At 37.5% G+C, this 279,855-nt stretch overlaps 37 protein-coding genes and 1 long non-coding RNA gene across 55 annotated transcripts; 23 read left to right on the forward strand and 15 right to left on the reverse strand.

The window, feature by feature from the left end:
* Nucleotides 1-5,377: 5,377 nt before the first annotated feature.
* Nucleotides 5,378-25,363, reverse strand: LOC6649116 (E3 ubiquitin-protein ligase HECW2). Of its 3 annotated transcripts, none has more exons than XM_047011457.1 (5): nucleotides 24,421-25,363; nucleotides 21,417-24,259; nucleotides 20,200-20,366; nucleotides 6,939-7,127; nucleotides 5,378-6,872 (listed from the first exon to the last, which is right to left on the reverse strand). In XM_047011457.1, exons 1-5 carry the CDS (start codon nucleotides 24,884-24,886, stop codon nucleotides 5,798-5,800), a joined length of 4,740 nt encoding a protein of 1,579 aa, XP_046867413.1. In that variant the 5' UTR covers nucleotides 24,887-25,363; the 3' UTR covers nucleotides 5,378-5,797. The 3 variants fall into 3 exon arrangements, with proteins under 3 accessions (XP_046867413.1, XP_023034920.2, XP_046867414.1); XM_023179152.2 differs by having other exon boundaries at nucleotides 21,417-24,262; XM_047011458.1 differs by lacking the exons at nucleotides 20,200-20,366; nucleotides 21,417-24,259; nucleotides 24,421-25,363 and adding an exon at nucleotides 14,255-14,310.
* An 88-nt stretch (nucleotides 25,364-25,451) lies between these two features.
* Nucleotides 25,452-27,754, forward strand: LOC6649117 (pyruvate dehydrogenase [acetyl-transferring]-phosphatase 1, mitochondrial). Its single transcript, XM_002071002.4, has 5 exons — nucleotides 25,452-25,623; nucleotides 25,694-25,808; nucleotides 25,887-26,397; nucleotides 26,468-27,035; nucleotides 27,100-27,754. The coding sequence occupies exons 2-5, from the start codon at nucleotides 25,695-25,697 to the stop codon at nucleotides 27,353-27,355; spliced, it is 1,449 nt and encodes a 482-aa protein (XP_002071038.1). The 5' UTR covers nucleotides 25,452-25,623; nucleotide 25,694; the 3' UTR covers nucleotides 27,356-27,754.
* Nucleotides 27,755-27,891: 137 nt separating this feature from the next.
* LOC6649118 (pescadillo homolog) lies at nucleotides 27,892-30,337 on the reverse strand. The gene is made up of 5 exons (XM_002071003.4): nucleotides 30,190-30,337; nucleotides 29,894-30,127; nucleotides 28,725-29,823; nucleotides 28,395-28,657; nucleotides 27,892-28,327 (listed from the first exon to the last, which is right to left on the reverse strand). The coding sequence occupies exons 1-5, from the start codon at nucleotides 30,205-30,207 to the stop codon at nucleotides 28,037-28,039; spliced, it is 1,905 nt and encodes a 634-aa protein (XP_002071039.1). The 5' UTR covers nucleotides 30,208-30,337; the 3' UTR covers nucleotides 27,892-28,036.
* Nucleotides 30,338-30,618: 281 nt separating this feature from the next.
* On the reverse strand, nucleotides 30,619-33,602 carry LOC6649119. The gene is made up of 2 exons (XM_023179153.2): nucleotides 33,372-33,602; nucleotides 30,619-33,295 (listed from the first exon to the last, which is right to left on the reverse strand). Exons 1-2 carry the CDS (start codon nucleotides 33,547-33,549, stop codon nucleotides 31,629-31,631), a joined length of 1,845 nt encoding a protein of 614 aa, XP_023034921.1. The 5' UTR covers nucleotides 33,550-33,602; the 3' UTR covers nucleotides 30,619-31,628.
* A 380-nt stretch (nucleotides 33,603-33,982) lies between these two features.
* On the forward strand, nucleotides 33,983-37,680 carry LOC6648734 (protein HIRA homolog). Its single transcript, XM_023179146.2, has 4 exons — nucleotides 33,983-34,157; nucleotides 34,269-36,301; nucleotides 36,356-36,922; nucleotides 36,991-37,680. Exons 1-4 carry the CDS (start codon nucleotides 34,121-34,123, stop codon nucleotides 37,450-37,452), a joined length of 3,099 nt encoding a protein of 1,032 aa, XP_023034914.1. The 5' UTR covers nucleotides 33,983-34,120; the 3' UTR covers nucleotides 37,453-37,680.
* Nucleotides 37,681-37,996: 316 nt separating this feature from the next.
* On the reverse strand, nucleotides 37,997-40,355 carry LOC6648735 (negative elongation factor B). Its single transcript, XM_047011279.1, has 3 exons — nucleotides 40,182-40,355; nucleotides 38,818-40,116; nucleotides 37,997-38,748 (listed from the first exon to the last, which is right to left on the reverse strand). The coding sequence occupies exons 1-3, from the start codon at nucleotides 40,302-40,304 to the stop codon at nucleotides 38,395-38,397; spliced, it is 1,776 nt and encodes a 591-aa protein (XP_046867235.1). The 5' UTR covers nucleotides 40,305-40,355; the 3' UTR covers nucleotides 37,997-38,394.
* Nucleotides 40,356-40,949: 594 nt separating this feature from the next.
* Nucleotides 40,950-42,464, forward strand: LOC6648736 (eukaryotic translation initiation factor 4E1). The gene has a single exon (XM_002071007.3). It carries the CDS (start codon nucleotides 41,046-41,048, stop codon nucleotides 41,994-41,996), a length of 951 nt encoding a protein of 316 aa, XP_002071043.2. The 5' UTR covers nucleotides 40,950-41,045; the 3' UTR covers nucleotides 41,997-42,464.
* Nucleotides 42,465-48,696: 6,232 nt separating this feature from the next.
* LOC6648737 (putative uncharacterized protein DDB_G0282129) lies at nucleotides 48,697-57,220 on the forward strand. The gene is made up of 2 exons (XM_023179431.2): nucleotides 48,697-48,859; nucleotides 55,379-57,220. The coding sequence occupies exon 2, from the start codon at nucleotides 55,395-55,397 to the stop codon at nucleotides 57,126-57,128; it is 1,734 nt and encodes a 577-aa protein (XP_023035199.1). The 5' UTR covers nucleotides 48,697-48,859; nucleotides 55,379-55,394; the 3' UTR covers nucleotides 57,129-57,220.
* Nucleotides 57,221-61,464: 4,244 nt separating this feature from the next.
* On the forward strand, nucleotides 61,465-65,686 carry LOC6648738 (polycomb protein Pcl). Its single transcript, XM_002071009.4, has 5 exons — nucleotides 61,465-61,639; nucleotides 61,891-63,561; nucleotides 63,644-63,816; nucleotides 63,887-65,015; nucleotides 65,084-65,686. Exons 2-5 carry the CDS (start codon nucleotides 61,939-61,941, stop codon nucleotides 65,486-65,488), a joined length of 3,330 nt encoding a protein of 1,109 aa, XP_002071045.3. The 5' UTR covers nucleotides 61,465-61,639; nucleotides 61,891-61,938; the 3' UTR covers nucleotides 65,489-65,686.
* A 735-nt stretch (nucleotides 65,687-66,421) lies between these two features.
* On the forward strand, nucleotides 66,422-69,436 carry LOC6648739 (anaphase-promoting complex subunit 7). Of its 2 annotated transcripts, none has more exons than XM_002071010.4 (6): nucleotides 66,422-66,497; nucleotides 66,726-67,012; nucleotides 67,079-67,577; nucleotides 67,649-68,310; nucleotides 68,374-68,657; nucleotides 68,717-69,436. In XM_002071010.4, the coding sequence occupies exons 2-6, from the start codon at nucleotides 66,941-66,943 to the stop codon at nucleotides 69,153-69,155; spliced, it is 1,956 nt and encodes a 651-aa protein (XP_002071046.2). In that variant the 5' UTR covers nucleotides 66,422-66,497; nucleotides 66,726-66,940; the 3' UTR covers nucleotides 69,156-69,436. The 2 variants fall into 2 exon arrangements, with proteins under 2 accessions (XP_002071046.2, XP_046867417.1); XM_047011461.1 differs by having other exon boundaries at nucleotides 66,444-66,497; nucleotides 66,574-67,012.
* An 881-nt stretch (nucleotides 69,437-70,317) lies between these two features.
* Nucleotides 70,318-131,882, forward strand: LOC6648740 (GAS2-like protein pickled eggs). Its single transcript, XM_002071011.4, has 10 exons — nucleotides 70,318-70,623; nucleotides 75,105-75,149; nucleotides 103,729-104,101; nucleotides 121,514-121,710; nucleotides 122,039-122,157; nucleotides 122,226-122,563; nucleotides 126,799-126,906; nucleotides 126,983-127,173; nucleotides 128,867-129,555; nucleotides 129,631-131,882. Exons 3-10 carry the CDS (start codon nucleotides 103,934-103,936, stop codon nucleotides 130,833-130,835), a joined length of 3,015 nt encoding a protein of 1,004 aa, XP_002071047.2. The 5' UTR covers nucleotides 70,318-70,623; nucleotides 75,105-75,149; nucleotides 103,729-103,933; the 3' UTR covers nucleotides 130,836-131,882.
* Nucleotides 131,883-135,258: 3,376 nt separating this feature from the next.
* On the reverse strand, nucleotides 135,259-136,340 carry LOC6648741 (calcyclin-binding protein). The gene is made up of 3 exons (XM_002071012.4): nucleotides 136,242-136,340; nucleotides 135,999-136,174; nucleotides 135,259-135,936 (listed from the first exon to the last, which is right to left on the reverse strand). Exons 1-3 carry the CDS (start codon nucleotides 136,254-136,256, stop codon nucleotides 135,429-135,431), a joined length of 699 nt encoding a protein of 232 aa, XP_002071048.1. The 5' UTR covers nucleotides 136,257-136,340; the 3' UTR covers nucleotides 135,259-135,428.
* Nucleotides 136,341-136,629: 289 nt separating this feature from the next.
* LOC6648972 (protein swallow) lies at nucleotides 136,630-138,573 on the forward strand. The gene is made up of 3 exons (XM_002071013.4): nucleotides 136,630-136,981; nucleotides 137,034-137,894; nucleotides 137,951-138,573. The coding sequence occupies exons 1-3, from the start codon at nucleotides 136,711-136,713 to the stop codon at nucleotides 138,406-138,408; spliced, it is 1,590 nt and encodes a 529-aa protein (XP_002071049.2). The 5' UTR covers nucleotides 136,630-136,710; the 3' UTR covers nucleotides 138,409-138,573.
* A 116-nt stretch (nucleotides 138,574-138,689) lies between these two features.
* Nucleotides 138,690-144,250, forward strand: LOC6648974 (cell division cycle 7-related protein kinase). Its single transcript, XM_002071015.4, has 4 exons — nucleotides 138,690-139,107; nucleotides 139,290-139,781; nucleotides 140,122-140,344; nucleotides 142,266-144,250. The coding sequence occupies exons 2-4, from the start codon at nucleotides 139,487-139,489 to the stop codon at nucleotides 144,031-144,033; spliced, it is 2,286 nt and encodes a 761-aa protein (XP_002071051.3). The 5' UTR covers nucleotides 138,690-139,107; nucleotides 139,290-139,486; the 3' UTR covers nucleotides 144,034-144,250.
* Nucleotides 144,251-144,902: 652 nt separating this feature from the next.
* LOC6648975 (zinc finger protein 593 homolog) lies at nucleotides 144,903-145,834 on the reverse strand. Its single transcript, XM_002071016.4, has 2 exons — nucleotides 145,743-145,834; nucleotides 144,903-145,668 (listed from the first exon to the last, which is right to left on the reverse strand). The coding sequence occupies exon 2, from the start codon at nucleotides 145,544-145,546 to the stop codon at nucleotides 145,019-145,021; it is 528 nt and encodes a 175-aa protein (XP_002071052.1). The 5' UTR covers nucleotides 145,547-145,668; nucleotides 145,743-145,834; the 3' UTR covers nucleotides 144,903-145,018.
* Nucleotides 145,835-145,948: 114 nt separating this feature from the next.
* Nucleotides 145,949-153,851, forward strand: LOC6648976 (high affinity copper uptake protein 1). Of its 2 annotated transcripts, XM_023179122.2 has the most exons (7): nucleotides 145,949-146,075; nucleotides 149,801-149,859; nucleotides 150,233-150,361; nucleotides 150,437-150,642; nucleotides 150,716-150,963; nucleotides 151,579-151,608; nucleotides 152,473-153,851. In XM_023179122.2, exons 3-7 carry the CDS (start codon nucleotides 150,328-150,330, stop codon nucleotides 152,672-152,674), a joined length of 720 nt encoding a protein of 239 aa, XP_023034890.1. In that variant the 5' UTR covers nucleotides 145,949-146,075; nucleotides 149,801-149,859; nucleotides 150,233-150,327; the 3' UTR covers nucleotides 152,675-153,851. The 2 variants fall into 2 exon arrangements, with proteins under 2 accessions (XP_023034890.1, XP_002071053.1); XM_002071017.4 differs by lacking the exon at nucleotides 151,579-151,608.
* A 2,028-nt stretch (nucleotides 153,852-155,879) lies between these two features.
* Nucleotides 155,880-161,396, reverse strand: LOC6648977 (luc7-like protein 3). Its single transcript, XM_002071018.4, has 5 exons — nucleotides 161,048-161,396; nucleotides 159,905-160,854; nucleotides 159,766-159,836; nucleotides 158,952-159,686; nucleotides 155,880-156,809 (listed from the first exon to the last, which is right to left on the reverse strand). The coding sequence occupies exons 1-4, from the start codon at nucleotides 161,147-161,149 to the stop codon at nucleotides 159,535-159,537; spliced, it is 1,275 nt and encodes a 424-aa protein (XP_002071054.1). The 5' UTR covers nucleotides 161,150-161,396; the 3' UTR covers nucleotides 155,880-156,809; nucleotides 158,952-159,534.
* A 71-nt stretch (nucleotides 161,397-161,467) lies between these two features.
* On the forward strand, nucleotides 161,468-165,974 carry LOC6648978 (probable ATP-dependent RNA helicase kurz). Its single transcript, XM_002071019.4, has 5 exons — nucleotides 161,468-161,631; nucleotides 161,700-161,888; nucleotides 161,960-165,024; nucleotides 165,089-165,291; nucleotides 165,643-165,974. The coding sequence occupies exons 1-5, from the start codon at nucleotides 161,554-161,556 to the stop codon at nucleotides 165,732-165,734; spliced, it is 3,627 nt and encodes a 1,208-aa protein (XP_002071055.1). The 5' UTR covers nucleotides 161,468-161,553; the 3' UTR covers nucleotides 165,735-165,974.
* Nucleotides 165,975-168,433: 2,459 nt separating this feature from the next.
* LOC6648980 (protein pecanex) lies at nucleotides 168,434-180,477 on the reverse strand. The gene is made up of 9 exons (XM_023179565.2): nucleotides 179,674-180,477; nucleotides 179,275-179,605; nucleotides 178,181-179,194; nucleotides 174,956-178,111; nucleotides 173,312-174,882; nucleotides 172,842-173,241; nucleotides 172,431-172,777; nucleotides 169,777-172,362; nucleotides 168,434-169,709 (listed from the first exon to the last, which is right to left on the reverse strand). Exons 1-9 carry the CDS (start codon nucleotides 179,824-179,826, stop codon nucleotides 168,630-168,632), a joined length of 10,638 nt encoding a protein of 3,545 aa, XP_023035333.1. The 5' UTR covers nucleotides 179,827-180,477; the 3' UTR covers nucleotides 168,434-168,629.
* Nucleotides 180,478-180,900: 423 nt separating this feature from the next.
* Nucleotides 180,901-182,637, forward strand: LOC6648627 (serine/threonine-protein phosphatase 4 catalytic subunit). Its single transcript, XM_002071022.4, has 3 exons — nucleotides 180,901-181,027; nucleotides 181,224-182,178; nucleotides 182,253-182,637. The coding sequence occupies exons 2-3, from the start codon at nucleotides 181,385-181,387 to the stop codon at nucleotides 182,380-182,382; spliced, it is 924 nt and encodes a 307-aa protein (XP_002071058.1). The 5' UTR covers nucleotides 180,901-181,027; nucleotides 181,224-181,384; the 3' UTR covers nucleotides 182,383-182,637.
* A 1,680-nt stretch (nucleotides 182,638-184,317) lies between these two features.
* On the reverse strand, nucleotides 184,318-194,002 carry LOC6648628 (ceramide synthase 6). Of its 2 annotated transcripts, none has more exons than XM_047011352.1 (6): nucleotides 193,050-194,002; nucleotides 185,985-186,105; nucleotides 185,679-185,900; nucleotides 185,232-185,569; nucleotides 185,001-185,154; nucleotides 184,318-184,711 (listed from the first exon to the last, which is right to left on the reverse strand). In XM_047011352.1, the coding sequence occupies exons 1-6, from the start codon at nucleotides 193,232-193,234 to the stop codon at nucleotides 184,490-184,492; spliced, it is 1,242 nt and encodes a 413-aa protein (XP_046867308.1). In that variant the 5' UTR covers nucleotides 193,235-194,002; the 3' UTR covers nucleotides 184,318-184,489. The 2 variants fall into 2 exon arrangements, with proteins under 2 accessions (XP_046867308.1, XP_002071059.1); XM_002071023.4 differs by having other exon boundaries at nucleotides 184,319-184,711; nucleotides 185,010-185,154.
* A 309-nt stretch (nucleotides 194,003-194,311) lies between these two features.
* Nucleotides 194,312-201,447, forward strand: LOC26529510 (transcription elongation factor SPT6). The gene is made up of 6 exons (XM_015177257.3): nucleotides 194,312-194,461; nucleotides 194,645-194,726; nucleotides 195,654-195,883; nucleotides 195,958-196,077; nucleotides 196,139-196,290; nucleotides 196,372-201,447. The coding sequence occupies exons 1-6, from the start codon at nucleotides 194,423-194,425 to the stop codon at nucleotides 201,386-201,388; spliced, it is 5,640 nt and encodes a 1,879-aa protein (XP_015032743.3). The 5' UTR covers nucleotides 194,312-194,422; the 3' UTR covers nucleotides 201,389-201,447.
* Nucleotides 201,448-202,457: 1,010 nt separating this feature from the next.
* LOC26529140 (transcription elongation factor SPT6-like) lies at nucleotides 202,458-203,003 on the forward strand. The gene is made up of 3 exons (XM_047011137.1): nucleotides 202,458-202,595; nucleotides 202,659-202,784; nucleotides 202,854-203,003. The coding sequence occupies exons 1-3, from the start codon at nucleotides 202,458-202,460 to the stop codon at nucleotides 203,001-203,003; spliced, it is 414 nt and encodes a 137-aa protein (XP_046867093.1).
* Nucleotides 203,004-203,270: 267 nt separating this feature from the next.
* Nucleotides 203,271-207,768, forward strand: LOC111518350 (transcription elongation factor SPT6-like). The gene has a single exon (XM_023179327.2). The coding sequence runs from the start codon at nucleotides 203,303-203,305 to the stop codon at nucleotides 207,419-207,421; it is 4,119 nt and encodes a 1,372-aa protein (XP_023035095.2). The 5' UTR covers nucleotides 203,271-203,302; the 3' UTR covers nucleotides 207,422-207,768.
* A 778-nt stretch (nucleotides 207,769-208,546) lies between these two features.
* LOC26529471 (sodium/potassium/calcium exchanger 4) lies at nucleotides 208,547-210,695 on the forward strand. The gene is made up of 6 exons (XM_015177253.3): nucleotides 208,547-208,743; nucleotides 208,815-209,009; nucleotides 209,086-209,273; nucleotides 209,340-209,526; nucleotides 209,591-209,962; nucleotides 210,029-210,695. The coding sequence occupies exons 1-6, from the start codon at nucleotides 208,689-208,691 to the stop codon at nucleotides 210,373-210,375; spliced, it is 1,344 nt and encodes a 447-aa protein (XP_015032739.1). The 5' UTR covers nucleotides 208,547-208,688; the 3' UTR covers nucleotides 210,376-210,695.
* Nucleotides 210,696-215,899: 5,204 nt separating this feature from the next.
* LOC6648629 (sodium/potassium/calcium exchanger 3) lies at nucleotides 215,900-227,674 on the forward strand. The gene is made up of 7 exons (XM_002071024.4): nucleotides 215,900-216,016; nucleotides 223,449-223,586; nucleotides 225,493-225,800; nucleotides 225,875-226,106; nucleotides 226,168-226,314; nucleotides 226,411-226,749; nucleotides 226,839-227,674. The coding sequence occupies exons 1-7, from the start codon at nucleotides 215,938-215,940 to the stop codon at nucleotides 227,156-227,158; spliced, it is 1,563 nt and encodes a 520-aa protein (XP_002071060.2). The 5' UTR covers nucleotides 215,900-215,937; the 3' UTR covers nucleotides 227,159-227,674.
* Nucleotides 227,675-229,058: 1,384 nt separating this feature from the next.
* On the reverse strand, nucleotides 229,059-230,053 carry LOC6648630. Its single transcript, XM_002071025.4, has 3 exons — nucleotides 229,884-230,053; nucleotides 229,640-229,726; nucleotides 229,059-229,398 (listed from the first exon to the last, which is right to left on the reverse strand). Exons 1-3 carry the CDS (start codon nucleotides 229,941-229,943, stop codon nucleotides 229,105-229,107), a joined length of 441 nt encoding a protein of 146 aa, XP_002071061.2. The 5' UTR covers nucleotides 229,944-230,053; the 3' UTR covers nucleotides 229,059-229,104.
* A 277-nt stretch (nucleotides 230,054-230,330) lies between these two features.
* On the forward strand, nucleotides 230,331-237,889 carry LOC6648631 (cytoplasmic dynein 1 intermediate chain). 11 transcript variants are annotated; one of them, XM_023179473.2, is made up of 10 exons: nucleotides 230,331-230,469; nucleotides 230,893-231,199; nucleotides 231,265-231,411; nucleotides 231,478-231,602; nucleotides 232,008-232,070; nucleotides 232,815-232,835; nucleotides 234,205-234,252; nucleotides 236,128-236,283; nucleotides 236,345-237,267; nucleotides 237,330-237,889. In XM_023179473.2, the coding sequence occupies exons 2-10, from the start codon at nucleotides 231,045-231,047 to the stop codon at nucleotides 237,681-237,683; spliced, it is 1,992 nt and encodes a 663-aa protein (XP_023035241.1). In that variant the 5' UTR covers nucleotides 230,331-230,469; nucleotides 230,893-231,044; the 3' UTR covers nucleotides 237,684-237,889. The 11 variants fall into 11 exon arrangements, with proteins under 11 accessions (XP_023035241.1, XP_023035242.1, XP_015032685.1 ...); XM_023179474.2 differs by having other exon boundaries at nucleotides 236,131-236,283; XM_015177199.3 differs by having other exon boundaries at nucleotides 232,038-232,070.
* Nucleotides 237,890-239,157: 1,268 nt separating this feature from the next.
* On the forward strand, nucleotides 239,158-240,957 carry LOC6648632 (annexin B10). Of its 2 annotated transcripts, XM_015177201.3 has the most exons (5): nucleotides 239,158-239,296; nucleotides 239,431-240,142; nucleotides 240,198-240,379; nucleotides 240,494-240,496; nucleotides 240,791-240,957. In XM_015177201.3, the coding sequence occupies exons 1-5, from the start codon at nucleotides 239,285-239,287 to the stop codon at nucleotides 240,845-240,847; spliced, it is 966 nt and encodes a 321-aa protein (XP_015032687.1). In that variant the 5' UTR covers nucleotides 239,158-239,284; the 3' UTR covers nucleotides 240,848-240,957. The 2 variants fall into 2 exon arrangements, with proteins under 2 accessions (XP_015032687.1, XP_002071063.1); XM_002071027.4 differs by lacking the exon at nucleotides 240,494-240,496.
* Nucleotides 240,944-242,443, reverse strand: LOC6648633 (TIP41-like protein). The gene is made up of 5 exons (XM_002071028.4): nucleotides 242,161-242,443; nucleotides 241,767-242,101; nucleotides 241,478-241,697; nucleotides 241,260-241,418; nucleotides 240,944-241,202 (listed from the first exon to the last, which is right to left on the reverse strand). Exons 1-5 carry the CDS (start codon nucleotides 242,170-242,172, stop codon nucleotides 241,113-241,115), a joined length of 816 nt encoding a protein of 271 aa, XP_002071064.1. The 5' UTR covers nucleotides 242,173-242,443; the 3' UTR covers nucleotides 240,944-241,112.
* Nucleotides 242,444-242,578: 135 nt separating this feature from the next.
* Nucleotides 242,579-244,410, forward strand: LOC6648817 (xaa-Pro aminopeptidase 3). The gene is made up of 3 exons (XM_002071029.4): nucleotides 242,579-243,039; nucleotides 243,097-243,907; nucleotides 243,960-244,410. The coding sequence occupies exons 1-3, from the start codon at nucleotides 242,680-242,682 to the stop codon at nucleotides 244,379-244,381; spliced, it is 1,593 nt and encodes a 530-aa protein (XP_002071065.2). The 5' UTR covers nucleotides 242,579-242,679; the 3' UTR covers nucleotides 244,382-244,410.
* A 68-nt stretch (nucleotides 244,411-244,478) lies between these two features.
* LOC6648818 (delta(3,5)-Delta(2,4)-dienoyl-CoA isomerase, mitochondrial) lies at nucleotides 244,479-245,846 on the reverse strand. Its single transcript, XM_002071030.4, has 4 exons — nucleotides 245,729-245,846; nucleotides 245,401-245,587; nucleotides 244,706-245,330; nucleotides 244,479-244,642 (listed from the first exon to the last, which is right to left on the reverse strand). Exons 1-4 carry the CDS (start codon nucleotides 245,778-245,780, stop codon nucleotides 244,544-244,546), a joined length of 963 nt encoding a protein of 320 aa, XP_002071066.3. The 5' UTR covers nucleotides 245,781-245,846; the 3' UTR covers nucleotides 244,479-244,543.
* A 183-nt stretch (nucleotides 245,847-246,029) lies between these two features.
* Nucleotides 246,030-248,392, reverse strand: LOC6648819 (odorant receptor 2a; the record flags this gene model as incomplete). The annotated part of the gene is made up of 2 exons (XM_002071031.2): nucleotides 246,030-247,243; nucleotides 248,287-248,392. Coding segments are annotated over 2 exons (1,311 nt in total), but the record flags the coding sequence as incomplete, so codon positions are not given.
* Nucleotides 248,393-248,553: 161 nt separating this feature from the next.
* LOC6648820 (DNA-binding protein K10) lies at nucleotides 248,554-250,502 on the reverse strand. The gene is made up of 2 exons (XM_002071032.4): nucleotides 249,257-250,502; nucleotides 248,554-248,731 (listed from the first exon to the last, which is right to left on the reverse strand). The coding sequence occupies exons 1-2, from the start codon at nucleotides 250,379-250,381 to the stop codon at nucleotides 248,684-248,686; spliced, it is 1,173 nt and encodes a 390-aa protein (XP_002071068.3). The 5' UTR covers nucleotides 250,382-250,502; the 3' UTR covers nucleotides 248,554-248,683.
* Nucleotides 250,503-250,801: 299 nt separating this feature from the next.
* On the forward strand, nucleotides 250,802-253,225 carry LOC6648821 (mitosis initiation protein fs(1)Ya). Of its 2 annotated transcripts, XM_002071033.4 has the most exons (3): nucleotides 250,802-250,886; nucleotides 250,957-251,037; nucleotides 251,128-253,225. In XM_002071033.4, exons 1-3 carry the CDS (start codon nucleotides 250,839-250,841, stop codon nucleotides 253,093-253,095), a joined length of 2,097 nt encoding a protein of 698 aa, XP_002071069.2. In that variant the 5' UTR covers nucleotides 250,802-250,838; the 3' UTR covers nucleotides 253,096-253,225. The 2 variants fall into 2 exon arrangements, with proteins under 2 accessions (XP_002071069.2, XP_023035015.1); XM_023179247.2 differs by having other exon boundaries at nucleotides 250,957-253,225.
* Nucleotides 253,226-253,285: 60 nt separating this feature from the next.
* LOC6648822 (RING finger protein vilya) lies at nucleotides 253,286-254,267 on the forward strand. The gene is made up of 2 exons (XM_002071034.4): nucleotides 253,286-253,852; nucleotides 253,911-254,267. Exons 1-2 carry the CDS (start codon nucleotides 253,385-253,387, stop codon nucleotides 254,226-254,228), a joined length of 786 nt encoding a protein of 261 aa, XP_002071070.2. The 5' UTR covers nucleotides 253,286-253,384; the 3' UTR covers nucleotides 254,229-254,267.
* On the reverse strand, nucleotides 253,828-254,490 carry LOC124460468. The gene is made up of 2 exons (XR_006954371.1): nucleotides 254,325-254,490; nucleotides 253,828-254,231 (listed from the first exon to the last, which is right to left on the reverse strand). It is a non-coding gene; the product is annotated as an uncharacterized LOC124460468 (long non-coding RNA).
* A 1,501-nt stretch (nucleotides 254,491-255,991) lies between these two features.
* LOC6648823 (protein TIS11) lies at nucleotides 255,992-278,145 on the forward strand. The gene is made up of 3 exons (XM_023179004.2): nucleotides 255,992-256,226; nucleotides 275,792-276,150; nucleotides 276,336-278,145. The coding sequence occupies exons 1-3, from the start codon at nucleotides 256,134-256,136 to the stop codon at nucleotides 277,237-277,239; spliced, it is 1,356 nt and encodes a 451-aa protein (XP_023034772.1). The 5' UTR covers nucleotides 255,992-256,133; the 3' UTR covers nucleotides 277,240-278,145.
* The last annotated feature ends 1,710 nt before the right edge of the window (nucleotides 278,146-279,855 follow it).

Consider the following 279,855-nt stretch of genomic DNA (forward strand, 5'->3'; position numbering starts at 1 on the left):
ATGATAAATTATACATTCTAAGCATTGTTTAAATGTTGTTGCATAACACACTTTCTCACACACAGATAAATAGATTGAAAAGTTGATTAAATCATTAAGATGCCGAAAGATATGAACTATTCCACAGACATTCCCAAAAACCAAAACACCCACCCACCCACTCCAGAAGCCCAAATAAACAACAACAAACTAACAAAAACAAAAAAACTGCAAAATCAAAGCAAATTAATAAAACGTACCAGCTGTTGATGGATGTCCTTAAAACAAAATTTATGTTAGAACAGAAACACAAAAAAAAAAAACAAAAAAATATTAAATGTACCAAAAATATAAAAAAAAAAACATACGTTTGTAGTAGGTAAATATTTTCACTAAACCAATTATGTATAAAACTAATGACAAAGAAATTAAATTGAAAACTAAATGCAAAGGTATATAAGGACATGCCCCAAGTAAATAAATATATATATACATATATATATGCCTTCTTTTCCAAAATGATTTTTCATATGACACACTTAAAACAAAAAAAAAAAATGAAACAACTAAAAAAAAAACCCAAAAAAAAAACAAATATGAAAAAATGAATATTTTGTATTACTTTTTTAAAAAAACAAAAATCAAATAAAAGAAAAAAAATTGAAAAACATATATATACTATATTTAGTTGTTGTGTGTAGCAAACCAAAAAAAAAAAAAACAAAAAAATGAAAACAGCTTTCCAACATTTGATTTATATTAATATGTATGTATGTGTGTGTACACATGTATGTATTTATATAGATCAATAAGAATGCATTTTTTCTTATGCGAAAGTCATTGAGTATTATAAATATATATATATAATAAATCTATATACATCTATCTATATATGTAGATATATATGGCATTTGTGGACAGAAACCAAAACCGAAACCGAAAACCTTTCATACCTAACTTAAATGCATATATTATTATATATACACAGTATTTGTGGTGCGAAAAGTATTTAGAAAAGTCAAACAAAATTAACAAAATCTTTGTTGGCCGCGCACACACAAACACTCACTTACACTCATACATACACACACACATTTGTATATCATTAGAATTGTAAAAGCTGTGATCAACAACAAACATGAAAAAAAAGACATACAAATTGAATGAAAGGTAAAAACAGAAGCCAACATTTTTTTTTTTTTTTTTTTTCTTTTAAAACCATATTTTGCTAGCAAATAATTGATTAAATGAAAGTCCATTCCAATTCAGAATCAAATCCATTCCGTTTATCGTAATTTAAAGTCCTTCTCTGTCTAGATTTTGTTACATATTTCAAATTTATGTGCACATTAGCTTATAAACTTGAAATCAATTTAACAGAGAAGCACAGTATTATATGGGCGACATTCGCTTCATTTTGGTATAATTCTCAACTAGTTTCAGCCAATTCTACTACTGACCTAATCATTGTAAGATTGATCTCAAGCTTGTGGTAGAAACACTTTACATGTTTATTTTGTTGTCACATAATAAAAGTGAACGAACAGTCGATTAGTTTAGACGAAAAAAGTTCGTTTATTGCGTATAGGGAACAAGTTAAATGTATGTGCATTCGATTTACGAGGGAAATTGTCTTTCATTAAACAGAAAACCAAAACCAAAAACCAAAAATCATTCATATTCTATGCCTAGACAAAATCAAAACAGCCCAACAAATGAAATGAAATGAAAATTCTTTATTACTCTATGATGCGCTGGATGATGCTCTCTATTTTTATAATGCTCGAAAACTGAAAAATCCCGAAATGATGGTATTTTGTTGTATGTACCAAAATGATATTTTGGAGTTTAAAGTGAATTTATTTAAAGAAAAAAACAAAATAAAAACAAAAGAACAAAAAGAAAAAAAAATTAAAAAAAAAAACTATGCGTTTAGATATATACAAACCCCATACATATATATACAGTATATATAGATATAAAAATAAGTATATAAATAATAGCAAAATTTCTTCAAGTGTAAAATTAGATAGTATTACATTCATACCGAGCATTTGTTTTAAGAAAAAAGAAACATTTTTGTGTCTATTTTTTTGTCAAACATTTTGTTTTTTTTTTTAAAGCTTTTTAAAAGCGTTTTTATTTGTGATTTTTGCTGCTTATTCAGATCGAGCCCACCCTTAAGCATGTCTTTAAAAGAATCTAACAAATATAAACCAATAACCAATCTTTCATTCTAACTCAACTATCTCCCTCTTCTCTTTATCTGCTGCTCTCTTCTTCATCTTCCTACATAGAATATATATATGTAAATACTATAACTTTATAATAAGGAAAAATTCAATTAACTAACAAACACACTTCCATCAAAAACCAAGCTCAAAAAAACTGAAAATCGAAACAAGAAATAAGATATATAGCAAAACCAAATTGTATATATAGACATACAAATATCGATATATACATATATATGTATATATATAAAGAATGACAAAAAAGATCCAACATTCAAGTCCAAGTCTAATTACAAATAACAAAATTAATAAGCCTAAAACAAAAACCAAAAACAAGGAAATCAAAGCCTGGAAAAATGGTCATATAAATATTAAGAACATATACTAAATATGTTATCATCTCTCATTATAAATAACAAGAAGAGAAAAAGAAAAGAAAAAAAAAAAAACAAACAGAATGAAAACCTATGTAAAGCAAATTCCGTTTGCATATTTAACAGAACAAAAAGAAAACTGAAAAAAAAAACAGAAACAAAATATATAGAAAACAAAAAAAAAAAAAAATCTAGAATTTGTTTAATTTTTTCAATCGGGGAGACTATAAATATAGTCATATTAGCTACTCACAGGGGTTAAGTTGTAGTTGTTGTTTATGAACCCGTCCATATCTTTTTCTCCCGTTTTATCCATTCTTTCAATCCAGAAATCATGCCTCATTAATTAAGATTAGGCATCTTGAATTAGCTTCTATTTTAATCCATTTTTTTTTATCCAATCCAGAATTTAAATCCATTTTAAAGTGCATATGAACTAAAACTAGGCATTCTAGTTGACATTTTTAACCTCTTTGCAAATTTAGTATGATGAGTTTTCTTTTTTTCTTATTCCCGTGTGATAATACAACATTAAAACAATCATCCAAAAATATTGAAAATTGAGTGAGATTTCGGCAATCTCCGGTGGGACCTCGAAAAAAAGTGCTTTGCGGTGAACATCGTAACTCGTCACAGAATTATCGGAAATGAAAAAATCAAATTGCTTTAGTTAAAGGATGAAATTCCCCAGACAACGCTGTGTATTTTAAAAATCTTTTTAAAGGCATTTGAAAGTTAAAAACCGCGTTTTTCGCCCAAAAACCGAGTTATTTGTTGTTGTAAAAATAATACATTTTCAAAAAAAAAAAAAAAAAAAGTAAACTTGACAGCGTTACCTGAAGAATTTAGTTAAGAAGCACTGTGCAAAATTTCAAAACGATTCGACCAGTTTTGCAGGATCGTGTTCACCGACTTTGAAAATGGCAACTTTTTAAGTTTTGGACACCCAAAAATCTAGTATAAAACGGTCGGCCAACCTGCGTTCAACTGCCCATAACTTCAGAAGTTTTACTCGGATCGATCTAAGATTTTAATACTCTATTCTTGAGAAAAAAAATACTTAAAATACTATACGACCCCCCCCCCCCCCCCCCCCCACCAAAAAAAATAAAAATCACATACCAAGTATATTGCTTTCGAAGTAAAAGGCTCACATTTATTAAATAATTATAGCTAGTTTGTTCATAAATACACACACATTATAATAATCATAATAATAATAATAATAATAATAATAATTCATTAAAATATTTTTCATTTCATCAATAAGTAGTTCAAAAAGCGTTTTTTTTCTCTCTCTCTCTCTCTCTTGTTCACTATCTCTTTTTTGTTTATTATTTTATATATTTCTCTTCCTTCGCCTTCACTAGCTGCATCTAGCTCTTTCTGTCTATCCTTCATATTTATAAATATATATATAGAGATACATATATGTATATGTATTTATATGTATATGGTAACTAATGCCAAAAAAAAAAAATATGTATATGTAGACAAACACAAAAATAAACAAATCACCATTTTAGTTTTTTAATATTATCATTAATATTAGCTAAATTTGAAATTTCGTTATTGTATTTAATATTCATTTTTTTTTTGTTTTTTGTTTTTGTTTTTGTATGCGCCGAAAGAACCAATAAAGCCAAAGCAACGCACAACTGGACCAATTCCTCATACAATATACATAATACACACATATGTATGTATAAATATATATACTTTGGATTTTATTTATATTTGTTCGTTTGTATATATAATATACTATATTAATCAATATTTCTTTTTATATGCATGTAGTTAAGTAAATGTGTCAATTGATCGAAAGACACAATACATATACGAAAGACACACACACACACATATAAATCGAAATTTATGTAAATTTAAAAACAATTTACGTATAGTATGTAATTGTTATATATGTATATATATATATATATATTTTATATTCCCTTTTCACGCCAACTTTAATCCGAATTAACCAAACTGAAAAAAGAAAAAAATTATTTTCTTTGCTTTTATCTATATTTGAGATCACGATTTAGCATATTTCGAATATTGAAAAAATGGTCAAATATCAGAATTTTTGTACTTGTGAGAGAATTGAAATTGGTTACAACTTTCTTTTTTGTTTTTGGGTAATTCGGATTTAATCAAACGGAAAATGATGACTACTATTAATTATAGTATATACATATATATATATATACATACATATATAATTTAAGTTTCGTAATCCAATTTGGAATGGAATGAAAAGCTAATAACGCACACATCTAAAATATTGTAAGGCTAAAAATTTGTATTATTTTTTTTTTTGCTTGTTTTTTTTTTTTCGTTTTCGCTTTTTAACTACATTATTACAAGCTATTAAGTATTGGCATAGAATGTTGTAAAATTTTGTTATGTTTATTTTGTTTTGAGAGAGAACAATGTAAACAAAAAAAAAAGAGTTCATTCTGCATTCTTCTTTGTTTGTTTGTTCCAAACAAATTGCGAGACTTAGTTAACTAGGATGTATGTAAAAGGGTTTTCTCATAGGGTTCAAGTAGTCTTAGGGGCTAATGACTTGCGGTGTGGTGTGGCAAAGATGTGACTGAGGTAACAGTGATAACGGCAAACAAAGGCGGCAAATTAACTTATCCTCTTTTGCTGTTTTCTTTTTGTCAAAAAAGTTAAAAACTTTAAAGTAAATGGTCTGTGCTTATTGCTAAGTTTGTCTTAAGGTTTACACAAATAAATTTGCAACAAGATTTCTCACAAAGTCACAAAGAAAACAAAAAATAATAGTTTAACTTGGTGCAAATTTATTTGCTGCAAACTTATTGCCTAGATAAATACTTAGCTAGAACTTGAAATACGCAAGTAAGTAACCAAAAGATCGGTCAGTAACATCGACTATGCCGAAGCTTTAAATACCCTTGCAAAATTCTGCTATCGTCTAAAAGAGAGATTAACATTTTAAGGATGAAGATAATAATAAATGTGATTTCACACACGGACAAGGCTAATGCGAGTAACAGTTAGTTAATACAGCCAGTTTTACAAGGGTTCACAAAATCGTTATACATAAATATATATTGAATATTATACATAAGTATATAAGGGGGCATCATAGTATAAAGCGCAACAAACAAAATCTATGGACTGGGGAAGGGGCGAGGAAAATATCACGAATCCGTATCATCTATTCTATATATTCTCTGTCATCTATTCAATGCCAAACGTGTTGGTCTCCTCAACGGCCAAGAGCAGCTTCTCGTACAGCAATTCGGGTGTAGGATAAGGTGGCAAATCGAGACGATTGAAACAGGTATGGGCCCGTGGCAGGGCATTCGGTTTGCCCCACTTCTCAATGCAGAAACGTCGTGGTCCCGTGGAGCCACGCAATGCCGAGAATCCCTCATATGGTATGCTCGAAGTTCCTGTGACAAATTGCAGCAAACGCAAACGTTGCTCATTGCTAAAGCGTTCGATGACCTGCCAGAACCAGACAATCACCTGATGATTATCATGATAACCGGAACGATATTCGGTATTGAGACGCCAGTCATTCGTATCAATTTCCGCTGTACCCGCAATCACTAGCTCCAGTTCCCGGGCATCGAAGACTGAGACCAGACGAGAGTCAACCACCTCGTAGAAGCCACGTACCAGAGATTCGGTTTGCTCTTGCACACCACGCTCCAGACGCCATTTGATCATACGCTCTAGATACTCCTTTTTATTCTTCTCATTGACAATCATGTTCTTGCCACCAGGTTTTAGTTCACGCTCCACGACTCGACCCAACAGCTCTTCCGTAACACAAAAGGTTAGACCCAAATCGATGCCAGTTCCAATATCATTGTCACGAATCCATTGCAGCGATTGATGAAACTCATTGTCCAGCGATTCGAGATCACTGAGAGCCACCGGCAAACGCAACAAAGCCTTGTAAAAGGGACGGGTAAAGAAGGCATCGAGTAGATATTGATGGACCAAGGCCAGGCCCAGGACACGTCCACTAAAGCGGAACCAGTCGTGGCAGTTATCGACAAAGGCGGACAATGGCGACACTTGCACCGTGTACGTATCGTTGGCAGAATACTCAAAAAGTCCATAGTACGGATTGAATAGCTCGCGGGAAAGCAGGAAAAAGAATTCACGCGATGGTCCACCATAATCTAGGCCCTCCTCCGTATCCCACAGCACTGCCAGGCGGCCACGTTGCAGATCCTTCTTATTGGCCGACATGATGCGCCGAAAGGCATCCTCCAGCAAATGACTGCGTCGTATATGCAATCTGTAAAGCATCGAATAGACAAAATTAATCCAATATCCATCCATCATGCGGATTATTCTCACTCACTTTAGCTTATGCGGCCCTTGGCCATAGCCCTTGGACTCCAATTTGCGATAGAAACTACGCAGCTTGGCCTCAAAATCACGTCGGAATGGCGGCGGTGCCCGCTGTGGCATTCTGGAGCTAAGCACCGGTGATCCCTGCGGACTGCGCTCTTCAATAGGAACATAGCTCATAATCTCCTGCTCGAACAGGCTGCAATGACAAATGAATGCAAATACATATTGTTTAGATAAGATCATAATCCTCGTATTAATGTCTGCCCCCATAACTCTTGCCAGCCAGGCATTGTTTGACCGTGATCCAACAATAGAAAAAGAGACAGAGAAGGAGAGAGCGTAAAGGAGAGAGAGAGACTTGCAATTGATTTTCAGTTTCTATGTCTAAGCTGATAATTGATGAACTACACCACACAACTGCAGGTGAGGTCGTTTAAACTGATCCATTAATGTGACATTTATATTACGAGCAGCAACTGCAACATAAAGTAGTTGCTAGTATTTTTATAGTACAAGATTTCAGCTAATGATCAGAGTTGGCCAAGTAACTAAATGGTTGAACAAGGAAGTGGATGTTACATTTATAGGGACAACTAAGAGTATTTGCATACTCGATTTCTTTTCTATTTTACCCCCAAAATTTGTCTAAGAAAACTTTTGTGACAAAAAATACAAAAAATATTATTAAATTCTTAAGTGTTTGATTAGTGTTTGATATATTAGTATACAGTTTTGGGAAATCGCTTACAAATTGACCAATATACAGTCGAAGAAAATGACGAGGAATAGCGAAAAACTAGTTTAAAAAAATTCCTCAAAAATCTAAAAATAATTCTTAAATTTGCAAGTTTCTAAGTCGGCCGATTTTCAGTATGAATATCGATAAAATAAAAAATATATGAAATATAACATTAAATTTGCATTTGAACCTTAAAAAAACTAAAATTTTGGCCAATTTTTGAAAAAAAAAAATATTGGAAAAAAATCAAGTTTAAAATTAATATTTTTAATTTTTAAGTGTTTGATAACATTTTAAAATATTTCTTAATGCGATTTAAGTATGCTTTAACCTTTGAAAATCGCTTTCAATTTTACCAAAAAAACGTAATATGAGAAAATTAAGCAAAATAGCTGAAAATTACTCTCAAAACTTACTCGAAAATTCTATAAAAAAATTAAAACAATATAAAAAAAAACCCTTAAGTTTGCGATTTTGTAAATCTTTTAATTGATTTTTAAAATTCGTATCTAGAACTATGGAACTATAACTAAAATTAATAAATTTTCGCAATTAAACATGAATAAAACGAGTTTTAATTAATTGATTTTAATTTTTTAATTTGATTAACATTTTAAATTAACCAAAATACATAGAATCGGAGGGAAATAGGTCAATAAATACCAAAAACGCCAAAGAATATTCCAAATAAACCTATCAAAAGTATTCTGAAATCCTCTATAGTCTCTAACACAAGCCTTTATCCTTCTGGGCCAGTGGATTTTTTCCTGTTGGCACTTAAATCAAACAAGAAGAACATTCCAAAACTTCCTCGTAAGATCAGTTCACCCCTTGCCGCCTACACCCATGATGAGGCAGAACCATGAATAACGTAAGCTATCTCTCATCTATAATATACATAAACACATACATATACACATACATATGCTTATACATAGTAAATCAGCAATAATGGTAATTAATTCAGTTTTCAATATACTATAGAAATGCGCAAATATTGCAAAGTTCACAAATGCCAAATTATTTGCCTCATCTGAAAAGTATGTCAACAGAAAAAGACAATGATTAATATAAATAGAATCTGGGCTAAAAATATATTTTAGTGCAGAAAGAATCTTTTTTTTTCAATGGAATGGAGTTTTGGATAAACGAATGAGAGCCCAAAAGTTGAGCTAAATTAGCTTTAAGAATAGAACTGAATCTAAATGAGTCAAAGATCGAAAGCTTTTTCGATAATGCCAACCAATAATTAACTAATAATTAGGTGGGCTAGAATTTCTGTTCTGTTTTGTTGTTATTGTTTTCTTTTTAATTTCGAGCATCGTTGATTGTTTTTTATATATACATATATGTATATATATAACATAAGGTATATAAAAGTATTAGTCTTGATTTTCATTCTTTAAGATTATTCAAAGATCTCTTTGCCCACCATGAGAAAATGCAATTGCCCCTTTCATGGTTGAGTAATTTTGGCAACCGGAAGAATTTTTTAAATCGAATTCCGTTTGAATTTTCAATGCAATAGACCTTGTCGAAACATTTTGTGGTCAGAACAAATCGATTGAACGATTGGCGATTTTTCCAATTTTTTAGTCAAAAATCAAAGCTACAAAATAAACACAAAAAAAAAAAAACCATAATTTCATTTCATTCAGTTTTGTTTTTATTATTTACTGGTTTATATTCCATTTTTGACCTTCAACTTGAAATGGAAAATTGGCCAATTAATAACGCAAATTATGGTGGTCGATTCCCGGGCTAGTAAAGGGTGTTAAGTGCTGTAGGGTAGGGAAGGGGGGCGGCGGGTAGGTGAAGGGAGTTGGGCGTGGCAATTGAGTTAGCCAGGTGGCGGGCCAATAGTGACAACAGTTTTGGCTGCAATTAACGCCTCAATTTTTATTTTTCGTTGTTACGGAAATGACTAATTTTCAAATTGATATTGTTTTTTTTTTTTTTTTGCTTTTTGGCTTTTTGCGTGTGCGTTTTGCTTGTGGCAAGTGGCAAAAAAAAAAATTTGAAAAGGGGAATTTATCGAAATGGAAACTGTGATCAATTAATAAGAACCGTGTCAAATTACTTTCAAATTGAATGAATAATACAAATTATAAGCAACGCACAATATCAACAAGGCAAATGAAGGGGTGGGGGGTGGGGAAATGGCAGTACAGAACAGGAAATTGCAATTAACACAAATGAAAATAGAAACACCCACCACCAATGGGATCACTGGGATCCAATGTATCTCTGGATGATGATATCAACCACATTAAAAGACACAAACAAAACCCAAATGCTTCGAGTGTGCTTGTCAATTGCCTGGTGCAATGTGCGATAGGCTACTCCTTTTTGCATAAGAATACAAGGAAATCGTCTATACATATATGTATGCACCTCTATATACATACATATGTATGTATATATAATATTACCTGCGATTAGGCCTAGGGGTCTTTGACTTTATATAGATATGTATGATAACAAAGTGCAATAACATAAATGTTATACATCTACCATCAATTGCTACAATGAAAGAATTGATTAATCGATATTCTTGTCTATACAAAAAGCTTTCGAATTCACATCAGGTTTGTCCTCTTGTTTCATCATTTTGTTCATTTTTGAAAGAGAATACAATTAATAATTACTTATTCTATTAAGTTTAAAAGATTTAATTTAGATTTTCTTGAAATTTTTAATCCTAGATTTCAATGTTTTGAAAATTTCCTTTGGACTGAATGTTAGTTGGCTTGAGGTTTATAAATATTACATATATGTATGCTCTGCCATGCATATTTTCTTTATGAATTGACATCTTTTTAGCAAAAAGAAACAAACTAACTAACAAAAGTGTGTAGATCCACGTCACAGTGTGCGGACGACCACCGATGAGTGCTCGAAATATATCGTAGAAGAAAATAAGAACAAACTCTTTTTTATTTTGTTTTTATTCACCCAACAATTTGACCACTAGCCGGCAAATCATACAACAACCATCATACAAAAGAAAATGGAATAAATAAGGAAAATAATGTGTTTTCTAGAATTTTTTTCTGTTTCTATACCGAAGGACAAGGACATAAGGACAACATCGTTAAGTTTGTATATTTATTTAAGGAGTTTAATCACTCAATCATAATGCTTCTTCATAGAATTCAAGGACCTTTCATTCCTGGCTATTATAGTTTTAGTTATTGCTTATGCATATGAAAGAAAACACCAACAAAAATAACTCTCACGATTGTTAAAGAAGCTTTAAATACTCATTGGCCGATCAATTGGGAATTGAATCTATTTTAAAAATTTAGAAGCGAGTTTGGACACTGTACAAGATAGAAATGCATTTTTATACCAACCCATTTATGATTTAGAAAACAAAAATATTCACATTTAATTTGTACTTTATCAATATTTACAAATTGCTAAATTTTTGGTGTTTTTGAAAAAATTTGCAATTTATTTTGAACATTTAAAAGGCAAATCGATGACCAATTTCAATGTAAATGCAGTAGAAAAAGTTACGGAATAGAATAAAGCTAATTTCTTTCAGAAAATATTTATATAGTTTTCGAAAAAGCGATATTTATGTATTTGTAAATAAATATTTCGTTTGAATCAAAAAGTTATATATTCAAAATTGTCAGAATTTGCTCAGAAAACAAAAATTAAACTTCTTTTGAATTAGCGAAATACTTTTAAAATTAACATTATTTCAAATTACATATTTATATTTCTTGTGTGAAAAATGTGTTTGTATTATGTACATATATATATTTTTTAGAAATTAATTTCAAAGTATTTGTCATGATATTTTATTTAGAATCGACTTTGACCATTAGGAACCATCAATTATTTAAAAAATCATTAAGTTTATGAAACAACATTTGTGTATTTCATAAGAATTTGCCTTCTGAAACTAATGGTAAAAGGTATGTATATATATATACATATGTTTATACTATACTGACGTTCAATCGATATGAAATGAGATCCACATATTGTGAAAATTTAAAATGTTAAAGAACACAACTCTATTCTTATGTGTATTTGTTATTAATAATACCCTAATTTAAATAGCGGCCATATACGAAGAGTGGAAAACTGACTCACTTGAACTTACTTCTCCCACATATTGTAGGTATAGACGAACTTGGAAAATAGGCCCATCTGCTGGGTGATTTATGATTATTATGTTATTGTTATTTTTATCGTATATTTATTAATTGTTAATTAATTAGTTGTGGTTAGTTTTCCGTTTTTGTTTTTTTTTTTTTCTTAATTTGCCTTTTTTGGCTTAAAAAGTTTTAATGGATTTTCAATTAGCGCAACAGTAAAGATGATTTTGAAAGAATTTATTTTTGGTTTCTTAAACCGATTTCTGGTCTGAGCACAAGTTGAAATGGGTGCTGACTGAAATAATGTCCAATCGACTAGGTTTGGTATACATATATCAGTATATAGAAGAAGTGCGCACTCCTTTACCCAACCCAAGCCAACCCAACACCGCCCCCTTCTCTCGTGTTAGCGGGGCTAACCCAATAACAATGCAGTTAACATGGCAAACAAAAGCGTCACAATGAGTGAGTGAGTGAGTGAGTAAGTGAGTAAGAGGGTGAGCAGCAGCAGCAGCATTGATAAAATGCAGATAAGAATTCAAAGTGATAAAAGAACATACACACACACACACACACTCATAAACAACAGTTGGTTGGGGTAACAATTTTATCAGTTCTAGTGGTCTTTAAAGGGTTAATCAAAACCCGAAATTACATGTGACGCAACAAAACAAAAAAAAACTTGGCCCTAATCCCAAAATTCGAATCTACAGCAGTTGCAACATTTGATTGACTAACATTATCAATTGGTTCTTTTCCAGATAAGAGCACTTGATCCACATTCAGAAACATATATGTCCTTGATGAGGCAACAAATCATCAATCGATAGAGATTCTTATATACCCTTTAAAAGTATTTCATAGCCTGGGTATAAGAATTTCCACAATTTGATGTCTTGACATTCCTGTAATTGTAAACCTTGAGTAATTTCCTTTTTCATTCATTCATTCATTCATTCAAAATCTGGGTGGCAAATAGATATAGACTGTGGGAACATGGCTCAAGAGAACTATGCTAGAATGAATTTGAGAGATCAGTTGGTTGCATTCTGCATACCATAATGCAATGTAGACAATATATACATACATATGTATCTACTATAGGAAGAATATGTATAGTAAACAAATGCAACAAAACAAATTCATCGGATGCATTCAAGAGACACAGGATGTGAAAGAGTTTCGTTTTGCCTAAGTAGGCAGTATCTGAGAATTGCATGTTTTGCCCTTTGAAGAACTGTGGGAAACTGCAACTGGACTGAATAAAATTTACTATTACTATTAATGTTTACAAATAGGTGAAGCAGTTGACAGCGCAAAATTGTTAAATCTTAAATTATGTTCATCATACCTAATTTGAATATTTTATTTATAAAATAACTTTTTCCAACTATTTTTTGTTTTTAGTTAGAATACAAATGAACAATTCCTTCTTCCCCAAAGTATTTAAAACTTTCGTAAAGTTCATAAACTTTGAAAGGAATTGAAATTTTCAAAATTTGATTTTCTTCTTTTTTTTTAACTATCTAAACTTGTTAGCACTATTTATTTCATTATTTCCAAAATATAGAACTACATTTTCACGCTGAAATTTCGAAGGGGGATAATATAATACTTAATTAAGCCTGAAATAGCCACAATTAAAAATAATAATTGAATAAAAATTCAAAAAAATCAACCATTGGAATATTTGAAGAAATGAACAAACTTTGAGCCAAATTTTAAAAAAAAATATCACACAATTTTTTGATTTAAATGCATTTTGAAATGAAAAAAAATCTAAAATATCTTTCTAAAATATATTTTTCATTTGCTTAAAAAATGTACTAAATTGGAGCTTCGGGATATAAGTTTTTTTTTTTACTTTTACTTTTGCTAATCCTGCTATATGGCTAATCCGGCTAATGAGACCAGATCAAGTTCAATATTCTTAAGTTTATTTCAAAATTATTCTTGTTTTTATTTTCAATATAAAAAGAAGATAAAATATTATTATTTATATATGTATGTTATATACCGAACAGACTACATTATGTGGTTTGAAAATATTAAAACTAGTAAAAAAAAAGTTAGTTTTAGTTAAATATTTCATATAAAAATTCGCAAAGACTTTTGTTTTAAACGAAAATGTGTAACAATTTTTATGAAATTTTAAATATGTACAATAAATTAAAGAAATTATCGTAATAATTGATTAATAGGATTGCATGATATTTAGATGAAAAGTAAAGTTCTTAAATTTTTATCAAATTTTTGAATACCAATAAAGATTTTATTGTAAAATTGTAGTTTTTCAAAATCCTCTATAAAAAAATAATATATAAATATAAGTATTGTATTGTAAATATATACATTATTTATAGTTACTCGTTTTTTGAAAGTTCTGATTAGTCTGAAGTCTGAAGGCTCAAAAATATTATTAAGAGGGAAAATTTTGTGTAAATCTCTTTAATCATATATATAACTTACACGGCCCAAACGATGTAGGCAGCCTTGGATAGAAAGCCCATTTTGCTGTGCGCCCAAATAGTTAAATATTAAATAGTTAAACATAACGTTTTAATCTCCCGATTTGAAGGAGAATATCGTGATACGATATGTGATAGCACTTGCACAAGAAAAAAGGAAAAATATTAACTAAAGCCACACAGAACCGAAAAAAAAGAAAGAAAAACCACTCACAACAATGTTGTGAATATTGATGAGTATTACTCAATTTTCCGCGCACTTTGTTGACTGTTGAAATGCTTCTGGTTTGTTTTTTTTTTTTGGATACGCAAATTAACCAAATAAACGATCGAATGGGAAAACTTGAGCTGGGAGAGCAGCACACACAAGAGAACCAGTGTAAGAGATCACTGAGAAACCGGCATTAGACGCACAGCACTGGACTGGATGAAATGAAGGTGGAGGATGAGGAAACACAAGCACCACCACCACCACCATATCACCACCACCGAGTCGTCGCCAACTAACAAAACGAGGAGAACCGAGAATTGAGAATCGAGAACCGAGAACCGAGCTGCAAAGCTCCGAGCACACTCAATGTTTTCGGGGTGTTTCGAATTCGAATGCCAAACGCAGAATGGTGGCGTTTGTCTAACGTCTAACTGATAAATACAACAAATTGAAACGAAATTGAAATTAAGGCGGCAAAGAAAATTATTTAATTATTATTTTATTTTGTTGTTCTCATTGTTGTTGCTGCTGTTGTTGTTGTTGTTTGCGTATGCAACAAGTCAAGCTAAATCAACGTTCGTATGGCCAAGTGCAAGCCGAAAGCTTTGCCGAACTCTACAAACACAAAAAAGAAGAGGGAAAAGACACCGGAAGCAAATTCTGAACAACACCAAAACATTGTATACCCTATCCTTAAAATGCACGTTTCATTTCCCTTCCCTTCCCCACCCCCTTAGATCATACCATCAGTTGAATTGTATATAGTAAATCACTCTTTGACAGAGTTTCATCATTACCCCAACACACCAATGTTTAAATCTTTTTACATATTTTTGACATATACATAAATAATAAATCAATCCACTCATGGTTCGACTATAAACTTAATTTTTTAAGTTTTTACTTTAAGCACTTGTAAGTCCAGACTATAAAATACAACAAATAATTTGGCATATTAACATTGTTGTATCCCGCGCCCTATATTATCATCTACACAAAGTTCAAGGAAAAGTCATCGCCTCCCACAAGTCACCTTAACTGACTCTCTATTACAATTATATCTACATACATAAATATAAATATCTTATTTATATAAGTGGGGTGGAGGCACTTAAGCCAGTGTATACAAATCAGATGACAAACTGTTAATACCCCATCGAAAGGAGCATAATAACAATAACACCAAAAGAACCAAACTCACATAGCATGCATGCACAGTGGTACAAGTTGGCCAGAAAAACCAATGAAATTATCTTAATGATTATATCGGATGGCATAATATTAAGATAAGGAATACGTTTTTGGAATGGGGAATCTTTCAAAAGTATAAAGTGGAGATCATGGATTACCTTGATTAAAGATTAAAACCAAAATCTAGAAAATATTCGATCAAAAAAGCAATCACTTTATAGGCTCACAACAATTTGGGAATATAATAAGATTAAAATTATTCAAAATACTCCCAATCTGAATCTATCCATAGATGATAGAGATATTATTATTTAAAAGTCAAGTCATGACAAAGGAAAGTGTGTTAAAAGACCCAAAAGCAGGGCTAGATTTATCAAAAATGTTGCGAAATTTGCTTGTAGTTCGGGAGAGGAGAATACGGCCATTGGGAGGGATGAAATCGAGAATTTTGAAGGGAAAATCGTTCTTGGATAACGAAAATTTGATCAGATTCATAGGTAATAAGCCTAATTTTCCTCATTTCGTTATTTTCGTTATAGCACTAAAGATAATGTCGATTGTTTTATATTTTTCAAAAAATTCAAAAAAGAGGAAAGAAGGAATAAAAAAAAATATATATATTAAATCACTCATGATTCGTTGGTTTTTAAAGATCTGCTGTCCCTCTTATAAACCCAAGGCTATAAGAAATGGGTCATATCTTGAGAACGTCTCAAAAAAAGTTGAAGAATTTGAAGAAAATTAGGTATAAATCTATATATATTAGATTAAAATTGTAACTTATCATATTCAAGGATTAAAAGTGTTTTTCTTAATAAAGATAAAATGATTCTGAAATCCCTTAGGCTCCTTCTTCTTTCGCTTGAAAATTTGATGACAATTCAATTTAGTTACATATATGCATATGCAGAATCAAAAATTTCAAATTTTGAGCCACTGTAAATATTGAAACTACTGTCAGCTGTTGCTTGAATGACTTCTCGGCTTTCGTTTGTCGTTTTTTTTTTTTTTTTTGTTGTTGTCGTTTTCTTCTTCTATTGACTGGAGTCGGGGGTATCGACTGACTGAGTGACTGACTGAAAGACTGACTCACTGTAAGTGCACTTTTGATTACGATTAACAACAACAACAACTACGACGACAATGAGATGACTGAGTGACGACGACTGTGTGGCTTTGGTCATGGTTATAATTGTATGCTCATCACCCCAACACAGACTGACTGGCCCTCCCCCCCAATGACTTCGACTCTCTCTCTCTCTCTCTCTATCTCTCTCTGGCTAACCCCAAAAACTTCTCCCTCCCCCCCACACAAAATAAAAGTCGAAAACTCCAGTCGGCCACGCCTGGCATTTAGCACACGCCTCCCAATGGCAAAACGGAAGCCAAACAAAAAAACAAACAAAACCCTGTCACTGTATTCAAAAATAGATAAACGACAATGCGACAAAATCAAAATGAAAAGCACAATTCAAAAACCAACAGCAAACAGCCAACAAATCCCTTTTTTTCCCCCCAAAAAACCAATGAACTGGAAACCAAACTCGACGACAAGAAGAAAGAATTCGCCTTCTATAGGTCAAATGAAATGAAAATAAATAAACTTCGATGAAGTTCAATGAGGATCGCACTGATGACGACATAAACACAAACACACACACACACAAACGCATAGAGACAGGAGCGAAATTGAGACTTATGAAGGGAAGTCACAACTAAATTTCTTTTAAAGATAAGAACATAATACGAAACTCTAAGAATCATTAAGAATTTTTGATCTAGATTACATTGAAAAACATCGATTTATCTTATCATATTAAAAATCTATCTATAAAACATAATCCAGCCCTGTTAACTGGGCAGGGGCACCCCCTATATCATACCCATCCCCATCCCCATTCCATTTGTATAGTTCGTTCCGAACCCATCCCTGACTTAGGCGGAGACCTAAAGTTTGCCAATAAATTATGCTTCAGTTGTTTGAAACTTAAAAATTGGGTTAAATTGTTTTTTTTTTTTTGTTGCTTTTCGTTGTTTTTTTTTGTCTTTATGGGGGATTATTATTAGGTTGGCTGGCTTGTTGACCAGCTGTTTATTTTTTCTCCTCTTTTTAAGGCGTGTGTTCTAATCATAATGAAGCAATAAATAAATTGTCCACCAATAATAACATTTTTTAGAAAACTATTTTCGAAAAAACATAACCGATGAAAGAAATTTAACTATGTTTTGTCGGTGTGTGTGTGTGTATATGTGTATGTGTGTTTGTAAAATGTATTCATCATCTAATGTAATTAGTTTTACGTTCTTGACTTGTTTTAGTATGCGGCTTATTGCCATTGCACATTGAAATGAAATAAATGAAAAGAATATTGACCATACAGAAGTTGATATACCCTTACTAGAGACATAAGGTACTTCAAGCAGCTGGAAAGTGAAGAAAAATCTTTGAAATTTCTTTCACATTTCATTTCAAATTAGGTAGAAACATCACCTACAAAGATATACAATATTCGAAGAGTATTTAAAATTCTAAAAGACATATCATCTGATTATGTCTGAACTGATACATAAATATGTATACATATATTGCAGCTTGGTTGCTGCTCAAGTCACTATACATTTTCGTATTGAAAGAGTATTAAAAAATGTGCTCATAAAACGGCAAATGTGGTGAATACCATGAGTAATAGGTATAGCGCGATGCGTCGATTGTGATGCAATAATTATATGCTAAGAAGAGAAAGAGGAAGAAAGAAAGGAGCTAGAGAAAGTGTTTTTAACTTATCGCTAATCACTAATCAAGGTGTAGTTAATATACATATGTAGGTAGGTGCCTTATGGGAATACATAAATAGATGTGTATAATCCCTCTATCTATTGTGCAATAGTAATAACATATGCTTCGGTTTGGGAGTATATTACGAAAAGCTATAAAATATTGAATATATTCTGTGAGGTGTGCGAATGAATATGACTGCATTTTTAGCATAATGTCAGTGGCGTTCATAAAAAGGGGGCACTCAGTTGAGAGCTCTCCATGCAATGTTTATGTTTAATAATATTGATACAAGTTTGCATTCAGCATTTATGGTTTAATAGATTTTTGATCACTCAACTGTTGATTCAATGTTCGCATTCATCGAATTTAATTAAAAAAATTCCGAAAATTCTTTGAAACTTTGAAACATTGCGAAATTTTTAAACAGAATTTCAAAAGTGATATCTCAATTTTAATACTTTACAATTTTATTTTGAATTGACATGTAAATCAAGTATAAAATGCCATAGAAGGGCAAATGATTTTTTTCAAATATCAAAATGTTTAATGCCATTTAAAAGTATTCTTAATTTCGATTAAATTGATATATAACTTTTTGAAATCGGTCTGAAATTGAAAAATATAGTTCAAAAAAGGGCGGATTATTGAAATTTTTTAATTTTTGATTCTGAATCATTATCTTTGCGATTTGTTTTCGACTGTTTTTCATAAATGTTCTAACTTTTACATTGAAAAATTATCTTTAAGTTCCATATTTTAGGCCCTTGCTGGCTTAATCCGGCACTGACTCTGATCAAAATGTTACAAAATTAAAACCAAATAGTATCAATATTATTTTTTAAATAAATCCAAGGAAATCGTTTTGTTTTTTGAGCGAAAATCCTTATAGGAGAACATGGATCCTCCAACAAGAAAATGTTGGCCTATCAAGGAGGGGAAACCCATGAATCAAAAGCCAATTTTCAAAGTCGAAGAATAGATTTTCTATGTATATAGAATTCGGGTAGATCGAACAAAAAAAAATTGACGTTTTTGTGCAAAGAAGATAAATTAGTCGATGAATTTACAACTCCCACGGCATGTTGGCCAAATCGAACGAGTTGGTGGTAAATGCAATGAAGCGTAATAACAATTTTGTTGGTCTAATTGAAATGCAATTAAATGGTTTAATCTCTGAAAATATTGTGTTTGCCGCAGAGATTAGCCGCGAGATTAAGGTCAAAAATGAGGTAAAATGAGTCTGAATACACTTGTTAGTTCCTCAATATTTGTGGTTGATCAGGTGAAGAAATATGCTCAATTAGACAATCAATATAAATTAATATATATAGCTAACAGACTAATCAAACTCTGAGTGAGTAATGCATATTAAGAACGACTATATATTGTCTATATATGTATGAACATATATAACCTTGTTTTGGGTTAGTTGCTGGTGGCTCAATTCTGTTTGGAGGTGTTTTTTGGAAAATATATGAAAAACAAAAGTGAGTAAGTAACCTTCAGCAAACAATTTTCAAAAGCAATTAAACAAGAATAAAAAAAAAAAAGAACTGCACACATGGGAGGTGTGTGTGTGTGTGTGTGTGTGTGGACTGAAGGCACTGAAGCAGGACGAACAAAATGCATTTAAGACCCCTGCAAAGACATTGACATGGCGGCCAATGGCCAATGCTGTTGCTGGGCAATTCCCTCATTTGGGTCATCATTATTTACCTATGTATATATAAAATTATATACATACACATTTTTGTTATGTACTCACCTGAGCAATATGGTCAATTGTAGGTCATGACCCAGACGCTCTAAAGCTGGTACTCCTTCTACTCTTAATACATTGATTTTTTCTCTCAACGAACGGGACACCGTATGCTGACCCTGACGCTCGCGTAATATCTCCAAAATATTTGGTTGTCGCAAAAATGCAATAACCTAGAAATAAACGAATATAGATTTTTAAGAAATTAAAATTCAAATAATTTAAATAATTCATACAAGTTTCATGTTCATTTAATTTTTGTTAAAAAGTCATAAACTAGATCAAGAAATTGCTCACATTTATCCATCAGCATCATTTCCTCGCACTGGTCAACCAAAGTTACATTGTTTGTTTTGAGAATTTTGTACCAATCTTTGGAAAGATTTAAGTCTTCTATATCTAAGGTTCTTATACTATCCTATCGTTGTAGAAATAATTACAATTTTTGTCAGCTGTTTGTACAGCAGAGAAGCAGAGAGCACATATGTATGTATATTTGAGTCGATAGTGATTCATGAAGCCACAATCCTTTTTCATCATCTCCAATGGATAACCCTTTAGAATTTAGTTTATAGTTTGAGAAAGTTTCCACTGATTCACCCAGTGGACTATGCCTGCTGTCCATATGTCCGCCTATGAGTATTATAACTTGGAACCTAATTGAGATCAAGTGCCATAAAAACCATCGATCAAAAAGCTGACTAAATAGAATAAAGAAAAACCTTAACGCTTAGTGTGAAATTTCTCATAATATCTTATAAAATCTTCCGTTTAAGCTGGCTGGAGGTGTAATATTCAAATAGAAAGGAATTTTTTCTATTGTTTTATTATAACAATAGAAAATTGTAAATTAGTAAATTGAGATTTTACGGTAAAGTTTTTTGTTATGTCACTACACCGAAATTATAATTTTTCAAAATCCTTTATTGGCACTTATTTCTCAAAATATAAATTATATATTGGAAAAACAGAATATTAAAAAATGAAGCTTTAAATAACTTTAAAATTGACCTCGAGCCAGTTATCAGGAATTATAAAACATTTTGAACATTTTCTAGACTAGAATGATGATATTTCAGAGTCATGATCTTCACATATATCGAACTATTAATCAGGGATTCGAACATTTTAATGGGATCTTTTAATCTCTCACACTTAGAACTCTTATTTGACGAGTCCTTGTCTTTAAGCCCTTTAACTAAAACATTGATTGCTTTGCTTACCTTCTCATTGTAGGCCACTGGAACATCTTCATATGCCGAGGCCGTGACGCCGGCTCCCGATGCTGCTCCAGCCGCTCCCGCGCCACTTAAACTCAAGGCACAAGCAATGGCTGCCGCTGTAGTGCAATTATGGGCATGTCCACTACTATTGCGACTGCTGGAGGGTCTTGGCGGAGGAAGCGGCGGCACACCCGATACTGAGCCCAATGCGGATGACGATGCAATGGATCCGGATGCAGAAGCGGATGATGACGAGGGTTGGGTGGAATTAATATGACCACTGGTGGCACTCAAACAATTGCCATCAACGAGATCCGGAGGGAAATACTGTTGCTGACGATGACGCACAACACGAGGACACTCAACGGGCAGGCGGGGATCCATAAATGAGGTCTTTCGATGCTGGTGGTCAATGAAAAACTGTTTACCCGACTGATCCATTTTGGTTTCCCAGCAGGACGGCAAGTCGCGTCCAAGTTGGGCAAACGTATTGACTAGAGCGACCAGATCCTTGTTATATTGATAGCGTTGAAAGCATTGCGGATCGCGACGTATCCGCATAACCATGTGCTTCAGGGCAGCATTCCGATTGTAAATGGATAAAGCCGCCTCATTGGTATGGAGCAGGGAATAGAAATCGGACCGGCAGAGCATCAATATCGCCGGATGGGGAACAGTAGATGAGCCACTGGTAGACGATGGAGCTGCTGACGATGCTGCTGCAGCAGCACCAGCACCAGCACCAGCAACTGTGGGCGGAGCATTTCCTGGCACCGGGGAATCCGTTTGGCGGGAGGGCGGCAAACTATAAAGCTGCGACTGACGATTCTCATTGGTTATGGTACGTCGAATGCTCTGATAGCGTCTATCCAACTGCTGGCGGTGGTGTTGTTCTCGCCCAGCGGGACCCGAGCTGGGCACTGCGCCCGGCCGCTGCCAGGAGGTGGTGCGAGTGGTGTGATCAATGTAAAAGATGCGGCCATGGCTATCCATTCGTGCCTCCCAGGCCGGTGGCAGTGGTGCCGCATCAGCTGTGGTGCCACCCAAGCTAACTCCTCCGCTGCCGCCCTCCATCAAACCGGCGCCGACTGCAGCAGCAGCAGCCGCTGCCGCAGCGGCACTACGTTCCGGAATGGAGGGCAATCGCGTGCTGCTAATGTGTACCACATCCTCGCTAGAGTTGCCACCCGCTGCAGCTGGCAAACCTGTGGGCGTTGAATGGAGATAAATGTAATCCAATTGACTAGATGATGCGGCCTCGGCTTGATTGGAATTGGCGGTCACCGCCTGAAGACGTGCATGACGACGGGCATGGTGTGTGGGTGTTGGCGGGCAGATTAATGATGCACCCGCTCCTCCGATTGCGGCAGCTCCAGCACCTGCTCCTCCGCCCACTCGCTTCAGTAATCTCTGTTGCGGTCTTTGAGCTAAGAATGTGGGCGTGCCAGGTGGTGGCGGCGGTGGTGTCGGCATCGGTGTGGACAGGTGCAAGCCATCAGCTCCTGCGACTGCCCCGGCCATCGCTGCCCCAGCCACACCAACGCCTCGTCCTCGGGTTGGGGAATGCTGTTCGGGACTTAGACTCAGGTCTAGGGGCGAGGTGCTGCGTGTGGAACAGCCCGAGGGTGGACTTCGTTGGCGTTTGGGCGAGAGCAAGAGACGTGGCAGCTCCTCATTGGCCGTGGAGACAACTGCTGCAGCTGCAGGTGGCGTCTTCTTGCCATTGGACAGGGCCCGGGTCAGTGGACGATGCTGGCGTAGATAAGGAAACTGATGATTAGTCGAAATGGCGTTGGATGATGAAGCCGCAGATGAACTGCATCCTGCACCTCCGCCACCTACTCCTGATCCTGCTGCCAATGGAAATGTGGGAAACTCATAACTTTGATGGGCTGGAACCTTTTGTGTGCTTATTGTATTTATATAGCTATCAGGTCCGATTTTCTTCTTGATCAGGGGCTTAAAACGCACCGGTGGAGTGGTCAATGGGGAGCTGGATATGGAATTGCTATTACTGCCACCGCTCGCCTCATTTGCCTCCTGAGCCAGACGCTCATCCGTGTCAAGTATATCGAATTTGAAGACATCGCCCTGTAGTTTCAATTCCCTGCCCACGGCCCGTGGCGGCCATGAGCGTTCCAATGGACGATGCTGAGGTAGCGACGGTTGATGCAAATGATGATGCTGATGAGGATGATGCTGCTGATGATGATGATGATGCGATGATGGTTGTGGTGGAAATGGATGCTGACTGGAAGATGGATGCTTCTGCCGCTGCCTTTGAACATTGGCACTGGCCTGAATTGCAGCTGCTGCCCCCAGCAAACTCTCCACGGCAGCCGTCTCCGCGTCATGCTCATCATCCATTTCCAATTGCAAATCCTGACACATTCCTCGCTGCTCATCATCATCCTCCTCTTCCTCCTCCTCTTGCACTTCGGCCACACTGAGAGTGTCCACCATTTCAGCAGGCACCGTCTCAAAGCATTCACGTGCCACCCATAAATTGAAGCCATCGCCATTCGAATTCGTAATGCTTCCCGCCTTTATTTTCTTCTTGGCCCCACTCAGTGGAGTCGAGCCACCACTTTGTGGCGATAGTGTCCAGGATTTTCGACGTGCTCCTCCTCCCACGCTGCTGCTGCCATTGCTTCGGTCACTGCCAATGCTTCCATTATACGAGTTTGTTGGCGAGAGAGTTGTTGTTGCTGTTGTTCCTGGAGTCTCACACGATTTGGTTGAAAGTAGGGTCTGATGATGGGGTAAGCGGGTTTCGGGTTCCGAACCAGGCGGAGCTGGCAATGAAGATGTAATTTGTTCGTTGTTTGTCAAGTCTTTTGAAGCTGCTGGGAAGAAAATTAGAAAAAAAATAAAGAAAAGAGTTTTAAAATATATAAAAAAATAATTTCGATATATCACAACCAAAAACTAAACAGCCTTAATATATGTACATAGGTCGATATGTAATCAAATCTATGTGTATGGCCAATTTTTAAGTATTTACAATTATCACGTTTGGTATCCGCTATCCGTTCAATATCGGAATTATCCACCAAGGCACAGGCGCCCAGCTCTTCAGTTACTTGATTAACTTCTGTTTCTGCTACTGCTGCTGCTACTGCGGCATTTCCATCCAAATCCGCATCCACATAGGCATCAGCATCCGCATCCGCATCAGCATCAGCATCACTTACGCTAACACGTATATCATTGGAATTGGATAAGGTTAGAGCACTTTGAAATGCCTGATCATAATCATGTTCATGTTCATCGCTCTCATTGCCATTTCGTGCCTCATAGTAAGCATCTTTAGTATCATCTTCCTCCTCCGCCTCGTCATCGTCATCTTCTTCCTCTTCCTCACCCTCATCTGGCCTAGATGTGATTTGATTCATCTCTGTGGAATTTCTATCCATTAGACATCCGGTGGTCACAATGGATGTTAAGGCAACTGACGATGGTGTTTCCATCTTGGAGATGGAAATGGAGATGCCTTGTGCTCCTTTCCCTCCTCCTCCTCCACCACCAGCACAATCAACCCCCGGGAGCCCTTTCCCTGCCCTTGTTCTGCTGCTGCTGCTGCTCTAGTTTTGATTTATAGATTTTTTGTTTCGCATTTCGTCGTTGCCGCCTTTCGCATTAATGCCAATTCACATCGTTTTTCCCCTTTCCACAACACACACATTTGGGGGCATTTCACTATGGCTATTTGTTAGTTTTATTTTGTTTACAATCCATTTAAATTTTCACACACATTTAACAATTGCGCAAATTCTCTTAACAATTTCGCTGAAGAAGCAGCTGAGAATCATGTTTACGAAATTACTATTTCGCTTCTTCGCCGCCCCCACACTCAAATGGAGCAAATTCAAGTTTTGCACAATCGGGCGAATTCATGACTCAAACTACCGTTGAGTGAAACAGAGAGAGAGAGAGAGCAATTGAGAAACTGACAGACCAATTTCCATTTTAATGGCTGGGCACACTGTCAGCCTGTCCAGCTGTTTTTTAACCAAATAGTTTTAATTTTATTTTGACATTTTTTTCATAGGCAAAAAAAAAAAAAATTTATCTAATGACAGGAGTTTATTCAACATAGTACAAATGTTTACACAGCCTTTGACAACAACGACGACAACATCAAAAATTGTGCTCTCCAAATTTAATTGGAAAATCAAAATTAACCAAATCGAAAACCAACGCGAAGGTTATAACGAACAAAATTCTAATTTGCATTAACCGTTAATTGAAGTAAACAAAAAATTTGGATTTTTTAGAATGTGGAAATTCTTGATAAACGACGCTGTGGCCTATGTGCGCGGCAATGTAAGGGATTTCAGCTTGAATGCCCTGCGACTGCTACCCCAGTTACCGCAACTAAGTCCCTATGATGTGAGTCGGTGAAATCGCATAACAATTACATACATATAAGGAAGTCTTCCTCATCTACATAAATATATCCTGTTTCAGGTGAACTTGGTGCTGCGAGAGAATGAGTTTGTCTACAACTTTCCATTAGAGGGCGTAATACGCAGCTATGAGACAAATCAATTGGGCTCGAATTCCCCATGCGAAGACTCCCGCACTGAGGCCAGTCTCCTATATCGCCCCAATGGCTTCGTATGTGGCATTTTCGATGGACATGGTGGTGCGGCCTGTGGCCAAGTTGTATCCAAACGACTGCTACGCTATATATCAGCAGCCACCCTGCCACGGCAAGTACTGCGCGAGCAAATGGAACAGCCGGGCGGTTGCACTAGTCAATCTTTTCTCAAATGTCACAACGATAATGTGGACTTTGTCAATGAAATAAAGCCCATCTATGAGCATAGTTTTCAGAAATATATTAAAGAGTTGATCGAAATGCCAGAACGGGATGTGGCCAGTGAATTAAAAGATGCATTTCTCAAATTGGATGAGAGTCTATCGAATGAAGCCTTAACCTCCAATGATCCACGCACTATGAACGTTGCTCTATCTGGTGAGTAGATAATAGATTCAGAGTCCTATTACATTATTATTATTCCAGCATCTTTTCTTTCGGATTCCAGGTGCTGTGGCTTGTCTAGTTCATTTAGAGGGTCTGCAACTTCATGTGGCCAGTACGGGGGATTGTGGTGCTGTTTTGGGTACGCTCGATCCAAAGACCAATCAATGGATACCCAAAAAATTGAATCAGGAGCACAATGTTGATAATATGCAAGAAGTGAAACGCATTTTGTCCGAACATCCCAAAGGGGAACGCGATACAGTGATACGAAATGGTCGCCTTCTTAGCCAACTGGCGCCCCTTCGGGCGTTCGGGGACTTCCGCTATAAATGGTCACTGGACATTATGAAAAAGCAAGTTTTACCTTTAGTTGGAGATCACGGTATGCCGCCACACTATTATACCCCACCCTATCTGACCGCCCAGCCAGAGGTGCAGCATCATGAGCTAAGTGTGGGTGATAAGTTTCTAGTCATAGCCAGTGATGGACTCTGGGATTTTCTAAGTCCCAGCGATGTGGTCAGTCTGGTGGGTGAGCACATCAACTCGAAAAAGATTTTGGAACCGATGCGTATACCTGAGGGCGATATCACATTGAATCAAATCTCCGAACAATTGGCCGAGAGGAAGTAAGATCAATGAGTTCAATTTCATTCAAACACATAATATTTACAAATTTATCTCAATTCTTAGAGCTGGTCTAACTCGCAAGCCTGTGGATCAAAATGCTGCTACGCATCTAATACGCCACGCCCTGGGTGCTACAGACTATGGAATTGAACACTCCAAGATCTCGTATTATTTGACTCTGCCCAAGGATGTGGTGCGTCTATATCGTGATGATATCACCATTACCGTCATCTACTTTAATTCGGAGCACATTGCCGAATTAAGGAACGAGTACCACCCCCCCACGCTAAGTGAACCAGACAGTCCATTGGCTGCGTGATGCCTTGATCGATTTATCTTATCCTCCATCCTTTCAAGACTTTTCTTGCATGCATGTGCATCCTATGTGTATGTGTGTGCGTGCGTGCGTATGTGTATGTACAGATCCATTTTTATATTTTATAAAAATCTGTATTTATTTTGCATTATGTGAATTGGATCAACATCAGCTAAGCAAAACAAAAAACTCTAGGCAATAAGTGTTTCCGTTTAAGTTACGTTTGTAAATTTTTATCATGCCGAATTGTTAATGCTATATCCGTTGCCCAATTATAGAAAAAAACAAAATACAAAACAAATGTTAAACTGGTGGACTTGACGAAGCCCCACAATTAGCACCGGCTAAATTTAAAAAAAAATATATATATATACTAAAAATAAAGAGACCTCAAATACTAAATGCCAAAAATGTGTCAGAGCTTAGAGATTTAAGTTAGGGCCAAGTAATGGACCACATTTTAAAACTAATAGCCCTTAAGTGGTTTTGTAAGCATCCCTTAATCTAGACATCTTGGACATTTTATATATTTAATTAAGTACGGTGCAAAATTGTTTAGTTACATTTTATTTTTCTGTTGGATTCATATTCCGTTCTATGCTTTTTAGTTTTATTTGGATAGGAGGAGGGTTTGAGGGGAGGAGGAAATACTTAAGCTAAATCAAGACACAAGTTTAGATTAAATTAAGCCATCTTTAAGGCTTTGGCAGCAGCTTCAGCAGCCGCCTTTTTTGCCTCCCGTTTGGCTGTTTTCTTTGCTTCCTTTGCATCGGCGTCGATGTTGCGACGCTTTTTGCGTAGTAACCATTCCTCCTTTTCTTTTGTTTGCTTCTCCCGTATCAATTTGCGGAAGAGATTCCGGTGACGCGGCTTAACCATGCGAGCCTGCAGACGATGCTCATCCACTTCGGCTTTACGAATTTGTCGTTTATTAACCTTATGCACCTTGCCCGACTCGACTTTCATTTTTTGTTTCTAAATTCAAAAAGATAATTTGTTGATAAGCATAATATGTAAAGTGAAATGTAGCTAGAATACAAACCTCTTCCAGTAAGCGCTTGGTTTTGTCATCCAACTGCTCGACGTCCTCCTCCTCCTCTTCTTCTTCATCCTCTTCGTCGTCATCATCAACAGAATCTTCTTCATCTTCGTTGACGCCATCAGTACCGCCATATTTTTTATATTCTGCTGTCTCCTGTTGGTAGGCACGCTGCAATTGAGCATCCAACAACTGCTGTTCAATCTCTTCCTCCTCCTGGTTATCCGCCTCAGCATCTGAATCATCATCATCATCATCACTTTGCACTGAATAGAAGAAAGAGAGAAAGAGTTCAAACAATAATTCTAATACCTTGATTATACACATACGTACCATGAGTTTCAATCAGAGAGGGATCGTGCAGAGCCTTTTCTTCGGGTGGTATATACGTCTCTCGTTTGGAGTCCACAAATGGTGATAAATGTGGCGGCAGTTGCTCACCCATAAAATATTTATTTGTGGGCAACAATTGACGCTGATTGATGCAATCAAATACCCATTGCGGCTGGATATAATCCCGCGAAATATATTGTGTCGATAGACTGGGTCTGTCCACAATTTGATGGGTGATTGTCTCATCGCTCTCGTCAAAGGTGGCACCAGCAAAGACGGAAGCATCCCACGAGACTTTACCTCCAAATGAGCGTATAAGAATGATTAAGGGTTCACGGGGAACTTCCCGATTGATGAAGAACTTCAGACCCTTAAAAAGTGTGCGTAAACGAGCCACCTCCTGAGCTTCCTGTTTCATTTTGATGATTCGCTTAGAATCACCATCCTGTTCAAGTAATTCCATATCAATATCCAACTCCTCCTCATCTTCCATCAATTTGTCGGTGCGCAGAAGTTCAAAATTCAAAGCAGCTATGCGATCAGATACAAAGCTAGACTCATCTTGCAGGGTCTCTGAGTTATCTTGTAGCACACTGCTTGGGAATTGTGGTGGATAGGCCAAATTGAGGCCATGGAACAAACGGAAATTGACAAAACCCAACATAATAGTATAGAACTCAACGAAAATGGACATGACCTTAAAGTCGACATCCTGGCGGGATTGCGGCTTAAATGGATAATAATGTGGCACTATCCAGGTAACTTTCTGGCCCTTGATCTCAGCCTGGAAATAGTAGCCCTTGATCGAAATGAAAACCTTTCTCAGTGACTTCGAGGCGATGACATAGTGAAGAAACTCTATGGTCAAACGACGACAGAGAGCCGATTGTTCGCGTGGAATCAAATGCAAAGATGGAAAAGTGCTGAACAAAAACAGCAAGGTCAGACAATCATCCAGATCCTTTAGAGCATCAATGAATGTGGGATAACGCTCCTTAACTATGTGATCCAGTTTAATTTCAGGGAATAATGCAAGGCGTCGCTTTAGATTGCGGAAATCCTTGATAGCCCGATCGCGTCCACTTTTCTTGGCAAAGATCTGTACGGAATTGGAGGGTTAGCACTAAATGTATCTCTCATGAGCATAAGCATAATCCTTTCTGTCTCACCTTATAGTCACGCAGAGTCCACACAATGGATTCGTGCAGCAAGAAACGTATGTCCTTGGCATGGTAAAGGATTTTAATTTCCGAGGAGCCTTTCTGTGCACGACGCCTATGCTTAGGCTCACGGGGATACACTCCCTTTAAAATGCACAGGCGACGGAAATCATTGAGCGACAACTGAAGGCGACGCAAGGCAGCACGACGGCTGATATACTGAGTGGCCTCACCTGACTCGTACTGTGGATGATTGATTAGAGAATCTGTGTGATATTTTTTAGTTTTAAATTCGTGTCACCCACCTTCTTAGGACGTCTCATTGTGTTGGAAGGTAGTCTGTGTCTAGGTCAGAGTCTCCTTCTTGAGGTATATATTGTTTTGCGTGTTTAAATTTTAAAAACACGCCGCAGATCAAAACACACGTTTTTTCTGCAGGGTTGCCAGAAGCAAAGGAATGCATAATGTGGCAGCGCAATTCCATTAATAGTGAGACCATGGCTTAAGCCAATAAATATACTAAATAAATACTAGATACTTTTTAATTGAAATCTAACCGTTGATTTTATTTTTAAATTATTAATTGATTTTTATAAACCGGGTTTAATACTCGTAAAATTAATTTGTAGTCATGTTTATATGTTTTCTATTAATTTTATTCAACATTTGTTTACTGATTACTACCAGGGCGAATGGAATTTGGAAATTATATTTCGTTGATTTTTCTTTTTGAATTTTTCTTCGAGAATCGATTAAATTTATTTTTACAATTAAAATTCATATTACAATTCGGGGAAACCATAAGCAATATATGGTTAATATATGTAATTATATATATTTATATATTCTATATATGAAAAAGTGTCATACATAATGGTTAAGGTAATGCAGCGATTGGATTGGTTTTAAGCTTAGATCAACATAACTAATCCCAAGCCATTTGTGTCTGTGTGGGGATTTATTGGCAATTTATATTTAATAATATATACGGTGTTGTTCCTCTCATTCCAACTCGTAATTCTGCCACTTGGAAAATTTGAGATTTGCAGTACTAATTAATATTTTATGTCTAGCTTCCAATTTTCCCATTGCCAAAAGGATATATGTATGCATTTATGACCAGGGAATTATTATATACTGAATGGATTCACATATAAGATTAAATTGGGTATCATACAAATCGAACCATTAGATCAAATAGCTCTAAAATTAAGTTAACTGAAGCCAAACATTCTAGTTAATAAATTTAGTTTTCTCTAGACTTTATCAATATCAGATAGCTATAACATATAACTTTCTTTAGAGAGTTTTTAAGTAAAAAAAAAATACGTTAATAATTACGGTGTAAAATTTTCTAGAAATGTTGTCAAGCTAAGCGATCCACAGATTAGACTCGTGTCTCCCTCAAAATGTATCTACTGTCCAATTTTATTGCAGTTGGATGACTATTTCCATTCAGTAGGAATGATCGAATGGTCACAATGCAAACACATACACGGGTAGAAACTACGGCACAGCCGAAATTAGCCACATCCTCGGATTTTACAATAACACACATCATACTATATCTATATATATATATAGATATATATATATATACATAAATGAATGTGTGTATTCTGTATATGGTTCGGCCGACTTACGAATCGTAATATGGGAACAACTTCGATATAAAAAATTCTAAGCCTATACACTGACAGAAAAAAAAAGAGCAAAACAACTACAACTAATCGTCGTCGGGCAACTAATCCTTGGCATCCTGATCGGCAGCCTCTTGCCTACTTACGCAATTCAAGAACTCCATTTGAATGTGCGTGATTTGGGTCTTGCTGAAGCATTGCATTTTCTTTTTGAGGAAATCGAAAAACAAATCGAGTTCGTCTCGTTTGGACAATGCCAAAGCCTGGGCCATCTGTTGATGTTGATGCTGCTGGTGCTGATGAAGATGTTGCTGCTGGTGCTGCGAATGATGATGCGGATGATCATCATCCTTGAGCGAACTGCTAACGGTTAAGGGTGTACCGGTTCCACTGCTTCCACCACCACCACCGCCGCCTCCTCCAGCACTACTGCCACAGCTAAGCGAGGGCAATTGGAGTATAGTCGCTGTGGGTGTGGTAAAGGATGTGGTATTGCACAATGCAGCTGCTGCCGCTGGCGTTGTTGTCACCGTGGCTGCATTTAGCGATATGGCCGGCGTGCTGGAAATGGTTACACTGGTGCTTGTCGCCTCGGTGACATCCACCAGGGCAATATGCTGCGTTCCAGTGACCACCGAGGAGGAGGAGGAGGAAGAATTGTTACCGGATGCTCCCGTTGAGGCTCCAGCATTGGCAGTGGTTGTGGTCGTGACCAATGTGAGATTCTTAAGCTTGCCATCGGCCACTGCAGTGCCACCAGCCAGGACACTGTTTGTGGCTGCTCCTGCATATCCGACATGATGCTTCACAGCCACCGTTTGCGTTTCAATGTCCGAGATGCAAAAATCGTGGGTATCAATATAATGGAAGCCCTTGGAATCGGCCACATCACTGCCATCGCCATCGACGCCATCGCTCACACTCACTCCGCCCATCTCACAGTCCACATGCGCCCCGCTTGCCTCCTCATACAGACAGACCTCTTCGTAGTCCACCTCTGCTACAGCGCCCCCATCCTCGTCCAGTTCATGCTTAACAATATCCACCACCTGATGACCACCATCGTCGTCATCCACATCATCCACGTCGTCGTCGACGACATCATCATCATCGCCGTGGACTATATGGGATAGCTCAATGCTCGAGATGCTGCCATCGTGCTGCGTCTGATGATGATGATGGTGATGATGTGGCTGATGGGGATGATGCTGGTGGGTGTGATGATGATGCTGTTGCTGCTGATGCTGGTGATGATGATGATGATGGTGATGATGATGCTCATCCGCTACACTCTCCTCGTAGGCGCTTAATATGAAAGTCTCCGCCTCATCGCTAACTAATGTGATTTGAGAGGTGCCATGATGCGAAGAGAGGCCATCATCATCAACTACCTCGTCCTTATCATCGGCTGTGGCCTGCTCCTCTTCCTCCTCCTCTTCTTCATATCCCTGTTCATCCTCATCCTCGTCGTTCTTCTCCTGATCCTGCTGCTGTTGTTGCTGATATTGTTGCTGATGCTGTTTCAATTGCAGCATCGTTCCAATAGGAGCCGGATGTCCAACACTGCTGGCCAGTGTTTCATAGCTGCTTGACTGTGTTCGATGGGATTTCAATTTGGGCTGATACACCGTCGATAGAAATTCCAGTTCCTTGGCATACCGCCATTTGGACAAGCGTCCCTCAATGCATTTGGGTGTCCGCAGGCGATACTGATGGTAGGTGTCCCTTAGATTCTTCCATTTACGTCTCACCTCTTGCACTGTATATTTATCTAAAAGAAAAAAAAAAGCCGAAAGGGCAATTCATCAGCACATTCCGTCTCAAAATCTCTTTTAACCACTACTCACTGCCAATTTGCTGGGCCACGTCCTGCCACCCACTCAATATGTCGGATCTTCGTCGCTGGTTTGGTTGCAATTTGTAATTATACAATGTGGGATTTTGTCGCACCAAATTGATGAGTGTCAATATGTCATCCGTTGGCGCATTATCCTTATGATAGCGCTTCCGCTCCGGTGTGGACATGATGTTATTGTTGTTGGTTTTACCTCCTCCTCTCTCACTCTCTGACACACACACACACACACACACTAACACTACTCACAAAAACACTCACACGCACACACACACACACACACCCGCACGCACGCAACGAGTTGTCCAATTGTAGTTACTGTTGCTGCTACCGTTTGTTTATGAGGCACTCTTCTTGACTTTTGGAAGCATCTACATATGCCGGGCCCTACCAATATCAATTAGTTTGGCCAATAATTTATATGATCATTGAACGCTTTTCAGCTTGGCGCTTTAAAAAGTAAAAATGCATTTGCACAATTTTCCATATCAATTACTATGGTCTAGAGTTGTCACTAGGTTGAAATGTTGAATTTGCGTCGCTAGAGGGCGCTGGTCAGTCGCGGCTCGCACCGGCGGCGCTATCGAACCTCCTCGACCAGTGTGAGAAAGTGGCGAAAATACACAACACTGATGGATCTCCCAGCTCTACTAAAAAGCCAAGAGTTATAATCACATTGCTTGGAATAAGTTAATAATTTAGCTATTAGCCTTACCACTCGAGGGGATTACAACAGTATCCATGAGACTTCTCAAACCGGGCTGGGTCCATCATGACGGTTAGTATCAACAGTGTGCGTGCGTGGACTGTTGCGCCGGTACCGGCGCGCCACTTTCAATCAGTGTCAACAAAAATCTAAAATCTAATATTATCGTTTTCATATATATAGACAAACCTATCTTTTCGGTGGATATCCATCAGGATTGCACAAAGTTTGCAACAGGTGGTCAGGGTAATGATTCCGGACGTGTGGTCATATGGAACCTTAAGCCGGTGCTATCGGAGAAGGATGAGAATGATGCATCTGTGCCAAAGATGCTATGCCAGATGGACCAGCATTTGGCCTGTGTCAATTGTGTGCGCTGGTCGCAAAATGGACTACTCCTCGCCTCTGGATCGGATGATAAGCTTATCATGATTTGGCGCAAATCCCAAGGATCAAGTGGTGTCTTTGGTACCGGCGGCATGCAAAAGAATCACGAGTCATGGAAGTGCTGTCACACGCTGCGCGGCCATGCTGGCGATGTACTTGACTTGGCCTGGTCACCCAACGATATATATTTAGCCAGCTGTAGCATAGACAACACGGTTATCATATGGGATGCTCGATCATTCCCGATGATGGTCACAGTGCTCAGAGGTCACACCGGCTTGGTTAAGGGGGTAACATGGGATCCGGTGGGGCGTTACTTGGCCTCACAGTCGGACGATCGCAGTGTCAAGATCTGGAGTACAGTGGACTGGACCTGCTCCAACACCGTCACCGAACCGTTTGAAGAGTGTGGCGGTACTACACATATATTGCGACTCTCCTGGTCACCAGATGGCCAGTATTTGGTGTCTGCCCATGCCATGAATGGCGGTGGACCCACAGCCCAGATAATCGAGCGCGAGGGCTGGAAGTGTGATAAAGATTTCGTTGGCCACCGCAAGGCGGTAACATGTGTGCGCTTCCACAATTCCATATTGAAGAGAGCCGCTTCTGCTGCGTCCGGATCAGATGCTGGCGGCAGTGGCAAGCCAACACAATACTGTTGCCTTGCTGTGGGTTCCAGAGATCGTTCGCTATCCGTTTGGCTGACAGCATTACAGCGACCCATGATTGTGATCCATGAGCTGTTCAATGATAGCATTCTGGATCTCTCCTGGGGACCCAAGGAAAGATTGCTAATGGCCTGCAGTGGAGATGGGAGCATTGCTTGCCTACAATTTGCTGATGATGAGCTGGGAACTTCGCTGTCCGAAGACGATAAAAATGGCATATTTCAGCGTTTGTATGGTAAATCCATTGGCAATGGATTAGGTATCCCCGAAAGTGGCTTTAATATTCTAGTCGAGAATCCCGAACTAGCGGGCCAAGCTCTTGCCGGTAAAGCTGGTGGAACAAGTAAAATAGCTCCGCCCATGCTAATGCCAGAGCTCGAGGGGAGTGTTCCGTTTGCTAGGCCAAGCTTAGACCGTCTCTCGTCCGCATCTCAAGCGCCAATTCAGCAAAAACCCATTAGCAAGCAAACAGAGACTCGAACCAAGGATGGCAAACGGAGAATAACGCCGATGTTTATACCGTTAAATGAGCAAGATGATTTCTATCAAACGACCACCAGCGCTGCCGTTGCCAGTAGCTCAATTTTAACCTCCTCCTCCGTGTCCGCCACTGCGAGTAAATCATCCGAAGATGTTGCAACTTCTGCACCAGTATCCGATGACGCGAAGCTCTCCAAGAATGTTGATTATCGCTTCGATCCACGCCTTAAAATGGTAGCACCTGGTCTACGCCGTCAACCCATTCCCTTTGACATTGCCGAGCTAGAAGGCTTCCCTCGTGCGTTGGACTTAAACCAAAATGTTCCACCTGCCGCTAAAGATGGTGAACAGGCTAGTAGCCTGGCACCCAAACTAAATATAACGCCAACTAGTAAATGTGAGTTTGTCAAACAGACATTTCAACATCGCATTCATGTGTCGAATGGACACCTGAAAACATCGCAGGGCATGTTGGCAAAGGTAACGGCCGGCTCCATCGACCCAATAGGCATATTGTGGGAATTCTATGTGGGCTCACCTGTGGTCAATGTGAATCTATGTAAGAAATATTGTATGCTTTGCTCCCTAGATGGCAGTATGCGTTTGCTGTCCATCCAAACCGGCTCTCCAGTATTTCCAGCCATATCTCTATCCAGTTCTGCCATCCATTGCGCCTTTGTAAGTACCAATAGCCTAATAACCTAACCAATAACTAACTAATCCATCTTATAGAGTCCTGATAATGAACTCGTCGGTGTTTTGACCGAATGCGGCATCCTGCGAATATGGAATATTGTTAAACGAAACGTTCACATGGCTGCCAGTTGCCAGGAGCTGCTGGATAAGCACGGCACGGCTGTTAATTTCATGATAACTGATCAGGGGATGCCATTAATTGGTTTTCCCAATTGCAATTCGTATTCGTATTCAGTGAATTTGCAATCTTGGCTAGTATTGGCCACTAGAGATCCCATCATGTATACTGGCATTCGCGGCACACTACCTCGTCAAATGGATGGGGTCAATCAGAAATTTCCATTGCTCAGCATGCAGGCCAATAGTCAGAATTATTATAGTCTAAGGAGTTCCCAGGAAACGAATACGGAAAGTTGGCAACAACCGGCCAAATTTATATTTATCGAAAATCAAATTAAACTTTGTGAAGCCTTGGAATCGCTTGATGAATTCAAGCATTGGCACATGATGATGGTCTTTCAATTGGCCGCATATGGCAGTGAGCATCGTTTGAGATTGTTTCTGGATGATTTACTCAACAATCCGGAACCGGGTATTCCACAGGTGAGATTTCTTGATCCTAGACTTACTCTTGCTGTCATTTACTCACTTTTATCCACATCTAATTGCAGTTTGTGCCCAAAACTGAACTGATGCAGTGCGTCTTGGACACTTTAAAACCGCATGTTCAATGGCAAAGACTTTATGCCGAATATGTTGAAGTTTTCAAATTCTGTCGTAGTCAGCGAAATGAAGATATCTTTGCAACACCCGCCCAACCAGCACACACTCCAGCGCCTGCAGCAGCAGCAGCAACAGAAACAGCAACGCCGCAATCCCCGCCAACAACTGCTGGGTCATCTGACCCGTCAGATAAGCACAGCATGGATATTGCTGCTGCCAGTGCCTGTATTGAGCAATTGTTTACAAATCCTTCATTTAGAACTGAAATTGCAGAGTCGATGTCATCGGAGTCATCAAACACGGCAGCGGCATCCACCTCGGCATCAACAAAAGCAGCGGCATCCACCTCGTCATCAACAAAATCAGCGGCAACGCCGGTAACGGGGACGTCGGAAACGGAAAAATCTTGAACTAACTCAAATCGGATAGTCTGGACTGAATACACTCATTCACACACACCACCACCACCATCATCATCCACCAACATTATTAATTCATTGGCTTACAAAGCTAGAAAACGAAACAAAAACATTTTTGTTTTAATTTCATTGTATCGATACACAACAAGTTGTCCTTTACTTTTTGTCAATATATTTTTAAGAAGAAAAAAAAAAAGCAAAACAAAACGAAGATATTGGAATCACAAAAAAATTAGAAAAACAAAAAATGCTTTTATATCTTATTTTTTAAATCTCCTGCCCTTTAGAAAGATTTTAAAAGCGAATCCCATTCAGAGTGAACTTCACTGTGAGCCAGGGAAACCCTTGGACCTTTGAGAGTCGTCTCTTTGTCTGTATGGCGAATGCAATTAGACAAAGATTTAAAATACAAATTGTATATTTTGTACTAAAAATGTTCTCATTTAATAATATTACCAATATATATATATATATAATAATTGAATTACATTAATTTGTATTATTTGCAAAAATTTCTCAACATGTAATATACTTTGTTTTATATATATATATCTATGTTCTTTGTAATGTGTAATAAGTATATGTATCTATGTATATATGTATAGGCGATAGAGTTGTATATATCGTTCATGTACAAACTAACGAAAAAAACACGATCGAACGAAGAAAAGAAACTTCTTCCCAAGCGATTGAGCAAAGAAGACTAGAAGAAGGAGGAGTGTCATCTCTCTCAAAAACTACAATAGTGAAGATATATAATTTTGTATATGCTAAGGGTAAAAGTATGTTGCGCATTGACTTCAAAACTATCCAGTCGAAAATATATTGGACTTGTTTCTGGCTATCTGGATTCCTTTTTGTCCCGGTTCCCTCATTTAACCCTGTTTATCCGACGACAGTTGTGGCTGGTGCAACAACTGCCGTGGCCTCGGGCTATTGGGCATTATAATGCGGCCCTGGCGTTGGTACACTCTTCAATGGTGAATCGAAATCAACTGGCGGTGCCTCCATTACCGGCGTCTCAGCGGTACCGGCCCCAATCCTCTCCTGCAGTGTCTCATATAACTTGTGTATATGCTCATTGTGGGCCGTTGTCGGTTGCATGGCCTTCATGAGGGTAGCCAAACGTCCGGCCGGCAGTTTATTGTGAACATACCACAAAAGCTTCAGCATATGCCTTGAAGTCACATTCTCCCGATTGAGGCCAGCAAAAATGAACTCGTCGAAGAGAGTGGTGCAAAAATCTTCAGTGGCAAATTCATCGCTCATGGGTATAAGTAAGGCAATCTACATAAGACAAACAAGAGCAACCTTATTAACAATCGAACGGAGAACGAAAGATGTCCATGAACTCACCAATGAGTGGAGGAAAGGATCCTCATAGGCGCGATCATCTTTGCAGGCCGAGAGAATCGCTAAGACTCGGAGTACACCAACACGATCCTTGAGCCTGGCCGTGTGGAGAGTATAGTACATGGCGAGAATGCTGGCCACTGAACTCTCCTGAATATAGGCTTCGACAGCATCTGGAGCTGGACCGGAATGCTCAATGGTGGTCAATGCTGATTCTCTTTCATCGGGTGGCAGTTTGGCATGTAGACTGCGACATTGATCATCCACCATAAGGGACATTAAGGCAGGCAGGAATTTGGTAACTACTTGTGAATCCAATTTGGGCTCCTTAAAGTCCTGCGAATCAATCATTACCCAGGCACTTAAACCTAGCGCTAGCATGCGCAGCAGAAGAATTAATATTTGATTATCCCTAGGCATGCCCTCGTTATTAATCAGATGATGCAGAATTTTGATGGCAGAGGTAGCCAGGAAATTGATGGCATACGGATCGCATAGGGTCATGGACAAATCACCGAGAACCTGCTCTTGGCCACGCTTAATGTTATCGAGAAATCCTTGCAGCTCTCTGGACCGTTTAATATCCACATTTTTCTCCCTTATACAGGCATCCAGACACCATGTGAACTTGTGGCACGGATCAATGGAGATTATCTCCTGTACTTCGAGGTCGTGCAGGGCCATCAGGAGCTCTGCTCGGAGTGTACAATAGTGGACATTCCGTGTACGCAAAAAGAGAGTACGCAGAAATTGCAAGACCATGTCGTAGAGTTTCACACTGGTGCCAATCATATTGGCCAACTTTTGTACCACCTCGCCCTGTCGCCTAACCTTCGGCGTGGGATGGAAGAACAGATTGTTCAGGTTTGTGTGATCAAATAGTATGTGCTCCTTCTCTCTGATATATTGGGATAACAGTGGTGATACTTCGTCTCCGAAAAGCGATTGATTATCCCGCCATATCTGACGTTTCACTTCCGTATCTGTATCGGCATAAAGTTCACGATCCCTAACCAATATCCTGAGATACTTGTCATCGATATGTTGGGTATTCCTCAATATGGCCATAACCACGGGCCTCAACGATTTCACACGCACCACTGGAAAGCTCTTAACGAGCAGCTCTTTCAGTTTTTTGTCTCTTTCGCGCGGTTCCTTTTGGCCCAACTCATTGATGTGGGCTATCAGTTTGTCGCGCAGCTCCTCCATAAGGGATGTGTGAAAGTCCAAGCGGCGCACTCCATGCAAATCCAATAGAGGTAACATAGGTCTCAACGAGGGTAACAGAACACCATTTTCCAGCTGCAAACAGACCAAAGTTTGGAGTATCAGCATCAGTATCTCCCACTCTGACAACGTAAACAAACCTGAAAACTCTCAATGGCCTTTAGGGGATCCGTGCATGAGGTGAGGGCCTCACGCAAATACGCCTGGCCTGGTATATTGACATCCTCCAAGCCGGTGCCATTGTTTTTAGCAGGTGTGCTCATAGTTTTGTATTTCTCTCTATTAGCGAAATAAAAAAAACCGTGGCTAAGAGAAAAAAAAAACACAGTGCTAGCGGAAAATAAATGCTTTTGGGAATCGTTATCGGTTATCGATTGTCAACTTCGACTCTTATCGTGGTATCGATACACTTATCGGTGGAATCGACAAACGCATCGATATATATCGTGGTTATCGAAATAAATCATAAAATAAAGTAAACCGCCAAAATAAAAATGCAACACAAGCAATAATCCTCAAGCGTGAAAAGGTTAGAGTTCACTCTGACCAGAATGATCGGTTAAGAAGACTTTACGTACGAACCTTCTTAAAAAAAGTTTCTTGCCAAGAGCAAACAATTTTGGGAAAAACCGCCAATCTATTTTAAGCAGATAAAAAAGGGTCACAGTTAAATTTGAATTAAATTTCCTCATCTTTTTTTAAAAGTAAAACATTTTTGAGAATTTCTTTATAGCGCCGATAAAAATTACTACAGTGCCACCACACACAATATTTTATGTTGTCAGAATGCTTAGGGTCTTTTGCTTTCTCATTTAGAATCGATAGAAAATAGCAACACAGACTAAAACTTCAATCGTATATTTTATGTCAAATGTCAACCTAAGCAAGCGTATGCTTCTATTCTATTCAGTTTTGGTTAGCTAACAACTTCAATTGTTAATCGTGCTTCGCTCGCTCGACATTACGGTTGTCTGGTTTTTAATTTTTTTTAATTTTTTAAAAAAATGTTTCAAAGAACTAAAAAAGCTAAAAATTTTTTTAACACCAACGAAATGTTAAAACTCGACAACAAGAAGGAAGGTCCTGATCCAGCTACTGGTCCTAAACGTGCCGAGTCTGTGGATGACGTTGTTCCTGACTTAGTCGACGTGGCTGCAGCTGCGAAACCCGGCATGGAATCTGGTGTGGCGTGCAAGGATTCGAATGGCGCAGGCGATGCTAAAGGCGATATTAAAAACGAATCAAAGGCCAAAGGAGACGATAACAAGGAGAACGATGATGGGGCCAACAAGAAAGTCTTTGGTGATGTCCTTGATGAAGCCGATTTAGAGGAGAATGACGACGAATCGACTTTGGTAGAAGAAGAAGGTGAGCCTTTATTACCCATTATAGTGACTGAGGATCAAATGGTTAAGCATCCATTACAAAACACATGGACCCTGTGGTATTTGGAGAACGATCGCACCAAATCGTGGGAGGACATGCAAAATGAGATCTCCAGTTTCGATACTGTTGAAGATTTCTGGAGCTTGTACAATTACATTAAGCCGCCATCGGAAATCAAAATGGGCAGTGATTATTCACTGTTCAAGAAGAACATTCGTCCCATGTGGGAGGATGCTGCCAATCAGCGTGGCGGTCGCTGGGTCATCACATTGCACAAGAACTGTAAAACGGATTTGGATAATATATGGCTCGATGTTCTTCTCTGTCTAATTGGTGAGGCTTTCGATCATTCCGATCAGGTGTGCGGTGCTGTTGTTAATATCCGTGGCAAAAACAATAAAATTTCCATTTGGACATCGAATGGTAATATGGAGGACGCCGCCATGGAGATTGGACACAAGCTGCGCGATGCTCTATGTCTGGAACGCCATAATTTCTTGCAATATCAACTACACACTGACACAATGATCAAACAGGGCTCTAATGTCAAATCGATTTACACATTGTAAACACATTGAAAACACATTGAAAACACATTGAAAACACATTGAAAACACATTGAAAACACATTGAAAACACATTGAAAACACATTGAAAACACATTGAAAACACATTGAAAACACATTGAAAACACATTGAAAACACATTGAAAACACTTTGTAAACCAATAATTCAACCACAAGCTGCCTCCCTCCTTCGACATCCACATACACATTCGCACAAAAAACAAAATGTAGTAATTTGCCCTTCTTATTAATGGTTAGAATCATTCGCAATAATTCAAACACAAATAATACATAAAATGTACCTACCTCACTCAATGTCCACATTACCAAACAATAACAACACCAACCAAAAGCACACAACAAAACACAATACAAGGACTCCTCCTCCGAAACCATCAACTGGATCAGACGAGGGTCAGCGATTGATGAAGAGATTACTAACCATCAATTAAAGAAGCAGCTAAAGCAAAATTTTTGAAATTTTTTGTTATTACTTTTAAAGTTGGAGTTTTGATGACAATCTTTAGGATTGCCTTTGGAGTGCTCTTTACAATATGGGGGACTAGGAAGCTTACAAAATCAGGGTAAGATGATAGTGCGAAAGCTGTTCAATAAGGATAGTCATGGTCACAAAGACGGGTAATATTATGACGAATACGCTGTCTTAAGAGTCCTTTGAGGTTTAACAGAAATCCTTTTTAGTAGAAACTTTTCTAAAACATCTTTCCTAGGTCAAATATATGTAGTTTTCATGCAAATCCTAGAGTATATCGATGGTCTGCTCTAAATCGATGCATTGCCTAAAGAAAATTGCCTTTTTATCTTGTGCCGTCCTTTTGTTGGCTCCCACAATAAAAGCGTATACGCACGGTATGCCAGCAAAACACAACACTCGGGATAGTAATATTCAGAAAGTGCAAGAGCGTAGCCAGGATTCACTTAGAAGACAGCTCCTGCTCATATCTGGTTCTTGTGAAGGTATCTATAAGAGGGTTGAATGCTTTTTATTCTGCTAATAAGAATCAGAGATTCCAAAGTTTATTTATATTTGTGTCATTTTTTAAGATTTAGGTTTGGATTCTAGTCCTGGGCATAATCTGACCTTAAAATCACATTTGTCAATTGCAATGACACTTTGACAATTGTGAATTGTGTACTTTCTTTCAGACTTAAATGTCAAATACAAGTATATACATATATACTTATAGTTGCACAGAGCAAACTAAAAATGGGTGGAGTGAAGAAACTAACGAAAGGAAACGAACTAAAACACGAATCTTTGACTAAAACAGAGCTGCTTGATTGCTATTGGCCAATTGGTCTAAGCTTCAGGAGGCGTGGTTGCTTATGGTTTGGGGGTGGAGATGACATTTGTCAACGGGGGATGGGGGATGAATAATGAAAAGAAATAGTAACAAAAGCCTAAAATTAAACATAAATATAGTAGGTACATAGATTAAATGTTATATAAATTGTTGCTCTTCAATTGAGAGATATAAAATTGAATTATATTTATCTATTTGTTAGTCGTTCATTCAATGAATTTGTTTATGCTTCTTTATTGTCTCTTTTGTTTTGTCAATATCTGCAAATTGACTGATTTATATACAATATTTTATTCCCATTCCTAATTGCAATTTTCTTTTTACTTAGACTACAACTTGGTAAAGTAACTCAATAAAAAGTGTAAAACTGAATCAAAGTATCTTCTCTTTAGCTACCTGAGACAATTTGCAATCCAACGCATCTGTCGACAACGAGACAACGGCAACATGTGTTGTCGTTGGCGTCAATGATGGCATCCCACTTATGTCCCACCCACTCTCGTCCCCTCTCTCTCTCTCTCTCTTTCTCTCACTCACACTCTTTATCGTCTTGGTCTGATTCCCCTGATTCCTCTTTTTTTTTTTGCTGTTGACAATTGTCAACAAAGCGCACGTAAAGCGATTACCAACAGAGGACCGCGTGAGTGCATGCAGATGGAGATGAGGATATGGAGATGAGAATAGAGATTTTAGACATATGTGTGCTTGTGTGTGTGTGTGTGTGGGTGTGTTTCCATCTATGTCGAATATTTGTCAAATCCGACGCCAACGGCACTTAAGCTCCTCAAGTATGTGTACATAGAATCCTTCCCCAACTCCCCAACTCCCACAAACCCCGCCCACCAAAACAAGTATCATTTATATATCCAGCAATTCCATTTTGGTTACAACTAATTCAAGGACCGATACTGATTTTTGGCAAGGAGCAGTAAAATAAATCACAATAGAGTTTAAATTTTGTCTACAATTTATTTGTATGCAGTAGAATTCCCATTATCCCAGATAATGAAGCTTTGGTGGGGGAAGGAAAGGGGAGTGGCTTACTTTGAATATGTTTTTTTAAGTACTGTGTTTTATGTTCACTGAAAAGTTTCTTTTTAAAAATACAGTTCTAAGGATGCTGGCTTTATCCTGCACTGCTTCTTTTCATTCTCCTTCAAAGATCGACATTTCAATATATTCAAAAGATCTAAAATAAAAACACTGTTGTTTTAAATGGTTTAAAATCAAACTAAATGATAACCAAACACCCAGTATAAACTTATTTTAGCTTTGATTAAAATCTTGACTATTTTACATTTCCATTTCGTGAATAGCTTTGCTCGTTACCAAGATGTAATAAGTTGAAAGTTTAAACATTTTTTGCTGAACATAAAATACTGCGTTCAATAAAGATTTTAAGTAAAAACCAGTCATTAGACCAAGGAACAAAAATGCAGCTAAACGATGCTCCATTCTCTATCCATTCTCAGATCCCTGAAACTAATTCAAAAATCTAAGATTTACAAATAGTTTAGTTCTTACAATTAGACTTTTCCAATTCTTGTTTATAAATTAACTTTAAGCTTTTCATTAAAATAATTGCTGGCCTAAAATTTCAATTACTTTAATTAAAATTTTCAAAAAAAAAAAAGAAAAAAGTATAATAACAAAAAATAAATAAATGCCAACTAATTCATTAGCCGCAATAAAATTGAACAAATTTTTCTTTATGAACAAAATCAAACCAGGAACCAGAAACGCGAACGTCCGCCTTGATTGCATGTGATGGATGGATGGATGGCTGGTTGGATGGATGGCCCTGAATCTCGATGGGCTGTTACGGATATGTTCGTCCAACCACTCATAACTTTTGGGGGTGGTATTCTACACTCAACTAAAAGCAAATGACAACAACAGCAAGAACAAGGCCAAACATTTAAGGCCAAGTATTGAGCCAAGTCATCGACTTTTTAATTATCCTCTAATCCAAAAATGGGCAAGAGAATAAACTTAAAGTCGACTAATTTGGGAGAGTAACTAAAGTGATAAATTATTTTCATTACTTTCTTTTAATAGTTTCTCATAAAAAGAAATTTGTATAACGCCTAAAAGGATTGCTTACCCAAAAGTGGTGTCCATTTCATGTTAAGTTCACATATATATTCCACATCCCTATATACCCTTGTCTAACTTTTAACTAAAGGGTATGAAAAAACCCAGAAGACACAAAGTTTTAAATCTAAAAATGAGAAAAAAAAGAAGAATGAAGCGGCAGCAACATTGACGGCAGCGACTGCGGCACAGTGCAATTTACATGCAAACAAACAAATAAGCCCAGTCAACCCACAAAACCACCCACTTTATGCCACCTAACCAAAACACATGGTATCTCTTTCATACTCTTCTGCTGTTCTCTGCCTCACTGTCTGTTTGTCTGTCTGTCTATCTGTCGTTCGTTGAACATTTCAATCAACGCTCGAGCGAAAAGTGAAAAAATAAAAGCAAGCATAATATGGCAAAGCCCAGTATTGTTGGTGGTTGGAGTAGGTGTAAGAGTGTGACGAGTGTCGGTTGGAGGGTGAAGGGTGGAGGTGGTGGGCTGAGAACGGGGTGATGTAGCCGCCGCCCAAGCGGAAATGGATGCGCACACAAAAGTGGCACAAATTGTGTGGCATGTGTGAGGCAAGAAGAAAATGTCGGACCAAGAAAAGGAATTCACACTAGCTATATCTGTACAAATACAGGAAAAATCGGTACAAACCGTGAAGATCAGTAAGGAGCGTTAAATTATTTATCGTCCGTTATCTTTGATCGTTAAAGAAACTCCTTTCCAAGTGTCAGTCAGAGAGTATCCTTCGTGCCATCCTTCCATCAAGTGCAATAACATTGCAATAGACAGCAGCCGTTGTTACATGAATTTTCTTTTACTTAACCCATTCCCTCGCTCTCCCCCCTCCCGCCATCCATCGACATGGTTGTCTTTGTTTTCCTCCTCATGCAGTGGGCATTGCCATAACAACGGTTAACCGAAATACATTTTAAAAGCTTTGCCAAAAGAGTTTGAGAGACAGAAAAAAAATAAGAAGAAAAACCATGACAAAAAAATTCTACAACCAGAGTATCCAAATCCAAAGTGTAAACATTCACACAGCCTGCATTATTGTGTGTGTGGGGGAGAGAGAAAGAGAGGGAGAGAGAGAGAGATGGAGTGAGAGAGTAAGAGATAGAGGGTCAGGGGAAACAGGGTGTTTCCATTATACAATGCGCGCCTGGACAACAGCTTCCTTCCGAGCTGTGACGTCTGATGTACGTACGAAAAAATACACACACACATCTATGAACCAGGACCGGATTAGGGCAAGAGAAAGTGCGATAACACATAAACGAAGGAAGAAGGCGACAAAACAGAATTTTAGACCAAATTGTACACAGGTAACGCAATTTGGGCCCAATACTTTTTCGAGTCCGCTCCTGTTCATACATTCAGACGTTCTGACTAGGAGGACGAGGACGAGGACGAACGGCGGAAGGCCAGGCACAACGCAGCAACTGCTGCTAAAAAACAGTATTTATTTCAAACAAACCTACTACTACCACACGAAAAAAAAGGAAAAAGAAACGAAATGAAAAGAATAAAACAGATTTTATTCCAAAAAAAAAAGAGAAAAAACCCAACCAGAAGAATGAAACGTCATGGATACTCGTACCACTGCAGCCAGCACACACATTGCAATTGCTTGGCAACAGCAACAAAAGCTTCGCCTGCTGCTGCTGCTGCTCATGTTGGTGCTGCTGCACTAGTGAGAGATCCTTGGGGGGTGCCGCTAATGAAGACGCAAAGAGCCAACAGCCCAGCAGGCGTTGGTCCATTAGACGACACACTCGCATCTGCATGCCAGTGTATTCTAATAGACATTATAAGCGTGGAGGATGCGTTTTTGTGTTGGAAACTGTCGTTTTAGCAACACGTTGCCCATAACCAGCAACTCAACTTTTCTCCATGCCAGGTCTACTCTTCATTATTTGTAGTATCTTTTGTTTTGTGTGAAAATCTAAAGAGATCCATGTCCATGCATACGTCCAACATACTAAATCCAAAAGTGAAAATTGACAACATGGGCATTGTGTGAAAATTGGCAACAAAAAGCTTCTGAAAATGAAGTGAAATCCAATCCAATATCCAATAAGATACAAATTGAAACTACTCAAGAAATCGATAACAAATAACTACTATTCAAACTAATACTATAAATTCACAAGTGTTGTTGTAAACTGAAATGTGACAACATTGCAAATAATTTTTGAAAGAAACACTTAGTTACTTATTGAAAGCAGAGTTTTAAAAAAATTAATTTAACAAAAAAAGACATTTAGGTTTTAAAAATAAACAAACTTGCTACTAACTAATAAGCCCCAAACATAGGCCTGAATGATTCTAAGGATAAATCCGCCCCTGGTAAAGCCAAGCTCCAGTTTAACTGAAAATAGACAACGCTGCATTTTATAATGACATATATAATTGTGATGCATTTACTTTAAGAATCGTCAAAGATCCAAGAATAAAAACAAATATATTTAATTTTATTACTTAAAGTTAAAAATTTGATTTTATTAAATATTACCAAGTAGAGGTGAGGTATAACACCTAGAATGTTAAGTTTTATACATTTTTTTTTACGAATTCATTCAATTTAAGAAGATATTTAATTGATTAAGTTGAGTTCATTTAAAGAAGATGTTATATTTCACTTTTTTTTTTTTGAATTTAAATCATAATATTGAAATAAATCATGGCACCCCTCCCTAATTTTAATCCTAGCTAGGCTCTTAATAAGAATAAAGACATCTTTAATGAAAATTGCCAACATTGCATTATGAAATAGGGTAAAAAGGTAAATTCATTAGACAATCATCATCGACCGATCATCATATGATCGTCCAAGGTCGCATTGGCCTGAAATGAACTGAAAAACTCATTGGCATCCTGCATTATTGCTTTCTTCTATTATGCGGCTTTGAGGGTGGAATTCTTTGCCACTTTATCTGCTGATGCGCAGCTTATGTCGCACCACCAACTAACCAAAGCACAACACAGCCGCACACCCACTGCGGTTGTGGTTGCTGCTGCTGCTTCTGCTTCTGCTGCTGCTGCTGCTTACGCCTCGTTTCATTTTAAACAATTCATAATTTTAAAATCGTAACGAACGCAGCAGCAGCAGCAGCAACACTCACACTCATTTCGCTTACTCGTTCGCTCGGTTGGTCCTCCTCTTGGTCCTGATGCCTGATGTTGTGATGGTCCTGGTCTCGGTCTCGGGTTCGCTTTCGCGTTGCTGTTGATGCTGCTGCTTCTGTTGGTGCTTCTCATGATGGCATTGCTGTTGGTTTCATTTGATTTTTAACTGTCATCGACGGCAGTTGAGTTTACTTCGACTCTGTCAATTCGGTGCAATTTTTAACGGTATCAACGCAAAGTGTTTACAAAAATCTCAAAATTAAGCCCTTTTCTTTTATTTTTTTTTTTGAGTGAAGTTTCTTAAAAGATCATAAGAAAAATAGGTGAGGATCCATTAAATGAAATATAGTGCCAAATGCAAACAATTTACCAAAAAAAAAAATTGAAAAACATAACAGATTCGAAATCTACAACGAGCTAAGGGTCTCGAAGCTAGTGCTCTTAGCCCCAATAACACAGGCCGACATGATTTTTGGTGACGTTAACCTGAGAGGTGTTTTTAACTAATTCGGGTACGATGATTCTGACTGCATACTCAGTTTTTGTTCATCACGTCCAGATTTTGTGAAATTATGGGATCTAGGGTTGGAAAATGGGCACCCAAAAGTATACTATATAAAGTTAAAAATTGTTTTTCTACATTTTTAACGAATTGTAGAATTTCTTGTTTAAGAAAAATAGCTGTTGTTTGCCAACATTACTTATAAACAATTTGTTAGATGCATAAAATTACAATAATTTTTTAAAATTAACAAGTTGCCAATTCTTCGAATCCCTATAGCATACTTTTTGGTTCGAATTTTACTCATTTTGGAACCATATCCAAAGTGCATGATAATATGCATGATAACAAAGAAACGCCTCTTTGATTCATCATACCTAATATATTAATAGGTTAAAATAATAACGTTTTGAGTATAATAAACAGAACAGAACAGGGCCGTGATCAGCACCTCCAAAATTACTATAAAAGACCTATTGAAATTAGAACACTTTTTCATGACCTCGAAAATGTCGGCCTGTGTAATTAAATAATGTTGGTTTAATTTGAAAAATAAATAATAATTTCAAATATTTCAAAAGAATTTTAAGAAATTAAGTTTCTCAAATTCTCTAGTGTTTTGTCGACCATTTTCAACTATTTTGAACCTAGAAACTATCAAAGATTCTCAAAAAAGGTTAAGCAGGGACTTTTGTCTATTTCAAAAGTTTCGACGGATTTGAAGATCCTTCAAAAGGTACTAAAACTGTAGAAATTATGCCTTTTTAGATTGACAGTTAAACTCATGGAACACACATCGATCTGTCTGCAAAATAAATTCAACTCCCCCACTCAGTCGAGAACGAGTGCAAACAGAGCATATAAACTGCGTAAATTATTTAACCATAACTCATATGGGCAACAAGCCCAGTCAAAAGGGTTGCATAGCCAGACTCAGTCTCACACAGCACACACAGGGTTCAAATCAAATTCGATTAGGGTAACGATGTGTGTCTGGCCAGCATGGACAACTTGCAAATGAAATTTCGTCAAATTTTCAAGCATTGCAGTCCGTGGAATGGGCACACACACACACACACAGTCTCTTCGTATCCATTTATCGCATGGCAAAAGAGCCACAAGTGGCACATTATTTTAATTCGCAGTCAAACGTTGTAACGTTAACACCACCAACAACATGTCAGGAGTAACAAATTTCATGTGTGCGACAGAATCATGGCAATGAGTCAAGGGCAAGGGAAGGAAGAGGGCACAGACATGCACAGGACCAGAAAATAGCCGTCGAAGTTAGCCTTCAAAAATTTTGGGCGCCAGGCAGCAAGTGATAGATGTAAAATTACGAAAATTTGCCCTCTAAATAGACAGTCGAAAAAATGCTTTTTGAAACAAATACATGAATTTTTGAAATGTCTTCTAAATAAATACATACAATGTTTATTGACTTTTATTTAGCTACATGGCATATTAAAAATTCAATATTATAGTTACACTTCTGTTGCATGCTTTAGGGGGGTTTAATTTTGCATTGCTAGCTCAGAATTTGATTATAGTAAACGTAATGATAACAAAAATTGTAGTTGACTAAATATAATCTCTTAACTAACTATATAATCCTATAGAAATGAATTCCTTTCTTATTAAATCGGGTTCTGTGTGAGATTTTAGAGAACAGCAACATTCCATTTAGTCCAATAGTTTTTCGAAATGCTTTAAGTATTAAGTATTAAAATTGCAAGTGGATGAAAAGTGAAAAGTTTAGGAAAATTAATAACCGAAATGGCGTCAGGACATTAACGAAATTTAGAAAAGCTATTTTTCAATTAACAAAAGCATAATTTTCCTTATATTGGATACACATTTAGTTACATTTAACTTCATTTAATTACGAAGTAAAAATAATACATCAGGTTAGTTTTCGTTTCCGAGTGAAATGTGAAATTTGCATTTTTGAGGCAAAATTTGACATAAATCAAATCACGACAAAGATAGCAAAAGATTAATTTGTAAATGGTATGGTAAGTTAATTTGATTCTAGTCCGAACTGAAATGAAATTAGATTTTACACAATACAAATATTACATTGAATTCGATTAAATTTAATTTTAATTTAATTTTAAATTCGATTAAAAAGGTTTTGAAACGAGAACAAATCAATAATGGAATTGATCACATGTTTTATTTAAGAATAATTCGTGTAAATTAATGAATTGATTGAATTAAGTAATTTGTGTATAATTTGAATACAATATGTATTGTATTCAAGTATAGGATATAGTTATAAACTATCAACCTAACTATATTTTACAAGCACTGGCAACTAAGGCCTTCGGCTTAGACGAAAACTACATCCATACACTAGTCTGGGATTTGAACCCGGATACTCGTTGTTCAGTTGATGTGTTGAATATCATTCTAAACATATTAAAGAAAAATAGATAAATATTTGGTCGATGTAATGTTAGGGTATTAGTTAAAAAATTTGCATTTATTTTTCAAAAGGAAAACAATTTGAATGCGAGTGTTTGGTTTTGGAATTAGAAACGATAATAAGTCTCACATTTGATCCCTTCAAAATCATTCCGTTTCGGAAACTCTCGATTCAGGCCTGATTAGTTGCACGAATAAGGACAACATACATTTATGAAAATATTTAGCAAAATTTGAAAACCGCATTGTTCTTATGAAACTATTTGAAACTCTTTGCTTGTGTCTAAATGCTAAATTTAAATGGATTGCCATCTCCCGTTGCCTCTTACCCCTAAAGCACCTATCGGCCTAAAAAGGGTTAAAGCAATTACATAAACTCTATGAGATCCTACGTATGCCGATCAAGAATATAAAAACTTTATTTAAGTATTAAGTTTTCATTTTTGGGCGCCATCCGGACACTGATGCGGACCTGACATTATCAAATGTCAACTTACGCGTTTAAAAACTTTTCAGTTTGTGGCAGGATCATATAAGGATTAGGGTTGCTTTCCCTGAGTTCAGGTGGTTGTGGTGATTCGGTGGGTCGGTGGGTCGATGGGTATGTCTGTCTGTTTGTCTGTCGGTCGTTTGGTCGGCTTAGCGTTGTTTGATTTGCTGTAATTATGTTATAAAGTTGTTTCCCCGGACAAAGTGCTAGTTAAGTGTATGACTGTGGGGAGAGGGTTGTGTTGAGTTGCGCTGCTTCATCCAGAGAGGGTGGTTTGATTTATGCCATATCAATCAGACCACATATAAGGGCGTCGAAGGGTGGACGATGCGAGGGGGGATAAAGCGTTATACACTCTACATTTTTCCGCCAGGGTTGCACTTTTTTATCCAGATGCTACACAGATATAAAAGTAGTAACTTTAACTGCCAACTGCGTTTTAATTGAAAAGTAAAGAAAATCAGCGGAAAGAAAACGTAAAATAAAAATGGAGAAGGGCAAGATATGCTCTTCTTCTTCTCTTCTCTTCTCCTTTCAGTTGGCACAAACAAAACTGTTTGTTGTACTTGCACTTTTCGCATAAATCTCGGTTGGCTTAAAAGAAAAGTTTCGACCATAAAAAGGAAAACTTTTGGATTTGCTCAGTTGGCGGCAAAACCGAGAAGCGGCATCTGCTGATTGAGTGCCGCCTAGTTTTCAACGTTCGGGCAATTAAAAAATCAAAAGAAAGACTGAGAAAGGGGGTAAAGGTGGGGCTGGGGCCGGGGCCGGCGGGGGTGGGTCTGTCAGCAGCGACAGCATCAATCAGTGGCCATGCCCACTGACGCCTTAATTAACATAATCTAAATAATTTAATTTACAACTTTGTCTCGCAACAATTTCCCTTGTTTTTGGGTTTTTGGTTTCTGATGAAGCTGCCCAAAAAATGCAAATCAACTCAATTCGAAGGACTCTTCTTCTCGACAGTTGGAAACTTTTTTTTTTATTTTTTTTATTGTTTTTTCCATATTTTTACAACGAAATGAAAAAACAATAAAAAAACACAAAACTCAAGCGTCGTCATCGGCTGTGTGAGTTTTGTTAACAATAAAATTCCAACAACAACAAAAAAAAAGGCGAAACAGAAACAAAATTAAAACAGAAACTTTTTTTTTTTTTGTTTTTTTGTTAAATGCGAAAATGAAAGAGCAACAAGGCACAGCAGCAGCAGCAGCAGAGGAGGAGGGGTATTTCGAGTTAGAGAATTGACAGGCAATGTGGGGGAAGACGGCAGACAGGATACAGTCAGGTTGAATGTGGCAGGCAGCAACATCAAGTGCCTCAACAGTTTGGCAACACAACAATTGAGTTTTGTCCTCTCTGGCCACAGTCGCACTCGTCGCCTCTTCCTGTCGTCTACTGCTCCTCCTCCTCCTCCTCCTCCTCCTCCTGGTCCTCCTTCTCTCACGAGTCCTGTGCCCCGTGTTGAAACATTTAATTTGCTGGAATTTGGCGCAACGTGTAAGCTTATTAACGCTGCCACAGCTGCCCCAAAAGACTGTGTGTGTGTATGTGTGTGTGGGTGTGAGTGTTTTGGGTGGCAGAAACATTTTTCAGGAGGGTGAAAATGATTGAGGTAAATATGATTTTATAATGCTTCTTGTTTGCTTTTCTATGCAAATTTTACAGCGCATATTCCTAGACAATAGTATTAAAACTTCATAAATTGCTTGGAAAAAAATATATAATCTCTTTACTGGGATGATCTAAATAGAATGTAGGTATATATACATATATAGCTTACTTTATTCTCTTTACTCGAACTTAAGAAACTTTGTTAATAAGTTAAACAGCCACGAAATCAGCTTATGGAAAACATAAACTACTATAAGATACACTGACTAAGTAGTAATAAGTGCGGGTAAGTCATACAACGTATGAAATCCAGTTAAACCAATGGATTTCATAATACTTCGAAAACTTATTAAACAAAAGTCTTTTCAAGTTTAATTAATTTACTTAAAATCGATCTACAAACTTAAAGTAAATCGTTAACAACTGATTTGGACTTGGTCCAAACTGACTAAACCTGCTCACAAACAATTGGTTGTGAAATAGGAATATTTGGCCCCCCCCCAAAAAGTATGTAATAGTTAGTCAAAGAAATTATTTTTCTTTAACAAATCGCAAAGTTTTTTTTTAAGAAAACATACATTGAAATTTAGCCGGCTCGAGGTCAATCTTTTAAAAGAGTATTATTTCAAAGATAGCACAAAAAGGTGAGCAGGTTGTCTGTATAGCAATTTTAAGAACCACCAAGTTGTATCATCAGCAGACTTTGCTAAAGAACTCCAGAATTGCAATAGTCATGTCTTCAACGCTTTAACTAGTTGGGAATTGCAACTAAATGAAGCGAAAAAAGTTGGAGGAGCACTAGACGACAGGAAGAGGCGACAAGTGCGCCTGTGGCGCATAACTAAATTTGGGAAATTTCTTAAGATTCCTAAAAATCTTTTAACAGTACAAATCTGAAATTAAATTATTTAAGTTCTCATTCAAAACTAAAAATCTTGAAACTTTTGTCAATTTTTAAAAATCGGTTTCAAAAGTAATTTCTTTAAACTTTAAAGTGTTTCATACCGTTTGAAAATTATGATAAAGAAGTCGAATCATTTAAAATTTAAAAATTACTTTTGAATTCCTAAAAATTATTTACTAATCGGTAATTTAGGTAATTCTTAACCGATTTTTAAAGTTCACGTCTTTACTTACATGGAAAATTAATATTAATTAATATTAAAATTAAATTAATAATTAATATATATATATATAAATTATATATATATTTTAATTTCCAAGTTTATGAAACATTTTTGACATATACTAAATTGGGATCCAATTTTTGAAATCAATCTGAGGAAAATATATAGTTAGGTGGAATCATCAAAAAATAATTGAACAAATTCTTAAAAATCATTAACAAAGACAAAAACCGTATTTTGGTTCTCTGGTTGTTGATAAGGTCAAGGAAAAATTGAGTCCCTTATCAGAAGTCTAGAGATTCCTTTTAGAAAAGTCCACTTAGGTAACAAGTTAAAAAAGGAGTCAAAATTATTCCAAATTGTTGGAAGCTTTGGGGTCAGAGAATATTCCATGTACCAATTGAAACTGATAAACCCTGAGACCTTATTAAGATTATTAAGCAAATACTGCAAATCTTAATCTTAAACGTGAAAACAATGGAGAATTGTCATCTTTTTAATTGCCATGGATAGATGGCAAATTTCTTGTGTGCAATTTAAGCAAGAAAAAGGTGGAGTCAGTCGCCCGTGAGAGACAAAGACACAAAGGCAAAGGCAAAGGCAAATAAATCTTAAGTGAAAGATTTCCAAGTCAGAGACAGACAATTGTGTTTAACTTGAACAATTTGTTTCTCCATTGCAGACAACGGCTGAAGACGATGAAGGACAACACAACAGGCAATGGGAATGCATCTGGTGTGGGTTTGGGTGTGGGTGTGGGTGTGGTATCCTCTACACCACATGATGTAACAAATGTGCCGCCGCCAACAACGGCATCGGCAATAGGAGCAACTGCGGCAACGGCAGCAGAGGGCACCACCAATACTTCTGCCTCTCAGGTGGCCGCACAGCCGGCAACACAGAATCCAAGGAAGAGCAATATACATGAGTTGCGGAATCAGGATTTCGTTAGTCGTTTAATGGCTGCCACTCCACCGTATCTCTATTCGGCGCCGGTGGGACCGAATAATTTCTTTTTTAGTGATATGTTGCGTTCATTGGTTCAGGCAAGGAATAATGAGACGGCTAGGGTATTGCAATTGCAACAGCAACAACAACAACAGCAGCAGCAGCAACAACAACAGCAGCAACAACAGCAGCAACAACAACAACAACAGCAATCATCTTTGGTTAGACGACCAAGAAAAAGATCCTGGTCACATCGTCCATACTATGAGCAATTGCGCGAGCGACGGGAAACCGAAGAGAAACAACAACAGCAGCAACAACAACAGCAACTACAACAGCAGCAACAACAACAACAACAACCAGCATTTGGTTCAGAAAAACCACTAGAATTGACAACCACCAATAAATCGGGTGTAACTCCCTCACCAACAGCCTCCTCCTCATCATCATCGACCTCACCGTATGCCAACTATAAATTGGAAACGACAAAACCACTGACCAATCAATTGAAATCCTCTTTGGGTGGTGCTGTCGATAGTACTCTACAGGATAATACACCGCCGGCTGCTTCATTGCCGCCACAAGATTTGGTATTACCACCACCGCCGCCCGTTTGGTATCCACCACTTTATCCACCCTATGGCATAGATCCTTTGCATTTCTTTATCGATCTACGCGTTTCTGGTCACATTTACGATCGCAAAAAGGAAAATGTCTCACCCAATAGTGCAAATCAACAGCAGCAACAGCAACAACAACAACAACAAATTGAAGATGCTTCAGGTGATGGAACCAGAGGTGGCAGCACATTGGCAAGTAATCTATTAAGTAAACAACGACATGGTTCAGCCTTCACAGTACCCATACCCAAATCAGCTCAATCCTCAAATAATGATGCCATTAACTTGTGCTCCAATAGTACTTCAACCGCGTCAGGAGGTGGTGCTGGTGCTGGTAGTGGTTCCGCCATTCCACCGCCAGCAACTGGTCATCATCATCATCATCATCATCATCCACATTCACATCATTCGGCCACATCTTTGGCCAAATTTGAGCATTATGCCAAATATTATGATCTCGGCGAGAGTAAAGAGAATCAACCAGCCTCTAGTACAGCTGCCGCTGTGGCAGCCGCTGCAGCGGCAAATCTATCCAATCTCTCCAAGACGGGAGCCTCCTATATGCTCCAACATTTGCCACGCCTCTATAGTCAATTCGCTGCCCAGCAGCAACTCCAACAACAGGACTTGGATGCCAAATCGGAATCAGCCTCGGCCACAGCTACCGAACTTTGCGATGAGGATGACTCTATGGGACGAGGATCGAGTGATACTGCCGTCATGGATTGCGGTAGTGTTGGCATTCAGAATAATAATTGTGACATCGATGTGGAAATCATTGATTCGATTAAATATCGCACAGACGGTGAGAGCAGCCGATGCTCGAGCAACGATGAGGCCACCTCAGTAACGCAAATCGATTGAGTTTTAACTAAAATTAAGTACGAATATTAATAATTAATAATTATATATTATACCTACCGACTAATGAATAAACAAACGAATGCGTCTATGTATATGTGAGCAAATTATTTAAAAATATAAATTTCAATTTAAAGTGGACATTTTCAGACCTACATCGACATATTTAATACCCTCAAAATTGATTTCGCCATTTGCATTGAGGATATGAAGGAATTTTGAAAGAAAATATAATGGAAATTTCCTTCTCCCAGACCAACAGATTACTAAAATTATTAAAGCAATTTTCCCCAAAAAATTAGCAATGCTCTTGAAATATATTTGTGATCAATTTGTGACCATCCTTTTTTAGTTTTCAAAGTATTCAGCCAGGTCGGACTATATAGAACATGTGATATAGCTATGATGCAATTATCCCACGAGAATGGAGTTTTATAATAAATGAAGTTTGTATTTAGTTGTTTGGCTATCAATCTTGTTATTGAAAAACATAATATAATAATTTAAAGTCATTTAAACCGTGGTAAAAAATAAGAAATGCCTTCTTTGTTATATTCTGTTTGGTCCCAGATTTACTTGCTCAGGGCGGTTATTAAAATATTCTTTATAAAAGTGAATAATGCCGGATTAGCCATAATTAGCAGGATAAGCAAATCCTTTGTGCCCCGCAACTTGAGGGGCCCACACTATCAGGGCGTTGAAAAGTTGATTTAACGTTCATTCATTTATCAAAATATTGTAAATTGACAATTTTTAACCAATTTTAATGCTTTTGGGATTGAGACTTAAATTGGAATCTTAATCTCTCTAATGTAAGTTTTCAAGTTTTCAAAAATGCCACTGAATAGCAAAATATTGCAATAAACCTGAATTTAGTACTAATTCTAATTTAGTCAAAAAATGGTTTGGTTAGTTCAAAAATTCATGTGATTATTTTGAAATTGGATTAATGTCTTTCAATCTGTATTAAAATCTTGATACCAAAATTTTTCGTCAATTTTCGCAAAATATCTTGAAAATCGGGCTGAAATATTTTGAATCTTGGACAAAGTTTAACGATACATAAATTCTAAACTAGATAATTAACATTAAATTAAATAATTATTAAATGAATAATTATGATAAATTTTGATAAAATCTCTCCTTCTCTCTATCAAACAGACAGCTTTATATTATTCGTGCTGAGAAAATTTATTAAACTTATCGAAAGAGATAAGTACCAATGGTAATATCCTTAATACTTTCGTTAATTTCGTAAAATTGGAATTGGAATAGTAAAGCAAAAATGAAGGGTTTTTGTCGAATACCACAACATTTCATAAAGCTATTAAAATTTTAGAAAATAGAGAGATAAAAATAGTAAAGAACTAAGTCATTAAGAAAAATTCACTACTAAAACGCATCGTTATTTATGTAAAAAACAAACAACAAGTTTTTACTGACAACTACTAAGCAGAGTTTCGCTCTAATTTGATTGACTTTAAACTTCATACTAACTTCTTCAATATTTTAAGGAATATGTATTCTAGATATTCCGCATTTAAATAGAAATTTTCTTGCAGCAAAATGAAGCAGCTTCAAGTATATATGCACATGACGTTCATGTGACGTTAATTGACATCCACAGACATCATCGTCTCCATCAGCAGGAGCGGAAGGAGCAGCAGCAGCCTTCGCATCATTTTCATCTCTTGGCCATCCCCGCCCTCAAAAGTATGCAACAGTAAAAAGCAATTTCATAAATCATTTGACGCCGTCGCCACCACGAACAGGCAACACCATCACAATCACAATCACAATCAAAGTTGCCTCAAGACATTTTTTAAATGTTGTCGCCATCATCATCATCGTCGTCATCGGTTTGCCAGTTGCTGAATCTTCTTTGCCCACCTCCCATCAACATGGAGCGATTCCAATTCTCCTCCAATCTCCGTCGACTCCATTGCATTACACGGCTGACTACGCTTTGTGTAAATTAAAACTGCTGCCGGCTGATGGCAATTCCCGCGACTCTTTCCGCGACTTCCTTCAACGCGGACAACCAAATTGCTCGGCGAATAATTTCTTCATTTTCTTTTTTTGCGCTCGTTTGTTTTTTATTTCAATTTTTATTTTTTTTTTTTGTGTTTTATTTTGGCTGTGCACAGGATATTAATTTTTACACCATTCATTGATTTTGTTTGTAATGAACATGGAACATGAAGAATGCTGCATAAAGTAGGCGTGGCGACGTTGGATACCGCCGCCTCGGGCACGTTTCCGTTTCCGTTACCGTTTTCGTTCCGTTTCTCCTTGTTGCTCTCTACCCTAATTTTCGTTTATTTTTTTCGCTCTTTTTTATGCTGTTTTATCAAACGTATGCAATTTCCATGAAAGGGACAAAATAAAAAGCGGAAAATTCTGCATTGAGGCAGAAAAACTGCAACGAAAGCCAATCACAATAGAAATTACGGAAAAAAAAAAAACAACCGTAGTACAGTCTGTGCAAAAGTAAACGATAAAAAAACAGATTTTTGATTTATTACCAAGCTAAAAAATTTTGGTCAAGGCAAAATGGGAGTAAAAATGGAGCTTCTAATTCGACTTGCCTGTCACCCCACAAGGTGAAAACTCATCCGCATCATCATCATCATCATCATCCTGATCATCATTATTTTGTAATCAAAGTAAGTAGCAAAAGAGGATACCCAAACCGGCCAAGAGAAAGGAAAAAAAAACCGAGAAAAGAAATTGAAATTCAACCTAATTGCAGGAAATTTATAACGCAACTTAACAGCTGACAGATTTGTTGTAGCTGCCTTTGCTTTTCCATCTTTTATTTTCTTTACTTTTCCCTTCTTTTCTTTACTTTTCTTAGCTGTTGTTGTTTCTGCGCTTTCCACGCAAGGCGAGGAGGGCGAAAGCGGGGAGGAGTTTTGGCGGTTTTGAATTCATAAATCTTGGCAGAATCTCATAATTCATGCAGCCAGTCGACGTCGACGATTGGCAGCACTTTCGTGGGTGGCAGCAAGAGCCGGCAAAGGGATGGGAGTGTTTTTGCTTCCTTTTTTTTTTGGATGAGTGGTGGGGTGGGTAGGGGGCAAAACATTACAAAGGCAATAAGCTTCAAGCAGAAGCTCAACTTTTTACCAATGACAAGATGGCAAATAGAAAAATGCTCAATGTTAAAACAAGTTGACCGATTGCTTCATACCCTGTTCATCGAATGAAAGCAATTAAATATTTCCAGACTAGTTGGTAGAACAAATATAACTACTTAGATAGATATATACCCTTTGAATGCAGGGTATTAAAACTGAAAAATAAGAAACCCTTGCCAGTTGCTCTAAAAGTTAGGGGGTTAACGCAAAAGAGGCAGAAGCCGAAGGATGGGAACATGAAGAAGTTGGAACAAACAATGAATGCAACCACAAAAGGATGCTGAATCCCCATGGGGGGTGGCGAAGGAAAAGTGGAAAATGCTTGGGCGTGTTGACAACTTAAAGCTTTTTTCTTAATTGATAGATTTGTTTGCTGTTCTCATAGACAATGGGTGAGGATAGGGGGGCGAGAAAATCATCTTGAAATGGAAATAGAAAATTGGCCAAAGACAATGTTGACAGATGAGGCAAAGACGAATCCAATTACAAAAACCACAAATTAATGGCCAAGAAATTCAAACGATGTATGTATGTAACTATACTTGGTTCCAAATCGAAGAAAATAAAATAAAACACATTTAAATTACGAGTCCATGGCCTAGTAGCTAGTATAGTTAATAATAAAAAATAAATAAATAAATGATTTTTGTTAATTAAGTCAAATAAATAATAATAAATAATATTTTATTTGTGATTTTTTTACCAAGCTTAAAGTTTTACTCATTATTGATATTAAAACTGACTATAATAATATTAATATACGCAATAGCTATATTTATCTGCTTCTGATTAGTCTTCGTAAACAGTATGAGGCAGTTTTAAAGCTGAAATTGTAATTCCAAAATGTTTTGTTCATTTGAAAATGTCTAAAATAAAGTAAAATATCCGTTATAATTTATGGCTGCTGGGAAATAATAAGGCAGCCAAATATATTTAAATATAGAAACGTGTTAAACAATAATAATAATGGGTTCTTAAATGTGGCCGCCCAGCCAAAATGAGCACTTCCGGCTCAGGCCTTAGGACTTCCGGCTCAGACCTTACACTGCCGGCTTAGACCTTAGCACTTTTTAGGATTGGGAAACGACATACAAAGGGCAAACCAGTATTTTTAATTTGCGTGCACTTAAGTAATCTGCCTCAGCTGTAACCGTTACTCAGTGGCGCCAGTCGCGCACATTTCAAGTGTTGTATACTGTGACAGGAGGACGACACTTTTGCACACTTGATGAACGGTTGAAAAATGGCTATCTCTTTTAATTGATGTGTTTCGAGTGTTTATAATTAAAATTGTTTTAAAACTATAGATAATATGTTTACCGATACCTTTGAAGACAAGACTAATTGAGTAAATGTGTGGGAACACATTAATATGTAAGTAAAATTCAGAGTTAAAAGTAGCCCTAACACTAAAAGAAAAAACAACCAACGAAAAGAAAGAACAAGCACATAGAATATGCATGTGTATAAGTGAGAGGCAACAACAACAAAAATGAATTGAAAAAGGCGCCAAGCAAACAAGTGAAAAAAAAACAACAACAAAAACGACGGCCAATAAATTGTGATTTTTAACATAAATTTGATTTATCATTGTTATTTTTTTCATTGTTTTTTTTTTTTTTTAGAAAAGACTGCACTCAAACTAAATCAAAGATACACATCTAACCCGCACCATGATGAACAATCAGTTCCATACATCAGCTACTAATCCTCTCCATCTGAATGCAGCTGACCCTGGAGGTGTTGGCGTTGGCATCGGTAGAACTGCATATGCCGGCTATATGCCAAGTTCGGCTCCAGAATCGGCGCCAACGCCGAATCAATGGTTGACGTACCAAATACTGCCTCCCAGTAGCCAGCAGCAGGTTGTTGGTCAGCAGAATTTGTCCAAACTTTGGCAACCGACCACAACGCATCCAAGCAGTATACAGATAACAACCACAACCAGCAATCCTACCGTACATACCGTATCTGCGCTAGGAAAGCAACCGACAGCGGCGGTGGTCACATCATCATCATCCAATGCGCATCCTATGGCCTATAAGGCTAACAATATACGTATTATTTCGACATCTCCAAATATCTATAATATAAACAAATCGGTGCCACAGGCATTGCAAAAACAACAGCAGCAGCATTCTGTGTATCATGCTCCTGTTCAGTCTTATTACTTGCCGAATGCTGGTAATCCTAGCCAATTGAATCGTTTAGTTGCCAAGCAACAACAACAATCGACACAGTCGGTTTCAATGCCTCCGGTGCCTCCTCTTGCACCGGTGAGCAATTCCACCTCTGTTGTGCCTTCTACTGTGGTTCTGGATAGAATCAACATTTGCATTAATAACCACTACGCCGAGTCGACGCCATCACAGATTCTAGGACAGCAGCAGCAGCCGTCGCCCATTATACCAGCTATCCAGCATAAGATACAGCCGCTGCCCATAATTGATAGCAATTTTAGTTCCGTCTCAAGCAGCAGCTATGAAGACGGCGGAGGCGAAGGTGGAGGCCCAACCATAGAAGAGTGTGTATCAACAGCCTCAACTGTTAGCAGCACCGTAATTGTGATTGATGAGCCGGATTCCACCACAACGACACCGCAAACACCACCAACAACACCGGAAGCGATTGGTTCTCCCTTAACATCGAATACATCGATCTCTGACTTATCTATAGCATCATCTCCTTCACCGCCTCCAGCTTCCTGCTCTTCCGTCGGCATGAAGCCGAGTTTCAAATCAAATGAGGCTTCATGCCTGCCACTTACGCCCCCATCGCCACCACCAGCACCAGCCGAACAGCTTCCATCTGCTCCTCGAGCGAATTATTCTTTGCAAGAAGATGTCTTTATTAAATGCCAGGATGGTCGATTCTATCTGGGCACAATCATTGAACAGATTGAAGAGCAATTTCTCATACGATTCGATGATCAATCGGAACAATGGTGTGGACCAGAAAAGATGCGTAAGCTAGGAGGAGACAGCTGCAATACCAGCTCAGCGAATCTTGGCGTTGATGCCACCAATTCAACTGGCCCATCTCCCTCCGCCACAAGTTCCTCCATCACCAAATGCTCCTCCATGTGTGTGGCCTGTAAACGTTCTGATCTGCAGGATATTGTGGAAATTTGTGAACGTTGCGGTCGTGGCTATCATCGTGGTTGCACCACCGAAATTGTTGCGGGCAGCGGAATTTGGTTTTGCAAACGCTGCGCCAAACCCATGCAAATGCATCAGCCATTGAAGGAGCAATTGATTGGCAAGCCTGAAGGAATATGTCGGCAATTACCCTATTATGTGAGTAAACATCCTTGACCCTGATGAGAGGATTTGCTAGAAAAGATGAAACTAATGTTGGTTTTTTTGTTTTTTTTTTCAGGCGGATAAACTCAGCTGGGATGAGAAGCATCGCGTAAATGAAGAGCAAATCTATTGTTATTGCGGCAAACCTGGAAAATTTGATCAGAACATGTTGCAATGTTGCAAATGTCGTAATTGGTTTCACACCCAATGTATGCAGAATTTTAAAAGTAAACTGCTGCGCGGTGATATGTAAGTACACAACGACATCAAAGTGATTGAATTATATACTCAATTATCTCTATATGTCTGTATGTTGCAGCTTCTTTGTATTCTGTTGCACTGTATGCAACAAAGGTGGGGAATTTGTGCGTCGTCTACAAATCGATTGGGTAGATGTTTTACATATTGCTCTCTATAATCTACGCAAGCATCAGCATCAGAAATATCATCATTTGCTAAAGGATATTTGGCCATTTGTATTGGAGCAGCGTCAAAACTTACCCATCTGCAAGGAATGGAGACTATTACCAGAAACCACATTGATGGAGAGAATAAAGCAAACGCTTAGGGACTACTCTGAACGATTTATATGCGGTCGCGAGGTGAAACGTGATCCAGCCTTTTATGCTCTGCGTCACAGTGGACCGCCATTGACGCCCAAAGTATTTCTCCAAGAGAACGAGGTGCCAACAGATGAACTGTTGGTCAACAAATATAATTTGTTGCTCCTGCCTGATGAGAAAAAAGAAAATGCACAACCTAAAAACGTAGATGTTTATGAGTTTCATACAGATGACGATGAAGAGACAAAAATCGATGTATCTACCAGTGAAGAGGATGAGATTCCCATCAAGCATATTATTGACAAGGCCAAAAAGCAAAGTGAACAAATGGAATTGAAGTCAGCAGCACCACAACCGCCGCCGGCGGATGATAATGCCAATGATGCCACTACTGTGCCAGCAGTTACTACCCCTGCTATGCCAATTACTGCTACACAGCTCCAAATGGTGGAGTGGGCCAACAGCAGTCGCAAACGTAAGGCCTTTCGCCTCTCAAAGCGCTACGATACTACCAACAGCAATCGAAATCACTGTGATCTTTCGTCGGATGAGAACTCAAGCAGCAGTCGTGGTACCAGCTCCTTGGATATTATCATACCACCGCCAGTAAATTTTTTGGGTCGCAATAATCCGTTCCTAATGGCCACACCTAAGAAAGCGCAGCCAACGAAACTAGGATCAGGAAATTTGGCTTTGGGAGTGACTAGTATCATTAATAGTCTATTCAAGCTCAAGAATGGAGGAGGTGCTGGTGGCTGTTTAGCCAGAGATCAGCCGCGTATGGTGAGAACCATTAAACGTAAACTGAGTGCCAAAGATATAACCATTGGGCCCAATCAGGAAGTGCGCCGACGTCGAACGCGTCGCCCAATCACAGACATGGAGGTAAGTGACAAATTTTAATGCTCTCTAATCATAAAGAAAACTAATGTCAATTCCATTTTTTTATGTAGGTGATTAATACCACCACCATTAATCCCATACCCAGCCACTATTTTCCCATCTATGCCAAAGATTTGCATCCACCTCCTCCTCCTCCTCCACCTCTGCCACCGCCGCCGGGCAAACTTTTGGCGCCATCTCATGGTCGTTTACTGCGACAGCGTCCACAGAAATCAGGACGACGCGCGCTCCATCAAACCCCATCCACTGCCACCTCAATTAGCAGCAGTTCATCTTCATCATCCGCCTCTTCCAATGGTGCATCCATGCTGGATGTAAAACAATCGGTCAATAAGTATTTCGGCGGCGCTATCAACCGTATCGATGCTGGTGAATCCTTTGGAATTCGAGCCAAACGTCGCTTGGGCAATGGGCAAGTGCAGTATCTAGTGGAGTGGACAAATGGCAATCGTTGAAGCAAATCAGTCTGTACTCAATTTTTTAAGTCGTTTGCCCTTATAGTATTTTCTACAGCAAATAGAAATAGACTTGTAAAACACCTGTTACCGAAATGGCCGAGGAGGTTAAAAAAAGAACTTATTCAAATATAGACTGCTCATACAAATTTCTGTTCTGTTGAATGTGTGGATTAATAAAAAAAATATAAATGAGAACGCAATTTTTTTAATTTTTGAAGAAATTGCATTAAATCTTTCCAGACAAAAAATAACAAACGGTTTTAGCCCAAAAGAAGGCAACGATTGAATCCATGGCATACTCTTAGGTGCTTGTTATCGACGTATTTGGAGCACCGTTATCGTAATCGACATTATCGGAGCAAAGTTATCGACATTATCGGAGCAAAGCTATCGCTATCAGTTTTTACGGCGAGTCTTAAATTTGTTACAGCGAATATTCAGTATTTTTACGGTTTGGGCGAATTCGGGTTGTTGTTGCATATGAGAGAGCCGTGGCGAAGTGTCTGCACTGGCAGAAAACATATGGTATGTTTTTTCATATTTTTATATTTACATATTCATACTCCGCCGATGTCACATGAAACGGTATTGGAACACCCACTGACCTTCGAGCCTGAGTCTGAAGTGTTAGAACACCCACTAACCAACAAACTGGGGTCCAATATAGACTCAAGTAGAAGAGCACGGCTGGCAAAAGAACAACTTTTGTAAATCGTTAACGCCAGTCGAGGATGACACGGGTGTCCTCATAAATTCTGCCGTGGATTTATACAGGTATGTAATTCAAATGTATGAGTATAAATTAAGCCCTCCGAGAGAGAGACACGCTTTTTGAAATTTACTACCAATATTTCATTTCAATCATTGGTAGACTTTTTGCATCGCTTTAAGTAGCAACCGTTTCTCACGGTGCATAAAGTGAGGCGAATTCTTGGCACGCTATATATAGGGGTGCAGCCGGTTTTTCAGTCATTTTATCCCAAACAGTCACTTCAGAGAGCCTTTCGTATGTTTGTTTTTCATATATTATTATATATTTTATTGTTATCATATATTTAATATTAACAATATTTCTTGTACAGTGCCAGTCTCTTACAGACCAAATAAACAAGTAGAAAGTGTAGTGTAGTGAAAAGCACTTTGTTCCATTATCATTTTTTGGTGGCCTCGTGTCGTAAATATTTAACATATTAAATGTTTTTAAATATTATTACACATTATTCTGGCTTTATAGAAACTTATCAAGTCAGACTTTTGTGCGGATTCTAGTGACGATTAACTAATTCCAATAAGGCTGGACCTACGATGTAACTGAAAGTAATAAGTGAAGCCGCTTAATTTGCAATCAACGTTAAGAAAAACCCTCACCCGGTGTTAACTCAAAACCCCCGGAAAAGAAACAATGCAGAAGAGTAGAAAAATTTAAAGGAACTTAGAAATTGCTACAGAATGGAGAACGCACTCTTTGCCAATGTGAAGAAGCTCTACGATCATGAGCTATACGAATGTGTAATTCCAGCGGTAAGAATACCAAATATATGCTTAGCAAGCCTAGCTTATAATAAGCCATTATCATCCATCATTTAGGCCAGTTTGATGAACACTCTGCTGCAGAATGATCAGAATGTGGCCACTGCGGAAATGAAATACCAGGTGATGCTTTATCTGAGTAGTGCCAATTATATAGAGCGCAATTTTCGCTTGGCCAGCAAACAGTTGGAGTCGGCGATACGGATGAGAAAGACTCTGGTGCGGCAAAAGAATACCAGCACCTATCTGTCGGCCATCGAGAGTTCGTATGCTCAGTTTGCCGATGTGGAATTGCGTTATCGTCTGGCCATCTGCTTCAAGGAGCTGGCAGAACCTACGCTGGCCATTAGTATGATGCAAACGGTGCCATCGAAAATGCGTACACCCAAAATGAATATGCTTCTGGCACGTCTTCAGCATCATGTGCGGAGCAAAACTGAAGCAATTGCCGCCTATAAAGAGGTCCTAAGTGAATGCCCTTTATCATTGAGCTCCATTGAAAGCCTACTCGAGCTAGGCATGGAGGGCAGTGATGTCAATTCTCTTGTATTCAATGGTAATGTCAGAAACTATCTAAATATTTGCGTTTCGTACGATTATCCATGTGAATTCGTTCTCTTCGTCTAGCTGGAAATGTTGAATGGCTTAGTACGTGGATCAAGGGACAGGCCCAAATGTTTGGCTATAAGCATCTGGAGGCGGCCAAAACGTTTCAACAATTAAATGACACAACGCCATTCCGACAGAATGAATATCTTCTCATTCAAATAGGCAAGTGTCTCTATTACTATGGGAATTTTGTTCAAGCCGAGCATTATTTGGGCATGGCAGCCATGGTTAATCCATTAAATATGTCCGCTCTCTGCCCATTGGCGGTGGCCTATGAGTTGAATGGCAAAAACGATACACAGCATGAGAAGCTATTGGATCAAATCACAAATCGTCCGGATCTGGTTAGAGCTCCATCGGCAGATTATTGGTTCCTTCATGCCCAGCAATTCTATAAGGAGGAGAAGTTTGAACGATCGCTTATCTTTAGTGAACGTTCGCTAACCATTGATCCCAGGCACATTGAGAATATGCTCCTAAGGGGTAAACTATTTGTGGCTTTGGAGCGACATCAGGAGGCAATTGAAGCCTTTCGCACATCTCAGTCATTGGCTCCCTATCGTTTTGAGATCTACAAAGGACTATCCCATTGTTATGGCAGCCTCAAAAGGCACAAGGATGCCCAAAATATATGTGCCATGGCTGTGCGAAATTTTCGCACATCGCCACGCAGCTATACAGTAAGGAAACCGGGTTCATTCACTCTTCATGTTTCCTAGCTAATTCCAAAAATTCCTTTGCAGATGTTTGGCCGCACCATATTGTTCTACTCAACACATCCAAAAGCCAAGAAGAGTGCACGTAAATTTGTGGAGAAATCTTTGGAAATCGATAATAGTTATTTGCCCGCTGTGGCCTTGATGGCCGAAATCTATCGCTATGATGGAGCCACAAAAGAGGCCATATTGCTGCTAAAAAAGCAGGTGATAATGTATCCACATGCCAAACTCTATGCCATGCTGGGTGACCTTCTTAGCCAGGAGAAAGAGCTGGGCAAGGCTTTGCACTATTACTATTTGGCCTTGAGGTGAGTATTGACATATCAAACAATTGGAAATAAATGATTTTGATCGATTGTCCTTTCAGCTTGGATCCAAACTGTGTAAAGGCATTGCAAAGCATCAATGCTCTGAATAAGACTGCACGCAGCATTACCACAAGCAGCCACATAAACATTACCACTACTTCGACGGCCACGGCGAATATGACTGCAAATAGCAGCAGTAGCAGTGTTAGTAATAGTGCTAGCACAACATCTAGGCATCCAGAGCCACCCAGTAGTTCCATGTCTTCATCCAGTTTGCCGGCAAATCAACCATCAGGTACTGGGATTGGAAATTCTGGTGCCACAATGACCACACCATGTGGCACACCGAATCATGAGTGGCTATTAGACTGTGAAGAGACCTCACATCAAGATGATGCTCTCGAGATGTCCTCGTCACCGCCTGTACCACAGGAGGATGCCTCGGATACATTCTCGGAGCCTTTTTGGCAGGATGTTGATGGTGAAATGGCAAATTAGTTGCGTATTGATTATAGAGCCTGAACTACTACAAGTATGAATTAATTTATTTAGTTTTTTAAGTTATTTATGCAGGTCGCGTGTACGTGTGTGTGTTTGTCTAAGAATGCATGTGTGCTTGGAATTTATTGTTAGTGAAATGAAATACTCATTTATGCCCTACGCGATTGACTAGACATAGGTCAGTCCCACTTCTCATTCTCCCACCTGGTGTTTACATAGTTTTTTTTTTTTTTGCCAAACCGTATAGTTATTATAATCAATAAAATCAAATCTCAGAATCTCAGCGTGTCTGCCAAAATATTATAATAATTATATATGTCTCGCTCTTAGCCGGATCGGAGCACAAAAAGGCTTGGATATTTTTTGTAATATTTTGAAATATAACGTGCTTATTGGGAAAATATTTCAATCATCTAAATGCTTTCTGGGTTATGGTCGAAACAGCCAACTGCTGCCAGTGCTGTCAACAAAAAGGGCTGTTTATGGTTGGCAAATAGACAAAAACAAAAGAAAAAAATGGAAAAAATGCGTATGCTTATAGTTTGTTTATTTTATATAGTTATTAGGCAGCAATTTATCCATATTTAAACTTCCAGAACGAACCCCGAAGAAGTTCGAAATATGTTAGGGAAACACAAACGAGAAAAACTTTTTCCAAATCTGACGACCATTACATTACAATTTCGATACATTATCACATTAGAATTATCTGTACTAGTTCCCATCCGATTTTATTGGCATGAATTCTAAATATATTTATTAGAAGCAGGAATTCCCGGTGCCTGCGGTTTTTAAATTGTACCCGCAATTCGACGGAAAAGAGCTGCTTTGGCATCATTGGTGAGCGGTTAATTTGTCACGGCGAACATTTATTTTTTACAGCGAATATCCACTTTTTACGTCGAATATTCCATTTTAACGGCTTTTTACGGCAAACAATCACCTTTTACAGCGAATATTCAGTTTTTACGGCGAGTGTTAAATTTTCGTTCGGCGAATATTCAATTTTAGTACGGCTCGGGCGAATTCGGCCTTGTGGTTGTTGTTGCATTTGAGAGAAACCTAACTTAGGAGAGAGCGCCCTGAGCGAATTGAAGAGAGTCGAGGCGAAGTGTTGTTTTTGTTTTCAACGGAGGCGGGTGTCTTAATCTAACGGTATTTTATATTTACCCGCGAAGTAAGTCGGACGTCGACGACGGCAATTCGCTTTAATTTTTTTGTGTTTTTTACGTTATTTTTTTGCGAGAGTGTTTTCGAAACGAACCAACGACAATTATTTGAAAAAAAGGAAAATTTAAAAATATTGAAAAATCTGTGAAATGTGTTTAAGGACCAATTGGAAAGTCCGCTAAATCAAACAATTATACATATGAAGATTATAATTGTATTATTTTAGAAATTCGCAAATTGTTTTGCATTTACAAAAACGTCATAAATTAAAATTAAAGAAGACACAAGGATAACGGTGAGTTCAATTTATAACGGTGAAATGGATAGCCTCCGCTTGAATTTTTGTTATATTTTGTTTTTGATTTTATGGCCACGAATTCTGAATAGAATTTTAAAAAGCCCCAATTTACGCTGCCTGCTCTATTATCGTAGGGGCAAAACGAAAAACCGTTACACATGTTTGATTTCAACGAAACGATTATTAATTGTTTTTTTCGTTTGCGACAATTGATAACATCCAAACAGTCAACAGCAGCAACAACATATTGATAGCATCACGTTTGCTGAAAATTTAACAGAACTTATTGATAACATTTATCCATTGCCCCCCAAAAGAAACACACGCACTTGTTGATTGTTTAGAGATTGTGTTTGTTTGTTGTTGCTCTTGCTCTCTTTTAACATTTACTGTTTTCAATTTCCTAGAAACAGAAGTTCACATTCTATTTATTAAAAATGAAACTCTTGCAAATATGCATGTAAGTCCCCCAAAAACAATTTTCCACGAATTAATTGAAAATAAAATGTCGTGAAAAACGAATTTACCGTAACTACTACTCACAGCTGTTTTTGTGCCTGTTGGATCCAAAATTTGGAGAGAGAGAGAGAGAAAGAATGGTGCTGGTGCCCAATCAGCAATGATAGAAGGAGAGAGAGAGAGTGAATTTACGACCTTTGGTTTGTTGTTCTTATGGGTGTATACACACATACATACATATATATTGTCGCATCCGTTAATTTGAAGTATGTGTGTGTTGCAACGCTCGTTGTAATGTAATGCAAAAACTGATAAGAAGTGGCCGCAAGTCGTTTTGTTCTGTTTTTTTTTTTTTTTTTAGTTTTGTGTTGTTGATAAATTACTTGTAACCAATGTAGTTACTGTGACTCGGCCCCAGCTTGTTCTGGGGCTCTTTCTTTGTCGTCGCTACAACCGCCGACGATTGTTCCCCATAGTACAGAGAGCATGCGCCCCATGAGGTCTGCGATGTCTGAGAGATGGGCGGCAGGAACAAATACAAGAAGTACTCGGAGGACGAGTAGAAGAGGCAATGCGGATAACATTTATGGATTTGCAATTATTTTCGGCCCAATCATAGCGCCACAGTGGTGCAAAAATACCCTAATAAATTCTGCATATTTCTATTTATGCATTATTTTTGAAAAATTGAATCCGTTTGAAACTTACATTTTCTTTGGAAAATTGTAATGTTTATGAATAACTTTACGAATTTTAGAGATTCCTTGGACGAATTCATTGTATATATGTATGTACATACATATCCATTCAAATCTTACAATAATATACAAGTTTTCTCCCGTTTTAATTTGTTTTTTAATTTAATCTTTTAAATGAGACGGTTCGAGATAATTTTATTTTAAATAAATCAATTAATTTATGGCTTAGGAGCAAATCAAAAGATAGCAAAATTTAGGTCTTCTCACAATTAAAAACATTAATATATTTTAAACTTTTTAACTTACAATGAAGTCAATATGTATAAATGTTCATTCTTCTATTTTAACCTCTTAGTTTAAAAAATTAAGAATTTTTTAAAAACATAATGATTGATAATTAGATTTATATAGTTTAATCATTGAATTTATTTGGACAATCAAGTTTTGACATACATGTTTTGATACACTGTGGTCCACTGTGCCCAAAGGACTAAACTATGCGGTGCAGGAGTTTGCCGTAATAGTTGGTGATGTGGTTGCCTGAGTCTCCGTGCTGGACTTGCGCGGAAGCTGCCATGCTCTTGTTTGCGCTCTTCTCTCTCTCTCTCTCTCTCTCTCTCTGTCTTTCTATTGCCACCTTTCCGTGCTTTGCCACCTCCTTGCCCGGCCATTCAATTGCGATTCCTTCTTAACTATTTGGGTGGTAATAGCAACCCTTGAAGGGGCAGGCGGGGTCTGTGAGTTGTTCGGTCTCGGTTCTCGGCTTTCAGTCATATGGTTGTCGCCGAGTAGCGCGGATTTTACAATTCGCTGCGGATATTGCGATAACTCCGGCAGTTTCGCAATATCCTGGGCCAAAAAGAAAAAAAACTCCAAAAAACAAAAGGAATAAATATTCCAAAAACTCTTTTACAAAAAATAGTTTTTTGTATATTTTTTTTTGTTAAGTGCGTGTGCTTTTGTTGTTGCTTATTGTTGTGTGTGTGTGTGAAAAGAAAACTTTTGGCAAACGTTTTTACCTATAACTTTTGTGCTTCCTTGTCTTGTTGTTGCTGGTTTTTTTCTTATTTTTCTTGTTTTTTTTTTGGGTCGCGTGCAGAAATTGCAGAATTGTAATGTAAGTTTTTTCTTCTTCTTCTTCTTTTGGCTTTTCCACCTAACAATTGTTGTTGTTGTTGATGTTGTTGTTGCTGCTGCTGGTGCTGTCTCCTTTAGGGTGGCGGCGGCAACCATCGATTTGCCGCGATTTGCGTGTCAATAATACAAAAAAAATTCCAATTCCCCCCCCTCGACCACATCAAAAATCAAACACAAAGGAGACGAAAACGACAACAACAACAACAACAATAAAATTATTGTTATTATTGCTTATTATATTAAGTTTTATCGCTTTTGTCTCCCAACTTTTCATTGCCCCAGCTCCCCACATAAAAACAACACTCCAAGTACATGTATATGTCTCTTTCTCTGCATCTGTCTCTCTCTCTCTCTCTCTCTCTCTCTCTTTCTCTTACTCCGCTTATAAATTGCATCGGTAGACTTGCAGTTAAATATTTTAAGTACTTTTTTTTTTTAGTTTGAATTGACTCACTTTATCAGAATATCCGCTCTAAGTCCCTTTGTTTTCATGTTTATAAATATTATTATAACTGCAAAATTGTTGATAACACCAATCGATGAATATTCAATATTCAATTGGATTTTTAACAAAGTAACACATTTTTGTTGTATTACTTTTGAAACTATTTTTGTGAGTTATCATAAAGTTTGTAGAAGGTTTAACCAATTGTAAAATTATTTATATTAATCTTATTATACTTATTTCTCTTTATCATCAAGTATAATAGACTTTTAGATCTGATTGAGATTTAAAACGATTATTTTTCGCAATATTTTTATTAGAGTTTAGTTGTTTTAAAAATGATTAAATATTGATATTGAAAATATTTTGAAATCAAACCATGCATTTAAAGCGACTGGAGGTCTCTTTTGAAGAAAATTATTTCTGGCAGGTTGTCTTTTTAGCTATATAAAGCACTACAAACTTCTATCATCATCAGATTTTGTTTAAAGATTCTCGAAATAACTTGTCTTTAAAGCTAAAACTATTTGGGAATTTTAACTTAATGAGGAGATAAATGATTGGTAAAGGTTTTACCTACAATACAAGAGTCTACCCTTTGTTCATACCCTTGGGCTTCGTATTAGTTACAAAATATCATTGAATGAGTTAAAAGTGTTTAAGAACCCTAAGGACCTCAGATAAATTGAATGTCTATAGGCTGTTTAATCCTTTTATGTCACTTCAGGTTGCCACAATTCCGTCTATTGGTGTCATGGTGTCCTTTAGTCTATGTCGTTAGGCTGACATCTACATACATATATGTATGTTTGGCAAATGTCAAAGGATCTTTAGGGGAAAATAGTCTATGAGTCATTCATTGGCTCCTCCTCGCCCACATAAGCGATACATGTGTACATAGCTTGGCACGCTACTGCGAGAATGACGAATGCCAGTAGTTGTTGTTGCATTGGTATGATGATTGGGAGTGAATGAATTGAGTCATGTCCACATGTAAGGCCAAAACAGCTGTTCCTTTTATGATGAACTCTGACCTTGATGACGGCAGCAACATGCGCAGGCGTTTTTTTTCTCTCCGTCACGCAGAATAATATGGCCAAAAGGTCATTTGAGACCTTACCTAGAAAATCAGAAGGCGATAGTTCCCTGGTGAGGTCAGCGCCTGCTTGCCTGCCTGTCCGCCTCCCTCCCGCGGAGTGTGTCAACAGCAATATTTGAAGAACTTCTCAAAAGATGGTTGATTAGACGGGTTTTTTTTTTCGGTGTGTGTGTGTTTCTGTTTTTTTTTTTTTGCCATTTCCGCTTGTCAAACATTTGTCAGCTTTTAGCTTATTGCCAACTCTCTTCGTGAGTGTGTGTGTGTATGTGTGTGTGTGTGATCAAATCGGTTGCGAAATAAGCCTACACCGAAGTTTTGTATGCGAATTCATCATAGTTTCTCACTCACATTTCATCGCATATTTACGTAGGCCATTTGAACCAAGTTAACGCCTTTATTTATTGACTTTGTATTTGTTTAGACCAATGTACGATGTGTGTGTGTGTGTGTGTGTGCGTGTGACGCTCACGTTCAATGACAAAAGGCAAATAAAACTCCATTTACCGTTTTCTACTAACATTTCTGATGATGTCACACACTTTTCATAGTTTTTTACGTTCTCCTCTCTCTACATATTTCTATATAAAATATATTTCAAATATTAATTTTATGTATTTTCCGTTTTATTTCCCTTTTTTAGGTTCCGGCAATAAACAAACTGGCTATAACTTAAAACCAAGATCCGGTAAGTTATATTTTCCTAAGCCAATTACAAATTATTCTTATAAAAATTAATATTTTTAACCAACCAGTCTCTAAGAGTTTTTCACCTTTATGAAAAAAAAATATCAAAATTAGATTTTCGTAAAAGTAAATTTCAAATACTGAATTTGCATTTCAAAGTAAATTGTTTTGTTCCCTTTTTGTTTTTTTTTTTTGCTTGCAATCAAAATCAATTTAAAGCCAACAAAAGCTGAGAAAATTTCTATCATCAACATCTTCATATGTAGATTCTAAATTGACCCTTTCTATCCTCACTCAGAGTGCGCTCAGTGCAGTGCCGGATTAGCCATAAAGCGGGCAAATGCTAAGGACCTCGCGTTTTTAGGCGCCTGCCCTTTCAGAGCTGTTAAAAGATTGATTAATTGTTAATTCATTTAACAAAATACAGTCTTTAATTAATTTTTTAAAATATCTAAATGTTTGATGTCATTTCAAAATATGCTTAATTCTGACTTGACTCATATATAAATTACAGAAATCGGTTAGAAATTGGCCGATTATTATGTTTGCGAATCGTTTTTGAACGATTTTCATTAATTTTCATACATTCACATTGAATAGTGATCTTCTTCTGACTTATATTTTGGTCATTGTCAAAGGGCCCCTGAGGTGGCTTAATCCTGCACTGGCTCAGTGGCTTCTGAAGGCCATTTAGCCCATAAACATCCCACAATCATCAAGTTCTATATAAACCAAGACCCAAAAAAAAAAGATATATATGTACATACATATGTATATCTGCCTGTGCGACCGACCTAATCACTTAAGTTCTGGGAAATATTTGTCTGAATCATTTCATTTTCATTCGCCATATGAATCTTTTTCCATATACATATATGTTTCGTCATTTAACAAGAGTCATCCAAAAATATAAATACATAAAGATAGCTATCTCTATATGAGGATTATGTCGTAGGTCAGTAATTCAAAATGTGTAAATGAATGGATTCTTATTTTTTCGTTTTTGGCGGTTTCGAAAATGGGCAGCCAGCCAAAAACTTTTTAATTTTTCATTGCATTTCCTTAAATATTTTTTTTATTTTGAGACAAATTGTTAAAACGTGGGTCACAAATTAATTCACAAATCAATCGTTGGATGGTTTGGATAGATCGATCGATCGATCGATTGATTGCCTGACCAGGCAAACCTATTGCCCAAGCGTTTGTTTCATTCGTTTTCTTGTCGTTTATTTATATGTCAATTCATTTGTTTATTTTTGATTTGACAGTTTTTCACCCAACACAAAAAAGTAAAAAAAAAGTTCATAAAGAGAGTGTGTCAAGTGCTGGCCCCAGGGTTGGGGTTGCCGAATGATGAAACAATAGTATTATGATCGATTGTATAAATAAATATATATATATATACGGATGATCTTTACTACATACTACTACTGCTGCTGCTGCTGGCTGCTGTCATGTCTCTGACTCTGACTCTGCCTCTTTGTTGTCGCATATTTCCTTCAATTAATTAAGCAGACGCGTCTTAGTTTGCCACCATCAACTGTCGCTTCTGCCGCGCCCCCTAGCCCCTAACCCCGAGCCCCTAGTCCATGCCCCCCCGTTGATATATCTTCAGTTCACAATTGATTCCCAAGCATATTGTAAAAATTTAGTTGTTCGCGCACGCAATTTGCCTGCGTTTTGGCCCTCGAGGCGTAATGTGGTCATGGACCCGCATTGTATTTGTATATATGTACATATATATATGTATATATATATAGTTGCCATTTCTTTTATATCTTATATATGTATATTTGCTTATTAATTACTTAGTTTCCCCCAAATGCCCCTTCAACTCCATCGATGTTGCATGTTGATGGATGTTTGGATGCTTGTGGAATGTTGCCTGTTGGCTGGATACTACTAGATGATGGAGGTTGTGGGTGAAATGAAACCATTCAAGTTGCTCAATGAAGATTTCATTGTCATCTCCGCTTTGTAAGTTTCACTTACACAAAGCAAAAAGATCATCAAATGGTGGATTTAATACCGGATTGAAGATTAAAAACAATAAACAAAATCGAACAGGGGGAATTGTAATTAATTTATACCTACTATATGTAGATAATTGTAATCCTAGACTTCTCTTTATAATGGCTATAAAAGGTTCATTGTGGTTTTATTGGTTTAATGTGGTTATATTTCCAAAATGTATGAACAAACATCCTGAAAAAAAGTAAATTTAATTATACATTTCTTTCAGTCTTCCCAAAGACTCTTAAAATTGATCAAGTTCCAATTTGAAATAAGTTGTACGATTATAAATTTTAATAGTTTTCATTAATTATTGATTGATCTTCTTAAACAACTAGTATATGACTAGTATATTTGACTTATACTCACAGTTTTTGGGAAATAAGACTAAGATTTAAATAGTTTTTCCACCACATACACACATATACATACATACATGAAAAACAATCACCTGTAAAGCCATTTATTAAATTTTGTTCTCTGTTAAGAGTTCCTTTTCTTAAATCCTCTTTTAGAGTTTAATCTGTCACTGTCAGGGTCGGTTTGGTAGAAAGAATAATCATTGAAATCATCGAAATTAACACCCATTCAAATGGTTAAAATGATGTGTAGAAGGGGATAAGTGGGTAGGGCAAGGGGAAGGGCAGTGGCAAAGAGCCGATTAAATGCTTATGACGATTGTGTCGCCTATTAACAAAATCAACTCAGCAATCAACTTCAGATGCGGGCGGCTGAACGTCCCTAATCAAAAACATATTTATGATATATAAGCTCATACACACACACACACACACACACGCATTATGCCTTTGTGGGTCAGGGGTATAAGTGGTGCGTACATTAAATTTCATTAAATTTAACCAAGTTTTGTCATCATCGTAACACTATATTATGCCCCTCAAAGTTCAAGCGATGAACTTTATAAGAAAAAACGACAAAAAAACGACGAAAAAATGTCAATAACAAAAAAAACCTATATCACAGAATACTTATACAGGTAAAGATTATGAATTATGATGACCGAAACCGAACAAACCTGCTGACGAATTGGCTAGCTTACATCACCAAAAAAAAAAGAAAGAAAAACAAAAAAAAAAAAAACAATATCGCCTAAAGACCCCACAATTAAGAATTTTTTCCCTCTCTTTTTTTTCTGTCTTTAACCTTTTCCTTTTTGGTCTGCTAAGCTGTTTTTTTTTTTCATATATATTGGGTGGGCGCAAGCTTAAGAGTTTGCTGGTATTAGCTTCGTGTTGTTGTGTAGCTCATTAAGTCTCTTTAAAACATATTTATGAGAGCGAACACACAACACAAGAAAAACTTGTCAAAAATCTGCCCAAAACAACAAGGTAACAACACACACACAAAGAGCAAAGACACAGACAATTTTTTGGAAACAAAAACAAGATTAAAATACGGAAGCCAAATGCAAGACAAACCAAATTTATCTATACTCTATACTTATGTTTATCGTATTCAAAATCTTCAAAGATATAGTTATAAAAGTGATATGTGTATCTGAGTCTTTAGTTCAGGACATTTCTATAAGTTAGATTGACTTTGAACTTTCAAACTTTTAAAGATACATAAGTATGTAGAATTTCAGCCAAGTTATTAAGATAAGTTCGCAAAAGAATATCTAATCGTTTGGTTTTTAAAAGAAAACATAATATCTCTCTTTTTGTATTTTGTCTGGCTTATGTCCTTAGGAAACTATGAGAAATCAGTTAAAAAAAAAAAACAATTTTTTGTCTCTTTCCCCTATACATATTGATCTAATCCATATTTCAATTATCTTTCAAATATTTGATATTATATATTATAAAGAAGAAACCATAATGAGATCCTTCATCCTCACGACTTGTGGAATTTCTTGACTAAGAAAGAAGAAAGTAGTAGAAACTAGTATAAAGAACATGAAAAAACGTATGTAGATAATTTTGGGATTAGCTTAATGTTTTTTAAGATATATTTTTAATTATTCCCGAAATATTTGTTAAGAAAAATAGTTGAAAATAATTATCATTATGCGTTGAAAGATTGACAAATGAAATTTTTAAAATATTTGCTACACAATCGAGCGTTAGCTATTAGGATTTTCGTCTCGATTTTTTAAATTATTATATAAATATATTAAAAGTTTAAAATTTCTGTAGATCCATATCGCCATGTGAATTAAGAATAGAGCAAAAAGGGGTTACAATCCAAAGCTATATCTTTTGTATATATCTTTAAAATTAAAGACTTAAGAAGCAATTTGAAATAGTTAACCATTTGAGATAGAAAAGAAATGACTCATTTCTTGTCTTGTGTGTTTGTGTGTAGTTAAAACTTTAAAGTATCTTTTGAAAGGGTAAGAAAAAAAAAACAGATTTTGTTGAAAATCGGTAAATGTTGAGCGTTAAACTAAGAATCATTATGTCAATGTCATTTGCTGGGGGTATTTATCTAATTTGTATTTGTTGGATTTCTCTTTATGAGTGTGTGTGCGTGTTTGTTATTCATTTGAATTACCTCATATTCATATACATACATATGTATGTATGTAGATATATATTCAAAAAGAGTCTCAGTCTAGGGGCTAACCACTTAATTCTCCGCCTGCCTGCCTGCCTGCCTGCACTTCACACTTCAGAGTCTCTCGGATTTCTCATTGTTTCTGTATGTGTTTTGTTTGCTCAAAGCCAAAACTTCCATTCTATTCTTGGAGATTTTGCAATCTAAAGTTTCGTTTTGCCTTGCCCCTTTGCTTTTGCGTTTTTTGTTGTTTTGTTTATATTTTGACTTGTTGCGCTCATTTTTCATCATTTTTACTCACTACAATAGTTACTTTTGAGGGTCAATTTTTCCGGCATTTTTTTTTTGTTTTTTTTTTCGAGAATGTCAAGTGCAACGCCTCGCAAAGACCTTGAGAGCAAAGCAAAAGCAATATGATCATAAGATTAGACCATAGCCAAATGCATTTGAACGTCAAGCCCCCGAAAAAGAAGAGAAAACCCTCTTCAAAGGTCAGCAATCGATTATCTCTTAACCATTGAATGGACCATCTTATTACCTCCTGTCGTTCATTCATTATATTGCTATCCCAAAGGACATTCCAGGGATTTGTGACGTTTTTCCCTTTTCATCATTAATCAAATGTAATATGAGGATCTGTTTAATACATTATTATTTTCTTTTCATATTCTTGAAGACTTTACAAAACTAAAATCATGCTCGTGCCCTTTATGTTGTTTTTACCTGACGCACCTTCACATCTTGTTTTTATGGATTCGATTAAATGTTTTCGGTTGTGTTTTATGTTTTCTTCTTCTTCATCATCTTTTTACCTGACTGGCCGTTATTATTAACAGTTTCTCCCATGGCGCCTAAATTGACTCCATTAACCGGGGCAAAGTCATGCCAAGCCAAGCTAAGCTATCAAATGTCATTTGCATATCCATCAAATATATGTATATACAACTCTATATATATACAGGTAGTAGATGGATCGCCCATTTATGGTTATTTTACGAGGGCCAAACGGATTTGCATACAAGGGCCTCTGGACCAATTTGGCTAAAATAACTTTCCATTTTCAAAAACGTTTTACCTATTAAAAACTCGTGGCAATCAAAATGAGAAATGATTTTTATTATGATCACTCACTCACCCTCCTCCCACCCTTCTCACCCTCACACCCCCCCGTCTGACCTACTCCAGCCACTTAACCTAAATGAATTTCTCAATGGGAAATCTGTTTATCAATGGTCAGAGTTGAAAATTATTATGATCTGTTTAAAAAGTTCTCGAAAAGAGCTCTTCTCTTTTTTTTTTAAGTAGGAGGAGAAAGATATAGAAATTAGGTATTAATGACTTTTTTTAGTTACTAACTAACTAACTAGAATTAGTTAATTGGCTACTAATGGATAACAACTGAGTCCGAGTCAGTGTCCGTGTCAAAACAGTTTATACAAAATTGGAGTTCATATGAAACAGCTAGTAAGTCATTAAAAAATGTTAACTATTTTTAGAACTCTTTCATATAAACAGAGAGAGAGAGAGAGAGAGAGCGCGGATATGTTATATAGAACACATACATACATATGTAGTTATATATATATATATATTGCAGTCCTCCCCTTGGTAGAATCAACAACACATTCGGAATGTTAACGAATGTATCAATCAAGACCAAACATAAAGCAAACAACATTTGGGAACTAGCAGACTTTGTCTGTAAATAGTGTGGCCTTATATAAACTATATATATGTACATATATCTATTGTATGCTTATCTTATCGAAATAAATGGTGTGGGTTCCCCCCTTCGTTTATTTTCTATATGTATGTATTTACCATTTGGTGACAAACAGCAGCAGCAATGTGAGTATCTGTCTCTGTTAACTTATTCATCAGTTCTTTTTCTACTTCTCATTCTGCCAATACATAGATACGTACATAAAGCTAGATATGAGTTCATATCGAGATATATATGTATTATGTCTATGCGTACCATGATTAGGTTGGCTTACCCAACTTGTTGTTGTTGTGTTCTAATTTTTGGTTCGATGGTCCTCCAATTGATTTGGTATTTGTATCTTTTTTTTTATGGTGTTTACACTTGATGATTATTTTCATGAGTGTTGAAAACTGTTTGCAATTAGCACACTTTTTTTTTTTTTCTTCACTGCTTCTTTTTCTTTATTTTTGGGTCAAGGTTAGTAGCCCAGCCCAGGCCCCTAAATCAGAGCCAATGCATGTAAGTATCTAAATTGTATCCATTGAATGTTGGGTGCGATCTCTTTCTCTGTGTGTGTGTGTGTGTGTGTGTGTTTATCTTGTAGATTTAAGGGCGTGATAGAAATGAAAACAAAAACAAAGAAACTTCATCTAGCCACTTGAGCCACAAGAAGTTGTCGTCTACATCTCTGATCCACCTCGTTCCCCCTCTTTTGACTCTTGTTATTCACAGCATGGGACGTTTGCAGGTCTTTTTGGGATACAATCTTCAATTCATATCAATTGTTGTGCACTCTCTGTAATATGCGGGGGGTAAACTCTTCAACTCTTCATGTACATACATATGTGGGGACTGGACTAGATCACCACCGCTCAATTGAACATAAAACAGATATCTAGCAAAAAAAAAAAAAAAAAAAACCCGACCTCTTCTCTTGACTTGATTGTTTTGTGTCTAAAAGAAAAAAAAACGAAACAAAATTTCCAAATCATTTATTCATTTCACTTACACTAACAAAGAGCCACTTCAATCAAGTATAAAAAAGATTCAAAAAGAGAAGAAAACTTGCATAGATTGACTGCTCTTTTCTTTTTCCAGCGCATTTTCCTGTGGAAATCAAAAGATTTTTAAGCAAAAAATTCAGAACACATTTGATTAGGTGATTTTTGATTGTATAGACAGACATATGGCTTCATTTTCAAAGTAAAGCATTGTGTTTTGCTTATAACATTAGAAGCAAATCTTTATTCGGGCAATAAATTAAATCATTTGGAGTTAAAATAGGCAAAAAATCTGTGTTGATTTGGCCTTAATTTGAATGCAATTGCAAAAACGAATGCAAATTGAGTTACTAAAGTAACTCGAAATGTCATTTAATTCTATTCAAATGAAGTTTTAGTTTAATTAGTAATAGTTTTGATGTAGGTAGAGGTTTCAGATATAGGTTTTAGATAAAAGTTTCAATATAGGTTTACAGATAGATATATATATAGATACTGTTATCTAAATCTATATATGTATTATTAAAAGGGAGGGTAAAGTAAAAGATAACGACTCAAAGCATATGCCATGCGTCCTGTATATAGCGATAACATTGCGTCAAAAGATCATTTCCGGTAATTCTGTACTATATATATACATACATGTACATATATGTATATCTGCCCTCCCCCCTTACCACCCTCTTGCCACTCATATTTATTCACTTACACACTCATTTTTTGATATTAAATGGAATGAATGCAATTGAAATTGAAATGGGAATGAGAATGAGATTGAGCATGGTCTTGCATAGAAAGCAACAATTGTGTATGTGTGACTGTGTGAGTGTGTGTGTGTGTGTGTGTGTGCGCGAGTGTGTGTTGTGTGGCCCAAAAAAGCCTTCAATTTGATGGCTTCGAGGTGGATGATGTTGGATAATCTCAAGTTGGCAGAATGCGAGAAAAACCAATAAACTGCATTAAACGGACGTTCGGTCGATCGGTCGGTCGGTTCGAAAAACATTTGAAAATTTCCACCAAAGTGATTTTCTGTTTAAGCTTGAATGAGTTTTCATTTCAAAGATAGAAAGAGGAGTTGGTGGTCGGAGAGAGAGAAGGAGTAAGGGTTGGGAGTTGGAGTTGGGGTGGCAATAAAAATTTCACCTTTCAACCAAGTTCTTGTAGATGTTGTTGTTGGTTTTGGCACAATGTTTTTGTTCGATTCATTGGAAAGATGCAAGAGAAATACGAAAACATCATAAAATAGGGAAAATTCTTTCTGTTCGTTTAGTTTTTCTTCTACGTGTTATTTTTTTTTTTTTTGGTCAGTGCTGAAAGGTAATAAATAAAAGCTATGTAAAGGCAGACACGTGTGCTGTTAATCCAACATACAAGGGGAGAGAGAATGAGTGACAGAGGGGCGGGGGGCGAAAAGAGGGATGCCGTTGCAGTTTCACAGTTCCTCCTCCATCCTACCATCTCTCTCTCTCTCTCTCTCTCTCTCTCCCTGGCAGCAGCCACGCATGGTGCGTCGTTCTAATTAATGTCACAACAGAAAAGAAGCCGAACAGAAGTGCTAGGTAGGGGCAGGGTGAAAGGGGAAATCCCGCACAAAAGATGAAAGCAAAGGAGAAAGAGACGCAGAGAAGGAGCAAAGGAAGAAGCAGCGGCCTGAGGGTTGCCATTGAGTTTTGGGGCAGGCTGCTGCAGCTGCAGATGCTTCTATTTAAATATATACATATAGATATATATATATATATATATATATATATGTATAAATATACAGATATGCGTCTTATGAATTGCAATTTATATAGGGGTTAGCTCCGATTTTCACTTCCACTTTTGACTTGTTGTTGTCGTCTTCCCCCTTTGCAATGCCAGAAATGTGTATACCCTATGGAAATCCAAAGGGGAATTTTGGGCTATTTGGAAACCATCACGGAGAATGCAACACTTTTAATACCAAAATTCTGATTTTTATATGTTGTGGGACATTATTATTTAAAACATAGGCAAATCCAAGTGAAATAGGCTAACTTTGCCCCTTAAAGCATGCAATAGGCTGGAAAAGTATTCATTGTTTTTAACAAATTAATAACTTTTCGTAAAAATTGTCTATAAATAAGTTTTGCTTTGAGATATATAGATTATCTCTTATCCTTATGGCTTCACTTTGTTAGCCAGGAATATTTTTACTAATTTTACGATAGGGTAATTCAAAGTCAGAGCTGTTCTCTCGGTCTTTCTCTGTTTGGTCGCCCTCTCCAATTAGGGGTTCAACAACGAGTCAAAACAAATGTATGCTCGGTCATGACCACAAAACAAAAGTCATTGAAAAAAATATATAAACAAATACTTGACAAACAAACAAAAAAAAAAAAAAGAAAAAAAAAAATATGAAATAAATGAAACCACAAAGCAAAGCTTTTGGGAAGTTTCACAGTAATTAATCAGCAAATTATTAATAAATTATATAGCCAATAATCAAGTGGGATCAATCAGTAATATTCAAATCAAAAGAAGAAGAATCTTTTGCCAATCGATTTACTATCTATATAGCTACATATGTATGTGTAAATAAACAGCATAAAAACAGTTGGACAGCTCATTATATATTCAAGAGTTCATTAGACAAGCTAACCTATGTGGCGACACTAAAACGACTAAATGAAGTGGCTACTGTCATCTACCAGTCCCCATCATCCACGCTCCATCCTCCAATCCACACCCACTGGAACCCACCGGTACCCCCTGCTGGTTTAAGCCAACTCATTAGCGAGGCGTTCAATCTAACATAAGACAAGAAAATGAATAGAAAAAAAAAACTCTTCTACAACGCAACTTCATTTAGTTGGCACCTTCAAGAATGGTGGGGATTGTGGAGACGTTACTCTGGAGTTACCAATAAAGATCTCGTTACCGTTACAGAAACACACACACTCACACACATAAACAGAGAGTGAGAGAGATAGAGAACGAGGTACAATGTACTTGTCAAGGCATTTGTGTGTGGCCGGCCAAGTCGTTGGCCCTGAATGCAAAGTGGCATTTCGGTTTGAAAATAATTTGAAAAGTTCAATTTAGTAGCTACGACTAGCCGACGCCGCCGCCGCCTAAAGCAGCGGTGCGTTTTCGTGTTTTTTTCCTTCAATACCCATTAGCCGACTAAAAGGTATACACATGTAGGTTCGATGAGACAAGTTCTATTCTTGAAAAACTATCAAAAACATTACTTTCTATATATAATAAGCCAAATCACCACATATTTTCTATGAATTTTGCATATGTTTATCCAAATTTTTGGGCAAATTTACCCCTAAAGGTATGCAATAGACAGGAAAAGTATTCATTGTCATTTCATTTTTGTAAGATTTGTCTATAAACAATTTTTGCTTCAAAAATTTCTTTATATATTTAAGAAAAGCAAATTATTGGACTGCTTAGAGCATACTTTAGGGGGCAAAGCTAACCCATTTCACAGCACCACTGCAAAAAGGGTAAATCAATTTGTTTTTCATGAAAATGTGACATAATAAAACAAATTCGTAGTGATTACATGGTATACGACATTTTGTCCATGTTTTGCCATACGATTTTTAAAGTAAAATTACAAATATTTTTGTACATTTAACAATGATAATGGATGGGTATATTTGACGTTGAGGCCATTTGAAAGTTTTGTTCAAAATTGGTTGTATGTTTGTTTGCATTAATGAACCAAAGCAAACCGAACCGAACCCGCCGATCGACAATGGTCGTAACGTCTGGTCGAAGATTTGTTTAATTATGCTGACATACATATGTATATAGACATCTGCATATGTATGTATATGTATGTGTGTATACTTATACATATGTTGCACTTACTTAAACTGAGAGGCTGGGGTGGGGTATCAAGATGAAGCCATGGAAGTTGAATTAACTCGGAATTACATGAAGTAATTTTCACATGCGCAGCTCAAGCTCAACTAGCAACTAAAACTAAATACAAAAAAAAAAAAACCTGTCAATGTTGTTGCCTTTTGAGAAATGCCGACAATACCGACTGGCCGAATACAACCCTCGCCCCGCCCCCCGCAGCATCAAGCCGCGTCTATGCCACCCTCACTTAATGTTGGTAGATTTTTCTTTTTTAATTCGTGGCCCGCTTACGCCCCCATTTGGTAGTCGAAAATAAAAGTAAAGAAGCAAAATAAATTACTAATTTACAAATGCAAAAACATATTTTATGTTATCATATTTATTTTATTTTGTTGCACAAAACTAATTTGCATAAATAATTGCATTCAGTATTCAGTTGCAATTAGCATTAGAGCTTAATGGAGATTTACTTTTATCTACATACTGGTATTGGCAGCAATGCTCTCTTATCATGATCCAATACAATTTGAAATGGCAAGTGAATAAATTGAAAATCTAAATCAAATACAACTACAAATCCAAATCCATTTCATTCCCCACTACCCACCCCCAATTCCCCCATATGTCAATCCCTGGCTTGGCGTGTCTGTGGCTTAGTCTTAATGTAAATTTAATTTTCTAAAAAGTATTTACTAATGTAAGATATTTATTGATTACAAAAGGAATGTTAAGGTAATACGAAACATAGTTAACCAGCTTTTCTTTATCTTGAATATAGATTCTTTATGCATTAGTATTTACAGTGTGTGTCACATAAATAAGATCAATCAATAATATGTATTCTCTTTAAAATCTAAAGAAAAACAAGTGCTAAGATAACAATGGAATAGTAATTCTTACATTAATTACTTCTTGAGTGCACCTATTAATAAGGAGCATCTGTTTTTTCCCCCCTTAAGAGTGAAAGAATCATATTAGGCATAGAATAGACAAACTAAGTGCATCTATTCATTTGGAACACACTGTAATTGCTTTTCTTACTTACTAGTCTGACAATTAGTCAGCCATTATTATTAACTGAGTCAATCTCAGACATGTCTGCCTTTTCAATAATGTGTCTACATACATATATGAACATTTGTCACTGTAGAGCAACAAAAATAAAAACCATCTGAATAAACCAGATAATAGTAAACAGAAAATGTCTTTATCACATAGGCACATATTTTGAATTTCTTTATTCCTTTTTTGGGAAACAGATTTTCTGGTGTTTCGAAAGGGGAAATCCAATATTTTAGAGATGGATAGCACGGATAAGTACAGTTCTTGTAGGGGATTTCTAAGGGTAAATGAAAATCTGTGACTGTCTACCCGCTGCTTTTTTGTTTTTTTTTTTTTTTTGGTTCTCTTTAATGGTCCTCCCTTTGGTTCTGCCTCATTTTCGAGGGCGTTGCAAATTCTTTGTCAATTTATCGCTGCGCAATTCGTTTCGGTTCTTTGATATGATACATTACGACATTACTTTTCCATTTCCATTGGCATTTGCATTCGCAATCCTCCCTTCCTCACCGCCCACCTAACTATTACATGTCTTTCTATATATTTTTTTTTTTCACTTTACAGTGGTGGGACATTAAAAACTTTATAGTAGATAGTTATGTAAATGCATATGGAAAAATTCTAGAGGCAATTAATTGTATTTTCTTTATTTCCCTTATTGGTGGCGCCGGCCATTGTTGGGGCTCTCCTGTCACCATTAATGATTGCCAGCAAATTTGCCTAGTGAATTATGAGGGGGGACAAATGATAATAACTAATGCAATGGGCGTTGGTTGCTTGATTGGTTAAATATGGCTAAAGCTATAGAACGTGCACTGAGTGCACTACTGAGTACGTACAAATAAATGGTCAGTGCGGAAATCGTTCGATCGATCGTTGGGGGAATACTCGTCACTTGTCACAACAACAGCAACAAAGCAAACAGAAACAAAAAAAAAAAAACACAAGTTGATGTCGCAACTGACTGATACTCAAACTCAAACTCTAAAATCGAAGTCCATGTGACTTGGTCTAGGCCATGTTGGGTCATTTGACATGCCATTGACTTGTTTTTTTGGCATTCACATAAACACACACACAGAGTCCGACCGATCGGCAGACGGACAGAGACACACTAGTTTTCTTTATAGTTAATTGACGGATCATTATCATCAAATGTTGTGTGAGGTTAATGATTGAAGATGATTAGTTTGAGTTTGAGTTTGAGTTTTGGGTTTTGGGTTTTAGGCATCAACTTTAATTGCTCACAAATTAATTGAAAGAAAAGCAAACAATCAATGGCATTTGCCATCTTTGTCTAACGCTTTATACAATATATTAAAAGTCAATTTTCAATTTAATTCAATTTTATTTACGATGGTTTTTGGTTGTTTTTTCTTTAAGTTTGAGTTTGCTTTTGTCTTATGCCTTTTGCCGATGTCGTTAAGTGCGTACATCTTGAAAACTTGTCACTAAGGTCGCTGGAATTGGTCGATTGGTCGATCCTCCTCAATCTTCATCATCATCATCATCATCATCATCATCATCATCATCATCATTTGTATTGGTTTTTTGTTTGCAAATCGAAAAGTGACTAAGAAAAAACCAAACACAAATTAATTGTTCTAAAAGTCTCTTTCGACTGTTTGTCGTTCGACTCGTTAACAGAAACAGAAACACAGATGAAAGACCTTTAAAATAATATATGTTAGGTATTTTATTTATTATTATTATTATTATTATTATTTTTTCTTCTTTTTGTTTTCGGTCAGTTGCCGTGCAAGGTTCGACTTTAGCCATAAATGGCCATGGGAATGTTTCAGTTTCAATTTTGACTTGGGACATAGTTAAAGTCAATTTTGGTTTTGTTTTTTAGTCAATTGTGTGAATCTGGAATGATTTATTTAGTTTGTCTTTAGTCTTGTCCAATAGTGTCTATGGACTTGATATATGAACACTTTAAAGAGAAAGTAAAAAAAAAAAACAGATTGTTTATGTGGGAGAATTAGCCAATTCATAAAAGTTATTGGAATTTTATCTTGGAGTTGGATTTGGATATCAATTCTTTATCTAAGGTGTTAGATTTTGAGCTTAGCTAATGTCTCTGAATAGTATTTACTAGATATTAAAGTCGTGTTTATAAAAATCGTGCTGGGATCGTTAAAGATGTGCCTAGCAATGGACATATGTGGCCCTCCTGATGGTGCCTCAGTTTCTAGAACTTGGGTTTTTAGGTTTTTCAGTTACTTCTTTTTATGTACCTTTCTGGGTTCTTCTTCTTCTTCTTTTTATCTACATACCTTTCTGGGTTTTCTCTGTAGGTTGACATCTACCGACAATTAGTTAATATTTATGATTTCTTTAGATCACGTTTCTTTTCTTTTTTTTGTTTTACATTGTTTATTGGTTCTCTGCTACTTATTGTTAGCTAGCTTCTTTTTGTTCTTGTTGTTTTTGTGCCTTCCGTATTCATACATTTCTTAACTTGAAAACAGTCTTGTTTTTTGCTTAGATTTTCATTTCCTAAAGGGCTTTCATTCTCGTTAACTTTTTTTTAAAAGGAAATGAATACCAAGATCATGGCAAAAACAAAAAGGGGTTCAAGAAGAGCTTAAAGAAGACTAAAATACTATGATAAATCATATAGGGAATACTCAAAACTCTCAAGTCCGATCTAACGGTAACGGGGGTTATTTGTGTATCTTTCAGATACTTTTTGTTACGTTTAATTTTGTGTGTAAACAAAATGTTAGCAATTACGCTAAGAGGTTTCTTTCTTTTTTTTTTAACTCTCTTCTTTAGTGGCCATTCTTTATTATTATTTGATTCTTTATACAAATTTATTTTAGTAACTCTTTAGTGAGTTTTTTTTCTTGCCTTCTTTTTGTTATTGTTGATTTAGTTTGAAGGGGGGGAGCATAGGTTTGGAGTCCGCTAATGGCACTTCGAAAAGGAATAATAAAGAAAAACAACAACAAAAACAAAAACTCAAAAAATTACCACATCACATTTTGAGACTGGGTAATGATGATGATCAATGAAACTAATAAACTACAACACCAACAATAACAACAACCGGCAACACTCATGCCGGAAATTGTAGAACGTGTTTATGCCACAATTTCAAGTTGTTAAGCCACGCACAGAGTGCCAATGTGTGTGAGAGAGAGAGAGGGAGTGAGGTAGACAATGCGTCACAACGACAGACAACGACTTACAACATTACATTGCTGAGACATGCGTGCCAACACTGCGAAAGAGAGAGAGAGAGAGATAGAGTGTAGCAACCTTTGAATTAGATTTAGTCATTGGTATTAAAAACATATATATTCTCTTGATATCGATATAACAACAACAACTTCACACACACACACACACCTGTTTATACCTACATAGATATCGTATGTAAGTAGAAAGTGAATCTGTTAGTCGTGTTCGTTTTGCTAGCCAAGATCGAGACATCGCTCACGCAACACCTAAACCACACACACACACACAAAATAAACTCGTATGCTTCATTCATAAATTCTTCATTTTCATTCAGATTTGGTACGCATTTACCTGATTCCGTCTGCAGATCACGTGTGCCAGCTGTCCACACTGGGCTGGGTTGTGGGTTGTTTTGTGGTGTTTTGGCCATGTTAGAGAGGGGGGGCACATATGTATATGTATATGTACATATACATTCATTTTGGGTAGGCCGTGGTAGAAAGATAGTTAAAAACTATCATCATGATCATGAAGAGTTGGTGGGACAGTAAACAACTTACTGCCCAGTTGATTGACCCGATTCCCAATTCCAATTTCGTTTACCTTAGCGATTCCGTCAAGCTGTCAAATCACTGAGAAAACGTTCGACACTTTTCAATTCCTGATATTGTTCGCATAAATTGGAGTGACTCTGATCCATTATGCGTATGGCATAACAATTATTCTAATTCTCGATCATTTGTTTGTTTGTTTTTTTTTTTAATGAAATATTTATTACTCTTCTCTTTTCTTCTATTTGCAGGTAAGCACTTGGACGACGTTATTTACTTATTTTTTTGTTTTTTAATCTCAATTTGTTGGATTTCAATCGAAATGTATGTATTTATGTATGTGACAGGCAAGTGCAGTTGGACTTTAAAAGTAAAGAAAACTACAATTTGGATATATGCCAATATATATGTATATAGGTATATACATACGATATACATAATGTATGCATCTAGAGTCGTGGGTGAGATACATATACGGAATGAAAGTTTTCAACTTGCCATTGCATTTCATTGTGGTCTTTGTAAAGCTTTTGCTTTATCAAACTAATTTATGTTTCAGTATATAAACTACAGTAGAATTCTGTTATAACGACTCCGTTTATAACGTCAGTTATAGCGACCAAAGTTCGAAGAGTGATTGGTTGGTCCCAATACAAACTTATATGAAAGGGCCTCCGATTAGTACGTTTTCCGTATATAACGACAAAATCCATCCGTCCTTTGTCGTTATAAGCGGATTCTACTGTACATACAAATATATTCTCAATCCTTATTCTCATTAGAAGTGGAGTTATTTGCAATTTTCTTCTATATCTCCAAAAAATATATCAAAGAACGCTCAATAACAACTTGAATTTAATTTAAATGATGTGGAGTAAATATTATGAGGTTCCCAATTACAAGTAAAATCTAAAAAATTCGATAATATTTACAAAAAAAATCTTACTTAACTAATTTAATTCTACTTTTCTTTAAATTTGCAACCATTTTATGAAATTATTATGTTTATTTACATTTTAAATATCGGTAAATATCATATAAAAAATTACAAGAAAATAAAAACTTAACTTTTGGGTAAAAGTCTGACAAATATATAATCTTTGGCTTGAATTTTATTTGCTTTATTTGAAAATAGTTGGCAAAGTAATACGAATAGGTACAGACAAAAAAAGAAAAGATAAAAATCTTTTAATTTTTGGTGTCTGGCTTTGTCCTCTGCTTAAATATTTTATAATCAATGTTATATATGAGTATTCAGTTAATAGATAAATTCTATATTAATAATATAATACTCTATTTGCGATCCAGTCGCCATTTGTTTCGTGTCTAGTTTTGGACAGTTTTGTATATTTGTTCGCCCTAGACATTGTGTTTGTTTTTTGTTGTTTTGTTGTTTGGTATTTCTGTTGATTTTGGATGATGAATTTATATGATCATCATCACCATGGCCTGGTTCTGGATTGGCGTCGGTTTACTTACTCACTTAGTTAGTTATGAACATGTGTATTGTTAGATTGCAATTGTGTGACCTCGTTATACTTAACTTACACACTTTTGCGAGAATCCACATAGACAAACACACACACATAAATCGCTGCAATCAGGCCGTAAATGGTTAATTAACAACACCGCATAACTCTCACCTGGCCAAAGCCAAAGCCACGCCAAAGACAACTAACAACAAAACAAACCAACAAACAAACAAACAAACAGTAAGAGCAAATAAAACAAAAAACAACGGCGACAATGCCAATTATGTCCAGACCGAGGTCCAGTCTCTCTGTCTCAGACTCTGAGTCGGAGTCTAAGTCTCAGTTTCAATCTAATTCATGGAGAATTAGCCAAATGCTCTTGGATTGAATTCTTATTCATATATTGTTTTTGTTGCGTCTTTTGCCTGTTGTCTGTCATGTGATATCTGACAATTGTGTCACAGTTCTGGGCTCCCAGCTGTCTTGTCTCCCATGCCAATGCCAATTGTCATAGATAGGCACTTGTGGCCATCCTCAAGCATTGCTGCTCCTCCACTCCTCTACTCTTCTGCTGTATCTTACCTCTTTACCTATTTATAATCTTATCTTTTGTCACGCTTTAACTTTCATTTCATTCTTAACATTTCTCTGACAGTTTTGTTTATATTTGCCTTTCTCCTTCGCTCTCCCTCTCCCTCTCTCTCTCTCTCTCCCTCTCTCTCTCTTTTTTATGATCTTAGGATCACATATTTTCCTTACTAATTTTGCATGGCTTCTTTTCAATCAATTCTGATTCTGATTTTCACAATCTTTAAGCAATTATATAATTATTTTTTTTTTGTTGTGTTGCTTCCTCATTATTAGGCAAGACAATTCGTTTGAGCCATGATCTCATCGTTTGAAAACACTTTTATTTTTTGTTTGTTTTGTTTTTTTTTTTTGGCTAATAAATTATAGTTGCTGGTCACTAAATTTGGCGAAATTTGTTGTATGATAATTGTATTATGATCGCCAATCCGGGCACTGATCAATCTCACGGAACCAACAAAAATTTGAATTATTTTCATTTGCCAATCACTTTGACTATAGATATTCATATTCCTTTTCGGATTATACGGTATTAGGTAGCAGAATTCATTCGATATTTATGTTTATGACTTTTTCATAATCCTTTTTCCAATCGAACTTGACCAGATAAAAATCAAATCTCTTATTAATAAATTGTACGTTTTGCCTTCTTTTAAAATTCAACTAAACGATTTCTGTATAAATACTTAAGGCTTTAAGATTTCTTAAAAAAAAACAAAAAACAAAAGAAAAAAAGATCTCTCACCCTGGGTCTGAAGTCTTGGTCTCGGTCTCGGACTCGGACTTGGTTTTGATCTTGGTCTCGGTCTCGATTTCGGTTCCAGTTCCAGTCATTGGCATTAAGCCTGATTAGGCCCGAAAAAGAAAGGCTTGAAAAATGAAAAAGACAGAGAGAAAGAGTGAGAAAAAAACCCATGGGTCGACCGAAAGAAAACAAAAGTAAACGTGGCTACAAGTTCAAGGTCAAGAGCGGAGCCAAAAGCTGCGCTTCAGGTCTGCGACTGGGACAAGTTGAGTGAGCTGAGACTCCAAGACCGAGGCAAATGAAAGAAAGAGCAAGAGAAAGAAGATGGGGCAACTGCAGAACGGGCAACAAAGCAGCAACAAAAACTCGAGGACTGACTTAAGTTTCAAGCCAGGTCGACTAAAGTATACCCTTTGCCTTAATAAACTACTGGCAATGATTACCCTCGAGAAGCTTTTCACACCTTGCTCTTGGCTATAGTCTCTGATCTTTTGAATTTACCCATTCTGGAAAGGGTATAAAATTGTAAGGCAAACACAAAAAGGCATAAAAACATCATCTTGATGGTGCCGCCGCCGCCGCCGGCTCAACTTTTGTCCATATTCCTCGTCTGTCGTCTGACCAAGTTGTCTTGGCCAAGTCCGTTGTCGTTGTTGGCACTTATGGTTAATGAAAGCCAAACTCAGTCTCAGTCTCAGACTCAGACACACAGAACAACAGAAACATTAGGAGAAGCGTTCAACATGGTCAAAAGGCAACAAGAGAGGCAAAAAAAATTTGCATTTGCCTTATGTCCCTTTTGGAACAAAGCGCAAAAAAATAAATCTCTTCATGACTTTGCATGTTTTTTTATGTTTTTTCTTTTGAAAAACAAAAGTCATGCTATAAATTCTTTTCTACTATCGAATCAATTTTTTATTCAACAATAGAATTGGAATTTATTTCTGTATTTATTCTTTTTGGGCATAATTTCAAATTACATAAACCAAAAAAAAAAAAAAAAGCCAAAAATTATTTCATTTCAAATTCAAACAGAAGCAAAGTCGAAAGATAAGGAAAATCCTCTTTGTCTTATCGCATTACATACTCATATTTTCATAAATATTTATGTATCTCGCTCTCTCTCTCTCTCTCTCTCTATCTCTCTCTTTCTCTTAACGAGAGTTAGTTCAATAAGTTCAATTGCTTACACACATATTTGTTTATACCTTATCAGCTTTAATCATTACATGATAGATTTTCTTTGCACAAGCTAAACCATATAAAAATTTAAGCATAATTCTTAAAGGTTTCTCTTTTCACTATAATTAAATAACTTTGTATACAACCCTCGTAAGTAAAAACAAAATATCTCAAGTCAGAAAAGGTTCAAATATTAATACTGAATGACTGATGATTGGAATTTGATTAGGAATTGTAGAAGGGAAATACCAAAAGATAATTTTGTTTGGTTTGGTCTCAATATCTATAGCTATTTACACAATGCTTATGATTTAAAAAACTATACAAAATTTAATATATTTTAAATAATAAAATATTTAAGAAATTGCCAATGAAAATGCTTTGAAATTAATTTACAAATTTCAATATTTTTTTTAAAGAAATCTTTAGTAATTCGTGTCATTGGAGGTGGGAGAGTTCCCAGAATCTTCATCTCGAGGCAAACTTTTCAAACTTGTTGTTCTTATTTCAAGTATTTCTAGCATTCTTAGAGATATTTCAATATATATTTAAGTAGATATTTTTCAATATAAAGCTATGTTTTTCTCTTTCTTAAGCCTTGTAACTCTTCCCTGCCTTGGGGCATGTTCATGTATTCGCATATATCTTTTTAATTTTGTAGCCAACTTTACCACCCAGACAGAGGCAGTCAAAAGACAACTTGTTGTCGATTATTTATCGCAATAAGTTTGTTGTTATTAAGCAACAAAAACAACATCGACAACAGTAACAACAGCAACAAAAAAAACAGTTAAGACAGAATGTTAAATAGACTTTTCATACCATGTTAATGGGTTGGTTAGGTCAGCTGCAATCGCACTATATCAACCGATATATGCATATGTATACATAGGTATATATCGTGTGTGTATATAAATATGTAAAATTGAAACTAAGACTCTTAGGGTATCAGCGTTTGTTGTTGTACCCTGCAAAAAAGTTGAACAAACTATTTGTTTTTGAGGTTTGAGAGTTCAAAGTTTATGTTTCGATAAACAAATTAAAATATTAAATTGAAAAATTGATGAACAAATGACTGAATTAACAAAACTCAAAGTAAAGGCTTTTGTTTTATCAAATTGAAATTATTAAAAATTGTGTTAAAGAAGAAGAAATGGGACGCTTATGGATATATATGTATGTACATATGTTTCAATTATAGGGTATTTCGATAATGTCATTCATGTGTTCTATATACATACATACATATCTGTATATAGAGTCGCTCATTCTACTGTGTAAGAGAAACAGTGATTCGAATACTGAGTCAACCCACACTGCAAGTTAACTTGACTTGACTTGACTCGAGTTGGACTTGCTTTTTGGCCTGGTCTCTGACTCTGACTTCGGGTCCGACTATTTCACTGGGAGTCAGCAACAACAGCAGCAGCAGCAGCAGCAGCAGCCATTTGGCATTCGCAGTTAACCATTGTTGTTCTTGTTGTTGTTGTTGTTGTTAGTGTCATTTAAAGTCTAATCAAAACATTTGAAGTTACTTAAAGGAAACCTACGCAAAAGCTTAAGTTGCGTTTCTTGTTTCCAATTCTTAACTTGTTGCTGGCTCTCTATACATATGCATACAAATACATACATATGTTTTTATATACATATATCTAGTATTTATAGTATTTGTTGTTGTTTTTTTTTGTGGCTTACTTCTGATATATAGACATATCACAAAAGACCTCCCCAAGCATCTGCGACATTTGGTATTATGGAAATCGAAATTGGTTGCTCTTTGAAATCAGTTTACCCTTCAAATTTTTATCTCTCTGTCTCTCTCTCTCTCTCTCTCTCTTTTAGAAGCTTGAAAATCTGCCTGAATCATTTAATTAATGTCACGCCTCTGCCCAATGTCATAATTTGATCAAATCAGAAAGATTACACAATACATACTTATAAGAAAAGACGAGAAAAAGACAAAGCCATTCAATCATTTCGAATCGAATACTCAAATTTCTGATTGACAGCAAACAAAAAGAATTAACCAAAATCTAAAAATCAACGTTGTCACTTGATACTTGATCAATTCTTCTACATCATCACCTTAAAGACCCAAGTGAAAAGGCTCAAAACAGAACAACAAATATTAACAGTTGGCAGTTTGTAATATTTTTTATTAACTGTGGCATTAGGGAAATCCTGCTTTATCATTTCCAGGAACTATATTCGATTATCACACTTTTCCATTAGATTACTTTTGTTGTAAACGTTTGATAAATCACTTGATAAGGTCTTTTCAATTGTTATATTTTCTGTTCTGATACAGTATCAATAATAATCATCTAATAAAACAGCAAAGATAACTAACGATTTATAATTTATATTTCACTCTTAATGACCATTTTTGCCCTTTTATTTCTCTTTGTAAAAAACACATAACTAGGCTTAACAGATAAAGGATTTTACAACTTTTAGGTCAAATTTCTGTGGCTCTATAATCTATGTATCTAAAGTAAATACGGATAGACAGAACTCTATGAGATTAGCTCGTCTGTTAATGCTGATCAAGACTATATATGTGTATATATATTCATTATGGAATTGGATACTTCCTTTAGCCTGTTACATTTAATAACTTTAATACATGGTTTAATAATTTGGAAATCAGTCTACACGAACAATCAAAGCTTTTCTCCAAATATAGTTTCATTTATTGTCTGAATGTCTGGAAAAGTTACTTTTTAGCCAGTGAAAGAAAAGGACAATTTTCCATCAACTAATTTGGCGTGTCTGGCTAAAATATATATACATATATATATGTTTCTTTGGCCCATTGCCAAAAATTGACTTGAAGAAAAAAATGCAACATTTTACCAGTCAAGGTTGTCGTCCTCCTACATAAAATAGAAAATATGTATGTATATTTTAATGAAGTTCTTTTTTTTGCTGTTTCTATTTGTCGGCGACATCGCCGAGTGAATTTCATTTTGGCCCAACTGCAAAATGTCGCTAAAACAAAAAAAAATGAAGGAAGTTTTATGGGGATCCTTTGTCAGGTCTATATTGATTTTTTTGCTAGCATGCATTTGTTGGAGTTTGCTCCAAGTGCATTTACCCTAAAAATATGTTGACATTTATGGTGATGATGATGATGATGGCGCTGAGTATGATGATTACGATGATGACACAGCCGTAGTCCATATGAAAATGCATCTTGTAAAGAGACAAAGGCACTGCCAAAGCGAGCAATCCGCATATATGTATGTACATACTCCAGCCAGCATTTAGAAAGAAAGAAAGGGAACGATGAAGTGTGGTGTGTGAAGGAGGGGGGAGGTGATGTTTTGGTGAGGGAGTTAAAGTGGGAAAAGAAATAAAGTGTTGCCTCAATGGATAAATGGATAGATAATAACTTGTGAAAATAACTCTTACACTTGACGATTGTTGTTGTCTGTTGTGTGTGTTGCCTTTGATTCATTCCCGCGCTCAATGGCACTCAATGGTATGCCAGACACTCACACAAACATATCATGTACATACATACATATACATACATACATATGAAGATACATTTGTATGTATGTATGTACATATGGAGATGCATCTGGATTGCTGTCAAAATCATGGTCCATGGATTGCTGTTGTTGCTATTGCCTCGACACTGAAATCTGACAGATGCGAGTGCATCAAGTTCGTGCTCCACATCTGTAGGTTCCCAAAGGGGGTTAGGGGTTTCGGGATGGTGGTGGTTGTGGTGTTGGTGGGGAATGAATGAACGCCAGTCCCCATGAAAACATGTTGTAAATGTTGGAAGAGATGTGAGATGTGGAGGAGATTGGTGTGAACTTTATATACATATGGATTTTTTTCTCCTGCATTTAATGCTTGAATTGAAATGAAATCGTTTCGATTGTCGCTTCAAGTGTCATTGTGCATTGATACAAAATTTGAGGAGGGGAGCCCCAGAGATAGCTAGCTATGTAGCAATGCGACAAGGAAGTTTCTGCCTTAGAATTTTTCTTCTTTAATTTTCTTTAATTGGCAAATATCTAACTATGAATAACATCTATCTATCTAATCTAGCCTAGCCTATCCTGTCCTATCATTGTTGCCATTCACTGTTATTGTTAAAGATTGTGAAATGCAATCTGACCCAATAATAACAACAACAGCAGCAACAGTTGCTTCAGTTGCTGTTGCTGTTGTCTGTTGCCTGCCTGTTGACTGTGGCAACATCTAATGCCATTCAATTTCAACCTCTTTTTTTTCCTCTCTCACTGCTATTCGTTTCTTTAACTGTTAATTGAAAAAATCAACATCTATTTTGGTATACATAATACTTATTTATAACATATTTTACCCACTTGACGTTGTGTTGCTGTTGCTGCTTTTGATTGAAGTTGTCTCAGTTTATCTTTTGGGTTACTTTTACTATCATTTAGCTCACTTCACACTTGAATATGCTCCCAACTAAATGAATTGTCTCTGTTTCAAGGGCCAGCCAACAATCTCTTCCTTCTCCTTGCTTTATAAAAGAAAAACTTGTCTAGTTTTTCCTACCTTTTCAATCAAATTATTTCACAAAATGGTCAAGTTCTTTGTAGAGGGTATTAGTCAAAGAAAGAGATGTTTCTGACCCCATATGTACAGTAAAATCCGGTTATAACGACGCTCAAGGGACCGACGATTTTCGTCGTTATATCCGGAAGACGTACTAACCGGAGGCCCTTTTCATATAAGTTTGTATTGGGACCAACCAATCACTCATCGAACTTTAGTCGCTATAGACGGACGTTATAAGCGGAGTCGCTATAACCGGATTCTACTGTATATACAAATTCTCGATCATCTTTTTTTTTTTAGTTGTCTAAAGGATTTTTACTAGATATGCTTAAATACATATGTATGTGTGCATTTTAGCAAATCTGTTATTGGCTATAAGCTAATTTGATTGCACAAAAAAAAGTGAAAATTTGTAAAGATTGGTAGAAGGGGAGACCACCTTATAAGTATGGGTGTGTGTGTGTGTGTGTGTAAGTGTATTGAAATCAATGTATATATCGGATGTCTATAGATGACGCATCTTATGCACAATTTCTTGTCGGATTTTTTGAAATTTTAATTAAATTCGCTTTCAAAAATACCGCTAAATATTTGAACAAAAGTCAATGTGAAACAAAGCAAAAGAAGAAGAAGAAGAAAACAAAACTCATATGCAAAAACTTATTTGCATATTTGTTGCTTGCCTTTTGTATTTGTCATGCTGCGGCACAACAGGTGGTGGTGTCGATGGTGGGTGAGTCGGTGGGTTAGAGGGCGGAGAGGGTTTGGTAGGTCATTCATCTATATACATACATTCATTGATCGATCGTTTCAATCGATGGAATCAACATCAAAATATTATTTGCAAGTATGTTTGGGTTTTTTTGTTTTGTTTGCTGTTTTCTTCTTTTTTTGTTTTTTTTTTTTTTTGGCTAATCAAAAATCACTAAACAACAAAAGTGAAAACTGCCTGAAGCAGCTGACGCTGTTACCCGTTGATAGGCCCCAAGGGGGAAACATTCGCAATGCTACAATTTATAGTTAGCTGATGATAATACTACTCAACTGATCAATGGCTTTAATTAGACAATATATGAAAATGATTAGCTATATCTTTGATGCTGCACCTTACTTACTGCCTTTTGCCATATTAACATACTTATAACTAAATAAAGTGTGTACAAGTGTAAGTGGACGGAATCTATTTGAAGTTTAATTAATACCAACGTCATCTCGATCAATCGAACGATCGATCCTCATCGTCATCGTCATCGTCGCAGACGCAATCGGAGAATGTTACATAAATGGCCATTAAGTGTAAAGTGGCCCAAAAGAAACAAAATATATATGTATAAAGAAACGAATCGAAACGCATAACAAAAAAAAAAAAAGCCAAATGAAATGCGAATTGCAATTCCATTTTCTTTCGAAATAAACTCGTAAAATTAGACTTGATATCACTTTAGACAAAATCAACAGGTCGCTCTGTTTTCTTTTTTTGGCATTCATTTTGTTAATTGGGCGCTAAAAGAACCAAATGTGGATCAAATATAAATACATATATAGATTTTAATTAAATTTGCTATAATTTATGATCTATTAATCTATTATGGTTAGGCTATAAAAAAAAACACGAATATTTTTACTATCCACATTTTAATCATTTGTTTAAACAGAGTATTTACAGTTGTAGTTGTTGAAATTCAAATTCAAATTGAATAATATTTTTATACTTATTTTTTAACTTTGAACATTTTTTTTTTTTTTTTAAATTGGAAAAAATAACTTAATAAAAAATGTATAAACGACTATGCCAAATTTGATCAAGATCAAGTCACTATATCATATAGCTCCCAGCTCATGAGCTCATATAGCTCATATAGGAGTATTTAAAAAATTCATGTCTTTTTTTTCAAGCTAAAATCATAGCTTACAATTTGCATTAAAATCCCGAGAAATCTTTTTTTTGTGTCCATTTTTGCAAAACAATCATGATGCACCATACCGAAATGTTTAAAGTCCGAGTTTCTTGATATATAACACTTTGAAATCGACTAAAAAATGATCTTTGCAAATCTATGAATATCCTAGATTTTAATCGATTTTCATTTATGTCTCTAATTTGCCTTTTTGATTCCGAAAACAATCCAATTTTATTTGATCTAAAATTCAAAGTCTAACAGATATTTGCAATGGGCTCTCAAGCTTTCGTCTGTTAGTTCGTGTTATTAACAAACTCTTTCCATATTTGCTAATGAGGCAGCAAAAAATGTTTAAATTCACTTAAATATTTCGTACAGATGGCTATTAATTAATTATAATTAAACGCTGTATGCAAGAAATGCAGAAAATGTAGATAAATATGTGAATCTGTTCTGTTTGATCGAGAATTCCTTCTTTTTAAGCTAATTGCAATAAATCAAATGATTAAGAATTGATTAATTGTTCTGTCTGGTCTAATAGTTTTGTAAGTAAAATGCAGCTGAGAGGCTTTCAACCTGATTTCCTAGGCAACGTACTTAGAGATCTATGGTCCAGCTTTGGGAGTTTTTGTTTTTGTATTTTCTGATTTCTAGTTTCTTGTGTACGCCCTTTTTGGCTTTTGGCTTTAAGAGAGATGGATCTGAAGGTCAATCCAGAAATGCCTGAAATACCTTATGCAATTTTCATGTAAAATAACAATAAAAATAAAACAAAACAACAAAAAATTTGATAAATATAGATAAGCTCGATATGTTTTATTTATGGCTATGTTAGCCTTGAGAATTTCCAGACAATGCACGAGTAACAGAGACAGAGACAAAAATGAATGAGAAGAAGAAAAAGAAAAAGAAGAAGGTGAATGAGGAGGAGATAAATTTATAATTTTTTTTGCAGTTCAATTGAGTTTACCGCTAATTAGTTAATGTTTCCCACTCTCAGGTAAATCTTTGGATGGGCACTGAGACCCATTAATCTCACACTCAGCAGTGGTAGTAGTTGTGGTTGTTGTTGTTTATATTTCTGTTGATACCCTTCACTTAATATGGGCAAATTCTGCAGAGAGTATATTGGCCAAATGTACACAATGTAACTAAAGTAGTTGTTATTAAGTCTACAGACAGAAATATCAAGAATTTCAATATACCATTATAGTTATATTACCTGGAATATAGAGGTTTATACATAGAAAATTAAGCACTAACCACTAGTTTTTTTGTCAAAAGGTTGAGATAGTTTTTCACAGAAATAAAGTAAGGTAACCAAGGACGAAAAGTTAAAAATTATCTTCGATAACAAAGGACGACACAAATACCCAGAGATTATGGTGGCGCATCAAAATTCTGAGATCAATCTCAACTCTGGCTTAGAAGATATGTTAACTTTCAAGTCCACAGTAAGAATGTTTACTTAATTTTAAGCTTATCCAGCTTATCTCACTTATCAGTTTATAATGTTTTTGATCATTGACCCAATTTAATAATTGTCCTTGTAAGGCTAGCTAAAGGATTCAATACAATCCTCTTTCTGATTAAGCTAGTCATTAATGAGCTCAATTTCAGATCACAAAATACATCCTTTTCGGGAGCAAAAGGAACCTTAGTCTCGGATTTCTTTTGATCATTTGAACATAATTTCTTCTTTTAATCAGTTTCGACTCTTTTGAGAGTCATATTTTTAATCATCCATAGGAAAAGCCTAATATTTTGTTACTGATCTTAACACAAATCAGATTTTAAGCATATGAAACAGTTCTTTTAGTCAGTTTTAATCAACAAGATAACTCAACAGACTTAAAAACAATCTTCCAATTACTGATAACATTTTGAAGTAAAATTCGTTCGCAATCGATTTACTTATGAAATTTTTTGTAGGGTATCTCGATGTCGGCTTTTTGTCTGCGGCTGCTGCTGCTACTCAGGTTATGTGACTGTGCTGCAAAGTCACTTTTATGTTTTATTTATTGATTTTTATTTGTATAATTTTTGTAGCTGCAAGTTGGTTGTCGCTTCGCTTGCCGATTGCCGATTTGGTATGGGTTGGTGACTTAGTGGCTGCGGTTTGGTTAGCTGCTGCCCATAATTATGTTAGCTGCATTGGCCACAGTCATTAATTTCGTTGTGTTTCTTTTTTTTTTTTGCAATGTTTTTTCATTCAATTTAATTTATGATCCACTTAATTTATTTGGCTTTATTTTCATCTCATTTGCAGGAACACGACGCGATGACAACTAATAACGAGAATCTAATAACGAAAATTGTTTAAAAAAATTAATTATATTATATATATAAATCACAACGAAACAGGAATATCAATTTGAGGAACAACAACAGCAACAAAAATTCCGAAATAAAAAAAAAACCCCTTTCCCCCCACAAATTCTATAAACAATCAAAATTTCGACATATAAATAGCCATGGCAATGCTTGAGGCTCGGCCATATAGGCCATTTAAATCCAGTGAAGAGTATCTGGAGGCCATGAAGGAGGATTTAGCCGAATGGCTAAGCACCCTCTATCCGGATCTATGCATTAATGCTGAAAATTTTATGGATCGCCTCGATACTGGTGTGGCGTTATGTAAGGTAAGTTAAAAAATCTGTTTTTCGAAAATCAAAGTTTATGACCTGCTGCTGTTGCAGCTGCAGCTCAATAAACAAAACCAATTCAAATCTGAAAAAGCTCTTTCTAAGAAGATGATACTAGAAGTGCGGAGAGGAGCGGGTGGGACATTAACGTTGTCGGTGCCATTAAAGAAATTTACACACACACACACACATGGGATTAGTGGGCGAACTGATTGGTAAGGTGGAGAGAGGTAGGGATTATACACTATAGCTATAGGTGTTAAAAGCCTCGCCGATTTAGTAGCTCACTAACTGTGTACGGGTGAGGGGGGTTGAGGAGGTGAGGAGGTGAGGGGTTGTGTGGTAGGCATTTAGTTTTTACGATTGCCAGAGCTAAGCCCTTGGGTAACATGTGTGGCATGCATTCGTCATACAAAAGCTTCTTACCATGCCCATCAGCCCACTTCAAAAAAAAAAACAACAACACTTGAAATGAGGTTGTTGCAATGTTGCAACTAAAACTAAACCCAAACCGAATCGCAATTTGCATTTCTTACACAATTTCTACCTTTACATTGTAACCTAGACACTAATTTTTTTTCTTATCTGCGAATCTGTAAACTATTATTATGCATTTTAAAGATTATAGTGTGCACATATACATATGACCATAGTAATAATAATTTGTATTCGATTTTTTATACCCTTACCGATATTGGGTTTAGGTTTAGGTTTATCCAGTGTCTACTTATAGAGTTTTGTATTAATCAGTCTATCTGATTTGTCGGAATCGTATCAATGGGATGACTATATAACATATAGAAATTGAATGAATCAAAAAATGCAGTTGCTTCTGATAAAAAGATTGTTGACCAATCATAAGGTATAGCCTACTATACGTAGATATTTCCGATATGACAGCATATGTAAGAGACAGAAACAATTTGCTATACTTAGTTATTTCTAATAAAAACTAAAGTGAGAGAAAGCACACTTATGATTTTTTACTTGTTTAGAGTATATAAAGACTATAACTAATCATAGGATATAAACTATATAAACAAATAAAAGAGACACAAACAATATGCTATAGTCATATCTGAACAAAGAAAGAGTATTTGAAATGTAAGAAGATGATTAAATTTCAAGTCTTAAGCTTCTTTCTCAAACATTTATCAATTGGATTATTAAGAAACTTTCTTTACTTGCCAAGAAAATGATGGTTGAGATTAGTATATGCTTAGCTTATATGTAGTATGTACCTACATAAACAGTTTGGCATTTGGTATATTGTTTTACAGTGTATTATAAAATAAAACCTTTGACTATTGCCGACTTTGCCACGAAATTCCATTATGCCAATTTTAATTACCGATTGCATTGCCTTTGGTTTCAGTTTCAGTTTCGGTTTTTGGTTTTTGGTGGCACATGCCATAACCACACACACTCACACACACACACACTTACACACACACACCTAGTCAAAGAGAGATATGTATACCACACCGCCTATGCGCTCGCCTAACTTAGTTGCCATTGCGGCGGCGGTGGCGGCCGCTTCGGCATCGGCATCGGCGCTGAGTGGCGCCAGTAGCTCCCAACATCGCCATGCTGGAGGCCAATAGCAAGACCTCAACGCGTAGACAATTTGTCTTTACTTGTTGCTGTTGCTTTCGTTGCTTTTTGCCTGCTGTCGGCAGGCGGGCTCTTAGCCAAAGACAAGGTGAATCGTATCGGCATCTCGAGATCTCAAGCCAAAGTCGCCGACATCGTCGTCGTCGTTGTCGTCTCCATCCACAACGATTCTCCTTCTCTCTCTCTTCTTTATACTATTTGGGGAAGGGGGTGGGCTCGGGGTGGCACTCCTGCTGTGGTTGGTGGCTGGTTCCTGAAAGTAAAAACAAAAGAAGAATACACACACACACAACACACAGAAATAACATTTTACAATGGTTGCAAAAGGAATTAAATTTAACACCGCAAAATAAAGAAGATCACCCACCCAACTAGATCCATGCCAGATAATGGATACTGAAAAATGGCAGTGTATGATGCATACAGATACAGATACAGATCTAGGATCTGCAGTAGCCTTCCACCATATGTTTGATGGATATGCGTGCAGCATAATCATGAAGTTGCTTTGATCTTCTGTCTTTTTGCTGTCTTTAAATAAATGAAATGACAAACGGACGTACGGCCGGTCGGACAGATGGACAGAGAGAGAGAGACAAACATATTTATTTAGTCACACATTTGCATACATGTCCGAGATATGGATGAAGGAGCAGACAGCCGTGGCAGGTTGAGGAGGGATTTTTCTTCTTGTCTCTCTCTCTCTCTTTTTTGGCTGCTGCCGGAAATGTCATAAGCATAAATTTAATTTTTGATAATTGTGTGTGTCGCGAAGCGTTAATGGAACTTTAATTGAAACTCTACGGCAAAACATTGTAGGAATCTTAGCTCCCCGGCTGCCAGGAAGCATCTTTCATGCATAGTCGAAATCTTATATGTATGTACATATTTTTTTTTCAGTTTAAATGTAGCAATTTGTTTTTAAGTTATTATGTACCTAGGTACATATATATGTACATATATCTTTATAATATATGCAATTATGACTTCATGGCTCTTTTGTTTTTTTTTTTTTTTGTTTTGGCATTTCGTTCTTAACATGGGCCAATTAGCTGGCGGCAATCATTAGGGTGCTGAATCTGTCTAATAACAACGCCATCTAGACATCTATTTGGGAGGCTAGACAATTTATCTAGTTGATTATTCGCTTCGTCGAGATCAACCAAATATATATATATATATACATATGTATATGTGGAGAAAGATCGAGATTTTTAGACAGAAATGAGTTGTCTACATTGTAGCAAACTTCGAGGGCTGTAATAGAACTTTATCTGACTTTAAAAGTGTAAAGGTCAGTTAAAGCTGTCATTTCAGATAACTAAATTGGTTTGGGATAACGTGTCAATCTAGTTCTTAAATTCAAATCTATTCTTGATTTTCCTAAAATTTTTAATGGCCAATATGGCTTAGGCTATATGGCTTATACCTAAGTCGTCGTATATATATCATACAATCGATCTAAATGAATTCCAAACCGCTTTAAAGAATAAATATTCAAAGTTAAATCAAAATGATAGTCGTCTGTTTTTTACGATTCCATTACAAAAGGCAAAGTAAAGGAACAGCCCTCGCACTATTACTATTTTGAAACTTTTAATCGTCGTCGTGAACGACGACGACGACGACGACGACGACGACGATGAAACCGACGACCACTAATTGAATTTGATACTTTTATCAAATACTTTAATAGGCGAAAATAAAAGGCATTTTTAATTGGCCAAAGGCACTCACAATCTAGACAATTATTGTAGATAACTCTGATGGTTGCAACTGAACTGTACGCAACTAAATACAAACATACATAGATCAATGGACAGATAATGCCCCACTACTCCCCCTTACACACACACACACACACACACACATTTATTATGGCCCCTCTCAGACTGTCTTTAAGAAATTGTTTGCTTTTCGATTAAATTACCGTTATGGGTTATAGAGTAAAGTTTTTGTTTCCGCACCACCAATATAAAGATGAGATAGCACTCAATAATGGGAACAAATAAAAACTAGTTGTGTTGTGCAATTAACCGATAAAAGTGGCAATCGAATTGGCCGATACTATGGATGTCAACACATTGATAGATTATTGCTCTCGTAATATCTCGTAGTATTGTACAAATTAGCGCACATGTCTGATAATTCTGGACATTTCTATATATATGACTAGATTATTTTTATTCCAATTTAGTTGCAATTCTGTGATTATCTAATGAACTTAATATTATGACGAAAGAAAAACTTGATTGTCATAAATCCTAGACAAGAATCAAAATGTTTAGACGAACATGGTCTTATCGACTGGGTTGTAAATTCTGTTCCAGAATAAATACATATGGATGAACATAAATGTATAGGACTTCTACTTTTGGTGACTTTTATAAAAACAGTTCTTACAATGTCTAGATTTATAGTTTGACATTGCAAGATAAATTATTTAACATTAGCATTATTTAATTTAATTTATTTAGCTACAAATTATTTAAATAAATTCCTATTAAATCATTTAACATTTCATTTGGCACTAAGTTTATTTAATATTAAGTATTGCATAACGTTGGCAGTCAGGCTTATCGATAAATAGTGAGCACAAGCCCAGTCACTATGAGCTTTGCAACACTGTAAGTTGCATCAGCATTTTTAACCTGACAGTGGACAGTTGTGCTCGATGAAAATTTTGCTAAGCTCAACGAAACTGCTATTCAAGAGAAGCTGCGAAATTTGATTGAAAACTGAAAATTAAATAATAATTATGACGGATTCAAAACGGCAGTGCTACCGCGATAATTGTAAGGAAGTCACCACGCCAACGAAAGAAGAGTCTGGAGAAGGACGTCATGGAAGGAAGCATTCCTATGAACGTTCTGCCCTACGTTCCGCCATTATTTTTGTGGAAAATTCAAACCAACCATCAAACACTACTAATGAAGACGTTGGCAACGGCAACGGGAACAGGAACGATGATGACGGCAACGACAACGATTCTCCGCCAGTGGCAAAGAAGTTTAAAGACTGCAAAATCAAATCGCAAAATAAAAAAGGTTCTCCTGAGACTAATGGAGAGTGTAAATCAAAGCGACGACGATCCCATTCTCGGTCACCAATTTCACCTATTCGACCGATTGTCAATCGTTTCAGGCGCAATAATATTGACTCTCGTTCAACACCGAAAAGGAGACGGATGGATACCAAATCGAAATCACGAAGCAATTCCAGGTCCAAAAGTCATGAGGCAATATTAAGACGACGTCGTCGTAACCGTAACGCTTCGCCTTTGAAAAGAATCAATCAACGGTCTAACAGACCCAAAAGATCTCTGGATAATTCCTTAAGAAGGGAGAGGAATGCTTCCCATCGTGGACAAGGTAATTCTCGACACAAAAGTGATAGGCAAAGAAGTCCACTCTCGAAACAAACTGTGAAACCAGTTGAGGAGAGAAATGCATTCAAGGATCAATCCAGGACCTCTTTGTATCTATCTCTCAACTCGATGTTACAAGATAAAACTGGCCAGCGATTGGTGCCACTTAAGAGTGACATTTATCAAGAGCACCTGATAGTGAAGCGTCGCTCGCAAAAAGAAGTTGAGCTGTTCCGTCTTCGCAATGAAATCACCATAAGTGGCAATGGACGCCAAGAAGTACCGAATCCCATACAAAGTTTCGAGGAGGTATCATTTGATGGACTCATTAGTCGTGCCTTAAATCGTCAGGGATACGAAAATCCCACACCGATCCAAGCTCAAGGCTGGCCCCTGGCATTAAGTGGCCGCAATGTGGTAGGCATCGCAGGTGCGGGAAGTGGCAAAAAACTTGCCTACATCTTGCCGGCCATTCAACATGTCTCTGCCCAATTGCCGCTGGAACGTGGAGACGGTCCCATCGCAGTGGTTCTTGTGGCGACACGCGAAACGGCCCAGGAAATCCAAAAGGAGATATTCGCCTACAGTAATCCGTGCAGATTGCGCAGCATGTGTCTATTTGGTGGAAGTTATCGTAACATTGCGAATGATTTGACCACAACTGGCTACGAAGTGGTTGTGGCTACACCATGGCGGCTACTTGATTTTCTTTGCGAACGTCGTGTGAATTTGAATCGTTGCACTTACTTGGTCCTGGACGAAACGGATGTCATGTTAACCATGGGCTTTGAACCGCAATTGAATCGCGTATTCGAGAGAACACGTCCGGATTTGCAAATCCTAATGTGGTCATCCACCTGGTCACCCATTCTCGAGCGTCTGGCCACTAAGAATATGCCCCGTTTCACCCAAATCAATGTGGGTGCAATTTCTCCACATCCAGGTAATCATGATGTCATTCAAGTTGTGGAAATTGTCAAAGAGGAGGAGAAATTGAATAAACTCAAGGAATTGCTAACCGAAATCTATGATATAAGTGATCATCCTGGTAAAATTTTAGTATTTGCCGAACGTAAAAGTTGTGTATCTACTATAAATGCCTTCATTGGATCCTTTGTGCCCTGTGAGTCCATTCACGGTGATAAAACGCAAGCTGAGCGAGAGGAAGTCCTACGTGATTTTCGCAAGGGTACCTACAATATCCTGGTCGCCACCGATATTGCCTCACTGAATATACCAGCTGTCAAGTTTGTCATTAACTATGATTTTCCATGCTCCATCGAGAGTTATCTACAACGTATTGAACGCACTGGATTGAGTCATACTCCACATAGCAAATCTTTCACTTTTCTCACAAATCTCAATGAGAAACAATTTCGCCCAATGCTTAAGATGTTGAAGGATGCCAAGCAGCCAATCAGTCCGGATTTGCAGCGTCTATCGACTGAGGAAGATTGTGGAAACAAGAAGAGAAGACCATTCAGAAAATGGAAATATAGATCCTAGTCCTCACAATTCAAATGACACAAGAAATGTTCAAAGTCAATAATCAATTGAATGCTAATAAAAAATGAAATTTCATGCTCGACTTTAAACTTTATTTGCGTTTCTTTCATTTGAATTCTGTTCTACCCATGTGCATACCAAGTGGATCTGCAGTTTTAGCCAAAGACGTGAGACAATGTCACAATAAACAAATAACCGTAAACTTGAGAAATTGTTTTCCCCTCCTGTTTTCTTATACCCTTGCAAAAAGGGTAGCGTCTCCAACTTGATCAGCACAATGAGACAAGTTCATATAGGTATATCCGACTCCGACGCCCTTCTGACTCTTATATACTGCAGGCCAAATTGGGAGAAAGAATCTGTTTTCTTATCCGTTTAGCTTCAAACTCGATTCTTTGGGCAGAAATTCGAAATTTTAGATAAAATGCTTTATTAACTTAGATACCTTAAGGTGAGAGAAGCGTAACAGAAATGTTGGTAAGTGTATACAAACTTCAGCATGGCCAATGTTAGCCCGTTCCCTCTTTTTGTCTTTTGTTTATTATTGAATCGTGGGGTGCGGTGCGAACATTGACCGCCTTGGCAATGCAGTTTTTTATTTTTATTTGCAAGTCCATTGATCACTTTTTTCGGCCACACTTGATGGCCGGGAAGAGAGTTCTCTGAACTCTCTTCTCTCTCCCTCTCTCTCTGACTGATAATAATAATTCTTCTTCTCTTTAATAGTGCTGACATCCTGTTTGGGGCGGCCTCCTCAACGAAATTTTATATTAAGAGACAACAAAACTTCTGTCATCGGTCCCCCCTATCTATCATCTTGAGTTTAACCTTTCTATTGTTAAGCCATCATATAAATAGATATGAAAAAGGGAGATGATGATGATGATCCCTCAAAAAGAAAACCCCCAAAAAACTATATTTAGAATTTATTTCTTGATCTTTCTCTCAAAGTAAACATTAGTAGTGGGGCGTGGGGGCGGTGGTAATGAAGCAAATGAAAAAAAGGCATTTCAATTTGTTTTGGCCACTGGCATTTTGTTCATTGACAAGAGAACTTTAACACGCGCCGGGGTCCAGAGTTCAAATTAGTCAGCAGCACTCCATAAATTAGATGGTTGTCCATGTACCAGGTCTCAAATGTGTCCAGTTTGCCAGTTGCCATTGCCAGTTGCCAGTTGCCAGCTGCCAAGTGGTCAGCTCGAGTTTGGAGGTCTTGTGCGATTAGCATACAATTTGTGGGGACTCGCACTTGGAGTCATAAATAATATTCACTGTTGTTGTTACCGCAAACGTTTTCCCTTCTTCTCCTTGTCTACCAACTCCTTTATAACTTCAGGCTTCAAGCAGCAGTTGTGTCGTACAAATTGCACCGTTAATAAAGTCAAAATCGGATTGGACACACGGCAAAAAAAAAACGAAGAAAAAAATAAGGTAAGGTAAAGGCGGCAAACCGATTCCGATTGACTGTTTTGTGTTAGTCTCAGCTGTGTGCCATTTGTTGGGGCTCACCTGTGTCCAAAACTCCACCGCGCCCCCTCCCCTCCCCCGCCAAACACTATTTACAGCTTAGGCGATATTTGATCTGAGTCAAGACAAAATGAAAATATATAATATATGTGTACATATGTAAAATATAGCAAAACAATAAATTGGCACTAATGAATTTGATTCATTTCCATTTGGCTTTTGGCAAGAAAACTAAATCACTGTATATTTCGCTATCTCTCTCACACACACACAGGTATGTGTGTGAGTGTGGGTAACGGTCTAGGGGTTGACAGTTGTTATCATAATGCAATATTGACCCATATATGTCAGACAGTAGGAATTAAGGCGTGACAGAAAACAAGACAAGAAATAAATGATCTTAGATCGCAGTGATCGTCGTGAATTGAATTGAATATGTTTTTTTTTTTTTTTTTTGAAAATGGAATGTCTTTTTGACACTTACCATAAGATATCTATGCAGATCAACAAATCTCTATATATATCCATATCGATAACTAAAACTAGATTGAAACATAAATATTATTGCAAAAAATGATCATGAATAGAAATTGAAATAATCTAAGATAATCTTTGGCTCTCCTATTTTGTCATGTAAGGGTATTATATATTCGGCATGTTATAGTTTATGGTTAAACTTGACATTTTTGTTATTAACATTTGTGCTCAACCAAATTCGGTCATTGGGTGAAAAGCATAGCATTCGGTCAAAGAACTGCGAATGATCACAATTTCCACAATTTCCATTTGGTTTTCTTTGCCATTTTTGGACAATTGCCATTTGATGGTCTGGCGGTCATACTAAGGCCAATCCATGGACTTTCACTAAGTGCAAGCACAAGTGCAAGTGTCTAACCGAGAGCCAGAGTCCGGTCCGGGCCAGGCCCATCCTGTGGCACGTACAAGCGATGAGTTGCAATGTGTTTTTTGTTTTTTGACTTTTTTCTTTTTGCTCTTTGAAATTCTGCAAATAGCCTTTCGACTTCAAAGTAGCAAGGCCGCCATAAAAAACTAATTCCCACGCATTGATGCGTTGTGATGTGATGGACATGAACAGAAAGCAACGTCCTCAGCTCAGCACGTACATACATATGAGACTATATAGTTATGTTTGTATGTAGGTTGAGATACAGATACGACGCATTGAAAGAAAAGAGTCCAAACAAGACACAAACACATACACACACACAGACACCAAGCCAGGCCAATAACAGTAACAATAAACAAAAGTTTTGCATGCATAAATATTGTGAATTGAAAATCCAAATAAGCCTCCAACTAAGACGACGCGTTTCTTGTCGTTTTCGTCGTGTCAACATCGTCAAATCTAAAGCCAAAAACAAAAAAAAAAAACCAAAAAAAACTAAGCCCAGGCTAAAAGAAACATCTACATAGCTAGCTTGTAGTCACGTTTGTTTAATAAAATTAATATTTACATATGTTCCGTATATATTTACACATACACCACCACGAGAGAGTGCCGCGAGAGTGGACAAATATCCAAATAGACACAACATGGCTAGGCAATTTGCACGATCCATAGCAATCATCGCAATCGGAGATCCACGGTTTCACGTAAACATCACGCACTCATTTCGATATCCCCAAGTACATACACAGTACGAACTCATATCGTTTATGCCATATACATATTTATGGATGGATACATATGTATATAAATCGTGATCTCCAACTCAAAAATAGTCTGACAATATCTTAAGGATATCAGTAGAGTCATAAATGAGAATAAAATAAAACATTTTAATGTTTACCTTTTTGGTGATTTTGTCCATGTTCTAATACTAATACCGGAAATTAAACCGACAACGATTTTAACGATCGCTACTCAAAACTAATCGTTAAGCTCTCTCTAATCGTGTCATGAAAATCTCGACAACATTTAAAAATGTAAATGACAAAGCAATAAGCGTAAGACTTTAACTGCTTAGCGCCACTTAATGGGGTTTATTTTAGTTAGCATGTTGGCCAAATTAAGTTTTTGTTACAAAAGAAACTGGGTCTAAGGTAAATTTATCTTTCTTGATTTCTTTTGTTAATTCATTTTAAACTTATTTGCAAAAAGTGACTAATTAAATGCAAGTGCATTACATATATACAAAATGTGTTCAAGAAATAATACAAGTTTATATAGATTGATCAAGTCCTTCGATTCACTAAAAAGAGATACAACTTGAAACTATACATATTTGTAGTTGCTGTGATCCAGAAATTGTGATAGTTAAGTATTAATTTTTTGTTCTTCTTTGTAGTATAGATAGTCAGACTGTCCATCTTCTTGGGTTATTTTAATCAACCATCCCACCAAAGTTACAGAAAACTGTGAGCTAAATTTGTGAAATTCTAAAAATTTGTCATAATCAAAAACTATTGTCCTTTCGCCAGCTTGGGGCCTTTAGTAATTGAACAACCAAAATATATATTTTTGGATAGATTATTTTACGTTGGGAATGTTTGAAAAATGAATGAAAATCTATCAAAAATGACTCGCAAGGATAATTGTGTGTTTGTTAGAAGTTTTAAACTATAAATTTTTGATCAAACGATGTATTTGAACCGATTTCAAAATGTTATATCTCCATTAAATCACAATTTAGTTTTTTTTTTTTTAAATGGTATCAAATGTCAAATGGAATGACAGTATTATTACTTTAAAATAAAGACACGAATTTTGAAAATACTCAAAAAACTGACTAAATTAGAGCTTTATGAAATGATGGGTTCTTTAATATTTTCCTGTTTTTTAGAATTCGTTGTCCTTGCTGAAAAGAGAGTAGCTTGATATCCCCAAGTACATTCCAATTTAAAACTAAATCCCAAAAACATTCAAATTAGATATCATTTTTAAACATCGGTTACAGATTCGCAAAGTTAGAAGTTTTTGAGAAGTTTTGAAACTAAAATGTTGCCCATACTGCATTTTGGTAAATAAATAAACAATGAATCAACCTTTCAGTGATCGAAAATCTTTTTATAACATTTTTTTCGCTCTGAAATCGCGCACATTTCTCTGCACATTTATCTATCTACTGCTTGCACACACTGCGTATACGTAATGAAGCAATTTATTTAAATTTAACTAAAGATCAGCGTTTAGTGTGATTACGGGGAGGGGCTTTTAAATCTTGAGTAATAGATCTAGATACTAAAGGATATTGATTACTTTAAAACCCCAATGTGAATCATTTCAAATAGTTACTACATATATTAATTCAAATTACTTACTAAAAAGCTTCACTAATATGCCTCACAAACTAAATACTAAAATATAAGTTAGTACCTAGATAAAATAATTACAATCCGAAGGGAGTGATTGGGGGTGGGTGGTAGGATGGCAGGATGGTAGTATGGTAGATGTGGGTTAAGGGGAACTGGCCTCGATTGCGTTTTTTGCGCCATTTGCCACATTTTAAACTTAACTTCACCCACATTCAAAATTCGTTTTGGCCAAAAAAAAGAAAAACCAGTTCATTGATAGATCCACAGCAAAGTTTAGTTTTGTGTGAGTTTGGTTAGTTTTTGTGGTTTGTTTTCTTTTTTTTTTGCCCACAGCTTAGATCTCTTAGTTAGTTAGTTAGTGGAGTTTGTTGTTGTTGTTGTTGTTGTTGTTGTTGTGGTTTTGTTGTGCTTTTGTCTAGTTTCTTCGATAGAAACGTTCTGAGAGCAATAAACTCTCTCAGTTCGCAAATGCCGTTAATCAATTGTTTCGCATAGATCAAAAGGCCAAAGCCGAAAACAGGTAAATGATCAATGGGTGGCTGATCTCAATACGATGCCATGGCATGGCATGGCATGGCATTCGATTCGCATAACAGATCGATCGATTGCTGCTATGAATGGGATCTATGTATGTATGTAAGTAATCATTGCCATATGTGGGTAGAGGAAGTCCAAAAAACTAAAGAACCTTGAACCTAACTGCAAAAGACCAAAACAAAACAAGAAACAAACCCCACACACACAAAAAAAAAACAAAAATAATAAAAGATACAATATTTAGATATTTTATGAGATGGATGGCATTCTATGGCTAAGACTTGGCTACAACAGCAGCAGCAGCAGCAGCAGAAGAGGAAGAAGGGGACAGTTTGGTCTGGCCAATCTCTGATGTTAGTGATTGCAGACATGAATTGTTTCGGTTCATTTTGGTTTTTGTTTTTGTTTTTTTGATTTCTATTTGGTAAATTTTGTTGAAAACGGTTTTTTTGTTTTGTTGATAGCAAATCCGCTTAGGCGGCCAAGTCAGCGAACTTCTCTATCTCACTCTCTCACATGTTTCCCTCTCTGTCTTTGTAATTGCAGAAATCAACCATAGTTTATTTGTTTGTGTATTAATGTGTTTTTTTTTCGCAATGTCATTTTATTTATATACATTTTTTTTTTTGTATTTTTTGTTTGTTTGGCCAGCGCGCGATTTAATTTAGTTTTATTCAATTTGCCATTTGCGGAAGCAAAATGCCTTGTCGAGTTGTTGTTACGGTATAATGCGACAGAGTTTTGTATTATATATTTTTTCTTTCTTTCTGTTTTTTTTCTTTTTCTTCTTTCTTAAGCAATATTTGCGATACCCTTTTAACTGTCGAGTTGAAGGGAGTCATAGATTTTGTAAACTCTTAATATGTAGATTTGGTTTAGTATGCAATTTTACTTTTACTTGTATTAAAATTTTATTATTTACTTCTATTAAAATTTGATTATTTTGTATACTATAAAAAAAGGGACTTACTTTCATGAATTTTGATGGTTCACCTAAATAATTTTGTTTTAAGAATTTTGGGATATTATTTTAAGTATCGTATCTATATTTCATATAAAAATTATGTTTAAAAATTCTAAATAATATTTGTAAAGATCTCATCTTTATTTTATATATAAAAATCAATCTCTATGTCATACGTAATCGCGTTATAGAATGAAATATAACAATTTCGAGATTTCGTTTTTTGTTGTTTTTTTAATTGTTGTCGGGAGAAAGCTCTTATAAAAAAGAACATATTGCAGATTTAGCGAAATATTTGAACAAAACGAATATTTTGGTTATTTTTGAACTTTAGTTCTGATTTTCTCGACTCCATAGTAACTCAGTGATCAAATTTATGTAGTTAGTTTTTGTTTAGTTTAAGTATTGTATTAGGATAATGCTCTCTACATTGTGACTCAATGTGTCTCAGCTTTAGCCCTATTTTTCGCCCAGTGTACTTTTAAAACAAAATGACTCCTTTTGGGAAAAATTTAAGACTCTTTACTTTATTTTGGATTTGTTTTCATTTTGGCAATCATGAGAGGACTAAATTTTCTTCTACTTTACGAGTTTTATCCAGAGCTAAACTCATATTAAAAAGAGGTTTTTTTCTTACAATTAGATTTTATTTGATAAGTTCTACCATTTTAGTTACAGGGTATTATACAATTCGTGCACTAAAATATGAAAATTTTGGAATTGCCTTTTTGTCGTGTTTTTGCGGTTTTTTTTTTTATTTTTTTTGCAATTACCTAGCTCAATGTAATGTAATGTTATTAACGCCATATTGACACACATTGCCTGTTGGGGTAAAATCTAAGCTAATTACGTGACAGCTTACGTTAGGTTACGTCCTCCCACCCACTCATCCAGTCAGTGTCTCTCTCTCACTCCCTGAGTTTGTCTCTGTCTTCTTACACTTTTTTTATGCTGCTTTCTTCAAGTGGAAGCTTATGGAAGAGAAGAGAGTTGGAGAGAGGTTTTAGCTTTCGCTCTCTTTATGCTTTTGTTGTTGTTTGCTTTCTTGGTTGCATTACCTGAACACACACACACACACACACACACACACACACATGAACACACACGATAGAGTAGGGAGTATGAAATGTATGAACTTTTTTGTGGGCGGAGGCGTGGTTAGATGCAATCGTCGACCCACTTTCATAGAATGCTAAAAGTCACGTTAATTGCTTCGACACTTGACTCTGAAGAGGCGGATACCATGCGGATGCCATGCGGATATGTGGATGTGAATAAAGATGCGGATGAAAATGATGTACATATACATATATACATACATGGATGCTGCGTGTGTGTGTGTGTGTGTGTGTGTGTGTGTAGGGAGTAGGTGTATATGGGGTCAGGTGTATTACCCTCTGCCATCGACCTCATCAGTGGGAACGCCACAATGAAAGTGTAACAAATGTGTAAATTGAAGAAAAATCAACTAAAGTCATCAATGGATTTTAGTCACTTGAACTTTGCGCCATTAAAAGAAGAAATTTCGCATTATATAGAAATCTGCTATGGGAAAAATTATGACTACTGTCTACCATAATAATCGCCTACTTAGATTCAATCATCGATTTTCATCGACTTAACACATACTCAAAAGACGCTGGCACGTGTTTGTCATGCAAGAGATTTTCGAAAAAGAAAAAAAAGAAAAATATTCAAAAATTTGTTAATGTTGATGTCATAATAACCAGCATTTCCATGATCCTCTAGCTGCTCTCCCACTCCACTCCCTCCACCTTGTTGAACGTGGTCGGATTTCAAAAGTGAAAATGCATACGATGAAGAGGAGGCCAAAAAAAACAAACACAACAACAACAACAACCAGAAGAAAACTGAGCCGATTATTCAAATCTGCATTATTCAAAAAGAGCCATCAAAATGTATGAAATAATTTTTTTTCTTTTTCGCTTTTCGCTTTCGGTCCATTGATTTTTTTCCTATTGATGTTCAGTTCTAAACGAAAACGAAAAGGGACTTAATCAATTGCAATTCGTTATGGATAAAAAAAATAGAGAGAGAGAGAGAAACAGCGAGACCTATAAATAAAAATACATTTCCACTCAAAGTCGTTTTGATGATACCCTGTAGTTTTAATTGGATGGAAAAGTAAACCAGAATTTCATATAGTTTTTGCTCTGAAGCTGGATTGATAGAATTTTGAAGCTTTTAATTTGATTATTTGTGATTTACAGGGTATAAAAGAAACAGAAAAAAAATAATGCAAAATGTTTCTTGTGGGCAGAGCTGATGCTGCTGCTGCAGCAGCAGAACCGAAAATAAAAGCCAATAAAGAGAGGCTTATTTAACACTTAAAAGTTTCGTGGGCGTCTCTTTGTGACGATGCCATCATCTACAGATGCATATATGTATATATAGCTTATATAGCAGTTTACCTCGCATTCAATGATAAGAGCCAAAACCAAAACAAAACAAACAAAAAAAACATGACTAAAACACGACGAACACTTTGTACTCTATAAAAAAAAAGTAAATTGTTACTCATTGCTAATCAATATATGGTCAGAGATAATTTCTAAAATTCTAACTAAACTTTAATTTACATAAATACGTATTATGCCCCTCCCACACCCACACACACACACACACACGACTCTTTTTCTTGGCTATCTATTTAAATGTATAATTGTCATTGGCATCAGGCGAATGACCATTTTTGGTTATTAAGAGTATTAAGGGAAAGAGGTGAAATAATAAACACCAAATAAAGCATTTGTCAGATATCCATAAACAGAGTGAGAGGGAGACAGAGAGAGAGAGAGGTAGCTAGAGCAAGAGGGAGATACAAAAATATTGTTTAAATATTAAATTATTACAAAAAATGTGCATAAATGAATATGGAATGATGAAAATGGTAATGCCATGACACGTTTGTTGCTGTTGTTGTTGTTGCTGGTGTTGTTGTTGTCGTCGTGCTGCCTTGCACATTGCCTGAAATGGGTTGGGGATTCGGGTATGACTATGGGGATCTCAGATTGCATAGCAGCAACAGCAAATGACATAACACTCAAACGTCAATGGGCCATATTGGCATATCATCGTCATCATCATCATCATCATCATCTTCATTTTCATTTTTTATGGGGGCGTAACCAGCTCCTTTAGCTGCAAAGTGAAAATGGAGCCAAGTTTAAAGGATAATACAAATGTCCTAAACTAAAATTTTGAGATAACACAAGCTAATATATTGAATATATTCCATATATTATTGGGATAAACAGAATTTTGACTGGATAGATAAAGAAAACCGAAAGTAATACCCAACTTATAATACTTTTTAGATTAGCTTACTAACTAATCTCAACTATATTTAGTTGATTGAATAGACATTCTATTTAAAAACTTGTAAAGTTGATAACGTTTTTTTATTTGTTTTTCTATCAAAAATCATTTATTAAAGTTAAAAAAGTTCAAAAGTTTTCGAAGCTTTCCCATCTCCTGTTGAATTGTAATGCCAATGCTAAAACTAGTTGGGAATTATAGCTCGATAAACTGAAAATAAGGATAGCACAGCACACAATTTTCATGACTTGGGTTTGTATTTTAGAGGAAAAGGAAATTAAAATTAAAAAATAAAATACTAAATCTAATGACAATCATTTTGGCCCAAAAACAAAAAGAAGTGGAAATTTTCCGAGCTTAGGTCAAAGATCTCTCTAGTGAGGGTTGAAGTAATTGAAAAGATTCATTTGAATGTGTTGTTTGCTGACAAAGTCAACGGACACAAACTATGTAAAAACATACAAATTATGTCAACTTATTCATAAGCGAGTGAGTGAGTGCATTCATCTTTTCAAGAGGATTGAGTTGACATACGAGGATGATGCTGCGCCATGAGGTGAGATGTGATGAGATGCGATGAGATGAGATGAGATGAAATGGGTTGGGATGACATGGAATGTGTGACATGGTGGCCAGCATGTCAATTAATTATGCATTCCATACACGGGCGACGTCTTCACTTTTTGTTTCACTCTCACTTTTTTCACTACATTCCTTGCACCTTCAATCAGAAGACGAGCCAACCTGTCGAATTCGTCCGTTGATCCGTTCTCCGTCCCGGTCTCTGTCACTGTCGCGTCTTTATCTCTATCTTTATCCGTATCTCGTCTCTGTCTCGTCTGGCTTCTCTATCTCTATCCCTCTGGTGGCCATCCACTCGGCAGCCTAAAAATGTCGTGCTAAATTCTTTAGACGCTTAAAAATAAAATTGTTTTGCTCTTCCAATTTTGCGCGTGAGTTTTTTTATTTGATTTTTGCATTTGTCGCGCTTAAAAATAAGCACAAATATTTAATACCCTATATCTAGGATAAGGTATACATGGACGATAAATATTCTCTTCTGAAATATATAAATATTTGGGTATAATTTAGTTTGCATTATATCCAAACTAGGATAACAATTGTTAAATCTTTCCATGGGGGGGGCATCAGTCACTTTAATTGGCTTGTTGTCGAGGGGAGGTATGTTCAAGTCGATGCCTTATCTATGCCCTATCTAATGTCTATACATATACATATACATATGCTGTTTGGTTTTTTTTTTGTTTGTTTTTGCTGTACCGACTGTGTAATTTATTGTTGTTTGCTCTCCTTTCTTATTTTTCTAATTTGTTTTCAGCACGCAAATTATGTGAGGCAAGCGGCTGAGGACTATTTGGCCCGGCGACAGGCGCGCAACAAATCAATGACACGCTCAATGACTTCCGGCTTGGCTGGCCCCATCCTGGCACTGGGCAATGTGCATTATTTGCCGGCGGCAAAAAGTGGCACCTTTTTTGCCCGCGACAATGTCTCCAACTTTATAACCTGGTGCAAGTGAGTTTACCTTTAGTTATTATCGTAACCGATAACAATTTCAATCGATGGACAATTAACAAATCACTTTGATTATAGAATGATTGCTTTTTTAAATGTCTTAAGCATGAATTTGACGATAATTTACGATAACAACTTTAATCGATAGACAACTAACAAATGACGATTATTATAGATTGATAGATTAATTTACTAAGTGACTACAATTGCAATAATTTTCGCTTTCAGTTTGAATAGTTTAAATGGATAGATTTGATTTTATGGAATCTATATACTTACTTATCGATAATTTTAACGATTGTTTTTTTTTTGTATTGTCGTTATTTAGGAAAAGTCTAAAGATCATCGAGTGCCTATTATTTGAAACGGACGATCTAATAATGCGTAAAAATGAGAAGCACGTGATACTCTGTCTCTTGGAGGTGGCCAGACGTGGCGCCAAATTTGGTAAGTAATCCCCGACTATAAAAAATACTCTACCTTCGATAACTCATCGCATATGTCTCACATTTCAGGCATGCTGGCCCCCATGTTGGTACAAATGGAACGGCAAATTGATCGTGAAATCGCTGCCGATATTAAGGCAAACGGTAGCTCAGAGAGTTCCACCCAAACGGAGGTCACAACAGCATCGGATGCTGCAGCTGCAGCAGCCGCAGCAGCAGCAGCGGCGGCGGCGGCGGCAGCAGCGAATGCCACAACGACGACAATAACTAGTGAGAGTTTGGCCATTGAAACAGATCTGTACGATAGCGATTCGGAGAATGAGGACGATAGCAATGAGAATCCCATGCTGATGTATGGACCCCAACCTCAGATAATAACAAATGACTTAAAGAGCCTGGATGAGATGGTAAGAAGGATATCCATGTTGTTTTCTTTTACCGAATAGTGATATATCCTTTTTGTCAAGCCTTTGGCATATGTACTATATCCCCCCATTTCCATCTGATGGGTGGGGAAGGGTGGACTTTTCTCTTGTCTTTCTGTGTATAATTTTTTTCTTTTCTTTTTGTTTGGTTTTTTTTGCAACGTTCCTCACGACTTTTTTGTTGCTGTTGTTGTTGTTGTTGTTGTTGTTGTGTGTTGTCATTTGTTTTAGGTTGTGTTTTTTTTTTGTTTTCTTATTTTTCCTAGCAACTTTTCTTGTTGTCCATTTTTAGCCATGGCTAAAGTTTCCAGTTTCTTACTTGGGCAAAACAAATCAAAAGCCAACAATAACAACAACAACAACAACAACAATAGCGGCAGCAACAACAATGCATTTGATAATTGTTTAAACGATTTTTTCCGTTTCGTTTTTTTTCTGTTTTGTGCCTAAAAACGGTTAGCCATATTATTCAGTATTTCATCGGATATATACACATCTAAAGCTTTATATTGTGATTTTAACAAAAATTAGCATTCAAATTAGTTAGTGGCCATTTGAGAAAGAGAAAAAAGTGATTGAGAGAGAGAGAGAGAGAGAGAGAGGAGGGAAAGAAAGATTAGATAAAACTGTTTCACATTTCAATTGTATTACCTAGAATAACTGGGTTAGATTAAGGTTTTCGGGGAGAAAATGTTTATATTGAAAAAGTATTTCGCATTTTGTACAGTTTCTTATTTCTCAAGATTAAACTTTTAAAACACTTTAACTTAATGTAATTAAAAATTATTTTAAATTTAAATTTAAATAGACAAAATTCCAAATTCGTCGTGTTATCCTTCAATAAAAATTACTTAAAATATAAGGAAGCAAATCCTTTGTTCAAGATCGAAAAAAAACATAATCAAGAATGATATGCAGCTTAAAAATAACTTAAAAACTAAGTGATTAATTGTTTGTTTAAAATCTGAAAGTTAGTGTTTAACTACTTCAGAATTTTAAAAGCTTAACATCATATTCTGAATATGATATTCTGAATAAAAAAGGGATTCCGGTATTAAATTTAATGAGTTTAACTGACCCCAAATGGCTGATTTATGTCGAATTACTCTGGCCAAAATGGTATATGGATATGGTAATTTGTTAATAGGATCAATCATTGACTATAATTAATAATTTCAGTTAGGAGAATATATATTTTCAACAGCGACTAACTTGATTGAATTGTAAGTTTAGAATCTGAATCTAGGTTTAGAAAAAAGTCTTTGTCGCGTTTGTGTAGAACCTGAATCTAAGTAAGGAGGAAGTTTTAATTGTGTTTGTATAGAACCTGAATTTGATAAAGCCTTTGATATATGTATAACCAATATTGTCCAGTATTGGCTTTTGGAGAGGTTAGACCAGAGGTCTAAGTATAAGAGATTCATAGTTAAATTATGTTCAATTGTATGTATGTATATATGGGCTGGATCCAGAGTTATTATCTATTGCCATCAGCAATTATTTGGGAAGATTCTTTTGAAATTTTCACATTGTTTTCTGAAACTATAGAGCAGAAATTTTCATATTCTTAGTGCTTATCGCTAATTTTTTCCCAAATGCCACGCTATGTAGTAAATAGAATTCCGAATCGAAACTCTATTAGGCATTATTTAGAGCAGAGATAACATATTTTTTAAGATGTTAAAGTCTAAGCATTAAATATTTATTGATTACTATGATGGATGAATTGAAAATCTATTAGCTGCTGCTGCTGCCCACTCTATCCACTTTAAGTTGTTTTTGCTTACTGGTCACGACGTGCTCATCTCATCTCATCTCATCCTCATCTCATCTCAAATTGTAAATTAATTTGACAAGATGTTTCCCGGTGGCGCCAAGCGACGACAATGCTGACGATGTGCCAACAACAATTACAACAATTGCAATTGCCAATGTAATTGCAAGTGTGACGACGACAACATCTACTAACAACATCAGCAACAACATCGCCCAAGGATTGAGGAGTTAGACAGAGGCAGGCATTAACAGGGAAAACCAAAACCAAAAAAGAAAACAAAAAAAAAACTAATGAAAGCCATGCAAACATTTCCTCACGCCGCTGGGCAACAATAATCGACAATCGACTGACTTGGTATATAGATGGATCGATGGATGGTTGGTTGGTTGGTTGGTTGGTTGGTTGGATGGATGACTGGATAGATGGATAAATAGTTGGTCTTGGCCAGCCACATGCTGACTGAAACATTGTCAGCAGATTGTTGCTGCTGTTGACCCGGTAGGCAATGTCCTCCCCCTTCCCATCGCCCCTTGCCGTTTACCCGAAAAATTTGCCCCACCAAATTCCGATATTTTGTGTGTCTCTTTGTGTGTGTGTGGCAGCTTCTGCTGTGGATGTGGCTGCTGCCGCCAAATCAGCAAATAGCCTCAACAACTTGTCGAAAATCAAATGATGTGCCACCACGGCAGCAAACAGAAAAACAAAAAAAAAAAAAAAACCAGCCACGATCATTTGTCGCTGTTGCCTGTTTGCTCGAACCGAACCACCGAACGATGCTCGACTGACTCCCAAATGAAAGCTTTTGGCACGTCCGCATCGTTTGGCTTTGGCATGCGATTTATGGTGAGGCTAGGATCACCACCATTGCCATCGCCATCGCCATCGCCATCTACATCGACATCGACATGGACATGGACATGGACATCAGCATTGTGTCAGCGCCAAGCTAATCTCGTATGCGTTGCATTTACAGTCACGCCGATCGGTCGATTGCTGCTGATCGGTAAGATCGTAAAAACCCCCGCGCCCACCCTCTCTTGAGTTCACCCACTAAGATTTATTGTCATCATGTCTAGAGAGAGTGAGAGATGAGAAGGGGGTGGAGGGGTGCTGATGTGCAATTTTAAGCTCCACCTAAAAACGCATTCAATGTTCCTAGTTCCCAGCTGCCAACTTGAAGTGGTTAGTTAGTTTGGCTGCCGCCGTTGCTGCTGCTGCTGCTGCTGCTCCATGTACCGTCAAAAGGAAAAGAAAGAAAAGTTCAAAGGTGCAAATGCGTTTGTCTAACTCTCTGGTCGTCCCCTCGAACTCCAGTCTCTATAGAGTAAACCATTTCCACTTCCCATTCGCAATCTCCTACATCATCCCACCCCCTTCTATGCCTATCTAACTGACGGTCTGTCTGTCTGTCTGTCTGCCTGCCTGTGTGCCTGGCAGTTTTGTTAGTTAGCCAGCCAGCCAGCCAGGCAGCCAGCTAGCCGACAACACAGTAGCAATCGGTAACTCCAGACATAGTCACAAAGCCAGGCCAAGTCGTCATTTATTTGTCTGCCTCTGGACACTTGGACAGTTGAACAGACAGAGGAGCAGCAGAGGCATACGTTGTGAGTGGAGAGTGTTTAAGGATTTGACCAAACCGATCATAAGACACTCTTCTTACCGTTTCAAGGTTTTAAAGTGAACTGAAATGGCGAATTCGTAGTGATTTTGTTGTCTGTTATCAATTGTAAGCGATTATTATTAATCGATTGTTGATTGTTATACAAGAGAACAAAATCAAAATTTACGTCTTACGAAAAAAAAAAAAAAACAACTATAAAACTATAAACGAATTACAAATGCCAATTTGTTTCGTCTTAAATGCCATTTTACAAGACAAATTTATATGAAAGATCTGCTTCATTTTTTCCATATAACACAAAATATATGATTACCTAACGAATTAATATCTTTAAAGTGATCTCTTTGCGAATTTTCCATGACCATTTTAGGGTATACAAAATTTGTTATATTCTTTTGATCATTTTATTTCATTTCTTTCTTACCAAAATTACTTTTTTCTGCTGCTGCTGCTGCTGTTGTTGTTGTTGTTGTTGGGTCTTTGTTTTTGTTGTTGTTGTGCTTTTTTCTCCTTTTTGCTCATTTGTTTGATCATTTGTTCGGACAATGGCAGCGCGTGAATTTATGCAGTGAAAACTATGGTGACCCCGATGCTCTAAAGCTCGTTGGGTTTAATAATGCTTGCCTGGAGTTCAGTTCAGTTAAGTTGAGTTGAGTTGAATTCAGTCGAGATGGAGATGATGATGATGCCGCCAAAATCGAGTAGCCATAGTCCGGGGTCAATATTATGCAACTTGACAAAAAGGGACCAGATACATACTCTATGCTTTTGTTACCAACTGTATTTAATTAATTTCTTTGGTTTCTTTCGTCTTTCCAGGTCAGAGATTTGGTGGAAAAATGCACATGTCCCTCACAGTTCCCAATGGTGCGCGTCTCGGAGGGTAAATATCGCATTGGCGATACCAAAGTCCTCATCTTTGTGCGGGTTAGTACAAACTTTTAAAGAGATTAGCTAATATTCTTAGGGTTGGATTTGATTTTTCAATATTCTTCTTCTATAGATATTGCGCTCTCATGTAATGGTTCGTGTTGGCGGCGGATGGGATACATTGTCACATTATTTGGATAAACACGATCCGTGTCGTTGTCGGGCCCAGCATCGGAGTTCGGTGGCTGCACGTCTCATACCGCGGAATTCAACCAATTCATCAAATGGCATTGAGCTGCATAAGGCTCAGGTGATATTCGAAAGGTGAGTGAAAGAGTGTGAGGAAGGTAGAAGGATGAGGTAGATGGCAGTTTCATTTCCATTTCCACAACCAGATTGAGTGAGACTGACTGCAATTAAAAATCAACGCCCCATTACGATTATGGGCCATGCATTAAGTTGTTATCGCTTCTCGCTAATTGCCTGGCATAGAGGACTCGATAATGACATGTTTCTAGTTTGCGTTTTACCCAGATTGCATGCGCTTAAAGGTGCTTAACGCACTCAACTCTCAGCTTACAGAAAAAATTAAAACAGAAACAAAAAACAAATACCTAAAACTAAAACACGTCTCCAGTACGTTTCAATGGAAACGATGGGATGGTGACGATGGGGCAAGGGGACGACACTCAGCGCCAGGCACCATTAAGCTTGAGTAGGCGACAATGCTGGATTTTTATAATGGCAATGTTAATCCTTTACTTCTATATACACACGCACACACACACACACACACACACACACACAGATTTGAGTGACCAAATACAATGAAACCATCTCATGGTATATGTGACACATTTTGGAATAGTAATAGAAACGCAAATCTTGTCACAAAATTAAACTTTGGAAATTCGGACAAGAACTGACGTCCAACTCGTAGAAAATCACAAGTTTTTTTTTCTAGGCTTTACCGCCACAAGGCAGGGACGCATCCAAGGGGGATGCACATTTTTCGATTGGATCAATTATCTTTCCTGTACAAGAACTTGGGTTATCCTACATCATATAAGTCACATATTTTAAATGACAATTTCAAATTTCTAATGCAAATTTTTGTTTTAGAACTAACATAATAATTGAGTAAGTCAGCGCTCTAATTTCGTCATACCCATGCCCCAAGTGAGAAAGCTATTTCGAATTCATAAGATCACATTGATATGAATATTAAATTCTTTTGACACTAAAAACTGTTTAAACATATAACTTGGCTATTGCCTAATAGATTTTCGTGAAATTTTGTAGACTGATAAAAGTCAATAGCATATATGTACATACATATTAGGGTAGTAAAATTCGATAAATTTTATACTAATTTCACATATGACATAGTGAAGAAAAGACTGACTTAATCTGCTTATCTGCGACCCATTCAAAACTCTTATATTGGAAAAATTTTAACTAATTATAGAAACGGGCAAAAATTTATACATTTTATTTGTTTTCTGGTTTATAATCTACTTCATCTTAACATTTAAAACAAACAACTAAAACTGTTTTTTCTTGCTTTCGTCATACACAGTTACATTTCACTTTGGTTTTAATAATAGTTGAAAGGAAATTAAGAAATTTTAGATTAACTTTTAAAGCAGACGATACACCCCAGAAGTATGCCACAAAAAATTTGCAATAATTGATTTTGAGTGGCCACAAACAGTAGCAAAAAAGATGAACAAAATATCTCTAGGCAGGCTCCGACTGGCCCACCGTCAACCGGGCAAATGCCCGGTGGCCCTCAAGGTAGGGGGCCCCTTTTGATGAAATTGCATGTAGTAGAGTAGCAGTTTTTAATCACTAGGGCGCTTCGTGCGAGGTTCCTCAGTCTGATCAATGTAAATAATGACTGAAATATATGGAGTTCTTTCATATATCATCTCAGAATTGTCCACGTTTTAACTTTTATTTCTATAGAAAATCGGTATATGAGTTCTGTATGGCTTTATGGTTTCCTCTATTACAGATCGCCACCGGCAGCTCGACGCATTTTCACACAATTCAGCAATGGACCATCTTCCATGCCATCTCCGACGTCAGCGTCAGCATCTTTACCAGCCACAGTGAATGGCCAGAGTAATAGTTTGTCACCCAGTCATCCATTGGCACCTGCTGCCATTGCCTCAGTTTCAGCCTCAGCCTCTGTATCACCCTCTGTCTCGGCAAAGTATCGCAGCCGCAGTCCCACACCGCAGCGTAAGTTCCACAATCAGACGACGGCAACTGCATCAGGATCAGGATCAGGATCAGATCCCTTGACAAACGGCAATGGGAATGGCAATCAGCAATTGCTGGGATCACCCAGCTTGACTCGGCGATCTATGTCGCCAAGTCCACGTCGCTTGATTGATATGCGCAAGAAGCAGAGCTCATTCGAATCCTATAGCAGTGGACCCAAATCTCTGCCCATGACCATGGGATTGATTGACACTGAAGCAGAGACAGCTTCGGGTAATAATGGGATAGCCAATCAGCAGCAGCAAACGGTATCCAATGGCGGCGAACAGAACAATTCGACCAAATTCGAAAATATCAGCGATAATGGCAGCGAGATTAGCGATGAGGGATATCGCAGTTTGGGCGTCATACAGGCCAATGCCCAGAAACGTGAATCCCTGCACAGTCAGGCCTCCATAGAAGATGCTGAAAGTAATGGTAAGTGTTCACCTCAACGACTCGACTTTCTCTTTCTTGGAGCTTATCAATTGATATATTCTGAATTCTTTGCAGTGCGTCTTGATCAAACATCCAGCGATTCGCAAATCTCACCCACAGAGGAGCCCATCGAAACGGAGACAGAGGACAAAATTGAAGTGGCCGATATATTGGAGGAGGAAGAGGAGCAGCAGCAACAACAACAACAAAAACAAAAACAAGTGACTATGCCAGTGTCCCAAGATATTGATGGCGATTACTCTGTCTGTGATGGTCCCCAATCATTGCCCGCCATTTTGGCACTACCCAAGCCCATGGAAATGTTGGATGATAAATTCGAGCGTTCCGGCATCTATATTACGGACGATGCCATCACTGTGGATGTGGCCAAGACCAGTGGCCAAACAGTGTCTGCCGGGAATAGCAAAATACCACGTTCGCCTCTTGCCCAGCGACGCCGTAGCATTGACAATAGCACATGCGGTGGAGGGGGAGGAAGTCTTCAAGATTTGAGCACACGATCTGGTCTACCCACAACATTTAGTCGCAAGCAACCCGTCTATCGTTCCGTTAGGCGACCCCCCTCGAATGGGCCCACTCCGCCGCCACGTACCAAGGGCACTCAATTGCCCATGGTCAGGGATGTGACCAACACATGGAGTGGACGGACGCCGACCACCAAAAAGCGTCCGATTATCAATGCTGACACATTTGCCGCTCCCACGCACTCATCGTCGTCGGCTGCGCCCTTTGAGCGTGCCTCGAAGGGTCGATCCTCGCAAATACTCTACGACAGCAATGGCCGACGAGTGCGCGGATGCACCAGCTCATTGACCACATCGCCAGTCAAGAATCATGCCTCATCGCCGCTGGCCCAACAGCTCTTGGAGGCGGCCAGCAGTGCCAAGAACGATGCCCAGATACTGGAGAAAATGAAAACTCTTCTCTCACAATATGCAGCCGGCAATCAGGCCCAAAAACCAAATGCCAATGGCAAGAAGACACCCGTCTATGAGGATTTTACCACAGCCTGGGTCCATAGTAATGGCAATCTAGAGAGATCGGAGAGTTGTTCACCGCCGGCCAAGGCACGTTCGAAGCGAAGTTCAGCGGCCAGCTCTTGTGGTAGTAGCAATCATTCGACAACTATAGCAATTGCAGGAGGAGCAACATCATCTGCAGCAGCAGCAGCAGCAGCAGCGGCTGTTGTCTCTCCACGTCGGGAGCGTGGCATGTCAAAGATACCGGCGCCAGTGCGTCATCATACAGAGCTTTATTAACGGCGCCAGAAGACGCCAAGCGTCAAGGTTAACTATCTTCCGAGTGTTTTCTGAAAACCAAAACAGCGAGAAGCGCGAAGCGGGCAGCGGGCAGGGGACAGCAGACAGCGGGTTGTGGGTTTATACATAGTGAATTAAGTTAATGTTAAAGCCGAGATGGAATTGTTAAAAATGCTGGATATGATGATGATTATGATAATGATTAAGAGAATGAAATGTATTATGGGGATTAGCCAATTGCACCGAACCGAACCGAACCGAACCGAAAACCGATACCGCTCGGCTAACCGTTCCAAAAAATTTACAAATACAACAACAAAAAAGAAAACTACATATAATTAACATGTAACATTGAAATTCGAACTGCCTCATAGGAACAGCATCAGAAGTATCTCCAGATCCAGAGTTATAACCAGTCAGCACCCATATATATATAAGTACTATATATTTAGAGATATATGTATATTCAAATCCAGCATATCCTTTTCAAGTATATTCCCTCTCTCTCTCTTTCTCTCTCTCTCTCTTTCTCTATATATCCTCTGAAGCTCATCTCTTGCTAATACTTTCACTCTCTCTTTGCTTGTTCATCTGGATCTGGGAGAAAAAAAAAACTTTTACAATCCCAAAAAAAAATAACTTTTAGAAAAATAGAAAACTGGAAAAAATTGAGACTAATTTATTGGCGGTTTATTCCCCTCCCTCCCTCTCCGTTTTGGAATTTTGGATTTTTCATTGTTTTTAGAGAAAATTGAATAGTTTTCTAGAAATTTTTAAAAACAAAATAAATTAAAAAAAAACATAACAAAAACAGATCTAAGTAGATTTTTACCCATTCTTTCTCTCCACTATCTCTCTCTCTCTCTCTGTCTCTATATTTCTGTATTTCTCTGCCTTTGTGTGGTGTGTAAAAGAATTTTCCAAATTTCAATATATTATGTAGAGAGAAAAAGGTAAAGGAAAGAATTTATTTTTGTACGCAAGCAATGAATGTGTAAAATCAAAAGCTTTTAAATTAAAAAATTAAACTCGATTTTTATATACACATACACACACAAACACACATACATACATACACATGGATATATACATAATAATAATAAGTATATATACATATAGCTAGGATCTAATAGAAAGAGAAATGAAATGGAACAGAAACGGAAACGGAAGCGAACGAAATATAAAACAAATTGTTTCGTTTCATTTTTCATTGTTTCTGTTTTTTTGTTTTGTTTTTTTTTTTTTTTTTTGATTTTTGTTGGTGCTTTTGAGTTTTGAAAAGTTTTAGTCAATTGTAAACCCCAAAAACAACAACAACAAAAGCAACAACAACTCGACACAACCAATACACATACACACACTAATTATATACACAAGTATATTACATACCTACATATATACATACACATATACGAAAACCAAAACTGGATCAAGGTCACAAAATCAAAAAAAAACAAACAAGTTTAAACTACATATATAGCTTTCAGTAGGTGAGAAGCATATTTAGCTAATTTGATATTGTAATAATCTGTGTCTAATCCCCCGACAAATCCATTCAGAAATCTCTGTATAGATTTGCAAGATATATTCGCTTTGATCTAGCTATAATTGATTTTTTTTTTTTTTACAGATTTACTATCTTAGTATGTTAAGTAATGGAAATATCTGTAAATCTTTTTTAATGCGATTCCAAAATCATTTTCGTCACATAGTTCCGAACAAATGTTACTAAACGATTCGGAGTTTTTGTACAATAGTTTAAATTTCACAATTGATTTACAAAAATAAAAAATTCCTTTCAGTTCATTTTTTTTGTTTTACTATATGCATATATAGATCTTGTTTCATTTAAAATCGGCCTTACTCTTCAGTTTATAGTACCTATATACATATATGTATATCCCCCAATAACCTATATATAAAGTTGTAGTAATGTAAACCAAATGATTTTCATATATACATATTGGTACCAATTAAATCGAATCGTTAATTATATAGAAAAAAAAAGAAAAGTCATATAAAAATTTTTATTGTTTAACAAGCAAAAATGACAATTTAATTGTTTATAAACACATATACACACACACATACACTTACACACACATACACACAACGGGTTGTTAGATAGTTTGTGTATCTTTCAGATACCAATTCAATATGAAACCGGAAGACCGAATGGTTTAAATTAATAAATCATGATTAACCTATAAACCTAATATCCAATTTATTTCTAATAATATTACAAAGAGAAAAAAACAAAAAGCAAAAACAAAACATATAAAATGTATTTTAAATACAAATACAAAAATTAACGAAAATTGTATTCAAACTATAATAAAAATAAAAACAAAATAAAGAGCAACAGCAAATGGCAATGTCAGCAATAAAAACAAACAAGAAAAACATTAATTGATTTTAATCACAAGAATTTAATTAATATTAAAGCAAACATACATATATTTAAACCTATATACAACACAAGAAAAGTAAAGTAAAAAAAAAAAAACAGAATAAAAAGAAAAACCTATAAAAACAATTCATCCTTATAATGTGCATTTTTATTGTTTTATAATTATCGATCCCTAAATTTGATCACTATCTAATCTACTCTTTCTACCATCTACATGACTGACTGACATTATAGGAATAGGTAAATGATGAAGATTGCTGCTATCTCATTCATTTGATCTATTTGTCAAATATTATAGACGACCTATAGGACAAGTGTGCTGAATACCATAGATAGAAGCTTAAAACTATTATAAAATGAAGTAAGTAAGTCGTCTCGCCGACTTAGGTATACCATACACCAGTAAAGCAAATATTTCAACTTTATTAAACAAATGCATTTTCACATGCTTCTTACAAGCATATCTTAGTATCTCGCTCACTCAATCATACGAGCACCATAGCGCCCCCACCAGCCAACGGCCAACTCCGGCCTTATGGAAAAACGTTTATATGCATAACTCAACTGTTTTTTGTCCGATTTTGATCAAATTTGGTAGTTTGCTAGATATTAGTATTAAATTTAAGTGTGCCAAATTTGATTGCATAAGGTAAAAAAATACGGGAGATAATCAAGTTTTTCAAATTACGGGGGCGCAAAAGAGCGTTGCAAAATTTTTATACATACAAAATGTGTGCATTTACTAAGCAAATATACATACTAAATATGGTGTCTCTAGCTCTAATAGTTTTTGAGATAAACGCTTTTTTTAAATTGCGGGGGCGGAAAGGGGCGTGGCAAAAATTTGAAATAAACTTGATCACTCCACATACTACACGAGTCTACATACCAAATTTGGTGGCTCTAGCTCTTACAGTCTCCGAGATCTAGGTGTTCATACGGACAGACGGACAGACGGACATGGCTAGATCGACTCGGTTGTTGATCCTGATCAAGAATATATATACTTTGTGGGGACGGAGATGCTTCCTTCTGCCTGTTACATACATTTTGGCGACTTTAATATACCATTTCACCCTATGGGTGTATGGTATAATCATATCAATAGCTCAAGAATTGGCAAAACAACTGATTAAGTCAAACAATTTAAGTTAAACAATTCTATTGCTTAACTCAAAGCCTTAAAATGTTCGAAATCCATACATATGTATATATTTACATAAACTATTGGCCGAAATGTCCAAAAACGGCTGTAAAAATATAAACTCCTTGTAACATAATTTCCGGAATATGTTTTTCTAAACAAATTTAAATTTGAAGTAGACAAAATGTAGTTTCACTCATCTAATTAGTTAACATGTCCGACATGTCTCCATCTATCGCTTGTGGCAGCTGTGACTGCCAGCGCCTTCGACACGCCTCGTTTGTGTGCACCTGTGCCTGGTAATGCTACATGGCAAACAAGCCTCCGTTGGTGGGGGCAAATCGTCGGACGTCTCCCATCCACAAAATACCTGGACCATGGAACATGTCGTCGAAATAAATTGTCTAGAGACAAGTGCACATTGAGTCATAATAAGGCCCAGTCATCCAAGTATATTTTGCAATAGAATGAGTCCACTGCAATGTCTACGCAGTTCGGATACGTATCCGATCTGCAATCTAATGAAACAGGAGTTTAATTTAACAAGAGGACATCGTGAAAGAAACGGCTAACATAAATGTACTTTTCTGCTTTATCCTAGCTTTTTGCACAATTTTAAAGGATCAACATTTGTTAATTATGTAGCATAATCGAAGAAAGTTCACGAAATGATCAAGATTTATAGCCAATTTTCTTTGTTTTCGACAAAGTTTTGCTGTTTTACAAGATTTAATTTCCACCCAAGAAGTATGCTACACAATTAGTATCTCAGCTCTCCAAGAGCAAATAGCATATGTGGATGCCAGATGAAAAGAAATTTCAATCCGACCAAAAACATTCTGTTTCCAAATGGACAAAGCAATCCCTTGTTTACATTCTTTTAAAGACTTTATTACAGCGCATAAGTTTTGCACTTTTGAGCCTAGAATCTAGTACAAACTTTATAATCTACTATATATATTCACATGCACATATATACACATATAAATATAATAATATATATGTATATATATATGCATATAACTGACGATGGCTCCATTTAAAGATCACCCAAGTCGCCAAGACCACCGCCAAATTCCTTGCCAAATTTAGCCTTCTCCTGACCTTCAGTCCAGGCCTTGGCAATCATTTGCTTTGTCTTTGAATCGCCTTCGTTGTACATTTTCTTCATTATGTTGACCAATTCTGATTCAGGATTATCGCCGCTCTTGGACATTTCACTATCCTGTTTCTGTTTAAGACGCTTCTGTATGGCAGTCAGAACGTCCCAGTTTTGGCCCTCTTGGGCCTTTTTCAAATAAATGGCCACCATATCGGTTTTGATCTTGCGATAACTCTTCTCCACATCAATGGTATGCAGCAAGTTGTTAACAGTGATGCCAAAATCTTTACCATTTAAGTCCCTTACGTAGAGTTGCAATGATGAAGGAGTGTAGTTGACAGTGACGGCGTCTTCGGTGCAGTTTTGAACGCCATTTAATGTGATGAAAAGTTTTACAAATTTGGGACTCTGATCCCAGCCATAGTCGGTGAGCTCGTGTAGATATCTGACCACAGGGGACAATACAATATACAAGGGAATGACGCAATTTAATAAGAAAGAACTAACCTCTTGGCTTGTTGAGTAGAGCCACCTGCTTGACGCTCAGCGGCCAGACGAGCCTTAATCTCTAAATTGACAATTTCACGTTCTACCTCTGCTTTGGCCTGGGTGAGAACGCCTTTAACACGCGCACTTTTCGCCTGTTCCAGCAGTGCAGCAAATTCAGCCTCAATGGATTTAAGCTTGTCACCAAAATGTAATTAAAGTTAGGAAACTGGCAATGCGATAACATTCTTAAATGTAACTCACCTCTTCTACGGACATATTTAGCAACAATTAAGTTTTATATAGAAATTTCGAGCAGTTTATTTCTTTTTTATGCTTCTGACGCCGGCGCCTTAGGGATGGGAAACTAATCGATTGACATTTATCAAATGATGACAAGCAAATATCGATTACTAGGGTTGCCCTTAAACTTTACTATTTAATTGTATTTAATAAATATAAAAATATTAAAAATTTATCAATACGTTTTTTAAATATATATAGTTTAAATACTTTTATATATAATTTATAAATATTCTTTTTGCTAATAAAATAAATAAACATCATTGATTAAACTATTCGATTAATAAAAGCTCTAAAATAACGGATTTTCTCAAATTATATATTTCTTGTGGTATTCTTTATTATCTCAATTTTCGTCGTGTCGTTTGGATGTTAAATTATTGTTTTTTTTGTTCTGTTAAATATATATCTGTTAAATAAGTAAAAAAGTATGAGCCTGGACGATGAAAGTTTTCCAGCTGATGAGTTATTTGACCAGTTAAGTCCGCATGTCCCCAAGCGGCACTTTCAACAGGATTTTAAAGAACATCATCAGCCGGAGGCATTTGAGCGTAATGCTCCGCCATTTTTTTTTAACGATTGCTCTGAAGAGAATTCCTTCGATGAGCCCAATAAAAGTGCAAAGACATGTGTAAGTGATCCCGTAGGATTGGACCAAGATGATGATCAGTATGATGATGAAGGAAATCCCACAAACATTGGTAGGTTAAAGTAAGCTCTTACTTCACGCATTATACGCATATTCTATTTTAGATAATGGCAAAACGAATCCCCAATTGGGCAATGGGCATAGCAGCAAATCCAAATCGTTTCAGGACATCCATTCGGTATATACCAAACGTCGTTATGCTCATGTGACCAGCAAAGTGGCAAAATATATATCCGATATCGATAAACAGGATCAACAACGACGCAGTTCATCCAATAAAATTCAACATCATAGCTCAATGCCTGAAACTTTAACACCCACAAATTCGAATCCCGTACGGGATTCCTTACGGATAGTCAATCTCAGCAATTTCCTTGACGATGGGGATGAAATGCACAAATCAAATGAATCCCTGGCAACTGGCAGTGCCATGAAAATTCACGATGTTATTGAATTTGAGCGTCTTGTTAACGAGAATGAAGAAATGCTGAATGAGAAAGCGCAATTGCAGAACGAGAAGGAGCGCCTACAATCCTATTGCAATTATCTACAGGATCGATTCGATAAGAAAGCAATGGAGACAATGATGCTAAGGAAAAATTTCGATATTATCCGAAATGAGCTAACCAATTCCAAAGATAAACTCAAAAGGCAACAAATTCACGGCCATTCAATGGTATCATTGGTTCATCATCCATTGTCTGGTATTGAAAGAAGTACACAAACTGAACGAAATCTAGAAATAGCTTCATCCAGCAGCTCCCGAATATCAAATTTATCAGATTTGCCAGTGGTAACTCCGCATCCGAATTTACATTTGAATAATCTCACATATGATAGCAGTGTTGGTTCCATTGAGATTGCCCTGCTGAGTGTTGCACCAGCCAATCCTAATCCAAGAAAGATGAACATTCAGCCATTATCCTTGAATTTCAGCAACGATAGCGTCGAAGTGAATAACAATGGTATTAGCGATTAAATCCAATTTATTCCTATATTAGACTTATGATTGATCTTTCAGCTGCACATGGTTCTTCTTCACGGCCAGGAAGCTCCAATCGCACCGAGAGCAGCCAACCAAGTAGCAACGACTCAGCCATCGATATTGATCGTTCACCATTCTATGGAGGCAATTGTGAAGGCACCTATTTCTTCGATAAAGGCAATAATCGTGTCGTTAAACTGGCAAATCTATTGCCCCTCAATCCATCAGGCAAGAATAATAAAAGAGCCACTACGACGAACAATAGCGATCGGAATACCAATTTGTTGGATCAATCTTTAATATCCACGCAAGGTGTTCCGTTGATGCGGTCAAAACCATCTTTGGGCACACGTCTATTGCGTCTTTTTGGCCCCTGTACACGGTGTCATGACCCCCACAATCAATCGGCCAATGCTAGTAGTGTCACTTACACAGTGTCCCTTCCTCTCCTGGATGATGAAACCTACAATCGGAGTCGAAATCGCAATATGTGATAATCTATTTATTGATTTATACTATATTTATTTATTTATTTCCTATATATTTATTTTATTTATTTCTTTTTGCGTCCATCTGTATATTCGAGCATTATTTATTCGTTAATTATTGTAATTTCTGTATATCAATCATTTTGTGAATATAAAATTCAATTCCTCAAATATTATCCCGCCCAATCGATTACTTTTATATCACCCTTTGTAGGGTGTTGGTGTCATCACCGGAACTACCAATTATCGATAACTTGCCAAACAGCCCAGCCAGAGGAATACCAACAAAATAACACAAAACCGAAAGCCGCCCATGTCTTGTCTGTGCTAAACTCTCGTTGCTGCTGCTTTCTATGTGTTTTTGTTTTATTTTTGGCTTCTGCTGTTGTTGTTTATTTTAATTAATTAACTAATTAGATAATAAATTCTGCGTTAGAGGACAAACGGTCCAAAGCAACAGTAAGCAACAGCAACTAGACACGAAACAAAACTGTCGCCCTTAAAGCGAAGCAACATTTTTTTTTTGCGAACGTCACAAAAACACACAATTCAAAGGGACGACGACGGCCGTCACGAGGGGTTAAGGGTGAGGAATCACAGCGGCAGCGGCAGTAAGAGCAGGAGGCGGTGGCCAGACAAACGTCCGAGAGAGACGCAAGCAGAGAAACAGCAGATGCTGTCTAGATCAGACCACATCGGATCAGAGTAAGCATTGCAAACTGCCTTTAAACTGCCGTTTGTATCCACATCAAATCGGAACAGAATTATAAAAAGAAAAAAAAATCGTAATTAAGTTCTAATTTTAGAATTTTTTTTGTTTTCGTTTTGGGTGGGATCAAAAATTATTACTTTCTAATTTTCGGATTTCCAAATTTTTGTATATGCAGGAAACGATTTGGGACTTCTAAATCGCATCCAGTTCTTCTGGCCAAACTAAATATCACATATCCAGACGAAAATTTTAAACAACCAACACCGATGAGCAACATTCACCACTTTCGTTGGATCACACAAAGACTCCCCCTGCCCGTCATACAGCGTAATCTACCTCTGCTCCTCCCATAGGCTGTGGAAAGGCCAGGACATGAACAGTAAACAACAATGTAAAGCAGGAAAAATATCATACAACTCCAGTCCCAGGCCAGATAAAGTTATTATGAATCCCAGCGGCAGTAGTGGAATCCATTCCTTATGGCACAATAACATCAACAACAATAATAATAATACAATTTATAACAATAATGGACCAAGTGCAGGTCCGGAAGAAATTAAGCAGCCATCTATTGAACCGTCTGCGGTTGGTAGCGGTTGCGGCGGCGCCGTAATCGGATTTGGCACGCCCATTAAGCCCACATCTAAACCCCGCAACAAAAGCGAAGGTAAACCACATTATAAAGCTTGTTCAATTAAATATAGTTACTTAAATACGCTTATGCGTTGACCAAAATCATGATCTCTAAATCACGTGAATCAAGTTTAAAATCTAAAAATACGTAAAGATTGCAAAAGTGATCCTTAAAAAATTTCTGTTGCCCATATATGAATTTGGAAAATCATGTATTCAAGCTACATATAATCGTACAAACACTTCAGGTAGAGCTGTGTGTGTGTGTGTGTGTGTATGTGCGTCCAGCTATTTTTAAACACAAAATATATGATATATGTAGATAATAGATACTCTATTCATACTCGGGATTATTTCATTCCTTTTACCCACAGAGGCCATCAATGATTTATTAGAAAGGATACCGGATATTGGTCAGGTTTTTGATGTCCATAGTCGTATTGGTAATGGCACATTCAGCACTGTCCTATTAGCCACTCTCAAACGGGAAACAAATCTGCCGGATAATCTGCGTCGCAAATTTGCAATTAAACATCATATACCTACCAGCCATCCGGATCGTATAATGAAGGAGCTGCAATGCATGACCAAAATGGGGTAAGGATAAACGTTTTAACTCTCTCTCATATATGTATCTGTAATTAGTCTTTACGCCTGCGTCATGATACAACGTAAACGCGACGTCAGTCGGCGGCATAGTAGGGTCTTCGTTTTATTTTATTTAATTTTTGTTTTTTTTTTTTCTTTGCCGTCGCTCTTTGCTGTCGTCGTTTACGTCATTGCAATTTATTTGTGTTGGCGGCTTGAATGTGAACGTTTATTGCACTTTCACACACCATTCACGTGCCCAGTTACAGTTGTACAACTCTGTCTCATTCTCACTTGCTCTTTCCCCTCTTTAATCAGTCCTTCGTGTCTCTTTTGTCATATCCTTCAGAGGAAGTGGCGAGAGGAGCGGGTGGAGCTTCGTCATCATGTTATCGATAGCATTTACATTATCGTGATATAAGATTAGATAAGTTTCCGTTAGCATTTTGACGTAAGACGCTTATAACCCGTTTAATACTGCTTCAAACTACCTTGTACAAGGTTATCGAATTTAATTCAATAGCCATGCAGATTTCAGTCACAGAGAGCTTCACAGTTATGATAAGGGGGGGAAGAGAGAAATAGGTAACAGGGATAGCAAAGAGATGTGTGAGGTAGATGGAGCAGGGTGTTAAATAGAGAATGCTTGCGCGTGGGTGTCTGCCGGTTGGTCGCTCTTCACATCACTCCAAATCACATATATATGTATGTACATATGTATGTATATAAGTGTACCTACGTACATAGGTACATACATACATGTATGACATTAGTCGGCCAGCCGGCCGGTTTTAGCTCACCCATCACCACTCTCTCTCTCTCTCTCTGTCTCTCCTTGTCTCTTTCTTTCTTATTTGTGTCTGTGTCTATTCAAGCGATTTGCGCAAATTCCGTTCCCCAATTGCGTCACAGCTCCAACAACAACAAGAACAGCAGCAGGCAGGCAACCTATGATAATTATGACTAGTCCCTGCTTGAGTGGCCGCTCGGTGGCAAATTCTCATTGCTCATTTCTGTGTCTCTCTCTCTGTCTGTCTAGCTGTCTGTCGCTCTGTATGACGTATGTTCCTTGAAGAGGAGGTGTTGGTAGGTGGGTGGGTGGATTGCTGGCAGATGAGTGAAAGTGGGCGTTTATGACAGTGTATTTGTTAGTTGTTTACATGGGGGTATACCCAAAACAATAGTTGAGATTATACGATATCGAATTGAAACACGACATGGACAGAAAGAGAGACAAACACAGTAAGAAAAGTAATGTTAAACATACATACATGTAGATAACAAAGAGGGCGAATGGAATATAAAGGTGGTAGAGGAGGGAGGAAGACGGTGTGAACTAGTATTAAAGCATTTCTTGATAACACAGACTATTTACGCGCTACGTGTATTTAATTTCGTATTCCCTCTGACTCTCTGACTATAGTTAATCAAAAACAAACAGCACTTTGATATTTTCACATTCCCTTATAATTGTTGTAAATTAGTACCTGAATTTAATTTATTGATTAATGTTTTTAATATAAAGAACATTTAATATGCATGTAAGAGAATTTACACCTATGAAACGTTTTAAAGCCCATTAAAGGTCTGCCAACACAATATTTTAGATCTAGAATAAAGAAAATGGATATCTTAAAATCCAGTTCCTAAAACCCATTAACATGAAATGCAAATTTGCTGGATAAAATAACCTCATAAAATATTATTTTCGAATTCTGAAACGACTCCGAATTGAAACAGTTTTACACAGCAGAACCGAATTCGAAATAAGCAAAAACTTGTTTTGTTTCAAAATACTTTTCAATACTGCTCATTTATATATACCTCATTTATTACGTATTAGATTATCCTGCCGACGAGGCTTTTGAGTAAAGATAGCTCTAATTTTGTTTCTCCGATTTATGTTTTTCTTTTTTTTTTTTTATTACAGTGGCACCGACAATGTCGTTGGCATACATTGTTGCATGCGCTGCGATGCTTCAGCGGCTTTTGTTATGCCCTATATGCCGCACGATCGTTTCCATGATTTCTATACCAAAATGGATGTACAGGAGATACGCTTGTATATGAGGAATCTGCTGGTGGCCTTGCGTCATGTACACAAATTTAATATAATCCATCGGGATGTTAAGCCAAGTAATTTCCTCTACAATCGTCGGCGACGTGAATTTCTTCTTGTGGATTTTGGGCTGGCCCAACATGTGAACTTGTCAACGATGGGTACTGCAGCATCTGGAGCAGCGGCTGCAATTGTGCCACAGCAGCAGCAGCAGCAACCATCAGCAGGTGGAGCAGCAAGTGGAACTGTAAATGGAGTAAATACCAAAAGACCCAGAGATTGTGGACGAGCAATGGAAATGGAGCTAACACCATCAAGTGTTGTTTCTTCGGCTGATGCTGTATTGGGTGGTGCTGTGAAACGGATGAGGCTGAACGAAGATGGTGGTGGAGGTAAGATGCCATTGAAGCCAGTGAATGAGATAATGGCAAATCCTCAATTTGCATCTGAATGTCAAACCAAAGACCACCAGGTACAGCCGCACGATGCTGCTGGACCTGATGAGCAACTGGCGGCTCCTTCGCCATCAACACAGCAGTCGTTGCCTCGTACCGAGCAGCAGCAACAGCATCAACCGCAGCAACAGCCAGCATCATCACAGCCACACCAAGTGGCGGCCAAATACAATACAAACCGTTGTGGCCAGACATCAGGTACAGCGGGAACTGGAACGGGAACCGGCGGCGGTGGGGGCGGTGGATCAGCATCCAATGGCAACGGAAAATGCTATTGCTTTGCCAATCCCTCGGTTTGCATTAACTGCCTAATGAAGAAAGAGGTGCATGCCTCCAGAGCCGGCACTCCAGGCTATCGTCCTCCCGAGGTGCTGCTTAAATATGCGGATCAGACAACGGCCGTTGATATCTGGGCAGCTGGCGTGATCTTTCTATCAATAATGTCATCGGTATATCCATTCTTCAAGGCACCGAATGATTATATAGCTTTAGCCGAAATTGTAACCATTTTTGGCGACCGGGCCATACGGAAAACAGCCGTGGCACTGGAACGGATGGTCACACTCAGTCAGCGTTCGCGTCCGCTTAATTTGCGAAATTTGTGCCTGCGTTTTCGCCATCGTGCCATCTTCAGTGATCCCAAGCTATTGAGGCACTACGAATCGCCTGAAGGACGATGTGATGTCTGCAAAAATTGTGATCAGTATTTCTTTAATTGTCTGTGCGAGGAGAGTGACTACGTGACGGAGCCATTGGATCCGTACGAGTGTTTTCCGGCATCAGCTTATGATTTGTTGCAGCGATTGCTTGAGGTGAATCCACATAAGCGTATAACTGCCGAAGAGGCATTGCAGCATGCCTTCTTTGTCGATGATCAGCAGCAGCGGGAGCAGCAACTGGAGCAAAAACATGAATTATTGACGCCACGTCGAGCTACACAGCCCCCGTCCACGCCTATCCGGCAAACGGCGGCCCGCAGACGTGTGCCAAAAAGTAAAGGAGCTGCTGCAGGCATACATCTGCAGCAGCAGCAACAACAACAACACCATGCAACATGGCAGCCGCAATTGCCGCAACAACAACAACAACAACAACAGCAACAACCACCATCACAACTACAACAATCCTCTCAACAATATGCCGTTAAATTCGAGCTGCTGCAAACGTCGCTCAACAAACTGTGAAACTAGTCCCACACAAGTGTAGCATCGCCATTGATTGATTCATCATCATCATCCAGAGATGCACAGCATGTATATACATACATAGATTACCTCCATATCATATCATCAGCAACTGTTGTACATAGAAAATAATCCATCAAAACATTTCATCATCACTAGGATCACACGCATGCATCATCTCCCTTTCCCTCGCACTTCCAGTGAGCAGTGGATACCAGTTACTACTTACCTCAAAACTCAAAACATTTTTTTTACTCCCCCCACACACACAAAAAAAAAAGAATGTTTTCTACATTATACTCAGCAACAAAAACAAGAAAGAAGAAAGAAAAAGAAAAAACAAACAAAAAATATCAAGAAATTGAAAAATCAACCAAAAATTTAGATTTATATATACATTTTATGTACATCCAATCAGTTTTCACTCCATTAACTTTCTAAGCAAAAAGTGAAGTGATAAATACTAGAATACATATATATATAGCATACGAAATCTGTAACACATTAGCGGTCAAACTATTACTGACAGCACAGACAGAAAATTGCTTAGTCGAGTGAATCGATTTTTTCCTTATTTTTTTTTTATTTTTGCTATTATATTATGTTGCCTAGTTTATATATATATATAAAAAGCTTTCGAAATGGAAAATACAAGTCTAAAAATATTGAATATGTATATCAAAATTTGGAACCAACAATATAAAACATTTTTGGGAAAAAAAAGAAACAAAGCAGAGAATATATATATATATATATATTATATTTCTATTAAATTGAAATGATTTTACTTAATTTGCGGGCAGCACTTGGGGTCAATTAATTGGTCAAAGAAAAAAAGAAAGTGACATACGAGAGCGTACAAGTTTCCATAGATTGCAAGTATTTATATGTATATTTTCAATCTGACGGAAGAGAATTTCTTAATTAACTACAATAGAAACAAAATATTAACCAATGCTAAAAAACATATTCATATTGTTCAGAATTAGGTTTCCATATTTTGTGGTCTCTTGCGTTTCGGTTTCGCTGACGATGAAGATGTGCTGGGTAGTTCTTCTTGATCATCATCCTGAGCCATATTCGTTGTGCCTTCCTTGTTGGGGACTTCCTCGACTTTGATACGTTTACCAGCAATGACATCTTCTTTGCTGGGCTGTGTTTCCATTACACGTTTCTTGGGCTTCTGGAAGCTGCCACGTCCAGCGGCACGTTCCGACTCCTCAATGCTGTAAGGCTCCGTTTCCAGGGCTTTGAGGCGGCGTTTATGAACTTTTGTGCGAAAATGGCCCTGCAGGGCAGTGTCATTGATAAAATATTTAGCACAATGCACACAATAGAATTGCGCAAATCCAGGCTTTTCAAGATCAACACCCTGATTGATCAGTTCGGCGCTGCGAGTCTGCAAATCAGTATCGATTTGATCCAAGTCGCGTCGACGATTACGTACACGCCAGCGACGCTGAAGATGTGTATCACCGTAGTGCATCTTCTTGCGTTTCTGTACCATACCCATTTTGGATTTTGTTGTTCTTTACACTTGTTGCAAAACAAAAAGATTTAATATGTGCTTCTTCTTCTTTTTCGTTGTTGTTGCCGCTAGCAGCACGTGTTTTTGTTTTTTGTTTTCGATGGTAGCTAAAGACATACAAATAATATTAACTATAATAGAGACCCACTAGATGTGACTATTTGTTGTGTTTCAAACTCACCGGAATTGTTGCAAACTATAATGAATTATTAAAGTTTGTACCGAATCTCCTACGCACTACCAAAATAAAAAACTATGATTTGCAGTGTGACCAGATGCAGTTAAGCACAAATAACCTATCGAAAAATCGGCAAGAAGCGATAGCATTTGGTAGCCCTGTAAAACGCTTAAAGCATTTTTTAGTGTATTTTATTTGTTTAAAACATATGTTTCGCAACAAATTCAGCAACAATCATGCGAACAAGTTGTCTGCGGGCGGACGTCGTGCGCATATCAATTCAATAAGTTGTTAACTGAGCAAAAACAAAAAAAAACAGCAACGGTTAAAAGAAAAGTAAGCCCATGTTATAAAACAATAACAATATCTAAGAGCCTAGTCCTGATAATACGCAAAACAAATGTAGTTTGGTGTTTGTGTGTGATTAAATAACAAGAAACTTAAATGAAAGTGATTTTGTGTTGTACATTATTTCATAATTGTGATTTGGTTCTCAAAAACACAGGTGCCGTTATACTTAAGAATAAAATTAATACACAAATTAAAAGTGATGATAATGTTGAATGGTGACACCCACGTTTTGATTCTACCCCTGCTATTCTTTATGGACCACCCTCTAACACTCCTTCCCCCTTTTTTTTAAACATGGATGTATGTATGTATGCTTGCATACAATTGCTGAAATCTAAAGCTCGGCATAAAGCGTTTTGTTTTTATTTTATTAATACTGCACGATTGTGTGTGTGAGTATTTCTCTGTGTTTGCAATTTGTGGAAGCAGATTCACATTTAAAAGCAGCAGCAGCAAAAAGTCATAAACAAAAACCGTGATTACACGACGATGTGAATTGCAACCATCCAGCTGTTGCTTTGTTTTTGGCCCCTTATTTGCTATGCAATTATTTATTTTATTTATTTACCCTCTTTTTGTTTTTCAAAATTGCTTGATTTTGATTTCGCGACATACATTGCACTGAAATTCATTTCTTTTAAAGTTACAATGCCGGTAGCGAATAAGAGAAAGAGCAGGATAAGCATGCCCGCCGAATAATAATAAAACAACATATGCAACAACAACATGGGTATATCGATAGTCGATTGTGCTTGATCGTTAAACAGTTGATTCGCCAATTTAACAGTTAGAAAGACCCCCCCCCCCATTCACAAACACACTCACGCATGCTGGTATGCAGGAATATATATATATATATATATACATATATATGTACATACATATGTATACACGATCTGTGGTCTCGTGATTGATATAGCATTTAGATCACAGCAAAGAGAAACTCAATCTGTGACGTAACAGCCCCTAGTGGCTGTTGCCTCCCCCCTTCCATCAAACAAAAATAAGCCAAAATGCAACAATAACAACAACAGCAATCATGTCTCCTCTCACTTTCTTTAACTCTATGTCTGATTGTATGTTATGTATGTACATGCCTAGAGATGTACATATGTATGTATGTACATTTACTTGGTTCATACAAGTCACGAAGCGGTCAGTTAAGTATTTCGCAAATAGCATAAAGATTGCAGCAATACATATATAGAGATGTATGTACATATGCATGCAGACAACAACTAAATGGATAAAGATGCACACACACTGTATGCATACATACAAATACATAAATGTGTATGTATATCTTCTGATACGCATACCGATGCATGTACTGTACCCAAGTGTCCCCTATAACCATATAATATCATGTCCAGACCCGTTGCCCTCATTCATTGAACATATGGCATAATCGTAATAGTTGCTAATAGTGCTAATGTATTGATATAAAATCGAAAGTGATCTGTACTATTAATATGATTCAATCCGACCATATCATACTCATTGCAATTTTTGCCCCCTTCACACATTCGAATTCAGGCAATTACCACTGTAGGTTAATCAATGAAAGTAGATAAGGGAAAACACAAAAGATAGTAGATCAACACAAATATCAAGATTAAAATTTGTTTTGTTGTTTATAAATTTGTAGTTAGTTAAGGCCGAGCAATTCCTACATTTATTATAGAATTTATTAGAATTAAAAAATTAGTGATCTCAGCGAAAAACTTGTAGATAAAAACAATAATTATAGGAGTTGTTTTTTCCATTATTCATCCATGTTGTGGATTGTGGAAAAAAAAAGGAAATGGAAATGTTTATCTATATCATTGGCTTTCATTTGGTGAATATGTACATACATATATACAAATATGTATGTATGTATGTATATGTATTTAATTGTATTTATCGAGAGTGTCCATTTTGTATATTGTTTACATGCCGTTACATTTCGATTCTTTCTTTGGATTTCAAACGAAGCGGAACAACGAAAAGATTTGCTTTTGTTATAAAACTTTTGAAAAAAAATAATAAGAAGAAAATCTAAAGTTCCATGAGCTTTTTTCTTTTTTTTTAAACATTCACTTTAAAGTTGAAATGTTGCCCCGCATTTCCCCCCTCTGATTAGTCTTTAAGCTTTGGTCAGTCAGTTGGTCGAAATGTACCGTAAAAAAAGTTGTCCCAACTGTTGAATATATTTTTTTTATTGTTTTTTTTTTTGTTTGATTTGCCAAGTCGCTTCGATTCAAGGCAAGCAGCTTAAATTATATTCGTTCAGATGTTTCTTTTCTGCTCAAAACAGATAAATTGTCGATGGATATGTACATATGTATTTGTATCTATAACTAAAGTTGAAAAATTACTAAACTATTTGAATTTTTATATTTTAAACCTCATACAAATGAATCACACATTGAACGTTAAAAAAGAACAGTAAACTGGCTGGCTACTAAAATAGCTTTTACTTTTAGTTTTTAATTTTAGTTTTTTCCACTCTCTTAATGTAGTATGTATGATTTTATCTTTTTACGTTTGAATTGTCTTAGAATGCGGTTGGGAAAAATAAAACAGGTTTTATTTCCCTCACAATTAGATACCCTGTAGAAATGCGTGCAAAAACGTAGGGCATACTTAACACTGTTGCCCTTTTTAGCCATAAAATGGCAACTGTAATCCTGAATTCTTTGAAATATTGATTTATTTATTAAACATATCGCTCTCTTTTACGCACTTTGTTTGTTTTTTGCTTATTAAAGTATTTTTAAGACTAATTTAAGGCTAAAAAGTTTCAAAATTGTTTTTTAAAATATATTTTTGTGTGGCTTTTAAATATATTTTATAGGCCCAAAAAAAAAAAAAAGAAATATAAAACAAAAACTTGAATTGTTAAACATTTTTCTTTTGCAGTTTTTAGTTTCAAGTTATTTGTTGAATTTGCTTAATAAAATAATTTTAATTTTTAAGCATTATGCTCAACATTTCTTTATACCTAATTTATTATATTCTATTCCATTTTAATTTCTACTTTTAAATTTAATTGAATACGAAAACTTGAATTTAATTTGCTTGCCAACATTTTGTAAAGTACATAATTCAAAAGTCGAATTCTGGCGACTTGGCGTTGTTTTTTGGTATTTTTGGTTTTTTATATATGTATGTATGTATGTATGTATGTACATTATTTCGCAACTGATCATAATGGATAGCTAAAGCCGGATTTGTGGCCAGAGTTGAGTTGACTTTGTTTTTTATGTTTTTGTACATTATCTTTTGCCGTCTTTCTCGACTTGAATGTGTTTCAATTATAGAGTGAGAGTGCGATATGATTTATATATACTATATATAGTCTTTGTTGCATAGTCTGAAAGAATTTTAGCATATTTTGTTGTTGTTGTTGGTTTCTTTGGTTTAATTGCTGTCTGTTTTTTCGTTTTTTGAATAACACACAAAACAAGTATGAATGTATATGTATATATGTATGTATGTTCCTTATCTATTGCTTTACGGTTGGGTTTTGGGGGTATGAAAGTAGTTGATATGATATATTGAGTCCGCTCTGGGAAATGCGGTGAACCACAAAGCAAAACTGGCGAAACATATATACTAACTACATATATAGAGTGTATATAGAGTGTATAGCGAATGTAACAAGTTTCATTTACTGTCTACTTAGTTACTTATCATTGTGCTACCGTTACTTGCTCTCATTACAGAAAAGGAAACTTGAACAAGACTGTCACAGAAAAGTGTCTTGTCTTCCAAACAGTTAATGGTAAGAGAATCAAACATGAAAATTTCTAACAAAGAATCCAGTTCTTCTTTCCTATATATCTCCATCTCATTGTTAACGAAAAAATTAGGTGAAGGGGGGTTAGTAGTTGAGGTGTTTTTGGGCGAAAGGTAATCTGTTTTATTCAAAATTTTTTTTGACTTTCTAAATGCCCTAAATTTTAGTTGTGGTGTGGCAATTGATTGCCTTTGCCTTGGAATTGAAACGCCGAAAGCGCCCTGACCCACATTCCAAAAACGATTGGAGGAGAATTACACAAATATTTTTTCTTTAATTATTGCCAAAACAAAAAGAAACACATAAATCAAAATCTCATTAAACAAAAAATTCACTTTCACCAATCTCCCCTCGACAGACAATACAACAACAACACACAAAACAATAAAGAAAACATATACATACATATATAAAGGAGAGCTCCCCACCTTTTCCATAAAGATCAAATCAGATATGGATCATCATAATCATGGTGCTCCCGCAGTGGGTAAGTTGCTACTTCCTTTTGTATTATTATTATTATTTCTAATTAAAATTCTTTAATCAACACTAACTAACACAGAGACGATAGATCATTCCATGCACCATGGTCACGCTGGCATGCATCATGATCACAGTGGCCTGGGCAGTGGCACTGTAACAGATCCCACAGTTTTGGCCAGCGATATTTCCGCGACGACGCCCATGAGCATGGGAATGCAGCATGGAGCAGGTCATTATCATGGTGGCGGCACTGGCACTGGCATGGAGCACATGATGTCAATGGCGGTGAGGGCAACAATGAAAAAAGATTACAATTCCAGACCATTCCTACATCATTTCATCAATTTTATGTTTATAGTTTCACTTTGGTTACAATGAGACAATTTTGTTTTCCTGGTGGCACATTGATACAGTGGCTGGTTTGATTGGTTCCATGATTGCCATTTTCCTGTTGGCATTACTCTACGAGGGTCTCAAATACTATCGTGAATATCTGTTCTGGAAGACATACAATTTGCTAGAATATCGTCCAGTGACAGGACCTCAACGTAATCCAGAGGCACCTCGCTTACCATCGCCAGCGGCGGCAGCTCCTTCGCCCGTGCAGTGAGTAATTCATGGATATAATGATAATGCTTGCATTCATACACATACCTGGCTATTTGTAAAAAAATTGTTACAAGAACTGTAAAGTTCTTTTATTTTTTTTGGTTACGTTTCTTCTTGGCCTTCTGTTTTTTTTTTTAATTTTATAATTTTTTATTTGGTTCGCATGCTTAAAAAACCAATGTAAATATTTAATCTTAATGCTTTGTTTTCTCGTTTTTTTTCTCGTTTTCGTTACCGTTCGTTTGTTGCCGTTACACGCTACTCGATACTCGCTACCCGCTCCTGTATAACTCTTGTCCTTCTCCTGTGTGTGTGTGTGTGTGTGTGTGTGTGTGTATATTTGTGTATTATCCAAAACTCAATCCGCTTTTATCATTATTCATTTATATATTTCTAAATCATATATGCCTTGATTGTCGTCCCACACACAATTACACACTCTATTGATAAACGCGATTGTTAATTATTGATAATTGTATATTTCTACATATATATCTATATATATATATATTTGTAACTGTATATCTTGCGTACACCCGCGTACCGTAATCCTATGCCAATCTTCATCCATCTGTAACTGTCACTGGGCACACGCTTTAATCGTTCTTTTAGATACGTTGGCGAAGTTGTGCACAAACAACCGTAAGTATTCCAAATGTAAAATCAAACTCCTCATTCAACTCCTACCACCCACCCACCCACTCACCCCATCTCCCCCGTTCATGTACTTGTAGCGACTTTTAATTATATTTACAAGTCATCCGATATGTATATGTATATATATTTATATATATATAGGGTAATTGAAAACCCAGCTGGCATCTGCGTCCGTTTACTTCGTGTCGTCTGGTGCTTTGGCTCATTATTGCTAATTGTTTAGACGGAAATTAAATTAAAACCAAAAAAAAAAAAAAAAAACTCACAGCTGTATAGAGATTTAATTGACCAGGATTATTGCCAATTTTAAATTTGACTCACCAACCTTAAAACTTGGACAATCTATACCAATCGACTTCTTTTTTATGAACCAAGTTCTAGAATCAAGAGATAAACTGAAATGACTTCAGAAAATCAGATTGTGGGAAGCAAGTTAAACTATTTCAACATTCAATTCAAAATGTGAAAGAAAATAAAGAAAACCAAAAGAAAAAAAACCATAGAAAACACACACAGATAAATTTATTATATTGACTAGAAAAGTAAAAATGCACCGTAGAAATCCTTAACTATTAATTTACTATATATTTTCTATATGTTTGTTTTTATGCACCTAAATCTAACCTTCTATATAAATTTTTCCTTAGTTTGTTTAACCAAAATGCAAAATGTTTTATCTCTTTTTCTATATTTTCCAAATTTTGTTGTTTTGTTTTTGTCCTACCTGTTCGATTTTATTTGATTTACTTATTTTTCTTGAATACTTTTCATTTATTGTTGTTAATAGCTTCTAATTGAATTTGTTTTCTAATTTCTGATTTCTTTACTCGATGATGATGATGATGATAGACCTTCGATGTTGTCGCTGAATCATCTATTTCAGACGCTATTGCACATACTTCAAGTGACATTATCCTTCCTGCTTATGCTGATCTTTATGACCTACAATGTCTGGCTATGTCTGATGGTTGTCCTTGGAGCAGCAATTGGCTATTTTCTATTCTGCTGGAAGAAATCGGTTATTGTCGATGTCACCGAGCATTGTCACTAGCAGCTACAGCAAAATGGAGGCAGAAATTGTGGCCAGAGGATGGTAGCGAGTAGCAGCAGCTCCAGCCAGAGTTGTTTAACACGAACCATTGTGGAGCAGTCGATGGCTATGAGTGAGGAGGAAGAGGAGGTGGTGGAACAACATGTTCCAGAGCAGGAGCAGGAGGAGCCCATGATCTAAATGGTGCTATATATATATATATATATATATAACGCTGACTGCCTAAATTTTCGAAATAGGAAATGATCCCCCACATAACAAACACACATGCACTCAGGCACACACACACACACACACATACATACACACATTTATTCATAAAAAAAAACGAAATGGCTTTTACAATCAACTAGTGTGAATTTTCATTACAACAAAAGCAATAGGGTCAAAGCAAATTGTAAAGTTTCCTCTCCTTTTTTTTTTGTTTGTTTGAGATTAAGTAAAAAGTGCAAAAGAACAAAAATCACACCATAAGAGCCATTTATTTATATTTGTTTATTAACGTTTCTTTTAGTTTTTGTATTTTCTTGAAAATAAAATTTGTAAAACACACACACACACACACATACACAGAGAGAGAGAGAGAGAGAGAGAAAGAAACAAATTTTTAGTACTCAAAACAAAAATTGTAGAAATAATGAAAATTGTTTATTTATCGAAAGCTCAGCTCAAGGCACAGGATATTTTTTTTTTCTTTTTTGCTTTTGTTTTATTACCCAAAACCAAGAAAAAACACGAAAAAACCAACAATTATTATCAATATTTTATGTCCCCTATTATATTATTTTGTTAATAAAATGCAAAGTTTTTTAATATATATATATATACACACAAAATATACACAAATATGTATTTAAATTTTTTATTAATCATATTACGAAGAAGAAAAAGACAGAAATCAAAATTGAGTCTTGTTAATAATTGCTCTGTAAAAAAGAAACTGTTTGAATTCCTTTTAAGATACAACGCTACTATATATATATATATATATATACATGCAGAACATATACAATATGTATATATATATGTAAATCATTCAAATATGCCTATTATACATACATAGCTCATGTAGATATTAAACGATATGAAAAAGCAAATGCATACAGTAAATGGTAAATACAAATTTATTTGTAAACTTTAATAAATATATATAATATATAATATGGAAAACCAAAAACAGTATTTGTTTTGTATGAAAAGTGTTTTGTTAAATGATTCAGTTGTTGTATCTTAGAGATTTTCGATTAAATATTGAGAGCTCTTGCTTTGGCGATTTTCCAGTATTAATATAAATATCAAATAGAATCAAATGAGGTAGAAAACATATGGACAAATTGGTTTAACAAGTCAAAGAAAAGACCAAAGATACTTATTATATGCCTTCAATGTCATAGACATGGTTAGTTCTATATCTTGTAATCCTTAGAATGCTTTTAGAAATCCGCAGCGCAAATATTCCAAGCTCATGGAAATTCTACAGAGCGCAAAAATTAAGCAATCGCTATGTGACACATGTTCTTTAGGAGATTGTGCATCGCTGATAGTAGAATTGGCTAAAAATATTAAAAATTGTTCGTTTAAAAAAATAATTAGTAACGAAAAAAAGGCAAAAAATCTAAAAAAACGTTCATAATTTGTTCATTTTTCATGTTTTTTTCTTCAATTCTGCTACCAGCGATCCGAAAACGTGTGTATATTAAGAACAAATTTTCAATTTTGGTTTTAAACTTCATTTGCGAACGTTACGACTTCCATAAGGACGAGATGGGGATGCCTTTGTTGAATTCCCTCCCTCCACCCTTTACACGGATCACCGAAAAACAAAAGTTATATGTAGAATAAACTTTTTCCGACAACTGTGGAAAATTTCAATCCTTTTCTAAAAAAAATTCTTGAAAAAATAGCCCTTTTTTTGGGCCAACAAGGTTGAAACCTTCCTTAAGGGGGGTATAAAAAATTTCGATTTTTTTTTTATTGCCTTTTTGGATAGGTAAATGTTTCAAGAATACTGCGTAAAAATTTCAAGTTGAAATCTGTAAAATTACGAAAGTTGTCGGCCGTTAAGTTGAGTGGTGTCAAGCGCTCTGTGCCGGAGCGCAAATTTTCAAACGTATTTTTCTCAAAACTACATTTTTGGATCTCATGGAAGTCCTACAGGGTACAAAAATTAACCAATCGCTATGAAATTTTTTACACATGTTCTTTAGAATATTGTTCAACGCTGGTAGTAGAATTGGCCAAAAATATTGGAAATTGTTAAATTAAAAAATTAATTAATAACGAAAAATAGGCAAAAAAAAATATTTTTTCTAAAAAAGCTCATAACTTTTTCATTTTTGATCCTTTTTTCACAATTCTACTACCAGCGCTGCGGAAAAATGTCTAGATTAAGAAAAAAATTTTATTTTCGGGTTCAGACTTCATTTGCGAACGGTAGGACTTCCATAAGGGCGAAATGGGGATGCCTTTGGAAAATTCCCCCCACCTCCCCCTTTTCACGGATCGCCAAAAAAAAATTTAATACATAGAATAAAGTTTTCTCAACTGTGGAAAATTTCATTCCTTGATCTATTATACTTATCTCAAAAAAAAATTCTTACTTAAAAGCGCCTTTTCGGCCCAACAAGGTAGAAACCCCCCTTAAGTGGAAATGTGCCCCCCAAAAGTATGCAATATGCAGTCGAAGAATTTGTGTATTAAAGTTTTTTTTACATACTTACAATGTCGAAGCAATAAATAATGAACTGAGATCTTTAAAACTTCTGACTTATGTAAAAGAAAACAGCAATTTTTTTTAATAATTTCTTTGTATTTTTGTTTTATTGGAAAAATTATTGCGAGTCTTGGATAGAATGTTATTGAATAATGTATATATAAATATATATATATATAATATGTACACATACGCATTTGCATACATATACATTATTCATAATTAAAAACTTTATTACATGACTACAGCTTTTTGTTTCGTTTTTTTAGATTTTTAGTTTGGTTTTACTCTGTAATTTGAAATGGATATTACCGATTCATTCACAATACATATATATATTTGTATATATATATATATACGTACATATATAAATTTGTGTATGATTTAAACAGAACAGCAAAAAAATACTAATTAACAAAAGTAATAAGGAACACGTGCGGCAATGGCCGCCACGAAACAAGATCCTTCACAAAGATTCAAAATGAAAAAGGATTAAGGGCATTAAATAACTTTATTCATTAAGTATTAATAAATATATATATCTATATATATACATATATATATATACGACATTTGTGTAGGATATTTTTGATAATGATAATGATAATCAAAAATCAAAACTGAAGTCGATAGAGTAAATAACAATTTTTATAAGTTTGGTTCTTTTGCTTGAAGACAGGCAGAAATTTAGTAAAGAATATCATTATATATACAATAATATATGTATATAGATTGATCATTTTTAATTTGTTAGACTGAGATAGCTAGAGATAAAGATTGACAAAGAGGGACAAAATGAAATTCACCTTGTATCATCTCAGATGCCATACAACACTTTCCACGTGAATGTTTGGGGTGTGTTTTCTTCTTTTTGTTGTTGTTGTTGTTCTATGAGTGTGTGTGTGTGTGTGTGTATGAGTTCTTGCTGTTGTTGGGATGACTATGTATGTTGATGATATAGCAGAAACTTGTAAAACCGTCACCGAACACGCTTACTCCCCCATTTATGCCCATTTCTATTCCCAATCAATCCCTCGCCCAATATTCACACGCCTGTCTTAACTGCGCCGTCGATGATGGTCGTTGTGGTTGTGGTGGTAGTGGTGAATTTGTGAATAGTGCCGTTATATTATAATATTATTATTCTTTTCTCTGTCTGTCGTGAAGAAACATTACTGTGGGAAAGGGGGCGGGGCAGTAGTAGGGTAGGTAGGTAGATGGCATAAGAAGTTACCTGATGGTAGGCAAGATCTTCTTCTTTTCTTAAATATCTTTTTTTATATTTTGCTTCCTCCTTTTATCATCATCCATAACCTTTCGTCAACATTATCATTATCTTCTCTTCTTTCTCTGGAGTCTCTAGCATCATCAATCCACACATAAATTCCAGTGCTACCGCCGATCCCAGGACAACAATAGTTTCTGCAAATGTTCGAAGAGAATTAAATCAATAAAATGATCTCCATATAAATAGAAAAATAGTAAAAAAGGGTTCAATTAGCGCTATATCAAAAGGATATATATATATTTTATAAGAGGTAGTTAATTAATTTAGATTGATTTTGTTGTTTTTTTTTTTTTTAATATATTTATATGCGTGTGAGTAGTAAGTGTGTATAGAACGAAAACAACAAAAAAAAAACAGTGTTTCTAAATGGCACAATGATGTCATCATAGTATGCACAAAAAGGTTGTTGGCAACTCTATCAATTTAGAGATCAAACCGTTAAGGGGGGCTGTGGGGTATCTCCTGCCCCGTTCTCTCTACAGGGTGACTCCAATATATTTTGTTTTGCCGATGTCGTTGTAGGTATTATATTGTTTATTGTTCTTTCATTTTTCGTTTTTGTTAAAATATTTGTAAGTAGTAGTAGAAAAAAAAGTATAATGAATACAATCAAAATTTACCTGGTTTTTAGTGAGAACATAGATATTATGTGGGTTCGATATGTTATCCTTCTCTCAACTATGTAAATACATTTAGTTCTCTACTTTTGCCTTACTTCCTTACTCCCTCTCTCTCTCTCTCATGTGTTTGTGTGTGTCTCCCTCTCTCTATTTTTCTTCCTCCCTCTCTTTCTGATTCAGTTTCTTTTTGCCTGCTCTCCTAATTATATTGAATTTTTTATTTAAATTTAAAGTTTATATTCAATTACCTTGTAAGGGGGCCGCGTGGAAACTGCTTCGATTTTCTTGCTTAATTCGATTTTGTTTGAGAATGACTTAAATGTTATTAAGTGAGAGAATATATAGTATCATATATGTACATAAAAAGTACATACACATCCACATTACACAAGAACAACAATTATGAGATAAAAAAAAAACAAAAAAAAATTATTTAGAATATAGAAATTCGGTAGGCCGAATAACTGGGGGAATACCCTTTTCAAACATAAGGTAAAACAGAGGCGATTAAAAGCAGATTAAAAGGTTTTTTATGTTATATGTATATTTTCATCGGACAATCAATAATTAGTAATGGATTAATCATATATACATACATACATCTTGAATTTGTTTTGGGCAACAATTTGGAAAAGGTATTTGCTTTTTTGATTTTGTGTGTGTGTGTGTGTGTGTGATTTGGTCGTAAGCATTATTATAGTATTATATAATGGGGTAAAGAAAAACAATTAAGTAAAGATATGTATGTACCTGAACGATTCTCGATATTTGATTTTTGATTTCGATTTGTTGTGTATCATTGATTGATCTTTCTCTGTTCTCTCTGCCTCCCTCTCTTTCTCACTCTCTGTCTCTGTCTCTCTCTATCACTCAATAGATAGTCCTACACAAAAGAATTTATTTTTATTTGCAGAGGATTACATACCTCTCTTTATGCAGCGCGGAAGGGGGAAAATCTCTTCAACAAAATGAGGTGCCAAAACACTTTTACTTTCACCTTGAATATATATACATATATATATATATTTTTTTTGTTTTTACCTTCTCGTATAATATTCGTATTTATCAAATGAAATCAATAATAAAAGAAACAAAGAATAGCACATGCAATACCTTTATAATTTAAGACTTATTCATAATGTATTTGTTACTCCATGCAAATGGATCAGTGCTCGATTGATTTGATTGGATTTGATTGATTATGTGAGTATGAGAGGAATACAAAATGTTAGTCTGTTGCGATTGTGTTAGAGATTCTTATTTTCATTTCCTTTTTTAAATGTACTTCACCAAAATATACATAGAATATCCTGCATTAATTCTTCATTAAAGTCATTAACGTATCAAAAGGATTAAATCACGTTACAGTTAGATTTGCAAATTGTTATATACATAAACATATGTATAACTTGAATATATATAATTCCCTCAAGATTTTATAGGGGAAATTGGAAAAGTTTAGGATTTTCTCTACAAATAACGAATTAGTCAGGTCAGTATACAAAAGGATCATGAATGTTGCGTGTTCCTGTTTGGTCTGATACTATATTTATGTATATGTATGTATGGATAAACTGTATCTAAAAGTATATATATTGAAACGATCTACAATACTTTGTGTGGTTAGCTAGCTACATATATTAATAATTGACTCACCTTGTGACATTTGGTTATTGTATATTCATGGAAGAAAGTTCACAAACTTTATATAGATGTGACTTTTCTTAATGATTGCTGTTTTTTTTTTTTTTTGCCTGCTTTTAGACATATTATTGAAATGTTTTTTGGTTAATTATTGTTTTTTTTTTTTGTTTTGGAGTACCTCGTTGTTGCACGGGCTTGACGCTCGATCGATCGATTAGTTGTAGTTAGAGCTGCCGGGATGTCTGTCCTGTTGTGTGATGGTAATGTTGTGTAGCTGCAGTGTAGCAAGGATTGGGCAAAGTGCACACTTTCTCATGGATTGTTGGTTTTTTAAAAAACAATTTGTTAATAAGCATTTGGTTTTGTTCTGATGGTATTATATCTGGTTTTCCTTTCATATCATTTATATATATATATATATATATATATATATATATGGATATACATATACATATGTATGTAGACTTTCATCTTAATCATATTAATATTTTCGTTTTCTATGATTTTCAGTGTTATTTGCTTTTCGCTTGTTTTTATTCTGTTTGTTTCTTTTTCTTTGCTTTTGTTTCTGTTTATGAATCTTTGATTTTGGGTTTTAATAGCGACTTCTACTCCGACTACGACAATGCCGATCCCGACTATCGTGTCGGTAATGGTTATGATGGCGACTACTGCTGCTCCGATTGCTGCTGCTGCTGGTTCGCGAATACGAATGACCATGATGGGATGACGACGACTTATGATGATCTTTAGAGAGAGAGAGAGGGGGAGAGAGAGAGTAGAGTTAGCATTTTACGATCGGGCCGTGTGCAGAAGATCTACTTACGGTGACGTCTATCCGATGGTTGACGATTCTGAATGTAGTCGCGGCTGCGCTCACGATAATCACGTTGTTCGCTAATACATATATAGAAATGAATTTTAGTTGTCAATTTTTGAAACGGCAAATTTTAACAGCAAGTTACCGTCTATTGTCGTAGGACGAGGAGGATGAATGGAAACGTTGGACCCGATCCTCGCGACGTCTTCGTTCATCTTCTTCGCGTTCTTTTTGACGTCGTTCATTAATTTCATTGACGGCATTACGCAATTTGGAATAACCCAAATGCTGTTTACCCATTAAATGATCCTCGATACGTTGCTGGGCATCGCCAACAATTAGAAACGCTCCACATATTTCGCACACCTTCATTTGCTTCTCGGGTAGCGTTTCATGTGACCAATTGGCTTGCGTTTTATTGGTGGCATCTGTTGATGCTGATGTTGTTGTTGTGGTCGCCACCGTGCCATCTGGTGAGGTTCTTGAAGAGTTTGCCTCTGTACTATCCACTGACTCTGTGGCTATGGCTGCAGCATTTAGGGCATCTTCTGTCCCAGATTCAGGTGTATCCGTCTCATCCATTTGACTTGGACTTGGCTGACTATTGACTGGTGATTGAAGTGGTGATGGATTTAGCTTTAACTTGGCATTGGACTCATATTGCTGCTGCAGTTGCTCTTTCTCCTCCTTGAGTTCATCGCAGAGTGTCATAAGATCCTGCGCCTGATCAACATCTCCCCGTATGCCCGCCTCCTCGGCCTCGCCAAGAAGTTTGTTAATGCGCGCCTGAAGACTCTGGAGTTGTTCCTGTTGCTTGGCCGCCAGGAGCATAGGTGAAGGTGTTGATGGTTGATCACGCTGCATAAGTTGCAAACGTTGTTTGCCCTTCTGAATCTTTCTGTCCACATCGTGTAGCATCACATTGCAGAAGCGTAGGAATTCATCTTCGTATTGACGTTTCCGTTGTGATGGGCGAGCTTCCTCGTATAATTGTTTGGCCTCTTCGTCATGGATGCGAGTGCAGGGACCGAGATCAGCGCGTGTGTTGATGAATAGATCGTGGGGGCAAAATTTCACATTGTAAAATTGACAGAACTGCAAGCCAAATTCAAGTAAATTCAGTGAGGAACGATTTCAAGGTCGTGCAAATACATAAACATTTATGTATATGTTGTTCAATGATGTGCATGTAAGGAAGCCGGTATAAGAAAGTATATAAAAAAAAAACAAACGAAAAATGCATGAGAATTGGCTAGATTATATCACCACGTTTCGACGACACACTTACCTCGGGATCCTCCCAATTAACTTTAAGTCCTGCTTCTGAAGGATGCAGATTTCGATTGCGTCCCATTAGCTCATCGAGCATTTGCCTGGCAGCGTCCACCATTTTCCGCCTCTGTGTCCGTGGCTAGCTGCCCTCGTTGTCGTCGTCTTGCCGATTGTTTTTGTATGCTCTTGCTAAATTCTATGATATCCCGGACTAGGACTTGGTCGTCCGGCAGGCAATAATCTTGTTATGCTACCTCTCTCTTATAATAATTTAGCAAATTTCTAAGCGATTTGCATATAAAATAAAGAATTTCAGGTTCCGCTATGACAGGGGAATCAATATTATATCTGAAGTGTGACCAAATTATGATTTTAGAATTGAAAGTGTGTCAACACTGTTTCTATCGATAGTTATAAACTATCGATACTCAACGGGAATCGCACTGCACGTGCGTTTTGAAACTAAACAACAAACCAAATTGTTGTTAGATTAGCCTACTGCCTTGAGCGATCCCTCCAAGCATGGGAAATAAAAAGGGATTTAACGCCAAAGCGCGACAAAATCCGCAAACCATTGTGGATAATTCCGCCGCCAAGAGTGTAAGTTGCAACCATTCATCATTTACGAGAATTGGGGATTTAACATTATTCCATGTTCAATTGTTTAGATACAAATTGATGCGGACAGTGTAGGAGCCACTGGCGCTGGCTATGATGAGGCCAATCCATTGGTATTGCCATCCGAGAAGCGTGCGACCAAAATCAAAGTGGATAAACGACAAACCGTGAAGATTCTGTCCAAGAAACAACGCAAACATCTCCAATCTATTGTTGATAAAAAGAAGAAAAAGGAAGGTGTAAGTAAATATTTGCCTAAAACAAAAATCAAAGCATAACCATCTTTTATATGACACTTTTTCAACGACAGCGAGCAAAGCTTCTGGGTGACTTGGCTGCTGTACAAATTGCCAATGAGGAACTGCAGCAATACACATCCATTAGCCAAGCCCAGACGGTGGGTTTAAAACGTTTGCACACACTTGATGAGTATTTGGCAAGGAAAAAGGAGCGGCAAGCTCAAGCTGCGGAATCTAAGAGCACAAGTTCAGGTGCTCGTTTGAATATCATCAAAGGAGCAGCCAAGCGAAAGCTTCTTATTGAAGAAGAGGAGGACATTGAGGCCAAGAGAAAGAATCCCAATGTAATCAGCATTGAGGAGAATGATGAATCCTCAGATGATGATGATGGCGAATCCTCGGATGAAGACGTTCCACAAGCTACAGAGAAGAATCCAGAAGAAACGAACAAAATAGTTGCTGTCCCACCGGCTTCCGTTCCTATAGCTGCAGTTGCTGCAACTAAGCCAATTGCCACACCTGCTGCACCCGTGTCCACGCATCGTACGGTTTATGTACAAGTTGATCGATCGGACGAAGTGCAGGCTGCTCGATTACGCCTGCCCATACTCGCCGAAGAGCAGACAGTCATGGAGACAATTAACGAGAATCCCATTGTGATTGTGGCTGGTGAGACGGGTTCCGGCAAGACCACGCAGATACCACAGTTCCTTTATGAAGCCGGCTACGCACAGCACAAGATGATCGGCATTACGGAGCCGCGACGTGTAGCTGCCATTGCCATGTCCAAGCGAGTGGGCCACGAAATGAATCTATCCTCGCGTGAGGTATCCTATCTTATACGTTTCGAGGGCAATGTGACACCAGCCACACGTATTAAATTCATGACCGACGGTGTTCTGCTCAAAGAGATCGAAAGCGATTTTCTTCTCTCCAAGTATTCGGTAATCATATTGGATGAGGCTCACGAGCGAAGCGTCTACACTGACATCCTGGTGGGATTACTGTCACGTATTGTGCCATTGCGTAACAAACGCGGCAATCCACTCAAGCTAATTATTATGTCGGCCACGCTGCGCGTTTCCGACTTTACTGAAAATACACGACTTTTCAAGGAGCCACCGCCCCTGATAAAAGTGGAAGCACGTCAGTATCCTGTCACCATTCACTTCCAGAAACGCACACCAGACGACTATGTGGCGGAGGCGTATCGTAAAACTGTCAAAATTCACACCCAACTGCCAGAGGGAGGCATTTTGTTATTTGTCACGGGCCAACAGGAGGTTAATCAATTGGTACGAAAACTTAGACGAACATTTCCCTATCATAAATCCTCAGCCAAAAGTGAAGAGGAGAAGCCACAAGATGAAACAAGTGCGCCTAAGGAGCAGGAGCAGGAAGTTGAGCAAAATGGAGATCCCAAAGAGTTGGAGTTTGATATGAAGCGTGTAATACGCAATATACGTAAAACCAAAAAGAAATTTGTCACACAAATCTCCCTGCCTCGTATCAATTTGGATGACTACAAGTTGCCTGGCGATGACACCGAGGCCGATATGCATGATGCAGCGCTCGAAGGGGACTCTGATCTCGACGATGAGGCGGATGAGGATGAGGATGAGGAGGTGGGCGAACAATTGGCTGCCGCTGCTGCCTCTGGTACAACATCCCAACCTCTTTGGGTGCTACCGCTTTATTCGCTGCTGTCGTCGGAGAAACAGAATCGAATTTTCCAACCAGTACCGGAAGGTTGTCGTCTGTGCGTGGTTAGCACGAATGTGGCGGAGACCTCCCTTACCATTCCCCATATTAAATATGTTGTGGACTCGGGTCGCCAAAAGACTCGTCTCTATGACAAATTGACCGGCGTCAGTGCTTTTGTGGTCACCTACACATCTAAGGCGTCCGCCGATCAAAGATCTGGTCGTGCTGGTCGTATCAGTGCCGGCCATTGCTATCGCCTGTACTCCAGTGCGGTTTATAATGATCTCTTTGAGGATTTCAGTCAGCCGGATATACAACAGAAGCCAGTTGATGATCTTATGCTACAGATGCGCTGCATGGGTATCGATCGTGTCGTGCACTTTCCCTTCCCGACGCCACCAGACAGTGAGCAATTGCAAGCTGCCGAGCATCGTCTCTGTGTACTGGGCGCTCTTGAGGCAAGCAGCACCAGCACCAGCAGTAGTAGTAGTAGTAGTAGTGCCTCGGCTAAGGATCTCCCACCGGCGGTCACACAATTGGGCAAGGTAATCTCTCGGTTTCCGGTAGCACCGCGCTTTGGCAAAATGCTAGCTCTTTCCCATCAGCAGCAATTGCTACCATATACAGTGTGCCTGGTGGCTGCCCTCTCCGTTCAAGAGGTACTCGTCGAAACTGGCGTACAGCGCACAGATGATGTGGGGCCTTCATCAAATAAGTTCCATCAGAAACGTCAGAGCTGGGCAGCCACTGGAAACTATCAATTACTCGGTGATCCTATGGTCTTGATGCGGGCGGTCGGCGCCGCCGAATATGCTGGCACTCAGGGTAAACTCGATGAGTTTTGCCTAACAAATGGACTTCGACCTAAGGCGATCAGTGAGGTGCGCAAGCTACGCGTCCAACTGACCAACGAAATCAATCTGAACGTCAGCGATGTCGATTTGGGTGTAGATCCCCAACTGAAACCACCAACCGATGCTCAAGCTCGGTTTCTAAGGCAGATTCTGCTAGCCGGTATGGGAGATCGTGTTGCACGCAAGATACCTCTAACCGATATCGCCGACAAAGAGGAACGTCGTCGTCTCAAGTATGCATACAATTGTGCCGACATGGAGGAGCCAGCTTTCCTGCATGCCTCCTCGGTGCTAAAGCAGAAGGCACCCGAATGGATTATCTACCAGGAGGCCTACGAGCTGCAAAATGGTGACTCTAGCAAATTATTTATACGCGGCATAACAGCCATTGAGCCCGAGTGGTTGCTTCTCTATGTTCCGCTATTGTGCAATGTGAGGCAAGTGCGTGAGGATCCAGCTCCGCGCTATGATCCGTCTAGTGGTAAAATCTTTTGCTATGTGGACGCCACCTTTGGCAAAGCCGGCTGGGAGCTGCCACTGGGCGAGGTGGAAATGCCGCTAAGTGAAAAGTCATGCTGGTAAGTTTTCACCCAGGATTTCCATGGTTTATGCAACATTTTAATCATTTAATTTTCTTTTCAGTTACTTTGGCATGTTCCTGCTTGATGGTCGAGTTTGTCCCAAATTGGGCAATTTTAAACCCAAATTGAAGTCTACTCCCTCATCAATAACCAAATCTTGGTCCAATATGAATGACAAAGTTCTGCGATTTAAGCGAGCTTTGATTAATAAACAAATTAGTTCACGTGAGGCCTTAAGCAAACAATGGGAAAGTGAACCCAATTGTAAGTTGATTAAATTGAAACTTAAAATCCTACAACATATATAAATTTTTGGACCCTGTACTTATCTAGGGACTATCCAATTCAAGGTTTGGATGGTTATACTTTTCTCTTGCTTGTTTCGAAATGTTTTATTAGAATTTGATCTTTTCTTTTCATATTTCAAATTATTATACATGCACAAAAAATAATTTTAGGAAATAGATTTGAATGTTGCCCCACCCCCCAAAAAGTATGCAATAGGCAGTTCCCTTTACTATTTTTTGGGTTTGAAAGCAAAATTCAAGTTTTCTTAAAGTTTCATAACTTGTTGATGCAAATAATATAATGCTCAAAACTTTTTTCTCTTTGTAGTTTTGCTGGAAGAATATCACGGATTGTTGTACGATGTGGCGCTTAGTGAATTGACAACCATTTGGCCACCACCAGCGACAAAAGTCAACTAATTGCCAAAATGGATATCGAATTTTCTATTCAGACAACAGAAAAGAAAATTTGGTAATCAAGTTATTTAGATCATGATTGGCAGCGAGCAAAAATACTTGTTCAAAGGATCGTTTTTGTATAACAAGTTTCGTTAAATGTTTATTGTAATTGATATATGTATAATAATAATGTATATTATAAATATTGAATTTTTGAAACAAACTAAAAACAATCTAAAAAAAAATTTAATTAAAAAGAAATGAAATGAGAAATTAAAAGGGGGGCAAATGTATGGATGTTTGGAGGAATGACGGGACGGGGGGTTGTGTATCTGAGGCGGTTGGGGTAAGGACATGGTAAAGGATAATACAAATGTTTCGTTAACAGCTAAGTTTCGATAGTTTGTTGTATTTTTTTTTTCTTTGTTTTGTTTTCTTTTGTTTAATACAATCAATATATATATACATACAGGTTTTTGTTTTTTTTTTGTTTTTGTTTATTTATATGCATGCATTTTGGTTTTTTGTTTTCTTTGTTTACATAATCATAATTATTGAAATATTTCCTTTATGCTGTTTTATATTTCACTTGAAGTTCGCATTATTGTTTTGCTACAATTTGCCAATAAATGGATTGCAGAATTAAAGATTTGGCTAGATTTTTGGACTATGTATATATATATGTATAGTATATATGGGGGACAGGGTGGGGGGATTGGCATTAAAATGGAATGATTGGGCAAGAACTAGAGTTGGCGGTTAGGATTGAATTGGATTGGATTAGGTTTTGGAAGGATGGATGCACATTGAGAATATGGACAAACTTGGTTTGTTTTATTATATTTTCCTTTTGCCCTTATATACAATTTTACTTAATTTCTGTTTTTTTTTCGTTTTTTTTTTTTTGTTTTTGTGTTGTTATCTTTTGTGTGTTCTGTTGTGTTTTGTTTATTTGGTAACAATTTACTAGGAATTGCATTTGCATCGATGCATTGATCTTTTTTGAAATGTTTGTATGTTTATATGGATGTAATATGTCATGCATTCTCATCTCATGTTCGTTTTATAGTCAAAAATTTTGTTTTACAATATTATATTTTGCTTTTCTTTTCTTTCTTTTTTGTTTTATCTAGGTAAATAAGCATCATTCTGATAATAATAGTAATAATAATGATAATAATAATAATAATAATGAATTATAAGAGTAGTCAATAATTTAGTAATAAATGTTGCGATATACAAGAGTTTCAATTTAACGCTTTCAAAATTTTCAATTTTCGTATCGGAATTAGTTTTTCTTGTGTGTGTTTTTATAGAAGCTTATATGCATATGTATGTACATATATAGTTGTGTAGATGTGTGGGTGTATGTGTGAGTGTGTGAGTGTGTGTGTGTGTGTATGCACGTATGCATATGAATCTACATATGTGTAGAGAAAAATCAGTCTAATTTATTAAGGCAACGTGAGAGCTTTACATTTCATCTTCCTCGTCATCATTATCATCTCTAACTTTATCTGTTTAATATTCATTTCATTTTTGTTTAATGAACTTTCTCAGCAAGTTTTCCTATTCATTCGTTTTGTTGTTGTTGTTGTTGTCCTCGTATCATTCGTCAGTTTCATCTATTATTTCAATATGTCGTTTGTTTCTGTCCTCATTATGTCACTCCTTATATAACTAGGAAATTTGTTTGTTTAATATCTTTTAAACACTTAGTATTTAAATTATTTTTAAAATGTTAATCGTTTGTTGTTTTTTTTTTTTTTAGTTTTACACTTTAGTTTAAACATATGTTAATTAACAATAAATTTTGGTATGCTTTCTTTTCATTATTTGTTTGTTTTGTTGTTCCATTAGATTTAATATAAATTCTTCGTTAATTTTATTTTTTTTTTTTTTGTTTTTTCTTTTCTTTTTTTTTATATTGGCTAGGCAAGGAGAAAAATTGTATGAGAAGCATTTGGTTTTCTTGTTCTTTTTGTTTTGTTTCAATTTGTTGTATAATTTACTTAACAACAACATTATATTAAACTAAAAAATAAATTTGTATTAGCTTTCTCTCGCTCTCTAACTTGTTTCTTAATTATTCTATATACATTTGCTCGTTGAGTATAATCTTAATTTATTATGTTTAAATTCTAAAAATTTTTAATGTATTTTTTCATTTTGCACATAGTTACATGTATATTATGTATGTAAATTTGTGATTATATATGTATATATACATATATGTATAAATATATTATTGAGAGTATATAACACATATATAATGATAATGATACATTATAATGATTCATTGGAAATTATAGATTTAAATTCAGACAAATGTTATCAAGAAGTTGACGTGAGAAAAAGTGTTTTCTCCAAAAATAAAGAGAGAATGTTTGTGGGTGACAGAAAGTGGGTGAGAGAGAGAGAGATAGAAAACTAATTCTAATATTCGGTTATCCGAACACACATAAATAATTGATAATTATATTCCTCTAGTGATAACGGTGAAATAATATCGGTATACCGATATAAAAGGTAAATAAACGATATACAAAAAAAGTGTGTAGCTTAATCAATAAACGAAATTCGACTTCGATCATTTGATATTAACCGTTAACCATTACCATTTTCTTTTTCTTTTTGTTGTTGTTTTTGGAAGTATTTTCGTATTTTGTATTTAATAAAGAAGAAGAAGAGAAAAGAAGTTATATTCTAATGAAACACACACACACATGCAAAAAAAAAATCGCTTTCTCTACATTTTTGCTTTTTTTGTCTCTTCTTCTTGTACTGATATGTATTACATGTGTGTGTGTAAATGAGGATGTGGGCATGGGAGCGTGTGTGAGTCGGTTTGGCATGACTTGGCTTGGCAGAAAATTGTTAATGCAAATTCTGGATAAATACATATATTTATACATCCTATACTGTCGTGCCATCACTGTGATCCGTTGGTGCTTCATCTGTCTTCAGCTGTTTCTCCTCATTGTCCGGACTCGCATCTGTTGCAGTTGGAGGAGTCACGGATGGGGTTATTACTTCACTTTCGACTGTTATTGCTTCAGTTGCCCCAATATCTTGTGGAGCATCATCCTCCACGACCAGAGCTTCTTTTGACTCGACTATTGATGGTTTTTCGACTTCCGCCATTGGCTGATTTTCCACTTCAATCTGAACATCAGTGACTGGAGATTCCATTTGACCAATGACCGTTTCTTCGTCCATGTTTAGTTCCGATTGTTCATCTTTTTGAGCCGCTGCTGCTGCTGCCGCTGCCTCATCTAATTGCTGCAGCAGCTCTGGCGGCAAATCACCCACATAATCAAATCCCTCGAAGGCATCGACTATCGATTGATCTATTGCTGGAGTGGAATCATCGCTACTGCCATCTACATGGGCTGCCGCTGCTGCAGCTGCCGCCTGTTTCTTTTTATCCGCTATTAGTTTCCACATGCTGAGCAAGGTGTTGAAATTCATTAAATCTATGCCCGGGGGCGGAGGAGGCTGAGACGTCGGCTGTGCGCCATCCTCCTCCTCCTCATCGTCTTCGGAGCTGCTGCTGCTGACTGCACGTATTTTGGAATTGTTACTGCTGGTGGTCGTTGTGATGGACTTGCCAGCAGTGGCAGTGGAGCCATCTTCACCGATGATGGGCGTCAGACCGGCCAATTTCAGTTGCATATTGTACTCATGGAATTCACGCTGAATGGAGCTACGTCTGGAGCTGGCCATCTCTTCGGAGCTGCCCATAATTTGATTGTATTCGCGCAAACCTAGATCCTCAACGGGCACATAATGATCACCAATCTCGATCAGATACAAACAGCGATTGATGTGGGAGCGAAAGCGTATATCTTTGTGATTGGGCAACCAATAATGAACCACATGGCCGACCATGCCAGCACTAGGTTCCCAGTCTTTCCAAGACAGACGGCCGCCGTTGCGACGCATGCGATCGCTGGGCCAGACTACAGCATCGATTATGTCCAGGCAATCGTAGATCTATGTACAAGATAACAAAGCACAATACAGGAGAAGAAGAAAGAGGGAGTAATAAATCTTTACTTACGCCCGTGTCGTCCACTATGATGACCTTCTTAAAGATGTCAATGCGAGGTTTCTTTGGCGTTGTTGTTGTTGTTGTTGTTGTTGTCGTTGTTGATGATGACGACGATGGTGGTGGTGGTGCTGCCGCTGGTGGTGTTGATATCGTCTCATTTGTTCCCAAAGTAGCCGATGTTAGACATATGGGTCCTTTGGTCTTGCGTGGATAATCTCCTGGTGTGGTAATAATGCTGCCAATACCCACACCCAAACTACCCGATGATGAGGACAATTTGCCACTTCGCGGACTTGGCTCATGTTCGACTAGATCGGCTCGGCCTCCTCCTATTTGTGGTAGGGTCTCCTTGACCCCCGCATCACCACCTCCACCTCCACCTCCAACTCCTACACCAGCGCCACTGCTTCCTCCACTGGCTATGGGCAATGTGGCACGTCTCTCGTGATCCCGAGCCCGACAACTGCTGCTATTGCTGTTGCTGCTACTCATCTGCAGCTGACTACGGCCACGCGGTCCACTGCTATTGCCCCGTAGACCCACTGCCGAGCCTGATGCTGCAACTGATGATGGCGGTGGTAATTGATCTTGGTCTCGCTCTCGATTGAGCAGACCTGCAATCAGAGTTGTAGATGTTGGCTTCACCGGCATCACGGCCAAACCGCCACGTACCACAGCTAGACTGTCGCTAACATAGCTACCAGTTAGATTGCCACCGAGATTGCCACCCGTCACATTGCCCGATCTCATGCCAAAATAGGTATTCACGGTCAGCGTGTTGTAGAGGGGAGCCGAGATGAAAACAGGAGCCAATGGCTCGACACCGCCGCTGACAGAATCGCCGCCTGTGCTGCTAGCCAAACCCAGACCCGATCCCGCCGAGGCACCTACAGCCAGAGCACTTGTTCCGCTGCCACTGCCCAGTTGAATGGTAGATTGCTGCTGCTGCTGCTGTTCCATGGTTGATCCCGAACTGCAGCCCTGGCGACATCTCTCCCGTATGCGATGCCACCAGTGCAGCAGTGTTTGCCTAATGGTCTCCAGGGTGATGGCACCGCCAATGATCTGACACAGCTGGCCATTGGTGTCCGCATAGGAGGTAGTTAGCGGCGATACATAGATGGGATAACCAATGGGCTGATCACAGCTGGAGTTGATGATGTTGCGCAAGGCCTGTTTGGCATTTTGGATACTACCGCGTTCCGGATTACGATTACGCAGATAGATCAATTCCTGCTGCTGGCCGGCCCACAAGCCGCGGACACATTCACGATTCAATTTGATCACACGAAAGCTGAGGAATCGTTTCGTTAGCCTAATAATGCGATATTCATCGGAGCCATCCTCCATGACGTGTCGTAGGGCTAGAAGATTGGGGGCCCCGCGCAGAACGGCACTGCGCCACACAGGATCCGCTTCATGGGAGATAACCAGCTCCTTGGAGCAATTATCAATGGCATCGTAAAGGGCCAATGGGTCTAGGAATTCATCTGGATTTGTAATATGATCTTGCTGAAGTTTCAGAGCCATTTTGACAGCCGGAGCCACCACCGAATGAAGCAGTTCCATGTCGGCAAAGACCCATTCGTCGCGTGGAGAAGTAATACGGAAATCGCCCTTGAAGAGAGCATGCAGGCCATGGAGAAAGAACTCAACGCCAGTCAGTGAGCTGTGCGATGCAGTGGCCAAAGAACGACGCGCCAGCAGGCCCAGAGCCAGGCATAGCGAAACCAGTGGGTCTTCCTTTTCCACAGTGTTTAGCTTCAGTTTGAGAGCCGGCTTTTGGGTCGACGATGGCATGGAGCATCCTTGCTGCATTTGTTGTTGTGCCGAAAACTGTTGATGTTGTTGCTGCTGCTGCTGCTGATGGAGTGTGCTGCGTGGTGAGTCCTCCTTGCGTAGCATTTTTCCAGCGGCATTTGCAGTCGATGCGGAAGTTCCTGTAGCTGTCGTTTTGGCCAATTTCGCAAAAACGTTCTGATCCATATAGGTGACATAGCCACCCAGGCCGGGGGCACTTTCCGAGGTCTGGCGTGAGATGTTGGCAAAGCTATGCGAACTGCTCAACTGATCAACACCACCGACTCCACCACCAACGCCGCCGCCGCTAGCGCCACCGCCATTACTGCACATGCCTCCCGCTTCTTGATTGGTTGCACTCTTCTGGGGCCGGCCGCTTCTCAGCTGTTGCTGAGATTGGGATTTCGCCTGGGCATTAGCATTGCTATTGCCATGAGCCGATAAATTGGGTGTACTCTTTGAATCATTATGCGCAGGAGTCGTGCTGGACGGTGGCGGTGCCGACATACTAACCGAGGCCGGTGCCGAGGCCGGAGTGGTCGGTGGTGGCTCTTTGGTCGCATTGATATTACGTCTTTCCACACAGAAATTAATCCATTTTAGGTAGACATAGCAAAAACTCGAACGGGTTATACCCACAGCACGAAAATCGAAATCTTCATCCAAATTGAAATTGAATATTGGATCCAAATCAACAAATTGACGTCCCAATGTATGCTGCAATGCATCCTGTATGGGTCCCGATGCCAGCCATTGTTCCAATTTCGGATTTCTCACCACATAGTATATGATGCTCTAAAAATAGAAGAAAAAGAATATCACAGAGGAACATATCGGACAAGTGAATAAAAGGAGAGACTCACCTTAATGTAATAGGTAATTAGGACCTTGCGATACTCAAACACCTGCAAGGTGGCACTGGCCAAATTATCGGATATGGAATAGCCTTCGATCACATATTGAGCGGCAACCACCTGCCAGGCTAGCCAACGTGTGGAGAACATGGCATTGGCGCTCAATAGACGAGGCAAATGCCCAGGATCACAGCAGCAGCAACCATCATTATCTTCCACATCCTCGGTAATGGCCTCAACTTCGCGTTGCTGGCAATATGTGCCACGGAATTCCAAGCCCCGCATCTGAAATGTGCACAATCCGTTGCCCAGTTCGATAATATGCACCAAGCAGTTCAGATCATCCGAGGCGAGCACTTTGGGAATTAAAAAAAACGAACATGATTAATGGGTAACACATGGAAAATAGGGAAAACTTACCAAAGCAATCACCCTGATTGACATTGCCCCAGCGACCCATCAAGAGATCACCACACAGCGAATGCTGCAGAGATCGTGTTAGATGCTCATAGAATATGCTATTCAAATTATTATCATCCGCCCCAAGATCTCGCTCCAATTGGGAACTAAGTCTAGTATTTGAATGATCGATGCGGCGTGTATTGTAATCTCGCTCCCAGAATTTAATGGGACGCACATACGATGTGAGAAAGATAGCACTGCCCAGAAATGGATTCAATGGTGTCGACAATAATGCCGATATGCCTGCCTGCAGGAACAACATGGCCGAATGAGGCACACTAAACGGCTGAGCAAAGGCATGAAAGGCTGATCCCCAAGTGATCTGCCAAGGGGCAATATACGTCACAATGAATTGGAGCTAAAACAAGAAAACAGAATATAACATGAACTACAAAAGAGAAGTCAGTCTAGACAGTGTGGTTCCTTACCTTTAAAAGGAAATCACAGCATTTTCGAAAGGCTAGGGATACAAAGAAATAGTCAATGATAAAGGTTTCCGTGGCCATGGCAAAATCAATGCGAAATATTAAAACCGTAAAGATAATTATCAAATATTGATTCGTTGGATCCGAATAGGCATTGCGTACAAATTTCAGAGCACACACGGTAACAATCAGAGTACCCCATGGTACACCAAATTTATCCGCTATCAATTGTGAATCAGCTGTCAGGGATGAGATGGCCAACAAAGGAAATAAAACGTTTCGCTCCAAGACACTCAAATATATGTAGAATTTCTCAAACCACATTATTTGCGGGGCATTCAGCACCTCGAACTGGCCAAATTCCTTTTGCCGCAGCAGGGGACGAGCAAAGCAAAGCCATGGCATATGTTTACGCATTTGTGGCACGGCATAGTGCAGCAGAAAGCCCAAGGCACCGATAAAGGCATACAGGACGACATTGAGATCGGGCTGAAGAACTGTGAACACGGTGCTGCAATGCAGGCCGAGAACACAGACACCGAGTAGAGTCATTACAACGAGATCGTTTTTCAGTCGTGTCGTCACGGTGGCCTGAAGTTTTCGTGGCAAGGGATCGGGTAGATCACTGCTGCTGGTGCTAGCAGTGCTGCCATCATTGCTGCTATCTGTTGTGCTATCGCTAGCGCTAGTTGACCGCAACGGGCATGGGGCTGAGGCCGGGACAGTTGCCAATAGCGGTGGCTTATCCGTTTGAGCAAGTATATCACCACCATCAGTAATATCAAGGCCATCAAGTCCAGCGGGAGTGGCATCTGTAGTGGCTGTACCAGCACCAGCTGTCAATGTGGACATATCACCTGGATTTGTAGCAGAGGAATTGGACACATTGTCCTCTGCTCCATTATCGTGTTCACCAGCATCCGGTTCGCCATCATCATCGGCCACTTCCGTTTCCGAATTGTTGACCTTTGTCTCAACATCATCGTTCACGGGCTGCTCCTTGACAATGTGTTCCACTGATTGCTGTTGATGCTGCTGCTGCTGCTGCTGCTGATCAATCGAGGCATACGAACTGGAGGCGGTAATAGCTCTTTTACTGCTGCTTAATGTCTTGCCCAATGTCTGGCTACTACCCAAGGAAGATGCCTTCGATTTGCTATGCTTTGGCTCCAATTCCTGATCCTGTTCACCATCCCCAGATTCTAATTTATTCATTGAGCTTAGCTCAATATGCTCTGATTGCTGTTGCTGCTCCTGCTTTTGCTTTGATCTGCTGCTACTGGGGACCAATTGTAGATTAACTCCTGCTGCTGCTGCCTGCTGATCCTGCCTCTGGCTGAGATCATCATCGTCCTCATCCCGATACGTACTCACAATACATGTCTTGATCAGACGCCACAAATGACTTAAATCGCTGGCCGAGCGTGATAAATGATAGCCCAATGGTATGAGCATGGAACAGAATATAGAGAATAATATAAACTGAGTGCCTCTATGCTCGTCCAGGGCTCCATACAAAGGTCCATAGAGCAGCATCACAGCCAGTATAGAACGTATAACGCAGAGAAAGGAGCCTAATCACATAGATAAAAACCAAAATTAGTATCATCCCTTTCGTTAGGATGAGGATATAAAATGTGTGCTTACCCAGAAGACTGCTAGCTGCATTTCCACCAAACACATGCATATCAATCTGCTCCAGCAGGTACATAAGGAACGTATTAATTTGTGGACACAAGCCCACCGAAAAGACAATGGGAAAGCATAGTAGGAGTATGTATAAAGCTTCCAAAAGATGAGCCACCACCTCATCGGGTGAATAGCTAATGCCAAAGAATAACAAACGTTCCGGCGGTCTCTCTCTGTAGTCCGTATCGAGACGTTTTAACAGCAGAAGGATCCCACCACTGAGGCAAAAGTAAATTGCACGCGAATAGGCCACCGTTTTGTTAAATCCATGCACCGGACTGGCTGCATCCGGTTGAACACTCTTAACCAACGAATACTGAGCCCCGGCAATAACCGCACAAAAGAGCAGAGCACACAGATCCTTGTAATGATTATGCTGAAGAATTGCCGCCCCCAGGAATGCCACCAGAGTGCACAGCAGGCCGGCCAAAACAACATGCACCCAGTGTAGATCACGATCGAAGAGGGCCAACAATTCCAGACGATCCATGGCTATTTTAAACTCATGCTCCTGACCGCACCACTTGAAACGATACTTGTAGAAACTCTTGGGTATGGATGGTTTCTCGGCAGACAAATGACACGCGGGACGCCAGTAATCACAGTATGGGGCAAAATGCCCATCCACATTCAACATGGGTTGACTAATTTGACTGATTTGGCTTATCTGTTGCTGACTGGGATTTGTGGGTAGGCCCAAACTGCTGCTGGCTCCACCTACTCCAGATGTCACAGTTGTTCCGCCCATGCCGCCATCACTTGCATTGCCTGGCACCATTCCAATACCACCAATACCACCACCACCACCAGGACCACCATTGGCTGCATTATCGCTAATCTGCTGCAGTGTTTCCAGATTATTACGTGGCACTTGCCTTTCGCTACGTATCACATTCATTAGACCCTGCAATGACAGAGCCGTATTAGGGGGACGAGAGCTGCTGCTGCTGCTACCTCCTCCTCCTCCGCCACCCATTAGCAGACTAAGAGCCGCCTGCTGCTGCTGCTGCTGCTGGGCAGAATTGGAAGTCTGCAAGTGCGCTTGAGCTTGAACCTGAGCTTCAGTTGCTGCCGCCAATTGCTCGCACATTAGTTTCGCATCTAGACGAAATTTATCGCGGGCCATGGCTCGTTCAATATGCGTCATATGCTCCACACTGGAACTGGAGGCGGGATAATTGTTTTGCATTGCCTGAATGGCATCCTGATAGAACTGAAAGTGGGCACTGGACATATTGGGAGGCACAATGCCAGGATTGGCCGGTATGGGTGTACCATCTGCGGCAATGCCAGCTATCGGTCGTCCCCTATCGTCCACCGCCCCGCCATGCATTAGCCAAATCATCTTATGTATATCAGCTGTTAGGCTATCCGTCAGACTAATGCTATGCGTTGAATTGGAGGAGGAAGAATTGCGTGAGGCTAATTTGGATAGCGATTGCTTAACCAGTGCAAACTCATGACCAGGCGGCGGCATAGCTTCCACTTCTGTTGATGAGCCTGCAGTGCGTCGTCGACGCAGTTCATCCACTTCGCGATATTTGACCACCTTGGGTATGGCTCCCAGACTTTTGGCTGCCATTTTCGAAGAGCATGGCTGCTCTTCGTCCAGATTCGATTTGGATTCCATCGATGAGGCGCCGGCCAAGAGTTGATCCTTGGAGCTGGCACTCACCTGTTCGCAATCACTGGATGGACAACCGGAATCGGCTTCACTACGTATGGCCAATGGTGGTAGTGGTGGCAGTGGCAGTGGTGGTGGTGGCGGCGGTGGTTGTCGTGGTGGTGGTGGCGGTGGTACTTCAGCTCCAGATTGTGCCGACCAGCTAGGCTGACTCAGCTCCTGGCGGAGTAATTTATCGGCGGTAATTTCCCGCAATGTTGCCTGCTGCCGATGGCTACCACTAAGCAGGGGCGATCGAGAACCCGTATTATTGTCGGTCTCATCGTCATCATCATCACCACCAGCAGCAGCAGCATTTGCTGCTCCAGTCGCACCAGCCCCAACTTGATCACAGGTCTTAAGGACATCGTCCAGTTGGCTATGGGTCTGCTGCAATTCGCTGAGTATATGCTCAAGATTATCATCGAAATCCTTAAAGACATCATCATCGTCATCGGCAAGTAGTCCACCCACATCAGATTCGGCGCTGCGATGTGTCTGACTGCAACCCAATGCCCGTGGTCGACGGCGGAGCGGTACATCGTCCACTTCATCATCATCGTCGGCATGCTCGTTGACCGCAGATCTGGCAATGTCTACTGGTCTGCTGCTACCGTTCTCCTTATCGTTGCCATTGTGCTCCGAATGCTCAACAATGGGATACACTGGCTGCTCCTCGATTAGGGCTGTTGTCGACCCACAAGCACTGGAGCTGCCAAAGATTAGACTACTGCATGTGCTGCCTCCTCCGACGCCCACTCCCACACCAGTCGCTGATGCCATTCCTCCTGACGGATCACCATAATTCTGGGCGGGATAGAGATTAAGATGCTGATTACGTACAAGACTTTTACTGGGCGGTGGCAGAGGATTTCGCAATTGTTGCTGACCCGATATGGCCTCGACACTGTTCGGGTGCGGGCTGAGATTTGATACAGATGCTTGGGGACACATAACTTCCAGGGCGGCACTCTTGATGCGCCTAACCCCACCAGATGATGCGCCACCCATTCCTCCAACACCGCTGCCGGTGGACATGAGACCTGATGATTTGGAGCCCTGCCCACTGTGCTTATGATGATAACTGGTGGCATTGGAATGTCTTCGTCGCTTGATACCAGTCGTGCCACCACCAGATGCTCCCCGTCCACCGGCTCCTCCAGAGCCATTGATCATGCTGCCGGCATCGCCAGAACCACCACCCAGTCCTCCGCCGTCTCCACCTCCACCACCACTGGCCCCGGCCAATTGCAATGCCGACATTGTACTGGTGGGATCCTTGCGGATTATGGCTCCTCCTAAATGATGATGATGCAGGTGATGATGATGGTGATGGTGGTGGTGATGATGCTGGGCACGAAAAGGCGCCGACGTATGCGACGATGGCTGTTCGATGCCCAAATCCGATTTGGTATAGCTGTCATCCTCCAGATAGACATCCGATGAAGAATCTGCAAGCAGCAAATGTATCTCTTGAGGAGTATGTTCCCTACAAGCCAAATGATGCTGGTCATGCCTACCCAATATCCATGATTGTAATGCACTTGCCACGCCCCCGCTACCTGCTGAATTGCGTACCAAACCCAATTCCAGATCATCCAATTCGTTAGCATTGCCGCCATCTGCGCCACCTCCAGTTCTGCTGCAGCTGCCGCCGCCTCCAATCACGGCCAGAGTACTAATGCTGCTGGGCTGAAGGATGGGCTGAAAGAGTCCCAAGCCATTTTGATGCTTCAGCCGCTCCTCATGCGTCTCGGAGCTACGGTGGCGTTGCAAACGTGACGAACGATTCCCAGATCCGGTTGCTGTTGCATGTGATGGTGCAATAACAACTACGCCAGAGGAGCTGCCGCTACTCAACGCATCACCGCCATTTGCCGCGGCGTTATTTAAGGGTATGAAATGCTGTCGGGAATTATTGACATTCACCTGACCCCGAGTCATCTTGCATGGCTGTGAATGCAGGAATGAAGGAGCCACCGCCGTCGCTGATACCGAACCAGTTCCTGTGGCAATTGTGTCCGACTGATTACGCATCAGTTTGTGTTCCGTGGACAAGTGGGAGGCGGCTGCTGTGTCCAGACTACTTTGACGTTCCAGGCGACGTCGATGGCGACGGCTAAAGACCTCGGAGCATTTGCGAGACAAATGACCCGTACGTGTAGAACTTGCTCCTCCACCTGCAACTGCATTTGTTGCCACAGTTGATGGCATTGCACCGCCTCCTCCCCCACCGCCGCCGGCTGAGCCACCACTACTACCGCCATCGGCACTTGTCCCACTGCTAGCTGCTGCTTCCACCACCTCCGGATAGACAGTGAGATATTTACTAAACACATCACCGGCGGCACATCCTTGGGATGCGGCAGCCATAGCACCACTGGCACTGCTACTCCTTATCGACTTGGTAACACTGGCCGAACCGGCCAGAGATTGCTGATCTTGCTGGCTGCCACCGGATAGAATGGATGGAGCATAAAACATTAGCTCAATGGACTCTGAGCTGTTCTTCCGATGCACATCGACCTTAAGATCTGCCGTATAAGCAAAAAACAAAAAAAAGGAGTTATTAGATGGATGGAATGGTTGGCCGGGATTCAACGGGATCGCTTACCAATTATACTGTTCACATTGTCAATGGACATTATGCTATTCTCCTCACTCGCTTCATTGATTGCCTGCTCTACGGAAATGCGCGACCCACCTGGCCGTATGACCTTCATCTCAATGCCGCCTTCATCGTCATGATGGCCATGGCCATGGCCATGACGTGTTTCTGTCTCCTTGGTGACCTTGAAGAACTGACTCTTTAGATTCACCTCGGACATGGTCTGCGCTCTGTCGTAGAGCCGATGGAGAGCCAAATTGGCCACCTTCACCATCAGAATGGTGAGGCTGGTGACAAAGCAATACACAAACCATGTCAGCCAAGTGCTTGGAAAATACTGCAAAAAAAATGAGAATAGAATCCAATAGAGTCCCGTTGCGTGATGAGGATGCCACAAATCCTTACCAGATATGCAACAAATGGCGAACAGAGCAAATAGAGCCAGAGATACAAATGTACCACATTGCAGAAGACACCCTGATGCGGATCATAAAAATAGCCGCCGGTCAGTGAGGCCCACACGCCTTGGCGCAGTATTTCCAAGGTCTGCGAACCCATAGTGGCCTATACGGCATCTCTATAGAAAGAACACGCGCCGTATCTATAGCCGCACAGTGTCACGGTGGTGGAGAGGGAGGAGGGGAATAGGAATGGGTTGTGCGACGGTGGGATTTGGGAAAAGGGAGATTTTGAAGCGGACTGTTTATGGTGTTGGAATTTGTGACCGTTTTTGTTTGGGAAAGTTTTCTTTACTACGGTATTTTTTTACACTTGGATTTTGTATTTGTTTAATGACGGAGTGTGGCGGGGCGGGGCGGGTCGTGAGCTGGGGTGGGGAACCCCTGTAATTGATATTGGAAACACGAGGCTCCACTGGACAATGGACAAACTAAAAAACGGATGACACGACGTTCACGATGACGAAGACGGCGACTGCGACGGCGACGACGACGGCGACGTTTGCTGCTGCTGCTGTTGCAGCAACTGACAAGGAGGAAATGTAACTCGAGCGATGACAAGGGAAATGTCTAATTGTAATCTAAAAAAATTCTTTCACTCAACTCGATTTGTTGTTCATCTAATTTTCTTTTGTTGTAGCTATCTAATTTTTTTTTCTTTTTCTTTAGTTGTTTTTCCTTTATTATTGTTGTTGTTTTTCTATGCGCGACGCGACGACTTGAACTGATTTCTACCAGTGTGGCCAGACAATGGAACTGATTTTTTCGCCTGACTATGGTAGCACTGTTTGGTGCGGGGAAACACAACTTCAACTTCGGCGGTATGATGGAATTTTTTAAAATAATGATTACTAATTAGTTGTATTGAAAACGAACAAAACAAAAATAAAACCAAATATGTGTGATTGAATCTGAATTTCATAACATGGCAACGAACTCTATTAGCTCAAAAACAAGAACAAGTTTTAGTTAATAGACTCTCATTTTTACAAGAATTTTAACTAAAGCAAACAATCACGGTGCTCTATGAAAAAAATTTCCAAAATATTTGTATTTACAATAATTATTCACTCATAAATTTTTATAAGGACTACAGTTCACCCATCTCTAATTGCAATTTTTAGTATTTTTTTGCATGCACCTTTTGTTTGTTGCTACGGTCACTCTATTATTTGGGATTTTTATTTTCTTTTTGCACGAAAGAAAGAAAAGCTAGGAGATTTTTATTTCAACCGTCTGTTTGACAAATAACCAAAATAGCTAACGAATTGTTGATATTGTGAGGCCTGAAATCGCTTTAAGTACGTTTTAATTTCTAAATAATATGTGAAACCGGAGCTGTGTGTGTTCTGGATGAAGCCAGAAGCGGCAATCAAGAGGCGCGCGCGGCAAAGCGGCCAGCCACAAGCTGCACACACACACACACACAACTAACACAAACAACAATTTTTTTCTCATATTAGTATACAATAATTTTATTTGGTTTTTCTGTTTCAGGCTGGCTAAGCACTATTAACAGTAGAACCGAGCCAGGTTTCTTTTTTGTTTTCATCCGTCTCCGTCTCCTACATCCAGTGGCAGCCTGCCTGCCTGTCGTTTAATATCTCCCCTAAAACATCCTCCCCGATCCCTTTCAAGTCCTTCATTCATATTATACCATGTCGGACCATAGCGATTTGGATCGTCAAATTGAGCAACTGAAACGTTGTGAAATCATCAAAGAAAATGAAGTGAAGGCTCTGTGCGCCAAGGCACGTGAAATCCTTGTCGAGGAGGGCAATGTGCAACGTGTCGATTCGCCGGTAACCGTTTGCGGTGACATCCACGGCCAGTTCTATGATCTAAAGGAGCTATTTAAAGTTGGCGGTGATGTGCCAGAGAAGAATTACCTATTTATGGGCGATTTTGTGGATCGTGGCTATTACAGTGTTGAGACATTCCTACTTCTATTGGCATTGAAGGTACGCTATCCGGATCGGATTACTTTGATTCGGGGCAACCATGAATCTCGCCAAATTACCCAAGTCTATGGATTCTATGATGAGTGCCTGCGTAAATATGGATCAACCGCCGTGTGGCGATATTGCACTGAAATTTTTGACTACCTCAGCTTGTCGGCCATCATTGATGGAAAGATATTTTGTGTTCATGGTGGCCTATCGCCATCCATCCAGTATTTGGATCAGATACGTAGCATTGATCGCAAACAAGAGGTACCCCACGATGGTCCAATGTGCGATTTACTTTGGAGCGATCCGGAAGATCAAACCGGTTGGGGTGTATCACCTCGTGGTGCTGGCTATCTCTTCGGTTCGGATGTCGTTTCACAATTCAATCGAACAAACGAAATTGATATGATTTGTCGGGCCCATCAATTGGTTATGGAAGGCTTCAAATGGCATTTCAATGAGACAGTACTGACCGTATGGTCGGCACCCAACTATTGCTATCGGTGAGTACAAATTGATTGATGAAACAATCCTCAGTGCATAACGCAAGGTGTCTTTACACCCTTATTATTTTTAGTTGCGGCAATGTGGCTGCCATTTTGGAACTGAACGAGTACCTGCATCGTGACTTTGTCATCTTTGAAGCTGCCCCACAAGAGAGTCGGGGCATACCTTCCAAAAAACCTCAGGCGGATTACTTTCTTTAAAACTGCAGATCCCCTTCCTATAATGAGAAAGGAACAAAAAAAAAAGAAAACCTTTCACGATTTCCCTTTTCTATTTTTTTTCGCCCACTATTTGACGATGATTTTTGTTTTGTTAGAAACTTCAAAAACTGCCGCCTGCCTATACATACATACATCCACACACTCTCACATACACTGCATACATACATATATAATAAACATATTAATGTAAGAGAATCGAGAATCAATTAAAGTTACACATATTTTATGATGTAAGTCAGTCAGTAGTATTTAGTTAGGGAGAGAGCCAGCCAACAAATACATTTACTAACAATATATATAATTAGAGGATTTGCAGGACTTGCAGCTACCACCCCCTCCTCGTACCCACCTCTCCCCCTAATCTAATTTTTAAAACGTATTTCATGTCGGATGAGTTTATAATGTTCCCTATTTTTCCATTTTCCATCTTTGTCAGCGGGAAAATAAAATTGTGTACGTGAAAATTGCATCATCTAGTTGATAATTAAAAATAAAACATAAAAAAAATAAATATAGTTTTAAGTTAGAATAACAAACACAAAACAAAAAGAAATCAAAGAAAAAAAAGTATAGAATAAAGAAAATTGAGTAAAGGGAAGAGAAGCAAGCTGAAATTTTTCAGAAGCCAGTAAGCAAAAATATTAGCACAGATAAATTGGCAAAACTCTTGAATTTTTTTGTTTTTTTAAATAATTAAGAGTTTTCTTAATTTATCTGTAGTAAATTAATAGTAAGACTTTGATGTAAGATAACCAACTTTACTTTATCCTTCCCCTCCCCAAACAAACACAACCCCCCACCCCCGACCCGCACACATACATATATAATAAAATATACATTATACATGCATATACATATATAAATTTAAAAACCAATAAACAATAATTTGTAAGCCATGTAAATGTGTTACATGAAATTCGTAATTTAATTGCAAGCTGTTCATATTAAATAACCAGTCTCAATGTCGTGCCAGGCGCCAGTTTAGTTCTCCTGTTTCTACATGGACAATAACTTCTATGGAAATTTTAACGTTATCGAACCATACATAGGAATTGTGATACATACAGAACCAATCCAGAGGTTTGTTTTAGGTTTCTGTTTATAGATTTTTCACGAACTGAGCACTTTCAGCACGAAATGTTCAAGATGAATCTATTTATTTTCATCAGCAGCCTTTAATGTTCTTAAGCCGAGTCATAGCCATAGTATTTTATTTTGGAGTAGGTGCAGAGCAAACTCGTTTCAAGCTTCAATAATAAAGTTTTTATAACATTTTTTAAAGAGTTATTGGACTTTTTATTAATATAGTTTTTAATATTGGAAACGTACAAGTATTTACAATAGCAATTTAATTTATTTCATTTTCCTTTTTTTTCCTTGCAATTATTTGTATTTAAATGTTCTATGTGTGAGTTTTTTTTTGCCTTTTAATTAGCGACTTAATCATAAATGATTTCAATTTGGTTTTGATCCGCTCCCTCCCATAAAAAGGGGCGGTTGGAGGAGAGCCTCCCACTCATTATTCACGGTTTCCATTACTGCATTTTTTAGAATTTTATTTTACTTAGTTTAAACAATTTCAACATTTTTTAACTGCAATACAAAGGAGAAAATTTGTTGCACCTTTTTAAAAAAATTTTCCTTTAATTTATTCAATTTGTTGTTTTTACTTATTGTTCGTTTTTTGTTTTTTTTTTTTTTTTTTTGTTTTACTTCTTTTTTTTATTTGTAAAAAAAGCAGAATTTGTATTTTTTTTGTATATTTTTATATATATTTTTTGTTTATAATAAAAAGAATTAAAAATTAACATAAAAACGTTCTGAACTGGTTTGGTTTGATGTTGTTGTTGTTGCTGGTGTTTTGTTTTTTTTTTTTTTTTTTTTTTTTTTTTTTTTTTTTTGGGTTTTTTATTTTCCTTTTATGAGTGGCTTGCCCATTCAAACTTTTCACTTTTTCTTTTGTAGCTATTCTTTTCTTGTTTTTTATTTACTCTTTTTTTTTTATTTACTGGTTAGAGCTATTTGTTCCACTACTTGGGCTCCTGCTTCCTTTTTTTTTCTCTCTTTTGATGCGGCGTATCCCCATTTATTTGGCCGCTGTCGTTGTCGTTGTATTATTATGATTGCTGGCATTATTGGTCCTACGCTGTGTGACCCCACCATCACCGGCACCACCACCACCTCCACTTCCTGCTGGTGTAGGGTTCACCTTGTTCTTGGATCGCCCCGTTCCGCCGTTGGCAACTTTTGTATTCTCAGAACTATCTGTGAGATCCTCACTATCACTGGAACGTATATCACCAGACATCTGTTGAAAAGAATATATATATGATTTTTAATAATGATAATGACAAAATATATGTATATATATATATCGGATTTCAGTTGTTGTTGCCCTTTTTAGGCCAAGTTACAAACTTGCTGCTGCGATATTTACAATTATTTCTTGTTAGGCTGACAATCGAAAAGATTTTCTTGACAATTCCGATCATTAAATTAAGATATTAGTAAATAAATTTAGTTTTTCTGCACATGCTTATATATATTAATTTTGTAGCGCAACAAACAATAGCAACAACAAACAACTTTGTCCGTACCAAACATACCAGACCCTTTTGCAGAGAGTCGACAACAATTTTTAGAATCATATATGTCCAGATCACATGCAGCACCAATAGCATTAATAGCAATGAATTGAATATATAATAGGCTGGGAACATGGGCAGAATGCGTGGTGCCTCCACAGATGAACTATTCCAGAGAGACAGAGAAAGAGAGAGAGGGATTATTCGATCTAAATTCTAAAATTTAATGCTTCTCCCCCTTACCTGTAGATAATCCGTGGATAGAAACCCAAACGTGTGACTATCCATACCACAGTAAATATCGCAAATATGGCATCACATAATTTCTGATAATTGGCATATTTGGTTAATTTAGCCGCCTCTAAGAATATATCAGCGCAATCGTGCACGACAAGAACAAGGGAACCAACACGATGTAAATTGCATACCCAACTCAGGGACATTAGCAATAGGGTAACCATATGATGTATAAACATTTGCCAGAAGTCCTTTCGTTTCACATCAAAGAATTGTGTACCAGTCAATGACCAATAGAATGACATAGATATCATGTAATACCACCAGATATCATTGCTGACTGACTATATAAATGGAAATTGTCAAAATATATATAATTCCACTACTTCTCTGTGTGTGTGTGTGTGTGTGTGTGTGTGTGTGTGTGTGTGTGTGTGTGTGTGAGGTTTTTACCTGATGGGGATAACCATACCAACAGCTTTTCACATCCCAGAACCAAGGCTTATCCCATAGGACAATGACACCGAATATAAAGCTATATAGATAATATACACAGCGCCAAGTATTCTCACAGAATTTGACCAATGTCGATGGCTTATCCTGGGCACGACGTAAACGCCACCAGCGTTCAATTTGACGTTCAGTTAATTCCGTTTGTTTGGACAGCGGAGCCAGCTAAAAACAAAAGAAAAATATAAAATTATCCTTTCCAATCGATCGACTGACAGAGAGAGAGAGAAAAAGATGGAGAATTCTTACCCGTTTATTATCCAATCGCGATGATTTGGCATATGCCGCCTCTAATATAGGAACATTTGCTGCTTTTTTGGGTCTGGAGCTTCGTATACCCAATGACTTGCCAATTGGTGATATCCAAAACCTAAAAAAAGATAAATAAAACGACAGATATGAAATGAATTGTTCAAATTGTTGGCAGAAAAAGAAAGAAAAAAAAAACACCATGTGAGCAGGTGATTAAGTGGAGCCACAGGCCCAGCAAGCAGATTGTTTAATCATATCTCTGATAACACTTTACGACCTTGGCACATTTTGGAATATAAAACCAAGTGCTCTCTCTCTCTCTCTACATATACATATATATTTTTCAAGTCATGATGGTTTTTTGATTATTTTTCATTAGATTTTCATTTCGATAGAAAGATTTGAAAAGTTCTTAAGACATAAATATCATTCAAGTAGGCAAATATATGCGGAATGCGGATATTTTTTGTTTTTGCTTTTGATTCTAAATTGAAATTCTATCTATACCCTATGTATGTATCTCTCTCTCTCTCTCTCTCTTTCTCGTCTGAGGTGTTGTGGCACGTGTGAAGCATGTAAAATAAAGGTTTAAAGCCTCCGTCTACATACATAATTAGGCATCAAAACCCAACAGTTCCCATTCAATAGATGGACAATGGCGTATTGTTTGGTTTTTTCGGAAGTTAATTCGTTAATTAAAACATATAAGGTTATACCCAACCGACGAGGCGTTTACAGTGTGTGGATCTGGTGCTGGATAGCACCTACTAGATAGCTGGGCTGGAGGCTTCCTTTAGCTTTTTGAATATTAAATAGATGTTCCCGGAATAAAAAAAATATATTTGGGGACACACATGTGTTTTGCTCAAGTTTAAGTTCAAGTTCAACACGCACAGAGAGAGAGAGAGAGAGAGAGAAAAACTAATGCTTTGACTGAAGATACAGACTTTCCCCCCTATATAACCCACCCTATTAAATCTCAATTGATTTTACCAGATTCATTCAAGTCGTGTTGGACCCGCATTTGGTGTCACAAGAAATTTTTTAAATTAATAATAAATGCTTCAATTTTCAATTAGAATAGAAACTCAATAGAAAAGCAACCCAAAAAAAAAAATACATCTCCCTTGCCCTCTTCCCTCGCCTTTTTATAAATTAATTATTGAATTTATGAACTTTTAATGCAAGAGAGAGAGAGAGAGAGAGAGAATACCCGCCCTAATGTCAATATACAATGACGTAAAATGGAAGTTCAGTTTTATGATCGATTTTTTACTTCCATTTTACGTCAGAGACAGACGTCTGTCTAGATACTCACCCAAAGCACACGCACACCTAAATTTTGATAAATATTTCAAATATTCAAGTTACGGAAAAATTTTCTTAAAAATCTTGCAACCCCTAGGGAGCGGATCCCTGTCTGATGTCTTGATAAATAATCCGCGAAATCTGAATGAAGTAATGCCACGACACTTCATCTTGAGTCTTTTCGATCAAAAAGATTAGATTTTAAAATCTCGGAAGCGAAAAGAAGATATAAGACCCATGCTAGCTAAAGAAAATATTAAGAAATTATATCTCAAGTAAATGCTGGGGATTTACTTTAAGTTCAATTTTATTAAATTTTAAAATAAGCTTAAACTGAGTTAAACAATTTTGAAATCGTTTAGAATCATAAAAGATATTTGCAAAGTTTTTCCTCTATTTCTAAATCTTAACTTGGTGAATTTGTAATTCCTTTCATTTTTTGGCCGATTTACCAAAATCATGTATTATTTTTTGTTTTCAATGAAATTCGATTCTTTAATTTGAATTAAAATCTCAAAAACTAATGTATGGATCATTATTATAATTTCAGCGTAATTTGCTAGTTTTTATACCATACACCCATAGGGTGAAATGGTATATCAAAGTCGCCAAAATGTATGTAGCAGGCAGAAGGAAGCATCTCCGACCCCACAAAGTATATATATTCTTGATCAGGATCAACAACCGAGTCGATCTAGCCATGTCCGTCCGTCTGTCCGTCCGTCCGTCTGTCCGTATGAACACCTAGATCTCGGAGACTGTAAGAGCTAGAGCCACCAAATTTGGTATGTAGACTCGTGTAGTATGTAAAGTGATCAAGTTTGTTTCAAATTTTTGCCACGACCCTTTCCGCCCCCGCAATTTAAAAAAAGCGTTTACCTCAAAAACTATTCCAGCTAGAGACACCATATTTGGTATGTATGTATATTCGCTTAGTAAATGCACACATTTTGTATGTGTAAAAATTTTGCCACGCCCTTTTCTGCCCCCGTAATTTGAAAAACTTGATTATCTCCCGTATTTTTTTACCTTATGTAATCACACTTGGCACACTTAAATTTAATGTTAATATCTAGCAAATTTGATCAAAATCGGACAAAAAACAGTCGAGTTATGCATATAAACGTTTTTCCATAAGGCCGGAGTTGGTCGTTGGCTGGTGGGGGCGCTAGGGTGCTCGTATGATTGAGTGAGCGAGATACTAAGATATGCTTGTAAAAAGCATGTGAAAATGCATTTGTTTAATAAAGTTGAAACATTTGCTTTACTGGTGTATGGTATACCTAAGTCGGCGAGACGACTTACTTCATTTTTTGTGATCTCTATTGAGGAAATTGGAAATCAATATACTATTTATTTTATTCAATTACATATAATTCCCAACTAGTTTGAACAACTGCCAACTATTGCTCTTTCTCAATTTCTGTGTTGTTTATTCTATGGAAATTTGTGATTGTAATTCCCAACTGGTTTAAGCATAAGTTACTTTCTATTGAAATTCTGTTTATATGCAATTTGATATTGTAGTTCCCAACTACTTTCAGCGTAACTCTCTTCTGGTGAGCATTGTTCTCTCTCTCTCACTCAAAAACATCTGACCTTAAGATGTTTTTAATTGAAATTCTAGATTTAGATTTACGGTATTTTAAGTGTATATACTCAAAATTGTTTTGTTTACAAAATTCACACGATTTAGTGTTATAGGGGGCACGCTATATGGTTGCATTCATTCTCAGATTATGTCGTGTGTCTTTTTCCATAATTTGTTTATCGTGCATTTAATTTTGCATGTCGATAAACTGATGCATTGAGTACAACACAAAAAAAAACCTTTGCTATTATTTAAAATAATTATATTTAATTCAGTAATTGTGCACATTTTCTTTTGGTTTGTTGTTGTTGTTGTCGTTGTTTTTTTTTTTTTTTTTTTGGGTGCAATGTACAGACTACGTCCAAAATGCCAACGACTCGTATTTGTCACTTTTTTTGGTGTGTGTTATCAGCAGCACTTGTACATTTATATGTATATGTATATGTATATACTTCAATATATATATAATATATATATAATTCATGTCGTATGTTGTTTGGGGGGAATTATTTTCGCTTGTTGATGATAATTCAACACGCCAATGCGGCTGCGACGACAATTGCACACACGATTGGCGGATGGACGAATGGATGGATAGATTGATGGATTGACGGTTACTAATACCATAAACCAAATGTTAAAAATATTTCCTAGGCCGCCGCATGCCCTAAAATATTGCCTATTATGAGTCATTCTTCAAAAGCAACCCCGTCGAGGAATTCACATTTCATTCCGAGAACTCAAAGAAAAAAACAATGCTTTCGAACGCTTCAAGTATCGAAATTCTTTATGAGGCACGCGAAATTAATCATCGCTGATTAGTTTGATTATATTGTTAGGGACACGGAACTTGCATTGGATGAAAATGTAATAACAAGTCAGATATTTTTAATTCTTTAAGAACTGATCTAGCAAAAAATGTTATAGTAAATTTTTGAAAGTTTCGCTTGCAGAGGGTATTATATAATTTGTCAGATTTGTTTGTAGTGCAGAGAAGAAGACAAAGGAGAGAGGAGAAACTAAGTCGATATAGCCATGTCTGTCTGTCCGTTGGTGCAATTTCAATTTTACGCCTCCAATTTGAAAACTTTGGGAATAAAACTTGGTATTCAAGTTAATTATAAACCTGGTCGAGCTAGACTATGAAAATGATTCGGATCGAACCAGTATATCATTGAGTGCTAATCGAAAAATCGGTAAAGAACTTGGATATCTTTATAAAATTATATATAAAGTATATAGTTCTTTATCATATCCCCAAATTTCAATAAGATTGGATAAATAGAACACAAGTTAAATTACGTCGAGTGATTGAAACATGAAAAAATAGACAAGAAAAATAAAACTAGAACGGTATTAAAAATGCATAATTGTGTGACCTATTGAAAATAGTTCAAAAACTCAAAAGTTCTTGAATAATATGGTTAATTTCACATGGTACACACATACATACATACATACATACATATGTATTTATATTTCTTTTTTCTTTTCTACATAAATATCAAGTGTTAATTGAGCAGCATTTAATCCCCCACTGCTCCACCTCAATCATTTGCTTCACTTGGCCCCTCATTCCATTCTTCCACATCCCCTGCCCCCGCCCCATTCATTCATATGAGGGCAACGTAAAGCACGTGCGTTTTGGCCATTGGGCAATCGTTTTTTAACCAAATGGCCGAGAAGAAGAAGAAGACTAAGAAGAAAAACAACAAAAATTACTAAAGCAATGGGTAAGGGTAAGAAAAATAGCACACAAAAACGAGTTTAGATTTTGTATTGTATGTGTATTTGGAAAAAAAAGGAATGTTTTTTTTTTTCTTCTTGGAAATTTCAATTGCCAATCTAGAGCAGACTAACCCAGTTGGCCGATAAAATGAGATTAGAAGTGTGTATGTGCGTGGAGGGCCATTTAAATAATTAACTTGAAATTTTATCGCAAAAGCCGCCCCCATCTTCCCCCGCCCTACGTCCTCTTCTTCTTTTTCCACAACTTTGGTGATTACGTATTAAGGGAGTCCTAACTATACAGTGAAATAACATTATGCTCGACCATCATAAAGGACGACTGTCCGCTGTTTGACTCATACATTGTTTCACTGTATACAAATACAGTTATTTGGAAAACTTTTATATAGAAAAGGAAGAAGAAGAAGACGACGAGGAAGAAGTCATCCGTTTTGGCAGTGCAGGGTAATGCCTGGTGACTCATAACTGACTAGGGGAACCTGACTCACTCACTCACACACACACCCACAGACCAATACACTGAGACATTTTAGTTATGTAGCTTTGCCATAAAGCAATTGAAAGATAGCATTATCAACAAATTTTATACGTAAATCTTTAGTGGGCAAATCTTATCAGCGTTTTATGTGCATACATACACGTCACACACATACATACACACATTTGCACTATTCTTGCTCAAGGCATTTGTGTTTTATTATTTTTATTTTTTTTTTTTGGAGTCGCAAGTCTGATGACATTTGCCATTTAAATATTTCGATATATACATACATATATGTACACACACACATGCATACATTTGTAGACTAAAAAAAAAAAAGAAGAAATATATAACAAAAATCTGTTGACCCTGAAAGGCAATTCTCGTTTAAGAAAAGACCAGGTATCAGAGACCTCATACGACCACATTAGACTGGACAGACATGAGAAAAAAAAAACACCAAAAAAAAAGCAAAGCATTTAGTGTGTGTGTGTTGGCGTTTTAAATTCGACCGTTAAGCATAGTTTTCAAATTTAGAAATGTTGATTCTTCTTTTTGAAAAGCTTTCCAAAAATTTTGAACTGACTTTACCAACACTGTGCAAATAGAACAGTTAGCCGGCTGGCAAGCAGGTGGTTTAGTAGGGGATAAAAAACTATTTTTTTTACACTACAAAAACAATTTCACAAAAAAAACACACACACATATATATATATACGTAGGTACATATTGAAAAACAAAACAAAAAATAACAAGGTACAGGTTAATTGGCCGATTAATGCCCCAAATAATGTTCCTATGCACATTGATACAAAATGATACGAAAAACACAACACTCCAAATTTGCAATAGAAATAAATTACATTTATTTCAAAAATATATGTATATAGTCAACATAGTCAACTTGGCTACTTTAGTTATTTATATTTCAAAAAAATGTATAATTTTCAATGTTTTTCCATCACAAATCTCTTAATCAAAATTCAATGGTTGATTTCGAATATTTAATACGAATGAATGAAACTCTGAAATATTAGAAGATGATTATTACAAGGATCATACGAGAATTGGAACAAGGTAAAATATGTATATTTAAAATTAAGGCTAGTTTGGATCTCTTTTATACAATTTTTAATTGATAAATATCTGTTTACATTATCCTTTGATTTCAAGCCACTGTGCATAAACATAGTCACACGTATGTACATACATACATAGATGTACGTACTAACATAAATATACATATGTGTGTATGAAGGTGCATTGTGGCAAGGGTGTTTATGTGTGTGTGTGCTCTTATGCCGGGGGTTATGCGGCGTTTTATAAACAAATTTTGATGTTTTATTGTTTTTTTTTTCTTTCGTTTAACTAAACAATTAGTGAGAAAACTATAGGTGCCGAACTGCTCGGATTTCTAGTTCTAATGAAGCCAAGGGAAAACTTAAAGTTGCGGCTTGCCTCACACATACAAAGACACAGGCCCATTCATACACACACACACAAACTCACACAGCACGACATAAAATTGTTGGGCGTTTCCACGTGAGGTTATGTTTGAAAAAAAAAAAAGAAAAAAAAACAGATGCATAAAAGTTAACACTCAGAGTTTACTGTACGCTGTACATACATACATACATACATTTATGGCAAAGGCACGCCATTGTATTGCATGTGTGTGTGCGTGTGTGTGGGTGTGTCAATGAAAATTTACAGTAAAACTGAAATTAGCTTTAATTGTAATGAATTGCAATATGCTGCTCTCTCTTTCTCTTACTTTCGCCCCTACTTTCTGTCGCGCCCAAAGGAATTAGAACAGGAAAAGGAGAGGTCACCTCCTTTCTCTCTCACTCTCTGCTTCTTTTTCTTAACCCTCCCGCCCCGATCACTTGGCGTTCATTTGGTTTGGTTTTGTTTTTTTTTTGCATAAACTTACCGCTCTAGTGTATAACGGACCAGCATGACAACAGCGGCCAGCGGTATCGGCCATATCAGATCCTTATAATTTGCATGAACAACATCGGGACGTGAACCAGGCGCTATATCCGCCCATGTTGTATTTGGCGGGAGCCAAACGTGCGTACTCCAAAATGCATTGCTAAACTTATTGATTAAATCCATGATGATGGTAGTAGTGTTGGTGGTGGTGGTAGGGGGAGAGGGTGTTAGATTGGATTGTTGTGGGGGTGTTGCGGGGGTCTCTAATTGGGGTTACTTTTTATTGACTTCAGTTTCTTTGAGTTTTTGGTTTCCTTCCAATTGCTTCCTGCTTCCTCTTCGGCTTCTACTTTAACGGGGCAGCTTGTGTTTTTTTAGTATTCTGTTTTGTCGTTGCACGAAATTTCGATTTAAGGTGGCGGCTTGCTTCGTTTCAAAATTTACATATATGTATATAAAACACACAAATTGTTGCCTTTATTTTCTGTTGTTGCCGTCATATGCACATATTTATGTCTAATAATTCATTCTTTTTTCGTTATTTTGTTTGTTGCAATGGAACAGCGGTAGCAGGCATCAACAATTAGTTCACACACTCTCACACACCAAGCACATTTGCGAAAAAAAAATAATCATAAACAACGTACCGCCGAAAGAGTTCTTTTTTGTATTAAACCAGAAAAAAAAACGGAAAAACTAATTTATAAATACACTTGAAAATTTAGATCTGGAAATGTTCTATGTAAGATTCGCTATGTCTAATTCTGGTAGCTATTGCCGCGTTTCTGGCGTATTAACTTAACGACTAAGAATTATTAACTATACGTATGTTTTTGCTGTGTATATATATATATATACTATACATATATATATATGTGTTAAATATGCTAGACACACATAAAACTATTAAAACCGCGCGCACGTTCTTCCGGCAGCGCAGCAAAGTAGAGCTGGGAATTCCATCGATGTCACTGGTAGAGATGGTTTCGTTTTCATCGGATTTATCGAGCAAAACGACTATCGATAGATTTGCAGAGATATATCGGTTATCGAGAATATAGTAATTTCAAATTCTTTGAAATGATTTATGAAACTTAATATTGGTGTTGGTCTCTATTCCAAATATTAAAAAGATTGCTTTTGTTTATTACATTTTATTTGATTTGTTTTGTTGCTAGAATTTCGATAGGTATTCTATGGACTATCGAATTTTTGAGCCACTGTGGCAAAATAATACAGTGCTGCCATAGCCCGGGGAAAGCGCGATTTAGCTTCTGGCAACACTGGTGACACTGCAAGCAACGTTTATTGTGTATTAATTTTAGTTAAATTCGTTTTTAAGCCTATAGTTTAATTATTTAATTTATTACAATGGCCGAATTTTTGGACTCCGAAGCCGAAGAATCTGAGGTAAAGCCTTTTTAATGATTTTTTATTTGTTAGTGCAAATATTTTGCGTGGTGCATGCTGCTGCGCTTGTGTTTGTGTGGGTGCGTGCGTGTGAGCGTATGTGTGAATGCGTGGGTGTTGTGTGTTCGTATTGTATATTTTTCTTAATAATTTTTCATTAATGTTTGTTATTACTCTTTGCAGGAGGAAGAGGAATTGGATGTCCATGAGCGCAAAAAATTAAAAAAGCTAAAGGCCGTTTCGGATAGCAGCGAGGAAGAGGAAGGTGTGTGTTTTGTCGAAAAAGCAGCAGCAGCCGCCTTAATAACAAACAACATTGTGAAATATGTAATCCCCAAACCCTTTTCGTCCCGTTCCCGTTCCCTTTCATCAAGAAACGATTTGAGGCCGAAAAAAGCGCGAAACGCAACTGAATTGTTTATCAAAGAGCCGCATTTAATTGTCTACATGTTTTTGCTTGTTAGTTGTTTACACTGTTTGAGGTTATGTGTTTTTATCTTTGCTGCACGGCAAATTTTCACAAGACTAGAAAATGCATTTACAAAACAAAAAAAAAAACAAAATTATTATCCGACTTTATTTATTATAACTTATTTCTATATCTACTAGACTATGAAATGTGTAGTAGCAATGAAGAAAAGATCCATGTAAAAACATTTTAGTCAGCCTTGAGGTTCGACTTCCATGTAGTTTCTATTTAAGTATTTAAAATTGTTACAATTTATGATTTAAAAGTGTCATAATTCATTTGTCAGACGTTTAGATTTGTTTGCACTTGATAGATGCAAAACTCAAGAGAAAAGTAGCTAAAGGGAATCACATTTATTTGATCTGCCGATATCTAAACTAATCAGATACTTATATGACCAAATGCTGGTTGAACGTACTAATTTGTCAATAGGAACATGAAGCAAGAACAAGAATTTATGATTTAAAAGTGTCATAATTCATTTGTCAGACGTTTAGATTTGTTTGCACTTGATAGATGCAAAACTCAAGAGAAAAGTAGCTAAAGGGAATCACATTTATTTGATCTGCCGATATCTAAACTAATCAGATACTTATATGACCAAATGCTGGTTGAACGTACTAATTTGTCAATAGGAACATGAAGCATTTGTTTACTTTCGGCTACTTCAATGGTTTGCCGCCGAAATCAATATTAATAAACTCTTTCATTTTCATTTTGCAGACGATGATGAGCGTTTGCGCGAGGAGCTTAAAGATTTAATTGATGACAATCCCATTGAGGACGATGCCAGCGAAAATGACTCGGATACGGGAAGTGGCGGCGATGAAGGTGGGGGAGGTGGCAGCGGTAAAAAGCGTAAAAAACATGAAGACGATGATCTCGATGATCGGCTCGAAGACGATGACTATGATCTGATTGAGGAGAATTTAGGCGTAAAGGTTGAAAGACGTGTAAGTAGTATCATTGCTAATGAAGAATTTTGAAAATATTCCATTATCCTATGCACCTCTCTCCATACATGTAGAAACGTTTCAAACGTCTAAGACGGATTCATGATAACGAAAGCGACGGCGAAGAACAGCATGTGGATGAAGGATTGGCACGGGAACAAATTGCTGAACAGTTGTTTGATGAGAACGATGAGGCAAGTTCTAAAGATTTTAAAAAGGCATATCAAAAATACATCATGAATTGTTTTCCAATAGAGTGTCGAGCGACGCAGTGAGCGTAGTCCTCGTGAGGCTGATGCCTATGATGAGGAGGACTCTGAATCGGATGCAGATGATTTTATAGTAGATGACAACGGTCGCCCTATAGCAGAGAAGAAAAAGAAACGTCGTCCCATATTCACAGATGCGTAAGTAGAACTTACAAGGAAATAAAAGTTTGATTAATGCGAATTCAAATACAAAAATTTCTCTTCAAATATCTTACACAGTTCCCTTCAGGAAGGACAGGATATTTTTGGCGTTGACTTTGATTTTGATGATTTCTCCAAATATGAAGAGGATGAATATGAAGATGACTCGGAAGGCGATGAGTACGATGAGGATCTTATGGGTGCCGATGAAGTGCGAGCAGCGAAAAAGAAAAAGTCACTCAAAAAGAAAGTGTCGAAAAAGACGATTTTTGATATTTATGAACCTAGCGAATTGAAACGAGGTCATTTCACCGATCTGGATAATGAGATACGAAAGACAGATATACCTGAGCGTATGCAATTGCGACAAGTTCCCGTCACAGCTGTGCCAGATGGTTCGCACGAATTGGATGATGAGGCCAATTGGATATATCGCTTTGCCTTTTGCAAACAAACCGTATCCGAGCAGGAGAAAGCCGATAATCGTGAGAAAATGCGTAAACCGCCAACAGCAGTAAATAAAATAAAGCAAACACTCGAGTTTATCCGCAATCAACAGTTGGAAGTCCCATTTATAGCCTTCTATAGGAAGGAATATGTAAAGCCCGAGCTAAACATAGATGATCTGTGGAAGGTTTACTACTACGACGAACGCTGGTGCCAGCTGAACGAGCGCAAGCGCAAACTGAAGGCCTTGTTTGAGAAGATGCGGCAATTTCAGTTGGACACGTTGTGTGCGGATCCGGAGAAGCCACTACCCGATGATGTGCGTCTCATGCTGGACAGTGACTTTGAGCGTCTCAACGATGTGCAGTCGATGGAGGAGCTGAAGGATGTGCATATGTACTTTCTTCTTAACTATTCCCACGAGTTGCCCAAAATGCAAGCCGAACAACGACGTAAATTGCTGCAGGAACGTCGCGAAGCCAAGGCCCGGAAGCAAGCTGCGGCCGCAGCAGCTGCTGATGAAACCGGAGGCGACGCCAATGACAACAACAACGATGTCGAGCCGGTCGACCTCGATGAAACGGATGAAGCCGATCAGCTAAACATGGCCGATGAGCAACTGAAACAGGCACCAAATAGTAGCCCCTATGCGGTATTCCGCAAAGCTGGGATTTGTGGGTTTGCCAAGCACTTTGGTCTTACTCCCGAGCAGTTCGCCGAAAACCTACGAGACAATTATCAACGTAACGAGGTCACACAGGAGTCGTTGAGCCCCACGGAGATGGCCAAACAGTATCTGTCGCCGCGTTTCATGACTGTGGATGAGGTTTTGCATGCAGCCAAATATGTGGTGGCACGGCAATTGGCCCAAGAGCCATTGTTGCGTAAGACGCTTAGAGAAGTGTATTTCGATCGGGCCCGGCTCAATATTCGGCCCACCAAAAACGGAATGGTCCTAATTGATGAAAACTCACCGGTGTATTCGATGAAATACGTGGCCAAAAAACCAGTGGGCGATCTCTTTGGCGATCAGTTCATCAAGCTGCTAATGGCTGAGGAGGAGAAACTACTGGATATCCAATTCCTCGAGGAGTTCGAAGGAAATGCCAATGCCAATGGTCCACCTGGTGATTATGTGGAGGAGGCCAAGGCTTTGTACCATCTCGATCAGTTCTCAAAGCATGTTCTCGAGTGGAATACCCTGCGTGCCGAGTGCGTCCAGTTGGCATTGAAGAAGTGGGTCATACCCGATCTCATCAAAGAGTTGAGGGCAACACTCCACGAAGAGGCCCAACAGTTCGTACTGCGCTCCTGCACAGCCAAGTTGTACAAATGGCTCAAGGTGGCGCCCTACAAACCAGAATTCCCTCAGGACTACAGCTACGATGACTGGAGCACTCTACGTGGAATACGCACACTGGCTTTGGCCTACGATCCAGATCAATCCGTGGCTGCATTCTGCGCTGTCACCACTGTGGAGGGTGACATATCCGACTACCTCCGTTTGCCAAACATACTCAAGCGCAAGAACTCACACAGCTCCGAGGAGAAGGCCCAAAAACTGGCTGATTTACGGAAGCTAAGCGACTTCATTAAGATGAAGAAACCGCATATTGTGGTAATTGGGGCCGAGTCACGGGATGCCCAAATGATTCAGACAGACATAAAGGATATACTCAAAGAGCTTGAAACGTCCGAGCAATTTCCGCCCATTGAAGTGGAGATAGTTGACAACGAACTGGCCAAAATCTATGCCAATTCCAAGAAGGGGGAGTCGGACTTTAAGGAGTATCCAGCTCTGTTGAAGCAAGCTGTGTCCCTGGCCCGCAAAATGCAGGATCCTCTGGTGGAGTATTCCCAGTTGTGCGATGCCGACGACGAGATCCTTTGTCTACGCTATCATCCGCTGCAGGAACGAGTGCCCAAAGACCTCTTGCTGGAGCACCTCAGCCTAGAGTTCATCAATCGTACTAGCGAGGTGGGATTGGACATTAATATGATGGTACAGAATTCGCGAACAGTCAATCTATTGCAATATACCTGTGGTCTGGGTCCCCGCAAGGGACAGGCCTTGCTTAAGCTACTGAAGCAAAGCAACCAGCGCTTGGAAAACCGGACGCAATTGGTCACCGTTTGCCACTTGGGTCCCAAGGTGTTCATCAATTGCAGTGGTTTCATTAAGATTGACACTAGCTCACTGGGAGATTCAACGGAAGCCTATGTGGAGGTGTTGGATGGGTCACGTGTCCATCCGGAGACCTACGAATGGGCCCGTAAGATGGCCATCGATGCAATGGAGTATGACGATGAAGAGACCAATCCGGCTGGTGCTCTCGAGGAGATACTGGAGTCACCGGAACGTCTTAAAGATCTCGATTTAGATGCTTTCGCGGTTGAACTTGAGCGTCAGGGTTTCGGCAGCAAAAGCATTACCCTCTATGATATAAGGAATGAGCTCAGTTGCCTCTACAAGGATTACCGTTCACCGTACCAAAAACCCAGCTCTGAGGAGCTTTTTGATATGTTGACCAAGGAGACGCCTGATTCGTTCTATGTGGGTAAATGCGTCACAGCTATGGTAACTGGTTTCACTTATCGTCGGCCGCAGGGCGAGCAACTGGACAATGCCAATCCCGTAAGGATTGAAGCCAGCGATAGCTGGCAATGTCCATTCTGCCATAAAGATGACTTTCCAGAGCTATCCGAAGTGTGGAATCATTTCGATGCCAATGCTTGTCCAGGTCAGGCTTCGGGCGTGCGAGTTAGACTGGAGAATGGACTGCCCGGATTCATACACATTAAGAATCTATCGGATAAGCAGGTGCGAAATCCAGAGGAACGAGTTCGCGTCTCTCAAATGATTCATGTGCGCATTATTAAAATCGATATCGATCGGTTCTCCGTTGATTGCTCCTCCAAAACAGCTGATCTCAAAGACGTAAACAACGAATGGCGACCTCGGCGAGATGCCTTCTATGACTTTGTCACCGAGGAGTTAGACAATCGCAAGGTAACGGATGCCAAGGCAAAAGCATTGAAGCGTAAAACCTATGCCCGCCGCGTTATTGCCCATCCTAGTTTCTTTAACAAATCCTATGCCGAGGTTATCGCAATGCTTGCTGAGGCCGATCAGGGTGAAGTGGCGTTGCGTCCGAGTAGCAAGTCCAATGATCATTTAACTGCCACCTGGAAGGTGGCCGATGAAATCTTCCAACACATTGACGTGCGTGAAGAGGGCAAGGAGAATGATTACAGTTTGGGACGAAGTCTCTGGATTGGCACCGAGGAATTCGAGGATTTGGATGAAATTATTGCCCGCCACATCACTCCCATGGCCTTGGCGGCTCGTGAACTGCTGCAGTACAAATATTACAAGCCCAATTTGACACCCGCCAATGGGAATGAACGGGATTACATGGAACAGGTACTACGCGACGAGAAAGCCAAGGATCCGAAGAAGATTCATTACTTCTTCACTGCTTCCAAGAGTATGCCTGGTAAATTTCTGCTCGCCTATTTACCCAAGACAAAGGTGCGGCATGAATATGTCACCGTCATGCCGGAGGGTTACCGTTTTCGTGGCCAGATCTTTGATTCGGTGAACAGTTTGTTGCGTTGGTTCAAGGAGCATTGGTTGGATCCAACTGCTTCGCCGGCCACCAGTAATATAACGACACCCATGCATCATCAGCAACAGCAGCAGCATCATCATCATCATCATCAGCACCATCATCATTATGGTACAATGCGACCGCCCATGTCGGCTGGCTTGATGGCCTCTGGTGGCGGTGGATCAGCGGGCGGCGGCGGTTCTTATAGCAATTCAGGCAGCGTTTCTGGCGGCACACCTAGAAGTGGTATTAGTGTTGCTGCTGGCGGTGGCGGCGGCTCTAGTGCCTACTCCGTTTCGCATTCCATTGGTGGTAGTGGGAGCTATGGCTCCAATCAGAATAATTCGACCTCGACCGCTGGTCATTATGGCAGCTCATCGACACCCTCGTTCGGTGGAACTGCCCACATAAATACACCCTACACGCCAAGCGGCCAGACTCCATTCATGACGCCATATACACCACATGCCTCACAAACTCCGCGGTATGGCCATCATGTGCCGAGTCCTAGCTCTCAATCATCTAGCAGTCAAAGGCATCATTATGGAAGTGGCGGTGGCGGCGGCGGCGGCGGGGGTATTAGTAATGTCACGCCTCGCTACTATGATATGGGTGGACCGAATTCATACAATTCTGGTGCGGGAGGTGGTGGCGGTGGTCAGCATCAGCATCAGCACCAGCATCAACAACAACAACAACGTGCCAAAGAGAACCTCGACTGGCAGTTGGCAAATGATTCCTGGGCACGACGCAGCAAACCTCAATCACAGTCAATGCCCCAACAGCAGCAGCAACAATCCTCCTCTATGAACATGGGAATGGGTAGTATAACTGGACTTGGTGCTGGCGGTGCTGGTGGTGGCGGTGGCGGTGGCTATAATTCGACTCCTATTAATGAGTACAACACGAGTGGCAGCCGATCCGCTGCTGCTGCTGCCATCTCTTCCAAGTCATCTGTGCGTAGTACTCCGCGCACGAATACCTCGCCGCACTCCATGAATCTGGGCGATGCCACGCCCCTTTACGATGAGAACTAGTAAACAAAACTTTGTTCCTCATCCCGCTGATGCTCCTCCTCATCCTCCTCCAAAACTAATTGTAAGAAAATTCACCAGTAAAAATTTTCAACACAAAGAAAAAGTTACAATTTACCTACATATATTAAATATACAAAAAAAAAAAACATGAAAAAAAAAACAAATATAAAGTAAAGTCAAAAAAAAAAACAAACAAAAAAATCATTAAAGTAGAAACGAAAATACAAACTAAAGGAAAATGCTAAGAAAAATGATGAGAAAAGAAAAACAGAAACATTAATTTAAAATATGTTTAAACCAATTGATCAATGTCGAAGAAAATTGAGATAAATTTTGACGAAAGAAAAGACGAAATAAAATTTGATTTTTTTCTGATGAAAATGGTTTTCTTTCTTTTTTCTTTCATCGTGTTGAACTGTCAAACTCTTGATTAATAAAAAACAGTGTTGGGTTGCGATGAGCGAGTGAACAAAAAAGAGAGAACAAGTATTCGTCCAATTGGATTTTTTTTGCTCACTTGTTTATTTATTTATTTGTTCACCTGCTCTTTTTTTGTCACTTGTTTTTTTTTTGCACTAAACTAAAAATCATAAATTATTATTAATAATATTACAAACATTGATGTAATTATTGAAATAAAATTCAGAATGCTTATGCTAAGCAACTAAACAAGTGAGCAATGTGGTGAGAAAGCAGTGAAGTGAGCATGCTTATCCAACACTGGTCAAGGGTTTTTAGCATTTGGGGTATTTGCACCTGCGATTGATATGTGACAGCTTTTACTGAGCATGTGTGACCGTATTAAGAACGAAATATGGGGAAAAGGAACGAAAAATGGCAAGGAAAGGAAACGGAAAAGGAAAAGAAAATGGCCCTCAGAAGAAATTTCGCTTGTCATTCTACCGTTTGGCTTTTAATGAGAAGTTTGTAAACATTTTATTTCTCTTAATTTTGAAACTATGGAAAACGAAATACATCGCAAAAATTCAAGTAATTTTTCAGAACGAAGGATTTTTATGAAATAGATAAATAACTTTTGGATATTCTTCCAGTCAAAAACGAGAAAGTAATGACAGTGAATGAAAATACTGTCCCTGAGTATAATAAGCGTAAAAAGCTTAACTCCAAGGATCTTGACTGCACTGGACTGGAGGAGGACGACTACGAATTATTAGAAGAGAATTTGGGTGTTAAGGTCAACAGACATGTAAGTAGTCCTTGTGTCAAGCTAAATTTCCATAAACATTATCCCTTCGTGTATCTTTTAAAGAAACGGTACAAACGATTGCGAGACAACAACGGGTCCGAAAGCGACGAGGAAGACGGGGTCGATCAAGGCGTGGCGCGAGAAAAAATTGCGCAAGAAATATTTTTTGATAATATGGACGATGAGGTTGTGTGATGTACTCCAAAGGAAAATAACTCGAGGCTTATTCGACATATTTTTGCATCTCTCTTTTCCCAGAGCCATGAGCGTCATAACGAGCGTAATTCTCAAAAAATTCGAAACGATGATGATGAGGATTCGGATTCAACTACATATGACTTTGTAGTGGATGATCATGAGCGTCCCATAACGGAGAAGATATCTCGTCCAATGCATATAGATCCGTAAGTAAATCTGAAATTGGTGTACAATTAAATCCTTGAAGGAGAAAAAATCATTAAAAATAAATTATATATTTACAAACTTACTATGCAAAATTATGTCATTCACACAGTTGTCTTCAAGACGTCCTGGATATACTCACGATTGATTGTGATTTCGATGATGTAGAGAATGAAGATGAGGAAAAATCCAAATATTCCAGAAAGAAGGTGTCCATTCTTGATGTTTTGGAGCCTAGTGAATTGAGACGTGAATATTTAACCGATCTGGATAATAAGATACGAAAGACAGATACACCTGAGCGTATGCAATTGCGACAAGTTCCCGTCACAGCTGTGCCAGATGGTTCGCACGAATTGGATGATGAGGCCAATTGGATATATCGCTTTGCCTTTTGCAAACAAACCGTATCCGAGCAGGAGAAAGCCGATAATCGTGAGAAAATGCGTAAACCGCCAACAGCAGTAAATAAAATAAAGCAAACACTCGAGTTTATCCGCAATCAACAGTTGGAAGTCCCATTTATAGCCTTCTATAGGAAGGAATATGTAAAGCCCGAGCTAAACATAGATGATCTGTGGAAGGTTTACTACTACGACGAACGCTGGTGCCAGCTGAACGAGCGCAAGCGCAAACTGAAGGCCTTGTTTGAGAAGATGCGGCAATTTCAGTTGGACACGTTGTGTGCGGATCCGGAGAAGCCACTACCCGATGATGTGCGTCTCATGCTGGACAGTGACTTTGAGCGTCTCAACGATGTGCAGTCGATGGAGGAGCTGAAGGATGTGCATATGTACTTTCTTCTCAACTATTCCCACGAGTTGCCCAAAATGCAAGCCGAACAACGACGTAAATTGCTGCAGGAACGTCGCGAAGCCAAGGCCCGGAAGCAAGCTGCGGCCGCAGCAGCTGCTGATGAAACCGGAGGCGACGCCAATGACAACAACAACGATGTCGAGCCGGTCGACCTCGATGAAACGGATGAAGCCGATCAGTTAAACATGGCCGATGAGCAACTGAAACAGGCACCAAATAGTAGCCCCTATGCGGTATTCCGCAAAGCTGGGATTTGTGGGTTTGCCAAGCACTTTGGTCTTACTCCCGAGCAGTTCGCCGAAAACCTACGAGACAATTATCAACGTAACGAGGTGACACAGGAGTCGTTAAGCCCCACGGAGATGGCCAAACAGTATCTGTCGCCGCGTTTCATGACTGTGGATGAGGTTTTGCATGCAGCCAAATATGTGGTGGCACGGCAATTGGCCCAAGAGCCATTGTTGCGTAAGACGCTTAGAGAAGTGTATTTCGATCGGGCACGGCTCAATATTCGGCCCACCAAAAACGGAATGGTCCTAATTGATGAAAACTCACCGGTGTATTCGATGAAATACGTGGCCAAAAAACCAGTGGGCGATCTCTTTGGCGATCAGTTCATCAAGCTGCTAATGGCTGAGGAGGAGAAACTACTGGATATCCAATTCCTCGAGGAGTTCGAAGGAAATGCCAATGCCAATGGTCCACCTGGTGATTATGTGGAGGAGGCCAAGGCTTTGTACCATCTCGATCAGTTCTCAAAGCATGTTCTCGAGTGGAATACCCTGCGTGCCGAGTGCGTCCAGTTGGCATTGAAGAAGTGGGTCATACCCGATCTCATCAAAGAGTTGAGGGCAACACTCCACGAAGAGGCCCAACAGTTCGTACTGCGCTCCTGCACAGCCAAGTTGTACAAATGGCTCAAGGTGGCGCCCTACAAACCAGAATTCCCTCAGGACTACAGCTACGATGACTGGAGCACTCTACGTGGAATACGCACACTGGCTTTGGCCTACGATCCAGATCAATCCGTGGCTGCATTCTGCGCTGTCACCACTGTGGAGGGTGACATATCCGACTACCTCCGTTTGCCAAACATACTCAAGCGCAAGAACTCACACAGCTCCGAGGAGAAGGCCCAAAAACTGGCTGATTTACGGAAGCTAAGCGACTTCATTAAGATGAAGAAACCGCATATTGTGGTAATTGGGGCCGAGTCACGGGATGCCCAAATGATTCAGACAGACATAAAGGATATACTCAAAGAGCTTGAAACGTCCGAGCAATTTCCGCCCATTGAAGTGGAGATAGTTGACAACGAACTGGCTAAAATCTATGCCAATTCCAAGAAGGGGGAGTCGGACTTCAAGGAGTATCCAGCTCTGTTGAAGCAAGCTGTGTCCCTGGCCCGCAAAATGCAGGATCCTCTGGTGGAGTATTCCCAGTTGTGCGATGCCGACGACGAGATCCTTTGTCTACGCTATCATCCGCTGCAGGAACGAGTGCCCAAAGACCTCTTGCTGGAGCACCTCAGCCTAGAGTTCATCAATCGTACTAGCGAGGTGGGATTGGACATTAATATGATGGTACAGAATTCGCGAACAGTCAATCTATTGCAATATACCTGTGGTCTGGGTCCCCGCAAGGGACAGGCCTTGCTTAAGCTACTGAAGCAAAGCAACCAGCGCCTGGAAAACCGGACGCAATTGGTCACCGTTTGCCACTTGGGTCCCAAGGTGTTCATCAATTGCAGTGGTTTCATTAAGATTGACACTAGCTCACTGAGAGATTCAACGGAAACCTATGTGGAGGTGTTGGATGGGTCACGTGTCCATCCGGAGACCTACGAATGGGCCCATAAGATGGCCATCGATGCAATGGAGTATGACGACGAAAAGACCAACCCGGCTGGAGCTCTCGAGGAGATACTGGAGTCACCGGAACGTCTTAAAGATCTCGATTTAGATGCTTTCGCGGTTGAACTTGAGCGTCAGGGTTTCGGCAGCAAAAGCATTACCCTCTATGACGTAAGGAATGAGCTCAGTTGCCTCTACAAGGATTACCGTTCACCGTACCATAAGCCCAGCTCTAAGGAGCTTTTTGATATGTTGACCAAGGAGACACCTGATTCGTTCTATGTGGGTAAATTCGTCACAGCTATGGTAACTGGTTTTACTTATAATCGGCCGCAGGACGAGCAACTGGATAATGCCAATCACGCAAGGAAAAGACAGCCAGACCCATTTCGCCACAATAACAGTGACAATATTTATCGGGGACAGATTTACGGTGTGATGCTCAGACTAGATAATGGATTGCCAGGATTCATACACGTTAGGAATTTGTCGGATAAACCAGTACCTAATCCAGAAGAACTATTGCACATCTCTCAATCGATTTATGTCCGTGTCATTCATGTGGATATCGATCGCATATCCGTTAGTTGCTCCTTCAAGACAACTGATGTCAACGATGTGAAAAATAAGTGGCGACCTAAACGAGATGCCTTCTATGACTATTTCTCAGAACAGTCGGATAGCCGTAAATTGCCGGCGACCAAGAAGATCGAGACGAAAACGGCTTTCACACATCGCGCTATAGCCCATCCTAGTTTCTTCAACAAATCCTATGTCGAAGTCATGGCTATGCTGGCTAGAGCCGAGCAGGGTGCCGTTGTATTGCGTCCGAGTAGCAAGTTCAATGATCATTTATCTGCCACCTGGAAGGTGACCGAGGAAATCTTCCAACACATTGGCGTGCGTGAAGAGGGCAAGGAGAATGATTACAGTTTGGGACGAAGTCTCTGGATTGGCACCGAGGAATTCGAGGATTTGGATGAAATTATTGCCCGCCACATCACTCCCATGGCCTTGGCGGCTCGTGAACTGCTGCGGTACAAATATTACAAGCCCAATTTGACACCCGCCAATGGGAATGAACGGGATTACATGGAACAGGTACTACGCGACGAGAAAGCCAAGGATCCGAAGAAGATTCATTACTTCTTCACTGCTTCCAAGAGTATGCCTGGTAAATTTCTGCTCGCCTATTTACCCAAGACAAACGTGCTGCATGAATATGTCACCGTCATGCCGGAGGGTTATCGTTTTCGTGGCCAGATCTTTGAATCGGTTGAGAGTTTGTTGTGTTGGTTTAAGATGCATTCGACGGGTTCAACTGCTTTGCCGGGCACTAGTAGTTTAAGTACTAGACCCCGGATGATGCATCCGCCTCCGCCCATGTCAGTAGCTTCTGGTCGCGATAGATTAATTGGCAGTAGTGCTTATAGTGTTACGAGTAGCATGTTCAGTGGCGGACAAAGAAGTGCTGTGAGTGTTGCTCCTTCAAGCAGTGTGGGCAGAGGTGGCAGCTACTCAAGTGCGTACTCCAATTCGCAAGCCATAAGTAATACTTATGGCTTCATTCTAAATAGTCCTTCATCATCGACCACCAGTCATTATGGTAGATCAAGCACAGCCTCCTTGACGGGTGGCTCCTCTCATATGAGTATGCCTTACACACTCGGCAATGATCCATTGTTGTTCTACGGTACCAGCGGAACGAATGGCTTCAGCACTGGTGGACAAATGGGACATCGAAGGGCAAATTAGTCTGGTCGTAGCCATCGACAGCGTTAAGAGCATGAACAACAACAACATTCTCCAAAGTTCCCAAGGTCATTTAGGTCCATTTAGTGGTCCAGCCATTTCGCCCACACATAAATAGCACTCCACTTTGCATGGATATGAGTTGTGCCACGCCCCTTTTGGATGAGAAGTAATATACACACACATACACACACTATACACACTTCTGGAGTATATTAGAGATTGCTGACTGATCAACTAAAAACCGCCGACATAGTCTAGCAGGATTAGTTACTAATTATATAAATTGTGATTTGAAATCGTTATTTCTATATACCCAAATAATCCAATAAACATAATATACACACATACATAACAAAAGCTATGAAATATAGCTATATACATATTCTTGATCAGCATGAGAAGCTGATCCGTCTGTCCGTTTGTGCGTATGCGTTTTACTCATCCATCTTAAGAGCTATCGAGCTTTTTCTGTGCTTTTAATTATCTGGAGCAGATCAAGTATGAAATTTATCAGGATCGGACCACTATATCATATAGCTCTAGAAGAAACATTTTCACTAAAATTGGAGTATCGCTATGAAATTTACATATGTGATGGTATTGAATATAAAACCCAAAATCTGAATGTGATCGGATAAATATAACACAAGTTACAGTCAATATAATAATCGGCTCTGCTTCCAGCTCTGCCGGCAGCGCTGCTTGCTGTCTACTACGTCTTTCGTCATCAACAGAGTACATACATGCATACACACACAGACGCAACGCTACACAAACTGTATGCGTATGTGTATGCGTGCGTTGCTTTGGGAATGAGGGAAGAAGAAGAACAAATTGTAGCATAAAGAGTAAAATTGTTTTGTTTTTATATTGATAAATTGAGTTGAGTAAATTGAATATGGATCAATATTATAATATCTAACTTTGATAGTTTTTAATCAAGGATTTTAGGTAACTTTTTTGTTACAAATGTTGAGTCCTTTCAGATTTACTATGGAATTAATTGGGAAACTCCGAACGATTTAAGCCTCCGATTTTAATGCCTGTCTCACTGTCCCAGCTTTTAGGGTTGCCTAGAACCCAAATGAAATAAAACAAAAAAATCAAGATGGCTTTGTGATACCTTTTAGGACATTCAATATACATGACAAATTTTGTTAGTTAACAATATTAATTCATTTGCCTTTCGTTGCCCAATATTATATATCAAAATTTTCCTATAGTATTTTAGTTTATTATTTAGTTGGATATCGAATATTCCCGCATTATGTATTTTGGTGGTGATACCAATTTGCAGAGGCTTCTCAGAGAATATGGTCTCGGTAAGTAAAAAATGTGGTTGGAGATTTTCCAAAAAGAAAAGGTGCGAAAATTAATGAAAAATTCAAATTAGATCATTTGGATTTTCGAAGCGAAAGCGAGGAACTAAATTGTTCAGTGCCGGCAATCTTAGAGTTTCCCAATATAATGCGAAAGAAAAGCATTTTATCGACAGTTATTTGCTTTGCTCTTAGTATGTATCTGTTTGTATTTCTTGCCATTGTTTGTGATGATTACCTAGTACCAACTATGGAGAGATTATGTTACAGTAAGTTCAGTCCATTTCTATAGCATTTCGTGTCAACGTGGACGTTTAGGGTTTTTTTTTTTTTCCCAAAAATTAGGTCTCCGATTGACATATGATGTGGCTGGGGCCACTTTCCTGGCTGCTGCCACCTCGGCACCCGAACTATTTGTTGCCTTTGTGGGCACATTTGTCACCGAAGGCGATATCGGTGTGGGCACAATTGTTGGCTCATCGGTTTTCAATGTCTTGGGCATTGCTGCCGTTTGTGGAATTTTCACTGGAGTGGTATGGACATTTTGAAATTGGTTTTAAATTCAGCATTAGTAGCGTTTATTCAATTGCAAATTGCAGACGGCTCAATTAGACTGGTGGCCAATAACCCGGGATACCGTCTGGTATGTATTATCCGTAATAGTCTTAACCGGTGTGCTATGGGACTCGTCAGTAAATTGGTATGAATCCGCAATTCTGTTAATATTATATGTCTTCTATTTGGTGTCGCTGCTGTTTGATCGGAAACTTCAATCCTGTTGTCGCAGTGAGTAACAATCACCACGAGAGAGAGAGAGAGAGAGAGACGTTAACACAATTTTGAATTTTAGCACTCGAAGAGGAACAAGATATGATGGATGAAGATCCAATGACACGCGAAGAAGAGCCACTTTTGACATTTCGCGATCATGTTTGCAAGAAGCCCGATCCGGAGGACAGTTGGATAAAGAAGGTATGGTGGGCAATCCAATACCCAGCCATATTCATACTGGCCTGCACCACGCCCAGTGTGCGTACAATATACTTTCTTAGCATGCTGGTGGCCGTGGTGTGGATCAGTGTGATATCGTATCTGGTTTCTTGGTTTCTCACCATTGTGGGCTATAACATTGGCATTCCCGATTCCATCATGGGTCTCACAGTTCTTGCCGCTGGCACCAGTGTGCCAGAAGTTGTGTCATCGTACATAGTTACCAGAAAGGGTAAAATATTTATATACATATTCACTTTATGTGTCTCTCTGACTTAACATTTTGTTTTTATTTTAGGCTATGGTTCGATGGCCATTTGTAATGCGATTGGCTCCAATACCTTTGATATCTTTATCTGTCTGGGTCTCCCATGGCTACTTAAATGCTTGATCACTGGATCCGCTGTTCTTATCAATTCAAAGAGTTTAACCATAACCACATCATTGCTCATGATATCAATGTTTCTACTCTATATAACATTTGCAGCAACGAAATTTGTTTTAGGCAAAGTCGTTGGATGGATCTCACTTATCACCTATGCCGTATTCTTGATTGTTGCCTGTACCATAGAGATGATGGACAATACAAAGGAAGTGTGCGACATTGAAGGAGAATATTCCTACTTAAACAAAGCAGCAGCTTAAAAAAAAGAAACCAAAAAAAAAAAAAAACAGCAAAACCAAGCATATGCCATTATCCGCCAAATTTCTAAATGATTAGTTTTTTGGTTACATTGTGTTTTAAAATAATTTCAAATACCTGTCGATGATCAACTCAAAATGAAGTGAATTTAAAGCAATACATTTGGATTAGAGACAATTTAAGAGAAGTAACACTATAATATTTATGAAATGTCAACCGTTTTGGGATCATTACTGTCTGTTGGAATTCTACAGAAGCATTCTAAGAAGAAAGGTGTAAAATTCAGACTTATGTATTTCAAATATATTAAGATCAAAATTAATTTGTTTTATTTCATTTATGGGATCACACAATTAGCACATCGTGGTCACCAAACTGGCAGTCGCCACTGCCCCACAAAGTATGCAATGGTGGGTCACGTAACTAATACGTAGGGGTCACCAAAATTTGTAAGTGCTTTATGTCCTTAGATCACTTGAGTGAGCATCCCGTTTCCGCTAATAAATAAAGGAAATCTAATAAAGAAAGCGATTTTCCGATCAACACGTCGGGTGACCCCGAAAGTGTTTAATTTGCTTATTTTTCGAACATTGACTTACATGTAGCTTCTATTCGTCGTCAAATCATGCCACTAACTCCCCAAAATATGCAATAGAGATTGATTTTGCTTGTTAATATTACAATCAGTTTGAATTTTGTTAAAAACCTTATTTTTGTTTTTTTTCTTTTCTTTTTTTTTTTGGCAATCTAAAGATTGATGGAAAGAGATATAGGCGACCACCCGAGTATTTATTGTTCACCATCAATGACGTCAATTAGAAACGTTATGACATCAAGTCATGCCAGAGAGATACCTCTTGAATTGTCATTGTCATTGGTAATTCACATTTCTATTAAGTTCTAATTTATATTATTGATAAGCATAAACAATTTATATATATATATATATTTTTTTTTTTAATTTCTTAACAGACATCGATTAAATGTTTCAGCATGGGACTCCCAATCGAAATATGTATAAAGAACAAAACCTTTCAATTCCAACCAATTCGATGGAATAAAAGCTAATCAGCCATATTCATCCATTAGCCAAGATTTTTTAGGTACTCAACTAAGAAAGTATTTCCGAATTTGGTAATGATTAGATTTAAACCTAATGATGATGGAGTGTTAGTATGTGTGTGCATGTGTGTGTGTGTTAGCAATATTTATTATCAGGTAAACGTGCGATTATATTATATATGTTAGGTTTGGTACATATGTACATATGTATGTATATATGATCCATACTCGTTTTGTGTGGGTGCTCCTTGTCGCCAAAGTCGCCACTGGATTCAAGTGTTTGGGGTCCTTATCTAGATCGAACTCTCACTTACGGTGTCCAGTTTCAATTGTTTTGCCTGATAATCGTGTCCACTTGAAAATCGCTGTTGTTATTGCTTTTTTTTTTGGAAGAAAAGAACTTATTCGAATGACATCATCCCATATATATACATATATATATATATATATTATTTTTTTTTTTATTTTCTTTAACTAGTTAATTTATGAACGAAAATTCAAATTTAATTGTAAAATTAATTTTATTATGCCTAATCAAATTGTAGGGGCATATATATAGATTAGCATGATCGTATTACTATCAAGCATTAGGGTAATGCTCAATGCTAAAACTACTTGGGAATTACAAGCGGATAGAAATGTTCCTCAGAGATTATTCTCAGCCGTCTTGGTAACCTTAAGAAAGACTATCCTTATCTATATCTTAAGATATTTTCCTATTAGGTAATTCATTAGGTTCACATTAGGTAATACAAAATCGATCGAGAAAATAAAGCGACATATATTAGGATAGACCTGAGATTTGCTTATCATGCTCTACTTTTTTGTTTAGAAATATTTGTATTATTTTCATGTTTATGTCAACGAGTCACGAGTTTCCATATGTGATAACATTCAAACAAGGACACAGAAGATCCTGTTCAAAATGTTGAGTTAACCTAACCTAGTGCCACATACATAAGTTATGTCGTATTCGGATAGATAATTGTTGAAATTTTAGGGGACACTACTTGATAGTGGGAGGGGGGGCAAGGGCGAGACTCAAAGTTCCAGTTAAGTCCCAGCAGTCAAAATGTCTATCAGCCTTATAATGTCACCTATACACAATGTGCAGCTTATCAATGCCATAGATATTGATGTATTTATATATTGATATATGTATATACTATATACATACATACATACATACAAAGGTATGTATGTATATATATGTACATACATACTTTTTATATGTGGCTAATGACTACGCCATTATTTAGTTCATGACGTATTTAACAGCTGCTTAGGCCCAAGCGTCATATGAAGAAATTCAAGAGCTTTATGAAATCAAAATTGAAAGTTGAAAAGATTTAAAGCCCTAAAACAAAAAAATATATACATATATACCTATACATACATATGTACGTATTTATAAGGAATGCAACCGGAAAAGTGAACTTTTAATCATGTTCATACTTTTTAACAATGTTTTATACAAGTATTATTCAATAATATCTGATTTGTTAAATGTAGTAACGAAACGAAATTGTTTTTGTGTTTTTAATAACATTTGAAATTTGGTTTCTTATGAAGTCATTTTTATCTTAAACTTTTAAATATATATATATTATAGCCGAAGGCCCAAGCAGCTAGCGCTTAGTAACTAAGTTCCGACTAATTTGTAATTAGTCCCAACTCTAAGATAAATAAATAAATAAAATATATATATTATGGTTTTTGGCTGTATAATCGTATAATATAAGTTAAAACTTCCTAATTCATAATGTATGTAACAAACTTCTAACCAAATGAATTATACCCTTCATGCAGTAAGCTATTTTTGGCTATTTATGAATGGAAAATTTTCTATGAATGGCAGCACATAGAATTTGGAGAGTGGTGGGGATGGGGTGGGGGTGTGGGTGGGGGTGGTTGATCGGTTGAAAGCAAGTTAAATTCTAGAAACCTAATACACAATTTTGATATTATCTATCAATCATCACAAATAAACAATTACTACTACTAATTTAGTAAAATTTAAATGTAACGTATGTAAAATATTGTAATTTAATGATACAAATTACTTACGAGTTTTGTTTATTTACTGCTTAATAACAAGAACAACAATAGGCTATAGAGAGGAAGAAAGAGCGAGAGAGAGAGAGAGAGACAGATATAGAAAGCGTGTGTAAGGGATGGGGGACAAGTTAATTGATTTTACGAGATCAACTTCAATTTAAATGGATCTACAAAATCGGGGAATCTTTTCGATGTAATAAACTTATCCAATCTGTTACAATTTCAGAATTAAATACACGAATAGCTAAATGCACACACACACACACACACGCACACACATACATAAACACTAGCTGGTAGTAGGTTGGTTAGTTAGTAACTCTACCGGCAATAGATTGATAAAATGTTTTGTTGGGGGGGGGGGGGGAATTGTTATTTTCCCTTCTTATCAGAACGCCAACTGTTCTGTCTGTATATTAATGACATAGACACACACACACACACACACACACAGAGTCAAACACACACGTGTGCATTTTTGTTTTAGGGGTAGAGGAAAGTAACTTAAAATCAACATAAGTCAGAGCAGACCTAACTACTTCTCCTTACCCTCACCTTTCTAACTCTTTGCATAATACAGAGATAGACTAAATTAATACCTGTTAAATCTATTGGGAAATCATCATCATCTGGAATAACCTATAGTTATTTGGCCAATTCATGTCATTATGACGTGAATACCAAAATAAATTCTCCTCGCTCATTAGTCGTTTAAAAATCATTAGAGATTTCAAACAAAAATCTTATAGTTAGTGATCAGTCCAGTTAGTTGAAATGTGAATCCCATTTAAACATGACATAAACAAAAAAGGCAAGGCCACATACCAAGAATCGGTCTATAAAAAGGAACAATTCAGATGAAGGCCAAAAAGGGGTTTTGAGAAATCCCAGAGTATCGTTATTTATAAGCAAACCATCTTTTATATGAAGCTTTCTATTAGATTTACTTTATCTATACCGATTAAAGTTAATTTAAACATTTTTCGAGCTATTTCTTTGCATAACCATATAAATTTGATACAGTTCCCTTTTCTTTTCACAGGATATTATAATCTTATCTAATATATACATACAATTGATTGTAAGCAAAGACTTAAGTCTTTGATTGATTTATTAACAAAACAAATTTTTTAACAGTTGTTAATTAAAGGCAACTAAATATTATGCAAACCACATTTAAAAAGGCTTTTAAACAAGGTTTCGCAATAAGTTACAAACACAAAATATATATATATATATACATATATATATATGTATCAATGAACTAAAAATAAACTTAAAAAAATGGATGTCGAAATACTTTAAATAGAATTTGAATATTGAGACTTTCCTGTAGCTTAGATAATATAAGCTAAAATTGAATAAGTTAGTGTATTGCCATCTCGTTCACTCTTACAGGCAGTTACGGTCATTTACGGTCTATTTTGATTCTAGTGATGAAAAACGTTTGTATGCATAATTGCGGCTTTTATTTAATTTGTTTTTCAAATTTTAGGGTCACTAAATATTAATAAGAAATAAAAGTGTTTTTAAAAAAAAACGGTTAACAAAACCCGGAAATGGGTAAAACAAAATCAATTGACATCTGATAGCATAGATCTTTATACTAAAAAGACTTACAATTAGTGTGATGGTTGGTTTTGGTTTAAGATTATCCAACCACTGGACGGACTTGTATACCCACAGTTAAAGCATTATGTATTTTACGGTTTGTGGGGGTTTTCACGTAGTACCCTCCAATTATATACATATATAAAAAACAATCAAGTCAAGATAGAAGAGAGTAGTGAAAATTTAAACTCAACTGATAGTCAAATCTAAAAAACGAAAGAAAAAAGGCGGACATGAATCAGACTAAAGCAAATAACTAAATGGGGTGGTGGGTGAGGAGGGGCGGCGAGAGACCTGAGAGATTTGGCTGGACTTGACTTTGACTTTTTCTGTGTCTCTGCCAACCAAAAACCAACTCAGATATCTGTATCTTTATAAAAAACCTTTCAATAACGTTTCGGGTCGGGGAGCTCTGCTGCTGCTGCTGCTGCTGCTGCCGCTGCCACGACGCGAACGTTGCTGGCATTCGAGTTGTCGAGTTGTTGACTTGCCGCTATTATTAAGAGGGGCGAGCGCTGGTCGCACTTAATTAGTTGTGCGATACAATTCTAGCCAAGCGGTTGCTGGTAATGAAATTAATAGCCAGCTAAAGCTAAAGCAAAAGCAACAAAAAAGAATAACGACTAGGACGACAAAACGAACGTGTTGCGCATACGCCGTGTGTGACCGAAAACATAAGAAATAAGAAACTCGCGTTTATTGTGCTTGTGCTCTCTCTATTAGAGTTTTTTTTTTGTTCGATATTTCTTTCAAGTTTCTTTATATTTTTTTGTTTTTTGTATTTTGTGCTAGTTTAAATTAAATTTCATTTCACTTGCGTTGAGTTTCGTATAATGGTGAAGAGTAAATTACGCCTATTCATTGGCGCTTTGATATTGATTGTCAGCCTTATAGAGGATACTCAAGCAGAAGGTGAGCAATTCAATTGGTTTTTTTTGTTTTCTTGATAACAGCTAGTAGATATGCAGGTTGGGAAAATAAGTATAAAACTTTAGTGAATGTCAATAACACAAGTGTGATAATCCAAATGTTATACTTTGCTTTTGTCAATGAAAATGCTTAACTAAGCAAGTGATTTTGCCAAAGAAAACTTCATTTGTTTAATATTTACTTACCAAAAATGTTTTCTCGTGAAATGTGTAAACTTCCTTTTCCTAAAGAGGCTTAAAAAAAAGTTTTGCAACGGAAGTGGTCACTAGAAAACGAAAAGCATAAAGAAAACGTGGGCAAATAGAATAAAAGGTTTTCTACAGGATCAATATTGAAAAATCACTACTTTCATTATTTTGAAAGGAAGGGGGATGACAATCTTATCGATTTGCCCATTTAATGGCAATGAAAAGTATTCGAAAACTAAATCGAAATTGATTGATCGATTGACCACAATTCTTCTTATTGATGATTATTTCCTTTTCGTATTCAGTTGCTGGATATTAATGCTGCTGACTATCACTTATCAGACTTTTGCACTAAAGATGGTAAGAATCCCCTCCCCCACCCAAAAAAAAAAAAAACAACAACAGCAACAAAAATTTATGACTTTTTTTGCAATGTCAGACTAAATCATTGGCTTCTTGTTATCTAGGCAAACTTTTATTTTACCTCCAACCAGATGTCAATAGCCATGGCCGCTTTTCTTTTTGGTCTCTGATTTATTTATTTATTTATGCTTATTTGCTATCGCAACACAGAAAAATAAAAAAACACACTATATAGATGGCAAACTTAATTTTTGATGGCTTTATGATGCCCAACACAAAAATCTATCTATTTATATAAATGTCTGATTCCATTATCAAAACACACACATGCAGAGACAGAAAGAGAGAGAGAAAGAAAGGAGATCTAACATAGTTAATCAATTTACTAAATTCTTTATACCGGGCATTAAAGCTTTTGATCCACTTGAAGAGATAACTACATATAGACATGTCCTTTCGTCTGTCTGTTCTTCTGCAAGGATCAATACCAACTCTATTATATATTTAAAAATCACTTTATGATATAAATATATACTATCTCTCATTCGAACAATAGATTGTTCCAGTGCGTTTTCTAAGGATAAACTTACTTATATGTTAGTTTTAGGTATTGAGCAAAAATTGTGCCGAATTATGAACGATTTTATCACGAAACTAAATACTTCACAAAGTCACCGATTGAGATATAAGTCTGTCATTTTGGATCATAATCGTATGACTTTATCATTTAGTATGAAGTTTTTTTGATAAGAAAAGTGTAAAAGAAACACTTGCAAGAGTATACAAACTTCGGCATGATCATGATTAGCCCAGGTAATCTGTTTTTTTTTTGGCTTAGTTGGGGGTTAGTTAAAAGCCATCGAAATCGAAAGTGTTTTACCTGATTACATTTTTTTTTTTGTGTGGATTCCGATTAATATGGATAGAACTGCCCTATCAATCAGAAGCAAGTGCTCTTATCCGGCTATTAATTGATCAAATCAAATTGAAAAGTGCAGGAAATAAAAATCAGAGATGTGTTTCTACATCATCCATGTTCTATATGGCAATGTCTAGCATAAACAATGAAAGAATGTTGTCATGACAGGTGATCCCCGGTGTTCTTTGTAAAAGAAAGAGAAAACAAACTATGTATATATTGTCAGATCAACAGGGCAAGCCTTTGTGACCCCATCGAGACTCCCATATTAAGAGATATAAATATAAATAATACTTGGTAATTCCGTAAACAAAACAAAACACACACATTTTTCACTAGAAACATGAAAAGAAATTTGTTTGATTTCGATTGATTATTTCGATGATGATCAATTAGTGAGGAGGTACTTTTTGTTTTTCTGTTTTGATTCACTCATTCGCATAATTATGCCAAGCACAAAGTCAAGAGAATAAATTGTGATTCCAAAGTGTTTAAATAGTTAAATATAAGAGTGTCTATAGATTAATATAATAACTAATCATATTAATAATTGCATGCATTTTCCCACAGTCGTCATGATAGCTATAAGATGGGGTGACGGTGAGAAAATGGGGGGGAAGGGGGCACCTGGCTGAGTGTGCCAACATTCCAAACGCCTATTAGCGTAGTAACACAACTAAGCATTATTATCTATTTATTTTATACTTTTTATTTTATTTGTATAGTATTTTGTTTTGCCGGCGCATATTTATCATCATCATCATCATCATCATTAACATCATCATCTTCATAGTATTTGCCGAACAAACAACATGCTAGACAGCGCCACAAAACACTGTGCAACACAGAGTTGAAATTACCAGAGTCCAATGGCCAACTGAACGGCATGGCATGACTTGGCAGATTTTGTGATCTCAAGTGACGGTCAAAGTTTGCGATGGAATGAATCATTAGATGATAATTCAATAACATAGAAATTCAATCAATCCAGAGTTTAAATTCCAACGAGAAGTTGTACTATTATACAATTTCAGGCAAATACTTTCGAAACTCTAAACATTATCAGAGTCATAAAGTTAGTTGGTCATAGAAAGTTACTACTTTGATCCTTAGAATTTTAGCATTTGTTCTTATAAAGAAGATCGTTTCATAACCCCCCCATCCAAACTCTGATGATCTACCGTTTGTTTTTCTAAGCTTTGCCAATTCCTTATCATTTCACATTTACTTGTAATTCTCAACTAGTTCTAAGATTATAGACATGGCAACTCTCAAGTATTTGATCTTTAAAATATATAGTAAATTCTTCGAAGTTTATGTCACTGCTGCTCAATTTGGTAGTGTAGTGTAAAGTTTCCCATGGGCCTAAACGATACCAAATTGTTATTTACCAAACAATTAACAAGCAATGTTCAAGTCAGTTGGCAGGCAATTCAATGCGAATCAAATTCAAATTGTTCAAAAGTGTTGCAACAAACTGTTATTGAATAATGAGAAATTTGCATTTCAACAACTTTACGAACAGCCCATGCGACACGGCGCATTAATTATAACACAAAACAAGACGATTATTGATTACAAACCGAACTGCTGTTGAATTGCACAATAAATATGGGACTCATAGTCTGCTGGTCTGGAGGAGGGGAGTATTGTGGGCGGGCGTAAAGGGTAATTCCCCTAATTGCGGCCCAGACCCTGAAAGTGCCTCCAGCCCCTACCCACCTTCTTGACTCTTACGATTACTGTTTCAATCTGATGAGCCCTTAAACAAAATAAAACGAAAAAAAAAAAAACAAAAACAAAATGCCCACAATGAGTTTTCTACAATTTCCGTAAACTTAATCAAAGGCACGAGATTTGAATTTGAATTAAATTTTGGTTTTTCATATAAATCGTGGAATATGATAGATAGACGTAGGGTGGATGGAATGGGGAGGTGAGAGGATTATCTTATTGCATTTTGCTATCAACAATAGTTCAATAAACTTGTTTATCGGCTTCTTAACTTATATTTTTGCATTTGAATGCAAAGTTCAATTAGCTGTGTGTGTGTGTGTGTGTGGGGGGGGGATACACACACACACTTTTTCAATGTGTCAACGTGTGATCAGAGCTTTTAAAGCTGTGGGGATAGGTCAAGAATCAAGAATCAAACCAAGTTAATCCCAAGTATAATCTTAGATAAAATCTAATTTCAATGAATAAATGTGAAGAAAAAGTTTCCCTAACTAGATTACTAGTAATGCATACTAAGATAGACATGGTGAAATCTAAGAACTTTGCCCCTTAAAGTATGCAATATGCTGGCAAAGTGTTTATTATTTATCTAAAAATTATCTATAAACAATGATTGCTATAAGAAATTTTTGTATTTGTTTCAAAATTCGAATACTTGGATTGCCCCCCCAACCCCACCCCTTTTGATAGACCTATCAAACTCGATGTCTATCACATCGATTTCGTTTAAAAGATCTCTAGACAATATCATTCTGGGTATATTTTTGATCTTTGTTCAAGAGATTTATCTGATTGCCATGTTTCAATTTCCAATTCAAGATTGCAATGTTTGTCTAATTATTCAATTATGAGTGATTGCATTGATGTCGTCGCCTGTTGTTGTTGCTGCTGCTGCTGCTGCACTTGCAATAGTTGTTGTTCCAGTCTTTGTTCGTCTATAATACCCAGGTGTAAGACTTGGCACGCAATTATCTAGAATATTTTAATTACCACAAAAACAAACACACCAAACATAATGAAAAGCTGCCGAGCGTAGCGCACGTGATCAAGGAATTTCAAATTTACTTTTCAGTTATTTTAAGGTCATGAGAAGGGCCTGCATCTTTGGGTCTGATTCCAATTCTGGGACTTGGGCAACTCTCCCCCCTCATTTGTTTTACCTGTTGTAAAGTTAATTTTTTTTCTTCTTAACAATTTTGTGTTTCATTTTTTGTTCGACTTTTACAAGGGTTTGTGTGTGTATGTATATATATGTTATATAGACTGATATGATAAACGACAGACATGTCGACTGCGTCTTGGTTTTTCCTTATAATCGGTGACTAGATAGATAAAAATACTAAATTAGTATTACTAGGTACGTTTTGTTCTTCTTTCGCCAAGTCCGAAACAACAAAAAAAAAAAAAAACAAAAAATTATTGCAAACAACCTAATAAAATAATTTACTAAGAACTGAAGAAACGAAACAAAAAGAAAACAAATTAAAATGGAATTTACAAATTTGAAGTATGAGTGTTTGATTTATTTTCAGCTGGCCATCAATTAGTTAGTACCCTTTGTTAATATACCAACTTCCTTACCATCCAATCAATCTTGGCCTTAGCTCATTGTTGGTGGGTGGTAGGTGGTGGGTGGTGCGTGGTGGGTGAGTCGTTATATTGGCATCTAATCTAATTACTGGGCCATAATCATTTACCTATCTGCCCCGACGTTTAAATTGAAGGTGAAAATGTTGAAATGATTTTAATTGCCACTTCCCTAACTTATTTAAAAGTTGCCTGAATTCAATCAAACATCATGGATTAGCTCGAATCGAAAAGATTTCTAAGTTTATTAAAGAACAAGAGATTGAATATCGAAAATGGTATTTGTAAAAACTATTTATCAGGACTTTTCTTATTTTGAAAACGTTTGTTTTTAACTCTCGAATCGTTTTTGAGTTGAATATGTACGATCAAGGGCCAGTTAAACAGATAAAGAGAAATTTGACATTTTGTTAGAAATTAAAAGAAAAAATTAAGTCTAAAAATCAAATTGCTTCCCCATTGAAATTGAATCTTAGTTGCCCTCTTAAATAGAATAGATCTTATTTTAAAGCGATATTAATCTATATCTTTTCTAATCACTTTATACACGAAAAAACGTGACAAACTTTTCAAAACGTTTTTGTTTCAATTTTGTTCCAATTTTTATTTGAGTTTTTATTTTCCCAATCGTTTTTGAATTGAATATATAATTTATAATAAAAATTTGTTTCGATATCAATATCCATTTCAATATAATTAAACAATTTTTAATGGAAACATATTAATAAAGATGTCAATTCTCTTTTTGACAGTCGCAAACTTAATTTCAATGTTTAAGTTTTAAGAATCATGATGTCGATTGAATTAAACTAAGACTAAAGTCTTAGCTTTCGATTAAAGAGTAAAGTGGTTTGTATACCATACACCCATAGGGTGAAATGGTATATTAAAGTTGCCAAAATGTATGTAACAGGCAGAAGGAAGCTTCTCCGACCCCATAAAGTGTATATATTCTTGATCAGGATCAACAGCCGAGTCGATCAAGCCTTGTCCGTCTGTCCGTATGAGCACCTAGATCTCGGAGACTGTAAGAGCTAGAGCCACCAAATTTGGTATGTAAATTCGTGTATTATGTAGAGTGATCAAGTTTATTTCAAATTTTTGCCACGCCCCTTTCCGCCCCCGCAATTTAAAAAAAGCGTTTATCTCAAAAACTGTTCCAGTTTTTCTAGAGACACCATACACCTAGACCTCGCTTTGCGTCGTTTTGTTTTGCGTTTTTTCGAAGTTGCGTCGCTGCTTTATTAGTACTAATTTTCACTGTGCGTCGTTAAATTCTCGTTGTTGCGTTGTTTTGAGTTCGAGTGTTTAACTTTTTTTTTCTTAATCAGCCATTGTGGCAACGCCAATATCAACTTTTGCCAACATTGCCTTTGAATTTTTGTCAGTTTTACGTTTTTCAACATTGACATCTAGCTTACCTACTTCTGTTTATAATTGCGTCGTGCTATCAAAACTCGGAGAAGGTTTAGTAGAAATGTTCGTAGAACAGAAGTTTTAAGGTATCCCAGGCGGTAGCTGTAAACATCAACTGCTACCAAGAAATTTATTTAAATTTACAAAAAAAAGCTATTCACCAAACTCTGGACAAATTTTTTGTGAACGAAGCAACTAAAAACTCATAAAGATAAATAATTGAATAGGTTATTTTGTTTAATGGAAGCAGTTTTTTTTTTAATGAATGAATGCAATAACATTTTTGTTTTTAAATGTTTACTTTGTTCAATTTTTCTTTCTAAAAATCAGTATTTTCATGGCCCGGGAACCTATCTTTGATCTTTCCATGGTTGCCTATAGAAAATCTTAATTCACTTTGCGTCGTTTCAGTTTGCGTCGTGTTTTTTTGGAACGTATCCCCAACGCAAAGCGAGGTCTAGGTGTATTTGGTATGTATATTCGCTTAGTAAATGCACACATTCTGTATGTATAAAAATTTTGCCACGCCCTTTTCCGCCCCCGTACCGTAGTCGGCGAGACGACTTACTTACTTCATTTTTTCTCGACTTATTCAAAGCAAAAGTTGTTCACAATTAGCTCAGATCTTTTCATGATTGAAATTTAATTAAGTTGAGCTCCATATCCAACTACAATTTGGATCAAATAAATATATATCGCCTAAAGAGGGATAGAGGGAGAGGCCACAGTGAGATATTTACTAGGCCAAGAGGGTATAGAGAAATTTATTTATTAACCACATTGATTTAAATTTTATTTACTGATTTTCATGAGAATTGACTTTCATAAGAAGCAAGGGGTTTTCCAATATTTACTACTTAGATACATATATGTATGTATGTATGTACATGAAAGCTTTTCAACTGGAATATGATTGGGCACTTATAGAGTACCTATCAAGTGCCATAGAGTATGACAAGTTTTGCAATTATTATGCAGCTTTGATTTAAGCATTTGATTGCATTGTTTTCCTTTTTTTTTATTGTATCTACATGTGCGTGTCTGTCTTTCGAGGTGTTGTTAATCTTATCAAAAAATTAATTTTCCATTAACCTACCTGCCAAAAAAAAAAAAAAAAAAGAAGGCCATGATCTTGACTGCACCGAGAGAAAGACAATCAAGTTTTAATCGTTGATATCTGTTTTCTTTTCTTCTTCCTTGATAGCTCGCAATGAGAGTAACTTTCTGGAAGTATCTTTGAGATACTTTGATGAACAGCTGCTATACGATATATTGCCACGTGCCACATGTCCGGGCGAGGATGAGGCGTCACCGTTAGATGATTTTGCTGAAATATTTACAGGTAAGTGTAAAAGTTACTTCATTTTTACCTATCGGCTATTTAGTTTAGTGATCAAAAGCAGGCCATAAATGGCACTCAGTAATCTGGGCTAACTAACTAATTTGATTGACCATTGTACATATGTATATAATAAAATGTGATTTGATTTGGATGATGATGTCATACGGATATGATTTTTGCTAATCGTCTTGAACTTGGCCATGCTTCATTTCATGTGAATTCAGTTCTAGCCATTTATTATCATTATTATCCATGTCGTTTCGATCAATGCTTTTCCTGACTTATTATCTCTATTTTCTATCAATGGGCCCATGGGTCAATACAAGTGTGATGATAAGGCGCAACAACAAATTCAATGGTCAATAAATCAGTCAAGGCATAAGGCACACACACACACACACACACACACACACACACACAAACATAACTAATAACTACAAACTGATTGTCTATTCAGACGGAATCCGTAATATGAAAAGATTCAGCCATGTCCCGGACTCTTATCGCGGTAAACTTAAAATGGGTTCTATATAGTATATATATTTGTGATATGCCAGCCTATATTAAGTCACGCGTATCCCTTAAACTTTTAATGCCATAAATAAGTACTTATAAATTGAAATTGGTCTAGATTCTAATGGGATTTGAGATAAGATTCAGATATGTTTGTGATTCTGTCATAGCAACGATTCCTTAGAAATAACAATTACTACATTTTTTTTACTTCTTTGATCTATATTTAGCTTATTACGAGTACTTCCTGCCTTTAGGGCTACATTTGTTTTATGAATATACAAGAACATAGTCATAATTTACACATATCGTTTAAGTATTTATAAAGATTATTAGAGCAATAACTAAAAATGACCAGCAACTCGCATCAAGTCAAGTACTTTGAAATTCAAATATTAGAGGGAAAACTAATTAAAATGACTTTTCACTTAGTTTTCTTAAAATCTCAAGAATGGTGATCATGCTTTTTTCTTTGAAATATTCAATTATAAAGAAACTGAGGACCAGCAGACTTACAGATATTCTTCGAGTATGTGTAAAAATCTGTACTTATATTAACCCTTTATTAAATTATTTGAACATGTTGCTAAACTACAAGCAGTTGGGCACTTTAGCGCACCTAGCGGTCAGTCTAAAAGGTTTATACTTCTATTTTTAGTCTGATTTATTAGAAATTAGAAATTCATTAAGCCATAGGATTTCCTAGCATAAATACGTTAAAATGACTTTACGTTTTGATATTTCAAGAATATAAAGTAAACCTCATAATATACCAACATTTTGAAGATCGATCTCTTTTAATTCCTATTATCTTAGAGTTCATATTCGTCAGAGTGTCAAACAGCTTCATTGGCTTCGTCTTTTGATACTGATCATGAATATATTCAATTAAAAGCAAGGCCAAGGTTTAAGAATAAACTTAAAGTGTTTTCTCATTGCCTGCCTTATAAATATTGACGATCTAAATATACTCTTACATCCTATATATGTACATATATATGCAGGGTGTAATGAGGTTAAGTTAACAGTTAAATCATAATTTTTTCAAAAAAATTTCTTTAATTGTTTTTAATTTGAGCATAAATTGTCTTACACTTCAAATTCGATAAACTATCAAATATATTTACATAGGTTAGAAGATAGAAGAGGAAACAATTAGCATTTAGACTATATATTTAGTATTTAAGGGTATATAAATGACATATTTGTTCAATGTGGATTAAGTTTTTCTGACTAAAGGAAGAAAGAAACAGAACATTGGCATAATAAAGGAGGAGAAATTGAGAAATTGATTTTCCATTATTTAACTGCTTCATTAAGTTAAAATTCTCAACTAGTTTTACGGGTGAATGTTAAAATCCTAAAACAATTTCATGTAACTTTCCTTTTACAGTGGAGCAATTGCGTCAGGGCTGGGTTGTACTCCATGTCTTTGCTGCCATCTACTTCTTCATCCTGTTGGCCATAATTTGCAATGATTATTTTCTACCCACCGTGGAATGCATTTGCGAGGATCTGCATTTGTCCAAGGATGTGGCAGCGGCTACATTTATGGCCACAGCCACATCGATGCCCGAATTCTTTACGAATACGATCAGTACATTGATTTTGGATTCTGATATGGGTCTTGGTACAATTATCGGTTCTTTGATGTTCAATACATTGGGCGTGGCCGGACTGGCAGCTCTGGCAATCGATAAGGTATGTGCATTTACTAACAATCTCTCTTTATGATGATCAAGTAGAATGCTTTAAATGCGTGTGATCTTTGACAGCCAGTGCAATTGGATTGGTGGCCCATAGCTCGAGATTGCTTCATTTACATCTTCAATACGATTATTCTGCTCGTTCTGGCATGGGGTGGGAGTATTAGTTTTGTGGAATCTTGCATTATGATGGGTTTTCTGGTGCTCTACTATCTGATTACATTTAACAACAATAAATTTATGCCAGCCATACGTGTATTCATTGAGGATCGCATGAACTGTTGCTTCTCCACAAGATACGGTATGTAAATGATTTCCAGTTCCAGATATCTGTTCTCTGACCTAGTTCGTCTCTTGTACAGATCTCACAGAGCCGCCAGAGAACAGTGCCAAGGCTCAGTTGCCATTGAAAAAGGATCCGCTATCCGGTGATGGACTATTTGTTGTCAATTTGCCCGAGAATACTTCATCCATGTCATCGACAGCCAATCTAACACACTCAAAGAATTGTAAGTTGTAAATTTGGATGATTTGCGATTTGGATGATCATGATTTTTATTTACAAATATTTGCGGGTTTTTTTTTGTATTTTTGTTTTTGCACAGGGAACGGTGAGGATGAGGAAGAAGATGAGGGTCCACAAAGTATTTACGCCTATCCGCATGATGCTTCAAGTTTCATGAAATTCTGGTGGATCTTTACATTTCCCATCAAATTCGTATTATCCTGGCTTATACCCCATCCCATGAAACATCGCCGTTTGTATCCATTGTCGTTTATTATGTGCATCCTATGCATTGGTGGTAATGCCTATCTAATTGTCTGGATGTTAACGGCCTTTGGTGTCGCTATCCATGTGCCCACCATAGTGATGGGCTTAACTTTTTTGGCTGCCGGCTCAACCATGCCAGAAGCCGTCTCCAGTCTGATCTCTCTGAGAAATGGTAAGTTAACTCAAATTGCGAACTATTTTGATTAGCTAGCTAATCGTAATTCCGTCTTCTTCTCCTTCATCTTTTATTGTGGTTTTTAGGTGAAAGCGGCATTGGTGTCTCCAATTCATTGGGGGCCAACTCATTGGCCATTCTATTGTCTTTGGGTGTGCCATGGTTTATCAAGAATTGCATACACTATAGCAGCGGTGAGCCCCAACAGGTTGGCACCCAGGGCATTGAGTATAATATCCTTATATTGATACTCTCCACAATTGCCCTGTTCATAATACTCAGTTTCAGTGGCTATCGTCTAACGAAACGTGTGGGCATTGCCCTATTCACTGTCTATACGGTATTTATAGTGCTACAGATATTGATCGAGATGAATGTGTTCTTCCCATTGGATTGTTCTAGCTAATTCATAATATATCTGGCTGGTTACCAGATATCAACGATATGATTCTAGTATAGTCTTTAATTTTTTGTTTGCTTGAGTTTTGGAAGACTGCATAATTGGAAAAACAAAAAAAAGAAATGTGAAAAGTCCAAAGAGAAGAGAATACTATTTATTTTCCATCGATCCTCCCTCCCCTCCCGCTCAAGTCTAGCTATAGTTATTTGTGTGAAATTGAACTAGAACCAAAGTTATATAATATGTGTATTAGAGATAATATATTAAGTGCCCTGCGATATTTATACACATAGTCCGTATACAAAAAAAAAAATGTATATACATATATGTATATGTATATATGGACTTTCCTTAAATTAGATACGATACGATGTTGTACATATGTATATATACTTATACCGAGGAGCATTATCATCATCTTGTTGATATTCCATAGAAACTATTATTACCTAATATATACCTAGTATATGTATATGTATTGCTAAATATTTACAGTTTGATACCATTGTTATTAATTTATAAATACATTCTAAGACCAATTTATTACCAAAAGCGTTTCGTTTTTCATTTTAATTAATTTTTCTCTTCTTATCTATCAATCGTCGTCAAGAAGTGGCAACTTTTCAAGTGCCTTGATGACAATCAACATTGCGTTATTACCAGATGTTATTTGACCAAAATACATAATAAATAAAACTCTTAGTAATTTCATATTTTTTGTTTTTTGTTTTTTTTTTTGTCATTTTTTCAAATACATCACAAAAATAAGTTTATAAATGAGATCAAACATTTTGCTTTTAACATAGATATAAAGGTTTACATATAAGTATATAATATATATATATATATATTTATGATTAAATCAAAAGCGATTTGAGGAGAAAAAAATTCTAGGCTAACCAATTGGTGTGTTTGTGTGTGTGTGTGTGTATCTTATAGATATATGTATCTGCATTCTGCATCTTCATTTCATTCTCAACCTCTCAGGCTAATCAAGTTTATTTTGTGGGATTTGTTCTGAATTTCTAATCTAATCATTAGAATTAAATTACATTTGCAAAATCTTAAACTAGAAAATAGAATTTTTTTTTCTCTAGAAAAATCGTCAAATTGGAATTGTTTCCAAATGCCGGTTACCGTGGAATTGGAATTATTTCTATAAAAAAAAACTAATAATAATAAACATATATTAAGATTTTATATTTCTATAAATTCACGTGTATGTGTTTTGTCAAATTTTTGGCATAAGTAAGAATTTTAGAAATTCAGAACATGCGCTCCAATATCCAATATCGTTTACGATATTCCTTCTGTTGTGGTATAGAAAGAAGGGTGGGCAGGATGATGTTCGGGTTGTAAGCGAATTATTACAATAAATAAATATATATATATAATTGATTTTGCTTATTATATAAATAAATACTTGGTTTCTTTTTTCTTATTTGCTTTTTTACATACATACATACATACATACATACAACATGATTTTGGTAGTTTTTATATGTATATTCACACATGTATAAAGGAAGTTTTAAAAACTCGCGACACATAGGTTACAAATACATTTACGCTTCGGCCAAATGATTCTCCTAACCATCATTTATAATATAATCCCTTTGCCTTGTTCTTTTATTATTTTGTTTTTTTTTTTGTTTTTTGTTTTTTTTTGTTTGTTTCTCTTTTGTTTAAACAAATCAGTCTGAGCAATTACAATTCAAATGTGCTGTGGTGACAGCTTTTAGCTGCTTCCGTTTCCGCTCCCTAACAACCTGTCAAAACCAATTGGCACACAAATATATAATATATGTATATATGCACTTGACTACATGTAATATCTGAGATAATTGGGCAAAATAGAAAACAAAACGGAAACGAAAAACAAAACACAATACAAGGAGAACCTTCATTCTTTCTTTTTTTTTTTTTTTTTGTTGTTGTTGTTTGTTTTTGCATTAAGTGCAGCAATGATGTCCATTCTTAACATAGTAATTGTGCATGGCAACTGTCCCATTTTTGCTATAGCTACCACTTGCTCCATTATTATATTGCATACTATTAGGGGGCGATGCCATACTAGAGCTGAAGGTATTATTTTTATTAGAATTAGCTAATCCAGATGACCCTGACGAAGCCGATGTCGACGTTGCCTTATCGTCGGCACTGTTGGCATCTTTGTCTTTGTCATCACAGCCTTTTGAGGGATTCTGTACAACTTTACAGGTAAACTGCCGATGGGGTCCCGGATCCTGATGAGTTCAAAAGACAATTAACCTTTTAATATTAGCATTTAAACACCACACCAACTACATATTAACAATATGTTTTACAAAAAGGATAAACAATTTGTAATATAGTTACAGAATCCTTGTGAGAAATTGATTAATAGCAAAGTTATAAATACAGTAAATTTGCAGAAACTATGGACACCATGGACGTAAATCAAAAGAACTCTGCACTACCGTCTACGCAATATCGTATTGTCCTTACCTTTGGTTGTATGGGAAAGCAGCACCAGAGTATAAAGGCTATAAAGGCCACCATAGTGCCCACAAGCAATATGAAATCCTCGATAGTCTAAATATGAACAAAATCAATGTTAGTTGGAAATACGGAAGCGGATATATCTATATATATGTATGTACATATAAATTTACGTACACATATACATATATATCTGTACATATATACAGGATATGTGCGTGTATTGTGTATCTTATTCAGTCTCACTTACCGGCTCTTCGCCCAGCAACACATGATTAACCAGATAAAACAAATCATCGAAAGGTGTCATGTTGCGGTAAAACCCAAAATCTGTGTGGACAAAATTGTTTAAGTTTTCTTTTACATTTCGTTTGGCTCGTCTAGTTGCCGCTTTTTGTATGCATTTCAGTGTGACCAACTTTGCAGGACCTGAAAAAGCTACAACAGCGTTGCCAGCTTTTGAGGGCTTGGAGTTTAAAAATAAAATTCTATAACAATCAAACTTAGTTGAATTTAACTTAAGTATTTTCTATACAAATTGACCATTGAAAAAACGAGATATAAATCCATTAGCTACAGGGTATTTATATGTCTATCATATATTTTGAACTTAAGTATTTCATTTGACCAGAAAAGTATGTAAAAAATACCAGAAAAATCCCAACCCCTTTTCAGTGAGTCATTTTTGTTTACACTTTATATGGTCACACTGGTCAAAACATTGGAGTGGAGTTGCATTTTGGCACATTAAAGAATGTTAATTTAAGTGCATAAAATACGTAAAACAGCAACCACAATTCATCCATAGATAACCGTGCACAGGTAGCCCATTAGAGGTAAGAGATATAACATAAAGCCGATCTTCAGTAAGTGGAACCAATCTCCAATTGGAGAAAAATGGGCCGACGAACACACACAAAAAAAAACGACGTCACTACTTAGCATTTGCTTCGCACTAGAAAATTATTGATTTTATTTAATGCGCAAGCCATAGAAAAATAACTCTAGGTGTCTGATTGCAATGTAAGCTAATTTATATCTAAAAAAATGACTTAAAAAAGAGACATAAATCTAAATTTGCATACATTTAAGCACACAGACACACGCTGAACACGCATACATTCATATTTTTACACAGGTAGAAACCGAAGTCTGAGGAATTTCTTAACATTTGGTCGGTTAGTTGGTGACATCATCAAATCAACCGACGATTGGAATTAATCATTAACATAAACATAATTCGATTACTTTATTTGCAGAGAGTTCAATTTGATAAAGCACCCAAAGGAAAGTATATCCCTATAAAAAAGGCTCCTGGGATAGTTTTAGTTCCACCCACCCACAGACACACACACACGCACAATTATAAACACCCACTTATCGCCCCCATAACATTCAATAAGGAAGAAACATGGATCGCAAAGCTGAGCTCGAGCGTAAAAAGGCCAAACTGGCTGCATTACGAGAGGAGAAAGATCGACGCCGTCGTGAAAAGGAAATCAAAGATATGGAAGAAGCCGCTGGACGCATTGGAGGTGGTTCTACCATAGATAAAGATCAGCGAAAGTAAGTTCTGCTTTAGCATGCTAATGGAATAAAACAATTTAAATCAATTTCTCTATACCCTGTAGAGATTTAGATGAAATGCTTTCATCTTTGGGCGTGGCTCCTGTTTCCGAAGTGTTATCTTCCTTGTCATCGGTTAATTCAATAACATCGGATAATTCCAATACACAAACACCAGATGCTAGCCTTCAGGCCACTGTTAATGGACAGGGGTAAGTTTAACTATTTAATTTAATACGAAATAATGAACAAAACTAAACAATAATTGTTATTTTCAGTGGCAAGAAGCAACCACTTAATCTCAGCGTTTACAATGTGCAAGCTACAAACATTCCACCAAAGGAGACTCTGGTCTATACGAAACAGACGCAAACGACCAGCACTGGAGGTCATGAGCGTGATGGTGCGTATTATTTGTTTTGTTTATATTTCGGAAATATTTAGCCTTAATTACCAAATTACCACTATTGTAACATCTATCCATAGTTTGTTTTCATCTGTTTATAATAATTAACTTGTGTGTGGTGTCCGTGTGTGTGTGTGTATGTGTGTGTGCGTGTGTGTGTGTTTCTTCTCTTGTCTAATCTGCTCCTCCTTTACTATTTGATGATAATTGCTGCATGCCTCGTCCGCCTTCGCCTTTTTCTTAATAATCAATGCAATACAATTCAGCTCAGTGAGTTTAGCTTTTGCGTTTTAGAAATGCATCTTAAAACCCCTCCACCCCCCTCCCACCCGCCTCTTGTAACTATATATACAAAGAATCTCACCATGCATTTAACATAGTGAAATAAAATAACAAATACAGTTCTTTCTTGCCACTCATCGCCTCTGTCAGGATATATGGAGGACTGGTGGCGTCCACGTAAAGGTACTAATCTTAGTTTTAAGCAAACAAAAAAAAAACCAAAAACAAATTAACTCATATCTCAATCAGCACACAAAACAACAACAAATTAAAATAAATATAATAAACGAAAACTCTATAAGAAGCCTGTCAATTATACAAGTAACTACGATATTACATATTAATTATTAATAACAAACGGAACCCTAATTAATATTAATTATGGATTCTAATTAACTATTCGCTTTGCGAGCAAATCAGTTTTAATAATTAATTTAATATCGAATTTCGAAATTATTAAACAATTTCATTTTGAATGCGTGGCCTCTTTTCGTTTAACATAAGAATTAAACAATTCAATTGGTCATTAGCAATTTGTTTAAATGTTGTAGTTACTTTTTACACGGATATTGATCCTGGCTTAAATATTGCAGGGCCCCGTGTAGGGACAGGGTATTAATCCTTACCTCCCCTTTACCTCCACCAGCCCAAAAACAAACACACACACAAATAAAAGACCTCATCTCGTTTCATTTGTCCATCATCCATCCATATCATTTGCTGTATTGTATAACATCCATCCACTGCGGGTTTTGTTTTTTTTTTTTTGTTGTATACATAATTGATTACATATATCGGTATTTCGGTTAAATAATCACAAATATTTCTTAGCATAGTTTGAGCGCATTTAATAATTTGTCTATATATATATTTACTTTCTTCTCCTCCCTTTATCTGTTCTTGGTGCGCACGCAAAAAAAACTGCAGCTCATGCAACGGATTATTATGGTGAGTAGTCCTTCTTGTATGTTTGAGTAATTTAGTAGAGAAAAAGATATATTGCAGCTTTCACTCTAACAATATATACCTATGTATATGTAGTTATCTACCTATACGACCGATTATTGATCTCCTATTTAGCATTATATAATACATCCTATGTACCTATACTATGTAGTTTGTTGTTTTCATTCAATATATCTTTTAACTGCCTTGCCTTTCTCTCTCTTTTAGTGTATTTAGATTGTGGCTGAATTTGTTCTAAATATATGTATATGCTACATATATGTTTAGTTGTATGTTATAAACTCCCCTTTTAAATCCTATTTAGATATATATTTCTTTAACTATCCCTTTCTTTCTGTCTAATTATGCATTGCTTCTTCGATCTTCGTTTCCAATTCGAATGTTTGATTTATACAAGATATTTTCCCATACATACACATACCTATATATGATTTATAATTGACTTGTTTTCAAATAGCTCTAGAGCCACATCGCCAGAAAATAAATTTTATATATATATATACATTATAGTATCTAAAGAATAATAACTATATAATCGTTCAACTCCACCCAATTTATAAGTTTCATTTAAGTAATTGTGATATGCGATTTTTTTTTTTTAAGTTTTATTCGCTCTCGATTAGTTTTTTTTCAATTTCGATTATATTTTTTTCTTAGACATTTCTAGCTAGTTGAGGTTTTTCTTTATTATATATATATTTAAATATATATTCTACTTATATCTAGTAATTTTTTAAGTCTGTTATTAAAATGTAAGACCCAGAAACACATATATACACACACACACACACACACACACACACATACTCTTTCACACACATACACACACACAAACTGCATGTGAAAGCACAAAAAGATAAAGTCATGTATGTACTATATACATATATGCATTTTTATATACATATATATTTATATATATATAAATACTTATATAAATATCCATTATTTAGATTGTATGATAAAACTTTTCCACTTACTTTTTTTTTAATTATTTAAAAATGTTTGTGTTCCATTATAAGGCCAGTTGCTGCGCAGTCATTTATGTGCTAATTTTATGTTTACCACTAAAATCATAAATCCAATTTATATATACATTCTATATACATTTACATTATCTATATATACATATATATATATATATCTCGATTTATCGATTTATTTAACGATTTGGGCGGTATGTACCTACCTACCTCGAGGCCATATTTCGATTTTGAGCCAGTTGTTAATTATTTTTTTTTTTCTAATTTCTTCTCTTTATTTTGTTTGTTCATTGCAAGAAAAAACCAATTTCACTGAAAATCAACAACAACAACCAATGTACAATATATTTATTTCTTTATATTTCTTCAAGATGAATACAATCTTAATCCGGGTTTAGAGTGGGAGGATGAATTCACAGGTAGGTACAGAGCAGCCCAAGGCAAAGAAAAAAAAAAAAGAAAAACAGTGAAACGGAATCAATCGACATGAAGCAAAATAGGAACGTGCAAATTCTCACTTCTCGCGATAAAAATAATCAAAATTCGTCCAAGTAAAACTTCAAAGAGGTTCTAGCTAAGAAAACCAAAAAAAAAAAAATCACATACACCCACACACAACACAACACACACACACACACACATACACTCAGAAACACACACACAAACACGCACATACACTTACACAATCTCATGCACATGCATAAAACCCCTTATACATAACCGATCATCAATCAGATTGCTTGTATAGCTTCAATCTATATACTTGTATGCTTTGGTTAAAAGCGATGATATCGGTCCCTCCGTCGCCTCCTTCATCTATCAGATGTCAATTACCATCTACTTATACCCTTACCATTATTCGAAATTACTGAATTCCATATCCTTTTTTCTATGTATTGTCTAATACTATTACTGATCTAACCTAAAGTCTTCTAACACAAGCACTCATTTCGATATTCTATCTCTAATCGCATCTTAAACTATCCAGGAAATGCAACCAGTAACCATTATGTCATCAGTGTTGGTAAATTGTTAAATTATGCTGTCTAACTGTCCGCCGTTATAAAATGAATTTTGGTTGCATTACCTACAATTTTAACCCACTACTAACAAATATGTATAGGGAATGTTTGAGTATTCAAGAATTTAGGAAAAGTTGATTGAACAAAGTATCTCGAAATTGTTAACGACGCCTGAGATGCACTAAATCCTGCCTTTTCTGTCAACACATCAGGCACACACACACAGACAAATGTGATGAGGTGGAGTGGGCGTTACTTCTAGCTCCTGCTCAACACTCCTACTCTCAGCACTCTCCCCACTCTTTTACTGTCTCTATCTTTATCTGTCTCGCTCAACAGTGAATGAATATTTAATCGGCTGATAATATTAAAAGATTTACTTATATATATATCTAGTTTAAACTATATATAAATATATATCTAATTTTAAGTGGAAAATTTATAAACTGGGTGGAGAAATAGGCAAAGATATACTTACGATAAAAATTTCAATTATAATTAATAACACGATGTGCCAGGCATATAGAGTTGGAACAAACTAATTGTAAATGTGTGTTTTTTACCCCTTATACTATATACATATACATACTATAACTGTATAAAAGAACAACAAAAATTGGCTTTGTACATTCTTGTGTAGTGGTGGATAACGATTGGATTGTAAACTGTACATAATCAAAAGAAAAAGAACAGATGATGAATGTACAAATACAAAAATTGTATATCAATTAAAAATCCACTACTTGAAATTTGATATGCGGACTCCACTCTCTCTCTCTATCTCACTCACTTACTTTCTTTCTGTGTGTGTATAACAGTTATAACACTCATGCACCTGCCTCTTCTTTCTGACACACTTACAACAAAAAAAAAAACACTCAGTAAACACTCTCACATTAACTTCAACATAAAAAAAAGACATGTACGACTTTCTCATTACCTTTTTTTTTACCGCTTACGCTTTCCCACATCCCAAAAAGTAACACCACCCACAAATCTCCTGCCTCTTGCCCCCCTCTTCCCAAAACGCACATTAAGAACAAAGCCAAACAATAAAGCCACATGAAAAATTCAGAGAGAAACGAAAAGTATACAGTTATTGCTTTTTAATTGAAGAATCTGAAGAACGTTAATGCGAAAATGGAAGCAAAACTTACTATGAAATGAAAGAGCATTAAGAAAAAGTAGAATTGTTCCTGTTCTGTCGATTGTCATGTTCCTCTAGCTGTGTTAGTTTTATACCTTAAACAGTGCTTGCATTTGATGCCCAAGGAGATGACGAAGAGAGCTCGCTGCCCCATTTGGATCATGGTTTCACTTCCAAATTGCCGCCTGGTTATCTAACTCATGGTCTGCCCACGGTCAAGGATGTCGCCCCAGCCATTACGCCACTCGAACAAAAGAAAGAGCAAGAAGAGAAGAAGGAAGGTGAGTCAATATACATACATACATACATAAGCACACATTTTTCATTCTTCTTGCTTTCCAGTCAAGGAGCTATCGGAGGAGCAAAAACAGATGATTATTCTATCCGAGGATTTTCAGAGATTTGTTGTGCGCGCTGGTCGCGTCATTGAGCGTGCTTTATCGGAAAATGTGGACATCTATACGGACTACATCGGCGGCGGAGACAGCGAGGAGGCTAACGACGAACGTTCTCATGCTCGACTCTCATTGAATCGAGCTTTTTACGACGAACGCTGGTCAAAGAATCGTTGCATCACCAGCATGGACTGGTCCACACACTTCCCAGAGCTAGTGGTGGCCTCATATCATAATAATGTTGAAAGTCCCAATGAACCGGACGGTGTGGTCATGGTGTGGAATACAAAATTCAAGAAGCAAACACCTGAGGATGTCTTTCACTGTCAGAGCGCTGTGATGTCCACCTGCTTTGCCAAGTTCAATCCCAATCTTATTCTCGGTGGCACCTATTCAGGCCAAATAGTACTTTGGGATAATCGTGTCCAGAAGCGTACTCCCATACAGCGTACCCCATTAAGTGCGGCAGCCCACACACATCCCGTGTACTGCCTACAAATGGTGGGCACTCAGAATGCGCATAATGTCATCTCGATATCCTCGGATGGCAAATTGTGCTCATGGTCGTTGGATATGTTGTCGCAGCCACAGGACACTCTGGAACTGCAGCAGCGACAGTCAAAGGCCATTGCCATCACCTCAATGGCTTTTCCGGCCAATGAGATCAACAGTCTGGTTATGGGCAGTGAAGATGGTTATGTCTATTCGGCATCACGTCATGGCCTTCGCTCTGGGGTGAATGAGGTATTCGAACGACATCTGGGGCCTATTACAGGCATCTCAACGCATTATAATCAATCGTCTCCGGACTTTGGTCACCTGTTCCTTACCTCGTCCATTGACTGGACCATCAAATTGTGGTCGCTTAAGGTAAACTAATTATAATTCCATTCAAAATCCAATATGCATTCTAAATTGTTGGTTTTTTGCAGGACACGAAACCGCTTTACTCGTTTGAGGATAATTCCGATTATGTGATGGATGTCGCTTGGTCGCCCGTTCATCCGGCATTATTCGCTGCTGTCGATGGTAGCGGTCGTCTTGATTTGTGGAATCTCAATCAGGATACCGAAGTACCAACAGCATCGATTGTTGTCGACGGTGCGCCGGCGCTCAATCGTGTATCATGGACGCCATCCGGCCTCCATGTCTGTATTGGCGATGAAGCCGGAAGGCTCTATGTATACGATGTTGCCGAGCATTTGGCGCTACCGTCGCGCGATGAATGGTCGCGATTCAATACGACGCTCAGTGAGCTCAAGATGAACCAGAGCGATGAGGTCTAGGGCGAACGGGGGGGGTTTGGTTCAGGCATAGCCGATAGCCGGTAGTAGTTAATAGTTCATAATGCTTCCTTCCCTCCTCTTTCTCTCTCTCTCTCTCTCTCTGTCTCTCCACTCTATCCATATAGCTGATATCATAATTTTCTATCTTTGTTTCTAATTTTGTTTATTTTAATAGAGGGAGAAGAAGAAATAATCGAAAAAAAAAGAAAAAGACTTTGCATGAATTTAATTTATTAATTGTTTTATATAAACTTCTTGTTTATTATAATTTTTTTTTTGTTTTTTTTTTTTTTTAATTTTGCTAGCTGTGAATAGATTTCCCTGCCTCTTTAAATTGCTCACAATTTCAATGAATGCTCAGCATTTTCTTAATCCTCTGCCCTCATCTCTGCAAGATAAGATTCATTAAATGAAATTCGAAACATAAACGAAATCAGATAGAAATTGCACAAGCTATATACATATATATGCATATATTCATGGTCTCTCCCTTCTACTTTTAAACACGGTATTGTAATTTATTTTGTATTAGATATTTGTTTCTGTTCTTTTTTTGTTTGGTCATTTTGTTTAATTCTGCCAGTGATGATTATAAAAAAAAAAACAAACGAACAAAAAGGAAAATGCATACATCTATATATATATACATATATACCTACATCTAAATAAAGCATATATATATATAATGTATATTAAATGAATGCGGCGGATAAGAAAGATGACAAATAATTATGAGACAACACACACACACACACAAATTAAGCATATAGACCTGATAAAGATGAAATACGAGAGCAAGAAGCGAATTAACTGAAGAACCCAATATGTAAATGTATTAGAATGAAACCTATTTAACGAGATTAAATAAAGATAATATCTATTAATATAACTATACATACATACATCAAAATGTGTACAACAAATGATTCGACAAGTATCTATCTAGCTCATCTGCTGACTACAGTGATTTATCCATAATATGAGATAGATAAAGGGTATTTTATTATTCTACCCATGACAAAGAATTAAATAAATAAATAGTTGAGAAAATGTGATTTTTCCATAGCCTCTTCGGATGTGTATAAATATAGCTCCATGTCCATCATAGCTGGTCTTGACTGTTTTCTTTTCGCTTACGTTTAGGTATGTGTGAATAATACTACAACAACAACAACAAAAATATCCACTTAATTAAAACAGTTAAAGAAGCTCAGTGAATCAGATAGAAAGGCATGTCAATCAGAGCCGGGCACAACAGGGCGGAAGGCAAAGGGGTTGGACGGGGGCCTTAAATACCACCACACAATGGATTCGCTTACAGTGATCGACAAGTGCATTATAACAACATAGAATTTGGCTTTAAGTGCAATTTCTTCTGCACTCCCCCGCCCCCCATCATGCGCACGGCTCTGATGAATCAAAAAGCTTTCCCAAGCTAAGAAAAGCTTGCAAAACTCAAGCCCCAAACGGCTGCCAGCCAAACGCCGCCCCAAAAGTCAGTAGAAACAGTCAAGAGCAAGGCAATAGTTGAGAAACTAAAATTCATTTATAATTTTTAATATTTATCGTGCAAAGAGAGAAGAAAAATTCATACGATTGAAATGGATTACAAGGTGAGTGGGCTGAGGGAGGAGTGCTGAGTGCTAATGCAAGGAGATGCAGGTGCATTCTTTTGAATATTTATCGATTCCAATGTCACATAACTAAACGATGCGTCATCATCCTATGTAAATACATTTAATAATAGCCTGTGCCCACTGTTGTGCCCGTCGCACCGTTTGATGCAGCCACCGATAGCCAGACGTTGCGTTCCGCCATGAAGGGATTTGGAACGGATGAGCAGGAAATCATTAATGTAATCACCTCACGTAGCAATGCCCAGAGACAATTGATTGCAGCCGTCTATGCCACCGAATTCGAAAGAGATCTCACTGATGATCTGAAAAGTGAATTGGGTGGCAAATTCGAGGATGTCATTGTGGCCCTGATGATGCCACCAGTTGAGTATCTGTGCAAGCAGCTGCACTCAGCCATGGCTGGCATTGGCACTGAGGAGGCAACACTGGTGGAAATTCTCTGCACCAAGAGCAACGAGGAGATGCAACAAATTGTGGTGGCCTATGAGGAGAAATACGGACGTCCATTGGCCGAGCAAATGTGCAGCGAAACTTCTGGTTTCTTTCGCCGTCTGCTGACTCTCATTGTGACTGGTGTCAGGGACTCGCTGGATACGCCAGTTAATGCTGATGAAGCAAAGGATCAAGCTGCCCAACTGTATGCCGCTGGTGAGGCCAAACTGGGCACCGATGAAGAGGTATTCAATCGTATTATGGCCCATGCAAGTTTCCGTCAATTGAAACTGATCTTTGATGAGTACAAAGAGCTCTCCGGCCAGACTATCGAGCAGGCCATTAAGCATGAAATGGCCGATGAATTGCATGAGGCCATGATGGCCATAGGTAAGTGGATCGAAATGAATCCAAACCATGTGACCCGCGTAATTCTCTTTCACAGTGGAGTGCGTACAATCGCCGGCTGCCTTCTTTGCCAATCGTTTGTACAAGGCCATGGATGGTGCTGGAACCGATGACTCTACCCTAATTAGGATTATTGTTTGTCGTTCGGAAATTGATTTGGAGACCATTAAACAAGAATTTGAACGCATCTATAATCGTACACTTTACAGTGCTGTGGTGGTAAGTGTTTGAAAATGGATTAAATATGTCATGTAGCTTGTTTGACGTTTCGTCCTCTCTCCTTTCCATTTGTCCTTTTTTTTGTGTTTTTGTTCTTGTTTGTTTTCGTACTAGGATGTAAGTATTGGAACACATATCAGGGAATTGCAACCGACGAATTGGTAATGGTTATGGCTTATACGGTTAAAGAATTGTAGGAAACAAGGCAAAAGGTTTTAATATATTGATTACGTGACGGTATTTTATGCTCAATTTACTTTCAGGTTTTGGCAATTCAGATTTCGGTTTGTACATACATTCATATCAAACGCTATCTTTTTTCGGTTGCATTCCCTGAACTATACATACATATAGAGTTTAATATTTAAACAGTATCTAATCTTTATCATTCATACTTTTATTCTTTTGCAGTCGGAGACATCGGGCGATTATAAAAGCGCTTTGACAGCACTTTTAGGTGGAGCCTAAAATGAATCTGAATGTTAAGATCGTTAAATAATATATGTACAACTAATTATTGTATTCTAATTGCTAATACATTAACAAAGTATTCCATAGATTGGATGCCTTTTAGAGAATTTGCTTTTAATACCTGCGCATGCGCACAGTTGTAGTAATAAATATGCGTACAGAGCAAAACTTAAAACAAAAGGAAATGTACAAATTACGTTGGGAAGTAAATTGGGATGGGGTGGCAATTGTTGTAAGGACAAATCTGTGCGACAAATTATGTTCATTTGTAGAATAGCTTTTGAAGCTCCTTAGTTTTCACTGGCAGATAATTTTGCATCTCATCGGGACTCGTCCAGAAAGCCACCGAATTCTAAGTCAAGCAAATCAATTAGAATGATTTCAGTACAGGGTGTCTACTATACTTTACCTGCAGCTCTGAACAGGGCGCCTCACGATGTATATATTCTTTAAGTATGTAATCATTTTCAATTTCATGATGAAAGCGAGTATCGTGCATTCGTATAAGGACATCGTCAACCCGTAGAAATTGACGCAATAAGATAAAGAAACCAGATGGCATTACACGCTAAAATATATGGAGAATTAGAAATATCAGACATTTGTATGTGTAAATTGTCAACTTACAATGCGCACACTCATAACAGAGATGCCATGATCGTGCAACTCGTCCTCGTAGAGTGTGAGATCATGATAGAATATGATATTTTCTCGCTGCATCAGCTTGAACTTGTTCAATGTCTGTTCCGTTGGTTCTGCCCTAATTTTCTCATTCATGGTACCCTGATAGGTGGATGTAAATGTCCAATCAAAGGGTTTGAATTTCTCCTTTGTGGTCTGCTCCGGCCTTTAATAAATTCTTAATTACAATCAAATCTATCCAATTGGACTACAATTATTATTAGAATAAACTTACCTGGTTTCTCGCCACTCTTGGGCGCAGGCTACTTCCAATGGTTGTTTGCCATTTGATACCATTGCCAAAGCATCCATTGGCTTAAATTCCATGAGGGCACCATCTTTGTGCTGGAGCACAAGTTTATTTTTGTGGAACACCATATCGGGCAAATGGGGGAGCTCTAAAGAATATTGGTAATTACAGAGATCACATCGATTGGCATCGTTCTCCTCACAGCATTTCGTGCTTCCTAGTTTACATATGCTCTTGAGAATATGCGATTTCTCATAGCTAATCGTCCAGTCGTGAAACCTTGTGGATTCGCAATCCACCGGTAATCGGGGCACAAAGCACTAAAATGCAAAATCAGTTAGATATCAAGCCTCATTTAGTTACTCTACTAGCTGCTTACCTCCTCCGACATTCTACAATAACAAAATCACAATTTAAATACGAGTTTTTATCCAATAAAAGTATTAAATAAACTTAATAAATTTTCATCTCAACTTGACCCGCAGGAACAACAATGGCCAGTTTGTCGAGCGCTGCCAGAAGATACAAACTATCGCTGAATACGTTCCGATTCAGCAAAATTTTATTTAATTAATTTTTTTAAATAAACAAGTGCAAGCAATTAGCGTAAGACATTACAAGATGTAAAACTAAATAATTTATAGTAACTGTGAAAACTTATAAACTGACTAACTTAACAAGGTAAACTGCTGTATTTTTGTGAATTTTGAATTTCAACCAATTGTTGCTTGCTACAAATTTATCGATAAACTATTGTTATCCAGAGTTATCGGCGCTGAATTATCAGCCGGCAACTGAGGTTTTGTTGTTATTATATTTCTATTATAAAGTCAGTTTTTCCTAGATAAATCTGTAGATATTTACAATTTTATTTTGTTGTATAAGTAATATTTTAGTAATGGCAAATAAGATGATTTCTTTGCGACGCTTAGCCCGTTCATCCTTGTGTCAATTCCGCGGGATCTCCACACATCTAAGTCCAAAGCTATGCAAAGCTCAGGTGACCAACTCGTCTCCGACCGGCAATGCATCCTCACCCGGTGAGAGTTTATTGGAAATTATGCTCCGTCAAAAAATACGTAACCTAGGGCAACCAACTAGTGCATCGCATCCCCATTTAATAAGAAGCAATGAGCTAGTCCCAGGCGTGGAGATGATTGAATTCCAGAGTAGACGTAACACGTTAATGAAAAACCTACAGGCCTATGCCCGCACACTGGGCAACGAATTCAATGGACGATCCTGCCAGAGTCATATGGTAAGAGCAACGCCATATCGTTCATGTAAGGGTTAAATCTAATTGGTTTTCCGGCAGGTTGTCCTTAGTTCTGCCACCAAAAAGTACATGAGCGGCAAGATTCCGTATGTTTTTAGACAAAATTCTGATTTTTATTATTTAACTGGATGTTTGGAACCGGACTCTGCCCTCATTCTGACCATTGATGAGAGCTCCAATGTTCAGTCCATACTATTTATGCGTCCCAAAGATGCGCATGCTGAGCTCTGGGATGGTCCACGTACTGGGCCAGAGTTGGCCGTAGGTTTATTTGGTGTCAATGAGGCGTATCCAATGGAGCAATTCAACAATTGGCTAACCAAACGATTTACTGCTGGAAAGCCGCATCTGTGGTTCGATGCAAAGCTATCGGAGTTGCCGCAAGTCAATGAAAGTGTCCTTAAGTTAACTAGCTCCGAGCAGATCGCCTTGCTGCCCGTCTACACATTTGTAGAGGCCATGCGTCTACTGAAATCGCCTGCTGAAATGGAATTAATGCGTCGTACCTGTAAGATAGCCTCGCAGTCCTTTAATGAGGTTATGGCCGAGACACGACCTGGTCAATCGGAGCATCATCTGTTTGCATCAATCGATTTTAAGTGCCGTATGCGAGATGCCAGCTTCATGGCCTATCCACCTGTCGTTGCTGCCGGCAAAAATGCCACAATTATCCATTATGTGAACAATACACAGTTATTGCAGCCAAAGGATTTGGTTCTCATGGACGCTGGCTGTGAGTACGGCGGCTATACGAGTGATATAACACGAACATGGCCAGCAGATGGCACATTTACTGATCCCCAGCGAACGCTCTACGATATGTTGGCCCAGCTGCAAAAGGAAGTCATTGGTGAGCAGTGAAAGCATATTTTGGCTGCAATATCTAATCTTCTCCATTGCAGAAGTAATTATGAAGCCTGGCGGTGAGACATTGGATCAACTCTTTGAAGTCACGTGCTATAAATTGGGCAAATATCTACAAGAGATTGGACTGATTGGCAAGCATATAAGTGATTACAAGGAGCTTGCCAGTCAGGGTTATAGATTCTGTCCCCATCATGTCTCTCACTATCTGGGCATGGATGTGCATGATACACCGCATGTGCCCAGAAATACTGCAATCCTTCCAGGCATGGTATTTACCGTCGAGCCGGGCATTTATATTAGCCCGGATCGCACCGATGTTCCGGTGGAATTCCGCGGCATCGGCATACGCATCGAGGACGATATACTTATCAATGATAATAATGAGGTGGAAATTTTAACCGGCAGCTGCATTAAAGATTGCCGCGAGCTTGAAAATCTATTCAAGCGGAAGGACTGAAATAAAGATTTATCTTTTGTCCCAAAAAATTCCTAGTCATGTCACTCGTGCTTCTTTTTCAACACCACCAATATCTCCTGCCCCCATCGACCAAATATCACATTTAAATCAGAAATATATTAAGAAACAAATTCAAAAGAATTAAAAAAAAAATTATCTTATCTAGAGTTTGGCAAAGACCGGCTTTTCATCCTTGGTCAGCTGGGCGGCCACAGCCTGGGCCAAGTCCTCAGATTGCAGATTTAGTTTGTTAATGATACGCTAAGAAAAAAAAAAGTTAATTTAATTAAAATCAAATTGTATTGATATTAAGCAAAAACCTACAATGTGATCCAATCCTTCTTGATTTGTGTGTTCCTGCGAGTAGACCAGACTCTCCTTGGTCGTCTGAATGGCAATTGGGCTCTTAGTGGCTATAACTTCGGCAAGTGCCACAGCTGCGGTGATCATAGAGTCCTTGTCGGGGAACACACGGCTAAGCAGACCACAGTGCTCGGCTTCGGCGGCATCAAAGCGGCGACCCGTGTAGCAGAGCTCCCGGACCAACGACTGGTTGCCAATTACCCTGGGCAAGCGTTGCAATGACCCAACATCAGCAGCCATACCAATATCAACCTCTTTTACCTGAAAGAAGGCATCTTGGGAGCTGTAGCGGATATCGGCGGCCGTTATCAGATCGACACCAGCGCCTATACAACCACGATGCACTGCAGCAATCACTGGCTTTGGGCAGCGTTCCAATGAACTTATCGAGTCTTGATACAACTTTATTAGGCGCTCCACTATAACACCTTTGCGTGCATAATCATCGACATCGGCCAGCTCTTGGCCCAGATTCATCATCGAAGTGAGATCAATGCCAGCAGTGAAATGTTTGCCAGATCCCGATATGACAATTGATCGACAATCGGGATTAATGGCCAAGTGTTCGAAGCAATCTTTAATTTCACTGCACAATAATTAGAATGAGATTATATATAGTCAAATGGGGAGGGGCAGGACAACCAATTTTTACTTACATCCACATTTGTCTGTTAAAGGCATTTAGTTTGGTGGGTCGATTCAGTTCCACATGAAACACAAAGGGTGCCGGTGTGGTAATGGCCAATGTCTCGAAATGGGGTTCTCCACTTCCTTTAGTGGCCGCCTGGGCACTGCTTGATTTATTCCGTGTCGTCATGGCTCCGGTTCCAGTTGCTTGAATGGCTAAATGTTTTGAAAACTAACTATTAGATGAAAGTTCATTGGACGATTGTGGACTTTGAACCATTGATTACTACTCCATCAACGGTGGACCTAAGTTCAAAAGTATATCTTTCATTAACCTGGCAATGTCCATTTACTTACCGGTTCGGTTAAAAGTCAATTTAAACAATTTATTGTAACGAGATAGCGACATAATTACCAACTTTAACAAATGACAACTTTGAAATTAACTTTTTCACCGACTACAAGTTGTTATCGATAATCAGAGTAAGGCGTTGCCATTTATTTTCAAATTCATCTAACGGATTTTACCAAAGAACCGGCAGCTCTATTGTTTACATTTAAATCAAATTTGTAACTGAAAATATTTCCTACCTGATTTACAATTTTTGTTTTTTTTTTTCCAAAGCTATATAATAAAGCACGACAATAATGGATCAACTATTGCTCCTTACACTGCTTTCAATAATAAAGTGAACGCTGAGTAGGTGAATCGCATAACCTGAACGAATGTCTCCAACGTGAGGGGTATATAACCGCCAGCGCAGATGTAAGACACCTTTTGGGTTCTTATCATTACAATAATCAAATCCCGCCGAAATTCCAGACTCTGTTCCATCCAATTGCAGGAATAGAAAGCATTTAGCAAGGCCATGCTTTGAGCTTGCAGTCCATCGCCAAAATAGCAAAATATGAAGATCTCCAAGGTGACAGCAGCAAAGAAGACTAGAGACAGAGCCATCGCCGACAAATCATTGGAGCCGGAAATGAAAAGGAAATGCATAGCCACAGTGCACTGAACGGCTGCGGAACAAGCAAATTGCACCATGCACGTTACCGAAAGAATCTGCTGTATAATATTGGTCAAACGATGGATTTGCATAAAGTCCTGGATGCACTCAACAAGCTTGGCATGCGCATCACCTCGACTACCATGGCCTTCATAGCCAATGCGACGAATACGCAGCTCCAGAACACGCATGTGAGCCGTCAAGAGGCAAAGAAATGCCGGTGGGTATGAGTCATTAGCGCAATCTTGCAGAGCTTGTACCACCAAACCGAGAAACTGATATGCAAATATTATCCCATAGGCGGAATCCGATTGACGCCAGTCGATGCCAAACCATGCAGGATACAACAATGTCCTCTCTTTGCTTAAATACACACGCAAACAACTCAAACACGTGCCAAACACAAAGATGCCGGCAAAAATACGAAAACTGTTCTTCGACCAACGTACACCCCGATCCAATACTCCTAATTCCTCCTCATTGTTTACCTCCAAAGCTCGAGCGTCCAATTGCTTCACCAGATGGCGTATCTTCTTTAACTCTTTGAGCACCAGAAACACATTCAAAAACTTCAGCCCCGCCGCAATATCTGTAATGGTAATGGTCAAATTCTCGCACAACTCCGGCAGACTCTGAGTGTAAAAAAGTTTGGCCAGAAGCGTCATGGGAAAGAACAACGTGACAAACGTATTAAGGATGATGGCATAAAGTAGAAAACGACGACGTGACATCCCCTCGGGTTGTATCAAACCAGTTAGCTCCCATACACGATAATGATACTTTAAGCCGCTATGAGTGTCCATGTTGAATACTTCTCTAATCACACACGATATGGTCGGTCGCCTTATATAGACGACTTTTTGAACTGATTGGACAGCAATTACCGCTTAAACCTCGAAAATTGACTCACTTAAGACACAATTTGTTTGGATAAGTGCCTGGGAATCCTACCACGCTAGGGGACATTAAAACAGGACAATCAAATTATTGGCATTAACTTGAATTAGCTGGGAAACACCTTTGAAATTAAAAAGGATATATCTTGTATTTTAAGAACTTTAACTAAACTTGAGAGTCTGCTCCCAATTTATGCGTTTAATTAAAACAAATATTTTGCTTTATAGGATACATATGTATTTATTTGTTAAAATTCATCAAGTGTCGATTTGGATGGATGATAATGGGATTCAGGATGAGAGATGAATAAAGTTATAGTTAGCCAAAAAAACTGAACCCAACACAAAGAATAACAATAAATCGCATCAGATCATTATGATCATCGCCGAGATGATTTTAATATAACGTAGATATATATGTATATAATATCAATGATGCTTATGTACAGTATTATGGCATATCATAAATAATAAATATATGTTTATATAGTTATATATTATATGTATTAAGATAAAGAAATTTGGGAAAGGGAAGCGGATGGGTTTAATAGGATGAATCGAAAACATATAGACAAAAACAAAATGCGTCGTAGATGCTCACAATATATATATATATACATATATACTGCATTACACACACATATATATATATATATATATATATATAGGTAAGTAGGTATTTAACAACAACAATGTATAATTTGAAAGAATTCAATAATTGCAAAATATTTATATATAAGAGACTTGGCTTATAAAAATGTACAATTTCGTTTCTTTAACAAACAAAAAGGAGACACACACACAAAGAGAGGAAGAGAGAGAAAAAGTGATATCTGAACAATATACAAAAATTAAAGCAAGTGTCGAAAATTGTTGGTGATATTGCAATAATTATGAATATTACTAAGATATGATACAAGAAGATTATGACATTTACATTTAACATTATTTCGAGGCTTTTGTTGCAAAAATCTTTGATTTTACTTTACGTTTAGCTTTACAAATTATGTTTTTATGTAAATAATTAACATTTTGTTATTGCAGAAAGTTAAGGATACACTCTTTATCAAGGTCAGGACAAAAGATATATATTGACTTATATATGTATAAGTGTATATATAAATATATATTCCTGCTCATATATATATCAACATCTCTGGTCATCATCGTTTTAAGGTCTATAATTTTTTGATTCTATTCGATTTGAACTGTGTAATTGCTGAAGTGCGCTTAATTTTAAAGAGAATATACTATATATATAATATATTGATTGGATCACGTTTGTTTTTTTATTAATTAACCAGAGGCGAGTTTGGACTTGATTTTTGTTTAGTTTCTGTTTTCTGTTTTTGTTTTTTGTTTTTTTCTTTTTGTCTTCAGCCTTGTTCTTGATTTGCTGTTGCTTTCAATTAACCTTTTGCATCATTTGCATTTCCGACCTTTTTGTCTTTGGCATCCTGGAAAAAGAAATACGAAGACGGGAATTGTTTTGTTTTTTTTCGATTTCACCAAGATGTTTTACAAGAAAGCATAAACAAAACAATAAATAAATATATTAGCTACTGTCTGACCCATCAGTTATATACACATTCATATAATATCAATATCATTTATCGATTTATTTGAAAAACTGAATGATATTTCATCTTGTAGACGTATTTATCCTTAATCCTTAATGGAATGTCTTAATATCATCACACATACTTCCCAATTTGTCAAGGAATTTGCGGGATATGTTTAAATTGAATTGACTATATATGAATGTATTACCATTAACATGAACAAATCTTCATGTTTAAGGACGGAGTTGAAGATGTGAGGGGGAGGGGGCAAGAGTTCGAAGCAAATTGGCAAATATGTATATTAAATAAACATGCACAACTATAGAAAGCGCCTTGTGAAATTGAAATCGATTTAGCCACTCCCAGATACATATATGTAGGTATGTATGTTTGTGTATGTTAGAATAGTCAAACAATTACCTTGGAAACCATAACAGATGCTGCCTCCTGTTTTAGATAGTTCTCTCGCGCCGATTCATACATGGCCACAAATTTGTCACGTTGCACCTTAAATTGGGCAAAGAGTTCATCATCCTTGTTGCCCTTCAACCGATTCTCAATATCCAGTTTTGTATTGTATGCGGCTAGGAGCTCCTTGTGCACCCACGGCTTATCGATGGGATATTGATTGACCAGATTCTTAAGCGTTTTAATGGTGCTCTTGCCCTTGACGACCTGTTTGATGAGCTTGTGATTGGGTTTCTTAATTTTGCCGCCAATACCGTTAATGGGCATGTTAAATGGTCCGCCCATGGGTGGAATACCGCGTGGTCCCATCATCTGTGGGGGCATTGGTGGTGGTGGTGGTCCGCCACCCATACGTCCATTACGACGCATGAATGCTGGCGGTGGTATTGGTGGTGGGGGTGGAAGTGGTCCGCGCATGGGTGGCATTTGTGTTTGAAAAGGCATCGGTGGATACGGTTGATTGCCGCGTGGTCCTGGACCTGGTCCAGGTCCAGGTCCTGGTCCCATGCCTCTTGGACAAGGGCACATATGCGGTGGTATCATCATGTGGCGTCCGCCTCCACGATTCGGTGGTCCTCGATTAAATGACATACAGCCATTATAACGATTGGGCTGTGGATGTGGATGAAACCGTTGCCCGTGCCCATTCCCATTCATTTGGTTAGGATATGGCGCCATTTGTTGGTGTTGGTGATGATGATGATGATGGTGATGGTGGTGCTGCTGTTGCTGTTGTTGTGTTTTTTGCAGTTTACCTCGCATTTGTGGCTTTTTTTTTTGACCCATCTCTTGATGGGATTGGGCAGGTGGAGTAGCAGATTTCGGTGAAACTGGCACGGGATTATTGAAGTCTATGTACAGAGAATCGTTTGGCATCTGACTGGACGAGTACATAATATTGTTGTTTCCCATGCCGCCGCCGCAGCCTCCTCCGCCTCCTCCGCCCCCTCCACCGACACCACCGCGAAATGGTGGCTTTCTGTACGGAGCGATTTGTGCACGTATATTGGCATGACGATTCATCTGTGCCCCAACGCCTGGTCCTGGTCCTGGCCCATTTCTGTTATTTCGTTTCATTGATATGCGGCTGGCTGCAGGTGCCAATTATTTAACAAAATAATAATAATTTATTTGGCCTCCCCTTTTTGAGGATAAAGCCACAGCACATTTCGAGGTTTTTTTTATTTAGACAATGCTATCGATAAATTATAAAATTATCTATCGAAAAAGTACCAATAAAAAGAAAAGTGTTGCAAAATTTCACATTGACACGTTTTCTAACTAGGCGGTACATTTGAAAATTCTCATATATATATGAAACTTGGACAAGGTCAAATAATTTTTTGTAATCACAGTAACTACGATATTTCCAAATCTGGTGAGCATCAAGTTTTTTTTTCGAAATAATTTAATTGATTTGCGAGCACTGGTTAATAAATCGCATCATTAGGGAGCAAACAACCGTTATTTGCTAAAAAGCCTTTAAGTTAGTGTGTGTGTGTGTGTTTTTTTTTAATGGTTGAAATATTATTCAATGTCAATTTTAAATTTAAATGGCTTTTATACGCGTCCACCCAATGAGGTAAAACCAACATTAACATTATTATATAATATTGCACTTGCAATTTCTTGTGGTTTAATTCTATTTGCAGGCCAAGTGTCACATTTGCAAGCGCATTTTTTGCTGCGGTAAATGCCGCCAAAAGCATGAATTTGCTAATCACGCTATTGCTGTGAGTGAACCATTGAATAATGATGATATGTCCGATCCGCAGGATCGGGCTCCAACGCGAACTATTTATGTATTTTGTCCGATTTGTCAGAGAAAACCATTAATGCTGCGCGATGAAGCGATTTATTCCGAACTATTGGAGCACATTGAGAACGAACATTTGCCATTGCGTTGCCGCAAATGTTTAAAGACTTATACGAAAATCGAGGATTTGCGAGAGTTTAGTAAATGTGTCGATATAGAGCAAAACTGCAGCACATCCAGTTGCAGCACAGAGGATGCTTCTAAGGTGACGGTGACGACGGTTAAGAAGGCAGCAAGTAGCACAATATCCACACAAACTTCTCCGGCCATGACGCCAATCTCGTTGATAAATCTTCACTGGAAGGCCAAGAGTCGTCAGCAGCAGCACCAACCACCGACACTTCAGGAGGAGTTCATGTGCGGCGGCGATAGTGTGTCATCCATTAGAAATCTTTCGTCATTTAGTAGTAGTAATTTTTCACTTAGACGTAGCATTGGTCAATTCACAAATCCATATTCAAATCCGCCAGAGACAGCCAAAAAGGGTAAAGTGATCCGATCTACTTCAACGCCGCTTCAGGTGGACTATTCGATGATACCCAAGACTAAGGAAACGGTGACATTCAATGCATCTAGTTTGTATCATGAGGAATTGCCAAGTCCAGCGGTTCTGGAATCAAATACCATGCAGCAGCAGCATCGCGCCTGGAAAGGTGGTGTAGGGTCGACGGCTGTTGGTCGTAATAAGATCACAGCGGTCACACCGCTGCGACAAGTCATGTCCAAGAGCATTCAGAAGGCCTTTGTGGAGCACGGAGGGATAATGACAGCAGCCTCATCGACGGCTCTTGTTCCACCGCCAGGCAGTCGCCTGCGTTTCGATTTAAGTGATAATAATAATTCCGCTAGCACTAGTCCTGCATTGGATTTACGTCTTTCGCCAGCCATGAGACGCACTCAAAGCGAAGCCACGTCGTCGACCACGGCGGCCCGGTCATCCACTATCAATGATCCCAGCACCGCTTCGTCGGTGATGAGGCAACAAATCCTAATGTCCGCCCAGAAATTAACCACTGAATCAATTATAATCACACGTAACTCACACGATGGGGGCAATGGATGCTCCACCGTCTACAATTCATGCGAGAGTGTGGAAATAATACAGACCACATCACAGACGGCAGAGGTTCATCAGCATCAGCATCAGCAGCATCATCCACACCCGCCGATAACACCCATCACTCGTGTGCCGGGCGCCATGATCAATAAGAAGTTGATTAAATTTGAGACTCCGCAAAAGCATTCAAAAGATTTGCACAGTGATGACATTGATGAACCGATTAATAGAAGTAGCAAGGAAATATTTTACACTCCAAATCCGGATACGCCAAATGATAAATCGGATTCCTCGACCCGACGACCAAACATAATCCCACGGCAATTGAGTGGCCAATTCTCGCCGCGTAAATTGCCTGCATTGGAGCCACCACCATTGGATCGGCCACGCCGACGTCCACCGTTGCGAGAATGTCAGGCATTTAAATCGTTTAGCGACATATCCGTGGCAGCTATAACCCATGGAGAGACCAACGACGATGATGAAGAGGTCTTTTTACCCACTAACGCATCAACGCGTAATGACAGGACATCATCCGATCAGGGAATCGGTCGTCTATGGTCTCTAATGTCAACAGTCATGCGTTTGCCAGCGACCCGTGAGAAGGGCGATAAAGAGAATCAGAATCCAAATCCCCCGCCAGCTGCCGGTTCGCTATTACGTCGTTGTGCCTCCATAGCGGGCTCTTTTGTTCGTTCTCGAGCGGCGGCGGGGGAGTATGACAAGAAAAGGGATGAGGACGACGACGGTGGGGATATGCAAACATTGAAACGAAAACGCACCCAAACCCTGGATAGTCATCAATATGGCAGTACAAGTACCAGTACCAGTCCTTTGTCCCCACTTCCTGGCACTTCTTCGAAGCGCTATCGCATTCAGCCCAGGCGGCCCATTGAGCGCATGCGTCACCCTACATAGAAAATTAGTTATTTATTTTTCTTTATTATCATTTGTTTTTTCCAATTCTTGTCTCTAAAATGAAATTTTTGTAATGCTTGTAATTTTGTAATTTGTTAAAATTAAATATATATTTAGTTCATTTAATGTACAAAAAGCTGCTGCATAAAATTATTTCAAAAAATGGCGCCACCTGTTGTCATATGTATGTACATACATACATATCTGATAGAAGTACGGCAACGCCCAGGGCGCGAAATAAAAGTTAAGTTAATTGTACACTTAATCTTGGGACATACGATTAAGCAACATGACGCAGATCTCTGTTCCAAGTTTCCATGGCAGTTCTCATCGAGATCGGCGTAACAATGCTGACGGTGACGAGTTTGGAGACAAGCGACCTTTGACACCACCCATGCCCGAAGCTGGCAAGCTATGGATACATTGTAATAACTGTTTCAAGCAATACGCAGTTATAAAGATAGCAAAAAATGGAGGTGTTAATGGCCAGAACGAGGAAGTATTTTACTTATTGGCCTGCAAGCATATATGTTGCGATAAATGTGTGATAACCCGATTGGGAAGGACACCAAGCGATGCTCCCTATTTTGTGTGCTGCATCTGTCGCCAGACCGTGCGCGGGCGGAAGATTAACAACAGTTTGCCCGTCAATCTCAAGACATTCTTTCATCCGGCACCCTGGAGTTTAAGCTCCGACGAGGTTAATTCATTTCAAATGAAAAATATTCAACATTTAAACAAATACAAAAACAAGCTTGTGAGTTTATTGTAAACAATACAAGATTAATGTCATTACATATGCAAATTTTTTACAGGAAAGTCAATTCGTCAAGGACGAGAACGATTTGGATTTGGCACGGAAAATCTGCCAACGTCATTGCATGACCAATCGCTTGCTTGTTGTAGAACGCCGGAAACAGGGCCAGCGTCTGCAACAACTTAAGACGGAATGCCGCATACGCCGTGATCGGTTGGCCCAAAAATCACCATCTTCTCGACGAGGTTCGTCTGAAAGATATGACAAGCGGCCACATTCCACGTCTATTATAAACAATAGACCTCAAACGAAGGCAGCTAGACGCCGTTCCATTACCTCTTTTGCCAATCCATCAAATATTTCATTCGACCTGTAAGTTCTTAGTTAAATAATAAATCTATTAACTGTTGGTTAATTTTTCTATTAAGATTGTCATTAATTTAGGCATTAATATGTTGATTGGGAAAAATACCATTCAAATTTTGTGGCTCAGCGAATTCACTTTAAATGGGCGAAAATGTTCAATTTGGCTGAGCGAATTCAGTGTGTCTGAGCAAGTTCGGTGTGGTTCGATTATTATCGAATATTCGATATTTGTCGGAGTTCGACTCTTTTACCTGATGTTGGTACTATTTTTCAAGATTTTTACTCTTTTGAACGAAGTTGGGGACTCTTTTGCATGAACTGCGCTCTTTTGTTGCATGCTCGATGCTTCCATCGAGTTGCGGGCCCCCTTGCAACATGTTCAACACTGGCTAAAAGAAATTCGAATCGAAAAAAAAAATTCCCGTTCGTTTTTTTCGTCGAAGCATTTCAACGCGAACGGACGTGTTTGATCTCTTTTTTTTTTTGGTTCCGGACTAAAGTGTAAAAAAGAAGAAGAGAGAAAGAAGTGTGCGGAGTGATAAGCCCAGGATATTAGCGGCTCGTATTTAAAGTAATTAATATTAGCGTAGTTTTTTTGCAAAGTGTCTTTGCGTGTGTGTATGTTGGCGAGAAACATTACTTTGTTCATATTTTGTTGGTTGTTTGTTTTTTTTGCTTTGCATTAATTTTTAAAGTGAGCGCGGGCAAATTGTTGATCGAGCGGTGGCGGAATTATTGTTGCGAATATGATTTAAACGTATTTCTCTGTCCATAGTGCATATAATTATAGCTTATTTTTAATTACGGTTATTTAATATATGTGTGAGCGTATATATATGTATGTTTGTGTGTGTTGCAATTTAATGAGGTAAAACGGAAAGGGAATAAAAAAACCGAAGAAAAGCGAGATACGGAAATAATGAAAATCAATTTTGATTTTTTGACAAGTAAGGACAGGCAGGAATAGGAAGAAAAACCAAAAAAAAATTCAAACTTATAGGAATGCGAAAAAATGCACATAAAGATTTAAAACAGGTATATATATACTTTTTTTTGTTTTAAACGGTCGAAGAGGACACATTTATTATTGTCAAATGGAGCTCACAATAATAACAATAACAACATGTGATACCCCAGCTCAAATACGACCACCACTAGAGGGCATATACGCACACATACACTCGGTGAGACACAGTTACACTTGCGCTCTCTTGTTTAGGTCTGCTGTGTAAGAAGACAAGAACACTTGCGAAGAGTGAGAGTGAGAAAAAGTGTGTGTGTGTGTGCGACGGAGAGGGGAATAGAGGGATAGAACACATAGCGGACAGAGTAAACGCGCGAAGCTTATCTCTCTCTCGACTAAAACGATAAAAGCAATGCAAACACACACACACATAGCGTCAATCTGCTGTTAAAAAGGTATAAGAACAAAAACCAACAAAAGGAACAAAGTAAGGAAGAAGAAATTAAAACAATCACATTTTTATTGAATGTTTTTACACATGTGCGTGAAAAAAATCCTTCAACATACACGCATACACACAAACACAAAGATGGCAGAGAGACAGAAAAACAAACTCACATTCACACACACAAACACACACAATACAATAACGTTCGGAGTTCGAGCACGTGTAATTTGTTGAGTTCTTCTTTTTAAATACGTCTCTTCACATTTTTCTTATAGTAATCAACAACAACAACTACACGCAACTACAAATCATAATAAAAATAATCCCAAGTGCATAACAACAACAACAAATTAAAAGAAGACAAAAATTACATTATTTGTCGCCTTTAACCAAATAATAATTATAAACGACATATAATATTAACTTCAAATACGACCAAAAAGAGGGGCAAAAGGCAATACAAGACGAATTCGACGAACGATATAAACAACAACAAGAACAAAATGTCTGCCACAATTGTGCAGAAATCGTCATCAACTGTTGTTGTTGGTGGTAATTCGCATTATTTCGAGTGCGGCGGCGATTTATTTCAAACGGTAAGTTTTCTTTTTTAACACATTTTCCCTTTCATTCACACGCGTGTATGTGTGTGTGTGTGTGTGCATGCCTCCTCTGTCACTGTCCTTTTTTTCTTATTGTAGAGAGAGACAGAGACAGGTTAAAGTAGAAAGAGAATGTCATAGAAAGAAAGACGAAGGAAGAAAGCCTTTAAAGAAATTCCTTTTCTATATATTTTTTGGATTGAAACTTACTTACTTAAAACAACAATAGACGAAGGACGGACTTTGCGTTTGAGAATGTACGGAAACGGCAAAAAAAAAACTGAGATTTCATTCTGAAAATTCCAAGGTGTTTGCAAAACAAGTTTCTCTCTTTAATCCAATTCTTTTGGTAAAAATTGTTTTAAACTTTATGTTCTACAAAACTCGTGCGTTTGTTCAGTTTGATAAAGTTTCATTTATTTTTCCTATTTGTTTTAATAAATTTCAAGGACTAGTTAAAATTTACAAAGAGATCTATTAATATTATATTACCATGTGTTATGTTAACTTATACTAAAGTACATATTTACGAAATTTGTTAAAATCAAATTTTTCGTTTATTGTTGTTGTTGGTGTGTGTATTTTTGTTTCGTAATTTACTGATTTGCTGTAGTATTTTTTTTATTATTATTATTGAAATAATTTTTTGATTATTTTGTATTTCCGTTTAATTACACGTTTTTTGTGTCTCTTTTGTGTGTTCTTCCCCCGTTCTTCCGCACCTCTTCGTTCCTTAGTTGCACTGTTTTGGCATTTGTTAATGTTATTCTCCGTGAAGTATTTTAGCTGATTCATAATTATTTTGGTTGGTAAACACAGATATACAAATATACATACATACATACATACATATGTGTGTGTATGTACGTATATTTTAAATACATACACACACACACACAAACTTTATATTGTATTTGCAACATTTTTTTTTTTAATGGCGAAACCGAAAAAGTTGCCTGATAAGGAAAACAAAAATTTTGTCAGTTTAGTTAACTGTAAGTGACGTCGCTTTTAAAATACCCTCTCCATGTTATCGTTTAACTGTAAGTGCAATAGTAATCTGTCAACTACATACACATTGAAAAATGATTTATTGTTTTTGAAACTCTTTTTTTTTCCATTTGCCTCTTTATTTTTTTTCAACGAACTTGGAGAAGGAGATGAGATGGCTAGGGGAGGGTTCGATGAAAGAGTATGATGAAGAAGAGAGGGAGGGTTACTTTTTCTCCCGTTTTCCTGTTCAATTTCATTCCTCCTTTACACCCACTCAAATTGTTGCATGTGGTCATGATCATGCTAAAAAAAAAATGTATGTATGTACATATGTATTTATTAGTAAATGTATGTGTGTGTGTTTGACTAGTGTGTGTGATGCGTGCGGAAAGTTAGTGGCAGCAGCAGCAGCTGATGTTTGGTTGATCGACAACAAATTCGATTAAGTCAGTTCCGGGTTTGGGATTTTTTGTTTTTTTTTTTTTTTGCTTTTGCTTTCATGCGAGAAAAGATGATGAAGGGGTTTGTGGAGAGGAGGGAGGCCAGGTGGAGGAGAGACAAAGCCAGTTTCAACAAATGAGCCAAGTTTAGCGCTCTTTCGCTGCTGCTGCTGCTCCACTTCAACTGTTGCTGCTTCTTCTTCGTTTTCCTATTAAAATGCAGGGCCAAGTGGGGGGTCAAGTAGAAACAAAACACAAAAAAAACAGGGGCGAATAAACAACAATGACAACAGAATAAAAAACTACATTAACTCAGGTTGATGTCCGATAAAGTTAGAACTTTGCTTCTGTTGTATTTCCTCGAGCGATTATTATCGATTATCGATTGGCTCAAGTATTTCTGTTGTTTTTTTTTTTTTTACTTCTTTTAGGAGATTTGTGTAATCGGTTTGTCTTGGACCGTCTGTCCATTACGCAGCGTTTTTTTTTTTTTTTTTTCTTGCAGAGACCGCAACATTAATAACTACAACAACAAATTGCTGCCGAAAGCGAAAGGGCGCAACACACACACACAGTCATACAATAGAAACTGCTGCTGCAGCAACAACACAACGATTCATGATCCGTTGCTTTTTGTTTCTCTTTTTTCATCATTTGCTTGCTTGCTTTCTTTCTCTCTCGCACTTGTCTGTTGTCTTATTAAAATAGGCGACAAATTTGTCAATAAGATTAATTGGGTTAAGGAGAATAATAATGGAAAATAAATTATTTTAAAAATATATTTGTATCATAAGTCTGCAGGAAGAAAAAGAGGCATAAATTTATAAAAAAAGAGAATGGTATTTGAAGAGTGACCCAAGAGTCAAAGGGGGGGGATTAACTCTCTTCTCCCTCTCGCTCACTGCATATTGAATATGTATGTACATACAATATGTATGTCTCACTGATATTTTTGTCGGGTGGGTCAACACCAACAGCTCGCAACTTTACATTTTTCGCATAACTTTTTTTTGTTTTTTTTTTTTTTGGTTTGCTTGTTGCTTTATTGTTATTATTATGAAATTAATATACACATTTGTACAGTATGTGAATATAAGTACATGCAGACATGAAGAAGTTGGCTCTGTTGTTGTTTTTGTAAAAATCAAAATGTAAAAATGCTTAGTAAAAGAAAATTAAATCCTCACCGTAATCATATTACGTTTCAATTTTACTCACTCACATGCTGGCTGACTCGATTCGACTCCACTCTACTCACTCACTCGCACACACACACTATGACCATATGCATGCCGCATGTACATACATGCATGTATGGATGTATTTCTCATGGATGCAGGAGATGGTCGCGAAACGAAGAAGAGGCCTCTCACTTACAAACAGAGCGACAGCGGCGTCGACTGCGACAGCGACTACTTTTACGAATATAATTTCATTTCCTGCCAAGGCGATAACACAAAGTCGCAGCGGAGAGTCCACCATGTGTATGTGTGTGTTTGTCCCGGCATCGCCATTGCTTAAGACACTGCAGACGCTTCCCGCGCGCTACCTAACTACAAATGTGGCCTGGGCATGGGTCGCCTCGCGATCCTCTGCGGCGCTTGTGTGTGTGTGAGTTGTTGTTGTTATTTTTTGTATACCCTGTAACTCATATATTGTGGGTGAAAGGGTATAATAATGATCTAACGATCCAAGAGAGAGGGCGAGATAGAGAGAGAGAGAGTGTTTTGCTTTATATAGGCATGCAATATATAAAGTTTGATGATGATAAAAATGAAAAAATTTACTTTATCTTTTAGTTCAATTTAGTTAAATACTGGGTATATTTGTAGCTCGAATAAATACTTAAATTTTCTGTGTGCAGGCGCAACTCCTCAGACTTTGGGCTCTTTTAACCACGTCAATTTATTTCATTTCGATTCGTTTCGGATCGAGTCGATTAATATGCAGCTCAAGCACCCACATACACGGACACACACACAGAGCCACAGGGGAGGGACACATGAGACGACTCCTCGACTCTGGGCAATGGACAACCCATAGGGTCGTCATGTGCAGGATTTAGCTAAAGAAAGAAAATTTCAGTTTTTATACCCTTGCAAAAAGGGTATATTAATTTTCGTCAGAAGTGTGCAACGCATAGAAGGAAGCATCTCCGACCATATAAAGTATATATATTCTTGATCAGCATGACGAGACGAGTTCATATAGCCATGTCCGTCCGTCCGTCTGTCCGTCTGACCGTCTGTCCGTCCGTCTGGATCAACGCAAACTCCTCCTAGACCGTAAGAGCTACAGAGTTGAAATTTTGCATGTAGGCTTGTATATACTGCAGGCGTTGTATATCTCGGATTCAGCCGGATCGGATCACTATATCATATAGCTCCCATACAAACCGCGAAGTCACGAACAGTGACTTTTCTCAATAACTTCGTTATTTTTTGAGCTATTGTCGTGAAATATTGGTGAGTTTATTATACATATAAACGACTATGCCAAATTTGATCAAGATCGGGTGACTATATCATATAGCTCCCATAGGAACGATCGGTCGAAAACAGTGACTTTCTTTAATAACTTCGTTACTTTAGACGCGATTGCTTTCAAATTAAATATTTGTTAATTTAGTATATCTGTTAATGACTGTGCCAAATTTGATAAATATCGGGTTACTATATCATATAGCTCCCATAGGAACGATCGGTGAAAAACAGTGACTTTCATCAATATCTTCGTTATTTCCTATGCAAAGATTGTTGGCCGTTCTTTCGCAAACATTGGCCTTTTTAGATAAAACGTTTTTCCACTTTGATGGCTATTAGTAAGTAAAAAGTTACCAAAAAATTTGCAACGGTATACAAACTTTGACGCGGTCGAAGTTAGCCCCGGCCCTCTGGTTTTTTTTTAAATCTTTCGCAACTCTTCAAAGTTTTTATCGGCATTTAAGGATTTCCTTGACATTTGGGAAAATAACCAAGGCCCTTTAAAGGTTTTTTTGAATATCTGCATTTAAGATTTGTTTGTTTTACTTTTACATGGTTCGCCGCGTTTCCTAGACCAGCAAAATTGGCTAAAATGAAATAGTAACCTTAGGAAAAAGAATGATTTAATTCTGTTTAGCCATCTAGTTACTGATCTTTATAAATAGCAACTATCAATGTTAAGTGCCATAGTTTGTTTAAAATTTATACAAAACAAAGGTGAGGCGGGAAAATTCCCTCTCAGCGCGCATTTCTATGCTCTTTCCCTCCATATGTGAGATAATCACAGAAAGCAGTAAAAAGGCTATTTTAATAGTCATCGAAGGTTTTTTTTAATAGGTTTAACAACACCTGAGTATAAAAAAAATATAATATATATTTCTTATGAGTATGCAAATTAAAAAATTGTACAAATTACGTTCAAGCTTTTATTTTTAATTATAAATAATTTATTAAATGCAAACAATTCTACAAAGTGCATCATAAGCATACATACATACATGGATGTACATATGTATGTATACACACACACAGACAAATGCACATGCACACGAGGGAGCTACTGATGCTTGCTTATTATTATTAATATTATTATTGCCTGTTATCGTTCAGTTGTAAAAAAAAAACAAAAAAAAAAACAAATCGTCGACGGACAAACGAAATGTATGAACATGTATGTATATGAATGTGTATATATATGAGTGATATACATATATATATACATATGAAGGAACGTTTTGTTGTCGTCTCTACTTCACCCTCTCTCTCTCTCTCTCTCTCTCTCTCTTTCCATTGCCCTCTCCGGCCGTATCGTGCCTTTGTTCGTTTTGCTATCTCCCACACCGAAAACCCAGGCAAAACACAGATCGTGCACTCTTCACGTCCACTCCACTACACTCCTCTCCACTCCTCCCGTCACCTCTCAATCGCTCGCTCTCTGTCTTACTTACTCACTTAGTTGCTGAGTGCTCACTTAACTGCGCGCTCAACTTGCTTGAGAGAGCGCCAAGCAGCAGGAGGTAATGAAGATGAAGCAGGAGCGGTGACGGAGACGAAGAAGGTGTAGATTGGGAAGGAGAAGGAGTGGGGGACTGACTGACTGACGCTGACGGCTTGACGACGTCAACGGCGACAGCGACAAACGACGATGACTGACTCTGGCACTTCATATTCTATTGTCATTGCTTGTGCTGTTTGGTTGGTGCTGTTGTTGTTGTTGTAATCTTAAAATTATCTTCATGTTGTTGTTGTTGTTGTTGTTGCTATTGCTAATGGCCGCGCTCAATTGAGTGCCAAAGTACAGGCAACCCTCCCCCTCCAACCATCAACCAACAACCACATTGAACCATTTGACCAATCAATATTTCATCCATTCCATAATGTATTTCCTATATTATACATACATACTATGTATGTAAATAGTTGAGAATCGAGATTTATTAGTTGTTTTTGGTTTTTTTCTACCTAAAAATCAACAAAATTTTAGTTACATTGTTTATGAAATTTTATATTGGTTAAATAAATCGTCTAGAATAGTCGAAATTTATTATAATAAAATTAATGTTAATCCTTTATTGATTGATTTCAAAATTGGAATATGTATTGCTATTCTATATTGGAATTCTCTCTAAACGAAAAAGTTTTTATCAGAATTAAGACCTTATTATTTATTATTTTAAGATTTGTTCTTTTCTGTTTGATTTGTTTCACATTTCTGTGTCTTGGATTCCCCCTTCTCCCCTTATTCGAAGTTCATGTAATGAATGTCCTGATTTCCTGTTCTTGTCTGATTTCTCTCACTCTCTGCTAGCTCTAGCTCTCCTCTAGCCAGTCACCCTCTTAGTAAATACTGTCCCACTCTATCATTTAATAATTAATATTTATGCAGGCAAAATTAAAGACAAAAAAACAAAAAAATGCGGGCTTCACCCTCCCAGTTTGCCTCTCTTACTTCTTTCTCTTTTCATCTTGCAACATTTTTTTCGATTACGACAAAACCAAAACCCAAAATAAAAAAAAAAAAATACAGCACAGCTTTGCCAATTCACCAAAACAAAATAAAATAATAATAAAAATCCAATCGAATCTATTATATAATGAAGTCGCAGCGATGCCGCGACGACGACGTCGACGACGACGAAGCTGAGCGCCGCCGCGCCGTTTCATTTCTTTAGTAGATTTCCATTCACATTCACTGTCGCTTTTTGATTGCCTGCTTGGCCAGCCAGCAATCCAGCCTGATTGTTGTTGTGGTTCGTTTCTTTTTGCTTGATTGTTGCTTTTGTGCGGGTTGCCTTTGCCTGCTGCCTGCCTGCCTCGACTGCCTGTGTTTGCCCCGTCCCTGCCGGGCCCCTAGTCTCCGGATCTCGTCTGTTGATCGTTGTTGTCGTCGTCGTCGTCGTCTTTTCCCAACTGGTTTTGCAGGACAACAACAGTAACAGAGAGAAAAAGAGAGAGGAGAGGAGACGCTGTGAGGCATAAAGTGCGTGTATCTGATGTTGTTTTGTTGTTTTTGTTGCTTGTATTCTAAGCAAAAGCAATCGACCGCCCGCCCGCTGCCCGCTTTATTATCCCACTATATTCCTCTATATGCCGGGCCGATCCGGTCTCCTGCTCTCATCGGGCTCAGGCTTGGATTCTATGCTGCCGCCGCCGCCGCCGCCGCCGCTTTGCTTGATTTTGTTTGCCACTCACGATTCTTGTCTTCAACCCCCATCCCCTTCTTCCACCACCACCAACGCCACTCCGTTGTATTCGAACTGTGTCCGCCGACCGACCACGTGTTCAACATATTCCCAACATAACATGTTGCTCTCGTCGTCTATGCATGTATAAATACACTTAAAGAAAACATATGTAGGCGGATTTTTCTAAGTTGACTGATAATATAAATTTTGTTTCTTAGATGTGTATTAAAGAGAATCTCTTATTCATTTCAGTCCTTTCTAACTTTGAACAAATGAATGACCTTTACTACTAATCAGCACCCTGTATTCATTCAATTGATTTCAAGTTTTAGTTTTATTCATTCATATCATTATGAAGTTTGAATATCAGAAATGTGAAATGAGAGACAAACTCATATTCTTAGGTGAACTAAACACTTGCATTATTCAAATCAATCGTATATATTTACTTTGTACTCATTCGAGTCTTTCTTTGGACTGGATATGAATGAGTTCTTTTCAAAGCAAAATAGAGTAAAATCGAATTGGAAATTCAACAAAGATTCATCATGTATGTAGCTCCATTGTCTGATAAATTCTTGAACCGATCGAACTGATCGAACTGATCGATGTGACAATAAAACACTCTCAATATTTGTAGATTGTAATTTGTTAATCCAATTCTACAGCTGCGAGCAAAAAAATAGTAGTGGCTTCACCCATTTTATAAATATCAGAGAAAGTTATGTTATCGGGGCAAGACTGAGACTTCTTGGTATGCAAATTTATTATTCGGTCTGTTATTAATTATATTATAAACAAAAAAAAAAACACTCCATTTTGATATTTCGAAAATAATGAAGATTTGGTGTCAATAGTTCCGAATTGAGGCGAGCAAAATAATAGTAGCACATATTTTAAAGAGCACAAAATATCATAGTATAGGGTTTTATTCCAGGGAAATAGTTTTAAAATAATGACCAAGTTGTTAATATCAACATATTAATAATTAGTGGCATGTCCATTGTTCCCCAGTACGGCTGCGCAGCGACGCTGCATTGTCTTGTTGAAAGACCCAACAAAGTGATATTTTCTCTTCGTCGTGTGGTACCTTTACTTCCTTAATACTATCGGCAAGTGTTTTGCGTTACTATTTTTTTTGCTCGCAACTGTATATATCCAATAGGTTGTATTTGTTAAAAGGACACTAAATATTTTACAAATACTTTTTGAATTTCTTTTTGTTTAGGATATTTGTAAAGTAAACAAAGTGGAAAATTTGTTCAAGTGTACATGTGTATTGCATGTGTATGTCTCTGAGTGTGTGTGTGGGTATGTTCTTTGTTGTTTGCCTTTTGAGTTTTGTTTTTGTTTGCGGGTTATCAAATTGCCGATATTTATTGGCATACAGCAGTTGGTTTTGTGTGTGAGAGAGAGAGAGAGAGAGAGAGTACTAGTGGGTGAGAAGGGGGGTGGAGGGGTAGATCGCGTCGGTTAAATGAAATACACAAACAGCAAACGAAATACTATTTGTAAGTAATAGAAAAAGGCAACAACACAGGCAACAGCTGATAATGGTCATACATTTATACAAATACATACATACATACATACATATGTATGTATGTAGTTATTAATATTATTATTATTATTATTATTTAGTAAGTTGGCCAGAGTTTGCATTACTCGACAGAGAAATCCTTCTAGAACATTTATTGCCTCTTATCTTATCTCTGAAACTAAAAATGTTTACTAGATTTAAGTCTTTATTTTTACAAGTTTGCCTCATCATCTTCATCATCATTATTATTATCGTCATCATCATCATCACCATCTTGTGATTACAAATACAAGTGTACATAAAATATATAAATATGTACTTACTAACTTACTAATAGTTAATAGATCAAAGACACGTGTCCTGCTTAGACGAGACAAACAAAAATTCTTTGGGTTTGTTAGTATAAAGTATATTTTAGTTTTACCAGATTTTAGTCGATTCCTTTCATACTATCTTTAAAAAGGTCTCTGTCCCTGCCCCCCTCTCACTTGGCTACTTTAGATTTTATTTGCTTGAGCGCGCGGTTATCTCAGAGAGGAGGGTGACTTTGTGGGTGATGGTGGGTTAAGGGGGGCAAAATAAATATTATATGTATGTGTGTGTGTGTGTGTGTGTGAGTGAACTAACTAACCCAATAATAAGTCTCCGTATTCTTATCGAATTAAATCACATACAAAACACATACAAATACAACACTCAAACACACACACACACACACACACATGCATATACGGTGCAAGTGTTTATGTGTGTGTGTGTGTGTAAATAAAAAGTGTCAGCAAGGGGTCGAAAGAGAGAAGGAGCGAGAGAGAGAGACAGTCCAAACCAAAACGACAGTTGTTTTTGTTTCATATTATTTTTCCTTCTTCTTGAATACCCTGCAACATATAAGCATAAAGAAAAATATTATGTACATATACATATGTATGTATGTATCCCTATGTATGTATATGTCTGTTATATTTGTTAATTCTTACCAGTTTAAAAGATAAAGTATCGTTAAAGGAAATTTTTGCTCATTTCCCTGAGCACGATGATCTTCCAAGTGCTAGAGAACCCTAAGAGAATTATTATTTAGCCAATCTGGCAACCTCAAAATCTGCTATATATAATGTGTACATATTTGTACAGAGTATTTTAAAGTCGTTGCATTTAAATTAGACCTTTGAAATTTGTGTTGTTTTTTTTTGTTTAAAACGTATTTTGTTGTTTACGTGCTCTGCTTACACAGAGACAAGCACATATACATACATACATAGATATATATAAATGTGTGTGTGTGTGTATATATTGTACATAAATAAATTTATGCACATATATAAATATAAAAATGAATTGTTTTGCTTCTTCGTGTCATAGTTGCACCCTGTATTGTATGTATATATGTGTGTGTGTATTGTGCGCCATGTGCACACCCTGCTCCTTTCCTTCTTTTGTTGTTGTTCTTAGGAGGCTCCTCCCCCCCTCCCCACCACCCCTGGCCCTCTTGAACTACTTGGCGTTACATTTGCCGGGAGAGAGAGACGGCGCAGCAGCGTCAACTGATAAGACCTACAAAAAATATATATGTACACATATTTTTGTTGTTTATATAGAGCAACATATACACATACAGACATACATAGCAACAAAACCAAGATGATGATCAAGAAACAGAAGAAGAAGCAGGAGCAACAAGTGGTTGAAGGAAGATTTGCGTTGCATTGTTGTAAGAGGAAGACAGTGGTGATGATGAAAAGGAGAAGACGGAGTAAACCTTGTAGTCACTTTCAATTTGAAAACAAAAATTAATTTCAAATCGTAAATGTTTTTTAGAGCGTAGAGAAGTAGGGTGAGTTGGAGTGAGGTGAAGAGGTCGAGGAGAGATGTCGTAAATTTTAACCGAAATAAGGTCTTTCTTTGGGTGCCTCATATTTGTGTGTGTGTATGTGTGTGCCGATAAGGTTTTGACGCCCCGGCCACTGATAGCAGGAGTCTCTCTCCCCATACCCTTCTTGCATTTCTCCTTCTCTCTCCCTCTATCTATCTATCTCTCCCTCCCTCTGATTCTTCCTATTTGTATTTCTTCGTTTGTCTTTCTCCCTTTATTTATTTTATTGTATGTTTTTTTCCTTTTTTTTTTTTGGAGTTAGAGGTGAGGGCTAGGGCAAAAGCCAGGCATTAAATGTAGAACACAAGAAGAATCACTAAAAAAACAGAAGATTAGAATTAGATAGTGGGAGACAGAGTGTTAGAGAGAGAAAGACAGTTTAATGATTTACTTATCTCTTCTCTTCTCTCCTAATCCACTGATAATGTGTGTGTATGAATATGTACTTAAAAATACTTATTTTTATCATTTTTGGTTAAATATATGATATCTGCTATGTATGCAGTTGATTCATTATCACTTAACAAGACAAATGACAACGACTTCTATATCATTGATAAGTTAGTTAGTTGCCTCTGTAAGTACTAAGATAGTAAAACAGATTCATAAATTTGCAAATTTGATTTCATTAAGTTTTGATTTCAAAGGACTTGGAAAAATGTTTCAATTCATTGCCCACTAGCTATTTTCAAATTAAGATTTAAAGTGTTTACCTGTAATTACCTGTAATGTCATATACTTAAGCACCTACCCCCCCATTCCATTTAAAATAGCAAACAGAGACACTTTATACACTTACAATACTACAACAACAACAACAGAAGTATTTTGTAAATGTTTATTCTTCTTCTTCCTCCTCTGGTCTTCACTTGTTGTATATCAGTTGGCCACATTCTTAAGGCCCATAATTATGTGACTTTTCTAGGAAATCATTTAAAGGTGATCTAGTTACAAAAAATACCAAAACAAATGGGCACATTCGAAACAATTCTTGAAAAAGATGAAACATTTAATAATTTGTCACTTGAAACGTTAAGAATTAGCAAATTTTGTATACCCTTGCAAGAAAGGGTATATTTATTTTAGTCAGAAGCAAGCATTTGATTTGAGGATGATTTGAAATGGATTCTAACTTATATTATTGCCAAGTATTTTGAATCTAATTTGTTGTTAACTAAATAGTTTTATATGTTAATAATACATATTCATCATATTTGTGTGTGTGTGTGTGTGTCTATATAGGAACTCACAAAAACAAGACTTTTAACGAGAAAACAAAACACACAATTAAGGCATTGGGAACAAAATAGCATAGATAATATATGTACATATATACATATATGTATGTGTATATATATATACATATATATATATATAATATGTATATACAAATATATACACATATGTTTGTATCCATTCCTTTTCTCCTGATAGTTGTTGTTGCTGTTGTTTTTCTTTTCTTTTTGAGGCAATTGCAAAATGATTGCTTTAACTTTTTTATTTTTATTTGTTGTTGTTTTTTTCCTTTTCGTTAGTGTTTGTTTGTTGGTGAGTGCGAATATCGCGTAACCAAATGATGTTCGATGAGGAGAAGAGAGAGAGAGAGAGAGAGCGAGAGCGAGAGAGCGAATGAGACAGGGGAGAAACACAGTCATGTTGCGGAGGAGGAGAGGGGCACCCAGTGTTGTTGTTGTATTGCGAAGCAATATATTTAATTTTTTGTTTTGTTTTATTTTTTTCAAAAACCCTTTGACTGGTTGTTGTTGTTGCTTATTTTTATGGTTGGTTGTTGTGCTCCGAATTTAGCAAGGCCAAGTTTTGTGTTGTTGTTGCAGTTGTTGTTGCTGCTGCTGCTGCTGTGAAGTTTTCTTTTATTGTATTTTATTATGTGATTTTTTGTGTATTTAGTCTCTCTGTGTGTGTGTGCGTGTGTGTGTGTGTGGAGTGAAGTGAAGTGAAGCCGGTTCAAAAACGCGAAAGAGGAAGCCAAGACACAACCAGCGATTGGCAATGAAACGAAACTGGCACGACAACAACAACAACAAAAACAATAACTATGGAAAAAACGTTGTTGTTGCTGCTGTTGTTGTTGTTGTTGTTGTAATGTGGTGTTGCGCATGCGTCGACGTCGTCATCGTGTTGTTGTAGCCATCTCCATTTTAATAATGCCCTCTCTTTTTCTCTTTCTCTCTCTCTGTCTGCCTGTCTTTACCCATACACAACTCTTGCTCTCTATCACCATCATTTTTTACCCCCTCATACCCTTCCACACCGTACCATCGTGCAATCCTCCTTCTCTTCCACCATCCTCCATCTCTTTTGTACAACAAGAAACGAAACGAAACAACGGAATAACAATGAAAACGACACGAAAATGTGAAATGCTCAAATCGACCTAGACCTCAATCGATGGATTGGTTAAGTGTTCGTTTGGTTTTGGACAACGTCGACGACGACGACGACAGCGACAGACCTTTTTGTTGTTGTTGTTGTTGGGCCCCAGTTGTTGGTTAATAATTGTTGGTTACTTATGGCGCATCTTTTCCTTACTTAATTTTAGTCACTTGTTCCTTCCTACCACCTTCCCCTCACTTCCCTGCGTCCCGCCGTTTGTTTGCGCCTTTGGGCAATATTATGTAAATTATATAATGTGGTTAAATTAGTTATTGGGTTTTTTGCGTGTGTGTGTGTGTGTGTGTGTGTGTCTGGAAGTTATTTTTAAACACGCGCTGATTGCTGCACCCATCGATCGATCGAATAAGAAATTGAAATGTTAAGTAAGTAAATGTCAGGAGTAGCTAAGGGATTTTCCTTATTACATATCTATATAATTTGCGATCTGCCATTTCAGCTCGTCGGAGAGATTTCCCCTCATTTCGATATCCAGAAACGATTTCTTTCTCCAAAAATGACCAATTTTCCTTACCAAAAATGACTAAAGCGATTTTACTTATATAAAGGCCTATGCGCTATTGATCCTATCATCCTTCTTTACTTCTTGAACTGCTCTAATATCGATATCCAAGATTGATTTCTGCCTTTCAAATTACCAAATTCCCCTCTATTAGATCCTTCACTATATTAATTGGGTGCTAAGTAGTAGCTATTGTTAAAACTAAAACGGGCAAACGAAAGCAACTACTGCTTACTTAGGGATTAGCTATAGAGTGTATTGAAATCGACTTTACACTCTTTTGTAATGGCAAACGTTGACGACGACGTCATTGGGAGTACATAAATTGCGAAACAACAACGAAAACAACGCGGACAGCAACGACTTTTGCAAATCATTTGATGGAAATGCATTTGCCAATCCACTCAAGCGGCAGACCCCCTTCCAATCTACCACCCGCCGATTGTACACAAAATCCTCAACGTCTCCAAGTTGCCCTCACCCGCACACACACACACACTCACACACACACTAACACACGTCCGTCACGTCGCATTGTGTGTGCTTTATCAGCGGATCGTGGCTGGTGGGTTGGTTGCTGGGGTAAGATTGGGTTGCGCGGGATGCCACAGAGAAAGAGAGAGAGCAAAGAGAGAGTGAGCAGTCAGAAGTGCATTGATTACAAACCAACTAAAATGGCAGACCAAATGAATCCCCAAGACCGTCACAGGGCAGCCCCCCTCTACACTTAACCGACCTCCTTTCTTCTTCCTCTTTCCATTCTCCATCCCCATCCCCATCCCCATCCCCATCCCCCCCTTTCCCTATTGTGGTGATTCTTGGCTCTCTGTTCCATGTGTTAATTACCAAGTCAAATTTACTTGGGTTTTGCCTTGCGACAATTAAAATCGTTTCTGAGGTTTTGTTTTGTTGTTTGTCGTCGTCGTGTGTTGTTGTTCGATTGATCACCCCTTCTCGCTATCTCTCTCTCTCTCTCTCCCTTCTCTTCTTCCTCTTCTAGGCAAGGATTGAATTGATAAAATAACAAAAAAAAAGATCGCTTGCTAATTGATAAAAACAACTACAAAAAAAGAAGAGAAAATAAAAATAAAAAAAAAAACCCAAGACCAAAAAGAAATCTCACACTTTATATAGAAAAAAATTTGATGTTTTACCTTGAACTTGAATTGAAGCGAAACGAAATGTTTTTGTTTTTTTTCTTTGCTCAAACGATCAATACAACCAACGACGATGCAATGGTTTATCCTCAAACAAAAAAACAAAAAACGACAAAAAACTGTTGTTTAGCCAAAATAATTAGATTATAATTAAGATCTATCGATTTGCAAGTCTTTTTATGGCCAACTTATAACCGTTAACGAATAAGAACTTCAAGTTACAAATAAATGTATCTAAGAGATACATATATCATTCATTAGCTTAAGCTTTAATCGTGGACTTTGAAATACATATGTATTTATCAGATATTTATCGATCTTCCATAGTTGTCTACTTAATCATGTTTTCATCTTTTACCGCCTCTTAATTTCTCCCCTCTCTTGTTTCAATTAAATTTACATTTTATGCATAATTCGCTGTTAATTATGGCTGCTGCTTCTTCATCATATTTTACATAGATCTGACGTCTATATATCTTTTAAGTTTGTTTTTGTTTTTGTTTTGTATATAATGTATATAATTGCTAATGGTATTCCCTAGAAATCCATATAAATATACATATACATACATATATGTATAATAGATTTTAGATATTCATAGATTTGTCAATATTTGCTGGTGCACCCCTCCCTCACATTCCCCTCAGATTCTCTCTCTGTCTCTCACACACACATTTCGATCACTCCCCTCATTTAGTTTATCGAGTGTTTTTTGTAGTATTAGTTACCTGTTTGGCGTACCTGCCAGCCAGGTTGTTATTTGTTGCTATTGTTATTGTTTTTGTTGTGGTTGTTGCTGTGGTGTGTTTCCAGCCTTATAAATAACACCTCTATAATAACTTTGTATTCATTTTTAATTCGCATCTCTGTAAGCAGAATAAAGACCGATTTTAAATACATACATATATGTATAAATGTATGTATGTATGTATCTATGTATCTAAAATATTGTATTGGTATTGGTGTTAGCTCATCGAGGTTATGGATATTGCGTCGTTGTTGTCGTCGGTCGTAGTGGTAGTTGTTGCTGTTGGGTTTTTGTATAAACCAGTTAGTCAGGCAGCAGGCAATCGCAGGCAGGTCTTCAGCATCAGAGCGATGGAGAGGGGAGCAGAGAGAGAGAGAGAGAGAGAGAGAGAGAGAAGAAAAAGGTGTGTGTGTGAGTAGAGTGTGTGTGTGTGTGAACGTGTTTACGAGACAAACAATCAAGCCAGCAACAACAATCACCAATCTTACCTAACAGCAGCCAGACCTGTGAGCCGAGAGTTTAAGACGTCCAATACATACATACATATGTATGTACATATGCATATGTATGTATATATGAAATTTATACTCAATCTCTAAATAAGTTCCAACCCTTTTAAAATATATGTATATCTAATAGATACAGGTACAAACAAAACAAAACCATAAACTTTAAAAAGATCCCATTTCAAAAAAGCTGTTTACACTTGTATATGAAACACATAAAGAAAGCATGTCTAAGACATTCAATATACATCTATGCAAAATACATACATACATACGTCTTCGAACCGGAACTTAAATTGTGTGAGATCCACATAGCTTGCGACCTCTCTCCGGTGCACCCGCTCTTCCCCTCCACAACCCAACACCATCACCCACTCATCTTTACCTCTTACCTTTGCACATTAAAACACCCAAGGTCTTTCTCCCTATCCCTTTCACTCCACTCTCCACTGAACAAAGAGATAATCAACAAGCATAACTCGCACACACACACACACACACACACAAATGCTGCTCTAAGCTTTAGCAGAAAAAGTAGAAAGAGAAAGAAGCAAAGCAAAAGCAAAGCGCAAAGAAAAGTAAACTTATTTTCATTTTCAAATGAAAGGGAAATTCTCACCTAGATGAGAGAAAGATGAGAAGAGACACAGAGACACCAAGTCGCAGACAAAACCCGACCAGACCATGGCGGCTCCCCCCACCCACCACCTTTCAATCCCCCCCGATTCTTTAAACCACAGCGCAAAGTCGTTTCATAATACATAATAGCAGCATACACACACACTCACAAAGAGAAGAGATCATGAAAAAGAGAAAAACGAAAGAGAAAGAGTGAGAGAGGGAGGAGAGATATTAAGTATCGCAAAAAAATAAAAACAAGAGTTTTAAGTCTAACATCGACGACAGCAGCAACAACAACGCTGTTGGCATTGCAGTCGCGATCTATTTTGCTGCTTTTTACCTGTCCCCACCAACCCTCCTTCCACCCCTCCCCTGCCCTGCTCTCTGTCTAAATGAGTGCAGCGCACTCCTGTTTTCCATTTTCATAGACTCCAAAACGGGAAGAGAGGAGGGCGGAGAGACGGTCATTGGTCGCTGAACAACAACCTGAAGTTGCTTTTAAACACGTTTAAAATGTTGCTTGCCCCACGAAACCCACCACCCCCCCTCCCCCACCATCCCCTTGGTGCTCACCATATCTCCCCCCCCACCTTACGCTCTCTCAATCTTTCTTCTCTTCGTGTGTGGGTTACTACTCTTTATGCAAGCTTGCCGCTGCTTGCTGCTGCTTGCTTTCATGCTTAAGCAGTCGACGCAGACGGCAGACGATGCCGTAAGCAGCCGGCCAACTTCGGTTATAACAAAATTTAAGAAAAACAAAAACAAAATAATATTTGCACATTGAAATTTAAGGCCGATTTTAATATACCCTACCAGTTTCTGTATGAAAGTCATAAAAAACGGACATAAATATAGGAAATATATACATATATTTTATGGTTTATGTTATAAACAATTAAACTTGATTAGCTAGAGTTGCCAGATGCCCAAACATTCAATGTCAGCTGTTATGTGGGTGAGTGGGTGAGTGGGATTCTAAGAACAAATCAATCAATATGTAAGTAATGTATGTGCATAAAGAAAACACTTGTACATAGTAAGGATCTTTCTGCCTATATCTGCTTTGATTTTTATATGAACATACATATGTATGTACATACTTACATTATGTATACATCAAAATCCGGTAGGTCTTTAGACTTTTATCAGCTTAAATTTGTTGGGATCACACATACATACGTATATTTGTATGTAGATGTATATGCATTTTGGATTCACATATACAAAATGTTCAATTTAAACAATCAATCTTTTCATATACATATGTATTTATGTATATATGTATATGCATTTATTTGAGTTCCTTCTTTGTTTCCGCTATTTTTCGTGGGTCACCATTTTCTGTGTGTGTGTGTGTATTTCATAAGCCTTGGTAAATATAAATTCATTCAGTGGTTTTTAAAAAAAACTTGTTGAATCAGACATCTATATAATAATGATAAGGCCATAAGTGCTACAGTTGGATTATTATATGGCTCAAAGTGAATCATAGAAAAGATAACAAAAAAAAAAAAAAACACCTTCGCAGAAGGATGACAAAGTAGGCAATTCGCGTTATATACATACATATATGTATTTCTTTTTGGGGACCACCAAACAATCTGGCAACGCTATTTACAATTTTTATTCTCTATTTAGCAATAGGATAGGGATTTTTTGAGATAAAGTGAAATACGAATTCATTTATGGGTATGTTTGTGTATGTAAGTAACTGTAAAGTGCGTTGGCGATTACAGGATAACTCGAAGTCGTCAACGCTCATGTAGTTAATGTAGTGAATTGTTGATGTTGTTGTTGGTTTGTATCTTTGCTGCTGCTGCTGGCTACCGTTCAGATGTTGCGCATGCGCCGACAAGTATCTCTTTTGCTCTGCGCTCTCTGGTTTTTTTTACTCTCTTTTACTGTTTCTTTGACTTTTCGATGGTTGTTGGTTTGGTTTGCTTTGGTTGGAGAAGAAGGTGGCTTTTGGGTAAGGCGGTGAAGGGGGAGGGCGACAAGTAACCAGTTTTTAAGCCGTTGCTGCTGCTGTGTTTTTTAGCTCCGGCTTTAAATTGTTGAAACTGTTGCGCCTGTGTGTGTGTGTGTGTGTGTGTGTTTGTCGTTGTTGGCTTGAACTTGAGCTCTATACATATGTAATTGGTTCTCCTCAGTTGTTGTAGTTGTTAGTTTGGCCACGCTTGATGGAATGGAGTGAGTTGGCTTGGCCGCTGTGGATGGTCCGTCTCTCTGTCTCCCTCTCTCCCCCTCTTTCTTTGTGTGTGTATGTGTGTGTGTTAACTGGTTGCATAACATGTTACAGCATCGTACGAAAATCAACAAGCCAAAAAAAAAACCGAAACTGATGCGACACATGCTAAAAAAGGGGCGAGGAGTGATAGTGGTAAGAAGAAGAAGGGGGGCAGTTGGGCTGGGTTTGGGTGGTTTGGTGAGGTGGCTGAGGGAGGGAGTTAGGGAGGAGAGATGGTTAGCTGGTAGCTGCTGCTGCTGTGGGCTTGTGATTGTTGTTGTTTTTATTGTTACTGATCGAGCTTCAGTTGCGTGTTGTGTTTTTTTTTTTGCATGTCTTGTGTGTTTGTTGTTGTTGTTGTTGTTGTTGTTGTTGTTACTGGTGCTGCCTGTTGCCATTATGTGTGTTTGTGTGTGTGTGAGTGTGCGTTGGTTAATGGCTGGAAAATTATAACATTTGCCTTTTGCAATATCATTGCAAGTGGTTTTAGTTGGACAGCAGCACCAAGCAAGCAGCAACCGTCTGCCGCCTCTCTCGCTCTCTCTCTTGGTCTCTCTCTGTCTAACTAGACTCAATTGCTGCGCGCTGCTCTGTCAGCCTCTCTGCTGGCGCCTCTGCTTGTTTGCTGCTTAACTTATAGGTCAAGTTAAAAGTAAAAGTATTCCAATTCCACCATTTGTGTGTGTGTGTGGTTGCCCCATGGTTTTTTTTTTTTTTTTTTTGTCTGTTGCCTCTTCCTCTGTTTCCTCCTTTTGCTTTTTGTGTATGGGGTTTTGTCTTTTGCGAAATATTCGCGTTACGTGAATTGAAGTTGATTTTTTGATTTTTGGTTCGTTTCGTTTATTTTTAATTTGTGTTTTTCTCTTCATTTGCAGGTGGCCACTGGCTGTGATCAACAGCAACAGCAACAGCAGCCGCAGCATAAGCAACAGGCATCCGCCACCGCCGCCGCTCTAACCGAACACGTCCTGGACACGACAAACATCATGGAGCTGTCACCAATTCATTTACCACAACAGCATCGCCTTCATGGAGCACTCACACGTACTATCTCACAGCCGGCGGCTCAGCAGCGCCAGCAGCAGATTCTTCAACAACAACAACAACAACAGCCACAGCCGGTGGCAAGTTTGGTAACCATCATTGAGAATCTGGGCAGCATGAATCTGCATCGCAAATTGGAGCGTACACAATCCGAGCCGCTGCCGCCACAACAGCCAATGAATACATCTCGGTAAGTTCCTTTTGCACCTCCTCCTCCTACTAACTCCCTTGGACGAATGCTTACAAGGGCAACCAGCGAATTTCTCCTTAAAGATGAGAATTGATCGCGCCTACATCTTGTAGGTGTACCCAACCACTTGTGGCGTAGGAGTTTGACTAATCTCTCTCTCTCTCTGTATCTGTCTCGTATTGTAGCTACAAGACGGAGCTTTGTCGTCCCTATGAGGAGGCCGGCGAATGTAAATATGGTGAAAAGTGCCAGTTCGCCCACGGCTATCATGAATTGCGCAATTTGCAGCGTCATCCCAAATACAAGACCGAATATTGTCGCACATTCCACAGTGTTGGATTCTGTCCCTATGGGCCGCGTTGTCATTTTGTTCACAATGCGGATGAAGCTCGTGCCCAGCAGGCAGCCCAGGCGGCCAAATCTAGCCAGCAGCAACAGCAGCAGCAACAACAACAGAGATCACAACAACAGCAGAGCCTCCAAAAGGCTAACCAGAATAGCATCAATCAGCAGCATCAGCAGCAACAACAACAACAAATGCAACAGAATGTCAACATTAGCCAGTACTTCCTGCCGTTGAGTCCGCCGCTTAGCATGAGCACTGGATCGGATCGTGAATCGCCCACTGGTTCGCTATCATTGAGTCCCACCAACTCGGTGACCAATTTTCCATTCCACGATGCTTTGCCAATGCAACAGCAGCAGCAACAGCAACAGCAGCAGCAGCAGCTGCCATCATCCGCTTCAGTGCATGCTTATCTAAGCATGGCCAACACCAATGGCAGCATCATTTTAACCAACAACAACAACAACAACAATAACAATACGCCGTCATCATCATCATCATCGGGATCGTCATCGTCGGCATCGTCAACATCCTCGGCATCTGGCCTGGCGCCCGCCACACCGCCGGAGAGTCCAAATGTGCCCATCTCGCCGGTGCATACACCGCCACCATATGACAAGCAGTTGCTGCAAAAGAGCGCCAGCACACCCATGCACCACGAGGAGACGCAACGTCTGCCCGTGTTCAATCGACTGAGCTCCGCTGTGGAGGCTTTCCAGCAGCATTCCAATTTGGGTCTCTAGATACGCACACACAGCATACACTAGCGCACAGACGCACAGACAGACAGAGGAGGTATCGTCCCATCACCCACAACAATTCACCCAATTCACCCATTCCCCCAACCCATCCCGCACCCACCCTACCTATCTGCAAAACTTTGACAAAATCTCAACAACGACTACTTCTTCTTCGAACTTTACAAACAAACGTTTTCCTTTCAAACATTTCACTACTGACTACAACAACAACCACAAAGAAGAGAGAAAAAGAATTCTTCCAAATTTCTTTTCTTAATCTCTCTCTCTTTTCTCAACATCCCTGACCCCGCCCCGACCCCTCCACATTTATATATTTTTGAAACAAAAAAAAACAGTGTGATTCTCTTGCGATCTTCTTTTGGCCTCTAGCTACACAAAGTGTGCAATTTAAGCCAAGCCAAGCCAATTAATAATATATATATAGTTGATAATATGATTAAAACAAAGGCCTGCTGTGAATGAACAGAACGACGGAATGACAATTAGACAGTTCGACAGACAATGCTAATCGTGCGTTAATCGTTTTACTCGTTGGTCGCCACTCGTTACCGTTACTCGCCGCGATACGTAAAGTGTGAATAATAAGAACAAACTTGACCAAACCAAAACATAACCTCACTCTATTACTACTCACTCGGATATGAAAGAAAGGACGAAAAAACTGACGGACGGACGAACGAACGGACGGTTGTTGCACAGCCGTTATAACGGATACGGGATATATAGTTAGGATACTTGCTCAAAACAAAAACAAAACAAAAAAAACAAAGAAAAAACCCACACACACACACACAAACAAACAACGCCCCACTTCCCCTTCCACACAACGGTTGAAAAAAGGAACAGCAGGTGGCAAAAAAAAAAAAAAAACACGAAACAACAAGCTAAAGTAAAAATTTATATGTTTTTTATTTTTATATATTTATATATTAATAATAATTAATTACTTCGTTCCTGCATTTATAGGATCTATATGTATATATATATATATATATATGTAAATGTATATATATATAATCATAAAAACTCTCATGATGCACTCAACACAAAAAAAAACACCCATTAGAAATGCTAGCACCTTCTCGCTTTTGTTTAATATTTATATTACCTACTCTATATGCATATATTATGAAAGAAAGGATCAGAAAGAAAAAAAAATTTAATTAATTATTTAAATACATATATATTTATCTATACATATATATATATATATACGTAGTAAGGTGTCGTCATGTCTTCCAACATGGAGGTGAAAGGAAAGAAAAGCGAATGAAACAGAAATTAATTTATTATTCTGCTACTAAATTTATGTAATAAAAATTTTGTGTACATACAAATATATATATATATATATAAGAAATAGAGAGAAAGAAAGGGAGAGAGAGTGAAATCTCCCTCTCTTTCATTTTTTTTTCTTTGAGATAATACTGATAATAATGAACGATAAAAAAGATATAGAAGATAACAAACATGATGATGATGATGATGATGATATACCTCTGAAAAACAAGAAACAAGTGAACCATTAAAGCCAACACCAAGAGAAACGAAACGACGATGTAACAGACCAGACAATCGACATATATAAACAAACAAACAAACCTACATAATACATACAGAAAAAACATATGATATATAGAGTAACAAAATTGAATTTTTGACACAAACATTTAGATACATTTTATTTTTCCCCTGGACAATTTCTTGTCAGCTATTTTTTTTTCTTTTAAATTTGAAATTCAACAATTTTACGTGGCATTTATACATAAGTATATGTATGTATATACAAATATATATAATTATATATATAGATATGTATATATATATTGAAGGAACTTAAAATCGGAATATGTATACCAAACACGATCCACCACTTCAATGAGCATCCAACCCCTCGCCCCTTTCTTCATTTTGTAATGTGAATTAATTGAATTTTGATTGATTGAATAATAATTCATTTTCACCCACTCACCACCCCCCAACTTTATATATATATATAGATGTATATGTATCTCTTGATTCCCATATCCTTATATAGTTGTAATAATTTATGAAATACCATGATAAATAAATAATCCAGAATCAGCCAAGTTTAACCAAAACTACAATAATAATACCCTCAAATTCCCAATCGCAACACCCTCATTTTCCCACACACACACAGACACACACACACATACATAAAGACACTCATATATATATATGTGTATATATATATTGACCATTGATAATTTTATGTTAATAGCTCTTATAATATATATATTCTTGCGGTTATATACAAAATGATATGATTTTTGTTTATTATTATTTTTCTATTTTATATATGATTATTATTTATTTTACATAATTTTTTTCTTCATTTTTCGGGTGCAGTTATGTAATTTTTAGTGTTAAAAAAAAAAAAACAAACTATATCTATATAAATACATATATACAATAATATTTATCGTAATGTCGATAATTAAACTATTTAAACTATTTATACAATATTAATTATAATAATAATAATAATAATATAAATGAAGCAACTGAAGCATAAAAATAATTTATATAAACATTTACACATATGCAAAATGGTGTCGGTGTACGGTGAGAGAG

Source organism: Drosophila willistoni, assembly GCF_018902025.1.
Source record: "Drosophila willistoni isolate 14030-0811.24 chromosome XL unlocalized genomic scaffold, UCI_dwil_1.1 Seg141, whole genome shotgun sequence".
NCBI classification, from domain to species: Eukaryota; Metazoa; Arthropoda; class Insecta; order Diptera; family Drosophilidae; genus Drosophila; species Drosophila willistoni.

What these genes read in the sequence shown, in the direction of transcription:
- LOC6648978 (XM_002071019.4), top strand. Translation starts at nt 161,554, where the DNA reads ATGGGAAATAAAAAGGGATTTAACGCCAAAGCGCGACAAAATCCGCAA. An exon ending in AAAAGAAGAAAAAGGAAGGT is followed by an intron (nt 161,889 to 161,959) that starts GTAAGTAAATAT and finishes TTTCAACGACAG; the next exon opens with CGAGCAAAGCTTCTGGGTGA. An exon ending in CTAAGTGAAAAGTCATGCTG is followed by an intron (nt 165,025 to 165,088) that starts GTAAGTTTTCAC and finishes TTTTCTTTTCAG; the next exon opens with TTACTTTGGCATGTTCCTGC.
- LOC6648631 (XM_023179473.2), top strand. Translation starts at nt 231,045, where the DNA reads ATGGATCGCAAAGCTGAGCTCGAGCGTAAAAAGGCCAAACTGGCTGCA. An exon ending in GTGGGAGGATGAATTCACAG is followed by an intron (nt 234,253 to 236,127) that starts GTAGGTACAGAG and finishes TTGATGCCCAAG; the next exon opens with GAGATGACGAAGAGAGCTCG. An exon ending in GCAAGAAGAGAAGAAGGAAG is followed by an intron (nt 236,284 to 236,344) that starts GTGAGTCAATAT and finishes CTTGCTTTCCAG; the next exon opens with TCAAGGAGCTATCGGAGGAG.
- LOC6648975 (XM_002071016.4), bottom strand. Translation starts at nt 145,546, where the DNA reads ATGGGTATGGTACAGAAACGCAAGAAGATGCACTACGGTGATACACAT.
- LOC6648976 (XM_023179122.2), top strand. Translation starts at nt 150,328, where the DNA reads ATGGATCATCATAATCATGGTGCTCCCGCAGTGG. An exon ending in GCAGCTCCTTCGCCCGTGCA is followed by an intron (nt 150,964 to 151,578) that starts GTGAGTAATTCA and finishes TCGTTCTTTTAG; the next exon opens with ATACGTTGGCGAAGTTGTGC. An exon ending in GAAGTTGTGCACAAACAACC is followed by an intron (nt 151,609 to 152,472) that starts GTAAGTATTCCA and finishes TGATGATGATAG; the next exon opens with ACCTTCGATGTTGTCGCTGA.
- LOC6648740 (XM_002071011.4), top strand. Translation starts at nt 103,934, where the DNA reads ATGGCAATGCTTGAGGCTCGGCCATATAGGCCATTTAAATCCAGTGAA. An exon ending in AACTTTATAACCTGGTGCAA is followed by an intron (nt 121,711 to 122,038) that starts GTGAGTTTACCT and finishes GTCGTTATTTAG; the next exon opens with GAAAAGTCTAAAGATCATCG. An exon ending in AGAAGATGCTGAAAGTAATG is followed by an intron (nt 129,556 to 129,630) that starts GTAAGTGTTCAC and finishes AATTCTTTGCAG; the next exon opens with TGCGTCTTGATCAAACATCC.
- LOC26529140 (XM_047011137.1), top strand. Translation starts at nt 202,458, where the DNA reads ATGACAGTGAATGAAAATACTGTCCCTGAGTATAATAAGCGTAAAAAG. An exon ending in GTGTTAAGGTCAACAGACAT is followed by an intron (nt 202,596 to 202,658) that starts GTAAGTAGTCCT and finishes TATCTTTTAAAG; the next exon opens with AAACGGTACAAACGATTGCG. An exon ending in ATAATATGGACGATGAGGTT is followed by an intron (nt 202,785 to 202,853) that starts GTGTGATGTACT and finishes CTCTTTTCCCAG; the next exon opens with AGCCATGAGCGTCATAACGA.
- LOC111518350 (XM_023179327.2), top strand. Translation starts at nt 203,303, where the DNA reads ATGCAATTGCGACAAGTTCCCGTCACAGCTGTGCCAGATGGTTCGCAC.
- LOC6648972 (XM_002071013.4), top strand. Translation starts at nt 136,711, where the DNA reads ATGAGCCTGGACGATGAAAGTTTTCCAGCTGATGAGTTATTTGACCAG. An exon ending in AGGAAATCCCACAAACATTG is followed by an intron (nt 136,982 to 137,033) that starts GTAGGTTAAAGT and finishes ATTCTATTTTAG; the next exon opens with ATAATGGCAAAACGAATCCC. An exon ending in CGTCGAAGTGAATAACAATG is followed by an intron (nt 137,895 to 137,950) that starts GTATTAGCGATT and finishes TTGATCTTTCAG; the next exon opens with CTGCACATGGTTCTTCTTCA.
- LOC6648627 (XM_002071022.4), top strand. Translation starts at nt 181,385, where the DNA reads ATGTCGGACCATAGCGATTTGGATCGTCAAATTGAGCAACTGAAACGT. An exon ending in GCACCCAACTATTGCTATCG is followed by an intron (nt 182,179 to 182,252) that starts GTGAGTACAAAT and finishes TATTATTTTTAG; the next exon opens with TTGCGGCAATGTGGCTGCCA.
- LOC26529471 (XM_015177253.3), top strand. Translation starts at nt 208,689, where the DNA reads ATGTATTTTGGTGGTGATACCAATTTGCAGAGGCTTCTCAGAGAATAT. An exon ending in TATGGAGAGATTATGTTACA is followed by an intron (nt 209,010 to 209,085) that starts GTAAGTTCAGTC and finishes CCCAAAAATTAG; the next exon opens with GTCTCCGATTGACATATGAT. An exon ending in GTACATAGTTACCAGAAAGG is followed by an intron (nt 209,963 to 210,028) that starts GTAAAATATTTA and finishes TTTTTATTTTAG; the next exon opens with GCTATGGTTCGATGGCCATT.
- LOC6648629 (XM_002071024.4), top strand. Translation starts at nt 215,938, where the DNA reads ATGGTGAAGAGTAAATTACGCCTATTCATTGGCGCTTTGATATTGATT. An exon ending in TTTTGCTGAAATATTTACAG is followed by an intron (nt 223,587 to 225,492) that starts GTAAGTGTAAAA and finishes TTCCTTTTACAG; the next exon opens with TGGAGCAATTGCGTCAGGGC. An exon ending in TCTAACACACTCAAAGAATT is followed by an intron (nt 226,315 to 226,410) that starts GTAAGTTGTAAA and finishes GTTTTTGCACAG; the next exon opens with GGAACGGTGAGGATGAGGAA.
- LOC6648820 (XM_002071032.4), bottom strand. Translation starts at nt 250,381, where the DNA reads ATGAAACGAAATAACAGAAATGGGCCAGGACCAGGACCAGGCGTTGGG. An exon ending in CATCTGTTATGGTTTCCAAG is followed by an intron (nt 248,732 to 249,256) that starts GTAATTGTTTGA and finishes TTCTTTTTCCAG; the next exon opens with GATGCCAAAGACAAAAAGGT.
- LOC6648734 (XM_023179146.2), top strand. Translation starts at nt 34,121, where the DNA reads ATGAGACTTCTCAAACCGGGCTGGGTCCATCATGACG. An exon ending in GGGCTGGGTCCATCATGACG is followed by an intron (nt 34,158 to 34,268) that starts GTTAGTATCAAC and finishes TCATATATATAG; the next exon opens with ACAAACCTATCTTTTCGGTG. An exon ending in CGGAACCGGGTATTCCACAG is followed by an intron (nt 36,923 to 36,990) that starts GTGAGATTTCTT and finishes ATCTAATTGCAG; the next exon opens with TTTGTGCCCAAAACTGAACT.
- LOC6648739 (XM_002071010.4), top strand. Translation starts at nt 66,941, where the DNA reads ATGGAGAACGCACTCTTTGCCAATGTGAAGAAGCTCTACGATCATGAG. An exon ending in ACGAATGTGTAATTCCAGCG is followed by an intron (nt 67,013 to 67,078) that starts GTAAGAATACCA and finishes TCCATCATTTAG; the next exon opens with GCCAGTTTGATGAACACTCT. An exon ending in CATCGCCACGCAGCTATACA is followed by an intron (nt 68,311 to 68,373) that starts GTAAGGAAACCG and finishes ATTCCTTTGCAG; the next exon opens with ATGTTTGGCCGCACCATATT.
- LOC6648736 (XM_002071007.3), top strand. Translation starts at nt 41,046, where the DNA reads ATGTTTCAAAGAACTAAAAAAGCTAAAAATTTTTTTAACACCAACGAA.
- LOC26529510 (XM_015177257.3), top strand. Translation starts at nt 194,423, where the DNA reads ATGGCCGAATTTTTGGACTCCGAAGCCGAAGAATCTGAG. An exon ending in TAGCAGCGAGGAAGAGGAAG is followed by an intron (nt 194,727 to 195,653) that starts GTGTGTGTTTTG and finishes TTCATTTTGCAG; the next exon opens with ACGATGATGAGCGTTTGCGC. An exon ending in CGTCCCATATTCACAGATGC is followed by an intron (nt 196,291 to 196,371) that starts GTAAGTAGAACT and finishes TATCTTACACAG; the next exon opens with TTCCCTTCAGGAAGGACAGG.
- LOC6648977 (XM_002071018.4), bottom strand. Translation starts at nt 161,149, where the DNA reads ATGGTGGACGCTGCCAGGCAAATGCTCGATGAGCTAATGGGACGCAAT. An exon ending in TCGTCCTACGACAATAGACG is followed by an intron (nt 159,837 to 159,904) that starts GTAACTTGCTGT and finishes TATATGTATTAG; the next exon opens with CGAACAACGTGATTATCGTG. An exon ending in ACCATCGGATAGACGTCACC is followed by an intron (nt 159,687 to 159,765) that starts GTAAGTAGATCT and finishes CTCTCTCTAAAG; the next exon opens with ATCATCATAAGTCGTCGTCA.
- LOC6648628 (XM_047011352.1), bottom strand. Translation starts at nt 193,234, where the DNA reads ATGGATTTAATCAATAAGTTTAGCAATGCATTTTGGAGTACGCACGTT. An exon ending in GTCCGTTATACACTAGAGCG is followed by an intron (nt 186,106 to 193,049) that starts GTAAGTTTATGC and finishes ATCTTTTTTTAG; the next exon opens with GTTTTGGATATCACCAATTG. An exon ending in AAAAGGGTCTGGTATGTTTG is followed by an intron (nt 184,712 to 185,000) that starts GTACGGACAAAG and finishes TCTTTTCAACAG; the next exon opens with ATGTCTGGTGATATACGTTC.
- LOC6649118 (XM_002071003.4), bottom strand. An exon ending in GGACTCTGCGTGACTATAAG is followed by an intron (nt 29,824 to 29,893) that starts GTGAGACAGAAA and finishes AATTCCGTACAG; the next exon opens with ATCTTTGCCAAGAAAAGTGG. An exon ending in CCAAGCGCTTACTGGAAGAG is followed by an intron (nt 28,328 to 28,394) that starts GTTTGTATTCTA and finishes TTTTGAATTTAG; the next exon opens with AAACAAAAAATGAAAGTCGA.
- LOC6648823 (XM_023179004.2), top strand. Translation starts at nt 256,134, where the DNA reads ATGTCTGCCACAATTGTGCAGAAATCGTCATCAACTGTTGTTGTTGGT. An exon ending in GCGGCGATTTATTTCAAACG is followed by an intron (nt 256,227 to 275,791) that starts GTAAGTTTTCTT and finishes CTTCATTTGCAG; the next exon opens with GTGGCCACTGGCTGTGATCA. An exon ending in CAGCCAATGAATACATCTCG is followed by an intron (nt 276,151 to 276,335) that starts GTAAGTTCCTTT and finishes CTCGTATTGTAG; the next exon opens with CTACAAGACGGAGCTTTGTC.
- LOC6648980 (XM_023179565.2), bottom strand. Translation starts at nt 179,826, where the DNA reads ATGGGTTCGCAGACCTTGGAAATACTGCGCCAAGGCGTGTGGGCCTCA. An exon ending in CGCCATTTGTTGCATATCTG is followed by an intron (nt 179,606 to 179,673) that starts GTAAGGATTTGT and finishes TTTTTTTTGCAG; the next exon opens with TATTTTCCAAGCACTTGGCT. An exon ending in CAATCAGGGTGATTGCTTTG is followed by an intron (nt 172,778 to 172,841) that starts GTAAGTTTTCCC and finishes TAATTCCCAAAG; the next exon opens with TGCTCGCCTCGGATGATCTG.
- LOC6648822 (XM_002071034.4), top strand. Translation starts at nt 253,385, where the DNA reads ATGACGCAGATCTCTGTTCCAAGTTTCCATGGCAGTTCTCATCGAGAT. An exon ending in ACAAATACAAAAACAAGCTT is followed by an intron (nt 253,853 to 253,910) that starts GTGAGTTTATTG and finishes AATTTTTTACAG; the next exon opens with GAAAGTCAATTCGTCAAGGA.
- LOC6648817 (XM_002071029.4), top strand. Translation starts at nt 242,680, where the DNA reads ATGGCAAATAAGATGATTTCTTTGCGACGCTTAGCCCGTTCATCCTTG. An exon ending in GATCCTGCCAGAGTCATATG is followed by an intron (nt 243,040 to 243,096) that starts GTAAGAGCAACG and finishes GTTTTCCGGCAG; the next exon opens with GTTGTCCTTAGTTCTGCCAC. An exon ending in GCTGCAAAAGGAAGTCATTG is followed by an intron (nt 243,908 to 243,959) that starts GTGAGCAGTGAA and finishes TCTCCATTGCAG; the next exon opens with AAGTAATTATGAAGCCTGGC.
- LOC6648630 (XM_002071025.4), bottom strand. Translation starts at nt 229,943, where the DNA reads ATGACACCTTTCGATGATTTGTTTTATCTGGTTAATCATGTGTTGCTG. An exon ending in TGTTGCTGGGCGAAGAGCCG is followed by an intron (nt 229,727 to 229,883) that starts GTAAGTGAGACT and finishes GTTCATATTTAG; the next exon opens with ACTATCGAGGATTTCATATT. An exon ending in GCTTTCCCATACAACCAAAG is followed by an intron (nt 229,399 to 229,639) that starts GTAAGGACAATA and finishes TGAACTCATCAG; the next exon opens with GATCCGGGACCCCATCGGCA.
- LOC6648741 (XM_002071012.4), bottom strand. An exon ending in TCTACTCAACAAGCCAAGAG is followed by an intron (nt 135,937 to 135,998) that starts GTTAGTTCTTTC and finishes CCCTGTGGTCAG; the next exon opens with ATATCTACACGAGCTCACCG.
- LOC6648633 (XM_002071028.4), bottom strand. An exon ending in CAAGAGTGGCGAGAAACCAG is followed by an intron (nt 241,698 to 241,766) that starts GTAAGTTTATTC and finishes AATTTATTAAAG; the next exon opens with GCCGGAGCAGACCACAAAGG. An exon ending in CTGTTATGAGTGTGCGCATT is followed by an intron (nt 241,419 to 241,477) that starts GTAAGTTGACAA and finishes CATATATTTTAG; the next exon opens with CGTGTAATGCCATCTGGTTT.
- LOC6648632 (XM_015177201.3), top strand. An exon ending in TGAGGCCATGATGGCCATAG is followed by an intron (nt 240,143 to 240,197) that starts GTAAGTGGATCG and finishes TCTCTTTCACAG; the next exon opens with TGGAGTGCGTACAATCGCCG.
- LOC6648738 (XM_002071009.4), top strand. Translation starts at nt 61,939, where the DNA reads ATGATGAACAATCAGTTCCATACATCAGCTACTAATCCTCTCCATCTG. An exon ending in GTCGGCAATTACCCTATTAT is followed by an intron (nt 63,562 to 63,643) that starts GTGAGTAAACAT and finishes TTTTTTTTTCAG; the next exon opens with GCGGATAAACTCAGCTGGGA. An exon ending in AAACTGCTGCGCGGTGATAT is followed by an intron (nt 63,817 to 63,886) that starts GTAAGTACACAA and finishes TGTATGTTGCAG; the next exon opens with CTTCTTTGTATTCTGTTGCA.
- LOC6649116 (XM_023179152.2), bottom strand. Translation starts at nt 24,886, where the DNA reads ATGGAAACACCATCGTCAGTTGCCTTAACATCCATTGTGACCACCGGA. An exon ending in GGATACCAAACGTGATAATT is followed by an intron (nt 24,263 to 24,420) that starts GTAAATACTTAA and finishes TTTTCTTCCCAG; the next exon opens with CAGCTTCAAAAGACTTGACA. An exon ending in CAGTGGCCTACAATGAGAAG is followed by an intron (nt 20,367 to 21,416) that starts GTAAGCAAAGCA and finishes GTTTATTTCTAG; the next exon opens with GTTATTGCATTTTTGCGACA.
- LOC6649117 (XM_002071002.4), top strand. Translation starts at nt 25,695, where the DNA reads ATGTGGAAATTCTTGATAAACGACGCTGTGGCCTATGTGCGCGGCAAT. An exon ending in TATGAACGTTGCTCTATCTG is followed by an intron (nt 26,398 to 26,467) that starts GTGAGTAGATAA and finishes TTCGGATTCCAG; the next exon opens with GTGCTGTGGCTTGTCTAGTT. An exon ending in GAACAATTGGCCGAGAGGAA is followed by an intron (nt 27,036 to 27,099) that starts GTAAGATCAATG and finishes CTCAATTCTTAG; the next exon opens with AGCTGGTCTAACTCGCAAGC.
- LOC6648818 (XM_002071030.4), bottom strand. Translation starts at nt 245,780, where the DNA reads ATGTCGCTATCTCGTTACAATAAATTGTTTAAATTGACTTTTAACCGA. An exon ending in TTTAACAGACAAATGTGGAT is followed by an intron (nt 245,331 to 245,400) that starts GTAAGTAAAAAT and finishes ATTATTGTGCAG; the next exon opens with TGAAATTAAAGATTGCTTCG. An exon ending in AAGAAGGATTGGATCACATT is followed by an intron (nt 244,643 to 244,705) that starts GTAGGTTTTTGC and finishes TTTTTTTCTTAG; the next exon opens with CGTATCATTAACAAACTAAA.
- LOC6648821 (XM_023179247.2), top strand. Translation starts at nt 250,839, where the DNA reads ATGTCAATTTTAAATTTAAATGGCTTTTATACGCGTCCACCCAATGAG. An exon ending in ATACGCGTCCACCCAATGAG is followed by an intron (nt 250,887 to 250,956) that starts GTAAAACCAACA and finishes TTCTATTTGCAG; the next exon opens with GCCAAGTGTCACATTTGCAA.
- LOC6648737 (XM_023179431.2), top strand. Translation starts at nt 55,395, where the DNA reads ATGAAGGACAACACAACAGGCAATGGGAATGCATCTGGTGTGGGTTTG.
- LOC6648974 (XM_002071015.4), top strand. Translation starts at nt 139,487, where the DNA reads ATGAACAGTAAACAACAATGTAAAGCAGGAAAAATATCATACAACTCC. An exon ending in ACCCCGCAACAAAAGCGAAG is followed by an intron (nt 139,782 to 140,121) that starts GTAAACCACATT and finishes TTTTACCCACAG; the next exon opens with AGGCCATCAATGATTTATTA. An exon ending in CAATGCATGACCAAAATGGG is followed by an intron (nt 140,345 to 142,265) that starts GTAAGGATAAAC and finishes TTTTTATTACAG; the next exon opens with TGGCACCGACAATGTCGTTG.
- LOC6649119 (XM_023179153.2), bottom strand. Translation starts at nt 33,549, where the DNA reads ATGTCCACACCGGAGCGGAAGCGCTATCATAAGGATAATGCGCCAACG. An exon ending in CGTGGCCCAGCAAATTGGCA is followed by an intron (nt 33,296 to 33,371) that starts GTGAGTAGTGGT and finishes TTTTTCTTTTAG; the next exon opens with ATAAATATACAGTGCAAGAG.
- LOC6648735 (XM_047011279.1), bottom strand. Translation starts at nt 40,304, where the DNA reads ATGAGCACACCTGCTAAAAACAATGGCACCGGCTTGGAGGATGTCAAT. An exon ending in AGGCCATTGAGAGTTTTCAG is followed by an intron (nt 40,117 to 40,181) that starts GTTTGTTTACGT and finishes GTCTGTTTGCAG; the next exon opens with CTGGAAAATGGTGTTCTGTT. An exon ending in ATCCTTTCCTCCACTCATTG is followed by an intron (nt 38,749 to 38,817) that starts GTGAGTTCATGG and finishes TGTCTTATGTAG; the next exon opens with ATTGCCTTACTTATACCCAT.